General features: G+C 41.5%; 13 protein-coding genes, 1 long non-coding RNA gene and 1 pseudogene across 25 annotated transcripts; 7 read left to right on the top strand and 8 right to left on the bottom strand.

Moving 5' to 3' along the window:
- Positions 1 to 5,046: 5,046 nt before the first annotated feature.
- LOC311036500 (uncharacterized protein) lies at positions 5,047 to 14,151 on the top strand. 2 transcript variants are annotated; one of them, XM_084045217.1, is made up of 9 exons: positions 5,047 to 5,209; positions 7,309 to 7,482; positions 8,561 to 8,699; positions 9,027 to 9,115; positions 9,948 to 10,011; positions 11,561 to 11,649; positions 11,827 to 11,939; positions 12,066 to 12,222; positions 13,304 to 14,151. In XM_084045217.1, the coding sequence occupies exons 1-9, from the start codon at positions 5,164 to 5,166 to the stop codon at positions 13,456 to 13,458; spliced, it is 1,026 nt and encodes a 341-aa protein (XP_083901343.1). In that variant the 5' UTR covers positions 5,047 to 5,163; the 3' UTR covers positions 13,459 to 14,151. The 2 variants fall into 2 exon arrangements, with proteins under 2 accessions (XP_083901343.1, XP_083901342.1); XM_084045216.1 differs by having other exon boundaries at positions 13,301 to 14,151.
- Positions 14,152 to 15,398: 1,247 nt separating this feature from the next.
- mrpl35 (mitochondrial ribosomal protein L35) lies at positions 15,399 to 20,302 on the top strand. Its single transcript, XM_084045503.1, has 4 exons — positions 15,399 to 15,473; positions 16,968 to 17,121; positions 19,525 to 19,669; positions 20,024 to 20,302. The coding sequence occupies exons 1-4, from the start codon at positions 15,443 to 15,445 to the stop codon at positions 20,210 to 20,212; spliced, it is 519 nt and encodes a 172-aa protein (XP_083901629.1). The 5' UTR covers positions 15,399 to 15,442; the 3' UTR covers positions 20,213 to 20,302.
- A 556-nt stretch (positions 20,303 to 20,858) lies between these two features.
- reep1 (receptor accessory protein 1) lies at positions 20,859 to 29,809 on the bottom strand. 3 transcript variants are annotated; one of them, XM_084043967.1, is made up of 8 exons: positions 29,686 to 29,809; positions 28,136 to 28,208; positions 27,829 to 27,905; positions 27,500 to 27,620; positions 26,827 to 26,940; positions 26,133 to 26,289; positions 24,692 to 24,981; positions 20,859 to 23,854 (listed from the first exon to the last, which is right to left on the bottom strand). In XM_084043967.1, the coding sequence occupies exons 1-8, from the start codon at positions 29,715 to 29,717 to the stop codon at positions 23,783 to 23,785; spliced, it is 936 nt and encodes a 311-aa protein (XP_083900093.1). In that variant the 5' UTR covers positions 29,718 to 29,809; the 3' UTR covers positions 20,859 to 23,782. The 3 variants fall into 3 exon arrangements, with proteins under 3 accessions (XP_083900093.1, XP_083900094.1, XP_083900095.1); XM_084043968.1 differs by having other exon boundaries at positions 24,761 to 24,981; XM_084043969.1 differs by lacking the exon at positions 24,692 to 24,981.
- Positions 29,810 to 31,664: 1,855 nt separating this feature from the next.
- chmp3 (charged multivesicular body protein 3) lies at positions 31,665 to 36,785 on the bottom strand. Its single transcript, XM_084044358.1, has 6 exons — positions 36,652 to 36,785; positions 36,102 to 36,162; positions 35,343 to 35,522; positions 35,006 to 35,127; positions 33,414 to 33,528; positions 31,665 to 32,885 (listed from the first exon to the last, which is right to left on the bottom strand). The coding sequence occupies exons 1-6, from the start codon at positions 36,694 to 36,696 to the stop codon at positions 32,746 to 32,748; spliced, it is 663 nt and encodes a 220-aa protein (XP_083900484.1). The 5' UTR covers positions 36,697 to 36,785; the 3' UTR covers positions 31,665 to 32,745.
- Positions 36,786 to 47,491: 10,706 nt separating this feature from the next.
- Positions 47,492 to 63,246, top strand: hspa4l (heat shock protein 4 like). The gene is made up of 19 exons (XM_084045350.1): positions 47,492 to 47,758; positions 49,866 to 49,923; positions 50,112 to 50,252; positions 52,367 to 52,489; positions 52,772 to 52,871; positions 53,169 to 53,302; positions 53,469 to 53,713; positions 53,848 to 53,924; positions 55,396 to 55,547; positions 56,296 to 56,402; positions 57,115 to 57,248; positions 57,517 to 57,713; positions 58,578 to 58,652; positions 59,088 to 59,231; positions 59,671 to 59,796; positions 60,132 to 60,239; positions 60,943 to 61,062; positions 61,765 to 61,926; positions 62,015 to 63,246. The coding sequence occupies exons 1-19, from the start codon at positions 47,652 to 47,654 to the stop codon at positions 62,189 to 62,191; spliced, it is 2,487 nt and encodes an 828-aa protein (XP_083901476.1). The 5' UTR covers positions 47,492 to 47,651; the 3' UTR covers positions 62,192 to 63,246.
- Positions 63,247 to 64,585: 1,339 nt separating this feature from the next.
- plk4 (polo-like kinase 4) lies at positions 64,586 to 76,651 on the top strand. Its single transcript, XM_084044901.1, has 15 exons — positions 64,586 to 64,771; positions 66,449 to 66,544; positions 66,963 to 67,058; positions 67,829 to 67,943; positions 68,401 to 69,370; positions 69,469 to 69,560; positions 69,808 to 70,133; positions 70,578 to 70,682; positions 70,795 to 70,897; positions 71,214 to 71,363; positions 72,144 to 72,372; positions 72,458 to 72,560; positions 73,188 to 73,325; positions 73,428 to 73,534; positions 76,238 to 76,651. Exons 1-15 carry the CDS (start codon positions 64,673 to 64,675, stop codon positions 76,350 to 76,352), a joined length of 2,844 nt encoding a protein of 947 aa, XP_083901027.1. The 5' UTR covers positions 64,586 to 64,672; the 3' UTR covers positions 76,353 to 76,651.
- A 7,856-nt stretch (positions 76,652 to 84,507) lies between these two features.
- Positions 84,508 to 95,547, top strand: LOC311036082 (sodium- and chloride-dependent neutral and basic amino acid transporter B(0+)-like; the record flags this gene model as incomplete). Its single annotated transcript, XM_084044605.1, has 15 exons — positions 84,508 to 84,561; positions 86,946 to 87,090; positions 87,764 to 87,895; positions 89,082 to 89,204; positions 89,439 to 89,526; positions 89,861 to 89,993; positions 90,685 to 90,825; positions 91,114 to 91,249; positions 91,773 to 91,865; positions 92,531 to 92,656; positions 92,803 to 92,921; positions 93,283 to 93,382; positions 93,566 to 93,675; positions 94,265 to 94,432; positions 95,404 to 95,547. 15 exons carry the CDS (start codon positions 84,508 to 84,510, stop codon positions 95,545 to 95,547), a joined length of 1,812 nt encoding a protein of 603 aa, XP_083900731.1.
- Positions 95,548 to 99,320: 3,773 nt separating this feature from the next.
- LOC311036081 (sodium- and chloride-dependent creatine transporter 1-like) lies at positions 99,321 to 101,880 on the bottom strand (annotated as a pseudogene). The gene is made up of 2 exons: positions 101,824 to 101,880; positions 99,321 to 101,085 (listed from the first exon to the last, which is right to left on the bottom strand). The product of its transcript is annotated as a sodium- and chloride-dependent creatine transporter 1-like (transcript).
- Positions 101,881 to 103,540: 1,660 nt separating this feature from the next.
- On the bottom strand, positions 103,541 to 105,439 carry LOC311036080 (sodium- and chloride-dependent creatine transporter 1-like; the record flags this gene model as incomplete). Its single annotated transcript, XM_084044604.1, has 1 exon — positions 103,541 to 105,439. The coding sequence occupies one exon, from the start codon at positions 105,437 to 105,439 to the stop codon at positions 103,541 to 103,543; it is 1,899 nt and encodes a 632-aa protein (XP_083900730.1).
- Positions 105,440 to 107,898: 2,459 nt separating this feature from the next.
- On the top strand, positions 107,899 to 118,060 carry tpp1 (tripeptidyl peptidase I). Its single transcript, XM_084044139.1, has 13 exons — positions 107,899 to 107,981; positions 108,449 to 108,523; positions 108,883 to 109,022; positions 109,714 to 109,864; positions 110,322 to 110,443; positions 111,737 to 111,921; positions 112,424 to 112,622; positions 113,075 to 113,263; positions 114,114 to 114,186; positions 114,652 to 114,772; positions 114,927 to 115,088; positions 115,659 to 115,784; positions 116,416 to 118,060. The coding sequence occupies exons 1-13, from the start codon at positions 107,971 to 107,973 to the stop codon at positions 116,554 to 116,556; spliced, it is 1,695 nt and encodes a 564-aa protein (XP_083900265.1). The 5' UTR covers positions 107,899 to 107,970; the 3' UTR covers positions 116,557 to 118,060.
- Positions 118,061 to 121,372: 3,312 nt separating this feature from the next.
- Positions 121,373 to 125,396, bottom strand: LOC311036662. 2 transcript variants are annotated; one of them, XR_014599874.1, is made up of 4 exons: positions 125,290 to 125,396; positions 124,914 to 124,964; positions 124,090 to 124,156; positions 121,373 to 123,403 (listed from the first exon to the last, which is right to left on the bottom strand). It is a non-coding gene; the product is annotated as an uncharacterized lncRNA (long non-coding RNA). The 2 variants fall into 2 exon arrangements; XR_014599875.1 differs by lacking the exon at positions 121,373 to 123,403 and adding an exon at positions 123,864 to 123,971.
- An 11,824-nt stretch (positions 125,397 to 137,220) lies between these two features.
- Positions 137,221 to 145,060, bottom strand: yy1a (YY1 transcription factor a). The gene is made up of 5 exons (XM_084044296.1): positions 144,403 to 145,060; positions 140,376 to 140,526; positions 138,875 to 138,935; positions 138,396 to 138,554; positions 137,221 to 138,054 (listed from the first exon to the last, which is right to left on the bottom strand). The coding sequence occupies exons 1-5, from the start codon at positions 144,950 to 144,952 to the stop codon at positions 137,872 to 137,874; spliced, it is 1,104 nt and encodes a 367-aa protein (XP_083900422.1). The 5' UTR covers positions 144,953 to 145,060; the 3' UTR covers positions 137,221 to 137,871.
- Positions 145,061 to 147,692: 2,632 nt separating this feature from the next.
- On the top strand, positions 147,693 to 152,834 carry degs2 (delta(4)-desaturase, sphingolipid 2). The gene is made up of 3 exons (XM_084043953.1): positions 147,693 to 147,853; positions 150,147 to 150,889; positions 151,684 to 152,834. Exons 1-3 carry the CDS (start codon positions 147,772 to 147,774, stop codon positions 151,825 to 151,827), a joined length of 969 nt encoding a protein of 322 aa, XP_083900079.1. The 5' UTR covers positions 147,693 to 147,771; the 3' UTR covers positions 151,828 to 152,834.
- Positions 152,835 to 153,379: 545 nt separating this feature from the next.
- evla (Enah/Vasp-like a) lies at positions 153,380 to 206,868 on the bottom strand. 4 transcript variants are annotated; one of them, XM_084043949.1, is made up of 15 exons: positions 199,164 to 199,491; positions 198,871 to 198,925; positions 173,308 to 173,476; positions 172,030 to 172,210; positions 163,076 to 163,133; positions 161,252 to 161,313; positions 159,280 to 160,194; positions 158,448 to 158,704; positions 157,453 to 157,577; positions 157,166 to 157,193; positions 156,990 to 157,017; positions 156,824 to 156,896; positions 156,051 to 156,108; positions 155,538 to 155,595; positions 153,380 to 155,050 (listed from the first exon to the last, which is right to left on the bottom strand). In XM_084043949.1, exons 1-15 carry the CDS (start codon positions 199,300 to 199,302, stop codon positions 155,013 to 155,015), a joined length of 2,244 nt encoding a protein of 747 aa, XP_083900075.1. In that variant the 5' UTR covers positions 199,303 to 199,491; the 3' UTR covers positions 153,380 to 155,012. The 4 variants fall into 4 exon arrangements, with proteins under 4 accessions (XP_083900075.1, XP_083900076.1, XP_083900078.1 ...); XM_084043950.1 differs by having other exon boundaries at positions 156,836 to 156,896; XM_084043952.1 differs by lacking the exons at positions 198,871 to 198,925; positions 199,164 to 199,491 and adding an exon at positions 206,460 to 206,868.
- A 1,056-nt stretch (positions 206,869 to 207,924) lies between these two features.
- Positions 207,925 to 286,307, bottom strand: eml1 (EMAP like 1). Of its 4 annotated transcripts, none has more exons than XM_084043879.1 (23): positions 285,984 to 286,307; positions 242,181 to 242,363; positions 236,865 to 237,003; positions 232,271 to 232,399; positions 231,889 to 231,917; positions 229,330 to 229,356; positions 224,322 to 224,451; positions 223,082 to 223,231; positions 222,053 to 222,122; positions 220,131 to 220,241; positions 219,869 to 219,964; positions 219,563 to 219,697; positions 218,384 to 218,483; positions 216,558 to 216,709; positions 214,915 to 215,040; positions 214,616 to 214,747; positions 214,069 to 214,136; positions 213,305 to 213,393; positions 212,549 to 212,646; positions 212,118 to 212,205; positions 210,935 to 211,030; positions 210,680 to 210,810; positions 207,925 to 210,560 (listed from the first exon to the last, which is right to left on the bottom strand). In XM_084043879.1, exons 1-23 carry the CDS (start codon positions 286,009 to 286,011, stop codon positions 210,435 to 210,437), a joined length of 2,433 nt encoding a protein of 810 aa, XP_083900005.1. In that variant the 5' UTR covers positions 286,012 to 286,307; the 3' UTR covers positions 207,925 to 210,434. The 4 variants fall into 4 exon arrangements, with proteins under 4 accessions (XP_083900005.1, XP_083900002.1, XP_083900003.1 ...); XM_084043876.1 differs by lacking the exon at positions 285,984 to 286,307 and adding an exon at positions 266,588 to 267,286; XM_084043877.1 differs by lacking the exon at positions 285,984 to 286,307 and adding an exon at positions 266,588 to 267,286 and having other exon boundaries at positions 220,131 to 220,238.
- Positions 286,308 to 288,358: the final 2,051 nt, after the last annotated feature.

The raw sequence follows: 288,358 nt of genomic DNA, 5'->3' as shown, positions 1-288,358 counted from the left end.
GAGTATTCTGCTGCAAAGATGGCACCAGTAGAAAATGGCTGACATACAATGAAGAACGCAATGCATTGTTTTGCTTCATTTGTATGGCCTTTGCAAAGTCCACTGACAGCAGTATATTTATTACTGGAATGACATTTGAGGCATGTGCTGTGCAACAGCGCGTAGAGGAGCATGAGCAGAGCATGGCACATAGGAATTGTACAGAAGCGTATTTCTTACAGGCTTCCAAAGCCGATATGAAGTTTATTGGGTGGCAGGCAGCCATATGTCTGCTCACAGATACCAGATACCAGGTCCAAAAGAGACGCCAGGTTCTGGAGCGTATAGTGATGGATGTAGTTATGGTTATAGGCAAGAGGGGGCTTAGCTACAAGCAGACAGAGAATGAGGCAGCATATACACTTGAAGACAGCAGTATAGATCATGGCAACGTTTTAGAGCTCATTCCTCTCCTGAGAAAATATGTTGTTATCCTGAAAGAGCATCTCAGTAATTGCATTGAGCAGAGCAAGAAATTGCACCAGTCTGAGGCTAGAGGCAGAGGTTCTCTCGTCACACTAATTTTCAAAACAACGGTCAATTCTGTCATAGATACATTAAGCAACAATGTTCTCAAATCAGATCAACACAACAGAGGACATCACCTCTCAGGATCAATGCACAGTTATTCTGAGATATGTTGTTGCTAATGAGAGGCGTATTGCAGTGGTCAAATAAGGCCACACACTGCCTGCAGAAAAGAAGAAGACAGAAAAAAAGACTTGTCTGGAGAGATGGCTCATGATGATGAGACACTCTCTGATGCAGAGAGAGCATATGAGGTAAATATATGGTTTCTCTCTGGTACCTCAGTCTGCCCTCCAAGAGTTCAGCAAGTGTTTACTCAGGTTTGACAGCAGGGCGGTGGAACACTTCTATTGGGAGCTGAAAAGTTTAGCTGGACAGTGAAAAGACAGAAAACGTCATCACCGGATGAGTACATGTCCAGGGCAGTGCCAGTGGAGGATGGATCTGGTGAAGCAGAAGATGAGATTGAAAGAGTGAACAAAAGCTGCGCTTTCTGCAAAGATTGTCCACTGTGCTGCTACCAGATACTCAGGTGGTTCAGCTTGCTAACAGATAATAACATGCCATAAGTCATTGTCCTCGCATACAACTTTCTGCTCACGCTGTCCATCACATAGGTTTGCTGTGAATGTACATTTTCAACACTGAAATTCATAAAAAGCACAGGACCACTTGGAGGCTTTCATGTTGATGCTAATGAGAAGGACATCCTCATGACCCTGGACACAGATACTGTGACTGACAGAGTTGCAAAGAAGAGTGCACTGCTGACTAAACAGGTACAGTAGTATTAAGTATAAAAATCATAATCATAATCATAATCATTATTAATATCCAACCATCTCTGATTGAAGATAATGGGTGATGTGATGTGTCTCAATCAATCATTGTCTCATGCTCTCTCTCTCTCTCTCTCTCTCTCTCTCTCTCTCTCTCTCTCTCTCTCTCTCTCTCTCTCTCTCTCAGGCCTTGCTTCATTTGTTTGAGGAGTTGTTCTCCTATTTGTTTGTGATCTTCTCTATGAAGCAGGCAGTCAAGGCAACATTTTTGGAGTATTAAAATGAACGATATCTTTGGGTGATGTTCCCATTTACAGGAACAAGTTGAATATTTACAAAACAGTTGTGGCCTTGTGGCCAGAGCTACAGAAACATTAATACTCTAATTCAAATGGCTCCTACAATTATACTATCCATTATTATCCTATCTATCCAATACTCTTGGATCGAGTGTCACACTTATTATAGACTGAAGAATCTGAAGATAATACAATGTGATCATTTGACTTAATCGTTAGTCTCTCTCTCTCCCTCTCACATGCTACCTATTTGAGGAGATGTTCCCCCCTCCTGTTTATGAAGCCTAAAGCAGGGCCATTGAGGACCAGGCAGTATTTTTTTCATGTAGTGAGTTAGTATTAAACCTAGAACCCTTACAGACTTAAGTGAAGCTGCGTGCGTGCGTGCGTGCGTGCGTGCGTGCGTGCGTGCGTGCGTGCGTGCGTGCGTGCGTGCAGGAGCTGGGCTTGCATTTCTGTTTATGCGCGTCTGTTGCTAAGTAACGACTGTCACTATACATGGCAACAGTCCCAGACAAGTAGCTGGTGTTAACGAATTTGCCAAGACAAAGAAGTTGTCTCTACGTGAGTGAGTGTTATCAACGTATTATCTTGTTTTTCTGCATGCCTCTTCCAGTTACATGTTTTTATTTTGTAGTTTTTCATTAGCCTATCACAACAATAAACATTACCATTTTTTTTGCTGGACAACATGGCATCAGATCATGGATCCCTGGTCAAGGAAGCTACTTTGCTGCTTGACAAAGTCCCCTGAGAGCCAAGGGCCCCTGGCCCAATGACTAATACAGCCCACTATGAATGCGTAACGCCTGGGATTCGAACCCAGGTTTCCTTTGTGGAAAGCCAAAATCTTAACCACTAAGCCAAATGGAACTCTCTATAGCTCGGGGGAGATATTAGACTTTCAGGCCATCAGGCTGTTATGAACCACTCTGTTACACTCACCCCCTTTTGACCTCCTCCCAGGGGGAAACCCAATCCGGGCCACGGCACCATTGTAACGCCCGGGATTCGAACCAGGGTCTCCCAAATGGAAAGCCAACATCTTAACCACTAAGCCAAAGGGAATTCCCTATAGCTCAGGGGAGATATTAGACGTTCACTCCATCAGGCTGAGGTTGTGAACCACTCTCTTACACATGTGTGTGCGTGTGCGCTTGTATGCGTACGTATGCGTACGTATGCATATGAGTGGGGCTTGTGATATGGATATTGGACACTAATTTAGAAATGTTGATCAGTGTTGCCATGTCCTCTTATTATAATTGACTTTGGGCTTGTTTTTCTGTAGTTGCTTGTAAATATTGGCAGTTGTGGGTTGCGTTTTGGGGCTTGTTTCTAAAGTGTAGTTGCTTATTTTGGCTTTTTTCCTAATGTTGCTTAAACCAGTGTTCCATTTTCAAGTCAAGGACCCCCAAATGAATGTATATTTGTCTGTGGAACCCCATCTGAAAATATTTTATGCCAGGAAGTCAGGGACCCACATACAAGATTTGTGTTGTTAAAATGTTTCAAAAATATAACACATTTTTCAAATCTTTCTTCAAGATTCTTTTGAAAATAGCCAATGTATATGTTGAAAGGGCGAAGGTCTCGCTTCTTTTGGATTTGTTTTCATAGACCTGGTTGTTTATTTCTCACGCAAAACCTGGCAACACCGACGTTGATGTGGTCTTTATGCTAGAACGTGGAAGCTGAGGACAACAGGTTCATACTTGACATTGTTTGTGGCTGTATTGAGCACAAGAAGTTGCTGGACATAGTAATCAATGTCTTCTATGCTCAAAGTGGGAAGTGCTTATCCAGGGGTGATCGTCACCTGTTTGTCAGTAAGTGAAAATTTGCTAGAATTGTTCACACAAATTCTATTTTGGAATTACTTATGGTTTTCACCCTGAACAACACTGATATCTGCTTGTTTGTGTTGCTACGTTGTTCTTCAGTTATCTGTTACCTTGCCATGTTCATGCAAGATGCACTTGGATTTCCACATTTTAGTAACATTATCAAATCTCTGGACATCAAGAAGATGCACACAGTGAGAAACAGAATTTCTACTATGTTTGTACTGTTGCATTGCAAAGAAGTCAAAACCTCATCCCATTATGGTAATCAATAGCCTATCATCATCTTTACTAAGCCACTCTGACTTTGTTTTCAGTTCCTGACTTTCTTCTTCAATGTCACTATCCTAACCACGTGGATACGAGGAGAGTGGAGTCAGATCTATGATGCTGCCTATGTGGAGAGAAACTGGATTGCTACTTTGCTGAGGTAGGCCTACAATGACATTTGAAAAAGGTCTGGGTAGTGTGAGTAATATTATGACTCTCAGATCATCTCCACCACAAAATGAGATGATGTGAATTGAAGCACATGCCTATAATTGTTGTCCATTAGATGGCGCCCTGAGATAGATGTTCTCTTAGACCAGCTTGCTGCCAGGATGTCTCGTAGTGGGGCACAGGTCAAAAAAGATCCCACCAAGAAGACAACAGAGACACAAGAGTTCTCTCTTACTAAACCTAAACCTCGCCCTCTCCTTGCACCTGAGGCCATTCCATCACAGGAAAAACACAAACCAGTCAGTTTCTTTTACATTACCTTATGCAGTAAAATCAGAGTGTAGGTCTATAAACATTGACCTAAATGGAACCAATTTGGGTCCATGTTTAAAGCCCCGCTGGTGATTTTACTGTATCTTTCAGCTTATAGTTTCATTATAATAGCATACAGTCAATTTTAAAGAGAATAAATCAGACTATTGTTACATTAATTGTATTGTAGCTAAGCTGTCATGGTTTCAATTGTCATAATACTTTGTGTTTCTTTAGGTGCCACTGCCAAATCAGGCTTCCAAACGAGATAAAAGCTAGTAGAGGATCAAACAAATAAACTGTCAAGGCTGAGGTAGCTGTCACTTTTTTTAATAACACCATCATTACGACTTTCTCTCAACCTATTTGACAGAAGTGATTAATTAAAGTGCTATTATAAAGAGTTACATAATCACATTTCTGCAGTTTTAGCAGAAGAAAACACCAGATCGACAAGCTCCCAATGCCATGCGTTGCGTCCCATTGTGAGCTTGTCAATTGGCTATTGTCAGCGAAAGCTTTCCCCACAATAACAGAAAGCTAGTATCAAGCCCAGGCAGGCCCCTGAGGGACTCCTGTTAATGCGAGGAAATATAGTTGTCCACCAACTTCGACCATAGAGGTATAATATAACGGACTTCGACTGACGACTCCAACCAACACATGAGGGGGCACTGGTGTTGCCAACACTATTGCCCCCTACTGGCGGTGCTGTGTAGTCAAATTAATTCCGCTCAGTCAGTGCTCTAAGTAAAATCACATGATGTGTATTTTTGTCATATGACATTGATGAGAGGACTGGACGAGAAGCAAGCAATGATTCACACTGGACGGCTTCAGTGAATGAAGGGTAACTTGACCACTTGTCAGGGATGAAATTCTTTACACAAGTTTGGTGATAGCACTTATAACAGCTGGAGCATGGAGTGTTGGGGATTTTTGCCTGCGATAGCCGCTTGTCTACTAGGTAAGGTCTCCTTTTAACCACATTAAGCCTCGCGTCCCTACTTTGGGCATGTCTTGTAGCTCCTAGGTGATTATTATAATTATTTTTATATATATATATATATATATATATATATATATATATATATATATATATATATATATATATATATATATAATTTTTTATTTAATGGCACAAAAAAACTGCTATTTTCATCGCGCGGCGCTGTCGTACGACGGTGTAAAATATAAACCTTTTAAACTTAACGCGAATGCAGATCAGTTGACAAAGGCTGTCAAATTTTTGTCTGCGAAATCGTGCTGTTTTCTCCCAGAATATTTGAAGCCCTTGCGTTTGTATATTTGATTGTAGGTTTAGTCATGTGCAGTCATGTACAGTCAGTCTGTTTTGGAGACTGTTACAATCAGTGGTGTAAAGTAACTAAGTACATTTACTCAAGTACTGTACTTAAGTACAATTTTGAGGTACTTTTACTTTACTTGAGTATTTCCAATTTTCAGTACTTTTAGTTCTACTCCACTACATCTCAGAGGCAAAATTATACTTTTACTCCACCACAATTATTTCACAACTTTAGTTACTAGTTACTTATTTATACAAAACATAAGATTATTATTACAAAACATACATTTAACCACTTCAGCTCTGTATACATTTAGGCCATTTGAAAATAGCCGATCTACATTGTAGATCTGCTATTTTCAAAAGATTCTTATACATTTTATACATTTGAAAACTTGTGAAATGGAACATTCTGCATAATTAGCTATACTACTTTCTGCGTTTGGTACTTTAAAAACTTTTGATACCAATACTTTTGTACTTTTACTCAAGTACATTTTTATTACCGGACTTTTACTTGTAACAGAGTATTTCTACGTTGCAGTATTGATACTTTTATTTAAGTAAAAAAATGTAGTACTTTTCCCACCACTGGTTACAAGTGACTTGACTTAAAGATGAACGCTCTTAAGCTGTATGAGTGTGGGGATGGTTTGGGATCTCCATTTGGTTCCATAAAATCTTCTGACAGTTTAACCATTGTCTAATAGTTTCGAGGGGGAAAGCTCACAGCATTTGGAGACCGAACCAGGGAAATCATATGACTTGTTGCATTTCTTGAAGAGGGTGTCTCTTATTCGGCAAAGCAGTTAAGCTCAGGGCTAATGTGATTACTATTACAATATGGTCTTTGTTTTCCTGATGTGTCTGCAAATTATTTCTCCAGCTCACACTTTAATAAATAAAGAAATTGAATAGATTAAATAAGAGATGACTGATTCAATATGTCATACTGTATATGGGTCAGCAATCATGAGATGTAGCGGAATGAGGAAGTTCTGGCCCTTTTATAATTTTGTTGTTTTTTGTGCTTATAGATTCTGGCTAGCAATAAGGAACTGCAGAACAGAGAACATCCACCTCTGCTAGGAAAAGATCACATATAATGTAAATCTGAGCAAAAAGTCAGCTGCCATCTAATCTCTAATCTCTAGCTAGAGTCGAGAGTGGGGTAAAATGAGCCACTTTTTTACTTATGTTGTCCTTAGGCAAGGTGAACAATTAAAGGGAGCCTTCTTCTTCTTCAGATGCCTGAACTCTTTGAGTGTGCGGAGGCTCCCTTTAATTGTTCATCTGGCTTCATTTTGACTCCAGCACCTCACCCAAGTCCACTGGTAGATGAGTGGCTTTTTCGCAATTTTGTCCTTTTTGCAAGGTGAATATCGACATATCGATATATATTGCTCTGGACCATACCTCGGCTATTATTTGACCCATTTGGATGACATCTGTATCAGCCAATTATGCAGCCGATGTGTACCAATTTTAACCACTTTCAACCTGACGTCCTTATTTTGAAAAGTTTTGAAAGTTAAAAAAATTATCAAAATCTTTCAAAAGACTTGAACTGTTGAGGAGGTTCTAAGAACAAGAATGTCCCTGTATGCACTGTTGCCATGGCTGCATCGGCACTTCATGTGACATTAAGTAACCTGGACCCTACATATGACAAGGCTCTCCTTGTGTTTCATGTCTCCTCCCTTCCCCATGCAGTTCCACGTTAGTGTTGAAACATGATGTTATTCTCTTTCTTTCAGGCATAGTAGTAAGCCAGACCACACTCGCTCCTGCTGTGACAGACACCACAGTCAGTGAGTTTGTGACTGAGGTGACCGCAACTCCCATGATCCTCAGCACCACGTCCCCGGGCTGCTCCGCACTCAACACGTCCACCTGTGAGCCCTGTGTCCCCGGATCCTACTATGACAACGGTGAGTCTAGAGTAGACAAGCCCATGTTGTTAATGCTTAACAACATTAAACCTGGCGTCTCTATTTTGGGCATGTCATTATATAGATCAGCTTGTGGATGGCTATTTTCGCCATGTGACACCGTCCCGTCATACAATGAAGTATACAATAAGGCTTAATAGGGCTGGGCGATATGACTTCAAATCAATATCATGATTATTTAAAACATTTGCCTTGATTCAATTTAATGAACAATTATTTAAAAAAATATATATAGTGAAAATGATGCGCTGCGAACTAGATCGGCTATTTTCACTTCTTTTTGTACGTCACCATTGTACAACAAAGTATAATACAGGGCTTAAGTGTATTAGAACTTAAAAAGAAAAACCTTGCTTCTCAATGATTCAGTTATAAGTCAGTTATTGGTTCTATAGGTTTCAATATATTTTTGTTAATAGCCCAGCCTCAGGGCTTAAGTGGTTATAATCAGTATCAGTATAATTCACTTTAGAGCTCTTTGCAGCAGAATTATAACCTGCTATGTCTCACAAAACATACTCCCGCTTGTCCTGCTCAATTGGACCTGCAGCAACAGTAATCAGACTAACTCACATTCATATCACAGTCTCTCATTTTAACCACATGAACCCTGGCATCCTTATTCTGGGGCAAATATTCAGCAAAAATAGCAGATGTACCAGCTCACTATGCATTGCATCCCGATGCGTTGTGAGCTTGTACATCAGCTATTTTCGGTGAAGAGATTTGGTGTAGAGGGGAAAAAGTAAGGGGCCTATAGACCCCTGGGGGTCTCCAGTCAACAACGTAGGGTTTAAATGGTTAACGATTATGTGTTGGCAGACTATTGGATGTTGGCAGCAATTTAATGCAGTTGTTGTTACACATGACATCTATTTTTGACCCAAAGAATGTTTTGACCCCATCATTGGAACGCTAAGTAGCCACAGTTGTTGCCTAATATGTGGTGGTAGCCTACTATCTAGCTGGTCATTTTGTTATCAGCTACTTGTCCAGTCAAACAAACAAGACAAAACCAACCCAAACCACCAAACATGTTCCTCTGGTCCTCCCTCAGACACGTTGCTGTGCTCCTGCTGTCCTGATCCTGGGTTATGCCTATTTCCTGGGGCCTGTCTTGCATGTTCCAGAGGCTTCTTTCAGCCTCTGTCTGGACAGCAACAATGTCTGCCCTGCAACCATGGCTTCTACACAGAGTAAGCTCATATCCATCAACCACCAGTGCCCTGCACTGAAACATCTATTAATTTAAATTCAACCAGTGAGGGTCCAGTTTTACACACTCTGAGTTAAATGAACACTCATCGCATTACTGTCAAATATTTATAAACTCAGTCACAACGCGGACGTGTTGTGAGCTTTTAGATCCTTGACAATAATGTGCAGCTAATCTGCTATTTTAACTATTTGTAGTATGACGAAGTATGGCCTAAGTTGTTAAACATGTGCAGAACATCAAAGATTTCCCTTTTCACCATAATGATCATCTGACCTGCTGTCTATTTTTCCATGATTTCACTTAGTGTCACTGGCAGCCCACTGTGTAAGTCTTGTCCTCCTGGGTCCTTCAGCAATATCACTGGTGCAGACACCTGCACGAGTTGTTCCCCTGGTACGTGTATTCTGCTGTACAGTGGCAAAAACAGTTAGATAATATCATAGATATTTATTCAATATCTGTAGATGTTTCTTTTGTTTATAACCGTACTCATAGGCTATGGCTAGAACACTGCATGACATGTACACACTGTGTGTAAAGGTTATCAATCCTTTGAAAATGTCGCCTTTAAGTTACAAATTACAAATACCTTCCTGTTGCCTTTATAACCTCTGATGGCTAACTGGTGAAATCAATTATTCACTCAATTAGTCATATTTATGCCCAATGAAAGAGTAGAAGTTACTGCATGATTATTGAATAATTACTGTAATTAGTGATTGATTATGATAATTAGGTTTGTCACATTAAGTCACGTTTTATACTTTTCTTGTTCTTCAATAACAAAAGCCACCATGACAAAATATCCACCAGTCCACACCAATGCGTGGGGATAATGGTTTCAAGTAGTTGCAAGTAATTGATATGTCCTGATTTTTTAACTCTTACAACCTGGTGTAAGAGTTAAAAGTTGGGCATGACGTTAGAGATGAATATTTTTTTGTTGTCCCCAAAAATGTAATAGGGCTTTATTGGTAAAGTTCAGTTTGTGTATTTTATATTTACTTGTTTGTTTGTTCATTGTATAATTAGTTGAATGTTAATTTCATATATCTAAGTTTAATATAAATACTTAATTTAAAAAATGTATCTATCAAAAAGTTATTTGTTTGTATTAATTAAGTAATTTAAACATGTTTTCATCAGTTCTCTCTTAGATTGTTTCTGTACTGTGTGTGTTTTCCAGCTCAAAAGTGCTGAATTAAACTGTCTATATTATTTTCAGGTTCCTTCTCCTCCCAACAGAATTCTACATCATGTCGTCCGTGTCCACAGGGAACATTTTGCAAGTAAGTTGCCCTGAAATGCCACCCTGTGTGGTGTGGTGTTCTGTGTTGTATGTACTGGGGATCCAGAAATCAGTGTGGGAACTTTGATAACCATCCTTGTCTTTTCCCAGTTCCTTGTCTAAAGGTAATTTAACATCAGACATCACATGGTTTTATCTCATGGCTCTCTCTCGCTCTCACACACTCTCACACACACACACACACACACACACACACACACACACACACACACACACACGGTTAGGGTTGCACATGTCTTGAGCCAATTGCATGGTCAATGCTTTGATTAATGCATGAGGTGTTTATCATTTGTAGAATCGGCCTCAGGTCTTAAAGGGTGAATTTTGCTGCACAGCGGCAGACAGACACCACCTCCACCTATGGTGGAGCAGAGGTTGAGGGCCTATAAGCAGAATTACGAGAAAGTTATGAAGCTCTAATCCTATATTAAAATTGGCTTAAGGGAGGACTGGCGGTCTAGCCGGCGGGCGGAGCTCTGTCACACTCATGTCACCATGACTCAGCCATAACCATATAAGGAGTTCCCAATGCTGCTACGCCCAAATATGGAGTGTGTTGTCTAACCTCAATGTGTCCTAATGGCATCAGGCACAAACAAATCACTCAGCTCCATATATGGGCAAAAAGGGGGCATGCCCATTTATGGGCATATACTGATGACATCAGGGATCTCCATATATGGCCATAAAAGTGACAAGGACTGACATATAAAGAGATCTCCATATCAGCATGCCCATTTGGGCATATACTGATGACATCATGGATCTCCATATATAGGCATAAAGCGGACATGAACTGACAGATACAGAGATCTAGTAACAATAAATGTCCAACTTGTAATGGGTTGATCGCCAATGCCATAGAAGAGCAATATCTACTGTATTATATCCTATGCTTTACTTTGATCTGTTCCTATGACGTCACTGCTTAAACTTTATTTATTTATTTATTATTATTTTTTGTCTTATTTACAAATGAGAGCAATACTATTATTACTACTATGTCACAAAAGTTCAGTTTACTCTATCACACGAGGGTGTCACTTGCTGTTAGCTTGTAGATCAGTTATTTTTTGTAAGCGACACTGTTATACTACGGAGTAGTCTTGTTGCACACAACACTTCGGTCTGCATTCTATTCAAACTATGCAAATGATTCACACAGGCACACATATCCAATTTATGAACGAGTGGCATTCATCATTTGATACACCTCTGGTACGCACAAATCAAGGTTGTGTGCTTATCATTAATCCAACATTGGTCTTTTCTCAAAGGAGCACTGAATTCATTTTAAAGATTATCCTCGCTAATGCTCATTATAAGATGGAAAACATGTATCCTAATAAATGGCATACCTGCATTAATTCAATTTTCTTTTTTTATTACAATTATTATTACAATTTCTCTATCTCCACTTTGAGACCAAACCAGACCAAAAAACCCAACCAACAGCCTCTGATTTGAGCTAGGCAGTAGACCTGTTTGTTTTCCACTTTTTTAAAACAAAGTGTCTGTCTTGTTAACAGTTCCACGAGTTGTGCCCAGTGCCCGACATGTCCTGTGGGTACAGAGTCTCTACAGGTTGCTGCTAAAGAGTGCACACCTTGTAGGCCAGGTAACTGACATGTTCACCTAAAGATAAACAAACGTATGAAGGTAGGCTTTCAATTTAAGGCATTAAGTGATTTTATAAATATGCAGTATCTTACACTTTAATACTTGAGTGCTGAGGTCCACACTGTAATGGAATAGCAGTGGCACTTATAAGATACTCTAATTTGCTTTTGGACAGGCATGCACAAGGCTCCCCACCAGAATATGTGTCAAATCTGCAACAGTGGCTTCTTCCAGGTCCGCTGGGGCCAGGAAAACTGTGACGTCTGCCCTGAGAATCACTACTGCCCTGTGAGTGCTATTCCCTCTAGAGAACATGTCTCATAACGGATCACAGTGTTGTCTTATCGTTAATAAACCCATGTATCTCAATGTTATTTCCTGTACAAGTTGTTTGATGGATGCTATGCCCATTAGAGTCCAGATGTGAATCCCATCCAGTGCCCCAATGATGCCTTCTGTCCACAAGGCAGCACAGCGCCAGGGTATTGCATGGAGACCTTCTTCCGCAAATCAGGGGAGACTTGTGAATTAGCCCCTGTCACAATTGCTCTTCTGGTCATTGGGGGAGGCGGTAAGTATTTAGGGCTGGATTAATTGTACAATTGTCTTCAATTAAGTACATCTTGTTATAGCTTAGTGGAATAGTAATCTCTTAACAATAGAGGTTTTTAATGATTGGATATTTCAGTACTTGGTGTAAAAGTACACCTTCACTATTCCTTTTATATTTATCATTTACTTATTAATCCTGCGGGGGATTTAGCTGATGGCTGCTCAGATGAGCAGCCGTCGGCTCATGATGAGCATCTGGGGGAGCTGTTAGGGGTTAAGCATCTTGCTCAGGGACACTTCAACATGTATACTGGGTGGGCTGGGGGGCAAACCGGTGACCTGATTACCAGACTCTCTACCCACTAAGCTACGGCCGGCACACTTAACTATAATGTTCCTGTATTTCAGAATGTAAAGCCCTCACACTAATCACATTAATCTAATTAATATAGTAGGCTATCACAAGCTTACATTAAAGGGCTTGGTGTTTGAAGTATGCTTGTTTGGGTTCCCATCTAAAAGATTGCTAGCTTGAAATTGCAAATATCCCCATCCCCATTCATGTACTTTGAATTATTTTCTTTAAAGCGGTTATTACAGCTCCCTTTAAGATGAAGTAATGTTAAGCCTGCTTTTGCTAATGTTTAATGTCACACATTAGATGTGGTAAGTAGTTATCACCCTTTTGGCCATGCAAACAATAACCACTTCAGTTCCCTGCAAGAGTCTCTAAACAGTGGTACTAGTTTATTACACTCTAAATCAGGGTCGCCATTGCTGAATGGGTACAGAGGCCGTCTGGTAAACTAGTCCCTGGTTCGCCCACCGGCCCCAGGAAGGGTAAATTCAGAGGACAAATTTCAAAGGAGTGGTGGGGACCCTATTCTGAGACACTGCAAAATGTGACAAATCTAATCAAATTAGAATCATGGTGTACGACTGTGTTGTCAATGTCTGGTGATGCCTACTGTCAATGTTAAAACAAATTCTTGAGTTGTACAAAACAACAAGGTGATGTGTATTTCGATTAAAGATCAGCTATTTTTGGCAAACAACACCATCATGACATGTATGACTTATTCTGTTCTCTTTTCCAGTAGCCATACTATTTGCCATTCTTCTTGGACTGCGTCGAAAGAGAGACACTGACAGAGAACTTTCTATGGTGCGAGCTCCACTATTACGCAAAGAGCGACCCCAAGGTCGATACTATGGAATACCCTGTGATGCAGAACCTGTTTATGCTGGCTGGTGAAGACAGCCAAAAACTGTTGTACTTTTATTGGACCTACACACGTACATGCTCCTAGTATTTGCTCGAGAATAAGAGATGTTTATACTTACATATGTGCCTCAATTGTGGACAGAACTGTTACGACAAAACTTAGACAAAGCCATGTTTTAGTAAATGTTTCTTAAGTATGTTGATAAACCACTAGTTATTTTATGAGCTACATTTGAAAATATTATTGACAGAAGTTGCATGTTCTTGTGGTTGTTTTTGACTGTTTAAGTTGTTCTGTCTTGAAAAAGAAAAAAGAAAAAAACATTCCATTTGGAAACTGGGTTAATGGATTAAGCAAGATACTGGATTCTTGAAAAAGCAATGTGATCCTGGTGGTATCTTATGAAAAGCACTTTGTACTAATGTATGTCATTGATTTACTTTGCACTGATATCTTGGCAGATTGGTCAGTGCTTTTGTTATGCTTATAGAGTAGTTCCTTTGGTCAAGAAAGTCTTAAATTGTGGTCGGTGCCTCATGCGTAACTTATACTCCGTTGAACGGCGAAGTATAAATCAGGCCTTTTTTTAAATTAATTTGATTATGGTACTTATTGTTTTCTATCTATAGTTTAATTGATACTTGTGTCCAATGTGTTTGATCTGTGTTATTTAAAAATATGGTATTTGTATGTTTTAAAGAAAGAACAAATAAAAAAATGTATCAACCTGGGCCAATCATTTGTTTGACTAATGCTATAATACCATAATAATTATAGAAGCGTTTTAATCCTGTTTCCTTGCCAATTTTATTCATATATTTCCATAAGTGTGGACCTTAGCATACTGTATATGGTGCTTGCATTTGCCTTCAGAGATGGGAAGTGTCGCCCCTTGTGGTCTTATTAATGGTGCGATAAATGAGTACTGACATTTCACTCAAGGCCAGGAGTCCAGGATGTAGTCTGATGGAAAAATGAATTGCACACATAACAAGATAACTAAAAACAAATACAGAAATGTATAACATATCTCTGTGGGGGGAGTATTTTCAATCTTTGCTATTGGGGATGAAACCCAGCTTGTCTTGGGCTTATTATTACATGTAATAAGCTCAGATAAATTAGCTTACCTTGCTACAATGTTGTCCTTTTGAAAGTAAAATCGATACCACTGCTTATGACGGTGGTAGTCTTTCATTTACAATGCAGGGGAATTAAAGGTCAGTCATGAATAAGTATGACTACTATTTACTCAAGTACTGTACTTATTACTTAAGTACAATGTTGAGGTACTTTTACTTGAGTGTGTCCATTTTTCATTACTTTAACTTCAACCCCACTACATATTGTATTGTTTTAGCCATTAATTTTTTGCCAGTGTTTTTTATTGTGTATTTTATACATTTTTTTTCTTTGTCTTGTTCTGTAAAGCACTTTGCGCTGCATTTATGTCATGAAAGGTGCTATATAAAATGTATATAAAGTTTATTATTATTACATCTCAGAGGCAAATATTATATGTACTTTTACTCCACTAGATTTTTTGGAAAACATACTACTTTGTAGATTTGAATTATGATTACAAAAGATACATTAGCCCATTATATTTAGGCTATTTTCATAGCATATAAAATATTTTTTACACATTTATTTTACATTTGAAAACTTGTGAAAAGAGACATTCTTTAAGTTTACTTTTAGTCAAGTAAATTTTGAATTCCGGGGACTTTTACTCATGTTGTAACAGAGTATTTCTACATTGCACTAGTATTGATATTGATACTTTTACTTAAGTAAAGAATGTGCGTACTTTTTCCACCACTGCGTAACAGTACAGGACAGAACAGTGGTCAATCATGGTCATAGAGTTATAATGTATCGATATAGTGGTCCATCTGCCATCATCATCTCCTCCATACTATAATAATGTCCATGCTCCACACTGGCCATCAGTGTCAGTAAGCGAACACGTACTGTTTGTCCTTTGACTCTTCCGTAGCTCATGGAAACAACATGGCGGCCACCTTGACAAGGAAAGTCCCTGGTGTGTATTATTATTTCAAAACGTTTTCATTATTCAGAAGTTTTTTGTTATGTGTTGTTTATGATGCAAGTTATGGCTAAGATAATTAGGATAACCACGAAAACGTGTTATTGTGACATTATGCTGCTCAGTTTAATGTAATAATCGCCAGTCGCCAGCCAATGTGACCTAGCATTGTTGTGCGCAGCTTTTCTAAATAATCAGATTCGACAACACAGTGTGTTATATGTTGGATGTTTCCAACTACATTAATCGGTAAAGCCGTTAATGACTCCTGCTTATTTGACAACGTTATCACACAAGGAAAGAAAACAATACCTACCTGGGTTGTATTTTAGAGAACAATCTTTCCAGTGAAAACATAGCAACAAAAGTAATCATGTAAGTCAACCAAAGAACAAGATTTTTGGGCAGAATCTCCTCGTTGGTCAGTAGGAATACACTCAGGACCACTGAACCAGTGTTGATTTTGACAGTCTTTTGAATAACACACCATTTAGTCTTAGTCCCATTTTAGTCTTCTGAAATTGTTTAGCCTTAGTCTTAGTCTTGGTCGACTAAATATCAAAACCTTAGTATTTTAGTCTTTTAGTCTTAGTCTTTCTCTTAGTCAAAAACAATTACACTGCAGCAAATTCTGATTTAGTCTTAGTCCTTTATAACACACCATTTAGTCTTAGTCCCATTTTAGTCTTCTGAAATTGTTTAGCCTTAGTCTTAGTCGACTAAATATCAAAACCTTAGTCTTTTAGTCTTTTAGTCTTAGTCGACAAAATTAACACTTCTCAGGACTAGCTGGAGCACTAATACTATGTCATTTTGACTATGCACACTCTAGCACCACAAAGGCGTTAGAAGCAAAACTTCAGATCGCTCATAACAAACTGATCAGGTTATTAACCTCACACGTCACACACCACCTAGGACTCACCCATGCTCATTTAATTATACTAGGGTGGGATGGCTCAGGGTAGAGGACAGAGTACAGCAACTTGCAATGGGAGTGGTCTTCAAGATACTCAAGGGACCAGTGCCCGCCCATGTACCTGTCAAACTACTTCAACAACGCGAGAGACACACACAGGAACAACAACAGAGGAAGCTCCACTGATCTCGTTCAACTCAGATTCGGCACAAACATGGGGTTGAATTCATTCTACTGTTATGCCACTAAAATGTGTAATGCCCTACCAACAGCCATACAAAAGTGTGACTCCTTACCTCCTTCAAAACCAAGTCTTCTAAGCTTGCTTGACACCTGAAATGATCCCACCCCCTCCCCAATTGTTTTCTGTACTTTTATTGCTACTAGTATTGATGATTTCTTGTTTGTCTTTAAATGTTTCGATGAGTTGAATACACAGGACCACAATGGAAACAATCCCAAAGGACTTTTTGTGTTATCCTTTAGCATTATTGTATAATTGTACCTCTGTACTATTTTGCAAACTGTTGATAAAGTATTCAATCAATCAAAAATGTTATGTTGGACAGGTTTGCTGAGGAAGTTCATTGTCAGTGCCAGAGCACCAAAGCTCTGCCTGTTCTCTACAGTCATTCGACCACCAACTCTGCAGAGATCTACTCCTGTCTGGGCTTCTATGTCTGCTAAGCTGTGCCAGCCACCCCAACAGAGTCTCTTGCAACGGTAAATACCAAACCCAGTGAATTCATTTAACTGAGTGCTGTTTTTGAACTATCTGACTTACAAATGGATAAACTCTGGGGATCGATTTCACCGTGAATGTTAACCTTCTCAATACCGTAATGAACTGTGTGTTCTTTTCTTTTTAAGATTTATTTTTGGGCTTTTTATGCCTTTTTATTGAATGAACGTGAAGGTAGACACGGGGACACGGAAACGGGGAGAGAGAAATGGGGAGTGACACACAGCAAAGGCTGTGGGGATCGGGACTCGAACCCCTGACGTGCGGTCAGGCTACATTGGTGTCCGGGCCATCTGCCAACGCTTTTCAATGGGAACGGAGTTTCAATGGGAACGGTTTGTTACCATTCGCAGATTTCTGCAAAAAACGCTCCTTTCCCATTGAAAAGCATTGGCACAATCCGCGGCATAGGCAGAATTAAAGTTTTGTGTGACCGCACCCTAAGGCGGGGTCCCACCAAAATATGGTTGCCCGCTGTTAACCTCAGGTTGTGCTCGACAGTTTTTTGCAGCCAGCGCATTCTAGCTTGCAGAGCGTTCTGTCCCAATAACCAGTGACGCACCTGTCACTCACTTTCAGGACCAAGGGGGAAAAGCAGCATAAAGCGCATAAACGCAAGGTGTGTGCGACACACCGAAAGATGCGCAAGACCATCAATCCACGCGATTCTCATTGAAAAAGCATTGGCAGATCCGCCCCATAGGTATAACAAAATTGCGGTGGGACCGCGCCCTAAGGCAGTTTTTGATAGGAATCCGTCTCTTGTATTTGTATGTATTTATACACTTCAGTCAGTCAGTACAGAAGATATAAATGCATATCTTCTGTACTGACTGAATTTCCTTAAGAATCCTGCAGTTCTGGTACTCTCACCAAACCAAGCTAGGTGGGGAATGAGTACGTCCACGCCGTTTCTAGTGTCCAATGGAGTAAGCCGGGGCGGAATTCTTTCGCCGGTACTCTTCAATTCTTACATGGACGACTTATCTAAACAGTTAAAAGAGTGTCTCTATACAGTGCTAGCTTACAGCAACTACTCGGGGTCTGCTCAAATATATAAGTTCAACTCTAAAAAGAGTGTGGTTATGATCTCTAGAACTAAGGACGATCAGAAGCTCACCTTTCCCTCTTTCTCATTGGCAGGTGAAGTATTAGAGGTTGTGAAAAAGTTTAAACACCTGGGCCACATAATCAGGGATGATCTCTGTGGTGGTGATGATGATGTGCAGCGCCAGTGCTGTAAGCTAACATGCTGGCACGAAAATGTCACATGTGTACAGACAATGTTAAAATATGCAATATCACCTATTGCACTCCACTATATACAGCCCACGTGGTGCCGTTATAGCAATGCAAAAATGAAAAACCTTCAGGTGGCATATAATGATGCTTTTCTAATATGGACTAGTGCAAGTGAAATGTTTGTGACCAGTAATGTACCCACCTTTCATGCTGTATTGAGGATTTTTTTGTTGTTTAGATTTATGTGTAGACTGATGGAGTCAAAGAATGTATTAATTATGGCCTTAACAGTGATCACACAGTGATACAAGGTATTCCTCAATCCTCATGCTTCTGGAAAAACTGGAGGCAATGTTTATATGTTTTTAATTGATATTGATTTAACTGGTACTTAAGCTATCTCTGTGTTGTTATTGTCTGTTTTGTATCTCTGTTTTTTATATGGACCTATTGTGTCTGAAATAAAGTTTATATAATAATATTTGCAACCTCATGATACAACTGATTACAGAGGGGAGAGGGTGCTCTCTGCAACTACCGGTAACCGGAAAGGGTCACCCCAAAACGCGCTCACCTCCATTTTTTTAATCGGGCCGCTCGCCCCCAGCGGTGGTCCAGTCGCCTCGCTTAAGCGGAACTCTGGCCCCCAGTGGCAGACCACTCGCCCCACTTGGTGAGAACAGACTACAGCCCCTACCATTAACTCATTCAGTGCCACAAGACGTCAAAGACGTCACGTGGCCTGACGCCCCGTGCGCCACAAGGCGTCAAAGACTTTGCTGATTTGCTGAAGATTTGCTGCTCCATCCACTCCTTGTTTAACCTATAACTTAAAAAGGCTGTATCTCGCTTCCTAAGCACTTTTTTTTTTACAATGAATTTTGTAAAAAAGGCTGTGGCACTCAGAGCCAAACTTCCATAAATAAGCTCGGCACTGAATGAGTTAAGTTAGGAAGTAGTTAGGTGTGTTTTGGGGCGACCGTTCTTGGCAGTGCCTCTCCTGGCTCAAGTCCACTTCAGCTGACTCAGCGCTGTTCGAGTTACGATCCAATGGGACAGAATCGTAAATAAACAGCAATTCAACTGAAAGTTGAAGGCTTAAATGAGGATGATTCATTATTTCTCTTTCTATTTTCTTGCAGTGTCTCACCACTTATTCCAGGCCTGGTTCAGCAGCCAATCAGAAGCCTGACATATTACAGTGTGAAGAAGGCAAAGAAGAAATCTGTGGAATCTGTAAAGGACAGATTCCTGAGGTTGCATTGTGGTCTCTGGGTCAGACGCCAGGTACTGAATCTTTTTTGTTATTGTTGCAGTAAGTACAGCACAGTAAAATCCTCTGTGTTCAGTTAACTCAGAGTCTGGTCCGTTTGAACACTGTCAGACTTAATTGAAAACAGAAGAGTTTACTGTGTAGCTACAGAAGACGCCATCAGTGGCAGTCCTAGGCAACAGAGAGCATACTGTAGCTTGCAATAGTATTGAGGCCTAATCATTTGGATGTATTATTGCCAGGACAACCACTGGATGACACTGTAATGGTACTGATGTTGTTTCTTAACATTTTTGTCTTTGTGAAACATGGCACCCTAGTGGTGATGATGGATGAACTTATATTTGACTGATATTTCTTGTGTATAGGCTGGATACAAAAAGAAATTGTGGAGAAAGCTGCCTGCTCGAAAGAGTCGGCTGAGGGAACACGTGTTTTGTAACAAAACACAGTGCAAGCTTTTGGATAAAATGACGACCAAATTCTGGAAGAGGAGGAACTGGTACCTGGACGATCCATACTTTAAGTACCATGATAGGGTCAACCTCAACGTGTAGTTTTTCAGTTTCTTCAATGTGTAGTATGCTAGTATTGTGTATTTGTCACTTTGAACAACATGTAATAAAATAAATCAAATATTATTTTGTTATATTTCTCATTATTATACAGTGGGCCATGTTCAGGGCAATATTCAACAACTCTCTTACCGTATTTGACTCTTTTGGAATTAATTCACTTTTGGCTCATTGAAATCACATGTTGCTTTGATATGTGTCTCCAATGGTAAATGATATTTTAAAAATCGCACCCTGTGTGAAGGAAGCGGTGCCTTTGGTGAGTGGCCTCCTGGTGGCGCTATAATAGGGCGGGGCGGGGCTTCAGCAATTAATGCTCGTCCCTATTGGTGGTCTAAGTCCACATACCAAATTTGGACTTGGTGGCATGCTGCAAACTGGAGTTATAGCTGTTTAAAGCCAGTGGCCTCCTGGTGGCGCTATAATAGGGCGGGGCGGGGCTTCAGCAGTCAATGCTCGTCCCTATTGGTGGTCTAAGTCCACATACCAAATTTGGACTTGCTGGCATGCTGCGAACTGGAGTTATAGCTGTTTAAAGCCCGTGCTCAAACGGACATCCGGGCTCAAACGGACAAACGGACATACGGACGGACATAGTCAAGTGTAGAGCGGCTGGCACCGCTAAAAAGAACAGATATTTTAACGCACACACCGTGTTAAAGTTAGCCTCTATATTTAATGGCTTAATATCAATTCACCAACAAACACTTTTGACTGAGTGTAAAGATCAATTGAAAGCCATAAACATGTCACACATCACATTGCTCCTCCTTCAGTCTTATCAACAATCAAGTTTGCAGATTTAAGCATTTTGAGATTCTGGCCTGCCAGAACTTGGGAAAGTGTTATTTCTTCATCATAGAGAAAGTGGCTAATCATTTAGAAGACATGTTTCTTATACATGTATTTAACCAACTGAAAGTAACATTTCCTGTGTCTTCCAATAAAGCACTCTATGATGAAAAACTTTTTCCAGCATCTGATGAGGCCATGAAAAGCTTCACACAAATTCACTTAAGAGAAACATTTTCATACAAATAAACATCATGCAGTGATGAGTTTCTTATTAATCTATACACAAGTATACAACTCTACTACATGGCCTCAACATGTTCAATGCATTTTTCTCAGTTTTACTTGTTAGTTTTACTAGGAGTTTTCTTAATAGAAGGGAATCACATTCCAACAAATAACACTGAAACCACTAATGCAACATTTCAGACCATTACCACAGGTCAGCATTTTCCTGCTTCATGTTTTCACCGTATACCCATTAAAGTCATATTTTGTGTGCATATCAAGTATCTACAAGGTCTGCGTGAATGACGTGTAAACAGAACAAGTGTACCTGAGAAGCTTTTGTTTCAAACTTCACTATAAATGATAGTGACATGTTTGCTGTTCCAACTATCTAATTCAACTATCATTTACAGACACAGTGTGATAACGTGAACATTTCTTGCCACGATTCAGGCCCAGTGAATAACTGTATACAGTGCTGAATTAAAACATTTCACAAAGAGACGAGTGCATCCCCTTTTGCAAAAAACAACAACAAATCTTTCCATATATTTACTGCCTGCCCTGGGTGTAAAATTATAAACCTGCCCACGACTTACTTGTATTTAGAAGGAAAAAATGTATGTTTAGAGTTGCTTAGTTAACAACAGAATGATACACAGTGATTTTAATCCTGGAAAAGGAACCATATTAAATACAACATGCTGCTACATCTTAGGTCCAGTGCAATGATTGACGTCAGGAAATGTTTGATATTAATTTCTAACACTTGAGTATCGTTCGTTCAGTTTTTACTGGTTAGTTTAAGATTTGTAGGGCTTGAGTGATTGTAGGACTTGAGTGATGAGAACCTATCTTTCCCTTGTACTTTGCTGTCTACTGCATTCTGTTATTCCTATCCTTAGTTAACATTGTCAGTGGTGGAACAGTATGCACCCAACAATGGAGGCATGGGACCTGGGGGGGATCTCATGTCATTTACACCAGGAAGTAGATTCGATTTCTTAGTTTAATTCTGTTGACAACCAGAGGAAGAGTTTTTCAAAGGGTGAAGATTACACATAGTACTGATTTGGCTGACTTAAGACAAACAGGTTCTTTGTTAAATTATGTATATTCAAGAGGGTGAGAGCACAACTCAAACTTATTCTAGTAGTTTCTTACTCGGTACACACCCTAGAAAGGTTATCTTACAGTCAGGAATTGCCAGCACTCAGAACTTTCCTTGGCAGGAAACACTTAATGTACTACAAAGCCTTCATCAGTGTTATCAACACATCATGCTGACAAAGGCTTTGTAATGAAACGCGAACATTGTGGGTTTGCTGTCGATGACTATTAAATAAAAGCCTACCGGAACGACATTTCCGCGAGTGCTATTCCTTTGTTAAATTATTGCACTGAACCTTTAAAATTATCCAAAGTGTTGTGTTCTTAACATGTTGGTCTTGAGCACAAGTGACACAAATCTTCAGAATAAGATCAAAGTCATTAGACTTGACCTGCTGTGAATCTGAAAAGAGTTGGTTCCATATGGATTGTCAAAACAGTCTGCTCCACTTTATATTGTATCTCCATTATATTCTTTATCTGTGATGAAAATGCATTTACTATACTTGCTACACACCGCAATTATTTCCTTATCAGACAGAAAATGGACAAAATGATCTGAGGTTAAATCATTGCTAATTGTTACAGTCCCTTTCTTAGTACTGAGGGCAGTAAATGTCATTCTAAACATAGTGCAAAAAGTTTTAGAAAAGAACATGGTTAGTCATACATATGGCCGCCAGTGGTGATATTTTGTACTGTATTTGTTAAGGTCTCTTGAGGTGTTTATGCAGAGATAAGGAACAGAATATTGTATATATAGAATATTGTACTGCTGTCTTGACTCTTGCCTTCTTCAGAATATGCTCTTAGGTAATTAATTGACAAACATTTCTGAACACCTTGTAGTAATAACAGAGTGGGTTCCATTAGTTCAGGGCTCTCTCTACAAGCCATGAGAGTAGGGGTTACACAGTCATACCTTGGCTTGTAACACATTTCCTAACAGTGACCATGTCACTGTCATTGCCAGTCACAATATTCAGTAACTACATTCTGCTTGATAAAACACCAGTAGACTAATCAGTAGGGAGACAAACATGCAATTGTCTCCCTAAATATGATATAAAAAAATCAAGAAAATGACAAACACACAAACTGTACATATTGTAAATACAAAACATATTCAGGTAACCCGCAAATTAAATTGAAAAGTCTGCCAGCATGGAACCCACTCACTCTTGTGTCCTGCCTTGATGTCACTCACAGGCCTCATGTTTTTTATCATGTGCCTCAAGTTAAATACTACATATAGAATGTGCCTCAAGTTAAATACTACATATAGAAGGGTCATAAGTCACTTTGGTATTACCTTTTCTAAAACAAGGCTGCTTTATACATTTAGCTTTTGGCCATATAGTATTTCTTCCATCTTCTTTTCCTCAGAGCGAAGGCAGCTAAAGATGTCTTGAGGACGCAGTTTCACATGGCTTCATTGTTTGAGTAAAGGGCACTCCTGGATCTTGTGAGAGGCCTTAAGACTCTAGGAGGAGGCTAGATGAAAATAAAAGAAGATTTTTTTTTGAAAAAGAGAGAGAAAAGAGATGTGATTAAGCTAGCTAATAGTCGCCACTGATTTGAAAAGGAATCGTTCACTAGACAGATGACACTGGTTAATTTATTTGGATGGGGTGCATACTGTAGTTGCACAATAACATGCCGAATAGTAAGACACTTAATTTTGAAATATAGGCCTATGATAACCTTTGTTTAACAAAATATTAAGGAATTTGTATCAGTTGCTCCAGGGACTGTTTTCTGATTCTGATGATTCCTTACTTTCAATATTGTTTAAAGTGAAATACAATGTGAAATACAATGTAAAAAAACCCAACTAGACAAGGAGACTAATAGCAGGGCTAATAAAGACGGGGAGTAATAACAGCATGGATTCATGTGGATCCTGACTTCAGGTGGCCAGTCTGTGATGTCAGTACTGTGATGGACATATTTGACCTTATTACTCACTACCAAATGTGGAAGTCACTGCAAACATAAAATGTAAGTCCAAACCAAAAACAAATCATTCCACTAAAACCAATGCAGGGTTTAGCATAAAGGCAAGATTTAGCCACAAGGCAGAGATCCGGGGTGCAGTGATAGGGTTCACCATATTCCCAACACAGCCAATTTGCTCTTACAGTACATCACATGGGTATGACCCCATGTATGACGCAAGAGTAAAATGTGTGTGAATAATGGTCAATTGGTCTGTCATGATTCAGTTAGATGCACAGCAGTACACATTAGTGAATCAGTGTGTTAATAACCGCTCTCCAGTGGGTCATTAGAACCAAACAGCAGCTGAGCGGCCATATTTACAGGCAGTACCTCAGGAGCCTTCCTCTTAATCAGCATGAGCTGTGGTGAGTTTGATGCTGTCTGCACCCCTTTTCTCACCTCCTCAGCCTGCTCTGTAGTTGGAGGGGTGGGTGGTGGTGTGGAGGATGGAGATGGCGTGGAGGGTGGAAAGGACTGGGGTGTCAGAGAGGGTAAAAGGGATGTGCCTGTGCGGATGTCATTCTGGGGCTTGGAAGGCACAAAAGGCTGAGATAGCAGCTCCTTGTTGTCACAACCGTCCAAGCCCAACATCTCATATTCAGTCATGTCAAAATCCCGTCCTGCACCGTGAAAAGGATGGGGAACGGTGGGGAAGAATAAGTAACAGAGGCTTGCACACAAAAATAAAGTCTTTGGCCAACAAGCAGCAACCAAACATTTTACAGTAATTGCAGGAGTACTGTATCTCATTAAGTCGGTGGGGGTTTGTATCATAAGGGCCTGATCATTGTTCAGAGAGTTGACTCAGAAGGAACGTTAAAAACAGGTTTGTGCTCGTGGCATAAACAACCTAACCCTGTGCCCTTTGTCAGTAGGCTACTGTATGTGCAGTACAGTATGTCCACCAATCTGGATTTCCATTTTATGTACAAAGCGCAGTGAAAACTAAAAGCAGAAGACATTTGACAATGTTGTTAAGTTGGCCTCGCTCTAATAAGCATGTTATTAGTAGTGTTCATTACTGTATGTGTAGCTGCAATCCAAAAATCAAAATATAAGTTATGTTGACAACATACTCACCACTTATAAATGTTCACCAAATCAGCAGTACCCCTCATTAAATAAACAGTTCAATATACCTCCATCAAATATAGTATAAGGTGTCTTGGCAACAATTAATAGTACAATACTGTTTTTCTCTTTTGTGTGCTTCAATAATTTAGGCTTATCAGATTAAAACATTAGGTTAATGTTTGGAACATGCCTGCTATGCAAAGAAATAAGCTTGATATGAAATGACAACTGTGGAAACAATGAGAGCACTTTCAAAGTATGGCTAGCATTGCAGCCCTGCTGCTATAGTCGTTTCCAAACAGGAAAGCACATTTAGGGTGAGGGGCACTTCAGGAAAGTGGAGGTACTGAACAATATCTGTAGGATTGGACAAGCTTAAACAGGAAGGCAGAAAAACATAGGGTAATAGGTGTTCCGCAAAGGAAACAGGCACTATGTCTGCAGTGCAGAGACATTATTTAATGCCCAAGCAAGCAGTTATATTATGCTGGGCATACAACCAAGTTGTTATGTCTTTTTTAATTAACATGCACTATGCCAAATTATTAAAGTAACTTTACTTCCTGATATAATCCAACTAAATGGAACATAAATAAAATCAACACTATTATAAAAAAAAGTATACTTGTATGCTCCATACATGAACACCCAAGTGGCCACTTTTTCACTATTCATTGTGCCAACATGGCGGTCTCACCATTGCTGTAGCTCTCTGATTTGCTGCGCATCATGGTTTTGGTCCTGTGCTGTGGTGACTGAGTGTTGACAGAGCCTGGGTTGGTAGGGTCAGACTGGTAGGAAGACAAGTCCTGCATGCTGAAACTTCTCAGTTTGTCTGACAGGACTCCCTGGCCCTGGAGTGGGATTTTAGAAGGCAAAAATAGATACTTTACATATTTAAATTGACCGAGTGGAACATGTAATTATGCTGACATCACAAAGTGCTTTGCTGACAATCAAGCTGTAGAATGACCTCCCCCCAGTGAGAACTGCAAACTCACTCCCCATTTTCTGCCGCAGTCTGAAAACTCTCTTCAAGTTCAGACTCTACCTCACCCCCCTAGCACTCCTTATTCATTGTATCACTTATTGTCACCTATTTCCAATAGATGCTAGTTATGTAGCTATATATACTTGTTTACACTATGTTATTTTCTCACCATTTACCAGTCATTTGGTGACTATAGGTTTATGCAATTTACTTTGATCTTGCACTTTGCAAATAGCTCTAGATAAGTGTTTGCTAAATGCCAAATTGTAATACCGGTAGCTTAAATTGTAATTTTACAGGAGCAACAAGCCATCTTTAGTATGTGAAACCCAGAAAAACATCACTCCATTCCGACGTACACCCAGGTCAGTACAAATAAAATATTCACAGTCAGCAGTACCTTTGTTGCGGCCAGGACAGCAGCTGTGGCCGCCACATTGAGCCCTTTCTTCCCAAAATGCACCAGGGTGTCATAGCTTTTGTCCTTCGCTTGGCAGAGATATTCATCAATGTCCTGGCACAAGTAAAACAAAACATACATTTTCATGTCGCTTCTCTTCTTTTTTGGGGGGTAACTGCATGCATTCTTTTCACGAGAAAAGTTGACAGACTGACAGGTATATTTGAATAACTAAAGTTTAATCTTAAATCTAGTCAAGTCAAGTTACATGTATTTGTAATCCCTCTTACAGTCTCAAACTAAGGGGCACACATTTAACAAAGAAAACAAAACGATACCCCCTGAGATGTGAGCACATATGCCTGAGTTATCCTGTCTGTTGGGCTCCTAAACCCTGAACTTTCTCTGACGTGTTTCCTGACCCAAAAATAAAGTCAAAGGAAAAAGAGAAACAGGGAATGACATTTCCTATCCTTTCCTCTGCAGTTTGCAACGCATCAAGTAAACTGTGAGAGTAAAATTAGTAGGCCTAAGAGAAAAGAAACTTGGATCAAAATTAGGCTGACACATGCATACAAGCTAATCTATGGCCTAAGTAAAACATATCTAACTCCTTGTCCCTTCAACTAACACTACAGAAGGAAAGGAAAGACAGGATAGACAAAGATTTCACCTTCTCTTTAGAGGAAAGTGTGGGATGAACAAACTTCCTGTATAGCACGCTGGAGCCTTTTGTGTAAGGGGACAGTAACCACACCACAAAGGCTATCTTCAGCTCATAGTAGAAAGGAACCCTGTAATGAACGTACACAATAATGTGCTCAATAATAAAACAAGGTTTCCTGTACATTACGTAATTTGTATTTCCAATGACTGTAATTAAATAAAATACCTGACTAATTCTAATGACATTTCCAAATAGCAGCAACAAAGATATTTTAGATAATAGGTTTTTAAAAAATCACCCTGTAATAATCAAATAATTATGTGAAGCACACTTACCAACATAGAAATATATCTGAAAATGTTTCTACAGTAGTATATATGGCAAATATAATCCAGTACATCATCCATTTTACCTGAAAATGAACAGTGACAGGTAAGAATAACAAGATAACAGTAACAAGCCCGCTAGACTGTGTGTGTGTGTGTGTGTGTGTGTGTGTGTGTGTGTGTGTGTGTGTGTGTGTGTGTGTGTGTGTGTGTGTGTGTGTGTGTGTGTGTGTGTGTGTGTTTGTGTGTGTCATATATATACAGTATTTACTATATCATATACAATAATAGCTACTTAACCATAGCCTATACTTACGTATTCTTTCACATCTTTTGTCTTGACAGCTTTGTATGATGAGTATGCAGGATATAATGTGCCGAACACAAGTCTAGAATACAGGAAAATTAGATGTACAGTTGAAAAAGTAATTGTGCATTTGAAAGGTCAAAGAACACAGAAGGAACCATATACTGTATCTCAGTAAACAGGGCATCCTGGACAAAAATAGTCCTCCATCAGACCTACATGTGCGCAAAGGTCCAACTTTTACCCCATCGAGGTTGTAGGCCTACTTGACTTGACCGTAGGCTAATTAGTAATTTGCTGACAAACTGTTAGTTTTAACAAAGGATACCCACACCGAAATAATGCTATTAAATGTTTGTATTGCTTTTATTTAGGGAACAGCGGTAGACACCTGTGCTGCTGACTGTAGGCTATTCTACAGTTTGCAACAGGACAGGAGGACCCTCCTCAAGTGCAACAGCTATAGCAACAGCTGTGAGTGCAACCTGCTCAAATTACTGACCTACATAAGACTGCACCGTGTTGGCCCAGCCTGCAGATAACTTCCATTATAGAGTTTACATGTGCAAGGTCGCTCAAAATAAGTAAACAGGCCCTAAAAGCGTCTAGAAACATATATGTTTCTACTCGATATTGAATAACCCATAAGGCTTTGTTAGCCTAGAGATCGCCATGATTTGAAAAGCCCAATGCTGCTGCCATTAATTCCAAGACAGGCACTATATGTAACAGGATATTGTCTAATTTAAATTTGATTGACTTTCTATTTCGAGGTTTGGGAAGCTATTAGTCTTTTCTGCACTGTCAGGTCAAGTGTCAATGATGGCTCTGGGTTGTCGGTAAAACTGGTCAATTCAGTGATAATGGCGACATTGTAAATTCTTGATAAAGGATGTGATCAATGTCTGAATAATACTGTATGAGTCACGGTTGCATTGTAACTGGAGTAGCTACACTGACTGACCCATCTCTTTGTTTTCCCAATACATGCATCAACACAAAATAGCTCCACTCAAAGCTGCTCTGTTTCAAAAGGCTAATTCAGTCACTTCGCCATTGAGGGACATTCACATGCAGTTTATGACTGCATATCATGTGCAGACTTTTGTTTCTAATGCTGCTCTGTCTGGCCAAGCTGTTTTATAAATAATATAGATGATAATCTGGCCAAGCCACGTCACCTCTTTGTCTAGAATGGAAAATACATGGAAAACATAGAATATCAAGCCACTAACCGTGCGAATGAATTTAATAGGGCACAGGGCAGGCCCATATAGGCCCAGCTAAATGCTGAAATTACAAAGTACCATTCCATAAAAATGTTGTTGCATTCCGATCCTAAAAGGCTCGCCTCGTCTCAAAAGCCCGAGTCACGGTTTATTATGCTTAGAAATAAACCCTGAATTGCTTTGCCAATCCAGCAGTGGCCCAATGGCATGCACCTGGCCAAATAACGGTTTAAAATCGCGCGATGATCGGTAAACGCTATTTCTATTTGCTTACACCTTATCATTGGGAATATGAAATAATATTTAAAAATGAAATAAAACATAACTTACACCACAAGTCTAGAGATAATCCACGAGACCATTGCGCTGGGAAGGCGACAGATCGCGCTGTCTGCGGGGAGGAGTCTTTAGCCAGTTGACAGGCGCATCAGAGAGCGGTGAACAGAGGGTAAACAGAAGCCTTGCCCCAAAACACGCTCACCCCCATTTTTTTTAGCGGACCGCTCGCTCCCTCCCAGCGGTTCTTGTATTCTTGTATTTGTTTGTAGGCTACTGAGGATAAGATTAGAAAGAAATTTAGGGTTAGGCATAGTTTTACTGAGGTTAAATTTAGGATTATAATCCTACATTTAGATTTATTTTAGGAAGTTTATAGATTATAATCCTAAATTTAACTTCAGTAAAACTTTGCTTTACGGTCAGGTTTTTGCACCGTGTTACTGAGGTTAAGTTTAGGAATAATGTTGGGTTTTAGGCATAGTTTACCGAGGTTACGTTTAGGAATACCAGGTGGCGACCGTTCCGTGGTCGCCGGATTTACCCCGGGGCGACTGTGTTTTGAGCGAGCGTTTTGGTATTAGTCCAGAGCTGGCGCACGCATGCAAGAACGTGATTCGGGGTAAACATAGTGCTGCTCACTGCTGCTCAGAGCTAATAGTCTATAGATGGCATTGTTGTGTGTAAGTGTGTGTGTGTGTGTGTGTGTGTGTGTGTGTGTGTGTGTGTGTGTGTGTGTGTGTGTGTGTGTGTGTGTGTGTGTGTGTGTGTGTGTGTGTGTGTGTGTGTGTGTGTGTGCGCGCGCGCGCGCAGTGGACTGGAAATGGTAATGAATTGTTTTACTTAAGTAAAAGTATCAATACTGCAATGCAGAGATACTCTGTTACAAGTAAAAGTTTGGTATTCAAAATGTACTTGAGTAAAAGTCAAGTATTGGCACTAAAATGCACTTAAAGTACCAAAAGTAAAAGTACTCATTGTTCAAAATGCATAAAAAAAAATTGAAAATAGCCGAAGTATATAGGGATAAAGTGGCTAATGCATGTTTTGTAATAATAATACAAATCTACAAAGTAATACTAACTAAAGTTTTCAAATAATTGTAGTGGAGTAAAAAGTAAGTACTTAGTTACTTTCCACCATTGTGTGTGTGTGTGTGTGTGTGTGTGTGTGTGTGTGTGTGAGTGATATTAGAAAAAACTATACAGCTTTGAACTGCATGTTATTTTATACATATCAAAAATAAATATAAAGCCACATAGCTCAGAGTGACAGCATGGGGTGGGCCAAAATAGACTACCAGTGAGAAAAGGCCTGTAACAAACAATATTCAGTAATACGTCACATATTGCTCTTGCCTCTTGGCAAAGCTGCAGCACCTTTGTCAGTAGACCTAGCTTTTAACCTGAACCCTACATTCAGTAGGCCTAGTCCAGCCAAATAACAATCGGATTAAGTTACAGTCAGGTTACAATACAACAAAAGCTACCAAGGGCGGGTTGCAGCTGGTAGAAGATCAATCCTTTGTCCACTTTTTTTAAAAATTAGGAGGAAGTTGGAACTCCACAAAATAGCTCTAAGACTGAATTCACAGCCTCAATTTGATACTGTTGCAATATTAACTAGGCCTATGCTACAGACGCCCTTTAATTAACCAAATACACACACATTCATGGTTTGTCATCCATCCCTTGTTAGTTTGGTTTCTGAAGTACTGAGTGGGCTGTCCTGACAAATCAGCTGTTCCACCAGTGAGATTTACAATAATGATATTCTGATGTTCGAGTTTGAGGTCTAGGTCAGAGTGGGTCTCATCGGTACAGAATGCGGGTGAGGATAGGTGTAATTCATAAAAGTGAGAATTCAACCCCATCCCTATTCTGGTGGGGGGAACAGTAACCAAAAATAGCCTATCTACAAGCTCACAACGCGTCAGCTCTTTTTGGCAAAGTTGATTTGGTGTAGAGTAGACGGTCACGGAAAAATTAGAATACAGTTGCAACTCAGGTCTGTTTCACACAGTTTAAGGCAATGTTTCTCTACAAGCACTCACACAATGCATCCAACAGCAACATGAGACTGTGAAATTGTATTGGTAACCGATACCTTTGTTCTTAAAAGTTTATTTTCACATCTCTCCCACCCACATATAAAAGTATACACACAATGAATAATTCCACAATACACTGGTTATGTATTAACCATTTCCTTTCCCCAGAATTTCTCTGAAATGTAGGCAAAGAAAATCATTGTGACGATGAGTCAATGTTTAACAGGCTGATCATCATTAAGGGCGGTATGCGTGCATTGTTCTAACAAATGTACTTGTATACACAAAGGACAACATATAATATAGATACATTTTGACTGTACAGGAAGAAAAAAATCAATACCAATGCAGAAAAGTCTGCTCTGCTAGTGTTTCAACAAGTTATTTGTTGGATGGGAATATAAGAACAGATTGTACGTTCGGTGTATGTTCTAGAATATGATTTGCATTATACTGAACATTATGTGAAGTCGGCCTAATCAATAATTATTAAATTATTAGCGGGTTTGGGGTAAAGACTGCTAAATGGTGGTTCACAATTTAGGATCACACTACAATATGTTTGAGCTCTATAGGCACAAGCAGGCTTCTGATACTTACATAACATACAACTGTCTTGTATTAGATCCTTTATCTATGTTATGGTGGGTGTATACACCACGCTTTGGATAATGTCTTGGCTTGAGTACGGTCACCCGGCACCTATGCAAAAATCTAGAATCATTCCGAGATGGCCAAACATTCTAGAAAAAAAAACGTTTTGAATGCAAAACTGTCCTATAGTGCAAACTGCAAACCCTTGATTACGTGGACAAAATAAAAAATAAAGATAACGTAGCAGAGTGGATGCTAGGGAAACCCAACACCAAAGTTGTCTCTGTCCATTACTGGTTGAGTAAAATGGCATTGACAGCTAGGATTATGAGAGAAGGATGGGATTCATCTTAAAAGTTCTCCCGGAAGTAGTTTAGCACTTGGAGACAGCTTTCACAATCTACTGCGATGATGACACAGACCGATCCTCCTCTTATAATCCTATATTGACAGGACAGAGGCAGGCAAGTTTAGCTCCTCAAAGCTGCCAATCTGGACTGCATCTCTTCAATGTCCTCTTCTGATTCATCCTCAGAGGCTGCAGTGGCCCCTGCTGGCTCCATTTCAGGCAGGGCATCTGTGACTTTGCTGGGTGCTTTGCCCAGGGCACCTAACAATGAAAGCAGATATGGATGTTTAGATAGAAATACATTGAGGAATAACACCATTTCAGGCCATTATCTATTATGGAAGGAAACCACAAAATAGACAAATATAATGTAGTGTATCCTAAAGCTCCAAAATGAGATTTTTCTCCATTAACTACTTCAGCCATGTTCTATGCTTTGTCGTGTGAAAAAAGCCAATCTATAAGATCACAACGCATCGTGCCGTGTTGTGAGCTTTTAGATCTGATATATAAAAATTATATATTTATTTATTTTTTGACCATGGTTGGAGACACTCCATATACTGCTTTTGGCATTCTTGACTGTAGTACCAAAGCAAGGAACTCTGCAAAGTGCAATAGCATCATATTCGTTTTGGCTAAGGCAGATGCAAGTAAAAGACAAGAATGCAACTTCTACTAGTATACTGATAGCTGCTATGTCATGTTTACGTAGGCAGTGGAAATCAGTTGAAACATTTCTCAGAATGCTGCAACAAATCCTTGTGATACATTTAATAATCAGTTTACCTGCTGTGATTTCAAAGAGGATCTTGTCAACCTCTGCCTCTGCCTCCTCCTCCATATCTTCACCATCTTCCATGCTCTCAAAGGTGTCCTCCATCATTTCCTCAATGATGCCAGCCTGGGAGATGAATAGGTACAGCACAAATAACTACACAGCCTACTGTGATGTACAATATAAAGCCAGACATTATTTTAACCAATCTGTATGATAGAGTATGTTAATACAGTATGACTGGCACATCTGTAGTGGTAGGAGGTTGTCTCCTGGACATAAAACTTAAAACATAAAACATAAAAATCAGAAGGTCACCGGTTCACCTCCTGGCCCACCCAGTTAATACGTGTCGAAGAGTATCCCTGAGCAAAGACGCTTAACCCCTAACAGCTCCCCCTAGAGCTCGTATCATGACCATTTGAGCAGCCATCAGCTGGGTCAAGTTTAAACTGTAATTTCCTCCACAGGATTAATAAACTGAAGTATTTTAAAATACACACTTTTAGAATATAAATGAAAATAAAAGGAACTATATGGCAATATGCAGTATAAAACAAGTCTAAAAGAGGCAAGCCTCCCTGTAATCTTTAGCAATTTTAAGTTACTATGGAAACGTGTGCAATTATTCCTGTGTGCAACTATGCTGTGCAAATACATATGCAGCCATATGCCCATTTCTACTGTACATACAGTACATACACCTGGGTAACGGAACCCTTTGTCTCCATTACAGTGTGCCCAAATTGCAATGCGGTAATCAGTGGCAAAGCTGCACTATAGTACAGACTGGCTACACGTGGGCAGTCGGTTAGTGTGATGGACTGTAATCCTTTGGTAAAAAAAGAAAAAGGCCAATCTAATAAATAGCAATTTCTGTGATTCTGTGTATTTTTTTCATTGTCAATCGTATTTTGGTTGCTTTTTGGGGAACTTGTAAAACATTGGTGATGTATGTTTTGAGGCACTAGATATTCTTTAAAATAAAAAGTAATACAACATGAATAAAGCCATTTCACTTTCCAAAAAAATAAGTAATATGACTTGCTGTTTCATAATACAGTATATTGGCAGTGTGTTTGCGCTATAGAAGATATCTTGCCAATATTTGGTCTCACATTATGGCAAGGTAAACTACACAACCCAAACCTCTACCAAAGTTTAATTGTGCTTTAATTTAGATTCCAGCACGCAAGGGTGTCTCTTGACAAAGAAAAACAGATCCACTGTACACGACGCGTTGATAGCTTGTAGATCTGTTCTTGGCAAGCGACACCATCATGCTACATAGTATAAATCACTGTTTCCCAAAGAGTGGGTCCGGACCCATTTGTGGGTCGCGGACCCATTTTTCTGGGTTGCCAGTAAATATCCCCTTTGTTTCGTTTCCTCAACATTTTTCAAAAGTATTTCATAAATAACATCAGAAAATCAAATGATTTTGATCAATAAATAAAAAAAACGTTTAAGAAGTTGTGAAAATAGCAGATCTACAAGCTATTTTCAGTAGTGTGGGTCCCGGGCAAACGTCTAATTTCTCTTTTGGGTAAGAAGCCAAAACGTTTGGGAAACAGTGGTATATATTATAGGCTATAGTGCTGACCTTCATCATCTCCTTTGAGAGGTCCCTCATCGTGGCTTGGATCTCTGGGATTTTAACTAGGCTCTGCATGGCTTTCATCACCTCTGTGCTCTTCTGAATTGCCCCAGCTACACGCAGCACAGCTAGAAACACACAAACAGAATTCACTTTTCTAACACCAACAATTCACAACATTAAGCTACGTACTGTCACATTGACAACCCGATGGTAGAACAACCAGGTCTTCAACACAAAAATGACAGAATAATGAAACCCAAGTGGGAATAAAGCAATTCTAGTAGGAATATATAATGACGCCGTCTGTTCCAGTGTACTGTAACTGTCTTTCATTACTTACAAAGCTGGTTCTTCATGCTGAGAAGTATGGAGTTCATGTGGGCTTTAGAAGCATAGAGCTTGCTGATAGCTCGCCTTGACTGGATCAGCTCCTTAGCTAGAATCACACATACATCCCTCTGTCCCTTCTTAGCTGCATCTTTGATGGATCTCTTGACTTTCTCCTCCTCTCTCTGAATGTCTGAAAAAGATTAGATATTACATTGTTGAGTTGTGTCTATAATATATATATTACCTCAAACTACACAATATATGTAATAAAATGCTATTTAAAAAGGTGCTGTAAGTGATACATTTTTGTTTGTTTGTTTAAATAGAGTAAGCTTTATATTCCCATAGCAACCATTGTAATAGAGTATGTTTCAGTGGCAGGGGTCTCTCCAGATCTTTAATAGACAGAAAATGCAGCTTGGGATAATAACAATTTAATGCAATCAGGAGTGAGAACTAATAGATGACACAGGATAGTGAAGTGAATTTGGAAGTGATTAAAAACAATAAATGAACAGGAACTGAAACACAAGCTGCTAAATTATGTTCTCTCTCCTGATGGGGTGAATCTGTAACCCACCAGATCATTTTTTTTCTATACTAAAGTGAATAGATGGAGAGACGGAGAGATACCTGTTACTGAACAAACACTATTGGAATGAGCTTTAACTTTTTTTATCAATACACCTTTGGTTTTAACAAAACAATAAAACTTACAGCACCTTTAACTGATTAAATAATCTGTAAAGGACAAATGTTGAGAGCTCACCTCGAATCTGTCTGTCAATCACCCTCATCTCCTTCCTAATTTTGAGAGACCATTCATTGATCTGAAATGGGACATTTATCGTCTTTTTCATTATCGTCAATAAATATAGTATAGGGTTGGTAGAGTCATAGAGATAGGTGAAATACTAAGCGTAGCCTTAAAATGTGTTAAATAAGGCCATGTAAAGGTTTATAGGCTTCTTGGATAAACCACTGCTCAAAAGTGAGGTTTGTTTACATCTGAGCTAACAGCTGACTCGTGTAAGCAGACATGCTAGCTAGCCAACTGTATACCAAAAGAAAATAAAACAAGGATGACGTTTTAAACATTTTGGTGACAGTGTAGAAGAGATTCACACAGATTAAACAAAGACGAATATTTGCTGGAGAAACAACAAACGTTATGTATATTATTAATATATTGTTGTCATACTAGCAACAGCTTGGAGAAATCAGACTAAGCTAACAGTTAGCGACTCCCATGTTTGTTGTGTATCTAACTACAGCTATCTTAGTTAGCTTAATACTACAAATAATATTTCTTTGCTCACCAGGTCTTTTGGTGGCTTTTCGTGTGTTCTCCCGAATAGTCCCATTGTAACTTCGTTCTATGGAGACGTTTAGCTAACCTAGTAGCCAGCTAGCTAGTGGCTTGATTACCTGGCACTTCCTGTTCTGTTTTTAGGGTCCGGCCCAGTTCGAATATAATCAAACACACCCCTCCCTGTCCCCATAGTTGTAGTTTGACACAGTCACACGGCCCGACAACCACAGACTGGTTTGACAACAGTGGGTAGCCTACATACATGTATGGCTTTGTGAATAACTAGTTTTAGTTTGAACACAGCTTCATAGTTTAGTTTGGAAATATGTTTTACCTGTCCTTGTTGCACCAACCTATTTGAAGTGTGTGTGTGTGTGTGTGTGTGTGTGTGTGTGTGTGTGTGTGTGTGTATGTATGTATGTATGTATGTATGTATGTATGTATGTATATATGTATGTATGTATGTATGTATATATATATATATATATATATATATATATATATATATATATATATATATATATATATATATATATATATATATATATATCGTCCAGTATTACAGCATGGCATTCATCCAAGAATTATGCAATAATGCCATTGCCTTGGACAGTAAACACCTGCCCATGTCTTCGTTCCACCAAACCATAACTCTGGACTGTCACATGGATGATCATCTTAAAAAATGTATCTAGAAATGTATGAAAATGAACAGTCAGCCATTCACGTACCTGCACCATTAAAAAAACGTAAATACAAATCTATATCTACTTCCTTTTGAACAACCTGCCAGTACTGGAAATGTTTAGTCAAGTTGTAATTGTGTGTGCGAGCAAACAAGATATGAATAATACACAAGAGTAAAAGTTGATTTCGGTTCCTCAACCCTGTGCAGTAACAATAATAATAACAAAAAATAATGTATTAAGACGAATGCCCGACGAATGTATTAAGACGAATTAAGTTGAATGCCCTGTAGAGAGACAAAGGTCACACTGCAGCCCTTAAAGGATGACTTCACCCATTTTCAACCTATCTTCATATAATTGGTCCTCACTAATGCTCATTATGATTATTTTCTACTCTGTCTGTGTCTCATAGGAGAGCTGTGGACAGTTCAGAAACCTGCCTACCAGTGACATCATCGTTGGGCAAGTTACTTTTTTGTTGCCAGACCCAGGGGGTCTGGCCCCAGCCATAAAAGTCTGTCCCCCTTTCGTCCATACATGGGCATAGACACAGGCTGACACGTCATGTGAAGTCTGGGTCTGGCAGAACCAGGTCTCCTGGTCTTGTTTTCCAAACAATATATTTGTATTTTTATTTTTATTAACGTGAGAACAATGGCTTCCATTACAGCGTGCTAACTTTCCAGGAATAGAAAGCCTGCAGTTTCTATTAGCTTGGATTCCCCATCGATGATGTCACTGGCAGGCAGGTTTCTGAACAGTCCACAGCCCTCTTCTGAGACACAAAGTGAGTACGGTAGACAAAAATGGAGGCCTACCATATTATAATGAGCACTAGCGAGGACCAATTATATGAAGATAGGTTGAAAATGGGTTAAGTCGTCCTTTAATTATTCCTCCAAGTTGCAGTATGTAGATGACTGTGCTCTTATTGCTCATTCCCCACAGGACCTTCAGATCCTTTCAGTGGTTATCAGAGCCTACAGCAGGATGAGACTGTCTGTCAACACCACCAAGACAATGGAGTTCCAGAACCACATCCATCCTGCCCGTCTTCACTATAGACTACTAAAGCATACCCAGCCGAATAATGGTCCGAGACTTGACAAAGTCAAGTATTTTCTCAAAATCTGAGAACATAAAAATAAACTGCTGTACCCACAAATATCCTGCCGTCATTTACAATTACAAACAGCTCACAAGTAGTTCCTTCATTCAAATATCTGTTCAGTATCCTCTAAGAGGACTGCAGAATTATTTTTAATTTATTTTGTATATATATTTATAATATGAATTAAATGGACAAAAAACAGCTCACCAGACATTAAACCAGCTAACCAATGACAATTTCTTTCTGAACAAGTTGATTAAACAAAAGAATTGCTGACAAGAACTGATCTTCAGTATCCAGCTACTGTCATTGACAAAGACACATTTCTGTAGTGAATCACTGTTCAGTACGAGCACCACTAAAGTATTGCACAACAAGTGTTTTCAAGTCGCAGGAAAGAAATAGCAAGACCATCCAGGGTTAAAATAAAGGAGTGATTTACAATGTAGTTACAGAATTCTGACACTTTGGCAAAATCCCCCAAAATGGACACAAAGTAGGCCTACAGTGCCATTACATGAAATCCAAAACCAATTATCTGCTGGCTTTGGCAGACTCTGACACTGGGTCTTTCAGGACAGGAATCTCCATCTGCACATCAACATTACCACATCAAGTGGCTCACCTACAGCCAACACATCTAATCAACTAGAATGTGTCCCTATAGGATGCCTGCAGTCCACCTCCATGGTGGCACCATGGAGGTGGCTGAACACGTTATTTTATAGGCACTAAGGATCAGATTAATGTTACACACTAGAAAAATGCGCTCTTCGGAGCACAGATCTTCGCCAGGCTTGGTCGCCTATAAGGGCTGTGTCAGTCATGGGGTGCAGCCCTCAGATCGGTGAAACTGTTCATGTTTGTGGTGGCCCCTATGGTAGAAGTGAAAGCATTTCTGAAGGCAATTACACACAGTCATTGGCACAAGACTCACACACCCAAAAAAAAATCACATTTTGGCAAAAAAAACTGTGCTATTTGTAACACCCCATTATCTTACTTTGCCTACTAGAAGTGTATGTGTGCAATAAACAGTCTACGCGGATTGGTCCAGCATTGCTTCAAAGTAGCTGTTCACAGACTCTCTCACACACACAGACGGACCGAGGATAAACACAATCCCCTTCTCTAGACCTGGTAGAGATCATTAAAATAGCAATCGCTGGAGCCACATAATTATATAGATATATAATTCATTCATACAACGTACTTACGTCATCCAAGTCATTTAAAGTTGGCGACTCGCTGCACTCTGTTCATTTTCATTTACAAGTCAATGGGCACATAATAATTTAAAATCATCCGTCAGAGAAATACCTTTTAGCTAACTGGCATGATATTTACATTGACGAAGAAGCAGGAATCATCAATCAATCAATCAATATTTTAATTTAAAAACTCCAGGAATCTGTCTGTCTGTGTCTCAATCGGCTCAGTTGAAACACTTGCCCATGTCCCTTTTAGATCACTGACATCAAAGACTGGCCCCAAGTACTCTAATAGTGTGTAGTGCAACCAAGTACTCTGACAAATCTTGATTCATTGCATTGTCCCAGTTAAATAAATAAAGCATAAAAAGATAATTCTATTCAATAACAGCACCCCATACGTTTTGACGGTAGACACACTATTCTTCATACAAGAGACAAGATGTCCAGTAAGACGGTGGTGGTCACGCTGCGGATTAACGACGAGAGCTTGGCCCAGTCCTCCCACAGCAGCGGGTCGGAGGGCTACCTGAGCTTGTCTTCAGCCGTGGCGAGGACGATGAGCACAGGGTCCCACAGTTACCCGGACGACCAGGAGAGCGCCCCAGACGACCACAAGAAGTCTGCTGCGACTTCGGAGGACTCAGAGCCTGCAGCTGTAGAGTCGAAAGCAAACACCATGGTGGAGCCCCAACCAGACACACACACAGCTGAGGAGAACACAGAGGAGAACACCCCCACCTCTATCCCTGTCCTCGAACCTGCAGCTGACACCTATGAACAGAATGAAAAGAATAATCAGAGTTGTAATGAATCACAACCTTTGCGACATGCAGAATGTAACACTCTGGCAGTGAAAGGCAAGTATGGCGCAGAGTTCCAGTGTTTCTTGGAGGACCGGGTCAAACTTGGCAGGTTCAAGGAATTCTACAAGCTAATTATGCATATTTACCATATCGCCAACATGGGCATCAACTGCATTGACGTCCATGACGACTTGCTGCAAATCAACAACGACGGAAACGTCTGCAATGCAGTGTTGACGCCACACCCACTGCTGAGGCTCTTCATACAGAGACAAGAAGAGATCGACAACCTCAATTTCAGCACGCTAACGTGCAGAATGAAGCTGTTGGTTACACTTTGGAACGACACGAGCTCCAAACGCCTGCACACCAGCGTCGGCATGCGGCAGGACTTCCAGCACACCTCCAGCACAGCCCTGGACATCCTGCCCAAGTCCCACTGCTGCGTGCGTCTCTACGGTATTGGCTCGGACAAGCCTCTGGGATTCTACATCAGTGGTGGCACCAGCGCCTGGGTAATGCCACATGGCCTCGGGACCTTCATCTCCTGGATGGCTCCGGAGGGCCTGGCCGAGAGCACTGGGCCACTGGCAGTGGTGGATGTCAACGGCATCGAGCGGACGGGGAAATCGCTGGACCAGATCATGGACAAACCTATTGTTGAGGTCAAGCCAGTGAACGAGCACAGCAACATGGTCAGGAGCAGCAGGATCTCCGACAGCTTGTGCCAGAAGTCTGTGGCAACTCCCAGCCAGGAATCCTCGGTGGAGGCAGAGAAGACGGCAAAGCCTGCAGCTATGGAGCTGGAAGTCGACACCATGCTGGAGCCCGATCCAGAGAGGGGCACAGCTGAGGAGCCTATAGAGAAGAGACCCACCTCTGTACCTGCCCACAGCACTGCTGCCTTCTACGAACAGAACGAAAATACATCGCAACCTTTGCAACAAGCGGAATGTAATGCTTTGGTGGTGAAAAGCATGTTTGGTGCAGAGTTCCAACGCTTCTCCATGAACTGGGTCAAACCAGACAAGTTCGAGTTCTACAAGATCATCCACCCCATCGCCAACATGGAGATGATGATCAGCTATGCTGATAATCACGGCGACCTGCTGCAAATCAACGATGGCAACTTCTGCAAGGCAATATTGACACCACGCCTCCCACTGAGGATCGTCATACAGAGACAAGAAGAGGTCAACTACGACAATTTCAGCTTGCTGACAGACAGGAAGAAGGCGGAGGTCGTGCTTTGGAATAACATGAGCCACAAGGGCATCTGCAACCTGCAGGACTTACAGCACGTCAACTCCATCACAGACTTGGCCGAGTCTCACTGCCACATGCGTCTTCATTGCCACGCCTCGGACAACCCTCCAGGATACTACATTCATGACTACACCAGCCTGTGGGTGAAGTCACATGGCCTGGTGAGGGTCCCAGAAATCTGCATCTCACGGATGGTTCCAGGGGGCCTGACCGAGTACACAGGGCTGCTGGCGGTCAACAACGAGGTGCTGGAGGTGCATGAAGCTTATAAAGAGGTCATGGCTGATGATGAGAATGAGTTGTTGAAGGTCAATGATGGAATTGACATGAGTAATCATCTGGAGGTGTATACTACTCTATTCAACAAGGTGAGCAGCTCTCCAGCCTCCCTGCTGTTGTCCATCCGACAGACGTTGCTGCTGCTGGGGCCTGAGCGCATCTTCCAGGCCTTGGCGGCCCTGGAGGATATGACTAAGTCTCTGGCTCAAGACTCTCAGATGGAATCCTGTGACAAGATCATACAGCAGTTCTCCAAAGGCAAGAGCGCTGCAGATCATTGTGAGGTCGATAGCCAGCTGGTCAGCAATGCGAATAAAGTCAATCAGACAGACCTGCTGAACGGAGTCAAACACACACTTGCCAGGAGCACCTTAACTGCTCAGATGCCAATGTTTGACCCTCTCCCTCCACCCAACACAGGTAGTGGACCCACCCCAAAGTGTGACTCTCCCCCTCCACCCAACATAGGTAGTGGACCCACCCCAATGTGTGACTCTGTCCTTCCACCCAACATAGGTAGTGGACCCACCCCACCTCTGCCCTTACAAGGAAAGCCCCCACTGCTGCCCTGTGGTCCAGTCATGCCACCCCTTCTACGCCCACCAGGCATGGGGGGCTATGGAGGGAATCCTCCACCTGGTCTGCCTTCTCCTGCTCCTCCCACAAGCATGATAGTGGCTCAGAGCAGCCAGTCACTTGGCCACTCTGCAATGGCGTCAACCGCAAGATGCCCGACCCGGATGATGAAGAGGCTATTCTGGAAAAGCTTTCATGCCCTTTCTGATGGCCAGTGCATGTGGACGTCGGCTCAGAAAGACCCTCCCGCTCTGGAGCCTGACTACAGCAGCATTGAGAAGCTGTTCTGTATCCCAGTGACACAGCACAAAGACAAGGGGAAAACTGCTCCTGTCAAAAAGGAACCTAAAGAGATTACTTTCATTGATACAGAGAAAAACTTTAATCTGAGCATAATATTGAAGCAGTCCAAATGCACGAATGAGGACTTTGTTGCTATGATCCAGAGTGGGGATCGGACCATGTTGACGGAGGAGGTGCTTAAACAGCTCCGAAAACTCCTTCCAGATAAACGCGAGATTGAACATCTGAAGTCATTCCAAGGAGACAAAGACAAGCTAGCTAATGTAGACCGCTTCTACATCTCACTTCTCACTGTCCCATGCTATCAGTTGAGGATTGAGTGTATGCTGCTCTGCGAGGAAACTGCTTCAGTGCTGGACATGCTCAAACCTAAAGCCAAACTCGTTGAGAAAGCCTGTCAGTCCCTCAGGGAGAGCCTCCTCTTGCCCAGTTTCTGCAAGCTTATTCTAGCTGTTGGAAACTTCCTAAACTACGGAAGTCACATGGGTAACGCAGTAGGGTTCAAGATCAGCTCTCTTCTCAAGCTTGTTGAGACCAGAGACAATAAGAGCAGCATCACACTGCTTCATCACATCGTGGAGGAAGCAGAGCTAAACCATCCGGAGCTGTTGGAACTGCCAGATGATATAGAGATATGTGAAAAGGCAGCAGAAGTTAACCTGGAGTATAGCCAATCAGAGGCTAGTGACTTACTGAAACGACTGAAGCACACTGCCCAGAAGGTCTCCAACTCTGTGGAAGATGTGACAAACCAATATGAAAAAGTAATTGAGGAAAGCCTGCAGGCATGCAGAGCTTTAGATGCTAAGTTCTTGGAAATTGGCAAAAAGAGAAGTGAGCTGGCCGTGTACCTATGTGAAGATGAGCTCTCCCTGGATAAGCTCTTTGGAATTATCAAGACTTTCCGTGGACTCTTCATCAAGGCCTTGAATGACAACAAAACCAGAAAAGAACAAGCAGTCAAGGAGGGGAAGAGAAAGAAGCAACTGGCGGAGGAAGAATCAAAGAGACACAAAGGAGAGAATGGGAAAACAATCAAAAAGGTCATCCTGCCACAAAGCGGTGGCAGCATGATTGACCATCTCATGGCAGATATCAGGAAAGGTGTCAGCCTCAAGAAGGTACAGGCGCAACTTGGAACGCCTGGCATACCACTGAGCAGCAGTCCCACACAGATGTCGACGGTTGAGTCCCAGGATGGAGATGAGCCTCAGCCATGCGTCCCCACATATGGCTGTCCAACAGATGTTCAGACAGAGCTCAATGTCGTCAACAACATAAGGCCATCTACTTTCCCAGACTCCGTCTCAGTCTGATAATGGAGAAGTCAAAGCCCGATGAACCCATGAATAATGGGGCCAAGGGTCAGCTCAATGGAGGTCACACATTCGAGGATTGTGGTGGAGGCCAACAAGGTGGCAATGCCTACAGTCATGGAGCTGAACCATTCTTTGAGCAAGCGGGTCCCAGAGAGAGGAATGGAAAATGTCCACCCAGGACTGTCCCGCTATGCTATGGTGATGCAGCACAAGCTCACCCCTTCCCTTGGATAATTATTACAATAAGAAATATGGGTGAAGTATGGGTGAAACCAGCATAAACGTATCCAAACCCTAAAATGACATTAAAACATAAAACATATGGAAGAAAAATGATCCGACACACAGACAGACCCTCTTATTGACGACTAGCATCCTTCAGAGCCATGCCATCAAAGAACCATATATATATATATATACATAAAGAGTATAATATAGAATACAACATTATTCTATATAAAGCTCAAGTTGTGTGTCTGTCTGAGGCAGGGGGAACAGGGGGGGGGGCTATCTCTTCCTAGACTCCTCCTCCCTACGCCCGTTCTCTGGGAAACAACAGCTATAGAGCACCGAAGTCTGACGTAATTTACTCATCCTACCTGGGTTGTGGTTTATTTCCTCCATTCAGAATCCCCATAGACTTGTTTAATATCGCGTCAAATAAGAACTGCGTTCCAAAAATAAACAAATGACCCCGGCGGTTTGACTCTTATGGATATGAAGCATCAACTGACGGTGAGAAAACGCAAATGTTACTGCGGCCGAATTAGTTACATTTTTGCCAGAAATAGACTTTATCAAATATGAGTGACTGACTATCATAAACGATACAGAGACACCTCCCTGACAATATCGCCGACGCCGGGACAGTTTGTTTATTTTTGGACCACAATTCTTATATGAGACGAATATAAGATGACCCAATGTTATTCTCCATAGAGAAATTACTTCCGCAACCCAGGGGATGAACGAGTGACGTCAGGACTTCAGAACTCTATTGTAGGTGCACTTAGCCTGATTATCAGACTGAAGCTGCGTGGACCTTCAGTCTGAAATTGGCTGCAGGGGTCTATGGTCTGGAACCTAGGCTAAGGTGCACTGGCACGGTGGCACCCAGTGATCCACTGGTTTTCCAAAAATCTATAAAAAATAATAATGTCTGTCCGTATTTTTTCATATTTTAAAAGTCTGCTGATGATGACATTACATAGACATGGGATGGACAGTATTCATTTTTTGTGATTTTTTTGTTGTTGTCAAAATAGCCCTACATTTCGCAATGGGCATTTTCTGGTGTTTTCAGTGTTCATAAGTTACTTATTTGTTAAACTGAATTTGTCCTTAATTTGTATAATAGCCTACCTTTTGCTGCTGCATGAATGAAAGCGTGAATTTGAGTTGATTCATTTATCCCATATTACTAATATGCACGGGATAATGCATGGGGAGGTAGTCATTATTGAAATTTAAAGCCCGACAGGGCGATTAACCACCAAGGCGAAGCCGAGGTGGTTAATCGCCCTGAAGGGCTTTAAATTTCAATAATGACTACCTCCCCATGCATTATCCCGCTTATTACACGGCTACTTAATAAATACATAAATACATTTACCCAAAAGTAACAACAAAACGAAGTATTTCCTTGCTTACGGCAATGAAAGTATTCCATAAGTATTGGGCTGGGCGGACAAGTTCGCCTCGGAAAAACAAATGACGAAATGGAAAAAAACTCGCCCCAAAACACACTCGCCCCCCATTCTATTTAATGCCGATTTGCCTGTAATACCGCCGGATTTGCCCCGGGGCGACTATGTTTTGGGGCGAGCGTTTTGGTATTCCCCCGTTGTTGTGCCACGATAAACAAGGAAGTGCAGTGGATCAAATAGAATGACTTTTCGGTCATTGTATCGTCTATTTCTCACTTCAAATGTTTTCAAAAACATTCTTGAGAGCAACGTTTAGTTGTAAATGACATTGGTTGTTTGTTTACATGGCTGTCATGTTGGATAAAGCATAAAATCAAGCAGCGCAGGTTGATATGAGCAGGTGCTCTGAGTCTCTAATTACACAGTTTCCTCGTCGGTCTCACCGGTCATTATCATCGGTCATTATCCAGAAATAATGACCGATGACTGACCAATCAGAATCGAGCATTCAACCAAGCCGTGTAATAAGGGATAATATTAGTAATATGGGACAAAGACTAATATGATATTAGTCTACACAGTTTGAATCACTTTTCAATAATGTCCCACCATTTCGCTTCTTGAGTTCTTGTATGAGTGAGTGACAAATAAACTACTTTTGAATCCATCTATTTCACTCCATAGACCTTGCTTTGGTCCTGCACCTGTCTCTGACGAACACACAGGTCCCCGCTCACAATGTGATTGGCTACTTGGTTGTCATGCAACCAGTGACGCAGAAACTACAGTTACTGTTACCGTTGAGTAGACAACAACTACTGAACTACATAGAGATGAAAAGTGACAGCTTCTCAAAAGATCAAAAGAGAAAAGAAAACCATCGTGTTTAAACGACAGGCTAACTGTATCATCATTGTAACTATGAATGAAGAATGTAATTCCCAAAGAAAATGAAATACATTTGAAGTTTTGTTGCTGTTGCCTCCTTGACAACCATCTAGCCAATCACACGGCGTAACCGTCCCTCCGGATATGGGATCTAGCACAGTGTTGCCAGATTTTGAGAGAGAAACAAGCAACCAGGTCTATGAAAACAAGCCCAAAAGAAGCGAGCCCTTCGCCCTTTAAACATCGGTTATTTGAAAATATCCGATCTACAAGCTCACAACGCGTCGCATCACGACGAGCTTGTAGGTCTGCTAGTTTCAAAACAAATCTTGAAGAAAATTGTATATTTTCAGATGGGGGTCCGCAGACAAATACATATTATTTGGGGGTCCTTGACTTGAAATGTTTGAGAAACACTAAACAACATTAGGAAACAAGCCCTAATAAGCAGCTACACTTTAGAAACAAGCAAGAAAAAAAAACGCAACCCGTAAACTACCAATATTTACAAGGCATTTACCAGAAAAACAAGCCCAAAGTCGCTTGTGATTAGCGGACATGGCAACACTAATCTAGCACCGTCCCCATCATCATGATGCCTTCTGCTAGGGGATTCTAGATTCTTCTCTGACGGACTGGTCGTCCCACCAATCAAACAAAGGCTTTGGTGCCAAGTAGCCAATCACAGACGAGCCAGGGCGGGTTCAATAAGCATCCTTTAACCATTGCGCATGTTTGTTAGGGGCTGCCGGGTCCCGAATCCTCTGGACCTCATCATCATCGCGTAGTATACTGGGATTAGATTGAATGGCTTCAAAGCGCTCGTCTTACATAATAACATAGAGTAATTCAGTTATAGCACGCAGTAAGGTAGCAGTAGTAAAGCACAGTATCATCAGCATATTGTGGCAGTATGTCCGTGGTAGGCATCGATGTGGGTTTCCAGAACTGTTACATCGCTGTGGCTCGGAGCGGTGGCATTGAAACCGTTGCCAACGAATACAGTGACAGATGCACGCCGTAAGTAGAATAATGTAAAGTGATTATTATTACACAATGATATTGTTGTCATTGACATCCTATTATAGCCGTGACTTTGTTACGCAATGTTTGCAACTGGAAAGGAACCGCACACTCATTGTGCCCTGATGTCACGGCATCAGCAAGGATAATAATAGATGCTGTGTGTGCAGGATGGATTAATTATAGATTTATTCAACGCCATTCACACACACACCAGACGCGTGCATTTTTCTTAAACAATAAACGGTCCCTTGAGACAGTGGAGATCCATCTACACAGTCAAATATTCAGTTTTTATATAGTTACAAATGAATAAATGTAACACTGAGAATGTGTACAAGACAAGCAAAAGTAACCAGGGGCATGTATATAATATAATAAAGGCAATTTATGTCAGATGAGACAGATAATAAGACAATAAAATAACATGCGTTCAGAGATGACTTTTCTTGGTTGACTACTATTTGCATGAGACTGACAAGGTTAAATATTATTGTAGGCTACCACCATGACACGCACTATCGCAGTGATGCAGGGCAGGCCCCTAGCACGTGTTGCCAGGTTTTGTGAGAGAAATAAGCAACCAGCCAGGTCTAGGAAAACAAGCATAAAAGAAGCAACTTAGGCCACATGAGCACTCTAAACCTATAATGCTTTCGGCAATTTGGCTATTTGAAAATAGCGATGCGACGCGCTGTGAGCTTGTAGATCTGCTATTTTCAAAAACTCTTGCAATAAAATATGGAATTTTTGGAATATCTTCAAACACTAAATTGCTCCATGGCACAAACATGTATGTTCATACAAATATTTGAGAACCACTGGTTTAAATATATATATTTTTTTTTTGGAAGCAAGCTTAAATAAACAAGTACACTTTAGAAACAAGCCCAAAAAATCGCAACCCGCAACTACCGATTTGTACAAGCAACTTTACAGAAAAAAAGCCCAAAGTCGCTTTTAATAAGCCGACATGGCAACACTGCTCCTAGCACGTGCGCGTGCCGCTGAGAGCGCATGTTTTGTGCTGCGCAGTGCGTGTTGAAGTTGACTTTGTCTGTGACAGACACATTAAAAAAGAAAATACATTATTTATTTTTAAGACGTGGATTATTGGATAATAATGTTGGTCAAAGAAAAACATTTTTTTTGATATGGTGACAGTGAGGGTTGTAATGGATCTATTAAAAGATAGTCCATTCTCTTTTAATGATCTATTATTAATATACATTCTCTAAGCACCTCTCAGCCATAGATCCAGCCTTTAAACCTACAGGGAAAGGCTAATGTTTATGTAGCCTTGGATCAACACTGTCATGATTTCTTTTATGATTATGTGTCACATACACAAATGTCTGAATCAAAGAAATCTATGACAGTCTTGATCCAAGGCTACTGTTTATCCTGTTCCAACAATTTCTGTTTGATTGTTATATCTTATGTTACAATTTTTTTTTAAATATTATAAACAAGTATAAGAAACCAGGTGCATCCCTATTTTGGGCATGTTGTGACTTGCTGTGAGCTTGTAGGTTGGCTATTCTCGCACAACACCATCTTATAATAAAGTGTAAAAATGGCTTAAGTGGTTAAAACACCTGACAAGACAATGGTGAACACACTGCAATTCGTTCTCAGCTGCATGCTTACTGACAATGGAGTTAAGGAAAGGGGATACAGTGGAGGCATGCAGGAACCTGGAGGCAGCAGGAGTTTTCATTCCCAAATTGAATGGAGATGTTTTGGAGGAGGATAGGTGTGGAACTAGAGCTGACGCTGCCAACTGATGAAATGGATCCGTCAACACAAGTTTGCATTCTAGAAGGATTCCCCTTTGCCACTGTCAGCATTGCAACACAATGTTACCAGTGGTGTGCAAAATGACGCGTAAAATTAGTTTGAGAAGTGAGTTTACTTTTGAAGGTGAACTGCTCTGTCACATATACTGACCTAGTTTATAGTTCTTCCTCAGACTCCCTTGTGAAATTAGCTAAATCTTCGTTTTAGCCTGGCACACCATCTGTGTCAATCCATCCCTGAGAGTTCAACTATACCGCAGCTGATATCAGCAGCACTAATACAATATTCATTTTTTCCTCTGAAGGGCTTGTGTGTCTTTGGCCTCCAAAAATCGTATAATTGGAAATGCAGCTAAGGGTCAGGTAAGACAGCTACAACTATCCATATCATTTCTGTAATGAAAGGGAACATTCCACATGGAGATTAATGCTGCTGTTGTGAATGAAAAACTTCTAAATCATTTTTGAATAACAAATGTCCAGTACTTTGTCCAATAACTATTGAGTTTATCAAGAGATGAGACAGTTGTTCTGGTTGTGACATGTTTCAGATTATAACAAACTTCAAAAACACAGTTCATGGCTTCAAAAAGTTCCACGGCAGAGCATTCGATGACCCCTTTGTCCAGGCGGAAAAACCCAAACTCCCATACAGTTTGCATAAGCTGGCCAGTGGCACCACTGGAATTAAGGTAAAAGCACTGTACAGTTTCCCAGTGTTTCTTTCCTGTTTCTCTTCCACTGCTGTCACTGTTGTCACTACAGCGTGGCTCTGGCTCCGTATTGTGATTTTCTTTTCTTTACTTTTTAGAACTTTAATTTTATACAATCATCATCATCATCATAACCTTTATTTCAGCTCGGAGTACAGTTGAGGGGCAGGCCCTCATTTTCAATGTAGCCGAGATACAGAACACAGTAATTCAACAGGAATAGACATTCACATACAGCAATAAATACATGAATCAGAGAACTCAAAAACTAAAATAGTCAAAGAACTAGAACATATATATGATAATCAATTAATTAAATAAAGCAGTTACAATCCTGAACAAAAATGTTGGAAATCATTTCCCTGAAACTACCTAAAAGATGGAAGTGATTTGATTTTCAAGGACCTCTGGAGCTCATTCCAGGCAGATGGAGCCCTGACAGAAAATGCTGTCTTGCCTAACTCCGTCTGCGCAAAAGGAACCTTGAGCGTCAGGAGATCACTCGAGCGGGTCTGATATGTAATAGGGTTCTGAACCAACATAGAACAAATACAGTATAAGGGGGAAGCATTCCTGATATGGCTTTAAAAATAAATAGATACCAGTGCTTATCACGCCTCTCAGTTAAAGAGGATAAGCCTGCATTCCCGTATAGTGTACAGTGATGGGTACCATAGGTGTCACCAGAGACCCAACAACAAGTCAATGGAGGTGGTGGATATGGCTTAAACCTTGCACAAATATGGGGATGATTGATGTCATAGTACTGACATGTGACAAAGATGACTGATGTCATAGACTGACCAGATGACATAGGAGATCCACATGGAAGCCACGTCATTATTAGATCCCCTCTCGTTTTAACTAGTGCACTACCCGTTGTCTAGAGCCGTGTAGAATTCCATATTTGGAGTTCCACACGGTTCTCAGCACCAAGACTCGCGTCATGATGCAGAAACAGCACTGCATGTTCCTGCTGTACTACCAGGGGTGCAATGCTCACAGGACGGCCTTGCACGGCGTGCATGAACCTATTTGACCAGGAGCACGCGCAGGCACACGCATAGATTTAAAACTACTTTAAATTCACACCTCAACAAAGTTTACAAAGGCTCCCGACTCACACCAGGCACATTAACATAGGATTGAGCCTAGATGCATATCAATTGCATGAATTGTTCCAATTCAGCATTGCAACACTGTGTACTACGATGTCATCAATAGGACGTCAGTCATCTTCATTTTGACAACACATCGCAGAGCAGTGACGTGTCGATCAGTGTGTTCAGGTTTCAGTACCCAGCATTGGGCACAATGCTGGGTACAACACTGGGCACAACGTCGGGGATGTCCATTGTCCATATTTTGGCATAATCTGTCTGATTGCCAGAGACAGATACAATTTAGACTTTATTTAGTAGATAGATTCATATTCATAGGCAGTGTTTTTGTTTTGTTTGTATTGTGCTTGTGACTTAAATAAAGGTAGGGCTACAGATAAGGGAGAACTTCATATATTGTCTAATATACTACGACATATCTAGACAATAATATCAGTTTCTTTTTTTTATAATAATATGGAAATGAATTGAACAATCGTGACATCACGAGTGGAGGAAGTTTCTAGTTGTATTTACTGTACTTAGTAGAATATTGGCCTATAAATGTACATTGTAGTACATGTCTAGCATTCAAAACTAGCTCTATTTCTGATGCTTCTGGAACCCATTTCAACTGTTAAATATGAGAGTAAATTTATATTGATTATATAATAATAACTTTATATATACTGTAAGTTTCCCTCAGTTATAGGGAGCTTGGACAGGTTTACCAGGGTGGATCTTCTTCCACTCCTAACTTCACAGCCTTGAGTATGGGAAATGCGGGGGCGGGTGGATTTAGCTGATATTATATAACATATTCATTATTTATGAGTATGCCAAATTATAACATCGGTATTGTTTTTCACATAATTTGAATTTCCAGTGTTTAAAATTATTTGTTTCCCTGTCTTTAAAAACAACCAGTCAGTAAGTATTTCTACTTGGATGACTAATTGCACTTGAGAAACGTAATTTATTCCTCATTTGCAGGTACGGTATTTGGATGAGGACAAAGTGTTCACTATTGAGCAGATAACAGGAATGCTGTTGACCAAGTTAAAAGAGACATCAGAGAGTGGACTGAAGAAACCAGTGGTGGACTGCGTCATATCTGTGAGTGACAGAAACATTTCCATATATAGAGAACCATTAACCATTTAAGCCCTATTATCATTTATTGTACAAGGAATATCGAAAATAGCAGACACGTGGCGCAATAATTTGAGCTTTTAGATCTTTTTGAAGAGATTTTTTGGAAATGTTTTGACAAAAAAAAGGTGAAAGTTTCCACTTATGCCCACAACAGGGATGCCAGGTTGAAAGTTTCATCATTTGATTTGTAACATACAGTACTGTGTTCAGTGACTGGTATAATATGTTTGGTATATTTTACAGGTCCCAAGTTTTTACACAGATGCTGAAAGACGATCTGTGTTTGATGCATCTCAAATCGCTGGCCTGAACTGTTTACGTCTGATTAATGACACTACTGCAGGTCAGTGACTTTATTTAAAAAAATAAATGCTTATAGTGAAATTTCTGAAATGGCTGCATAGCAGCAGTTTAGAAGGACAAGCCTCTGCTTTTTGTTAGCTGCAGTAGAAATCTGCCAGTTCATGCCAAGTTGAAGTATTGTCATCGGTTATTACATACATACTGTTGGTGATTGTTGTACTGCAAGTTGACACACTATAACACACAAAGTAACTTAACTCTGCATTGCTATAAACATTTGAGAATGCTAATTTGTTCCTAGATTCCGTTCAGTGTTTTATTTTTATTTGGATTGCAGTGGCTTTGGCATATGGGATCTACAAACAGGACCTTCCTACTCCAGAGGAGAAACCAAGAAACGTGGTTTTTGTGGACATAGGACATTCATCATACCAGGTCTCTGTAACTGCCTTCAACAAAGGCAAACTTAAGGTTGGTAGTTATTTCATGCACACATTTCCTGAAAATAGCAGATCAACAAGCTCATAAGCTTCAAGAGATTTGATGTGCTGTGAGATCGTCTATTTTCAGTTTGAAACACCATCATACGACTAAGTATAAATCAGGCTTAAATCCCAATTGTAATCTGTACCCTCAGGTCCTTGCCACAGCGTTTGACCCTTACCTGGGTGGCCGTAATTTTGATGAGGCACTAGTGGATTACTTCTGTGAGGACTTTAAGGGCCGGTACAAGCTCAATGTGAAGGAGAACCCTAGGGCCATCCTGCGTCTGCACCAGGAGTGTGAGAAGCTGAAGAAGCTAATGAGTGCAAACTCTTCTGACCTGCCTCTGAACATAGAGTGCTTTATGAATGACATTGATGTTTCTGGCAGAATGAATAGGTAAAAAACATTAAAACATTTTTTTCCCACCTTCATTTTATCTTGTATCTTTACTATGGGTAATCCAACATACAGTACATACAGCATGTTACACACATTTATTTATATTTTTCTGTTCTTTGTTGTCATTTCAGGACCCAGTTTGAAGACATGTGTGCTCAATATCTATTGAGGGTAGAGTTGCCATTGAAAGCGGTCCTTGATCAGTCAAGTATGTCACCAAGTTTGCTATATGTTAATCACAATGGGCACTCAAGTGGTGTAGGAGTAAAGTTCCTGTCCACCGCCGTAAATTAGATGTTGGAATCCTCCGCAGTGCATTCGGCTTGGCTGGCCATTCCAACAAACACAATTGCCTGTGTTTGCGGGAGGGCAGTCACAGTGGGTGGGTGAGGGCGTTCTTTGTCACTGACTGCACTACAGACTCCTACAGGTTGGTCAAGGCGTGTTGAACTGTGAGGACTAGGGTGTTACTCTACACTCGCTATGTCCTCCCGGTGACTGTGGCAGATATGAAAGGAAGCAGCAGCTGATTTCATGAGTATCAGAGTATCATGTGGTTTCATTTTTTTTGATTGATTGAATACTTTAAATGTAAACAGCACGAGGTACAGTCAGACATTTAGGCTAAAGGGATAACACAAACAAGTCCTGGGGACAACAATACATATCATCAACAAATACAAAACACTATATGTACAAAGGAGAAAAAGAAAAAATGTCAGCAGTGAATGTTACCTCCTTTCTATGGGAAAATTGTGTTTACCTCCCCTTGTGGTCTCCTGATAGATGGATTTTCAGGCCTGTTTTGAAAGCAGCCAGTGATCCACATTTTATAGTACCATCTCTATGGCCAACGAGTCCGAAGACCAACCAGTAGGGGTCAGCAGTAACAAGATTACACAAGTGTTTGGGGAAATCATGGAATTGTCATAGCAACTACATTGGGAAAAAAGGGGGGGAAATTGCTAAAAAAGAAGAAGTACTATACTGTTCCTGAAGAAACAGTGTGGGATTGCTAAGAATGTTGATAGTATTAAGTATTGATGATAGTTTTATAAGCGTTAAAGGTATTAAAGTATTAGTAGTGTTAAAAGTTTTAAATTAGTTAAAGTATTAATAGTGTTAAAAGTGTTTAAGTATTTAAAGGTGTTAAAGTAGTAAAGGGTTTAAAGGTTTTAAAGGTGTTAAAGGTGTTAAAGGTTTTAAAGGTTTAAAGGTTTTAAAGGCGTTAAAGATGTTAAAGGTTCTAAAGGTGTTAAATGTTTTAAAGGTTTAAGGTTCTAAAGGTGTTAAAGGTTTTAAAGGTGTTAAAGTATTAGTTGTGTTAAAAGTGTTGAGTAGTGTTAAACATAATTTTTTAAGGGTAAAAACGGTGGTTGCTAGGGTCTAATAGTCGGTTGCTAGGGTCTAATGCGATGTTGCTATTGTCTAATAAGAAGTTGCTTGGCTCCACTGAATGGTAGCCGACATATCTTAAGTAGGCCGAACGTTGTAGAGTTGGAACGGAGTTTCTAGCTAAAAGTATGAAGGACTAGTTGGGGGCCAAAAAACAGGGTCGGAATAATGAATAGTGAGGATAACATTAGTGTGATCGCCTAACGATCCCACAATAATTATTATATATAGCCAACATTAACAATACAACAGTGACTGAGTTTTTTGTTTATGTTTTATGACAGAACTTAGCCGGGATGAGGTCTATGCAGTCGAGGTGGTGGGTGGAGCCACCAGGATCCCAGCCATCAAAGAGAGGATCTCCAAGTTCTTTGGCAAGGACGTCAGCACCACCCTCAATGCTGACGAGGCTGTCGCAAGGGGATGTGCACTTCAGGTATTGTACACTTGGTACTGTATAATATGGAGACTATTTAACCTGAAATCTATCGTGCTGTAAGGAGGACAAAAATCTGACATAACACTTCCCCAATGTTTTCTTTGTGCTGAGAGCCTCTCTCTCTCTCGAGGTGCTGGGAAATATCAGCCAGCCTCATGTGGAAATAAGCAAAGCCTGGCAGATTTTGCAGCACCTTTGAGACAGAGAGCAAGAGAGACATACAACTTTGGGAGGTGTTTTGTCATATTTTTAGCCTGACACTGAATTTCTATTTCACTTCTTTATTCAGTGTGAAAACGCTCCCATTGTTTTCCGAGAGAGAGTACTCAGTGATTAGTGATTATTATTTGGTGTAACACTGAACTCAGAGCAACATAGCAACTCAATAACAACAACGATTCTTTCCGTAATCGCATTCAAAGGATGCCCATTGGCCCGTTTCGAATTAAGAAAACACGCTGGATGACAGCAACATAAGATCCTGAGATCACAACATAGAATATTTTTTTGTCGCGTGTCTAGAGATTCAGGGCATGGAGGCAGGCAATGCAATTGTCATAAGTCCTCATCACAATAGAATGACAAAATTAAGGTTGAAATCAGCGATGTTGCCTTTAAAGTCAGCACTGCTTTTATTTTTTTGTCGATATGTTGATATGATAGGTGTTTATGTGTCTGTGTGTACGTGTGTGTGTGTACGTGTGTACGTGTGTACGTGTGTGTGTGTGTGTGTGTGTGTGTGTAGTGTGCAATCTTGTCTCCTGCATTTAAAGTGCGTGAATTCTCCATCACGGATGTGGTTCCGTTTCCCATCACTCTGCGCTGGAAATCACCCACAGAGGATGGAATCGGGTATGGGCATTTTTCTATCCCTCTGAATCAATTGCATCAAACCATAAATCCACAACAATAGTGACTGAAGCACGACATTGCACAAACTTAAAGATAGGGCGAGACTGGAGTCAAAAGTAACACTATTTACATTTTTCTTCATAATTCACAGACTACTTGAAATATACAAGTCATCTTTTGTTATAAGAAACATATGTGCCCTACTTAATAATACCATTGATAAGCTTTCACTAGTAAGGACAATTCTAAAACATTACTTTTAATGCAATAAGTTGGGCAATTGTAACAGTGGTTGGGGGCAATTGTAGCACTGCAAAAATAAGTCATTATATCTCAAATAAAAACACCTTACTAAGTAATATTTATTTTTTATAATCTAATATTGTTACATAAGATTTTTTATACAAATAATTACAATTATTTAAATTTAAATTTGAATTATTTTCTTTTTCCATTGCGTTTTTTCAAATGTAGGCCTATGTCTATTTTTATTTTATTTTTTACTTTGAAATTTAGTAAAATATGTTAATTCACTAACATAAAAGTATGTTTGAGCATGTGCAGAAGAAGTCTCATCCCTCTAGCTTGATTCTGATTAGAATTATTGATTGTGTTACATTTGCCCCCTGTTACATTTGACCCCGGTCTCCCCCTACCTGTCCGTTGTGTCTCCACAAGCTGTTGATTCTATTTTCTTGCGTCCCTGTCACAGAGAGTGTGAGGTGTTCAGCAAGAACCACGCAGCTCCCTTTTCCAAAGTTATCACCTTCCACAAGAAGGAAACCTTTGACCTTGAGGCCTTCTACAGCAACCCTCAAGAGCTTCCATACCCAGACCAAAGGATAGGTACTGTACTGCTGCTACAGCACTTCTGTATAATTCACTTAGACTTTGTTCAGCTCTGCTTCCACAGGGTTTATATACAGCCTCTCTGTATCTGGAAAACAACATTTGTGTGTGTTTATGCAAGTGTGACTGTGTGTACAGTCTCAGGTGGGACTGTTAGTCTGACCCCCCCCCCCCCTGCCACCCATAAAGTGCTGTTTCACATTTAACATCTGTTTGATTTAACTTTTCAATAAATCACTCGCACTTCCTTCCCTCTTTCTCCTAGGCTGCTTCTCTGTTCAGAATGTTGTCCCCCAGCCAGATGGAGACAGTTCTAAAGTGAAAGTCAAAGTGCGTGTTAATGTGCACGGCATCTTCAGTGTGTCTAGTGCTGCGCTGATTGAGAAGCAAAAAGGTGAAGGAGAGGATGTTCAGATGGACATGGAGCCCATGGTGCAGAATGACGGCAGGCCAGAGGACCAGGTCAGCACACCTCTCAGTGCTTTTCAAAAGAGCTATAGTGGACACACAACCACTCTTTCTTACCCTTACCCTTGCTCTTGAAACACATCCCATGCCCCGGCTTATGTATTTTCTTAATCCATAGGCACCAGACCTTATCGGTTGGAATCGCAATTCCAATTTCAACAAAAAAAAGTGCTCCTTGGAGCACAGGTTAGTTAGTTAGTTTATTTCATTTAGACACTTCAGCTCAGAATTTGAAAACCTACAGCTGAACAACCTGCAATGACAGCTAAGCATGTAGAATGAACAGAGAGCAGAAGCTGCTTAAATGACCCGCCAGAGTTGCACTGTGGGTATGAGGGCGTGAGCAGGGTTGCATTGCTCATGGGATGGCCTTGCACACCGTGCAGGAACCTATTGGACCAGGAGAACGCGCAGGCACACGCATAGATTTAAAACAACTTAAAATTCACACCTCAACAAAGTTTACAAATGACCTTCCGTGTCTACATGAACTAGCGCTACACTGAATTTATTTTGGTCATGGTTTAGGAAAACAAACAGTTGAGCATACAAAATATTTTCAACAAGATCATTTTGGCCGAAAAGGTTTGGGCTGAAGCCGAAGCTTATTATGCCCACCTTATTAATATTCAAATTAAATTAATTGTCACAAAAGACAAGGAAACAAAAGAGTAAAAAAGAAAACAAACAAAAGAAAACCAAGTGTCAACGATGCTACAAGTCTTACATATCAGAACAAACAAAACAGAATCTCAAATAAAGCTGGTTTGAAATATAACTAAGATTATTGAGAAGATAAATCAGTTACAGTATATGTGTACTGGGAAAGTCACTAGGTGTATCATACATGTATTTCAGAACAAAATGCAGGTGGACCCGGAGGGTCAAAGCCAGCTGGACCAGCAGAATGAAGATGCCAGTTCCAGCAGTAAGGTCAGTTGACTGAAATTGAAGGTAAATCAACTGTACCATTCTGGTTAAGTGCATCAGAATCATTGTCACATCATAGGCTAACAGGTGTAAAGAAGTTGGTGAATTATGTTTTTTGTGCAAGCTCCATCATTTGTAGTTTTCAGGAAAAAATGGGGGAACATAGAGAGGGAGAGCACATAAGGAGAAAACATAGGAAAGTTCAAAGACAAATCGAATATGTACATTTATACATACAAATGTAACAGATATGTATATGGTTAGACATAAGTTGCAGGTTAAAAAACATAGCAATAGGTAAAGTACATGAATGAGGTACAGCACTGGAATGGTATAGACGTAGAAGTCGTATGTGCTGCTAGTGACATAGTCCACATGAGATTTTAAAAAAAGCATAGAATTTAATAGGGGGTGAATTGTTTCTGTTTACCAATACAGGAGGGGACCCCAGGGGAGAAGCAGGATGCAACGGCAGGGGGAAGCAAGCCCAAAGTCAAGGTGAAGAGCATCGATCTGCCCATCTTAGCCAACACCATCAGACAACTGGATAGAGGTGTCCTTAATGACTTTATAGAGTATGAGGTGAGTCCCTCTTGTGGTCCAAAGAAATGCAGAGTCATGCTGTTATTGGAATGCTTATCGCTAGGGAACCTGAAATAATATGTCTTTATTCAGATATGTGTACTAAGTCCAACCTCTGTCTGTTTGAATATTTGACATTGTTCACTTTTCAACGCTATACAACGCATTGTAAAATGATACTGCTCATCTCTACAAGTGAGAATGATGGTTAGTGAGTCCAGATGAACGTCAGAAAATGAATCTCATTTGTCATGAATGCCATACCATACGTTCAGTTACTCAGTGCTATAGCACCTACCTCCAAGTGTAAGAATGCTAATGTACCATATGTAAATTTCACAGAAGAAAGTTTTGGATTTGAGTGTTTGAGGACTATATCATCAGGACAAAATATTATTTGGCTAGTTGATTGAAATGTGTGCAATGTTTTTTTTTTCAGGGTCAGATGATTGTTCAGGACAAACTGGAGAAAGAGAGGAATGATGCTAAAAATGCTGTGGAGGAGTACGTATATGACCTACGGGACAAACTCTGTGGCATCTATGAAAAGTACATCACAGAAGAGGTAATAACATTATTTTTTATTTCATACACATTCCTCTGTACAGTACTAACAATAAAAGAATGATTCACATTTGGGATGCTCGGGTGTGGTGCTGGGGTAAAGTTCCTGCGACCAGACTTCACAGTTTCTCCGGGATTATACTAGTTTCAAGCAAGCTCAGTCCGGACAAATATCTGTAAAACCCTCAAATGTCTTTGTTTTCAACATTCACAACCAAATTGTCCCGGTTTTCACACGATTAAAATAAGGCTATTCATTATAATATACAACGAACAAACACAATTGGCCATTTGAGGTGCTGTTACTGTTATCTGTTATCTGGACCTCATTAATAGGACAGTAGCCGACTGACACTGATGCTGGAGGACACAGAGAACTGGTTGTATGAAGAGGGAGAAGATCAACCCAAACAGGTCTACGAAGAAAAACTGGAAGCACTTAAGGTTTGTCTTTGTTTACTATAGAAGAATTTCTATTTTTAGTTTCAGTTGTTTTCAGCTGACTGAAGTAAAGTGATACATATGTGCTTTCAGAAACTACTGGAAAAGCACAAACACTTCTTTACTGTCAACACTGGCTTAGTGCTGAGATTCTGTTTCAAAAGCTTCTTTTATGGTCTCAAATGCAACATTGCACTAGAACATGAGCTTCAGAAGAGAGATTAAGGAACTGATTATGAAATGTAATGGATGAAAACAATTTAGCCTTTTTTTCCCCCCTAAGATTTATTTTTGGGCTTTTATGCCTTTATCGATAGGACAGTTGTAGACTGACAGACTGGGGAGAGAGATGGGGAGTGACATGCAGCAAAGGCCGTCGGGCTCGGTACTCGAACCCGCAACGCGCTAATAGCAATTCTGATTATTAGTTGAGTGGTGAAGCAAAACTATTGTAATGAGGCTGTCTATCTGTGTGAATGTACAGCATGTCTCTCTGTTTGCAATGACTCAATACATTGTATCACACAGGCACATGAATATATTCTTAAGTCTTTAACTCAATATCTGATATATGGTGCAATTTGGTGGTTAAAGGTCAGGTTTGGTGATGAGCCATGCAGCTCAACTGTGCGCACTTTTGTTCCCCTGTTGCTATTCTTCCCTATATTGAATATCCCTCAGTAAAACGTCTGCTATCATTTTGCAGAGGTTTGGTCAGCCTATTCAGGACCGACACAGGGAGCAGGAGGACAGGCCGAGGGCTTTTGAAGAACTTGGCAAGAAACTGCAACTTTTTATGAAGGCTGTGGAATCCTATAAACAGAAGGTGAACACAGAAAATATTGGAGCATATGCATCTACTTCATTCCTCTTTCATCTTTCATCTATAGATTGCTTAACCACTTTATTGTATACTCTTTTATACTATCTACAAGCTCACAACGCATCACGACACGTTGTGAGCTTGTAGATCGGCCTTTTTCACTATTTTAGAACATTTTGGGGGGGGGACGTTTTAATAGGGATGCCAGGTTGAAAGTGGTTCACACTTACACTAGACCTGAGGCTGATTCTAGAAACGCCTTCTAAATCCTCGCCTAAGTTTTCTGAAAAACATTTATGCAACAACTAATGTGACAATGTGACTTGAAAGGACAGATATAACAATGTATAGGTGTAACAGGTCTAAAAAGGTTAAAACTGTGTAGCACAGCTTTACTGTCAACGGCACCAAGGCTGCAATGAGATCGCACAAATTAAACTGTGACTGTTGTACATTGCTGAGTGTACAAACTTCTTTTCGTTTGGTGTTGTTAGCCTTCTGTGGCCTGTAAACACAAAATGTTTCAGGTCACACAATTTACTTTCCTAGCTCGCTAAGCAATGATGTCTGTTTGTATCCTTTGTGTTTTTGAAATGTGATAAATGTAAAACCATAAATGTGAAGTGATAATTCATATATTATTAAGGGTTAGATAATATATCTATTATCTATGTTAGAGAATTGATCTTTCTGAACTCCTCCTAGGATGAGCGATACTTGCATCTGAATGCAGAGGAGATGAGCATTGTCGAGAAGTGTATAAATGACTGCATGAGTTGGATGAACAGCATGATGAATGCTCAGAATAAGCTGACCATCGCTCAGGATCCCATCGTCAAAGTGGCAGAGATCATCTCCAAGATACAAGTATGTGAAGGAATGACAATTTAACATGTAGCTTGTTCTTTCTTTCATTACGAAATTTGTAATCTACTGTACACTTTATGCTTATCAGGAGCTGGACGAGGTATGCAATCCTGTGATCAACAGGCCAAAGCCCAAAGTAGAGGAGGTACCTGAAGAAAACGATAAAAATAGCGGGGATCATAACGGCCCGACGGCCCGGCAAGGAACCGAGGGGAAGGGAGATGCTAAGACGAAGCCTGCTTCAGGAGAGATGGAAGTGGACTGAATTCTGCTTTGTCTGACAACCAAACTCTGCCACCATCACTCCATCGCTGAACATTTAAGCCTTATCTATACTCTGTAGTACGAGTGTGTCGCTTGCCAAAAAGAACGTGACATGTTGCTAGCTTGTAGATCTGTTCTTTTAGGCAAGCAACACCCTTGCACGATGGAGTATAAATTAAGCTTTAGACTGTAGAAACGTGAATACCTGGGACCATTAATCCATGTTTACCAGCCAGTCAGCAGGGTGTTATGCGAATTTGTTTTCATCCTCCTGTTGGACTTTTCCTTTTGAATTCATTTTTATTTTATTTCTAATCCACTTACCGTCGTGTGTGAAAATAGTGTGAATCTCTAGAAGGTTTGACTTATCCAATAAATGGCAGAATGATCATGCAATAGACCAAACACTTGTTCTGAAGTAAAACTGTTTTCTCTTTAACATACATTTAGGTAAAGCTTTTGTGTTTGCATCTCCAAAACCTAAGTGTCCATTCTCAGCTGTGAATTCTATCACTCAGCCTTCTAAAGCGACATAACAACAAAGTCCTGTCTACTCTAAGCAATCGCTATGGCTGATTGATTTTGATTGGCTGATTATTAGTATGTATGCATTATGCATATTATATATATTTGTATTTAATGACTTTGGAATGGTGTCCATGTCTAGAAACTGTAAATAATATTTTATTAATTTAAAGCAGCCAGTGCATATACTGTAGTATGTATATTTAGAGAACACATTCCTAGTGTTAAAATGTCAACGCTTCATGCACCGAATCTCAAATAATTATACAGATTGGCTGCCTACTTCCTTTACCTGTTTTCATGCATCTTTCGTAAATCATGGGATTTAAAGATGGCAAATAATGAATATATTTGTCCGTAAGACAAATTTTAAAGTCTGAAATGTTATGATGTTCAGCTGCTGACAGCAAAAATAAACATGAAATAACATAAGAAATATGATTACTCTTAAAGACTCTCACACACAAATAAAAAGAAAAAACTAATAATATGAAACGGTCCAAAATAAATTCAACATAAAGTGGGGACAGAGTGGGTGGGGCATATTAGGTTTTGTGAGTTTTTTTCCCATAAAAATGTATTTATTCCTTCTGTGATCTTGATCGTTATGTAGATCAGCAAAACTTGAAGTTTCAGGATGGAGATTTTTCTTCTTCTTCTGTATGTACTGTATGGGTTGGTGTCTTAAACATTGGGAAATTAGGTAATACAAGAATTAAAGGTACTGTAAGTGAACAGTCATACTGATCTAAACAGTTCTCTCTCTCTCTCTCTCTCTCTCTCTCTCTCTCTCTCTCTCTCTGTAATTGGAAAGCATAATAATGGAAAGTATGAATATTGTAAAAAGTGGACCATATATTATAAGAAGTAATGGGCATCATATGGTTTCAGAAAGAGATGTTTTTAAAAAAAAGATATTATATCAAGGACAACAGCATTATTTAAGATTTAAGATCAATTAGAATCAGATAAATATTAGCATTAGTTATTTCTTTCTTCTTTTTTAAACACTTTATTTTATATTTTGTATGCGTAACAGACAACATACATACATGTACATTGTACTGTATCCGACATGTTATTTCCCCACCCCCCATCAAGGTCATAACAACAAGACAGTAAAACAGCATTAGTTATTTCAATGAGTTCCTATTTATGTATTTATTTATTGACTATTGTGTTGAATGTTTTGTTCATAAATCTTTGTTTGGTAGATATATTCTAGGCTAGATCTTTAGTTTACACTCCAGATCAGTGGGTGGCGGTAGTGTACCCACATGCTGTTTGTCCAAAAGAAGACTTCTGTACATGGGTGGGCGTGGCACTAGTGTTGCCAGATTTTGTGAAAGAAATAAGCAACCAGGTCTAGGAAAAGAAGCCCAAAAGAAGTGGCCACATGAGCGCGTTAAACCTACGACGCATTGTGACTTGTGAGCTTGTAGATCTGCTATTTTCAAGAAATTGAAATAGAATGTGGAATATTTGGAAGATTTTGGAAACATTCTAACAAGACAAATCTGGCACAGGGCTCTCCCTTGCATTTTCAGAAAGCCCCATCTGAAAATGTTTTGCGCCATGGACAAATACATATTAATTTGGGGGTCCATGCATGAAAATATTTGAGAACCACTGGTTAAAATAATAATTAAAAACTTTTGGAAAGAAGCCCAAATATTAAAGCAGCTACACTTTAGAAACAAGCCCAAAAAAACGCAACCCGCAACCCTACCAATATTTACAAGCAACTTTAAAGAAAAAGAAGCCCAAAGTCGCTTATAATAAGCGGGCATGGCAACGCCGCGTGCCACTTCAGAGTTGTTGTGATATGACGTAAGCTGTGACGTCGGCCAAAATGTAACGGGCGGATATTTTCAAAATGGAAGAAGTGCCAATGTTTTGGAGGGGAATAAAACAATACCATTTATTCATTATTTGAGGGTTTCTACAACGAAGTTCTATGCACACGCTGTTGGATGATAAACATTTATTGACGCGGACGCGTTGGTTCGACCGACAATCGGACAAGATGAGCGTTTCAATCGGCGACAAAATCGAGGTGGGTGTTAACGCTAATGCTAACCAGTTAGCAATAGCATGCGAGTAGCATTTCGCTACTACAACTGCTGCGTATTTCTGCAGGTTTTGGATGCATACAGGGTTAAACACTGTTAACTTTAAAAAAATATATATATATATATATATAAAGATGGCAAAACGTTTTAGAGGCTTTTCATTTGAAGGTATTTATTTTTGTTATTATGTATTCACCATTTGCAGGTATACATGATCTGAAAACTTGGCATGGTTATTATATATATTTAACTCTGACCACAGAAAAACATACACATACATATACATATACGATGCATTTGTTTCTCAGTGTACAAATTGAACCAAATGCACTCGTAAGGGTCTGCAGTGGCAGATTGATTGATTGACTGACATTTTTATTAGGCAAAAGAATGTAAAACAACACAGTTACATTTATAATGATACTAACTTCTGTTTTGACAGTGACACAATGGCTTTTAAACTTGACATTTTAACTTTAGCTACGCGGTCAAATCCATAGTGTTGAATCGACTGTGTGAGGAGGATTGTTTAGCCTGCAAGGCAAGCCCCTCAGGGGGCTCGAGGGCTGCATCCACCCAGACAGAGTGACCCTCCCTCCCTCTCTCTCTCTGCCTCTGGAGACTGGCTGCATCTGTGCATCACTTCTAGTTGCTTAGAAACAGTGTTGCCAGGTTCTGTGAGAGAAATAAGCAACCAAGTGTATGAAAATAAGCCCAAAAGAAGCGACCATGCTCACAACGTGTCGCGCTGTGAGCTTGTAGGTCTGCTATTTAAAATAAAAAAAAGAAGACACAAATAATCTTGGAAAAAATAGGTAATTTTTGAACATTTCTGAAACATTTTTAACAACACAAATCTTCAATGGGGGTCCCTAGGTCCCTAATATTTTCAGATTGGGGGGGGGGGGGGGGGGGGTCTGCGGACAAATTCATATTAATCTGGGGGTCCTTGCCACGAAAATGTTTAAGAACCACTGGTTTAACAACATTAGGAAACAAGCCCAAATAAGCAACTACACTTTAGAAACAAGCCCCAAAAACCGCAACCACCAATATTTAAAGCAACTTCACAGAAGAATAAGCCCACAGTCGCTTATAATGAGCGGACATGGCAACACTGGCTGAATCAGTTCTAGCTGCTTAGAAACAGTCTGTTGTCCTTGTCATCACCAGCGGGAATGGAACCGGGATAATGAGAGGTTTGTGGTTGGCCAGATGACAGCGTCAGGTGGAGATGGCTTGTTTGGCAGTTAACGTTATTGTGGGAGTGTTTTTTTCTTTCTTTCTTTTACCCCTATGTGTAATTGTTGAAGGGTTCATGTCTTCATGAGCCTACCTTTGTTGAAACGGTAACTTTAGAAGTTGTCTGGGCCTGCTACCACCACCAACATGTCGCAGACTGCAGGGACTGTGATTGATGAAGTTATTCACTATTTCCTTCATAATAATAATCTCGGGACTAAAAACACAGTTAGTAATGATGAGGACAACATTCTAGCTCATGCAGATGCTCTGAGGATTGAGGTATAGTTCTTTACAGTCCCCTGCTTATTGGCAATGGATCAAAGGAAGCAATGCTGAAATGTAGAAGTCGTCTGTTTCCCATAATCATAATTATTTGTGGACTTCATAAATCTTAATGTTTTTTTTTATTCTCTTAGGATTTTAAGGTCCTTAACTTGCTTGGGAAGGGATCCTTTGCATGTGTTTACCGGGCAAAATCAGTGAACACTGGTTTGGAAGTTGCAATCAAAACGGTAAGAATACCTTTAATATAATATACAAATATTTTATCATCCATTTTTTTTAAATGTCATGGCTTGTCAGTTATAGGTAGTGACATTATTGTACTAACCTAAAGTGGAGACGTGATGCTTATCTATTAATTAAGATTAATTTCTGAGATTTTAGTAAATCTGTAATTCGTTCAATTGCTATCCATCAAGAGCTGGAGTGCAACTGGTGCTCAGAATGTTGTTGGAATTATTAGACCACAGCTCCATCCCATGGGGGTCTTGTGGGACTGACTCCCCAAAGATTTGCCTACTTGAGAATTTCACACTCTCTTTGTGGGTAACAGATTGACTATCAACCACAGAGCGAAATCACACAGTACAGCATTACCTGTTGTACATAGAGGCAGGTGTATAATTACCTATTTTGTACTTATTGCAGATTGACAAAAAAGCTATGCAGAAATCTGGCATGGTCCAGCGTGTGACTAACGAAGTGGAAATCCAGTGTCGATTGAAACACCCGTCAATACTGGAGGTAACGTTGGTTGGACATCATTAACTCCTGTGTTTAATGTTTATTTTATTCATTCAATTGTGTCTGTTGTTATAGATCTATTGCCCTTTTCACTTTTACCATGATTTGATTCTGATATCAATGGCTTCTTTTCTTCCCTGTAAAGCTAAATTGTGTTATTTATTTGGCTGTGAAATGTACATAACACAAAGCAGATATCTGACACGCTGTCAGCCATGCGTGTAAGAGGAGTCGTACTTGGTTTAACAACTCGCATGGTAATCTTATGCCCAGGTCAACAAGTACTTTTAAACATGAAAAAGTTTCAACTTTCACTAGGTTTAATGTAGGTGCTGTTCTAAAACAGTAATATCCAGAAAAGTATTTTGTATTTATTTTGAATAGACACTTTTACCTCTTTGTATACTTGTACAGCTGTGTGACTGACATTAAAAATGAATCAGTCGTGCAGACTCTTCTCTTTTTCTCTGCCCATTTCAGACAGGTCTACATATTGCTGTCACACACTTTATATTTGTTATATTTGTTATTGATATTTATTGGTATTACAGTACTATTGCCTTGTCTTATGTATGTGTCTTGTAAATATACCGTTGGACTTTTCTTTACTCTTTATCTTTTCATTTTTTATTTAATGAAGGTCAAGGAAGCTTGCACAAAATAATTTCACCCACTTTCACCTGGTGTAAACTTACAGAAGAGCTGAGTCTTGCTTTGATAACATTATCATCAATATGTATTGTAACATGTGGTCTTTTCTCTCCCTGAAGCTTTACAACTACTTTGAAGACAATAATTATGTATATTTGGTGTTGGAGATGTGCCATAATGGAGAGATGAGCAAGTACCTGAAAGACATGAAGAGGCCTTTTACCGAGGATGAAGGTCAGTCAATGTACATTACAAAGGTATTGGGAAGGGGGTGGGGGGTAATGTGCAGGAGTGGCCACCAAAAAACGGGCTTGTCAGGTGATGATCCTAAAGTGTGTCCTTACCATACGAAACACATCAAATAAAGCATTGAATAAGGAAAACAATACTATATCCCAACTATATATACAACTATATACAATATTTAGCAATATATACTTATATATTATAAAAACAATAACCATAACGACAATAACAATTATAACGACAATAATAATAATACAATAACAATTGATACAATAGCTTTATAGTAGATGTACCAATAAGAAATGTATTGTGTGTTCCCTGGTGTAGCCTGCTGTATGTTTTGACTAATACATATTCAAGAGCTTTGTAGGCTAGATATAATGTACGTTTCCTGTTGTACGGTCCTTTGTTGTTTTTTTGAATTGTTGTTCTTTTCGTTCCACAGCAAGGCATTTCATGCTTCAGATAGTGAAAGGTATGCTGTACTTGCATACTCATGGCATTATGCACCGGGATCTGACTCTGACGAACCTTCTGCTGACGAGCAACATGAACCTTAAAATCGCTGACTTTGGTTTGGCCACTCAGCTTAAGCTCCCAACTGAAAAACACTTCACCATGTGCGGAACACCAAACTACATCTCTCCCGAGGTGGCTACCCGCAGCGCCCACGGTCTGGAATCTGACGTCTGGTCCCTGGGCTGCATGTTCTACGCTTTCCTGATGGGTCGCCCTCCTTTTGAGAGGGACACGGTCAAACACACACTTAACAAAGTGGTTCTTGGGGAGTATGATATGCCCAGCCACGTGTCTGTAGAAGCTCAGGATCTCATCTACCAGCTCCTGCAGAAGAACCCTTCCCAGCGGCCCAGTCTGTCTGCACTGCTAGACCACCCCTTCATGACTCATAGCCTGCTGGCCAGGACTAAGGAGCTTGGACTGGAGGATACGGGCTCCATGGACAGTGGCATCGCCACCATCTCCACAGGCTGCACCTCCTCTACCTCGGGCAGCAGCAGCAACCGGCTGCAAAGGAGAACGAAGCACATGATAGGAACCACCCTCCCCAACCGCATGATGCCCCTTCCGGCTGTGCCTCGCCAGCCCAGTAGTGCCTGTTTCGAGGACGGAGATCACTGGCAGCAGCACACAAACAGAGCTCCTCGAGAGGGCAGGGCACTACACATCGGAGAGAGCGGACAGCCCCACTCTCGCTACCTCAGGAGGGCTCACTCCTCGGACCGCTCCAGCTCTAAGGCAGCAGGACAGGGGACGGGCTACACCCAGCTGGGAAGGTATCACTCAGAGGAGAATCTCTTCAGCGCCGAAAGGCAGGCCTTCTCCATGACTTCCACTCCACACCCTTTCTCTGAGCACGATAGGCTCCCATCACCCCCCATCAAACAGCCCGCTAAGTGAGATGCTGTCCTTTTTATTTTTGTAAAATGTCTCAAAAGATTACTTTAGTTTTCAGACCTACTAACTCTTTGTAATTTCTCCCTTGTGTTTTCAGTTCTGGCTGTTCACTATCCACACAGCCTTTACATCCACCCTGCATGCCGTTCCAAGACTCGAATGGTATTTCAAACTGGTTCAGTAAAGAAGGTAAAGTCTGTTTTTTAACCTTTATTCAGTATTAGAATTAAATGAAAGCATCATGCAACACCACTAACACCTTGAATTATAGCCTAATTTTGATCAAATTCAAAGTGCTGCACTGAGCTTTTATTTCGATATACTGTGATTATTCTTTTTCTCCTCTTACACCCCTGCTACATACATTTTCTGTCGTGCAGATTTCCTTTTTGCTAGAGTTCAGAATCAGAACCAACATTTTCCACCCCTTCCTCAGGTTCTGGCTCGAGGCCCACTGACCACAGTGCTCACAGCAGCAGTGGGAGTTTCCACAGCAACAGCGGGAGTCTCCACAGTGGCAGGGAGCCGCTGGGTGTGCACAACTCCTGGACGGACAAGCCGGGAGGCCAGGGGGCCAATCCTCACCACAACCAGCACCACCCGCACCATTTCCCCCAGCCGCATAACCCTGACTCCTACAGGGAGAATAGTGTACCCGTAGCAGAGTTCCAGAAGAAGGAGAAGAAATCTCTTAGAGACGTGATCCCACCGTTGTGTGCCTCCAGACTGAAACCTATCAGACAGAAGACCAAAAATGCTGTGGTAAGATAGAGGGCTGCAACTGTCGATTATGTTCTTGATGATTATTCATCGATGACCTTTTCGAATAATCGAGAACCATGTTTGTTTTTGCAAATTTCTTAAAGATTTTATATACCAATGATCGGCGCAAAAACATTCTAATATATTTTTAAATAATCGACTAAATCCATTAGTCTGATTAACCACTTAAGGCTTAAGCCCTTTTTTATATATTTTATTGTACTACCGTGTTGTGCGCTTGTAGATCAGCTATTTTTGCTATCTTTGCCATTTAAAAAAAAAAGGATATAAAAAAAATTTAAACATCGATTTACTGTTGCACCCCTAGTAAGATGGCTCTCTCTGCTGTAGCCACCTACTGACATGTTTCCTTATGTATGCTCTGCAGAGTTGAGGCAGACCCACTCAGTTCTGTTTGTTTAACGGTTTCGTGTTTGTCTTCAGGTGAGCATCGTTGATACAGGTGAAGTGTGCATGGAGCTGTTAAGGGGCCAAGGCAGTCAAGAGAGGGTGAAAGAAGTCCTTCGAATTTCCTGCGATGGTTCAATGGTGAGCTCCAGCAACAGCCAGGCTTTTGTGGCAGACCCTATTTAGCGTCATGTATTTATGTTAGTATTATGCTGATTTTTAATCGATAAGACCCTTTTTATTTCTCTTGTAGGTGACAATATACCATCCTAATGATGGAAAGGGGTTTCCTGTGCTGGACAGGCCTCCTGCTCCCCCTGAAGATATCTTCATTTGCAGCTACGAGGACCTTCCAGGTACAGATGGTTTCATTCTGTAAACAATAATAATTCTGTACATTCAATGTCCAACTTCTGTTTGTAACCGTGAGAAACAGCTATTAGTTAGCTTACTTTTTTCAGATATATAATGTTTTATTATTGTTGTTTTAAATTAGCTAGTGGTGTTAACGGCTTAAAAGATTGTGTAAGCGTAATATGTATCCTAGCAGCAATAGACTGTTGAAGACACCTATTAATACTGATGCAGGAGATATGTATGTACAGTATATCTGTTGATGGAAGATTACAAAATGAATTTATATTTTTGTCTTATGCTGTTTGTTTCCTCTAGAAAAGTATTGGAAGAAGTACCAGTATGCCTCCAAGTTTCTGCAGCTCGTGAAATCCAAGACTCCCAAAGTGACCCTTTACACCAAGTATGCCAAATGCATGCTGATGGAGAATTCTCCGGATGCAGACCTGGAAGTTTGCTTTTATGACGGTGAGTCACAATCAGAAGAGGGATGCTGTGACTTTTTATTGTAAAAAAGATTTCAAGAGACAAACAAACATACAAGGATACAAAATAAAAAGGAAAACAAAAAAAGCACAAGGCAAGGCAAAAGGGCTGCATTCTACAATTGCTACAGTTATTACTTTAGTAAAAAATGTTATACATCGTCCATGGGCTGTTGGAAGAAAGTCCACTTTTCCCAATGTTTGTGTAACTTGTCCTCTTGTAATCTGAGTATGAATGTTAGTTTTTCCATATTTTAGATTTCCCCTATAATGTCCATCCAATTTTCTTTGGTTAGAGGGTGCTGTTGGTTACCAGCGACGCGTGATCGCTTTCTTGCTTGCTGCTAAAAAAATCTAGTATTTGTCATGTATTAATAATTATTCGGGAATATTCCCCAATAACAGGATGCTTGTGACTTTAAAGTGCTGGCACAATTTCTACGGACCACATAAACCCATATTTGATGTATGTCAGTATTGTCACACAGGGAAATAAATGTACACAAAAGTGTACCTTCATGATTTACTTGTTTATTTTACTTATTATTCCTTTACATCGTTGAAAGATACAATAAAACAATGTATGACTATTTTTGATACTTACGATCTTTTTCTTACTTGTCAAAATATGAATCACATCAGGGAAATGAAATGGATTGCCTGGTCAGAAGTGTGTATGACAATGTTAACAGTGTTACATTATTTTTGCCTGCATATTATTCCACAAACATTAAATGACCATCATGGTTGCTCTCTGTAACAGGAGCAAAGATACACAAGACGTCGGAGCTGGTCCGAGTGGTTGAGAAGAGTGGGAAGTCGTGCACAGTGAAGGGCGAGGCGGGGTTGAGCGGCCTGAGTCCAGGCAGCAGGTTGTACGTGGAGCTGTCAGACGAGGCACACGGCATGTGTCTGTCTCTGGAGGCGGCTATCATCGCAGAAGAGCAGCGGAGTGCCAGAAACACTCCATTCTTTCCCATCACTATTGGCAGGTGAGGAGGAGAATCCAGTAGTTTGTGACTGTGATTATCCAGTGAATCCTTGATCTGTGGCTCATCTTAGTCATATGTCTTGTAGGCGACCTGCCAATGCAGACTCCCCTTGCCGGTCATCGTCGCCATCGCAACCACCACCTGCTGAGGTTGCCTCACCGCCAAAGCCTCCTTCTATCACTCCGTCGGTGAGTGTCCCATAGTCTTGACTCTGCAGAAGGCATGCATGCATATTTAACGATATGCACCACCAATGTGAAGGTGTCACATTACTCCAGGCTTCCTATCATTTTTAGAATTCAGTTCAAGGTCCTGGTGCTCACTTTTAGAGCTCTGCACAGCCAGGCACCTGAATATTTAACTGACTTACTTGAACCATATGTGCCCAGCAGGACCCTGAGGTCAGCGGGCCAGGGTCTATTGGTCATTCCTCGTACCAGGTTAATCACCAAAGGTGACAGAGCCTTTCAGTCTGTAGCACCTAGACTCTGGAATGCCCTTCCTCGTGGCCTGAGAGCTGCAGCGTGGATATTTTTAAGAACCAGCTGTTTCAACATGCTTTTGGGTAATGTCATTGAGCTTCTCCTCCAATGGTGAAATATGTCTGCGGTTTTGTTTTCTCTGAGATGCATTGTGTTTTTGTTTTTGTTTCTGTTTCTAATCATTTGAATGTTTTTTGCTGTTTTTATTTCTGCTGTATGTAAAGCACTTTGTGAGTCCTCTCTGTGAAAAGTGCTGTACAAATAAAATGTACTTACTTACTTACTTACCATGTGTTTCTGTGCGTAATATATATTGTTATCTTGAATCACCAGATGATCTCCTACGATGGGTCTGACATCACCTCGGCCAGCCTTAATAAGAAATGCTCTGCAGTGAAGCAGGACTTGGCGTCCAGTGCGGGCAAAGTGGTCAAATCTGTGTTTGTGCCCAACATTGGCTGGGCCTCGCAGGTAAATGATGCACGGAATACCCTCAACCCGTTATGACCACCTTTTTAATATTTTTGGCATCAAGGTTTTAATGTAAAATGTACCTATGTTTTCATCATACAGTTGACCAGTGGAGAGGTGTGGGTGCAGTTCAATGATGGTTCTCAGCTGGTGGTGCAGTCTGGTGTGTCCTGCATCATCTACACGTCCCCAGAAGGACGTACCACCAGGTAACAAAGACAGCAGTCCTCTGGCTTTGCTTCAAAGTTTCAAAGACTTTGTCACATGCCCATACATTTATGTGCAGTGAAATTATGCAAATCCCACCACTCCAACATATATAGTAAAGATATAATCCGAGAAAGGTAACACAAAATAATTAAGATATAATACAAGTAAGGTATTACTAGTAGTGATAAGTAATACAGTCATAAGTGTAAAATGAAGTGTGCAAAAATAACATCAGTAAACATTGGTGCAGTGATATTGGTACAGTTTGTAGACTAATATATGTATATGTAGACTATAATGTAAACAAATTAGAATTGTACCTTCTCTGGGTTTGTCTGTCTGTCTGTCTGTTAGGGCTGTCAGAACGAATTAAGCTATTCGAAAATAATTTGAATTTGAAAAATGTTTATAACATTGCAATGCTAAAATTGGCATTCGAATGTAGTTTAAAAAACGATATATATATATATTTTTTTAAATTTCATTTTAATATTATTTGCTTAATTTTATTTCCTGAACTACCAATGCGAAAACAAATTCTTTCATCATGTCACGCATGATCAACATCATAACGTTTGAGTGCATGCACTGCACACAGAGAGTTAAAGGACGACTTCACCCATTTTCAACCTATCTTCATATAATAGGTCCGCACTAATGCTCATGATAAAATGGTACAATTGTTCTCCACTCGGTCTGTGTCTCAGAGGCGAACAACCTTTTCCTGAGGAGTTTTTACCAGGGGGGCGGGGGTGCGGGTGGGGAGAGAGCCTGGCGAGCGCAGTCAGAGCACAGAAGTCAAGGCACACACGGCTGTATCTATATCTTGTGGAGTTTCAATGTTACTATGCATCCCAGAAATATATAGCTTATAAAGATTTGGAATTTGTAAGGAAATGTAAATATGGCAAGTCATTTAGATGTAGGCCTACGTAGGTTTATGGTTTCCCATGATGGACTGTAGCCGTTTCACTCATGATACAATTTCTCTTCTTGTTCTTTCATAACAGATACATACTGTACATGTGCCAGATAATTCCCACACCAAGTAGTAGTAGTTGTGAATTAGCAAACTGGACATTTAGACTGAATGTTTCCTTTATCCTCATCTTGCGCTAATGCACGCAACTGTTTCGCCAGGTTTTATTTTTGCGGTTTCTCATAACCCCTGCCCCCTTGGCAAAAACTCCTCAGGAAAACGCTGTTCGCGTCTCAGAGGAGGGCTGTGGACAGTTCAGAGTCCCGTCTACCAGTGACATCATCGATGATGAATCCAAGCTAATAGAAACTGCAGGCTTTCTATTCCTTGAAAGTTAGCATGCTATAATAGAAGCCATTGTTCTCACGTTAATAAAGATCTAAATAAAATAGTTAAATCTTGTGGGGAAAAAAAATCCTGCCTGACAATGATGTCACTGGTAGACGGGTGTCTGGACTGTCCACAGACTGAGTTGAAAAAAATGGTACCATTTTATCATGAGTATTAGTGAGGACCCATTATATGAAGATAGGAAAGTTACATTTAAGAAACTTTCATAATTATGACAACAGCGAAGGTTTTTATGTAATATTGTCCGTCTTAAATGTAGAGGAGTTCAGCTCTGCTTCTCTCTGTCCGTGTGCGACATGCAGTTATTAACGGCTCCGCCCAAGCCGATCTGCAAGACCACAACGCGTCGCTGATGCAAGTGGTGTGGGCTTGTAGGTCAGCTCAGCTGTATTCCCTGCGCGACACTGTTGTACACCGAAGCAAAAACAGGCACTAGGCAGGAACGCACAGACATAAAGCGGTGATGAGTCATGAGAGAGCCCCAATATATATATATGTATTATTATATCCTACTATAATTCTAGTAACCTCACGGCGGTGGTGGTGTCTTGGTTGGGTGGACTCTTGATCAAACTGCGCATGCATCGTTGCCAGGTTTCGCGAGAGAAACAAGCAGTAAACAAGGCCAAACCAAACGAACCCTATAACACCAACATTGCCCCTAAAGCGCTTACAATAGGCGGTCATGGCAACACATCACATTCCAATCATTCCTATCACTACCAGGACTCCACCCCCTGAAAGCCAACAACAGCCAGCAACATCACACACACACACACACGACGAGAACCACCTACGACACATCCTTCTACAATGACGACCTCACACGCAGCTGCAGCGAACAAAGTGCTGATATATAGATATATATCCGCCCGTGGGGAGGGGTGACCGCGGGCCGGGGGGTGGCGCGACGGGGGGAGGTGGGGTGGGTGCCGCCACGACGGGACGCGCGCGGGGGAGAAACCGCGCAACAGGACCTGCATTAACCCCAACTTTGCAACTACTTTCGTCTGCGCCCTTCACCGGGTATGGTCTAGTTATTATAATGAACCTAAATTAAAGCCATAACCCTTAACCAATATAGTTGGTTTCACTATTTTGTTTAGCCTGTTGTTAGAGCATTTGTATGTGTGCACGTGGGTGTTTATTATTGTACAACTATACATTATTTTATATAACTATATATTATATAAAATATTTGAATATTACAAATAATAAAGCATTGAAATTCAAATGGGATTATAGAGGAGAATTGACAGCCCTATTGACTGTCTGTCGGTCTGTCATTGCCACATCTTTGCATATCTCATGCATGGTGGTTGTTTGCTGTTATTTGCCAAACGCTCACATAGATGTACCTGTCTCCCTACAGGTATAAGGACAATGAGAAGTTTCCAGAGCATGTGAAAGAGAAACTGCACTGTCTCTCCACCATCCTGGGGCTATTGACCAGTTCAGCAACGCATCACCCCCAACAACCCCACTAACACTTCCTAGTTGCCTGGCAGGGAACTGAAAGTAGCATTATAGGAATCGTATAATTGTGTTTGTCTGTCATCAAGTGTCCTTGTAAATATTGTGTTTTTTTGTTGTCTTTTTTTACATGTACAGAAGACTAAAATTATGAAAAGATATATTTTATTATGTACCTATTTTGTACAGTTGTTGGTCGTAGAAAAGTTTGTATGTGTTCGTTATTTTTTTTACTGTGAGTTAATCTCAAACTGTCTTCTCTATGAAATGTGAGATGCATAAAAGATGAGGCAATAAACATCTGCAGCCTGCATTGAAAATTGCTGCATTCACTTGATATTCACAACTTATCCGCTTATTCATTTATTTTTGTTTTGTAGAAGGAAATTATTAAAGGATTTAGTGCATCTTTATGGCTTCAATACAGAGTATTCATAAACAAGGCAAATAATACTCTTAACTAGTTACTACTGTGAAAAAAGTAACACTAACAGTGTTTAGTTATGCAGGACTATATTAAATGCCACCAATTGCAGGTTGGTCATGGTCTATGGACTATGGCATAGTTTGGGCATTATAGTATAGCACATCTGTTTTTCTTTTTTTTATACTATTATGTAGTATTGAGGATGACATACCTGTTGTGCGCTATGGTGTATTTTGGGAGACTTAGTATGGCAATTATATAGCATAACAGCACTATATACTATTTTGTGCATGTTTTTAAGGTGTAACCCCTAGGGACTGTGCCATCGAGAAGGTCTTTGTGTCTGTCCATGGCTAATAGTGAAAACCATTGGACTGATTAGTGCCAAATATCTTGTGCAAGCTGCCAGTAGGCCAAGGAAGTAATAATTTCAGATCCAGCGTACCTCCATAGTGGTTCCCAACCTTTTCTGGATCAGATCCCACACTCTCAAAAGTGTTCACAGACCACACATCTGACCACTTAACACAGCAACCTTTCAGCTGCTGTGTTAGGTGGGCCTTGTGCATTTTCAGAGCATCAATCAGTCGTGTTCCGGCTCGGGTCATTGGAACTAACGTAGTGTACTTAGGTTCCTATTCATCGGAATCACAATGAAAACAAATTTTCAATGTTTTAAAGACTTCTTTTACATATATATATATTTTATAGTATTGTTATATTATCAATAAAATCTTAGTGTTTTGCCAATTGTTTGGAGCCCACTGGCAATATCCTCATGGCCAACCAGTGGGCCCCTGCCCACAGGTTGAGAGTCACTGTATTACATGATGTATTTTGAGCAACATAGTATAGTATAGCATATTTTGGATGACAGTATGTCATTTCCATGGCATAGCTCTGGGGCGGAACGTTGGCCCAAAATAGCCAATCTACAAGCTCGCCTCACAACACCTTGCAATACGTTGTGAGCTTTAGATCGGCTATTTTGACAAAGAGATTTGGTGTAGAGAGAAAGGGAAACTATAGACAATAGAGTGGTATAGACGGTAACACCTCTGGTTGTGTCTTACCCCTAATCATATTGGTGAATACAGTTCAACCAGTTTTAATGTAACTGTTATCGTGTGCTGTAGCCTGGTACCTGTAACATATAGTAAGTCAGATAATCAAAAGTTCCATGACATAAAAAGTCAATATTAAGTGTATAGGCCCTAGCTTGTGTGTAGATCTGCTATTTGTGGTATTTTATTTTATTTTAATCGCGAAAGGTAAAGTTTATATACACAAGCAGTCAGATCTTCCAGATATTCCTTGAGGCAGTTTAAAGGCAGCATGTGTGTTTTGTGTTCTTTTGTGAATTGATTCATTATTTTTGATGAACACACTGTTATGGAGTATAGCATTGTGTAACACCCTGTCTGCCCCCATCAGGTGTGAAGTTATGAGGCGACACAGGAGTGGGGGGAAACCTCAAGGACACCTGGCCAAGTGAGGAAGAGGAGCAGGAGAGTGAAGAAGATGAAGAGTGGACTCCTTGGCTGTCTGGTTCTCCAACACTATTACCATAGGAGCAGTGGTCCTCAAACATTGTCCAGGACCCCCACATTGATATGGTCTGTCACAGACCCCCATTTGAAAATATCTTGTGCCAGGGACTCCCATGAGAGAAGATTTGCGTAAAAACATGTCAGAATTACTGTATTCAAAATATTTCAAAAATATAATAGTGTTAATGATGTGAAGCTAGTCCAGGCAGACAACTCAAAGTAGTGTCAATATCCAATTCCCTTTTTAGCTACTGTGTAGTCTAGATCTGTAAATGACAATGCTTTTAATTAGTTCAGACCAACATGTGTGGCTTCTAGACAGTGGACAGCCAGTTGTTAACTGATATTACAGGCTGTAATGTTCTGCGGGTTTGTCCTTGAACCAGTCACAACTCAGTGGATAGCTACAGTTATGGACATTGTGGAAATAAACATTGCACACTATTGTCTCGCCAGAAAAGGAGTATGACTTTCTACCAGTCAGCATTCCAATATGTGTTTCGTTTCATACCCTACCTTCTGTGTGCGTGTGCGTGCGTGCGTGCGTGCGTGCGTGTGTGTGTGCGTGTGTGTGTGCGTGTGTGTGTGTGTGTGTGTGTGTGTGTGTGTGCGCGCGTGTGTTCAACAAATAGCTGAAACCATGTCCCACATCTTAAATTGGTGCCATGTATACAGGGGACTCTACATAAGTAGGCATGACAGAATAGTGGATTTGATATCAAAAGATATCTCTTCTATTTTCAGGTCCTCCATCATGCTGTATAAGCATTCTACTGTGAAGCCGAGCATGTTTAGCCTGCCTGTGTAATGATGATTCTGTGTTCTCTAACATTTCAGCTAACACCCCTGATGTCATTGTTGTTAATGAAAACCATAGGGAGGTGTTCATTCTCGAGGTCGGCTGTACTTTTGATTACAGCTTAGAGGAAGCCTTCCTAACCAAAGTGCTAAAATATCATCAGCTAGAGCAGACCATCTCTCAGCTAGGCTACAGATGTAAACTTTTGGTTTTTATCTTTGGTAGCCTAGGCCACGTGCACAAGTTGGTTGTGAGGGGCCTTCAAATGGCCGGCCTCTCCCAAAGGAGAGCCAAACAATTAGCAAGGTACTGCTCAATATCAGCTATTATAGGAAGCTGCTCAATTTGGAGGAGGCGTTGTTTCCTTTACCCATGATTGTTGTCTGCTGTGTTTGACAAGTATGCCAACATTATTGTTACAATGTTCTGCCTTATATGCACTTAGTAACTGGCTGTTTTCCCATTGTCTGACTGCACTGGCAGTGTTTATGTCCTTTGTACAAGGCATTCTTGTACTTCTGTTTATGTGGACATAAATAAATATTTCATGTGTGTGTGTGTGTGTGTGTGTGTGTGTGTGTGTGTGTGTGTGTGTGTGTGTGTGTGTGTGTGTGTGTGTGTGTGTGTGTGTGTGTGTGTGTGTGTGTGAGAGAGAGAGTTATTTTTAGAGAAATGTGACAAACATGGACGTCCCAAGTTCATAAAGGACAGACGTGTAGCTGTGGGGCAGCCTGACAGAGCCAAAAAGATCCTGCCTCCTAGATTTGAGGTAAATATACAGGTACATGCAGTAGGCTACATACACTATACACACGAGTGGATCTGAAACTTTGTCATTTCAAGGACCCCAAGTTTGGCATGCATTAGGCCATACATGGGCAACTGGCGGTCCAGGGGACACATGCGGCCTTCACTTAATGTGGCCCACAGGTTTATATTGGAATACTGATATACAAACATGACTCACTTTAATTATTGCAATTCTATGTTTTATGTCCAATGTATAAGTGTAGGAACCACTGTTTAAAACTCTTTTGTTCCAGCAAATGAAAAGGCGTGTTTTTTTAATTATACAAATGCCTCATAAAAAACAAACAAGGTTGTGTTTCTGTGTGTAGCAATATCATCTACAGTGGATGTACAGATTCAGTCATCCTGTCGACTTTTATTTTGTGTGGTAGTCGCATGTTAACTCCGTCAAGCAGGGTGTAATTGGATTGATTGAGAACATGCATGCAGGCTCAGAAACCCCCTTTAATCGTTTGTTTGTTTCTTCTGTTGTGGCTGTCAGTAAGTAAATATGTTGTTAAACACCTCAGTAATGAGTCAGTGAATGATTCGGTTGGATAGGCTACTTAATATGGGAGGCATGCGTTAATCCGACAGACCTTTTCTCCGACTATGTGCCATCCGCGTGCGGTTAGGGTTAGGGTGCGTAACCTGCTGGAAGGGTTACTTAAAAGCTAAATGTTAAAAAATACTGTATGCCTTATACCCACCTATTTACCTGCTAGGCCTGTAAGAGAAACATAATGATGTTCGACTAAGATTATTATTATTATTATTATTATTATTATTATTACACTTATTATTATTATTATATTCATCAATGTATGATTATTTGTCTAATTGTTTTAAATGTTAGCTTTTCTTCAGTAACATCCTGCTAACTAGTTACATCACATGGAGTCATGCAATACTTTAGTTTAAACAAAATGCCGTAGGCCTACGCTAACTAATGTCACACAATGCCATAATACTTTGTACTTGTTAGCCTAAATTGTTCACAGCACAGCTGTTTTTGATTTAATTGGTTGGATTAAATTTACGTAATTTGTTATTCCTGAGTCACTAACTCAAAAACAAAAGAGAATGCACTTCACAATAGGGCTTAGTATAATTAATCATTGATTTGATTGATAATGATGTGCTGCATCATGCCTAGCCCTGGTTCAGAACGTTAGTGAGTTATCAACATCATTAGAGTTAGAGAGAACTCACTAACGCTCTGAACCAGGACTAGGCCTACATCATGCCATGAGTGTAATGTGCTATTTTTTATAAATCTGATGTGGTATGTTGCTATATGAATCAGAGCTATTATTATTATAGACTCAGGTTGTAATAAAAAAATATCCATCTAATATTTAATATCCAATAATGTATTGCTAAATCTAAATTACAGTTGATTTGGGATCTGTTTAGGTGCTTTACTCCATTGGTTCGCAAAGTGCCAGGGGAGGTTCTGCGGGGTCCCCAACAGCATCACAATCATTGTAACCAATATCCATTTATGCGGTGGGCCGGTGGCTATTCAAAAATAGCTGGAGTACAAGCTCACAGCTGCGAGCTTGTACATAGTTTTGTACAGTAGTTTTTTTTTTTAAATCAACTTTTTTTAATAAAAAATCTGAAAAACCATCTCTTGGCACAACAATCTTTTGACACAAATCTTCTCTTCTTGGGGTCCCTAGCCGTGTGTGTGTGTGTGTGTGTGTGTGTGTGTGTGTGTGTGTGTGTGTGTGTGTGTGTGTGTGTGTGTGTGTGTGTGTGTGTCATTGTCCGGTTTTTGTGAGAGATTAGTGTGTCATTTACATCCCGTTTAATTGTAGAATACAGCACTGCCAGCGAGCCAACTGGCATACATTTACAATACATATATCACGGTCATTCTTACGTTTCATTCATTGGTATATCAGCTGGCAGCCAGCCTATTGGCTCGGCATTGCTGCGTTTTTTTTTGCAAGTGTTTTGTCTTCTCCGGAAGACTTGCCCCAAAACACGCTCACCCGCATTTCTTTCGCGGACCAGACCAGCGGTTCTTGTATTCTTCTATTTATTTTACTGCGGATAAGGTTAGAATTAACTAAGTTTAGGGTTAGCCGTAGTTTTACTGAGGTTACGTTTAGGAATAAGATTAGTTTTGGCACCGTTTTACTGAGGTTACGTTTAGGAATAAGGACGGTTGGGTGGGTTAACCTTTGTTTTAGGCATAGTTTACTGAGGTTATGTTATAGGAATACCAGGCGAATACCGCCGCGCCGGATTTGCCCCGGGACTACTGTGTTTTGGGGCGAGTGGTTTGGTATTCACACTTCTCGGTAGCCTACACTGAGAACGCCTCCCATGCTTGTTTACATGTTACTGCCGTGGGAGCCGGTGTTGTGGATGCAACTGCGCTCACTCGCTAGTATAGGCTATAGGCTTACTGTTAATGAAACGCAGATAATCAACCAAAGATGCCCAAAAAAAAAACTTATTTTAGTGAGCATTGGAGCAAGGAAATTGAGTTAATTAAAAAAAAAAGCCGCATTGACATGATTGATGTCAGCAACAAAGGGAAAGGTGCCATAATGGCATGCCTTGAGTGACTGACAACTTAAGCAATGACTCAATCTGAGAAGTGCAGGTGCCGGTGGACCTACCCTCTCATCTTTTTTTCCATCCTGTTGGATCCCCAATTGAGAAGAAAATAACAGCAGCAGGGCTATCCAGTCCCCTATATCAGGGGTGCAATGCTCAGTGGACGGGGTTGCACGCCGAGCAACCACTTATTTGCCCAGGGGGACGCACAGGCACACGCATAGATTTAAAACTACTTTAAATTCACACTTCATCAAAGTTTACAAAGGCTCCCGACTCACGCCAGGCACATTAACATAGGAATTAGCCTATATGCATATCAATTGTCCATTGTGTGACCTGTACTGTAGGTGTTAAGCGACGTGCGCGTCACGTCATTAAAATAGAGAGCAACCACTTCTCAAATGAGCATAGCATCACTGCCCTATATGCCAGTGTAGATTAGATTTACATTGGGGCAATTTAACTCGGGAACAATTCATTCAACAAAAACCTAAGAAAAAGACAATCTAAACATGAAAAAAAAAAAAAAGTAATGAAAAGAGATTATGAAATACAATAATTCACGTAAATAAAGGGGCCTCCCAGCCCCAGTTAAGTTATAGCATCCAAAAAAACTTTAAACCTATTTTACACTATATTCTAAAGTAAGTAGCCGATCTGCAAGCTCATAACTTGTATTTTCTAAACATTTTGAAAAATCTGGAATAATCTTGGTAGGCCCCCCATTTTGAGAAGGGGGTCCGCGGTTATAATACATATCAATGTGGGGGTCCTTGAAGTGTCCTCAGGGGTCTTCAACAGGGGTTCCGGGACCCCTAGGGGGTCCTCAGAATTAATACAGGGGGTTCGCCAAATCTTTGATATGATTTATTCTTTTTACATTTACCACTTGAACCCTATAGCATCCCTTTTCTGAGGAGAACTTTAGCCAAAAATAGCAGATCTCACAACGCCTCGCGCTGCGAGTAGATCAGCTATTTTAGGCAAAGAGTTATAGACCAATTTGTTTACTAACATTGAGACTGGACGCACAGGTGATTGTTTCACGCAATCAATTCCCAACCTGTTGTTTCGGGATGCGCTGGTTTCAGTACACCCCAACCCCCTCTTGTGTGTTGGCTAGTGAGGCGCGTCCTAACGACACCTGATAGAATGGGTTTCATTGCGCGCATACTGGTTGCACGCATACTGGTTCTTATCAGTGTGACGTCGTCTGTTAAGGGGTCTATAGGTGTAGAGGGAAAAAAGAGCAGCAAAAGTGTATCTGAAACACGATTTTATACAATATAGAGGGGCCGAGGGGTCCCTGCTTCATCTCTCTCTCAGCTAGGGGGTCCTTGGCCTGAAAACGTTGAAGACCCCTGGCTTAGGCCTATGATGTTCTGCATATATATCTGTTTGTCATTTAATGTCACTATGAATTGAGTACAAAGGACCCCAATGGAAACAAGCCAATGGCATTCTTGTTTTTGTTTTCATTCCTATATTAGCTGACCTTGTATTGAACTGTACTTTCATGTGCTTTTTTTCTGCAAACTTATAATAAAGTATTCAATCAATCAATTCAATCAATGGATCAATGCTGGTCTCCTCACGTCACGAGTTGACTCAAATCAGCTGTTCTGTGCGCAGCGCACATGTGCTTGCGCGCGTGCATGTGACGTCAATAAAATACCGTATCCATTAAGACCTGGAACGCATCTGTGTCACTTTAGATTTCTTTGGCTATTCAAAAATAACAGATCTACAAGCTCATAGCATGGCACCGAGTGCTGCGCTATGAGCCTGTAGATCTGCTATTTTTGAAAAAAGAAAAAAAAAGAAAGAAAAACTGTTAGGATTTAGAAAACGCCTCAGGTCTTAAGGGTTAAAAAAAAAATCACCATTAGCATATACGGCTCTCACACACACACACACACACACACCCACTCTAGGTGGATCAGCTAAGCACTAAGCAGGGAGTTGGCTTCAAACGAGAAAGTTGTCTCCTGGGTCAAGAGTAGGCTATAGACCTACTTAACAACGTGATGGAGAAATCCACGGACAATATTATCAGGACTTCTGCCGATGTTGAGCAGCAGGTAAGACAAACACCTGTTAGAGTCGATGCTGTAGCTCATTTATATTAACAATTGATATTAATAATTGCTCATAATTGGCAGCCGCCATATATGGTGGAGACGCTGTTACTTATATACCCATAGAGTACTGAGTGACATGCTTATTGTATCATGAAGACGTATTCCATGATTGTGTGATGTAATCTTACTGCACCTTTAATATTTGTGTCCTTGTATACTCTCCTTTGTGTGGACATAAATAAATGGTTGTGTGTGTGTGTGTGTGTGTGTGTGTGTGTGTGTGTGTGTGTGTGTGTGTGTGTGTGTGTGTGTGTGTGTGTGTGTGTGTGTGTGTGTGTGTGTGTGTGTGTGTGTGTGTGTGTGTGTGTGTGTGTGTGTGTGTGTGTGTGTGTGTGTGTGTGTGTGAGACCCGCGTTCGCGCGTCTTACTTGTATGTATAGGCTACCTGGCTGCTATATGTTTAGTTTTAAGTTATAATGGGTTTGTATAGGAAGGGGGCATGTCTGATAAAATGAATATCAAATAGCTAAATACTGAATCAAGCAACTTAAAAACTGCCTGGGGGGCTCACAAAAGCCTGAGTAGACGATAAAATGACCCAAATCTTTTTTGAAAGTGAAATATCCCTTTAAAGCTGCATTACACCTCAAGCAGACTTTAATTATCAAACCTTTTAATTCATTGTCTGGTTCTGGTCTTATTTTGTTTTAAAAGTGCTTGCTATTCTTGTGTGACCCTTATAACCCCATGCAGGCTCAAATTATTAGTATTGCCACCACCACCAATCATGATAGTAAGAGCAGCTATCTGCACAAACAATGTTCATTGGAGCAGTGGAACCCCAGTTTTGTTGTGGGTACTTGTTCTGTTGTGGAGCATTTCCTATAACAAAGTATAGATAGCCTATAGTAGTGTCATTGTTGTAACTTGGTATTTAGAATGTAATATTTTGCTGCAGGGTGAACTATGGGTAGTAGTATAATGGATGTCTTAGCCCCCCACCCAAAATCACCACACGCTAAACTGGCTATATTTAGATTTTTTCTCTGCTGTTCTATAGCCGCTTTTTTTTCTTTTAACCAAAGACTATTGATATTGCACTGTAGTTAAATAATGATGATGCATTACAACTGTGACTTTGTTATGGTCCAAAGGTACTGATGTTTTCAAATATGGCCCCCTTTGAAAAAAGTTTGGACACCCCTGGCATATAACACGAAAATGTCTTGTATGTGCTGCCACTATAGGCCAATGAACTCAATCCCTGAATATTTTTCATATCGGCCTCATGGTGGCGTTATAAGTTATAACATTATAACATGTACATTATTTGTGTTTGCGCGACGCCCTCTGTGTGTTCGCGACGGGCCACGGGCCGCATGAGTGTGTGTGTGTGTGTGTGTGTGTGCGTGTGCGTGTGCGTGTGCGTGTGTGTGTGCGCGCTCGCGACGGCTCGCGCGCGTGTGTGTGTTGGCGACGGCCGACAGGGAACGGCTCCGCCTGTTAGATCTTTATAATATAAAGATCTAACACACACAAACAGAACACACACAAACACCCGCGCATATTATGCGCGGGTGTTTGTGTGTGTTCTGTTCCTCCACGACGGGATGTGCGTGTGTGTGTACACACTACACCATTGGTTCTCAAAGTGGGGTCCGGGGCCCCCCAGGGGTCCTTGAGGGAGTTCCAGGGGGTCCCCAGCTAAATGATAGATTAGGCACCAAATGGATCCTTATGGGTCTGTAACTCTGAGAGTGTACAAATGGAACCAAATGGACTCTAACGGGTCCATTTGGTTCCATTTGTACACTCTCAGAGTTAAATTAACATACATTTTACGATATAAACTGGGGTCCAAGGGATAGAAATGCCATTAAATGGGGGTCCGTAGCCCTAATGCATGTCAAACTGGGGGTCCTTGAAATTAAAATGGTTGAGATTCACTGCTAGAGCCGTAATCTTCTCTTATGGGGGTCCCTGGCATATCTTTTCAAATGGGGGTCCGCGGGCTAACAAGTGTCAATTTGGGGGTCCTTGCCATGAAAAAGTTTGAGAACCACTCCACTACACAGTACAAACTCACTTTCAATCCCTGATAAACTGTCTGTTCTCAGCGCATAAGCCAAACTGCACACTTTGGGTGCTCATATCCCCCTACGGGTATGGTCTAGTAAAGATAATTGACACAAGGCATTAACAGCCAGTATCTTTAGCCTTTCCCTCCATTGCCCGGTGCCTTTCCATGCCAACAATGGCATCACATGTACCACACTAACCTGCAGTTTGAAGTGATTTGATTGGCTGTAGTTCTTGTCATCGTTTGACTCAGAAATGCACAAGGAGTCAGAAGTATGTATGTGACTCTTTTCTCGTTCCCTCAGGACTCCCATTTCGACGATAAGAATGGTGATGAACAGCGTGAAACCTGGACCAATAAATGGGAGTACCTTCTCTCCATGATTAGCAATGCTGTTGGGCTCGGCAACGTCATTCGTTTCCCCTATATGTGCTTCAAGAATGGCGGGGGTAAGTAAAATGATCTAAATAAAGGAAGGGAAGTTCGCACCCTGTAACTCCCTTCATCAGGTCTCTACCTGAGACCTGATGAAGACCCACAGTGGTCGAAACGTTGTTTAAAGACTTAATACATGTTTTACTGGGAGCTACAGTGTGCTAACTTCCCTTCCTTTCCTCCAATGTACGTATTGTTGTTCAGCACCTGAAAAGTTCTTGTGGGATGTGCGTGCTTCCCTCTGGACTATTTAAAATGATCTTACACACAGTGGTTCTCAAACATGTTAATTTCAAGGACGCGGCAGTTTGATGTGCATGATTAAGGCCACAGATCCCCATAACTCTGAGAGTGTACAAATGGAACCAAATGGACCCGTTCCATTTGTTCACTCTCAGAGTTGCAGATCTGTAAAGGTCCATTTGGTTCCTGACTATCAACAATTTAGCTGGGGACCGCCTGGAACCCCCTCCCTCAAGGACCCCTGGGTGTCCCTGGACCCCACTTTGAGAACCACTGATCTAACGCAGTGGGCATCAAACATTTTCATGTCAAGGACCCCCAAATTGATATGCATTTGGACACCCCTGTAAAACGGTAAATATTCATGAACTTGTGCTCTTTCTTTTCTGCCCCAAATCCATTACAACCCCCAACGCCGCTCTCAATGTTCATGTGACCATGCAGGTGCCTTTCTCATCCCCTACTTTGTGATGTTGATGGTGATTGGAATCCCCACGTTTTTCTTGGAGAGCTCCATTGGACAATTCACCAGTCAAGGACCTATCAAGGTGTGGAGTGCAGTGCCAATACTCCAAGGTGGGTGTGGAGATAGTAGGTTTACGAAATGCCTTCTAAATCCTAAGAGTTTTCTGGGGAAAATATATATATATATATATATATATACACACACACACACACACACACACACACACACACACACACACACACACACACACACACACACACACACACACACACACACACACACACACACACACACACACACACACACACACACACACACACACACACACACACACACACACACACACACACATATATACATATACTTTTTCTGTCTTGGTGGAATGGTGAAATCAGCAACAGAAAGTCTGCCTCTCATCCACTTTCCAGTCACTGCAAAATCATAACCAAGTAAAAAAAATAATGTATTCCCATGGTAATGACTCAATTAAACAAGATGTGGTAGTTTGGGAAAACACTAGGGGATGTGGAAAATACATGGACTATTAGTGGATGTGAAATACATCGATACATGGGGGCTGTTCAGTATATTCAGTTGATATTAACCTTAAAGGAGGAGTTCACCCACAAAATGACTTATTTTCTATCAATTGCACACCCTATGAAGCCTTGAATCCATGGATTCTTTTTTGTTTTTGTCGCATTTCTAAGCTAATAATTTGATTCCCGTCTCCTACCGTCTAATGTATCCGGTAGGAGACACAAAGTAGATTATTTTTGTCTTAGGAATGCCACAAAAATAAATCCATGAAATCAAGGCTTCATGGGGTGTGTAATTGATAGAAAATATGTAATGTTTTGGGTGAACTCCTCCTTTAAATGCCTTCCTGGTCCACAGTGATATGTATGCATTGCTTTGCATTTTACAGCTGTAGCTTATTTTTTTTTTATTGTTTTTGTTTATCTGACGTGCTTTTAATTTGTCTGTATGTTCTGTGCTGTACCACAAATTACCTCTCAGAAGACATGAAAGTTTTCTAAGAGAGTCTTAAGTCTACTCTCTCACTAAATGTTGGAGGCCACTCCTGTGTTTGCCATCCTTTTTTTTAATCTCAGCCAGGATTTACTTAACCTGATTCAGTCTTAGAGAAGAAACCAAACAATCTGTGACAATCCATCTCATTTAATCAACCTGTCTAATCTGTTTCAATTTGAAGTTCGACACACATCTCAAATATGTGCTCATAAATAACTGTGAATCAAATAAAAGTATCTCTTTTTTTCTTCTCTGCTCCAGGTGTTGGAGTTTCCATGGCAGTGGGGATGGCAATGGTGACCATTTATTACAATGTGATCATCTCCTACAGTCTCTACTACTTGTTTGCTTCCTTCCAGTATCCCCTTCCATGGAGTACCACAGGTTCGATACCACTCTTATCATTTTAAAGGAGTAGTTCACCCAAAAGATGACTTATTTTCTATCAATTACACACCCCATGAAGCCTTGAATTCATGTAGATGTTTTAGTTTTTGTCGCATTCCTTAGCCAATAATTTGATGCAATGAGACGGCCTTTGGTAAATGCTACATTTGTACCCACTTGACTTGATCATAATCTTCAGTATCTTCGCTATCGATCCTTTTTTCTTTCCAGAGGGGTGCAATCTAAGGGGTCTGCCAGTGACTAGCCGGATTCTGGAAAATGGGACCTGTCCAGAGAGCGCTAGCGAGCAATACTGGGAGTAAGCACCGGGCAGAGATCAAAACCGAACCATAAAAAGATAGGCTGTACACAACAATAGCTATTAGGCCTAGTGGAGACATTTAGGCGCTTACAAGGTGTCACATACCATAATGTATTGTAGAAGTATTATAAGTGATAGTAAAATATAAAGTTAGATATAAGCAGCCATATAATTTCTTCCTCAGAGTGAATGGATGAATGTAATGCACATTGTAAATTAATCATTTGGTTACATTTGTACACTCCCAGAGTTAAATGAACACTGTGGATTCTTTGGTCCTTTTGACCATAACAGTCCGTCTCTCTCTCTCTCTCTCTCTCTCTGTCCTCAGTCTCGTGGCGCTGCAACGATCCAGCGGTCTTGATGAAACCGGACCAGTAGTCTGGCCCCTTGCCCTCTGTCTGCTGCTGGGCTGGATTCTGATAGCAGTGGCCCTTTGCAAAGGCATCAAGTCATCTGGCAAAGTACAGTATATCTGCTTTCTCTATACCTGTGGCTTCCTGCGCTACCTTATGTCAAACATTATGTCCTATTGTTAGGTCATATCCAGGTTGAACATCAAAAAGAAGGGGACTGGAGCAGCAAGCTGTTTTGTGGAATTCATCCTTTTGATGTAGCTTATTTTGTCCTTACCCCATTGCAAAAATGAATGTGTATAACATTTTTGGTAACTAGCAACAATTTGAAACAACAATTTCGATGGCCTCACAACTTGACGTCATTCTGGCCCTCTGGCAGTTTTCCTGCAATGAAAAGTAATCAGACCACTTTCTCTCTGAGGTACTTGTGAATTCAGGCAAGGTCCCAAGACATTATAGATCTGTGAGCAAACTCATGATTTTCCAGTTCCACTCAGTGTGAGTTTCAGGTGTAGAATATGAATACAAATGCAGACAATGGTAAAATAACCAGTCGTTGACTGCTGAAGTACTAGAGTTCCTTCACCTGCTTTTTTTTTGTTGCTGAACTCACATTCTTTCTTTCTATCTTTCTTTCTTTCACACCACAGATATTAAGATCACTTATTTCAGTGTTAACAACCTCCACTGATAGCTGAATGTTTCAGTGATAAGCTGGTTACCCTATGCATACTTTATGTAAACCGCAAGAAAGTACCCAAATATTATATATGCTTGTGCTTACCTTCTCCATCAGGTGGTGTACTTCACAGCCATATTCCCTTATGTAGTGCTGCTTATCTTGCTGATCAGAGGTTTGACACTGGAAGGCGCCTGGGATGGGATCGAGTACTACATTGGTTCTCAGTCCAATATGTCTAAACTTGGTGAAGCAGAGGTATAGACAAGACCCCCCCCCCCTTTTTTTACTTGGTCAAAGGTTGTCCCCAGAAAATAGTGTTTAAAACGAATTTGCTCTGTAATTTAGGTTTGATTGATTGATTGATTGATTGATTGATTGAATACTCTATTAGACAGAAATGTAAACAGCACGTGGTACAGTAAGACATTAAAGCTAAAAGGATAACACAAAAAAGTCTCGGGGACTTGTTTCCATTGTGGTATGTATTCAATTCAACCACAGAGCATACATAATTAACACAATAATGTCATCAATTACCATAAGGTCTGGAAAGATGCAGCAACTCAAATCTTTATGTCTCTCGGTGAGGCGTCTGGTGCAATCATCTGTCTGTCCTCCTACAATAAGTTCCCTAACAACGTGATCCGGGACACTGTTGTTGTCACACTCACTAACAGTGGTAAGTACTGTACATTCTTTGTTTTTTTTGTAACGTTTTCACTTCAGATAAGAAATGAATAGGCTTCTTGTCGAGTTTCGAAAACAGAGCAAAATCAACGAGACTGCTATAGTCTGTGTCTGAGGAACTTTTACAAAATAATCTTTACTCTTATGTACCCGCACACTCAGTTTACGCATACACACACACACACACACACACACACACACACACACACACACACACACACACACACACACACACACACACACACACACACACACACACACACACACACACACACTAGCTAGTACATCTAAATTTGGTTGGTTAGTCTGTCTGTGGGTTTTATAAACATTGAACCAATTACTGTAAGTATTACCAAGAGCTTGTGACTACGTATCTAGTACATTGGATCCATTGGAACACAGTTTATTTATATATTTTCTTCCATTTTCTGAAAAGTAACAGTTTTGGATATACAAGGTTTCCACCTGACAGCGACGATCTAATCCCTGATTGTCTTTGTTTCATCTGCTCCTAGGAACCAGTGTGTTTGCTGGCTTTGCCATATTTTCTATTTTGGGATACATGGCTCACGTCTCCGGGAAGGATGTTTCTGCGGTTGCCAACCCAGGTGAGAGTGGGTCATCACAATAAAATGAGGCATGATGTGTTAATTCCACGATAGGAGATATGTGATGTTGTTACCTGGCTTTAGTTTTTGTGAAAAAAGCCTGCATATATCGCTATCAGTTGATATCAGAATCAGAAATTAAGAGTTGGACAATATTGGAAAATCGGATATAGCTATTTTATCAATTACTTTTTTGATTAATCAAATAAACAGGAAGCATACAGTATATACATATAACACCTAAAATAGGTGATCTCAAGCTCACAATGCCACTTGTAGATCTACTATTTTTGGTGTTTTGGAAAATCGATTAAAAAACATCATCGTTATGCCAATTAATTCCTCCCCACACAGATTTATTTGTGTTTTATGTGTGTTGCCACTGCTGTACTCACCTGCCAGTGAGGAGGAGCCCCCACCGGTAGGACGCAGCGCCTCTGTCTAACTCCCACTTAACTCTATGAACTCCCCCTACCCAACACTCCCTGCTGACAGGTGTCGCCCCAATCCTTAAGAGTATGTGCAGTGACAAAGATCACCCTCCGTGCCCGACTTCCCTCCCCCTAACATGGCCAATCGTATATAGACTCAGTTTGATGAACTGTTGCCCACCGAACTCTGTTTGACAATATTCTCCTTTCTACTGTACCTGTATTTGTGTGCAGGATATGGTCTTGCATTCATTGCATATCCAGATGCATTGGCGACGTTGCCCGTATCTCCCCTATGGTCCATTCTTTTTTTCCTCATGCTGGTAACTCTTGGTCTGGGCTCGCAGTTTGGCGCGATTGGTGAGTTTCAAATTTGCCAATGACTGGCAGTGTATATTCAGCCATCAGACGGCATTGATCTTTAACTTAACCACACTAAACCCACGCCTAGCCGTAAAGACAATTGAGCCCTATAAAAATGTAATTGAATTCCTTCCTGTCATTAGAGACGCTCATGACATGCGTGGCAGATGCCTACCCGAAGTTCTTCAAATCGAAGCGACTCCTGATAACTGTGGTAACCTGTACCGTTCTGTTCTTCCTCGGCTTGCCCTGTGTCACAAGGGTACGTCAGCTTCCAAAATTGCAAAGTTCTGTGCAATCTCTTCTATTATTGATAGCAAGTAACAGCGAAGACGCTGTTACTTGTACCCCTGAGGGGTGTTTGGGTAATTGTTCAAGATTTGCTGACTGTAAAATGTTACATAGCACCGTGCAAATATTTGTGTCCTTGTATTGTATCTCTTATGTGGACATTAATTCATTATTTGTGTGTGTGTGTGTGTGTGTGTGTGTGTGTGTGTGTGTGTGTGTGTGTGTGTGTGTGTGTGTGTGTGTGTGTGTGTGTGTGTGTGTGTGTGTGTGTGTGTGTGTGTGTGTGTGTGTGTGTGTGTGTGTGTGTGTGTGTGTGTGTGTGTGTGTGACAGGCAGGAATATACTGGGTGACTCTGATAGACACTTTTGTTACAAGCTGGGTTCTGCTAATTATTGGTTTCTTTGAGTTCATCGCCTTCATCTACATATATGGTACTGTAAATGTGAACAGATGTGGAGATGTGGAGATGTAAATGAGACGTGTCTATGATTTTCATGTTGCCATATTTGTAGCAACAAGCAAAGTAATTTAAAAGTTGAAATTTAGATAGCTGGTTTCTGCCCGACGGCGACAATATAATGTGCGTATTTGTGTGTCTCTAATATGCTGTCCAGGTGTTAACCGTTTGATTGAAGACATAGAAATGATGATTGGGAAGAAGAGCTTCTGTTTCTGGCTTTGGTGGAGAATTTGCTGGTTCGTCATCACTCCCTGCATCATCCTAGTGAGTACAGTACAGTCTCAAACACTGTGCCTTTACATCACTCACATTATATTACACCACAACACTGAAAAATAACTTGCTCTTTGTGCATTATCACTTACATAACTGTCATAGCACTGTAGCACATTGTCTTCTGATGCTCAATGTAAAAATGTTATATCCGATTACCGATTAACTGCACGGTCACATCGACCGATAGCGATATTGCGTTTCCTGTAGGATTTACCTTACGTCCCAAATATTTGTGTGATACAAACTTTATTTTTCATCAAACACTTGAACCCTTACCTAGCATCCCTTTTCTGAGGGGAACATTAGCCGAAAATGGCAGATCTACAAGCTCACAACGCCTCGCACCGCGAGGCGTTGTGAGCTTGTAGATTGTCTATTTTCCGAAAAGAGGTTTGGTGTAGAGGGGAAAAAACAGACCAAGAACAAGTTTTCCAATTATTTAGGGTTTAACTATCTGAAAATACACATAACATGAATCCAACACAACGCTACACAATGACAGTGCTGTCAAACTAGTCTGACGTTGGAAGACCTCTGGTCTAAACAAACACTGCCATGGCCTTTGTTCTGTGCTCAGGTGATCCTGATCTGGTCTCTGGCAACGTTCGTTGCTCCTACCTATGGAGATGTCGAGTTCCCAGCCTGGGGCCTGGCACTGGGGTGGTGCATGGCTCTCTTCTGCATCCTCTGGATTCCTCTCATTGCTGTGTATAAACTGATGCGAGCAGAGGGCAACCTGTGGCAGGTGAGTGTGTGTGTCTGTAGTGATGGAAGAAGTAAAAAAAATGTTTTTACTCAAGTAAAAGTAGGCTATCAATACCACAATGTAGAAATACTAGTAAAAGTTCGGTCTTAAACATTTACTTAAGTAAAAGTACAAAAGTATTGGCATCAAAGTGTACTTAAAGTACTAAAAGTAATTGTGCAGAATGTCCCATTTCAAGTTTTCAAAATGTATAAAAGCTTGTAGATCTGCTATTTCTAAGACGGCAAGTCCCATTCCTTGATCTGGCTTTAAAAATGTATGAATTTCTATCAAATATCTTACCATGAGATTGACCTAACAGTTAAGTTTAGTTTCTCTACGTGTTTGTTGGAGAAAAGTTGACATCTTCACACAGCCTGGCTATGTTAACAGGCACTAGTCTCTGTCATGAGGAAGTGGCTCTTCCTGGTGGCCGGAAGTATTGGAAATTGGAAATACTCCAATTGTACTGGAAATTGTACTTAAGTACAGTACTGGAGTACACAGTGGCTCACAGCCTCAGCCTGATGACCTAAAAGTCTAATATCTCCCCCGATCTATGGGGAAATGGGGAATGTCCTTTAATCTAGCGGTTAAGATATTGGCTTTCCATGCGGGACACCCGGGTTTGCATCCCGTGCATTACACTCAGTTACTTAACATCACTGGTGTGTGATTGTTTCGTTAGATATTCAACAGTTGTATGTACTGCAGTGGTTCTCAAACCTTTTCATGTCAAGGACCTCCAAATTGATATGTAATTGGCCACAGACCCCCCTTCGAAAATATTTGTGCTGTTACAATAAAAAAATAAAAAAAGGTTTTATAAGTGATCTACTGTAAGCTTGCTTGTGAGCTTGTAGATCCACCCACTTTGAGAACCGCTGATGTACTGCATCATGGGGGGGGGGGGGGGGGTCTAATTTGACCAAGAATTGGTTCTGGTCCTGATGTGTGTCCTCTTCACGCAGCGTGTGAAGTGTTTGAGCTCTCCGTCTAAGGACTGGCACCCCTACCTGGATGTCCATCGCGGCGAACGATACTCTGAACACAGTCATCTCGGGATGAACACGCCCAGTGCACCAGAACCTAACGCCGAAGACACACGTCTCTGATGTGTGTGTGTGTGTGTGTGTGTGTGTGTGTGGTGTGTGTGAGTAGAGTACAAACCCCATGTAATTTCATCCATGTTCCATCTCTGTGATATCCCAGACATATTTCACAGCTAATACACCAGATGTGGTTGATGAAGAGTCCAGAGAAGTTTCTGTATTTAGAGATGGCATGCAGCTTTGACCTTAGCCTAGAGGAAGCCTTTATGACCACGGTCATTAAATACCAACCACTCTACACCATTACACTACCACTACATACCATCTCAGAGCTAGGTTATAGATGCAGACTATTTGTTTTCATATTTGCCAGTAGTACTAGTTGTTAGAGGGCTTCAACAACTTGGGATGCCCAAAAAGGAGACAAAAAGGCTGGCAAAGTATTGAGCTGTCTCTGCTATAATTGGCAGCCGCCATATATGGTGGAGAGGCTATACTTATACCCATAGAGTACTGAGTGACATGCCTATTGTATCATCAAGACACATGCCATGATTTTGTGAATGTAACCTTACCGCACCTATAAAATGTGTGTCCCTGTATGTATTTTATTACAGAAACTCACACTTTATGGCTTATTATATGGAATAGCCTTGTCATGGTTTCAGAGCTACTTGTCAGCAGGAAAGCAATTTGTAACTTGGAATAATACCTCTTCTGACTACAGGTTCAATACTTGGCCCCCTACTGTTCCTCATTTATATAAATGAGGAGACTCCAATATTTTTTTATCTGGTAAAGATGAACAGAAATTAATATTGGAAATTAACCAAGAGTTGAGTAATGTAGACACCTGGTTCAAAGCAAACACATTATCCTTGAATATAAAGAAAAGTGCATACATGATGTTTATGCTTCATAATCACCCAGTTAAAAGTAGCCGTCCCAATATTCAGATTGATAATGATATCCTAGAAAAGGTTACTGTTACTGCTAAACAACTTTCAAATATGCATTTTCTTGTTTCAATCAATTCACAAACTACTCCCAGCCTGTTTTCAAAATGTATTTCAGTTTAATAATGAACTTCACAATTATAACACTAGGTCAGCCGGTGATCTGCATTCCACTTTTTTCAGGACAACAACTGCTCAATACTCTTATCAAATTCAGAGGAACTCACTTTTGGAATAGCTTACCGCTTCATATTAGAGACTGTACCAGCCTTAGCTCTTTGAAGAAACAATCATTGCAGCTTTTACTATCAATCATAAGTAACACATCTTAACCACATTTTTGTTTGTATACTTGTGGGTGTGTGTTTATATACAGTATATAGGTATGTGTATGTACTATGTATATATATATATAGTCATATTTCTATTTGTTCTAGATAATATTTGCCTTTAATCTTATTACTGCAACACAGAATATTCTTTACATATTGATAAATCTATATTTATATCTACTGTTATTGTCAATATTATTTGCTATTATCACTATAAATATTTCATAACAATAATTATTGACATTTCTACATTTGTTATTGTTATTAGTATTAGATATAGATATATTCCCCATATCTTCATTGACGTGATTTCAAGCTTTGATGATAGCTTCTTTTAGGATGGCCTTTCCGGCATATCTTGTTTTGATTTTGATTTTTGTTCCTTCCCATATAAAAGTATAGTTTTTTTGTTTATTTTTGTTTTTATTCAAGAAAATATTTCATACAAGTTGTATATGTTTATATCAACACCAAAATGGAATCAGAGCACTTTATTTTATCAGTAAAATGTATGCTAGAACCCCTTTATAATTTTAATAGCTTTAGTTTACACAGCTAAAGGGTTTAAGACACTGCACTTTGGTGCTGCCTATATGATATCTTAGTAAAACGCTAGCCTAGAACTGTTTACATGTTTGCAGAAATGACAGTTATCTACAGAATACATCTACAAGACTTCCTGTAAATCGGGGAGGCTATAGCGCCCCGTGCGGGAGGCCATATTGCACCCGTGGTGAAAGCCTGCTGTTAGCCACAGCACATCCTCCCATCAGCACATCTGTCTGACAATCCAGGATGTGGCAAAGGGGCCCTGCCGATGTCTTCGCTTATCTCACCTGATGAACTTTTGCACTTCACTCACTTACACATATAGGCCTAATTTATTTGTGTAATAGCTACGCCCATACGAGACCGCTTCGGTGGGCTGTCCAACACTAATTCTGTTAATGTATATATGTGACTGCTTGTCTTTCAATAAATGAGAACATGTTAACTTGGACGCTTGTTTGAGACTTAGTGTGTTCCCGATGCATCGCTCTTCTTCTATGCTGCTATAACTGAGACATCACCTTGTATTTTCCTATGAACTTCTCTCATCCACATCATCTGACCAGACTTTGAATGACCTAGAGAATAAAATCATTACACCCAGTACACAGCTTTTTTGGGACACAAGGGGGGCGTGGTCCTTTCTCATGTTTTTACAGATTATGAAAGTACAGTAACTTAGAAATTATGTGTCATACATGAAATTTGAAAATATTTTTATGCAGTTAAACCTCTAACCAAGAATCTGAGTAAAAGGCTCCCAAAAGTAGAAGTTTTTCAAACTACTGGCAGGTAAGGGTTGTGAACAATGCCTTGTAAATGCCACTCTTCACTGTCATGGTGGTTATAGCAATGCTGTTACTTTATTCAGACTTGTACTCTCTGTGTCATGTGTAGCTCATCAGCTAGCTGCATGAAGCTGTGTTCCGTCATCAAATCAAAGTTGTGAACAAAAGTGTCGGGGGCGTCCAGTGAGGTCAGAGGTCAGAAAAGTTCAGACAATAGTGGACACTGGACTGGAGATGGCTCTTCATGTCAGCACTTGTGACACACGCACCCTGTTTAATAGTTCCGGGAGGGTGATACCAAGTGAGCCATTGGTTCTCAAAGTGGGGGTCCTTGGGGGGAGGGATTCATGTGTTTACGTCAAACAACAGCTGGACGGACGTTAAAGTGCAGATAGCAGTTCTCAAACTCCAGGAAACACGCCCTGAGAGGCTGAAGGACGTATTCTCCTCTGCCCGCATAGTGTTATATAGGTGGTGGTGTTTTCATTGTTTTTTATTGCATTGTGAGTCAGTCTGTGTATGAGAGATGAGATGACAGGTTGGACACTATACTTACTGTCAAAGAAATATGTTTCTTTTAAAAGTAATACAAATAAAGACTTCATGATTGAAGGTTGCCACTGATTTGCTGCCTTGGCCGCTTGGGCAATCTTACAGTCGGGAGAAGAAAGAGGCCACTGGGAGTTGCTTTAATGCTTTTAGAAGTGCTTGATAAGCACATGAGAATGCCGTGAAAAGCTCTTACATTCAACATATTCCACTAATGGCTTTCAGCCATGTTATTCTTCCATACAGGGGGCACGAGTCGCCCTAATAAATAGTGTTTCCTTTATTTGCGCCACCTAAGCCATTGGTTCTCAAAGTGGGGGTCCTTGGGGGGAGATTCATGTGTTTACGTCAAACAACGACCGGACGTACGCTAAAGTGCAGATAGCAGTTCTCAAACTGCTATCTCCTACTTCTTTTTTGTTTTTGTGTACAATTGTAATCATATATACTGTACTTACACAGTAAGTGGATTAAAAGGCTCCCCAAGCCCTCCCCCCAATTCGTTTTTAATAAAAAATAAATACTTAAAAATACTGGTTCGGCCTGTTCTCTATGGACTACCTTCCTGTGCACTGCAACGTTAGTGTACACACACACACACACACACACACACACACACACACACACACACACACACACACAATGCTCTTGCATAGTCGGCCCTAAACAACACTCTCGTCGTCCATCCCAGACAATGCTCTCTTGTCCTCTGTCGGCCGGGACAGAGACGGCAGAGACTTCATGTCTGTGTCTGGAGACATGTCCTCCAGATGATGAGGACCCCACACAGGAGCGGTCAGACGGACCCAGCGCTTCCTCAACGTGCCTTCGGCGCGGTAGAGCTTGTAGAGCAGGATAGCAGGTACACAGAACATCGAGGACAGAGAAAGGCACCAGCCGATCATCTCACCCCACCACGGATACACGTATGTTTTGTTGTAGGTCAAGGGCGGGTAGTTAATCAGGTAAAATAAGAAGACGCCCACACAGATGCAGGGGCTGAGGAAAGACCAATAGCATTTCATACACCAGGTCAGCCGCGGTCTGTAGCCGATCATGAGAACGACATCATCCATGAAGCGATCAGCTCCATAGACCCAGGCCACCACTATACATTGCCACGATGCTTGCCAGAGCAGCGTAATTCCACTGACGGCATAGGTGTCATATAGGTGGAAGACATACATACCCCCCTGTGTTATCATGGAGAGTTCGATGATGAAGCACAGTAGAGAATAGAGCGCCACGACGATCTCCCGTCGGTAGCGATGGTCGAATCTCCTTGGAAGAACATCCAGCATCCCCGTTACGAACCCTTCGACGGCCGCAAACTGGCTGCCCACTCCCAGCAGCAGCAGCATGAAGAAGAACAACGCGGGCCACCTCCTCGATACTCACTCCCTGTTCGGCGGCCATGAATCTCAGTATGGAAAAGACGACGAACCCGGCCAAGAAGCTGGTTCCGCTGTTTATCAGGGACAGAACGTAGGCGTCTCTGTAGCAGTCGTTGTTGAACCGGTTGTAGCTGCCCAGAGCGCTCAGGGCTCCCACTCCGATGGAATAGGAGAAGATCTGAGTCGCAGCGTTGATCCACATCCGTGCCTCGCCCAGTTTGGACCAGTCAGGCTTGAGGTAGTACACGATGCCGTTGTAAGCTCCGGGAAGCGTGAGTCCTTTGCCCAGTAAGATTATGAGAATCACATAGGGGAAGGTTGCCGTGAAGTACGCGACCTTGCCGGTGGACTTGACTCCTTTCCATACGCAGAAATACACGATGACCCAAACAGCCAGCAGACACAACGCCAGCTCCCAGCTCAGTGCACCGGGCTGATCCAAACCGCCGGAGATGCTCAGCACCTTGTTCTCCCAGAACTCGGTAACGGGGTCCTTGCAAGTCACGTTAGGAGGGAAGGTGATGTTGTTCCCGAGGGTGCCGTTCATCAGACATTTGCCCTGGCTAAAATCTTCCACGCATCTCGCTGTGTTCCACTCGTTGCCGCAGGTGCTCCAGGGGAGGGTGGACCAACTGAAGGTAGAGGACAAGGATACGATGAAGTAGTAGAACGACCACGCTATGACGACGCTGTAGTAGGTGTTTACAAGAAACACAAGCACCATGGAGGCGTAACCCAGACCGTTAAACAGAGGAGCGATGTTCCACGCGTTGACGCTTCCCGCCTTCATGAACTGACCCATGGCTATCTCCAGGAAGAAGATTGGAATGCCCGCCAGGAACACAAACAGCACGTGGGGGATCAGAAACACTCCTCCTCCGTTCTCGTAGACAAGGTAGGGGAAGCGCCACACGTTGGCCAAGCCCACGGCAAAGCCCATGCAAGTCATGATGAAGTCCAGCTGTCGGGTCCATGTCTGCCTCACGGGGGCGGCGTTGCCCTGCACTGATGATGCCTTCTTTGTCACCAGAACCTCCTCCAAGCCAAGTTTCTCTAGTCCGTTTCTTCATTCCCTATCATTGAATAACTGCTTCACTGTTTTTACTGTAAATACTGTACTTGAATCTCCTCAGTCAGTCAGTGAAACAGAATGATCAGTTTCCCTGCAGAACACAACACATAGCCTTAAATAGCAGTGTCAGGCGACGACATCACTGGGAACTGTGATGTCATTCTATTTCAGACAACCTGTAGGTGGAAACCCCCCCAGTTTCAAGCGAGCCCTCCGACTCGTGCGCGCGTTAGAGTCCTTGGTCCGTGTTTCAAGACGGGTCTGGTGGTTTAGGGTATAGGCGACATCATCGCCGACCCGGCGATTTGTGTGAAATTTGGATTCAATTTGAAGGAGTAATATCAAAAAATGTGTTTTACATAAGTCGGCCTCCTGGTGGCGCTATAAAAGGCAGATGTGAAAAATGCAGAGAAAAGGTTTTTCTTTGGCCTCTAGGGAGTGGCATACAACGTTTTACACTGATCATGCAGTTATAGGTAAAAACATGAATTGGCCTGTTATAGCACCACCATGAGGCTGATTTGAAAAATGTAGAGATTAGCTTTTCACAGACAAACACACCGACAGACGGACGGACAGGGTGTAAAACATAGTCTCGGCCATGACTTTCGGCCTGGCGGAGACAATAATAGAGGAAAGGCCATGGGGTCACCAAAGTCCAGGGGTTCCTCCTCTTAAATAGATGAAGGTGCACCAAACTCTCTTTTCCCAGTGTTTCGCACAGGTGGGTGTGGTTTTGAGGTCAGGTTTAGGCATTAGTTTCTGTGAGGTTAAGGTTGGGTTTTAGGCATAGTATTGAGGTCAGGGTTAAGATTAGAGTTGGGCATAGTTTTTGTACGGGTAGGGTTTAGGCATTTAAACACGCCCACCTGGTCGAAACACCAAAGAAAGAGGGGAGGGTCCCGAAGGTAAGTAAAAGTAAAATATGTAGTAACTAAGTGTGCATATACATGTGATAGTGTTTTAAGTAAAATTGTTGTGTTTATTGGTGTGGGAATATTTTGAAGGTACCTGGGGAATGGTATGAGCTAGCCAGGTAATAGGGACCCACCTATATCAAGGGAGTCAGTCTGTGTATGAGAGATGAGATGACAGGTTGGACACAATAATGTCAAAGAAATATGTAAAAAAAAAAAGTGATAAAAATAAAGACTTCATGATTGAAGGTTGCCACTGATTTGCTGCCTTGGCCGCTCGGGCAATCTTACAGTCGGGAGAAGAAAGAGGCCACTGGGAGTTGCTTTTATAAGTGCTTGATAAGCACATGAGAATGCTGTGAAAAGCTCTTACATTCAACATATTCCACTAACGGCTATCAGCCACGTTATTCTTCCATACATTTTTTCGTTTCCTTGGGCGGGGTGTTCTCAGTTGTAGGGGGCACGAGTCGCCCTAATAAATAGTGTTCCCTTTATTTGCGCCACCTAAGCCATTGGTTCTCAAAGTGGGGGTCCTTGGGGGGAGATTCATGTGTTTTTGCCAAACAACAACCGGACGGACGCTGAAGTGCAGATAGCAGTTCTCAAACTCCTCGCCATAAAACATGCCGTGGCCCCCTGAGGAGAGGAGTAACGCACATATGCAGAAATGCACTCTAGGGGTCTCTACTGTACACTGGACGGGTGCACGTAAATGTGCATATGGTGAATCAGTGAGAGCAAGCTGTTTCTTCTCTCTCTCTCTCTCTCTCTCTCTCTCTCTCTCTCTCTCTCTCTCTCTCATGATTTAAATCATAAAACTGTCTGCTTTGCTGTTACCCCCACTGGCCCACATTTGACTTTGGTGAAGGATTTTCCTACTTTTTTGTTTGTTTTTGTGTACATTGTAATCCTATATACTGTACTTCTTACACAGTAAGTGGATGAAAAGGCTCCCCCAGCCCTCCCCCCAATTTGTTTTTAATAAAAAAGAAATACATAAAAATACTGGTTGGGCCTGTCCTCTATGGACTGCACAGGATGGTTCCTGTGCACTGCAACGTTGATCGGCTGGTGCCGAAAATCATAAAACTGTCAGCTTTGCTGTTACCCCCACATTTGACTTTGGTGAAGGATTTTCCTACTTTTTTGTTTGTTTTTGTGTACATTGGAATCCTATATACTGTACTTACACAGTAAGTGGATGAAAAGGCTCCCCCAGCCCTCCCCCCAATTTGTTTTTAATAAAAAAGAAATACATAAAAATACTGGTTGGTCCTGTCCTCTATGGACTGCACAGGATGGTTCCTGTGCACTGCAACGTTATTGTGTTCAAATTGTTCTATTGTATTTCATTCTAACCATTTCAAAGGGAATGGCACTCCATTTGCACGGTACTCTTAATGCTTCCTTCCAATACTATAGCAGCTATTACAGTACATTATCGGGGACACACACACACACACACGCACACACACAATGCTATTGCGTAGTCGGCCCTAAACAACACTCTCGTCATCAATCCCAGACAATGCTATCTTGTCCTCTGTCCCCCGGGACAGAGACGGCAGAGACTTCATGTCCGTGTCTGGAGACATGTCCTCCAGATGATGAGGACCCCACACAGGAGCGGTCAGACTGACCCAGCGCTTCTTCAACGTACCTTCGGCACGGCAGAGCTTGTAGAGCAGGATAGCAGGTCCACAGAGCATCGAGGACAGAGAAAGGCACCAGCCGATCATCTCACCCCACCACGGATACACGTACGTTTTGTTGTAGGTCAAGGGCTCGTAGTTAATCAGGTAAAATAAGAAGACGCCCACACAGATGCAGGGGCTGAGGAAGGACCAACAGCATTTCATACACCATGTCAGCCGCGGTCTGTAGCCGATCATGCGAGCGATGTCATCCATGAAGCGATCAGCTCCATAGACCCAGGACACCACTATACATTGCCATGATGCTTGCCAGAGCAACGTAATTCCAGTGACGGCATAGTAGTCATATAGCTGGAACACATACATACCCCCTTGTGTTATCATGGAAAGGCCGATTATGAAGCACAGTAAACTGTACAGTGCCACAACGATCTCCCGCCGGTAGCGATGGTCGAATCTCCTTGGAAGCATGTCCAGCATCCCCGTTACAAACCCTTCGACGGCCGCAAACTGGCTGCCCACTCCCAGCAGCAGCAGCATGAAGAAGAACAACGTGCCCCAGATGGGCGCTCCAGGCATCATAGTCACAGCTTTGGGGTATGCTATGAACGCCAGCCCCGGGCCTGACTCGGCCACCTCGTTGATACTCACTCCCTGTTCGGTGGCCATGAATCCCAGTATGGCAAAGACAACGAACCCGGCCAAGAAGCTGGTTCCGCTGTTTATCAGGGACAGAATGTAGGCGTCTCTGTAGCAGTCGTAGTTGAACCGGTTATAGCTGCCCAGAGCGCTCAAGGCTCCCAATCCTATGGAATAGGAGAAGAAGATCTGAGACGCAGCGTCGATCCACATTCGTGCCTCGCCCAGTTTGGACCAGTCGGGGTTGAGGTAGTACACAATGCCGTCGTGAGCTCCGCGAAGCGTGAGTCCTTTGCCTAACAAGATGATGAGAATCACATAGGGGAAGGTTGCAGTGAAATACGCGACCTTGCCAGTGGACTCGACTCCTTTCCATACGCAGAAATACACGATGACCCAAACAGCCAGCAGACACAACGCCAGCTCCCAGCTCAGCGCACCGGGCTGATCCAAACCGCCGGAGATGTTCAGCACCTTGTTCTCCCAGAACTCTGTAACGGGCGATCGTGCGTTACGAGCGAGGTCCTCGCAAGTCACGTTGGGAGGGAAGGGGATGTTCCTCCCCAAGGTGCTGTTCATCAGACATTTGCCCTGGCTAAAATCCTCCACACACCTCGCCGTGTTCCAATCATTGCCGCAGGTGCTCCAGGGGAGGGGGGACCAGCTGAATGTAGAGGACAAGGATACGATAAAGTAGTATAACGACCACGCTATGATGACGATGTAATTGGTGTTGAAAAGAAACACAAGCACCATGGAGGAGTAACCCAGACCGCTAAACAGAGGAGCGATGTTCCATGCGTTGACGCCTCCCGCCTTCATGAACTGACCCATGGCTATCTCCAGAAAGAAGATCGGAATGCCCGCCAGGAACACAAGCAGCACGTAGGGGATCAGAAACACTCCTCCGCCATTCTTGTAGACAAGGTAGGGGAAGCGCCACACGTTGCCCAGGCCCACGGCAAAGCCCATGCAAGTCATGATGAAGTCCAGCTGTCGGGTCCACGTCTGCCTCACGGGGGCGGGGTTGCCCTGCACTGATGTCTTCATCGGTACCAGAACCTCCTCCAAGCCTTGTTTCTCCAGTCCCTGTTTCTCCATTCTCTGTTGTTGAGTAACTGCTTCACTGTCTTTACTGTAGATACTGCACTTCAATCTCCTCAGTCAGTCAGTCAGTCAGTCAGTCAGTCAGTAAAACAGAATAATCAGTTTCCCTGCAGAACACAACACACAGCCTTAAAGAGCAGCGTCAGGTGATGACATCACTGGGAACTGTGATGTCACTCTACTTCAGACAACCTGTAGGTCGGGACCGCCAGGGTGGTCCCCACAGCAAAACCATCTGGACAGAGGACACTAGGGACATGTGGGCACCTGGACGAGTGAGCACTTAGGGGTGGAGATAACTGGGCACCTAGAGAGGTGGGCACTTGGACAACTGGGCACTAGAGGCATGTGGGCACCTGGACGCGTGGGCACCTTAATTAGAATTTGTTTTTTAACTACAATTAAAAAGACAAGAGGCTTTGTGTTTGATTAAATTCAGGTTGCACTAACTAATTCAGTAATAAGTTAGACACACAAGTGTGTGTGTGTGTGTGTGTGTGTGTGTGTGTGTGTGTGTGTGTGTGTGTGTGTGTGTGTGTGTGTGTGTCCAGGATCGGACTATTCAGCCACCAGAGGACTCACAAATAGGAGAAGATGGTCATCATCGGACATGATGGACAACCACAAGCAAGCAAGTGTGTGTGTGCGTGCGTGCGTGCGTGCGTGCGTGCGTGCGTGCGTGCGTGCGTGCGTGCATGCGTGCGTGTACGTGCGTGCACAGTGTATTATACTATTATAGTTGTAATAGGACAGGCTATTATATTCACTGCTAAATTAAAAAATGAAATGCATTATAGTGTGTGATGGATATGTTTTGTGGACCAGCTTGATATGATCTAGAAATATCGATCTAACCAGTCAAATTAATATAGTGATGTCTTTTTGGACCTGTACTTCAGTCTTTTAAACATGCTTTTTGTAACTCTACTATACTTTCTCTACCAAGGCCATGTAGCTGGCTCCATATTTGCTATCTGGTGCTGGCTCCATATGTTTCCAATCAGTAAAAACCTGTCTTGGTCAACACTTTTTGATTAAATGTCAAATGACCTGTATCTGACTATCTGTGTAAGATGACCTGTATGACCGGGATATTGTCACTAAATGACTCTGTCAGCTGTCATCCTGTCACAGATAAAACCATACACATGTCCTATGATATCGAAGGAACAACTTGTTTATGGAACCGAGAATTGTACACAAGGACACCCTAAGATGAACAACAACTTAATATTAAGACAGCCAGACGCCTGTCCATCCTACGACTCCCATCCTACGTCTGAGGGTCTTGGAGCAATTCCTTTCCATTGAATGGGGTGATTCATAGTAGATCGGGTGCAATATAGTGAGTGTGTCATGAACCATTGCAACAATGACAAAGGGGAGAACACACAAGTACACATGTTCTGATTTAAATAAAGCAATCCTTTATTTTATTTCTGATATAATGAGTTTGACATTATATCTCTGATGTCAAACTCATCTCATCAGACTGCAATTCTACATATGATACACAAACTGTAAAATGAGCCATGTTAACCTGATACTTTCTTTTCTACCAGAAAATGACACCTTCCTTGTCTGGGAGTTCAGACATTCAGAGTCGAGTAAAAGTCGAGAGGAGGAGCATTTTTACTTTGAGGATTGAATGTTTTAAAATAAATAATAATGGAATTATTATTTATAATTATTATGGAATAATAAAGTTAAATGGAATCTGAATGCTCAACTTTTCGTAAGCACAATGCACTCTCTAACCGTGTTTTATTTCACAGCAAACTTGTGTGATAGGTGTTGGATGATTTATTTACTTGGACAAGTTATTCAATTTGTATCGAGTTTGTGAGGGTTGGTGTCATGGTTAGAAATTAAATGGAATAACGAATAAACGTATACTAGATCGGCAGAGATATTCAACAGGGTCACCCACACCAGCAGCCCAGACGTCGGCTAAATTACAAAAAGAATGATTCAGAATCTGAATTTCAGATCCAGACAAAGAAATAAGGTTGAGTTGAACTTTATTTCCTATTAATTAATATTAATACGGCTGACGGAGGCAAAAAAAGGTGTGCATTAAACTGTCCTTTTGACAAAAACAACAAAAGCTGTCTCCAGCAAAAACAAAGCAGCCCCTGTCTTGCTTTGTTCTTCCTCACTCCTGCTTTCTCTGCCCCCTTTTAACAACGTTAACCCCCAAACTATTACCGCACACCTCCCTCCAATAAAATCAAGGGAACCCACTGTAATTGAATTAACTTTCAGCATTTCAATATTATTATGTGTCTTTTTTTTCTTTCTTTTTTTTTTAAACACAAGAGTGCACGCTAGACTTAGTCCTAGACCAATCACAGCCACACAAAACAGCCACAAAAAAACTAAACTAAAAAACCTCACACGAACCAGAGAGCTCTTTGCTTGTCACGTGATTCATGTCGGCCATGCTGTCATGTGACCATACCTCTATATCAGGCTTGTTTGCCTGACTTCAACAGCTTGGATAAGCGGGCAGCGCATGGAATATAATGAGAACCCTGTGAGTGTTCTTTAATGACTTAATATAGCAAATATTTAGATAGAACTTGTTCCTCTGTGGTTTTTCCTAAAATGTGTGTTTTACATGTATTTTACATCGCTGGATTTGCTGCAATTATATCCTTGGAATGTATCACTCGTCGTGGTTTGTGTTTTTGTTACGAGTTATGGCTTAAATATACAGAAGTATAGAAGTATTTGTAAAATGAACTGTTTTAACTTTGAGTCGCGCTAACATGAAGGTGACACAGCAGTATGAGCGTGCATTTGTGTGTGTGGTATAGATTTGACCTACTTAAATCACACAAAGGCTTTTTAGCTGTCATAACCTTGAAGATATAAACACTTCCTGCTTTGAAGAAAATAATGTTTACGCGTTAGTTAGGTGATTTACAGATTGTGTGGCTGTGCGTGTGCGAGTTGTTTTTATTGATTGCTTATTTGTTGTTTTATTCATGTGGCTTGCAGGCTGACCTTTACCACCGTCCTGATATGCACCAAGTTGGTTTGGAGTGGATACCTTGAGGCTGATCAAGATGTCCTGTAAGCAAACCCCTTCTAGTATTATTCAGTTTCTCATCTTGCCTCTCCTGGTGAAAACCATGCGATGTTTTTTTAATGTGTGTAATCGCAAAGGCCCAGTTTCTTGAAAAATATTTCCACAAACACAGATTTAGTTTGATTTAGTGGTCTCGAGCAAATTAGAGGGGAACTGTTAACCAAATAATTTTGCTCTCTGTCTGGAAAATGGATCCAGTAATAGCATGTGTGGACTCCTACCTATGCACTGAAACTATCCTAACATTTTGAGTCATTTTGAGGTTTGTTTTAGAGATATGGGGTAGATGGAGTCTGATATTGGAATAAAGATGTTACTTAGAAATGGCTTCCCTTTCCTTTAGGGTACCAGAGGAATGGACTCATGTGGGCCGAGTCAGCCCCTTAGAGGAGCTGGAGTTGACCTTTGCCCTGAAGCAGAAGAATGTTGACCTGCTGGAAAAAACACTCCGATTGGCATCGGACCCAGAATCCCCACTGTATGGTAGGACTCTGCCCTTTCGCCGTTGCTTTTTCTAAAGCACATCTTGGGTGAAAAAAGAGAAACAGCATTGTTGAGCAATAATCCTCAAAATTCTTCAGTCAGTACGTGTGAATATGAACCAACTAAACATTGAACACAACTGGGACTCTTGGCACTACTGATTCTGGCACTATTATTTTGATTTCCAGATCTGGGTTGTGAGGCTTTGACTTATGAAAATGTTCGTTTCCCTCTGTTTTTACAAAGTTCTCCCACAAATAGCAAGCACCTCTTTGTCTCATTGATGAGACTATAACTTTAACCCATTAAAACCGGGATTTATTTTAGAGTTGGCTATTCAAAAAAAACAGATATGCTGCGCTGCAAGCTTGTGCATCTGCTATTTTAGATTTTTTTTTTAAATCTTGAAAGTGTGAGGACTACTGATTTTAGAAGGCATTCGAAGAATCGGCCTCAGGACTTAATGTGTTAAAAGTTTGTACATGTATATGCTGATGAGGCATACTTATTCTCTTGTGTTGACCCACTTCCACACAGCACAACAGCTGTGCTATTCCACTATACCTGAACTCGTTTATCATCCTGCCCCAGTTAATTCAGAGGTGAAAAACACCTGCCCTTGTCCTTTACTTTAACTGTTGGGAGAGCACAATGACTAAATTAAATTCACTTTAAAATGTGTCCTCCACAGGCAAGCACCGGAGCTTAAATGAAGTCGCTTCCCTTGTGCGTCCATCTGACTTGACTCAGAAGATGATACATAATTGGCTACAGAGTCATGGGGTTACAAACTGCCTGACTATTCACACTCAGGACTTCCTACAGTGTACCATGAGTGCAGAGTAAGTGCATAACCTTAAACATACATGTATTTTTGCTTACACAAGAACCACAATAAAAGCAGTGACAGCTGACTGATTTTGTTAAGTACAAAATGTTTTCTGCTTAATTTCCTCAGTGTGCGAAAATGTGCAATCTGTCATGTGAGGTAGTTCCCCTTTCAGTGATTTGACTCGGAAACCGCTATCTTCTGCATTTAATTGATGTTCCTCAACTTGCCACAATACATTGGATCACTCAATAAAAACTCCTGACGCTCCCAGCCTCCCACCTGTAGGACTGTGACCGTATTTAACCTGTGATGGCTAACCTTGAAATAGAATGAGACCACAAATAGACTTGAATTATTAATTCAAGTGTTGATCTGTATCCGTATATATTATTGAATGTGTTAAACTGATCCTCTTGGGTGTACATAAATAGTTGATTTGTTATGTGGTTCTGTTTGTCCCGTTTCAGGGTCGCAGAGACGCTGCTTCCAGGCAGTAAGTTCCACCGCTACGTCAGGGATGGTCAGTCTGTGGTGAGGTCATCGTCTCCATACTCCGTACCTGATGCTGTTCATCAGCATCTTGACTTTGGTAAGCACTTGTCTTGCATTTTCATGAATGAAACATAATTTTAACGAAGAGGTACAGTGTTGTAAAGCAGTGATTGTCAACCTGTGGGGCCTGTGGATATTACAAGTGGGCCCCCAAATAACTGGCAAAAAAAATAGATTTGAATGATAATACAGTGTAACAAAATAATGTAAAAAAGTTCATGACTTTTACTTTTTTCTGTCTTTAAAACCTTGAAGAAATTTTCATTGTGATGACGATAAATCGGAGCTTAAAGTATACCACGTTAGTTCCATTGGTCCTGAAAATGCTGCCGCGTTAAGTGGTCAGATGGGTGGGCCACGAATGATTTTGAGATTTTCAAGTGGGCCCTGCTCCAGAAAAGGTTGAGAACCACTGTTGTTAATAAAATATAATAACTGGCATATATATATATATGTACAGTTGTTAGAGTTGGTCTCCCTACTCTTTCGTTGAGAAATTTCAACCCCAGTGTCAGGTGTGACATTTGAATCAGACAGCTGTCCAGACATTGGGAGAGGTAGCAACTCGGCGGTAGCGAAAGGTTCCCGGTTTGATCCACGGCTCCCCTTTAGTGTTGCAGTGTCCTTGAGCAAGACGCTGAACCCCTAAATGCTCCCTATGAGCAGGTTAGTTAGTGTATTGCCTGGTTTCCTCCGCCGTCGATGTGTTGGGGTGTGTGTGAATGTAATGTATATTGTAAAGCGCTTTGGGTAAAGGTGCTATACAAATCCATTTTACACCAATTGCTTCTCTCATTGGGATTAGCCTGGGACCTTTTTCGGGTGTGTGATCCGGTCGGGAGCGGAAGCAAGCGACCCTATATGCCTCACCCCCAAATAACTCCGGCCGCGATTACTGGCATTGTCATTTTAGGGCCTACCTAATAAAATCCTTGATGCGGCGTAGTTTAGCTTATTTTTATTTTTATTATACAAAATAAATGTGAGTGTACTTTCCGGAGACTATTTAGCGTCTGTCTACCTTTTGTAATCGATTCAGCATTTAAATATGGATTGGGGAAACAAACAAGGGGAACCAAAACAAAGCAGCTCCGGAAGCTATAAAAAAAAAGAAATTAGTTGTGGCCTAGACCGGATCACACGGTTACACACCATTGTGAAACGGATCACACCATTTAATAACGAATACCAGGCTTTCTTCCGAGGTGGAAAGACTGGTGATGCGAGGTTCCATCGGGATAGGGAGACGGCGAACATACAACTTACAGATTGTAGCTTCAAACATGATTTAATAATCAGATTTCTGTACATTTTTCAAAACTTCATACAGTTGGAGGGGTTCATCGCTTCCCACCCAAAGGACAGGACCTCAGCACAGCCTTATCCAATAGGAGGCACAAGCACTCTAAGCCAGGGCTGCACCTTGGTGTGACTCCTGCCATTTTGAGAGCCCGCTACAACTTGACTGCAGCTGATGTGGGATCAGGACACAACAACAGCCAGGCTGTAGCTCAGGTACTGCATGTCTGCATTTCCCCTGCACTTTAACCCATTAAGACCGGGAACGCATCTCTGTCACTTTGGATTTCTTAGCTGCTTTTTCCACCCCGGTAGATTTTGAAAAATGTTAATACTACTTGTTAAACTGAGCAAAACAAAAGGCAAGCAGATATGAGATATGAGATTACACTACATCAGTGCAGTGTAATGAGTCATGGTCATTTGAGTTGGTGTTAATGAGTCATGGGCATTTGAGTCAGTGTTTTTCCTGGTACTACATTTGGCTAGAATTCTCTATCAATGCGTTAAAATGGAATTACACATCCTTGAGAAAGACTGATGATTTTCAAACGGTACTGAAATCTGTGTAATACAGACACTTCCTCAAAAATGAAACAAAATGCTTTAGAAAATGGTTGATCACCGTCAAGTATGCTGTGAGTGGTAGTCATTGGGCTAAACATGCCAGACCACTGGTATAGTTATTTAATGTTAATGAATTGATGTTAATTTCCAGTTCCTGGAGCAGTACTACCACCCTGCAGACCTGGCTGAGTTCATGAGCATGTTTGGCAGGAGCTTCCAGCACCTGTCCAAAGTGGATCGGGTTGTGGGCACCCAGGGAGCAGGCAAGGCTGGTCTGGAGGCTAGCCTGGATGTAGAATACATCATGAGTACAGGGGCAAACATCTCCACATGGGTTTTCACAAACCCTGGTAAGTAGGTTTGTGTTTATTACAGTAGATTATCAACTCAGCATAATGGCAATACAGACTAAATATTCAGTTATAAGTTGTGGTGTGCAGTCTTTTTCCATGGATACATGCCTTTGAAGTGCTAGCACTCATGTGCTGAACTATGCATTATTCAGTAGGGTTGAGCACATTGTTTCCTATACAGTAGCTCACCGTTTATGTTGGAGAAATTCACATCCCATAAGTACAGGTTTTGGTCATGCCTCACTTTCAATACGGTGTCCTTATTTTTGCCATGTTCTTATTAGCAAAAATGTTCCAAAATGGCTCAAATAGCAGACCTACAAGCTCACAATGTGTTGTGAGTTTATAGATTGGCTATTTGTGTAGATCTTCTAAAGTATAAAATGGGGCTTAGTGGTTAAACTTCTGCAGTGTATATTAGTTTTTTGTCTTGTTCCCTTATCCTCTAGGTCGTCATGAGTCCCAGGAGCCTTTCCTCCAGTGGATGATTCTGCTCAGCAACATGTCTGACTTGCCCTGGGTACACACCATCAGCTATGGCGATGATGAAGACAGCCTGTCTGCGGCGTACATGACACGCATTAACACTGAGTTCATGAAGGCTGGAGTCAGGGGCGTCTCCTTGCTCTTCGCTTCAGGTTAGTCTTTGGGAAAACGGTACACAGCCCACATTTTCCATCAAGTACTCGTCCACCGTCCTCCATCTGGAGGATTTTTACCACCTCGCCTGGCTCTACTTTTTTTTTTTTTTTAAAGTTCTACTTTGTTTTTGTGGGGGAAATCGTAATTTCTTAGGAAACGTTAAAATAAGGGTATTTTCTTGCGAGCTATAAACATGTTTGGGAAGCACTGTTGTAAGGAAACCGATTGTCTCCTTGGTAACAAAGACAAGTATCCACGGAGCCACTATGTTCTTCATGTCAGCTTATTATCTGAACTGTAGCATGAACACAACACTACGTTTATCAGTCTATAAAGCAATGATCAAATAAACTGCCTTACATAAAGCTGAAGAATGTTTTAACTCGACAGAATAAATGTGTGTGTATATACATTAAAGCATTGAGAAATTACAGGGGTCTCCCCATCTCTCAAGCCCTTGGCTTTAGTAAACGGGGGGGGGGGGGGGGGGGGGGAATTAGGTCAGGATACCAATTGCATCCAGTCAGGTGAGGGAATTCATACAGGATACAGGTTAAATGAGTGGAAGTGATTAAACAAAAACATGAACAGACACAATTTGGCTAAAACCCTATATAATAAAATTGAATCTGATAAATGGGTTCTCTCTCCAGATTGAATGAAATTGTGTCCCACCAAAAGATATTGTTTCTGTTTACTAAAGAGGTGGAGAGGGATTTAACCTCTGTTACTAAACAAACATTCTATAGCAATGACTACTATAGAGCTATAAGCTAAATTGTATATGGTGAAACCAGTGTTCTGGAAGCTTTTGCCTAATGTTTTATTTACTTTAATCTCATGTAGGTGACAGCGGCGCTGGCTGCAGACATTTGACCAAAGGAGAGAACTCCTTCAGGCCAAGCTTCCCTGCCTCTAGGTAAAGCATCAAGACTGGAAGTTAAAAAGGGGCAAAAACAGCCTACAATTGAAAAGTGTTCATCGTTGCTGTCGGACAGGAACCTCGTATCTCCATATTTCAACTTTTTATGTTGAAACATGGAGATACAGCCATATGGAGATGAGCAGAACTAGCCGATCCACAAGATCTCAATGTGTGAAGCATTGTGAGCTTGTAGATCTAATTTTACTATTAAAAAAGAAAAGGTTTAAAAAAAGGTTTAACCTAGCCCTGTTTAAATTGAAAGTGGTTAAGTCTGCCTATGGGTTAAATAAATATTGAACCAATGAAAAGTATCACAAGAGCTTGTGATTAAATAACTAAACTGGATTCAACTGTGTTGGACATACAAGGTTTCCATCCGACAGCGACGTCATGTAAAAGTGATTGGGTCAGGATGTCATTCTCTAATAATAACCTGATTATCTCTCCATGTCCTCCCAGTCCATATGTGACCACGGTTGGAGGAACTTCTTTCAAGAACCCATTTAAACTGACTTACGAAGTGACAGATTACATTAGTGGAGGAGGTTTCAGCAACATCTTCAAGATGCCAGACTACCAGGTACGGTTCTGTCTGTCTGACGGCGTGCAGGGCCGTCCCATGAGCATTGCACCCCTGCTCCCAGCACACACTCGCAATTTTTGTCATGGCCAAAATATGCACGCCAGGATGAAAGTGGTTAAGTGTGTTTGTATGTGTCCATGTTCTCCCATAGGCCAGTGCAGTGAACAGTTACCTGAAGGCCACAGCAGCCGGCCTACCACCACAGACCTACTTCAACACAAGTGGAAGGGCCTATCCAGATCTGGCTGCTCTGTCTGATAACTACTGGGTGGTCAGTAACAGAGTACCCGTCCCCTGGGTCTCTGGGACCTCAGTAAGTAGCATACTTTTATGTATTTTGGGTGACATATCGTCTGTCATATTTTGGATGTTATATTATTTCATTAAGACCTGAGGTTCCGATTCTACAAAATGTCTTCTAAAATCCCAACAGTTTTTTGAAAAAGAATTGCTATATCAGTGATTCTCAAACTTTTTAATGTCAAGGACCCCAAAATGTATAGTATTTGGCTGCGGACCCCCATCTCAAAATATGTTGTTCCAGGGACCCCCAGAAGCAAAGATTTGAGTAAAAGATTTTCGCTTTAAAACAATATATATTCAAAGATTTGCACATTCAAAATATCAGATATACAAGCTCATAGCGCGGCACAGAGTGCCGTGCTACGAGCTTGTATATCTGATATTTTTTTTAAATCGTGAAATCGTATGCAAGCTCGTAGCGCGGCACTCGGTCCCGCGCTACATAGTGTAAAATAATGCTTTTTAGCTCAAATAAAAAAATTACACGGATGGTCTTAATGGGTTAAAGCATGGCTTTACCATAAGAATTGGAATTGTTGTAATATTTTCAAATCACTCTGTCTACTACCGCTCCTTCCAGGCATCAACCCCTGTGGTTGGAGGAATGTTGTCTCTGATTAACGATCAACGCCTTCTGAAAGGCCTACCTGTGCTGGGCTTCCTCAACCCTCGCCTCTACCAGTTGAAGGGACAAGCCCTCTTTGATGTAATTATTATACTTTCTGCTACTTTCTACTTGCCTACTGTAGCCCAATGGGAATGGCTTTACCACTGTTGGGGTTTAAGAGATGATTCCTAGTGTAACTCAATGAAAAGGGCTTTAACACACAGTTTGGGGTTACAATATGATTCCTATTGGAGGCACACCTACTGAATACTGTATCATATTTTTTTACTATACTGTTACATTTAAAAGAAAACACCCTTGCCGTCGATTCGCATCATTGTGCATACGAAATGTACACCCATTGACGAGAAACAACCTGCCCAAATGACACATTTGATGTCACGGGCATACACAACACATCATTTTGTGTTGGAGGTCATATTTCGACCTTTTTTTTGTGTGTGTGTGTGTGTGTGTGTACACGCATAAGAAGTCTTAAGATCCTTACATACCGGCGAATATACGCAAAATTCTGACTCGTTCTGAATAATTAAAAGACGCTTTTTCGCTCTATGTACGGAGCCATTGACTTTATAAGGTTTTTAAAAAAAACTCATTATTCGCACGAAAAAATCGCCCCGGTGTGTAAGGACCTTTACTTATGCGATTTCATAATTTAGTGTTTTATTTAAATTATACTGAACTGTGAATTATGTTTCCTCATTCACAGGTGACTGAGGGCTGTCACCTGAGCTGTCTGGATGAAAAGGTTCAGGGGAAGGGTTTCTGTGCTGCACCATCATGGGACCCTGTTACAGGCTGGGGAACTCCAAACTACCCTGCTCTGCTGGCTGCCCTGCTTGATAAGTGAAACCTTGCTAAAGGAACGGCAGAGAGGTCTTGAATCCTGAACCAAGCTCCTATCCTGGTCTGTTCACATAGAAGTTAAGGTCTCCTTGGATATCTGTGATTTCATCATAGTTTCAGTCACTAGTCTTCTGTGATGACTGAGTAGATACTTTTTATCAAGTAACTGAGCTGGGCTTCAGAATACTACTGCTTCTATCAATAATATACTGTACTACAGTTGCCTGCTACTACTGTTACTTGCACCCCAACTCTCTTTTTAATTTTGAAGCCAAAAGGTTTAACGTTGCCAAGCTGAATAGCTTGTGAAAGTGCTCTTGAATCCCAAACCTATCTTCATCTGATGTCATAATTTTGTTATAGTTAGTTATGGAAACACTGGAAACACAGAAAAGAAAGATTGTTCTAAAACTTAAGATGATCTTCAGTCTTGGGTTTCTTCTTGATTTTAAATGCAGAGGAAACTCAGGAACTTGGTATAACTTGGTATATCATTGAACTCGTCTCCATGCCTCATTTTGCTCTTAAACTTTGGTTGCTTGTATTTCATTGTCACATGGCGTCCTCCTTTGGCTCAAGGCTCAATTATTTGACACCATTATGGCATTATCACTTTGTCACTTAGCGTGCTCCCTGGAAATGCTTAGGCTGGAATTGCAACAAGGTCTCCGTACATCATAATTGAATCAATAATACGCCCCCCCCCTCCACTGAGAATAGCTTTTTGGTAACATCAACCGCACAGGAAGGGAAAAGAGGTCTGATGCAGTCCTTTTTAAGCAAAGCCTTTAATTTTTCCTACCGTGTTTAAGAATACAAATGATTGTCCAACTATGATGCCGATATATATTTGGGCATTTGAGTGAAACATACAGCTGTAAATCCACACAGATTAGCCTAAATGGCTTTTACAATACAGAGTGGCACCAAACATGCCAGGTTTATGTAATTATGTGAATAATCTGTTTCAAATGCGATTTCATATTTTTCATATTTTAGCATGCAGTTCTTCTCAGGTTGGGTTTGTAGATTGTTAAAGGTGGTCAAAACTACTTTTCTTGTGGCGATTACTCCCAAATTATTTGCTGTACTAAACCAGCCTAAGGAACCAGAAATATCTTAGGTAGCATTATTCCTCTAGTTATCAATTCATGTGACAATGTTTGCATGTGTGTGCTCAGAGATTTCAATTATAAAAATGCTATGCTCTGACTTTGACATTTGAGCATTATGTAATGTGGTGGAACATCTTGATTAAAATATTTTAGGAGGATCAATTTTATTTTAAATTGGTTTGTACTTTTAAGACCACGTTGATCAGGTACTGTTGTGGTAGTTAGCCTACCAAATGTACTTATAAGTAAACTTTATGCAATCGTAAATCAGTCCACCAGCATTGTTGCACTTCTTGTTACTTTTTAATACTGTAAATAATGTACCTTGGCAAGTATATGTACCGTATGTTGTGTTGATTGTCAACATTTAATAAAGATGAAATGTATTTTGAATTGTCAACTTGTACTTTCTCTTCAAATTACTGAGTCAAATGGATGTAATTTTGGAGTTCAATTTCTATTTGGTTTGTTCACATAGTTGTTGACAAATCTCAATTTGACTGGAACAGTTGTGCTTTGTATTATATCATCTCATTATCACTAGAAGTTTTGTGGTTGCTCTTCTTGCCAGAGACAGTATTGAAAGACCTGAGTTGACTGAGAACTTCACTGTGACGTTGGACCTTCAAATTACTAAATACATTCTTTATAAAGTATCTTAAGCATGTCTTGCATGTTTTGATATCTTTAAAACGGTAAATATTAAAGCTAATGTCTGCATAAGCTGTTTTGTTCACTGGATATAGAAGTTATACTGCCTCCCTGAGGCGAAGCGCAGGCTTTGCACTTGTTTCCTGAGAGGTAAAGGTGGGGGGTTATGTCCGTCCAGCTAAGGTTTTACAGAAATACATTCAAAATGATCAGGGTTGAGCTGTAGGGGGTACGGGGGGGGTACGGCGTACCCTTAGTTCTGACACTGTGGGAGCTAGAGCGTCGCAGTTCCCGCCCACTTCCTGGTGCAGGAAGTAAATACTCAATGCATTTTTCCCATTGACTTTTACAAAGATATTTATATAAATTAATTTAAGCCTAGAATCAAGCTATCCAGGATCCTGGTGAATCATGACCATAAAACGTTTGATTCTGTGAAAAAAACTTTTTGAAAACGGCAAAACAAAGGGTATTTATTAAATATAGTATATCATATCATTAAATATAAAATTTAAAAAAATCACAGTGATGGGTCATTCCACCAAATTAATTAAAGCCATTTGGCTCATGCACTTTACAAGTGGGCTTATTGTCAGCAACAGCCAAGAACACAGGAGTCTATCCCTATTACAGAACTAGACCCCAGGGAGACAGACACATGCTGATTTGCCATTTCCAGGATTTGATTTCCAGGATTTGAGTCTTGAGTCCCAAGTCTCAAGACCCAAAAGAGTCTTGAGTCGAACCAATTAGATCCAGGGAGACATCAAATTTCTCTTTTGGCCCTTGAGTCCCAAGACTCAAGGCCCAAAAGAGAAATTTAATGTCTCCGCGGGAGTAATTGGTTCGACTCAAGACTCTATTGGGTCTTGAGTCGAACCAATTACTTAATATTTTGGACACAGCTGGTTTCTGCCCGACAGCACAGATATACAGTACTACTGTCAGGACTTGACTGTGACAAACATATTTCCCTGTGTGATTATGAATATGTAGGGGAAGAAAACTGATTATTTGTATTGATAATTTATCATTTGTATATAAACGCAATGAGATTATTCTAATGATGCTTAATCTCTAAATATATTATTTTGTGACAGTGTGAATACCAGACTGGTACATTTTTGTATTTAACTGAATAAATTGTTCAGTTTGATTACAAATCATATTTATAGCCTTATACAGTTTCCATACTGTTAGCTGATACATAAAGATGTTCCCTTAATTGTGTCTTGTGTCTCTTTGTGATTACAGTTGGTTGATGACCAATTATTGTATTTAGTCATGTTTAATTATTGGGTTATTACTCCATCAATTGTTCTGTTTTTGTTGCTTAATCATTTTAAATAACGGTCACCTTATTTTAACTGAAGCGTTTGTTGTTCCCTTCAGATTGTTGTGTTGACATCCGTCACATCTTAAATAAACAGCTTTTAAAAAGAAGTTTCGTGTATGTGTGTTTGGGGTATGTTTGATTGAGTGTTTAACCCTCTTTTTGGACAGACTGACTAAAAAGACTAAAAACTGCTGTTTGGACGCCATCTAGTGTCCATCAGCAGACACTACATCTGTCTGAGGATATGGGTGTAAAATGTATTTCAGATCTCCCGGTGGAAAAGTGACGCATGTGCTTACTCTCTATTGATTTTATCCCACTGTTAGGGTTGTTTTATATATATTTGTTTAAGACTTACAGTAGGCTGCCATGTCCCACTGGAATACAGTGACTGATATGAATTAATAATATACTGGGACCATACGTAAAATGAAGAATACCTTGTGATGTCAGTGACATTTTATTACAAATGAAAATAAAAATAAGAAACAGTGCAGTAACAATACGTTTTCATATAGCAGCAATTTTGCATGTACAATATAAATATAAATATATTGTCTGTCGGGCGGAAACCTCATTATGGCCAAAACTGTGGGGGTGTTTTTTTGGGGACGAGCGTTCCGCAAAAAAAGATAAGCAAACTCAGAAACAGGCTAATGACTAGCCTCAGTTAACAGGCTGAACCCGCTGAGGCTGCGTAATGCTATCTACAAAGATGGTTAATAAATCAAGATACGCAACTCCAGTTTACCTCCCGTTTCTGCGTGACGTAGGAGACCGTGCGTATCTTGATAAATTAACCATCTTTGTAGATAGCATTACGCAGCCTCAGCGGGTTCAGCCTGTTAACTGAGGCTAGTCATTAGCCTGTTTCTGAGTTTGCTTATCTTTTTTTGCGGAACGCTCGTCCCAAAAACACACCCCTTACCGCTGCGGGTAACGGCGAACAGGCCTTATGTAATCAAATTTATTTACATCAGTGTGTTCATGTAGTTTATCAATGTTTAATGAGCTAATGTCATAAAAATCCACCGTAGACTTGGCATATTTTTATTGATGTAGCCTAGTATAGTGTGACATTTGCTCAATTTGTGATTTTGGGGGTCCTCTGCCAAATACATATTAATTTGGGGACTTGACATGAAAATGTTTAAGAATCATCATATTGGCTGAAAGCTGAATGGGTAAAGGTTGGAATCCCAGCCCTGACAATGTGTCGAGATGTCCTTGAGCAAGACACTCAACCAAGATGAAATCGGTTTAAGTATATTCCATCATTGTTATCATCATCATCATCCTTATCTATGGGGCAGGCACATTATTAATTATGAATTCCACTTAAAAGACCCCTTAATTAGGAAATCGCCTCTCTCTCTCTGTGTCTATGTCAGGAATTGTAAACCTGGTGCCAAAAAAGTACTCAGAAAACATAATCCAGGCTTTATCTGGCAGAGATAAATACATTTTTTTTTTTTTGGCTCTCAAGGAACAATAGAAACTAAAACTACAAAATATTCATGAACACAAGTGTAAGAAAATCAACCATTGTACAAAGGTAGAAAATAATCTGGTTAGGAAAAAGCCCAAAATATAAATTTTGGAAATACAAAACACAACACACTCTTACATGCAATGATCAACAATAAATCAAAAAGCAAATTATAGGAAAATAAACATTAAATCCTAGATTAAATTAATCTAATATTAGTTCAGGTTCCGATGACATGCTTGATTTATTAGCTTTTGCTGTATTCATGTATAACAATTTATGTTAAATCATCTTGTAATTCAGGTTATGATTTTGTCAAAATGTAATTTATACGGAGTGAACATTTCGAATCATAGTAAGTCTAAATGGCGTGGCCCAGTTCAACTGGGACAACAAAGGAGTGATGTTCAGCCAATTATACCTGTAGTGTTAAAAAGAATAGTGTTGTACAATAACTAACACTGAGTAAACTCACATTTAATTAACAAAAAAAAAAACATTTACAACTACGTTACCAATAATTTAAAGAACAAAATCATTCTGAGGCCTGTCAGCATCGCATCATTTCCAGCACAGCATAGCAGCGATTATCTATTCTTTCATCGTTGGTTTGAAAAATCAACTGTTAAATCCAAACTGTTCAACAAAACACTGTTAAAAAGCTAAGGCTTAAATCATACTTTGTTGCCTGACCCTTAAGACAAGCACTGTATGACAGAAATGATGCATTATCAATTTAAAACGGTTGATGCGTGCAGAAGGCTAGTATGAAGAACTGACTTCAGTTCTACCACTGCAACGTGCAGCAGTATACACAGGTGAATATAACATCTGCTACGGATGTAGAATAATAATCCTGAGATAAAAACAAATGAACCCATACAGATGATTCTACTTCACTGCAAGGATCCACAAATAAATGATGACAGAGTAATTCATTATTGTAACAACTGCAATACAGACAAACATAAATATAAAATTGTGTAAGAGTCTACAGTGGGATATTGTTTGTTCAATACGCCCTCCAAATAAAGAAAGCACATCCTGAGGTTAAAAGCAATTTCACGCCTGATTTATATCGTACAATGGCGTCACATGGTTAAAATAGCCAATCTACAAGCTCACAACGCTTCACAGATCTGTGACGCATTGTGAGCTTGTACACCTTTCCCTTGCATGGTGGCTCCATCTCCGGCTTGAAATTCTGATGACCTTTTCATTTGGCCGTACAGTAAACCGTTCTTTGAAAGAGATGCAAGTAAACATCTTTCACATGAGTGACTGGTGCAGCGCTAGGTTTCTAGACACAGAATTACAATTATTCAGACAAGCAATTACTGAAGCGGATTGGATGTTTTCCTTACATGAACAATGTTTAGAAAATGGGCACATTATTATTATGGTCCCCATCTCCAGTGCTCAGCCCCCAATTCTTTTTCATCCTAAACGCTGGACATGGCAACTCTTAGTTCTGGAACTGAAAAACTTTCTCTAGTGGCTTGTTTTAGGAACTCAAGTGTAAAGTGTAGTAAAAAATATAATTTGGTCATTAGAAATCCATTTTCAAAAATATATTTTAGCTACTGACAATATATATTCTCCCACAATATATTTTTCTTCAACTCAACTTCAGCTAAAATGTCACATCACAGGTTTGCAAGTGTAAAAAAAGTAGGTGAAATTCTTTGTTGTGCAAGCTTCCATCTGTAGGATGTTTATATTTGGCTGTTTATTTTGAAACATTCAATATATATCGTCTCTGTCGGGTGGAAACCTCATATGTCCAAAACTGTTACTTTCCAAAAATAGCACAAAAAAAAAGCTCGAAACGCGACGCAAACTTTTGATACTTTTGTGTGACGCTGTAGTATGATCAAGTAGGGCATTGATTTATGAAAAAGCACAAAAAGTTAGAATATAGAGAGGTTTCTGACCAACAGCGTCAGAAACTTGTATATCGTTTGAGATGGTAACATGGGACTAGTAGATGCAGGACTGGGACAGTAGCTCCTGGTAGTGCAGTCCACTAGCTAGAGAGCGAGCCATGCGTCGTGAGGTATGCTTCATGTCTCTAGCTGCTCGGATGGCCCGGTCGAGGGAGGTGCTCAGGGACCGCCGCTGGTTGGTGGTCAGGGAACTCGTATGACCCCTCGCCTCCTTGCGGCCCCTGACACCCGAGGGTGCTCCTCCACTGCTGTTTGAGGGCACATGCAGGGCCTCTGGGTAAGAGTCCATCTTGATCACAGGACTGGGGTAAAACCTGAGTGGAAAAGGGGTTCGATGTCATGACCGGATATTAACCAAATGAACCCTAGCGTCCCTATTCTGGGCCTGTCATAATGGGCTCACTGCCCTTTTCTGTGAAAAAGGTGCAAACATTTGGCGTAAATAGGCTCACATTCTGCGAAAACTGGGTGAACGTTCTGTGAAAATACCTGATATACAAGCTTGCAGATTTTTGGTTTAAGAGCTTCTTTCGTCTTCTACAGACAGTTATTCTTGGAATATTTTATTCTGTATCTGCAAGTTTATTATTCAGACAGAACAGCTGAAAAGGTGAGCTATATTATATTCGAGGAGTAGACTTTCTACATGCCATTATCAGGGGGTGAATGTACTATATATTTGTGTGAAATTAACTGACCCAATCCTACTTAATAATTGAAAATAGCAGATCTACAAGCTCACAACAGGTCGCATTGCGACGCGTTGTGAGCGTGTAGATCTGCTATTTTCAGCGCAGCAGTGCTTCTGCGAGAGAATTTTCGGGAGCCCCGACCATCTTTTCACTGACAGTCTTTTACGGCTGACCGGAGTTTTGTCAAGATCTACCACAGAAAAATAAATAAAGGAATTAGAAAACTCTTAAGGTTTTGTTTGGACATTAACACCGATACTTGCTGTAATTTTTTGGCTTAAATCAATTAACATAGCATTTAAATGTACCTGGTGTTGAGGTGTGTAGAGGGGCTGTCAAAACTGTCTTAGCTATGGGCACTGGGCAGTGATTCACCTGGGGAAGATAATTAGGCCAGATGTATATTATTGTAATTAACGAATATGACAATACTCCCAAAATAAAAAGGACAAAATAACAAACAAATCTAACAGCACAGCTCCCACCAGCATGGAGTTATCTATAGCTTTAAGCCAGTCATCAGTCAGCTGTATCAAAGCAGTAAAAGTAGAGTGACCAGCTCTATAGGCATGTTGAGAATATGTTGCAAGCTTGTTTAAAACAAAATAAGCTTGAATTTGTGAATGCACCAACTTTTCCATGATTTTTCTCAAAACAGGTAAAATACTTATAGGAATAACCTTAGCCTCCTTCCACAGCTTTTGACATAGACCCACATCCTAACATCTATTAATAATATGACAGATAGGAGATGCTATATTCTCAGCACTTTACCATCCAGATTATCTAGACCTTAGGCCTACTATCATAAGGAAAAGAGCAGAGTAACTGCTCCACAAATAATTGCAAGGAGTTGCAGTCATTGTCGTGGAATAGCCAGATAGATAGATAGATAGATACATAGATACAATGTGACAAAAGTCAGCAGTTTGCCACTTCTAGACAACACCTAGAAGAGAGCTGTAAATAAATGTAAATAGGCTACTGATTGATTTAAACAATATATTCAACACATGGCCCAACTCAAGGAAAGGTGAATAATGATGTCTTACTAGTGGTGAGGAATAGCTAGATATATTGTTTTTAAGGCAAGTTACAGTTAAAACTCACGAAACAATCAATGAATAATTACCTGTGGTGTTTGATCTGATAGCACCATTATTATTGTTCTTTGTGGGTTTTGCTGGTACAGGTCGTTCAAAAAAAAAAGAAAAAAAGAATACATTAATCAAACATTTCACAAGGTTATGTAAAGTTTTAACTCCAGATTAAACATTACACATATAAAAGATCATTTTATTGTTAAAGTATTTAAAAAAAAATATTTAAACTCAAGTGATTGTACTTCGTTACGGTCCACCAGTAAAAAACATTGAACACCAGTACTTTGTGTTTGGGCAGAAGCTAGCTGGTAGCTAGTTGGCTAATGCTAACTAGTACATGACCAACTAACTTTATGTCAACACAAATAAACATCTCCTTCAAATAATGTATCCTTTATCACTCACCTATGCAGTGTACTGAGTTCAGAATGAATGTTTTTTGCAATTCTGTTCTTTATAGTCTCTTCTGTTCAGTTGTCCAGGGGTTGCCACGTCTTGTGAGACCGCTAAGCAAAACCAATGTTGCCAAGTCTCGTGAAAGAAACAAGCAAAACGACCTCCAAACCCAATCTTCTTCTTCTTCTTCTTTCGTGTTTTTTGGCAGTTGGCAACCATTTAAGGAGCATTACCGCCACCAGCTGGACTGGATTGTGAACTGGACATGTACAGTAAACCAAAAAAATAAAAACAAAACTCTATATTCTATTGACTAACTGGGTTTCTCTTGTGTATCTAATGATGTTATCGTATACTTTCCCTGCTGCTTTCCCTAAGAGACCTGACAGTGTTAAATCATGATGTTTCCCCTTTTCCAACTCCTGATATAATTGATTCCTCTCACTGTTGTACTTCCCACATTGGAGAAGTACATGTTCTACTGTTTCTTGTTCGTCACACTCTGTACATTTCCCTGTCGGGTGCTTCCCTATTCTATGTAGTGAATCATTCAGCCCTGTATGTCCTATTCTCAACCGTGTGATGATACTCTCCTCCTTCCTCTTCCAGCCCACCGCCCTCTCAGTACCGACCTGCTTTTGGATGTTGTACATGTGTCTTCCAACCTCCCCCTCATCCCAGTATTCCTGCCACACTGACTGTGTATAGGCCCTGATCATTGGTTTAACTTCACTCTTACTTAATGGTACCTTCATGTCTATCTGTCTAAATCTTAGTGTTTGTTTGGCCAGGCTGTCTGCATGCTCATTCCCCTCCACACCAGCATGAGCTGGGACCCACAGGAATTGTGTTGTTATTCCTTTCTTTTCTGCTCTAAACAAAATCATATATATTTCATTTATAAGGTCCATTCGGCATGCAGATCTCCCTGATCTTACGCTCTCTAATGCTGAGAAGCTATCTGACGCTATGACTGTGTTGTTTATTGCTTTTTCTTCTATCCATTGTAAGGCTATGATTATCGCCACCAACTCTGTTGTATATACAGACACATGGTCTGTTAGTCTTCTCCTGATATTTACCTTGCTTACTGGGATGTGCACAGCTGACCCTGCACATCCTGAACTCTAAATTGCCTGAAACGTACTCCTAACAGGTTTTTGGGGGGACGATTTTGGCCTCCACACTTAGTGATTTTTTCGGATTTAACTTTCGTTTCGGTAAAATAATTTTTACCGAAACGAAAATTACCAATCAACTCTAAATTGCCTGAAACGTACTCCTAACAGGTTTTTTGGGGGACGATTTTGGCCTCTACACTTTCGTTTCGGTAGTTTGATTACAAAATGGAAGTTGTGTAAAAAATAATCTGACTATACTAAGTTGTTATTTGTTTGTTTAAGTCAGGCTATACTCTACTCAGAGTCATAAGTATACAAAATGTACTAAAGTACAGTGAACGTCTGTGCGGTTTGTCTTCATCACTGAAAATAACGTACATGTAAACTGATATAAAACTGCTGTCATGTGCAGTTGGGGTGAAGAAACTCAACCATTTCACTCCTAATAATACCTATTTGATTTGACATCCTGACTTACTGTTGTAGCTGAGGCTTGAACCTGTTACCTGCGGCTCACTAGTCAGTGACTCTATCCATTCACCTACAGCTGTTTCCTTGGAATCTGTGGTTCTGAAACCTTTTGTTGTCAACCCCCCAAATTGACATGTATTTGGGCAGTGGACCCCAATGTGAAAAGATGTAGTGTCAGGGCCCCCCATGAAAAAGATTTATATTTATGCTGTAACACATTTTTTTTAAAGTTATTTGTCTTGTTTGTTGTTCAAGTCAAAGCACCAGGAAGGCTATATTTGTCATCCAACTGTTAGCTCAATGGGTTGAGACGCTGTATACATGATCCAGAGGCCATGAGTTCAAATCCCATTGATGTCTTTCCTATGATTCTTTCCTTTGCAGACTGGCTTCCAGAAGATCAACTGAAAACTACCAGGAAGGCTGTACTTGTCAGCCATCTGTTAGCTCAATGGGTTGAGACGCAGTATTCATGATCCAGAGGCCATGAGTTCAAATCCCATTGATGTCTTTCCTATGATTCTTTCCTTTGCAGACTGGCTTCCAGAAGATCAACTGAAAACTACCAGGAAGGCTATATTTGTCATCCAACTGTTAGCTCAATGGGTTGAGACGCAGTATACATGATCCAGAGGAACGCTCGTCCCAAAAATACACCCCTTACCGCTGCGGGTAACGGCGACCCCGGCCCGGGGTCGCCCGGGGTCGGCCCGGGGTTAGCTGATACATAAAGATGTTCCCTTAATTGTGTCTTGTGTCCAAGGGCGTATCGTCATAGAGGCCAATGGGGCCATGGCCCGGTCTGGAAAACTCTGCTCCCCCAGGGGAAAAAAACAAAAAAATCAACATTACAACATTAGCACCCCATCACCCATTCTGTTGTAGCCAACCACAGAAATTCGCCTTTGTTTTCAAATCTTGTTGTGTCTTGTGTCTCTTTGTGATTACAGATGGTTGATGACCCATAATTATTGTATTTTAGTCATGTTTAATTCTTGGTTATTACTCCATCAATCGTTCTGTTTTTGTTGCTTAATCATTTTAAATAATCTTAAATAAACAGCTTTTAAAAAGACGTTTCGTGTATGTGTGTTTGGGGTATGTTTGATTGAGTGTTTAACCCTCTTTTTGGACAGACTGACTAAAAAGACTAAAAACTGCTGTTTGGACGCCATCTAGTGTCCATAAGCAGACACTACATCTGTCTGAGGATATGGGTATAAAATGTATTTCAGATGTCCCGGTGGAAAAGTGACGCATGTGCATACATACTCTATTGATTTTATCCCACTGTTAGGGTTGTTTTATATATTTTGTTTAAGACTTACAGTAGGCTGCCTTGCCCCACTGGAATCGGGCGGAAACCTCATTATGGCCAAAACTGTTACTTTTCAGCATAAACATTCTAAAGCAACGAGGTCTACCTCTTCTTGGATAGTTACTCTATCAGTGGTGTAAAGTAACTAAGTACATTTACTCAAGTACTGTACTTAAGTACACTTCTGAGGATGTTTTACTTTACTGGAGTATTTCCCCATTTTCAATAATTTTACTTCAGAGGGAAATATTGTACTTTTACTCCACAACAATTATTTGACAGCTTTAGTTACTTTGCTGATTTATCACAAAACATACATTAACCACTTCAGCCCTATATATATTTTGGCCATTTGAAAATAGCCGATCTACAAGCTCCCAATGCGATGCATTGTGAGCTTGTAGATCTGCCATTTAAAAAAAGATTTGTATACATTATGAACTTGTGAAATGGGACATTCTGCATAAAGAGTAGTACTTTCTACTTTTGGTACTTTTAAGTACATTTTGAATTTAATGACACGGTACACACTGTTTAACACTCAGCTGAATCACTTTATGTAAGGTCAGCATGTCACATGTAAAATATTGCACAAAGTGGGAAACAGCAGCATGCAGATAAGAAAACAAATATTGCAAATACAAGAAAAATACCTGCTAACAGGTGACAGTACAGGTGCACATAGCATTTTCTCCTTGTACACACACACACACACACAAAATAATGCATTTCAAAATGACAGGAGATAAACAATCAGTGCATTATATACTACTTAAGGCAGGCATGCATGACACCTTTGGCAGCAATAACATGTGCAAGAAGGCATACATAAATCAAAGTATTGCACACATAGCGATTGGCATGGGTTTTGATTTTTTTCTATCTACTGTGTGCAAGACAAGTAGGACAAAACCACACGTCATCTGTATCAGGGGCTTCATTCAGTCCGACACAAACAATGTGGAACCACTTTTTCACACACTCCTTGTTGTCACATTGAATCATCAATCCATGTTCAGACTGTTGGCAGTGACAATATACTTGTGTCTTCTTCCCTTTCCTCTGCTTCTTTTTTTTCGGTCCAGGGTCTTTCGAGGGTGGGATGTTTTCTATTCCTGACACACTAGGGACCATGGCAGGCGGCTCGGTGTAGTAATGTGCAACTAGCTCAGGGAGGACAACCTTCAGAAAAAAATCCTGTGCCTTCCGCAGGCGTGGCATCCAGAAGTCCACATCAGGCATGACACGTTCTACTTCAAAGTCTTGCTGTGTCCATGCCACAAAGTCACAAAATGCAGAGTTGGTCACAAAGATCTGTGTCTGCACCTGTGTGTAGTGTTTGTGTGTCTTTTTCAACTGAAACTTCCCATTAACAACATGGAGGTAGAAGTCACGGTCTACATCACACACCTGCCTGATGGTGCGATGCCTGTGCTTGGCAGAGCACTTCACCTCCAAGCAGCCTTTCGCATCACAGCACAAACAAGTGATGAGTCCATCAGGGGAAGCGCCCACTTGTGGAAATTGGGGATTGATGAAGAACCCACACTGTTTAACTTTAAAGGTCAGTGTGATCTTCTGCTTTCAAGGCTTGATATAAAGCGTTCCGTGCCACCATCTCATTCTTTATCCCAAAATCCATGTCTTTTGTTGGTTTCATCTTACGTGGGTTGCACACCTGCTTCACTGTGGTTGCAGCGGGACTCTCAATGCGGGTAGCAAAAACACTGTGCATAATTGAGGCAGTTATTCTCCCTTGCCGTGCTTTATACCAGGTACCAGATGTATGCTGCTTCCTGGTGCGCATCTCGATACCGACAGCCTCTTCCTCAGTCACATCAGCGCTGTCTTTTAATCCCTCACAGTGTTGGCGGAGGACAGGCAGTTCACATCCGTCAAGTTTGTAGTCACGCAGACCTCCAAGGGCAGGTGGTAGACTGCATGGTCGAATCGGATCTCTGTATGACTGTGTGTATGCAGCCGCACCGAATAAAGCAATGCCCTTATGAGAATGTATCACAGGGAACGCAAATTCCCAGTCTTTAAGTGTGGCATCCGGAGGAAAAGTGGGCATGTTGGTAGGTGTCCGACGTATATCAGACCCTGCAATGGTATCACAGTCCAGTGCTTTCTTCCGGGCAGCAGGAGAGGTGAAGATCATGTCACGTCCCTCCGCTGCATTGACCGTTTTGATGTTTGATGGGACTGGCCAAACCGCAGATACATCTGTGACCGTCTTCCTCTCCCGGACATGTACTGTTGCCGCTATCTTGTACAGCAGAGCCCCCACGTGGGTGCATGTCTCGCCTATGCCAACCACACAATCACAGTGTGCACATGTTACTTGGCCACTTTTTTCTAGAACAACCCATGGCTTCAGGAACGTCTTAGTGGTTCTCATACTGTGCATGACCTATACAGATACAAAAAAAAGTTGCATTAATGACATTGCATTGTTTACTTTGACTGGCACTGTATTGACGTATTTTATACTTAAATATAAACTTTTATTTTTTAAGTATATATATATTATTTTCCTATTTTATTATTATTATGACACACACACACACACACACACACACACACACACACACACACACACACACACAATATATATATATTTATGAAGAGGAGATATATATATACACATTCATTATGATGAGATAGACATATATTCATTATGATGAGATAAGACATATATTCGTTATGATTAGAGTCTCTCTCTGGAACACGGAGAGCTCACACAAGCACACACAAACACACACACACACACACACACACACACACACACACACACACACACACACAAGCTAGTACCCTGGCTCGAACGATAGCTCTCCCACGGCTCTCCGGTGGCTTGTGGACTTCTAAGTCTTGCACCCACCCGTCCGTGAGCTGTTTATGAGCTTCGAGGGATTTAAAAGAGTTATACTCTTCTTTAGTATAGGCGCTAACTCCGCACACTAGATACCCATAAATATCTGTTTCCTCTACCGGAGGCAGCAGAGCAGAGTCGAGGCACCAGTCTTTGGATGGAAGCTCATATGGATCTGTGCCATTAATTAAACACAATTTGTCTTTGTACCGTTTCTGTGAGTCTATATCCAACTTGTCCACATAGCTCCCCTTCTCCTTGCAGCTGGCTTTTAACATGGTTGACACGGAACGTGTTGAATGTACCGCTGTTTGTACTAGCTACAACCAGCATGGCTGCTGTTGGCTACGCAGCGCAAAACACGCCCCCCTCCAACGAACTTTGCCAGCCCAATTCATTATTTATCTTATCTGTTGATATTGTATAATCATACCCTGAGCCCTGACTGTCCTCAAAGCACTCAATTTAGATTGAAATACTCCAGCACTGACCTATAAGAGAATTGGGATTTGAACATAGAATCTCTGCACTGAGAGTTTGACGCTTAGACCACCACACCACCATCCGGCCACATGTTGTGACTGTGACCATAGCTGAATGGTTAGAGAGCCTGCCTGTCAAGCCATAAATCCCAAGTTTGATCCCAGGCCTCAGCAATGTGTCAAAGTGTCCTTGAACAAGACACTTAAAAGAATTGTTCACCCAAAAAATACTTATTTTCTATCAATTACACACTCCATGAAGCCTTGAATTCATGGAGACTGTTTTTGTTTTTGACACATTCCTGAGCACAGACTCAGACATATTGGTTGGATGCATGGCGCATATAATAGGCTATCGCATTGTAGATTAGTAGGCGATAATTCCAATATTCACTATACATTCCTCATGTTTAAGCCTAACTGAATTATATATTTATGAACTTATATATAAATTGTATATATTTTTGGACGACTTGTCCCTAACATTCATCGAGCTCTGGACTTAGTAAAATGTTTTTTTCACCATTGTGTCACTACCGAAACGAAAGTTTGTCACTACCGAAACGAAAGTTAAATCCGAAAAAATCACTAAGTGTGGAGGCCAAAATCGTCCCCCCAAAAACCTCTTAGGAGTACGTTTCAGGCAATTTAGAGTTGATTGGTAGTACTTTGTAGTGACTTTTTTTTTGGTCCCTAACATTCATCAAGCTCTGGACTTAGTAAAAAACATTTTTCACCATTGTGTCACTACCGAAACGAAAGTTTGTCACTACCGAAACGAAAGTTAAATCCGAAAAAATCACTAAGTGTGGAGGCCAAAATCGTCCCCCCAAAAACCTCTTAGGAGTACGTTTCAGGCAATTTAGAGTTGATTGGTAGTACTTTGTAGTGACTTTTTTTTTGGTCCCTAACATTCATCAAGCTCTGGACTTAGTAAAAAACATTTTTCACCATTGTGTCACTACCGAAACGAAAGTTTGTCACTACCGAAACGAAAGTTAAATCCGAAAAAATCACTAAGTGTGGAGGCCAAAATCGTCCCCCCAAAAACCTCTTAGGAGTACGTTTCAGGCAATTTAGAGTTGATTGGTAGTACTTTGTAGTGACTTTTTTTTTGGTCCCTAACATTCATCAAGCTCTGGACTTAGTAAAAAACATTTTTCACCATTGTGTCACTACCGAAACGAAAGTTTGTCACTACCGAAACGAAAGTTAAATCCGAAAAAATCACTAAGTGTGGAGGCCAAAATCGTCCCCCCAAAAACCTCTTAGGAGTACGTTTCAGGCAATTTAGAGTTGATTGGTAGTACTTTGTAGTGACTTTTTTTTTGGTCCCTAACATTCATCAAGCTTTGGACTTAGTAAAAAAAATAATTCACCATTGTGTCACTACCGAAACGAAAGTTTGTCACTACCGAAACGAAAGTTAAATCCGAAAAAATCACTAAGTGTGGAGGCCAAAATTGTCCCCCCAAAAACCTGTTAGGAGTACGTTTCAGGCAATTTAGAGTTGATTGGTAGAACTTTGTAGTGACTTTTTTTTTGGTCCCTAACATTCATCGAGCTAGTAAATCTTTTTTTTTCACCATTGTGTCACTACTGAAACGAAAGTTTGTCACTACCGAAACGAAAGTTAAATCCGAAAAAATCACAGGCCAAAATCGTCCCCCCAAAAACCTGTTAGGAGTACGTTTCAGGCAATTTAGAGTTGATTGGTAGTGACTTTTTTGGTCACTACAAAGTGTAAGACTCATCTTTAATAATAACCATTCATTACTTAAAAGTTAATATCTCTGTATGATGGCATGCACTGACCACACCTCCAAACCGGGGGGTTTGGGAATCCTCCCCCAGGTGAATTTTGGGAGTTTGTCAGTTTGATACCAAATCTAGTAGAAAACCAGAAGAAATGACGATCCAGAAGAGTGTCAGGAGACATGGTCAAAAACCAGGAGACTCATGCGGGATCCAGGAGTGTTGGCAGCCCTGGAAAAGGGATGCTAGGGTTCAAGTGGTTAATGTAAAAAAAAAAAAATCATAGCACACAAAGTTTTGGCGGACCCCCTGTAGTAACTCTGAGGACCCCCTAGGGGTCCCGGACCCCCTGTTGAAGACCCCTGTCTTATACTATTGTGTCAATGTAGGAACTGAATTAATAACAAGCTAAACTCTTTTTTGCATCAACTCCTCCAAGGAACAGGCCATGTGATGTAGTTGGCAGTGCTTCATTGAAGAAAAGGTGACATTAAAAACAAACAATTAGACAAATAATCATACATTGATGATGATAATCAGTGCACATTAGCATTCATACTGACTTAAATTTCAACAGTAAAGTCACATCAGACAATGAGCATGATCTGTCACTTTTACACACAGTAATAAAAGTTATCCTTGCCTGGGCTTACCTCTGTGCTGGAGGCTGACGACAGGGGAACAGGTTCTCCTGAGAGCAATGAGCTGCGATGGAGAGATGAGTGAATGACATGGTCCAAGGAGTCTCAGATTTACTAAAGCAGTTAAACCGTGCAGCTAGCTACAGATAACGACCGCCAACTACAGATAAACACGTGATCACCCTCTGTTATCCCCATTGATATGACCTTATTCCCAATTGATCATCCATTGTTGGCTAATGAATATAGTGAATCAAGCACAGTTAAATAAAACTCCTCATTGCACAATTATCCAGTGGTGTAAAGTAACTAAGTACATGTACTTAAGTACAATTTTGAGGCATTTTAACTTTACTGGAGTATTTCCAATTTTCGATACTTTTACTTCTACTCCATTACATCTCAGAGGCAAATATTGTACTTTTACTCAACAAAATTAATTTGAAAACTTTAGTAACTAGTTACTTTGGAGATATAAATTATTATATTATGTAACATGCTTTAACCACTTTAGCACTATTTTGTACCTAGGCTATTTGAAAATAGCCGATCTACAAGCCTCACAACCGCTCACAACGCGTCGCATCGCAGCGCGTTGTGAGCTTGTAGATCTGCTATTTTCAAACATTAGTACTTTTACTTTTGGTACTTTAAGCATATTTTGATACTTTTACTCAAGTAACCTTTTGAACACAGGCCTTTTGCTTGTAACAGAGAATTTTTATATTGTGGTATTGCTACTTTCACTTAAGTAAAATATCTGAGTACTTCTTCCACCACTGCAGTTATCTTATTTGTACAGGTGTGTAGGTGTGTGTGACTCACCATGAGAGCCAGACTCCACAGCAGTGGTGAGGAGGGGGAGCTCCTGGTTGATCAGCTCTGCAGGCTTACAGGATGCAGGCAACGCGTGCTTGAACACAGAGGAAGAAAATATATTGTACAGATACAAGCAGTTGGACATTGGTGAACATGTCACCACCACCCTCTCAGCAGTGCATACAACCAGCCTACATCGTGGCTCACCTAAATGTTTGACTCTAGTACTTCACCTCCTCACTCAGCCTTTCAGCCATCTTCACCTTAGATGAACAACTAGGATGATGCGTGCTAAAATTGGGAAATTACACGTTAGGAACACAATACAATGAAGTGGGTTGGGTTGAAAATCGAAAAGTAATCTTGGATCAATGTCAGCTTTTGCTTTGCCTTCCTACTTCTAGAATAACATGATTATACGCGCAGCACAAGTGTGATCACAGTGTAGTTATTGTCAGCTGGTTATGGTAGAAATACTGAGTGAAAACCCAGCTCCAAACACACTGACCTTGTTTTTTAGCAGGGTTACATGCTGATACATATCCATTTGATGCATATCCCAACCCTGGCTCTTAATTTGGTGGCAACATTTACCAGATCATTGAATTTATAGTTATGACCAACACTAAAACATCACTGTTTTCACATGTTTCTCTCACTCTCATACTGCCTCTCTTCCTCCTTTGTTAGTCCCACCCCTCTCAGAACCTGGTAGGTTGACTACAGTTGATTGATACCTGTCTCCCCAATGAGCTTGGTATAACTGTAACATGTATATCACAAACCATATTAGGTCTGTTGTTTAGCCAACTGGTTAGCGCTACTGCCTGTGACATGAGAGACCCATGGGTTCAAATCCCCATTTGCATGCTTGTCTTTGATGCTAGGTTAAACACCTCTCTTACTGAAATGAAAACTACATTTCAAACATAAAAATTACATTATTTTGTTAACTATAATCAAACTTGGCACAAATGTGTGTGTGTATATATATATATATATATATATATATATATATATATATATATATATATATATATATATATATACACACACACACACACACACACACACACACATTACCCCGCGGGGTCCCCGTTGCGGTAATGGGGGGCTTATTATACCCCACGGGGTAATGTGTGTGTGTGTGTGTGTGTGTGTGTGTGTGTGTGTGTGTGTGTGTCTGTGTGTGTGTGTGTGTGTGTCTGTGTGTGTATATATATATATATATATACACACACACACACACACACACACACACACACACACACACACACACATTACCCCGCAGGGTCCCCGTTGCGGTAATGGGGGGCTTATTATACATTTTACTTCCTCCTATGATTCCGGGGAGACATCAAATTTCTCTTTTGGGTCTTGAGTCGAACAAATTACTCCCGCGGAGACATCAAATTTTTCTTTTGGGTCTTGAGTCTTGGGACTCAAGACTCAAATCCTGGAAATGGCAAATCAGCATGTGTCTGTCTCCCTGGGGTCTAGTGCTGTAATAGGGATAGACTCCTGTGTTCTTGGCTGTTGCTGACAATAAGCCCACTTGTAAAGTGCATGAGCCAAATGCCTTTAATTAATTTGGTGGAATGACCCATCACATTCATGTAATGTCAATGTACAAAGGTCAGTGTGCTTGGTTAGCCCTGTTGGAAGAGCTCTTGACTTCAGACCACAAGGTCATGGGATCAAATCCCAGCATAGGATCCTTGGCATCTGAGCAATCTGGCTCCTATGGGTCTATCTTTTTTCGCCTTCATCATAAAGGTTGTTGGACAAGTGTCCCTGAACAAGACAATTAAAAGAATAGTTCACCCAAAAAATACTATTCCTGAGCACAGACTCAGACATATTGGTTGGATGCATGGCGCATATAATAGGCTATCGCATTGTAGATTAGTAGGCGATAATTCCAATATTCACTATACACTCCTCATGTTTAAGCCTAACTGAATTATATATTTATGGACTTGTATATAAATTGTATATATTTTTGGACGACTTGTGCATTTGTCGGCAATACTCTGCCACGCTTTCTCCCTGGATCCATTTATTGCGGCTGTGTTTCTTTTCTTGCTTATTATACATTTTACTTCCTCGTATGATTCCGGGGAGACATCAAATTTCTCTTTTGGGTCTTGAGTCAAGACCTCGGCACCTGGGGAGACATCAAATTTCTCTTTTGGGTCTTGAGTCTTGGGACTCAAGACCCAAAACAAAAATTCGCAGCAGGTCTCCAAGTTCACCTTGGAGACCTGCTGCGGTACGGCTTGGCGCGAGATTTACACCTTCTGGCCCGGATTTTCAAGTGTGTGTGTTTACCTTTCTTACTGCAGTCGCTCTGGATATGTGCAACCAAGTATAACTCAGGCTTTATGTAACTGACTAGGACCAACAGACTAGATGATACAAATCATAAGGCCAATCACGACATGTTTGAAATGGATAGTGCAGGAAAAAAGTTTTAATCAACACTATTGAAATCACATTGCTATTATCTACATCATTCTGATATATTTGAACATTACATATTACAAAATGAAAATCTGTAAAGAACACCCCTATTTACCCCGGATTCCAAACAGGGAAAAAGAGGGAGAGGGCGCAACATACAAATCTCCTGAAGAGATAAACAGGGAAAAACATTACGTACATTATTACCACAAAGCCAAAGAAAGTGTACAATATGCACACTTAAGGAAAGTACAAAATTGAAAAACGATGAATTTATTGATTGGGATGAATGAAACTAAACTTCTGTAAAATTGTATTTGAAATTGCCTTGTTAAGGTATAAATAATGTTTCGGGTACAGATCCATGAAATCACATCTTCACAAGAAGAAACTGTAAGCTTTTCCTTCCAGGTAATGTCATTGCAGGGTAGGAAGTAGGAGGGGGCAGGGGCTCTCAAGAGTTCATCTTCACCTCTGTACAAAAGTTAATTTCTCTCTTAAAACCTTTTTTTTTTCTTTTTTTTTACCTAGAAACAATACAAAGGGAAATTTCATATTTCACAACAACAGGACATTGTCATCTGTGAGGGAGTGGACATACAGGTCCTCTGATGCACTGTTCCTAGGTTCGTCAGCAATAGTTTATTCACTGGTTGTTTTTTGCTTTGGCGTGTGTGAGGATGTGAGACTTGAGGTTGGTGGACTGGGCAAACTTCTTGTTGCAGCCGTCAAAGGGGCAGACATAGGGTCGGTCTCCAGTGTGAATACGCACATGTGTGCGCAAGTTAAAGTCCAGAGAGAACCGCTTGCCACAGCCCTCAAATGTACACTGGAGACAAAAAGAGAAGAAAATATCAAAATAAAATTTGTCTCAACTCTGATCAGTCCAACAAACGCAATAGCTTGAGATGAGCGATGAAAATCAGTTTAACGACTTATATATTTATTTGGATGGCTAATAGCGAAATGAACCCTTTATCTACAAGTTGTGAGCTTGTAGATATGCTATTTTATCCCAAAGTAGGGATGCTAGGTTTAAAGTGGTTAACGATCATGGTAGACAATCAAGGACCACAGAATGTGTAAAACACGTTACATTAGAATATAAAAATATACAGTACATGAAACCCTGGAGGAGTCAAACTGCAATGGCAGGGAGAAGGAACCCACCTGGAAAGGTTTCTCTCCAGTGTGTACAAGCTGATGCCTCTTCAGCTTTGAGCTCTCCACAAAGGCTTTGCCGCACTCTGCACAGACATGTACACGTGGTCCGTGGGTATGCAAGTGCTTCCTCATTGCAGAGTTGTCCCTGAACATCTTGGTGCATCCCTTGGATAAAAAGAAGGACATTCAAATGCCAGTGCAAATTGCCTCCTCAGACTCCCCCGACAGACTGACGCAGTTGAGGATTTTCTGTCTATAACATAAAAAGGGTGTCTATGGCTGCTTAATTCTAATGTTATCTTGCCATCAGTGATACGAATCTTAAAAACAAACCTCCTAAGTTATGAGGTTTATTTTTAAGATTGGTATGAGTCATAACCATTTAATTTATGAGTGACCACAAACAATCTTGATTGCCAAATACAAACATCATCTAACAATTCTTATACAATAAATGCTGGTGAGATGGAGAACAATTAACTTACTTTGTGTGGGCACGCTATCGTCCTGGGTGCGTCATCTTCCTTGATCTTTCTTGGTTTCATTCTACAATGAAAATAGAACTTATCACACCATTTGCCTTTTATATCTTACTTTTAGGACAGACTAGACCCTACCCCAGTAGGCAAAGAGGAACCTCAGGCCCACATTTTTTCAAATCGGCCTCATGGAGGCACTATAACGTTTTGGCCTATAACTCTTGAACCATGGGGCATACAATCACATTATCACAAATTGGTACACATTCTTTCTGGAGTCATGCAAATAAAGACGTATCAGTCAGATTTGTCATATTCCATTGGCTCCATTGGTTCTAAAGTTTGGCCAATGGAATATGCCCATTCCACAAAAATGCCAATGAGTTTGATCTGCCCCAAATCATAATCACTCATTGAGGGGCCTCTAAACACACAGCCAAATGCTACAAATGTCATTGTTAAAATGCAGTAACATTTACCAAAACTTTCCTGAGATTCCTTAGATTTTGTGACATGTGTTATCAGTTTGTTTTATTTAGTTTGATGAAACAACTGAGAAATGACAACGCTACTCTCCCACATAAAGAAAGAAATCAAATGCAACACAATGTGACACTGATTATTGGCAGCTGCCACGTGTGCAATGGGTTATGTGTAGACTTAGGTCTACTATATCATACAATTCCATGACCACGGGAGCGTGGTTTCTGATGTCACACTTCGGTAATCTATTTCTCCCCACAGCTTCCTCATGCCCCGACGGCTGCACCCCATGACTGACACAGCCCTTGCTAGGTAGGCAACCTGGCCTGGCAGAGATCTGCACTCAGAGAAGCATACTTTTCTAGTTGTGTGTGTGTTTCATTTAGGTGTTACTGTGAGCCATATGGACAGCTATTGTATGGTTAACATCATGCTGGCACACAGAAGCACCTAAAGGACCTCTAGCTGTGGCTGAGCTACCCGTCAAAATGACTTCTGTGAAAAGTTTCCATTGCAGGTTGCTAACCAGCACAGCACAAGTGGAACTCTACAACATCAATAGGTGTTCTCTAATTTGTTGCCTGTTTTGTGTGTGTTGCAAAACTTAACCCATTAAGACCTGGAACTGTGTCATTTTTAGATTTGAGCTAAGAAAGCATTATTTTACACTTTGGGCTATTCAAAAATAGCAGATATACAAGCTCATAGCGCGGCACTCGGTGCCGCGCTACGAGCTTGTAGATCTGCTATTTTTGAAAAATCGTGAAAATGTGTGCAAATCTTTGAATAAATATATTTTTAAAGCGAACATTTTTAACTCAAATCTTTGTTTCTGGGGGCCCCTGGAACAAAATATTTTGATGGGGGTCCGCGGCCAAATACATATAATTGTGGGGGCCCTTGACATGAAAAAGATTGAGCACCACTGATATAGAAACATACGTTTTTCAGAATACCGTTGGGATTAGGAGACATGTAGAATCGGCTTCAGGTCTTAATGGGTTAATCTCTAGTTATCACTCACCGTGCAAACTCTGCTAGCTGTTTGGGGTCTGACAGGTCAATGCCGGGGATGCCTCCTGGAGGGAGCTTCTTCCCTGTCATGTATTCGGAGTAATCTGGAGGAGAGTTCTCACCAATGATCTGTTCTTCGTGGTCGATGTCCTTCTTGTCATCTAGCAATGGGAGGTAGAAGAGAAGATCTTTTTTAATAAAAAAAAAAAGTTTGCAGGTAAAGTACATCAACAGTAACTTGACCTGGTGTATGATGAGAACTTGACCATTATTCAACTTGTCTTGTACGGTCATTTATTTACCACAGATATTTTTTAGGTCTACTGAATTTGACAGATAACTTAAAGGACAACTTCGTTTTTTTTACAACCAAGGTTTATATTTTAGCTTGTAATTAAAGTAAATTAAAGATGAGTGTTATCTTTTTTTCATTTACTGCTTTCTATAGTTTTAGCAATTTTCGCCATATTTTTTACAGTGGGCGGGGGCATTCTGTCCGGTGGCTCTTTTTTACACAATAAAAAAGGTACGGTGGTCTTTGATGGCCACATGTGAGTTATTGGGGGCTAGAAGAGCTACTGTAAATAATAATAAAGAAATCGGCGGGTTATTGTGTAAAAAAATACATATTTAGCCACCGGACAGAATGCCCCCGCCCACTGTAAAAAATATAGCGAAAATTGCTAACTTTTATTTACTTTAATTACAATCTAAAACATAAACCTTGTTTGTAAAAAAACAAAGTTGTCCTTTAAGAATTTATAAGCATAGCACCTTAAAAATGTTTTGTCTTTCATGAAATTGTATATAGCAGCCCCCTTGTATTGTACATTATCTTCTGAAATAATTGGTAAATAAACAAGAACATTTTCTACATTTTTTCCCCCCAGCATTTCTACTAGGATCGCAATGGAAGTATAGGTCCTGCATTTGTGTTTTATCCTCAAATGATTTTAACCAAGAATGTGAATGAATTAGAAAAACGAATTAACTAACTAGTACTTAACATAATAATGGGAGAGGCGGGATTATTTGCTATCCTTTGGGGTAATTTTGTCTGTGTACATTTGCACATACATGAAATTTGATCTCTGCATTCACCTATCCTAACTATGCATGGAGTTTACCAAAGTACATTTCGCTACCTTTTTTACTTGTTTAAAAAGCTGTATGTGAAAAGTTAAAAGCTTTTAGCTGTAATAAAGGTTGAAATTGAATTCTTATTTATGCCATGCATTCTTAAAGGCATTGTGTCACCTAACAATAGAACAGTGTAATAGTTTTTTCACTGATGAAAAAATTTACAATATTATAAACACTTTCACAACTTCTTCGCACAAAATGTGGCAATGACTTTCAGACATTTATAGTAACCATCTACTATAAGGTTCCCATTCTCCATAGCAATGTGCCCTCCTTCTTGCATGTGCGTGTAAGGTTCTTATTCTCAATCTCAACTGCAGATTTACTGATCATTGGTTCTCAATGGGATTGAGTTCACGAGCCTCATGCACAATACTATGTATGCAAAAGAGAGGTAAAAAAAAATGTGGGTGCTAAAAGGGAAAATCTGAAAATGTAAGTATTATAACTGTCATTTTCCGTTTTATAGAGCTGGAGTGACCCCGATTATTGAACAAACACTGATGGCAAATATTACCATCTGAATATAGAGCCTCAACTTTTCACAAAAACCTTTTTGTTTTAACCATAAAATATCACTTTCACTACCTTTAAGTAAAGGGACTGTGATTCTATTTAATTTTATGAACCCACTGTCCGCCCTGAGACTGGGATGTCAGGGTTCTTTCCGAGTCATACCGATGCCTCCCTTGCTTTCAATCTGCACCAAGGGTTGGATTGGGGGAAGGCCCTGCAACATACTAGAATCACGTACAAGGGGTGTACTTGTACATCACGTTGCCTTATGCTAGGTAAACAGCAGATAGGTCCCTGACTATGGGCCACACAGCTTGGGAACCAAGGCAAATGACTTACTTTCTACTTTCTCACACCTGTTTATATACAGTGATGAACCACTTGATCCCCAGTGACCTTATTATTCTGGGGCAAACATTCTGCAAAAGTAGTGAAGAATACTTGCACTGGTGTGCAATGTCAGAGTTGACAGACATATGTTGAACCCTTGTTCTGGCTCTTTCGTTTCCACAGCAAACTCAATAAACCCTATAATAACTGTGATACTAGTTAGAAGCCCCTCAGTGACACTACGAGGTTGTGTTGTGTATCTACTTGTGTGCCAGATGGAAATCCAATATGCATCTATAGAGGATTATACATTGAAGACTGATCCTCAATCCTCTAAACTCAGGTCTGTGGCTAATAAAAAGGATGCAGGCATGTAATAGACTTAAAGGTAGGGTACGTGATTTTCTTTGGTTAAAATAAGTGTTAAATAGCTCTATATTCTGATAGTACTCACTGCTATCCACCTGTTTCCTAGGCTTTTCACTGTGTTCCACTTCCTGTCTTGATCCAATGAAACCGGTCAGATGACTAATGATATCCAATGAAATCCGACGGGAAGTGGAAAACACACAGCCAAGAAACAGGTGGATAGAGTGTTTGCTCAGTAATAGGAGTCTCCCATGTCTCGCCAGCTCTTTATTAAACAGAAAATGCATTTTCAGCACTCTCTCCTGATTGGCTTAAACTTTGTCACCTACCTGAAAATGTACTATATTTTGTTTACTAAAGAGCTGGAGAGACCCTGTGACGAACAAACGTTCTGTAGCAATGATTACTATCAGAATATAGTACTTTAACCTTTTTAACAAAACGTCACTTACCCTACCTTTAAAGTCAACACAAACTTTGGGCAATTCATCCAAGTATTGGTGAAACCTTTCTTTATCTATATTTTTTTTTTTTAAATGTTTCTTTAAACAATATTCATGTTCTGAAAAACAGACCCGTGAGGATGTGAATCAGTTTAAGTCATAATTGCAATATGAACAAAATATAAAATAATCGCAATTATTTGTTCTCCTTTTTTGGGGGGGAGGGACTTCGGGTCTTGTGATTGTTGTTTGCTTGCAGTAGACAGTTCTGTAGTTCACCGTCTAACCGACCCCTCCTCCTTACTCCAACTGATTGAACTGAACTGCAACTGTCATGTTAAACCAAACCAGTCCGCCCGTTGACTCGCATGTTAAACTAGGCTCCTCCCCCCGTTGACTCTGATGTTAAACCAGTCCGTCCCCCTGCCATTGAGTGCAGTGTTGCCATGTCCGCTTATTATAAGCGAGTTTGGGCATTGAGTTTTGTTTTTCTGCAAAGTTGTTTGTAAATATTGGCGGTTGCGGTTTTTTGGGGTTCTTTATAAACTGTAGTTACTTATTTGGACTTGTTGTCTAATGTTGCTTTCATGTTAAGGACCCCCAAATTCATATGTATTTGTTCGGAGCCCCTTATCTGATAATATTTGTGCCAGAGACCCCATATAAGATGAATACATGTTCAAAAATATTCCACTTTTTTCAAATAGCCAATGTTTAAAGTGCTCTTGGCCTAGGTCGCTTCTTTAAGGCTTGTTTTCACAAACCAGGCTGCTTATTTCTCTCGCAAGATCTGGCAACACTGATTGAGTGTCATGTTAAAAGCAGTCACTCCCCCTTCCACTGATGCCATGTTAAACCACCAGGCCCCTCCCCCTCCCGTTGACTCTCATGTTAAACTACGCCACAGCGGCCTTGCAGCAGCCCCACAGCCAGCAAGCGGTGCACTTCTCTCCCCCACACCGTCCGCCATCTTCCTCGGCCCCAAATAAACGCCATTTTTTCGGGCCGCCATACTTTCTAAACCGGGGAAATATGGCGGCGCCCATCAACACATAAAACATGGCTTCCCATAAAAACAAAAACATTACAGTGGGGTATATAAAGTGGTTCCGACGTGGCAAACGATTCAAATTTTCCTCGGAGAAGACTAGGCCCAGACGCGGCCCAGTGGCGGGGTAGCAGACACACCGAGAGAACAATGCGAGAAGGAATTCCAACCCAGACTCTTGAACTTACCAGATGCCCACATCGTGACCGAAAACTCCCCCTCGAGAGTCTTTATCTGGACCTGCTTCTGCTCCCACTTTCGGCCCATTTCGGTTCCGCTCAAATAAGTCTTTTTGCCCGCTTTCTTTCCACTACTTCCCCCCTTCTTCCCCCGGCCCGTCGACGACGAGCTTCTCCCGGCGACCGTCACCAAAGTCTGGTGTTCGATATAGTCGTCGTCCACGGCTGGCACCGGGACGGGGATGAGGATCTGGTCCGCGTACCCGTCGTCGTCCCCGTGCAGCTCGGAGTCATCCTCCTCGCCCACCACCTCCTCCCGGGTCTGCACCAGGATCACCTCCTGGTGGTGGTGGTGGATCGAGTGGTGGTCCGTGTCCAGCGGCTGTAACGCGATCATGGGCTGGTGGTGCTCATCATCATCATCGTCGTCGTCGTCGTCCTCCCCGCCGACCACCGTCGTCTCGATGGTCTCCACTTCTATCTCGTGGAGTTCCACGATCTCGGCCGGCATCTCCGAGCCATCCGTCTCTATATACAGAGTATCCCCCGACGCCATCATGTCGAAGCTTTGTTCCCCCGCCACTTTCGGTGTTTTTGTGTGCTTCTTCCCCCCCGTTCTTTAACTCAGCCTGTTCCTCCTTCCTCTAGTCTCTACACAAAACACAACTCTCCAGTCCAGTGTTGCCAGGCTTTGAGAGAGAAACAAGCAACCAGGTCTATGAAAACGGTAACAGGATAGGTGGGCACCAAGGAAGAGTGGCACTGGGCACCTCAGTGTTAAATTGGCTATTTATTTCCAAAATGTGGGCCTTCGCCCTTTAAACATATACATTGGCTATTATTTTTTTTTAAATCTTGAATACATTTTAACAACACAAATATTGTATGGGGGTCCCTGGCCCAGGGAGTGGCATAACATATTTTCAGATGGGGATCCGCAGACAAATACATATTCATTTGGGGGTTCTTGACTTGAATATATTTGAGAAACACTGGTTTAAACAACATTAGGAAACAAGCCCAAATAAGCAACTGCACTTTAGAAAGAAGCCCAAGAAAACGCAACCACCAACTACCAATATTTACAAGCAACTTTACAGCAAAATAAGCCCTAAGTCGCTTATAATAAGCGGACATGGCAACACTGCTCCAGTCCACACTGTTGTTCTGCTCTCGTCGCCACTATGCTCCGGTTCAAAGCTCTCGCGTGATTTCACACTATTTGGTTTAATGGGTTTGACCCCCCCCCCCCCCAAACACGTTTTAATATTGACCATAAAACATTATGGGTTATAAAGATATATCATTATGTTGTGTATTTTATATATTGTATTCTATGCAGATATCAATTTACTCACTCACATCCATAGAGCTCAGTGCTCACTCACATCACATCAACTGTTATAAACATCCCACACACTGGAACCTGCCTCTTCATAGCCTATTATGATCTCACACACACACAGTCACACACACGTACACACACACACACACACACACACACGCACGCACGCACACACACACACACACACACACACACACACACACACACACATTTTTGTTTCATAAAAATCCACCACAGACATGTTATGAGCTACTTTCTGTCAATAAATTCTGTGCAGGTGATTATTTTTCTAAAGTGTTCGAGTTTTGGAAGCGCTCGTTGGAAATCACTCAACGGTCTTGCGTATCACCTGTTTCGAAATTGCACATAATGCAGGAGGCAGCTAGCCTGATTATCAGACAGAAGCTGCGTGGAGCTTCAGTCTGACATTGGCTGCAGTTTTTTTTTTTTTTTTTTTTTAATAATTTTTGTCCCACGATTTTGTAACCCACATTTTTTTCACCCAGTGCCAATTGCCTATGTAATCCTGGGCACTACCTACCCTCTGCCAGCCTAGGGAGAGCCCAAGCTGAAGCTCATGCCTCCTTCAATGCATGAGGAGCAAGCAGGCCGCTTCTTATCACCCGACAGGGGGGAGTTTCCCTGGTTGGACATAGCGCGTGGAAGGAACACGTTATTCCAACCAGTTCCCTTCTCCTCCATCAGGCGCCCCGGCTGACCAGGGCTTTGGCTGCAGTGTCCGCGATTCCGCGAGGGAGGGGATTCGAATTTCCCTAAACCAATCACAAGAGATTCACGATTCCGCCTACATCTGACGTCATCGTACAGCTTGTTTTAGCAGATATTCACTGATTGGCTTGTCGTTAGACCACTCCCACCTCCGACTCTGATTTGTCAGGTATCTCTTTGATCGCGAAAAGCCATAGGCTGACATTATAATGCCAGACCAAGAGGAGCTCACTCAGAGAGTGGGCGGGGTCTATGGGCTGGAACCAGGCTAGGAGGCAGCAGGACGTTGCGTTATTGAAAACAAGCGCTTCCAAACTCAAACGCTTAGAAAAATAATCACCTGCACAGAATTTATTGACAGAAAGCAGCTCATAACATGTCTACGGTGGATTTTTATGAAACAAAAACTTTGCAGATAGAAAGAGGATAATTCAAGATTTCCGTACAGCTGCAATGTTGGTGAGTTTAACGTTGTTTAATACAATCAGATAGGACATTTATGTTTGGATGTATGGGCTGTCAAGGGTTGGTATTGCATTCCAGATATAAAAAATAAAATCAAAAAGTTGCTTGCGGCTACTGTTGCCCCTGCGACCCGACTCCGGATAAGCGGTTGAAGATGTGTATAGCCTGTATGTGTGTGTGTGTGTGTGTGTGTGTGTGTGTGTGTGTGTGTGTGTGTGTGTGTGTGTGTGTGTGTGTGTGTGTGTGTGTGTGTGTGTGTGTGTGTGTATATATATATATGTATGTGTATATATATATATATATATATATATATATATATATGTATATATATATATATATATATATATATATATATATATATATGTATATATATTGATGTCTATATAACCAACAAACAGGGTATTCCTTCTCCAACTCAGTGGTATGAATTGTTGCTGGTTATTAATGCAAATGTCTTGCTGCCTGGTCCATGCAACAAGTTACATAAATATGAACAGGTGCCACTGTCACATGTTCCCTATTAACCACTTAAACCCCATATGGGTAACTGGAGTCCCTCAGGGCTCAATGCTAGTGTATTTTCTGTTTTTGGCATTGTGGGCTTCGCATTGTGAGCATATCGATCTGCTATTTGTTTCCCCCACAATACCGACGCTGGGGTTTAAGTGGTTAATGGGAGGGGCTTGTAGGATCGCTCCTTACACCTTTTAGCTACCTGTGTGTGTGGGTGTGACCCGAAACTGAAGGTTGATGACACAAGACACACACACACACACACACTTCACACAAGCCAGTCAGTCGCCTGTTCGTCCACGTCCAAACACACAGCAAGGACAGACATGGGGAAATCGGGTGGAAGACAGGACTTTGAATGGGTCTACAATGACCAGCCTCACACATCCAGAAGAAAAGAAATATTGGGTAAGATGAACCCGCAAATGTAAAGACAACTTAGACAAGTGTCTTCTGCACTTGACCATTTTTTAAAAGGAAGATGTATTTGTTTCCCTGACTCCAGCCTACTTGTAAAGCGTAGCCGGTTAAACCAGTTTACAAACTGTACTACTGAACCAGTCATCTTCTGTCCACAATGAGTTTGAGGTAGGCTCGGCTCATTACAGATCAGCAATTCTCAACCTGTGGGCCGGGGCCCACTGGTCGGCCGTGAGGATATTGCAAGTGGGCCCCTAAATAATTGGCATTTTTTTTATTGATCATATAAATAATATACTTTTTTTATGTAATGATAAATAAATAAAACGTTGTGTTCTTTAAAACCTCAAACAGAGTTTTCATTGTGATAAATAAGAACTTAAAGTACTGAGTATTGATCCAAGCCAGAACACAATCGATTAATTGATGCTCTAAACATGCTCTGAAAATGCACGCAGCCCACCCATCTGACCACTTAACACGGCAGCTGGGCCGTGAACGCTTTTTAGATTTTCAAGTGGGCCCTGATCCAGAGAAGGCTGAGATTATAGATGATACGAGTAGGCCACCGTCAATAGCCTGCCTACTCATGCATTCAAAACTGCCGCAAGTCCAGAAATCAGTGGTGGATGTAAATGAAAGTCGATGAAAGTTCCATCAAAACTTTTTAACCTTCAAATGATATCTCAAAATGATTATGTCTATCTAGGTTGCTCTGATTTGGCACTTCAGTTGCTAAAACGTTATTCCATAATTTGAGTTGTGAGAGGAAAATTGATTGTAGCCTGTAATTGAATGTTAAAGAAGCTGGGGGGAAATCATGACACATTACATTAAATTAATAGTCATCTTGAGTAGGCCTTAACATCTCAAACATGCTCTTTAATATCCTTCAACAGTCCTAATATAAGTGAAAGGACACTAAACATAGACATCCCTGTAGGGCATTCCTCTCCTGTCATGGTAGCCTAACACAGAATATTATAAAACAAGATCATATAACATAATGGAACCTGTTTAGCCTAGTATCAAGGTCTCACTAGGTATGCTACAGTGTCGTCCTGTGACGTTCCTTTTATAAATCTTAGTAAAACGAGGTTACCCATAGATTAATATTTATTCTCCATGAAACACCAAAGTACATAATTTCTCTCTGACTACCCAGGTGGAAATAACCTAAACCTATATCTATATCAATTGCTGCCTATCCTTTTCTCTGACTTATAAAACAATGTCAACATGCTGATAGCAGGTGCATTTGACAATGCCTCTGAGCTTGCTAGGTAACAAGACACATTCTCTACTCACAGCAAACACAGATACAATGCCTGTATGGTAGTGAGAGGGGAAGCATTGTTGGTGACAGACCCCCCAAGGAAGATTGTCAATTGCCAAATAAAAAAACGGGTGCTTTACAGAATACTTTCTAAATACCATAACTTCTCTTCTCGTTTAATAAGGGTACCTCAGCAACTCCAAACCTTTGAATTTGGTGGTAAAGAGAGGAAATGTGAAATTAAGCTGATATGCTAATTAAAAAAGTGATTATTTAATTTGACCACAAGGTGCTAAAAAGGTCTATGTATATAATTACCTAATGACCTGACCTAAAAGTTAACCAAATAAAGAGGGGTTGGCCTGGAGGGTGGAGTCCAACTTGCTCTTAGAAAACCTTTTCACAACGTCTCTGGACACTGAAACCAGTTTTCAGTGTCCTGAATCTCTTTTGTTTTGTTGCTCAGTAAAAGAGGATTTGCACAGAGGCATACAAATGAGGTTAAAGCAAAGAAGCAGACCATATTTGGATCTACTATCACTCTTAGAACTTGTGTGTAAATACAAGTTACAACTGGTCTGTTTGACTTATGGTTCCTCATGACAACTAGAAATGAATTTCCACTTGTTTCAATATTTAAGTGATACTGTAACTGGTTGACATACATGTGACAATTCCTTGGCCTGGAACTATATTGTTGTTACATTGTGTCTCTGTGACTTGTTTGTATATCCGAGTTAAGAGAGATGGTTATTTTTCAATTATAGTATTGCTTGTGAATCAGAATATTACTACCACAAAGGTTAAATGATACTGTAACAATAATTAATTAATTAATTAATTCATGACTGCTCCCTCTCTCTCTCTGTTCATTTATGTTTCCTCTAAAACTTCATCTCTGTTCTTCATTCTCACTCTGACTCTCTTCTACTCCCTCCTGCACCTATCTTCTTGTCTCCAACCATCTCCCTCTCTCATTATGTTTCCCACCACCTTTCTCCTCAGCCAAGTATCCAGAGATCAAGTCCCTGATGGGTCCGGACCCCCACTTGAAGTGGGTGGTATCGGGCATGGTACTAACCCAGCTCCTGGCCTGCTACATGGTACACAACCTCTCCTGGAAATGGATCTTCTTCTGGGCCTATGCCTTTGGGGGCTGCATTAATCACTCTTTGACCCTTGCCATACATGACATCTCTCACAACGTGGCGTTTGGCAACAAGCTGGCTAAGTGGAACCGCTGGTTTGCCATGTGGGCGAACCTGCCTATCGGGGTGCCTTACTCCGCCTCTTTCAAAAAGTACCACATCGACCACCATCGGTACCTGGGGGGGGACAAACTGGATGTGGACATCCCTACGGATGTTGAAGGATGGTTCTTCTGTACCCCGGCCAGAAAGGTTCTATGGCTGTTCCTCCAGCCCCTTTTCTATGCTCTGCGCCCCCTAGTGGTCAATCCTAAACCGGTTTCTCAACTAGAGGTGCAGAATGCCGTGGTTCAGTTCACAGTGGACTTTCTTATCTACTATCTGTGGGGAATGAAGCCTATTGTTTATCTAATCGCAGGTTCTATCCTGTGTATGGGGCTGCATCCCTTCTCTGGACATTTCATTGCAGAACATTACATGTTCATGAAGGGACATGAGACATATTCTTACTACGGACCACTGAACTGGATCACATTCAATGTTGGGTATCATATGGAACATCATGACTTCCCAAGTATCCCTGGCAGCAAGCTACCTCAGGTGAGACCCTATAACTGTTGTGAAACAGTAGTTTATTATAGAAAAACTTTATCTTATCTTTACAGCTACTGAAATATTAGGCATAATCTCGTTAAAACAATGATCTAATTCACATTACTTTTTACAATAAGTCTAGATTTTGTACAATAATTATTACCCAATAATGGTAGGGAGAGATAATTACATTAGGTATTGCTCCCTCTACATCTAGTACCAGGCCTTTTGCAAATAAGACAGGCCTCTGTTCTCCTGGAAGTCAAACAGAAAGACCCTTGGGAGGGATGCAAACATTTATCAAGTGAAAAGACAGACTTTATAACTGATTAACTGCAGCCTCAAAGTGATACGTTTCTAGAGAATCATAAATGACCCAAATTCTGACGCTAGAAAGACGAGGGCCCCAAAATCCCCGCTAGGGGTCTCGGGAGGCCATGCTTATTCTGCTGCTTCCACCACTGATCTTACCATTGTAGAATATATGTTTTCTCCTGCACACTCACTGATTGGATGTAAATGTGGGGCCAACAAACAGTGGAATGCCTCCCATCAGCCTGTTGTAGTTGACTGTGAAATAAGGAGTTAACTTGACCTTGTTTCTCTCAAAGCCTGCTCTGATACGCAGGTATGTGAAGTTGAAAAGGCAGGTTGGATAGCTGAAAATACCTGATGTACAAGCTCACATCGCATTGCGATGTCACTTGATGCAACGTGTTGTGAACTTGTGATCTGCCGTTTATGTCGTAGGATGAACCATAACAATATATAGCATAACCATGTGTCTTTCTTTTCACCAGGTGAAACAAATTGCAGCAGAATACTACGACTCCCTGCCGCAGCACACCTCCTGGACCCGTGTTTTATGGGACTTTGTCTTTGATGACAGCATCGGCCCCTATGCCAGAATCAAACGGGAATACAAAGTCGTCAAACAGGAATAGATTTGAATTTGACTTTATGCCCCTATTCAAATTGGAATGTAAATTGATATGACCACACCCCTCCTCCCCCGAGTACAACCCAACATATTCTCCCTCACCCATTTGTATGTTTGCACTCATCACTGTCCTAAAGCTAATATCAAAGCATGTAGGACATCCAAGACATGACGGATGAATGTGAATGCACTTCAGGGAATATGGTGGAGAATTCAAATGCAACCAAATAATCAATATTTGCAGTATGGCGCTGCCTTGTGAAAGGCCAAAGAGTAACCAATTTCCTTCAGTCCAGTAGGCTCTCAGGTGAACAAAACATGAACAAGCTACTATGCAGGACTGTCATTTTGGTTGTCTCATAAGTTATTTATTAATTAATATCCAGTTATCTGAGACTTAAGAAGGAAGTGGATTTTATTTTATTTTTATTAGATTTTGTTTTACCGAAAGGAAGAACCCCACTTGGCTGTGGGGCAAATGTCACATGCATTTGTGTTTACTAAAACTTGACTGCTTCTATGAATTTTATTATCATTGATATTTTATTACAAAGTCTATAAACTACCAGTGCTTTATAGGCAGCCATTAGGTCTGGTTTTGTAATATACAGTATATATAATCTTTGAGGATGAAAATCAAGGCACACACAGAATCACCTCCTTGTGAATCTACAACTGTATATCTATGAAAGGCTCTCACTATCAGAGCAAAACTACCATTGTACTATTTCTATACAGTATGTGCAGAGCAGGGAGATGGTAATGAGCATTGAAACTACCTTTTAAGAGCCTTTCGTCAGTGATGCCCCGTTCTGCTTCCATTTGGAACTGTTGTGGTGTCAGCTGTAAACATTTTGATGTCAGAGTAACTTAATCATTTGTCATACTTGAGAAGTTTGATTGTTATTTCCGTTTAAATGATTTTAAATGTGTGATTTTTTTCAAAGCAGCTTTGTGAAAAATAAATTATCTTATTGAATAAGAGTGCATAATACATTTGATATGACATACTTTGAAAGCGTCTTGTGATGTACAGTACCTTTCTTGTGATGACAGGTCTTTAGTTTCACCACAATCAGAACAGAAGCATTCAAGGTCAAATTCAGTTTGTGTGTGTGAGAAAATAGGTGTTACTATATTCAGAGTAATCATTGCTATAATAGGGTGTTTGCTCAGTAACGGGGGGTCTCCCTGCCTCTTATCTCTTTAGTTTTTCAGGGTAGGATACCAATTTTATCCATTCAGTAAAGAGAACTCATACAGGATGGACAACTGAAATTGTAAATGAGACAAAATAGCAAAAAAAGAGATTTATCTTTAAGGAGTTCATTGCTGATAGGACAATTTCTATCCTGACCTGAAATTCTATTTTCTGTTTACTAAAGAACTGAGGAGATGGGGAGACACTATAGCAATGCTTACTACTGTATCTGAAAATGGAGCTATTTAACTTTAACTGACTTGAAGAATAAGTTATACCAGCTTTAACGTTTTCTTTTGTAGATGCGAGTGAAAGAACGAAACAGTAGCTTGTGTAGACAACTGGCAGGTCAAAATGTTGTTTGAATGAATTTACTTCCAGCTTTTAAATCAGAACGTTTTCGAGAGCAGACAGAATGGAGAAAATGCAACCAATGTTCCAGCAAATCTTCCCTGCAAAGAAACATTTAGCTATCATCACATACCTTTAATTCTCAGCACATTGTTTTTTTACCTATGCAATATTTGCGTGTTGCCAGAGCAAACCCATTATGTTTTCACATAGCTATCGTTTTTTAAAGTTCAACCTTTTAATATACTGTATAGAAAGGGGGAATATTCATGGAAACAAACCACTATGGCAAACGTACCACCTTTAGCCTGATTTATACTTCATCATACGACGGTGTCTCATCTTATCGATCTTTTAGATCTGCTATTTTTGGTGACCGACACTGCCATACAATGGGTTATAAATTAAGCATTTAACTTTTTCATCTTTTTAGGAAAACCAAATGAAAAACTCATTTATCGAGACAGGGTTTCATGCATACTCGGGAGGTTCACAAAGCATAGGATGACTAAATAGTTGCTACTACACTTTTTTATATATCTAGGTAAAACCAGGTGGCACATTTACAGTGACGGGTCTGTTTTGAGAATTATCCCAGTGTTCGCACACCAAACATGTAGAATGAAATACCTTGACCATACTGGGATTGTAGTTGTTATGATTCCCTTGATTCATTATCAACACTTTCACTGCACTGTTCCAATATTGTATGTCCAATCAGAATAAAAGAGCTAGTTTTAAGTGGATAAGTATGGTTTGAACACTAATAATTTATTTTTCTTTTTTTATCAATATGCTCTGCAACATACTCTCTGGAATAAAAAGTGCTGTACAATCCCAGTATGAAAAAGGTAATAAAAAGGCTTTGAGGGAGGAAAGGTGAGTCTGCAGCACCATGTGTGCCCGTATTGTGCTTGTCATCATACTACTAGGGATAAACTAAATAAAAATAACAATATAAAATATAAAAGGTTGACATTAATGGTGTGCAAGTTTCCGTTCGCCTTCTATAATATCAATAAAATAATCATTGTCATCAATATCACCACCACAGGTTTTCTTCTTCTTTTTTTTTTAAATAATAAAACGGTAAAAACTTAGAAAACGAAAATATTTTCTTTTCAAGACTCGGACTGAACAGAGAACAGAGAGTTGCAACACTGGGCTGACTGAGTTTATAGGTGCACAGAGAGGACCATCACAACACCAAACTCGGCACGAGTGTCCATATTCACCCCAGCCGCCATCCATCCACCTCCATACTTCACATCCTCTTCTCAGTTTTATCAGTCTTACTTTCTCTGTACAGTCTTTCGTTTCTCTCTTCTGGCCTTCTTTCGTCAGTCCTTTTTCCTTATCAAGGTTAACTTATACCTCGACGCTTGTCGAAAAGGTTGCGCGACAGAGCATAAATCAACCTTCACTTTTTTTTTTGCTTATTCCTTCTACTTTGCTGTCCAGCAGACTCAAAATGTTGGCACAACATTTCTGCAACTTGAATCATGGCAACGTTTTCGCACAAGGTCACAGAAACGCTGAGAGAACATTCCCTGGTCCTCGTGTCTGTGCATCTGTGTGTCCGTCCTCCTCCAGCTCCGAATCCCTGCTCTTCCACTCTATCTGTTGCTCCCGTGAGATTAGGACGTACTGATTCTGCCAATTTCTTGTCTGATGGCTACGGACGTCAAAGAAAAGTGCAATTTTTAGACCATGGAAGTTGCTCCTGTGTTATTTTTCACAGTTAGACCTTGAACTCACACTGTTAACATGGTACAGAGAAAGAATGACAGCCATGAATTATTAATGGAGTTGAAAAGCTTTAGCATTTTAGGTATTCAGGTTGTATTACTTTATTCTGCCATTGGTAATAGCATTTCATACAATACGCAAACGAATGTTGTGCACCAAGGGTTCTCAACGTTAGGTCCAGGGACCCCCCAGGGCTCATTGAGGGTGTTCCAGGTGGTCCCCAGCTAAATTATTGATGGTTAGAAATCAAATAGACCCTTATGGTTCTGTAACTCAGATTTAAAATAACACTGCAGATTTCAGTGTAGATTGTGGTTCCAAAGATGAAAATCATATCAAATGGGGCTCCGCTGCCTATGCTATGCATATCCAACTGGGGGTCCTTGAAATGAAAAAGGTTGAGAATCACTTACCATTAATTATCTCATCTTTCACTTTATGCAATTCACGTACAACTTCATCCAAGATTTCCTGAAAAAGCATAAACTTTGTGTTTGTTTCTTTTTCAGTATTGGGTGTACTGTATAATGCGATAAGTTTATAAAAGCATGTACGTCCAAACATTAAAACCAAAAAATAGAGTCTACAACTACATGCTCCCATGGATATTGATTAAATTACCATCAAAGGTGATGTTTCTAGAACCAAGGTCTTCCTCAGTCTGCTGCCCCCTACTGGTTGGTTTTGGGACTGACTGGTCATAAGGACGGTATTGAAACTATGTGCCTCCTCTCATACTCATGAAATCGTCTGCCTCCCTTTTGCCTCTGCCAGTGAGGAGCTTCACTGGGAGGACGTAGGAACACTCTGTTCCTTACCCTAAACCAACCTGTAGGAGTCGGTAGTGCAGTGACAAAGAACCCCCCCCCTGTATATAATGTATAATATCATTCCAATTTGCCAAAAAATAAGGTTGGCTAACAAACCTGTTTCATCCTGTCAAACTCTGTGTCTGCATCACTGGTGCTACCGATGGGTCTCACTCTGCAACACAAAACATCAAAAGATATCATACAATGATGTTGTGCTGGGAAAATAGCGGATCTATTCTACGAGCTTGTAGATCTTCGAGATTTTCGATATTTATGAAAAAGGAACATTTTGATTATTCTTTCTATATTAACCTACCCATAGGAATGCCACATAAGTAGTTTAAATAAACCTGCATAATGGAGTGTTATGGGTCTTCCCCCGCTGGGTCATAGGCGTTCACTGACTGGAATACATTTTACCGTACATTTCGGACTATAAGCCGCGACTTTTTTCCCATTTTTCGACCCTGCGGCTTATATAACGGTGCGGCTTATCTATGGATTCTTATAGCTAACGGCCACTAGGGGACCTCCTAAATCTAGGGATTTTACACCCGCGGCTTATAGTCCAGTGCGGCTTATATATGTACAAATCATTCAATTTAGCTGCTGCGGCTTATATTCAGGTGTGGCTTATAGTGCGAAAATTACGGTAAGTTGGTGAAAAGGAGGGACTTTGGTCTGGATGCCATTTAATCATTCATGTTGTTTGAATACCATATGTTGAAAGTAATAATTACAGCGCTGTAGATGCTGATTCCGTGGGTGCGTCAGGGCCGGAGCACCCACAGAGAAAGCTGAGGACCACATCCCCATCATGTCTCATACAATGGTCTCACACTTTCTTTTCCATTGAGCTTACAGAGTAGACATTTCTCAGCTCTTACCCATTTACTGACCTTGACACCAACGATGACTTTTCTGCAGAGTTAGATCGTTCCCATGGTTTCTTCACAGCATCTGGGGGGACAATTTCAAGCAGGTCTTTAAATCCAACATATACGTTTTATGGAAAGAAGACTCGGGCTACAAAACTCAGCTGAAGAAGTGTACCTGTCGAGTTCCGGCCACTGGAGTCGTCCTGTAAAGGAAAGAATATTGGATGATGACAAAACACTTTATGATTTTTAAACATGGTACACTTCCTGGGGATTATATTGTGTAGCCCTTACAGTTTCACAGACAAGACAACAAAGTGTTTTTAGACAAGAACTAGGGACATACTGTACCTCATCTGGTTTCTCTGAAGCTTTCCGTCTGTGAAGTGAACGTTATAGACATGAAAAAAGAGACGTAAGCAGACCATCCTCTGATTGGTGGTGAACACATAATATGTTAAAACTACCTTCTTGAGAGTGATGTATATGGTTAAGTAGCTTACAGTATATAATCGTGAACAGTGACAAAATAAATGAGCCTGTAAAGGATATCTTAAAGTGTAATGTAAACAAACCAGTCTAAGGTATCAATATTGGTCTACACACCTATCTTATTGGGGGTTCTGTAATGGTTTTACCTGCGCGCTAGCAGAGCGTTCATCTCCTGCATCAGTCCCTGTCCCTCTCCACCTCCTCCACTGCCACCACTGGACCGGTTGGAGTCAGACTTGGAACCACTAGAACCAGGTGGACTGCTCTCATCCTGCGGAATACAGAGAGGGTGGAACCAAAAGATCAGAAATAGACTAACAGTGTCTGGAGTTGTTTGTAAGATGCCAAGATTTTAGCCACATATCGTGTATGACACGTCTTTTGTGAGTTCAACTCTGATATATTACTCTCTGGATTAGGAGTGACTGAAAACAACCCCGGTCCCAGCTAAGAATGTCTGCTCCCTTTGTGTTTCGGTCAAATGTCAATCTGAGGTTAGAATCCAAAGTACGGTATCTCCCTCTCTAATGAAGAAGATACACAAGCGTTAAAAACAGCGCATCGCCTTGAGTCTAATACTAAACTTTCATCTGCATTTGAAATTGTTCCTACCACATCTACCGGCATCAAAACAGGCAGGAACAGAGCGACTCACTGCCTTGCGCTGAAAAGTTGAGAATATTGTAAATTTTATGTGAGTCTAGAAACTGCTAGAAAAACCCAACACACAGTGCAAGAGTGGTTTTGCTGGCGAAACATTACTAGTGGCACATCTCGGTGTGATCATCCTCTGAGGCAGTTTCCCAACCTGGAGTCCAGCCAAAGATCACAGGGGGGTTAGGCCGCATGAGGCTGCGCGAGGCCTTGTCTGTTCGGATGCAACACCCCCCCCAAGAAAAAAACACGTTGCAACGCTATTCATTGTATGAGTATATAGTGCGTGTTTATAAGTATATATTGTGTGTATGAGAAGTATATAGTGCTTGTTTATAGGTATATAGTGTGTGTATGAGAAGTATATAGTGTGTATTTATGTGCAAATGTGGGGATCTCAGATTTTGTCAGATGCAAAGAAGGGGAAAAAGGTTTGAAATCACTGTCCTAAGGGAAGAGATTATGGACACCAGACAGATATACATACCCTCTGTACTCTGCGTAGTTTGGCTCCAGCTATTGCAGCAGCCAATCCTGAGGGCTGTTGTCCAGGTCCAGGCGCCCCTCCCGGAGGCCCTCCACAGGCAGGCAGTGGAGGGGGCATGGGCGGCGGCACTGCCATCGGAGGCGGGGGTCCGGGAGGAGGTGGTGGGGCCGGAGGGCCGGCCATGGGTGCAAGGGCTGGGGCTGGAGGTGGGGCCACAGACAGCAGAGATGATGGGTGACCTGCAGAGACAGGGGGACCTGGAAGCGGACAAAACAAAGAGGACACGTTAAAAGCTAAATAAACAGATTATTTTATTAACCTTTTCGCCCAGGAAAGGCTTAACAGCTTACTTCCTACTCACATGCGCACGCACACACACACACACACACACACACACACACACACACACACACACACACACGCACGCACGCACGCACGCACGCACGCATGCACGCACGCACGCACGCACCTCTGGGAGGTACTTGGCAACAGTTGGATGTTAAGTACCTTGCTCAAGAGCACATCAGTGGGAGAGTGGGACATTTATGAATTGGTTGATAAAAGAACATACCCTATGATTTGGTTAACACTAACTGGTAATGATCAGGTCATGTTCAGCATGGCTTGTCATTAGTTCACAGGGCTGATGTATATGCATGTAACATTTAGGCTCTTGTGGGTTTGTATAATGTAATGAGTGAGATGTCTAATCATGAGGTGGAAGGGTAAAGTTCAATAGCGCCCACCTGTGCACGTGTCTGCGCCAACATACACACAAACACACATCCCTCTGCGGAGAGTCTCCTTCCTCCTCTCTCCTCATCATACTTACTGGTGGCCACGGAGGGGCCCTGCAGGGGGACGGGGGGAGAGGGTGTCTTCCTGAGTGAGCCCCCGTCAGACATGGCAGTGTAAGAGGGGGGTGAGGAGGAAGAGGGGGGCTGCTGGTACACCTGCTGCTGCTGCTGCTGCTGCTGCTGTTGCTGAGGGTGGAAGCTGGATGGATACTGGGGATGGCTGGAGGCGGGGCCTGGGGCCGTTTGACCTGTCAGAGGAGGCAGGGGAACCGCCTCGCAGTACTGCGGGGTCATCGGCAGGTGCTGGGAATGGGGGGAGTAGTAGTCTTCCGATTGGCCATTGGCGTGAGGCGGGGGCTGGTGGTGGGGGTGCTGGTGGGGGGCCGTCGCCATGCTCGGGTCGAGCGGAGGGGGCTTGGCTCTGGAGCTCAGCGGCGGCAGGGGGAGGGCCACGGGGAGGACGGGCTGCGGAGGCAGGCCCTGCTTCACGTGCACGGCCATCATGACAGGGGGAGAGGATGATGGGGGCGCGTGGCCGTACATGTAATGGTGCATGTGAGAGGCAGACCAGGTGCCGTGTTTAGGGGGAAGCATGATGTCCTGGTGGTGCTGGTGAAGGTGGCGGGCGGCCGTGGGCGGAGACAAGGGGATCTGGCGAACCTGGCGGCCCTGGGTGTTCACCCCAGTCTGCACCGGAGAGAAGGCCGAGGCCAGGGAGGTGGAGAGCTGGGAGGAGAGCTGGGCCTTTTCCCTGGCCGAGCCGCCACCCTCTCTCTCCTGGGAGGGAGAGGAGGAGGAGGCCGAGGAAGAAGGAGGGGAGGCGGACGCCACACGGACGTAGGAGGGAGGCAGGGAGTGTGGGAGTGTGCTAGCACGGAACTGTCTGTACTCAGGAGGAGTGTCTGGGTGGACGGGGTTTGTGGACACTTTGTATTGGAGGGTGGAAACGACTGTGACGGCCAGAAAGAGGAGAGAAAGAGTGTGAGAGAGAGAGAGAGAGAGAAACAGAGAGAGAGAGAGAAAGAGAGACAGAGAGAGAGAGAGAGAGAGAGAGAGAGAGAGAGAGAGAGACAGACAGAGAGAGACAGAGAGAGACAGAGACAGAGACAGAGACAGAGAGAGAGAGAGAGAGAGAGAGAGAGAGAAAGTGCAAGGCAGAAACAAGAGAGAGGAAGAGGAGATACAGGCGAAGGGAGGGAAGCAACAAACAGGCAAACAAACAAAGAAAAAACAAAAAGAAAAAGAGAATAAACGTGAGAAGAATGAAAAGCAATCAACCAAGCAACCGAGCACGATGAGAAAAAAATAAAATAATCAGGAGCAATCGAAAAAATAGAAGCAAACAACAGCAAATAAGAAATAATTTAAAAAACAGCGTCAAACTAAAAGAAGCAGCAGAATGCAACATGACTGAGCCAGAACGCATGTGACATTTCACCAGCACCACCAACAGTAGCTGGAAGAACAAGATGGAGTGCAGGGCATGTTGCAGGGGCAGGGAGGATAATACAATAAAAATACTGATAGGGGAAGAGGAGGGTATTTATGGTTGTGTTTATGGTGTTTAAGGGGTCATAATCAGTGTTGGCAGGTGTGCACGGACGAGCAAACAGCATAAACAGCATACCAACAAGGAAGAAGTGGGTGAACCTAAAGGGCGGATCCAACACACACATCTAGGAGCTACAGTACTGCACCCTTGTTCGATTTCGACGTTTCCATAGGAAACAGCGTTCTGGGACTCTGACATAATCGATGACTTCATCTGTTTGCAGAGTGAAAGTATTGAGCACTGTTTACAGCAGAGTAAATATCTGTCGCTTGGCAACTTAAGTGCATTGTCAAATGTTTGTTGTTGACAGTCTTGTGTCGTCGAGTGTGTCCGTTTGTGTATCCAGGCCAAAGGTGTGGAGTTGTCCTCAATAAGAAGGGTGTGAGTGCGTGTGTGTACACACTACAGTATGTATGTAGGTACAGTAGGCGTGGGCATGTTAGTTTAGGCCTCACCTGATCCTGATGTTCGTCGCTCTCTCTCCTTGTGCGCCTGCATCTGATGTTGTTCCATCATCCTACAGACAAGAAAGAATATGACACAGTTAAAATATTTCTATTATTATTCAGTGTTTTAATTGCAGTTCTCTGTTGATGTGTTCTATTGTACTCCAAAAATACATGTGGTCTGTGTTTTTTTGTTTTTTCAAACAATTGTTTGTAAGCTTCTCCCAATTTAGCAATGTCTACTTGGGTGGTCCCTGTCACTGCCAACTTCCACTGTTGGTTTGTGGAGAGTAGACAGCGAGGAAGGAGAGTGCAATGAATGCAGAGGCAGTGGTGGAACATTTTTTACTTGAGTAAAAGTATCAATACCACAATGTAGAAATACTCTGTTTACAAGTAAAAGTCTGGCATTCAGAATTTACTTTAGTAAAAGTACAAAAGTATTGGCATCAATATATACTTAAAGTTGTTCTGTGCAGATTTCCAAAAAAACGACTTTTAGCAGCCTCTGCTGGTCATTACCGTCACTGCAGGCCGTTTCTTTATTACTGCGTCACCCATAATTCCATTTGTTTTCACCGGAAGACGGAAGTGTTTCAAAAAGCGTTCTTTTAATTGTTTTATACGATCTGTGGATCGTTTCTCTTAGCCAGTGGAGCATTAGTTACCGTGAGCTGTGTTTTCTTTTTCCGTTTTTTTTTCGTTCTTCAAATCATACAATCTCTTAAAATCAGCTTGAGTTTCCTTTTGTTATTAGCGCGGTAGTTCCTGGCCAAACAGGAAACCGGCACGGTAGTTCCTGGCCAAACAGGAACCTGGTGCATTTCCGCTTCCATTTTCCGGCCAGGTGACGTCATTTTCGAGGGAAAGTCATGCTAGACAGCGTTCAATAGAAAATATATAAATAAAAGGCTTTCGGGGGTGAAATTCATGGAGTGGGTGTTGTGAAACATTTGCCACTCACAAAAGATATACAATTTAACTTTAGTTTTACTGAAAACGTTACCTAGTATTACTTTAAAGAACCAAAAGTGAAAGTAGTCATTATGCAGAATGTCCCATTTCAAGTTTTCGAAATGTATGTATGTAAATGTATAAAAATCTTTTGAAAATAGCAGATCTACAAGGTCACAACGCGCCGCGATGCGATGCGTTGTGAGCTTGTAGATCGACTATTTTAAAATAGCCAAAATATATATAGAGCTTTAGTTACTTAACACCACTGTGCAGAGGTTTGCTTTATCTTCCCCAGTTCCTGTCAATGCCAAACAGAGTGACCAGTGGGAATCGAATCGCTAGTGCAAGGACAAAATCCCTGCCAGCTTCTCACCCACGATCACTGCCAATAGCGTTTTACAGTTTGTAGTGCTTAAACACGGTCAGAGTTCACTATGGGTGCTATAGTTCCAAAGCTTTTAACCATAGGATTTTCAATTTATGCAGAAACTAAGGTCTGTGGTTAACATAAAATCATGTTTTGTTCTATGACTTTTTTAAGCCGCCTTTTTTAAATGTATATTCATTTCCTGTGTGGCTCGATTGTAAAAAAAGTGTTGATCTGTGAAGATTATCATGTTGACAAGATGTGTTAATATCGTAAGCCTTTGTTTGCTATAGAGCTTATTTTATTTATGTATTTATTATTATCATTACATTGTTTTATGCTTTATTTTACACCAAGACAGGGAAAGACAGGAAAGAGAGAGGGGATGACATGCAGTAAAGTGTACATTTTGAATTCCGGACTTTTACTTTATTTCTACATTGCAGTATTGATACTTTTACTTAAGTAATGTTAGTACTTTTTCCACCTCTGGTCAGAGGTTTCCTTACCTCCTCTGTGCATCGGCGTCCTCTGAGGATGGACCATTTTGTCGCTGGACAACTGGACCTGTAAGAGACATACCGGTAATAATAATATGATCATAGGCGACCGTAGCACCCAGTTGAAAAACATCAGCCAGTGGATTCTCCTAATAACGTCTCAACAGGCAGAATGATAGACTAATCTGCTCACTCTGCTTTGAATTATGTGGCTAGATCAGTGGTTCTCAAACTTTTTCGTGCCAAGGCCCCCCAAATTGATAATGTATGTGGTCATGGACCCCCACCTAAAAATATGTTGTGCTAGGGACCCCCAAGCAAAGATTTGTGTTAAAAATGTTCGCCTTTAAACATTTTTTTATTTTTTATATTTGCACACATTTTCAAGATTTTTCAAAAATAGCAGATCTACAAGCTCGTAGCGTGGCACTCGATAACGCGCTACAAGCTTGTATATCTGCTATTTTTGAATAGCCAAAGTATAACATATGGATAATGGGGTTAAAATTTTTGTGACGCTTTATTAACTAATTTTGCTGGGGACCCCCTGGTATCCCCCAAAAGGACCCCTGGGGGTCCCCGGACCCCACTTTGAGAACCAATGGGCTAGATGATAAGAGTAATAAAAGAATAAGGGTAATGAGTCTGGGCATTTTGTTTACAGATAGCCCTTTTTCTCGTAGAATTTTTTAGTGAAGAGGTGGTCAGACATGAACAACCTCAACAATGTAACATCACAGACCATAACAGCAAAAATAATTTCACACAAACACGATCTCTGCAGTAGCCGCTATGCAAAGTCAAAAAGTAATGTACATGAATACATCAGAGAGAGAGAGAGAGACCAGATATGACCCAACAGAAATAACACTGACTGACAGTCAGTAAATTCTATAAATTGAGGTGAGGTCATGTGTCATCATTCAGCTGAGGTGTGACATCCATCTGCACTCCTCCCTCCTTCTCTGCCTTCTTCCATTCCCTCTCTCAACATCATCCTCCGTTTCACCTCTGTCACTTCCACCTCCACCCAAATGTTGCCATGTATTACCCAATGTTTGTCACAATTTTGCTTAATTCATAATCAGTCATATGATGGAGTCGCGTGCCGAACTTTGTAGATTGTACAGTACAGTATATCTGCTATTTTCTGTGTGTGATACGTCATATGACAGAGTATAAATCAGGCTTTATCCTTTCTCTTTATCATTTCTTGCTCCGTATAAATTATGCATGGACCCTAGTCAACAAACGACAGGGTAAACAGTTGCACACATAGAGTGCAAAGAAAACTAGGATACCAGGTCATCAAACCTATCAGCTGTCTAAACAAAATGCAAAAAACCCTTCCAATGAACATTCCTAACATTTGTGTTAAAGCAAAATCAAATCTAAATAACAAGACTCACGTGAGCAAGAAACCAAAGTAGATCTGCATAGTGTAACTACAGTAGCAACAAAGTGATACAAGGAAAGAGGAGTGCTAGGGGGTTTATCTACCTCTCACATTCCTGTTCACATTCTTTCATTATTGATCCCTCCCACCTCGATGCATTGTGAGCTTGTAGATCTGCTATTTTCGCTGAATGTTTGCCCCAGAATAGAAACGCTAGGGTTGATGTGGTTTATTGATGCAACAGGACCATTTTTACATTAGCAAAGCACAAACAAACCTCCCTTCTTCTCCTCCACTGAATATCCATAGGTATCATTTCCTGATAATGAGCTGCTCTCCTTCTCTTCTTTCCATCCCTTCATCCATCTCTCCCTCCTCCACCTTTCTTCTCTCTCTACCAGACTGTAATAATCACCTCATTAAACTCTTTGCAGCGTGATCCAGCATCAGCTGCATCATGCTGGTTTTGTTTACATTAGAGCCCACATCATTGTGCCCACATTGTTGTGTTGTTGTTGTTGTTGTAACACCATATCCTATTTTGCCCTTACATCAATTAGCAAGACAGAATACATTAGTCCTCACACCAAATAAATAAGATTGATTGAAATAAGAAGTTTGCAGGCCTTTATAATTATGCTGTTCATGTGTTCTACAGTATGCTGACCCATGAATGCAAATAGTTTTGTCTGTATCCTGTATTATTTTGCATAGGACACTAACGTAAACAAATTAAGTCACTGTGATTAGAGAGTAACATGGTGTTGTCGTTTTTTCCCCCAAACCTTTCTTTTCCCCCCCCTTTTTCTCCCAATTTAGTCGTTATGCCAACTGTCAATTTTCCCCACACACTGCTAACCCCTACAGTTAGTTATGTGGGAGAGTGTACGCGTCTCAGGAGTTTCACCGGGAAGGTGTAACGTGTGCGGAGGAACACACGATCTGACCTAGTTCCTCTCCGTGCTGAACAGGCACCTTGAAGGAGATTGCACCAAGACATAGCTCTCCCGACCAGCTTCTCACCCTCCTCAAACGGGGTCAATTGTGTTCATGGGAGCGCCCATCCAAGCCCGAGGCGCCGTGAAGGATTCAAACCCAATAGTCTGCAGTGGAGGGCCGGAACTTTATCTCAGCGCCACCCGAATGCCTGAGATCAACACGTTTTATTTTATTTTTTTAGAATAAACAACTGAATTAGCAAGTGAAACAACTCAATCTGCACTCTGTACGTGCCAGGGTGAGTAGTGGGTGAGATTCTGTCTGAGAATGGTCATCTGACTGGTCATCGTACTTCTGAAATGATATTATACAGATGCTGTACATGAGTGTCGTGTAAGAGGCAGAGTTTAATGAAGGAGCAGACCTCAGCAGGCATCACATGAGATACAGTGACTCTGCCCTGGAGGGCCAAGCAAGCTGTTATTATTCTGTTCATAATCTAATGATGCTAACCACAGGAGTTTCAACCACAGCAGTATAGAAACCAGAGTAATTGAATTAAGGGAGGGCAATTACGTAGCAAATGAACACTTACAACACAGATAGAAGAGATTTATATTACAATATAAATTTGCAAATAGCAAAGGGCCCCAAATTACACAGATACTAGAGTAGTCTCGGCCGGGAGGCGAACCCGGGAACCCTGGATCCGATGGCGCATACGTTGCCAGTCGGCTAAAGAGCCAGGCTCAATAACGAGCTCCACAAGTTCCACATCACCTACAAACTGCTCCTCCTCATCTATAAAAGCACTCCAAGCCCCGCAGTACCTGTTAGGCCTCCTCCAGGATTACACCCCAGTGCGGAACCTGCGGTCTTCAGACTTAGGGCTCCTTGCCATCCCTCACACCAATATGCGGACCCTCTGCGATAGAGCTTTCAGTGTGGCAGCCCCTGCCCTCTGGAACTCTCTCCCCATGGAGATTCGCCAGACGCCAACATTGGACTCTTTCAAGTCACTCGTTCACTCAGGCTTTTGGCAAATAGTTTGTTTATTTTTGGAATTGTAAAGTGTCCTTTAGTTTTTGAAAGGCTCTATATAAATTAGTATTAGTAATATAAAAAGTTATTAATATTATTATTATTAGAGATTATGCATAAAAATATATTATCATTAAAGTGATGTGTTTAGCGATGTGCTTGTTGACCTGAGGTGACTAACAAATTGTTACCTCCGTGCAGAGTGATGGTCACCCCCCACCTCCCCCTCACTCAGCAGGGGGGGCCCCTGCTGAGTACCAAAGTTAGAGTCCCTATTCTGAGCTGACTATAAACAGGGAGCATCAGGGGGAGCAGTTAACACATAGCCAGCATACCAGTCATTAAACTTCAACTTCAACGCCCACCGTGACACCAAGAACACCCGTGGGTGATGTTTCCATTCTGCTGTGTCTGGAGCACAGCGGCAGTGGGGTGGGACAGTGGTTTTAGTCAACATGAGGGAAGAGTTAGCCTACAGTAAATAAGGATGCCGCAGATTCAACACAAACCAGCTTTGACGGCATAACTGTTGAAACGTCTGTATTTGTCTGTAAAGCCTAATTTATGGTCCAATGGCAGAGAATAGCAGACCTACAAGCTCACAAGCTTGTAGTTGTGAGCTTCTACTGTACTGTAGGTCTGTCATTCTCGGCACGCACCGAAGTATGAATCGGACTTAAGTGTCAATTTGGGCGCTGATTATTAGAAATCTGGTCTGGTGTGTCAAGACAGTGCTTCATCTGCTGTAGTCGACTTGTTTGACTGAATCCTTTTGTTCTGCTGCTGCTGCACGCTGAGAAAGAGAGAAGATGCCTGGGAGATGCATTTCCCCTCCATGACATGCCTCTGAACTCCGCTCGTTAGCTCATGGTAATTATCTGCTCCGCTGGCACAGCTACACACTAAATTTAGCAAATATTCTGCACACTGTGGCACAGAGATTCTCTATCTAAAGCCTCATTTATACTTCATCGTACCGCGGTGTCGCTTGCCAAAAACTGAACTGAAGCGTGTTTAAAAAAAAGCTTGTAAATCAGCTTTTTTTCATAAGCCAGGAGAGAGATGGGACAGTGATATAATTACTAATTATCTACATAGACTACTAAGCACTATATTCTAACAGAACTAATCTAGTATAAGTTTTGCTGTTCAGATCATTAGAAAGAGAGACGCTTTAAAAGACACTGCTTGCTGATCCTAGAACTCCTAGAACACACTGCTGTTCTAGGATTAAGCAAAGTGTTTTAAAGCGTCTTGTCTTCTCCTATTCTGAGAAGCTTGATAATATATGTTGGTGCCAGCACAAGTGCCCCCAGATACATTTCTTTGTTTACGGCAACACTAACAGCATGGTTTTGTTGCATCAACACAAATTCGCTTTAATGGATATTTACAATCAACAATGTTGATGTTGTGCTGCTGCAATGCCAGAGTCAAACAAATATGACATGTCAAAACACGAGACACAGTTGAAATGAATTACATAGCCATGATTTCAGTCAACGTGTTCACTGCATTGACCGACTGCCATCTCTCATTAACCATCACAATCTTTTCACCAAAAAGCTTTAAGTCTTTAAACACAACCTGGGGTGATTATAAACACTTCACAGCCCATCTGCACATATTAACGAGACAGTTGTTAAGGAGACAATTATCTTCCTGATCTATGCAGCACTGTGTGTGTGTGTGTGTGTGTGTGTGTGTGTGTGTGTGTGTGTGTGTGTGTGTGTGTGTGTGTGTGTGTGTGTGTGTGTGTGTGTGTGTGTGTGTGTGTGTGCACGTGTGTGTCTGCATGCACGTGTGTGCATGCATGCGTGTGTGTGGGTTCTACTGACTGATGTGGACATAGTTGTTGCTATGGTAAAGGTTAAGGAAAAAGAGACAGCCCAGGGGAGGAGAGGGCTTGATCAGGCCTGCAGCCACGGTATGGAGAACACGGGGGAATAAACAAGGCCAGTGCTGCTGTGTAGTATACTGTATACTGTATGCGTGTGCTTTTGAGTGTGTGTTTGTGTGTGATGCCAAGGAGATTGTTGTCTATGATGCTCTCTCTCTCTTTCCGTTTTCATGCAGGCATGCTTGTATGATCAATACCCAACTGCTATCAACAGCTCCCCTAGATGTGAAGCCAGGAGCTGGACCCCCCCCCCTTGCGCGCACACACACACACACACACACACACACACACACACACACACACACACACACACACACACACACACACACACACACACACACACACACACACACACACACACACACACACACACACACACACACACACACACACACACACACACACACACACACTCTCTCTATTCCTATCTTTTTGTGTTCCATGGGGAAGGCGAGATATCTTCAAACCTCCAGCCAAATACATCTGTTATGAAGTTATTCTAGGCATGATATTCAGTTCAATGTTTTGCATATCTCTGTTGACCGTCCCAATACTTTTTCTCATTAGAAAAGCAGATTCTGACAGATTCAGAGAAGAAAATAAGTAACATAACAGAGATATCCACCACACCTTCATTGGATCTGTGGACAGGTTCAATGTAATGTAATGTATATCATCACCTTCACATCACAGAATGGGGTCATGGGCAACGATTAAGTCCTACATACTTTGTCGGACAAATAGCAAATTTGTTTGAAATATTTTCCTCTTTTTAGTTTTTTATGGTTGATTGGTTAAATGTTCCCAAAATAGGGACGCCCCGGCCAGGGTTAATGTAGTTATCTTTGACAAGCGTGCCATTCCCAAAGACAACATGTTGTTGTGGCTACTGCTTACATTTCTTGACTGTTACAGTACTTACTGAGGGTGATAATGGCTGAAGAAACTCTTCTGAGAACACCAGGTGACATGTCTGGAGTCAGCATGGTGAGGCACCCTCCTGTGCAGTACCGACGTACCGGCCCTACTGTCCCCTGCACTGATGTCACCGCTTCCTCTATACCAGCACTGCTTTATGATACGTAGACTTCTATGCAAATGTTACTCCCTGTGCCGGATGTCAGGCGGCTAACTGGGACAACAGGAAGTGAGGAGCCTGGTTGTCCGGCAGGGGCACTGGTTGACAGGAAAGAATACGGACAGCGGTGACTGTAGAGGTAGGTAGGTTTTGCATGCAGGAGCGACGCTGTATTCCAAGACACCTTGGGTTTGCACGAGGAGGCCCATGGTGCCACATCCAAATGCTCCCCCAAAAAGGTAGAGGCAGCATGTGAGCATGGTGGGGCAAGACAGGAAGGCTCCATGGGGTATTTTAGCCGGGCCACGCACCAATAGGAAAGCAACCAGGACAGAACAGGATGACACCGGAGCTACACGCTCACAAATATTACCTCCTGGACTTGGACATAAAAATGTGTGCTGACACACACACACACACACACACACACACACACACACACACACACACACACACACACACACACACACACACACACACACACACACACACACACACACACACACACACACACACACACACACACACACACACACACACACACACACACAGCTTAAAAGTAGCTTGTAACCAGAGCTGTTTAGTAAAGTAAGGGCAGAGACAGGCCTCAGATGCAGGTCTGAGTCCCAACATAACGTATAATGGGTCACATCTTCAAAGCAGCCTTAAATACTGCACATTCAACAATCACGTGTCCCTCAAATACTGGTTCCATTGTTATCCAGACCACAAGGCACTTCCAGACCACAAGGCACTACTTTTACTTTTATTAAGGTTGACAGTATTGCAACAATAAACACTTTGGAATGAAATTGTATCACAGATTCCCCAATCAAGAGCTTCCAAGTTCCAACTGACATTAGTATTTTTGTCAGGTTTCTCTTAGCTTTGTTATTTTAACAAAGAGTAAAGCCTATCTGCAGTATGCATCAATAACCAGCAGAGGGCAATACAGCTCAGATGAGATCACACACAGCAGCTCTAATAGACCATTAAATCAATAGGGACATTGCGGGATAGCTGAAGCCAGTATTTATTTGTATGTAGACAAATTTGTCTAAGACAAATGTGCAATATCAACCTAATTATTTCTATCCCTAATCTCTCAAAACAGTTGCTATCTCTCTGACTATTTCTAACATTTGTACCACATACATCTAAGCTCTTTTGTGATTGTGAAAATAAAGTGTTATAGCATAAGATTAAACGTGTATCCATGACAATGGAACCTAATATGCTCAAGCAACGTGAATACAATAATCTGATTATGCTGATTTAAAGCAGTGTCGGATTCATTAAAGGAGACTGGACACTTGAAGTGCTGTGATTGATTCATCTCGCCTGATACATTTGAATAAACTGGACTCGTGAAAATTCACTGAATAAAATAATGAATTGGCTACATATAAAACATGTCAGTCCAGAATAGCCCAATACACATCTTCCCTGGAATTGGGCCATTACATTTGACCCTGACATTTGAAAATGTCTTAGAATAACATCTATCGCTTTCATCCAAGAGCTTTAGGCTGAAGTGGGAACTAGTAACTAGGTAACTAAAGTTTTCAAATAATTGTAGTGGAGTAAAAGTATAATATTTGCCTCTGAGATGTAGTGGAGTAGAAGTAAAAGTACTGAAAATTGGAAATACTCCAGTAAAGTAAAAAATGCTTCAAAATTGTACTTAAGTACAGTACTTGAGTAAATGTACTTAGTTACTTTACACCACTGCCAAGAGCTTAACCAACGTACAAAAATACTCGGTAAAAACTGCTTCTGTCTCTTCTTCCAAGAGCTTAACTAACGTACAACCATACCGTGTAAAAAGAGATTCTATCTCTTTCATCCAAGAGATTAACTAACATACAACCACACCACGTACAAAAAAGACCTTCTACTGTATTACTTCCTTCCGGAAGATTAACTAACATACAACCATACCACGTAAAAAGAGCTTCTATCACTTCCAGGAGATTAACTAAAGCACAAACGTACCATGTAAAACGAGCACAGTACCCCAGCAGGATAAATACATGATCAGTGTTAAACACGCAATTTACTTTACTTGGTCGCTAATTTATTTATTTTTTCTGCTGCATTAATGTATGTATATTCTATAACTTCATTCGCAAATACATCTTAATCCATTATTTTTTGTATATTCTAGATTCTGTATATTTCTGTTTTGGGCTGCAACATATAGACATATATCCTACCTAGCTAACCAGGGACGGTGCATTTCAAAACTGTATATACTATGATCACTCAACACACTTATTAGTCTTTTACACTTCATTTACTTACTACTACTAATAGTGCTTTGAACTCGTATTATGGACATTACTTGTAACACAGTCTGTTACAAGTAAGGGGGAAATTCAGGCTGCTGTGCTCCGTTAAACTTATGCTCCGTTGTACACCGGTGTCATGCGTCAAAAAAAGTCAATCAACCATCTCACAACGCTTCAAAAATGTGATGCTATTTCCGACCCGCGACACCGTCATACAGCAAAGTTGTTTGAAGCAGTTTTGTCTCGTTGCAAATCATTGGTTTGAAGTGGGCTTAAAGCCACATGACTGACAGATAAATGAACTGCCAGGAAACATACCTCCACTGTCAGGCGAGCTGAGGACATTGAGGGCGAACAGCATGGCGTTGGAGAAGGTGGTGGCCTCCTCCTTACTGGCAAAGTTCAACCCATAGACCTGGCGAGCGTCACGCCACTGGTGGAAGGTTGGGGTGGCCTGGTTGTACTTCAGACCCTTCACTATGGAGTAGTTGATCACCACCTTTAGAGGGTTGGTGGTGGGGGCAGGACAGGAGACAGGGAGGAAAGAACAGATAAACCCTCTAGGACGCAACTACAACTTCAACTGTACTGTCACATCACGAGATAACAGGCGTGAAAGAGTGTCTGAAATGTTTTTCCCTACACGCTCCAACGATTTGCACAATATTGTCTTAACTCATTCACTGCCTGAATTATTTCTGGCCGCGTTTGCCCACTGCGAAGATTTTTCATTGAAAAAAAAAAGTACTCAGGAGCCGAGATACAGAATTTTTAAGTTTAAAGTTAACAAGGAAGTGGATGGGAGTCTAGATCTTCGAAAAATCATATCTCCTTGGTCTTTGGGTCAAAAAAAAAAAAAAAAGTTGTTTTAGTCGTTCTAGACAGGCATGGCTTATGGGACAGAAGTCGTTTTAGTCGTTCTAGGCAGGGAATGAGTTAAGAATAGAAAAAGAAACAAAGGAAAAAGTTAGATAACAGCACAACAATATCAGATATAGATAAAATGCTTGCAAAAGAAGGGAGAATATCACAGTCTCTTGTGCACCTAAGAGACATCACAGACAGATATAAGTGTATATAAACTTATATTCAGCTATTCAACAAAATGTCTCTCTAAAAGAGCGACACATAATCCTTCAAATAGCCAATCTACAAGCTTACAATGCATCACAGTAGTCATAAGTAGTCATAAATCCATAGTCATATATTTCATGTAATCAATTTCAGTCGTGAAACATGTTCATAACACAAATATATATAAAATTCAGTTTTAAATACAAATATTAAAACTTAATTTTATATATATAGTATATATTTTTTCTGCCTTTATTGATAGTAGATAGTGGAGATGGATAGGAAACAGGGAGAGAGAGACGGGGAGTGACACGCAGCAAAGGCGGTCGGGATCGGGATTGAAACCCGCATTAGAGCCTATATGTGGTATGCGCCTGGACCGCTAGGCCAGCGGGCACCCAAAGAAAAACTGAATTATATTTATGAATTAATATTTCATTCAACATAAGGAATCCACATGCAGTTGCTATTCTCTATCCTCTGTGTAGTACAAAGGTTTCAAGCCATGTCTGAAGGTCTCACCTGCTGATCCTGCAGTTTGACGCCCACCACTCTGAAGGTATTGTTGGCAGTGTTGTGATAGATGTTGATGCGACTGAAGCCCTGCTGGCCAGGCTTGATGGGCACCCACTTCTTACTGGCATCATCGTAGACCATGACCGAGGCTCGCGCCTGGCAGATACTCTGTTCACTGGAGGCAGAGAGATGGAGGAGAGACCATCCAACGATGGAGTTAATATGGATGTCAGGTTGAAAGTTGTTAAATAGAATAGAAAAATGATTCGCCTATGATACAGTTAGCTAGTTAGCAGAAAAGACTCCAGGTGAATAGGTTGGAAATGACTGTTCGGCTGAAGGTGAACATTTGAGAGGTTACATGACAATGTACTGTAGCTATGGATATATCCTAAAGACGTGCAGTTCTTGATTGCTTCCAATACTCGAGACAGATACTGTATGTTGCATATTATGTGGACACATACTGTATATTTCTTGAATACTGGTGAATGTGCTGCCTGCAACAATTAAGCCGTTTACTTTGTTGTACGATGATTAGCAAAAAATAGCCAATCTACAAGCTTACAATGCATGGCATCAGAATGCATTGTCAGACATTTTTCGGGAGACGTACTTTTTATTTGAAATGTTTTATTTATTTGTATTTTTTAAATATGGTTGAAAGTTGTTAAATAAAATATAAAGGCCTATGTATTAGCCTATGATAAAGTCAGCTGGTTAGCATATGGGGTACCGGAGAGCCACACCTTTCCTCAGTTAACACTATAGAAATAATATGTTACTACAGTAGTTATCTGACAGCTTGTAGGCCCGAGGAGAGGGAGGGGCAGCCTATAAACAGGCAGAGTAAAACCTCAACCTCAAAACCCAAGCCACAGAAAATTCCCCTTTGCCTCCTTGCCCTTTACTGTGGCATACTGTACTGGCACCAGAATGGCACTTCCATAAATGTTCAGAAGCATTGGGGTAAAAGGGTGTGTTGGGGATGCTGGGTAATGATACGGTGAGTTAAAAACACAAGTGTTTAATCAACAGGCTTATCGCCAGCAGGAGTCTCACTTATTGAAAAGTAAACAAGAAGACTTGACACACGTGTAAGCGCGCACACACAAACACACACACACACACACACACACACACACACACACACACACACACACACACACACACACACACACACACACACACACACACACACACACACACACACACACACACACACACACACACACACACACACACACACACACACACACAGAGAGAGAGAGCTAAGTCGAATAATGAAGTAACATCTACATAACCATGTTGTTTACAACCACATAACTGGCAAGGAATTCCTTTCCCTAAACAAGGACAAGAACATTTTGGCCATTCAATTGTGGTTCAGCGCTTCTATGATTAACTACACAGCTAATTATCAAATTCAAAAACAGAAGTATAAGCATAGTACATGCGGCTCAACTAGGCTCTATAAATAGTTTGGTAACACTTGCTTTGCATACCATGTCTATAATGCATTATGAACATACTTGTAATGCATTATACTCAGCTTAGTACACTATTAAAACACATTATAAAGCATTGTATAATTACTTATAAGGTCAAGTCTAATAAATACATCGTAATTGTCTTATAACACTGTAAAATTACAGATATAAGCACTCAGAAGTACTCAAAGTGCAATCATAACACATTATACCACCTTTTATAGTGACTTATAAGGTCAAGTATATCATAATAATTCATGATTATTGGTCATTCACTGACTTTTCATTTTGGCCAACATCATAGTGTATTATAATTTTCATAATCGTAATACATCATAATAATTGTATAAGGCGTTATAATCACTGTTATAATGCATTCTAATGTGATTATATATATTACAGTATATTATATATACTGTAAGCGGTACTGTGGCTGCTTTAAGCAAAGTTTAAAAATAGCATTCAATATATGCAAGAAAACCACAAAATGATTCTGCCTACAGGTGTAGGCCCTACACCTTCAAGAATGTAATTAATTATCAGTGCCCACACCCTAGGTGGGGTTGGCGAAAGGGCCTTTCTGTGTGGAGTTTGCATGTTCTCCCCGTGTCTCCTAGGGTAGGTACCCTCACAGAAAACATGCAGTAATCCTGGTCACTATACTGCCTCCCCCTGGCCAGCCGGGGCGCCTGATGGAGGGGAAGGGAACTGGTTGGAATAACGTGTTCCTTCCACGCGCTACGTCCAACCAGGGAAACTCTCCCCTGTCAGGTGATAAGAAGGTCAGTTGGCTCTCATGCATTGAAGGAGGCATGAGCTCGGCCCTGGCCTCCCTAGGTTGGCAGAGGGACGGTAGTGCCCAGGATTACAGTACATGCTTAGGCATTTGCACTGGGTGAAAAAATAGGCGTTACAAAATCGTGGGATAAAAATTTAAGAATGTAATTAATTTACTTTAAGTACCCATTGACCACTTATAGTGACTTATAATCATACTATAATGCATTAAAACAGTGAATATAATACATTATACATTTTGTATAATGTATTACTATGAGAATTATAATAGACTATGATCCTTGCTAAAACAATTGTCTGTGTGTGTCCAGCAATTCTAAAGTAGTATGAAACTTCACCTTATAAGTAATTATATAATTCTTTATGTTATGACTATTGTTATAAAGCATTATGAGTATTTATGAATTCTTATAACTATAATTAGACAGTACTATATGCACATTACAATGCATTATAAGTATGTTTATAGACATGGGGTGCCTGTGACCATGTGTGACTGTGACCATCTTTGCCTTACAGTCAGAATTGGAAATGAAATGAGCATACGGTAGGTACAGTATAGTTTATTCCAGTGGTTCAATTGATATTGTATTGGGCCACAGACCCCCATCTGAAAATACTTCGTGCCAGGGAGCCCCAGAAGAGAAGATTTGTGTAAAAAAAGAGAAAAGGAGAAAAAAAGAATTTCTTGCAATTGTTTAACAAATAGCAGATGTACAAGCGCTGCGAGCTATTGTATCTGCTATTTTTGAATAGCCAACGTATAAAATATGGTTAAAATGATTGTGATGCTGTTTTAACACATTTTCCTGGGGACCCCCTGGAACCCCCTCAAGGAACCCTGGGGGTTCCGGGACCCCACTTTGAGAACCACTGGTCTAGTCCAGTCAGTGCAGAGTTCATCTATCCTAGACAACAGCAGGGATGAGGTTAACTCTATCGTCATGGAACCTGTGAATTAGCTAAACGCTTATCTAATGTTCACCTTCAGCACCTCAGGGATACAATCTGTCATCCAGACGGATACAGTTCACATTGACAGCCCAGAGGTGTGAGGAACACACAGTAGTTCATCAGCTTACTGATAGTGATGAATGAATGAGTGCGTGTGTGTGCGCGCGTGTGTGTGTGTGCGTGTGCACGTGTCTGTATATACACACACACTGTCTGTCAATAAGAAGAAAACAATGCTGCGTGTGTTTGTGTGTGTGTGTAATGTATGTATGTAAACTAAATTGAGACCAATATGTTATGGATGTTATGTGTACAGCTTGAATGTGGCGTTTTTTAAGTGTGTAACAATAAAATATGCCATCTTCACAACCTAAATATAAAAAGTATATAAAATGAATGAATAAAAGGATGATGCAGCAACACTGACAGCAGCAGGAAAACTGAGATGATTTAGCTACAGTACCAACAGTACATGATGTGTAAAGCTGACACGAATCGCTCATCCATTCAATTAGTAGGAGGCTTGTGCCTGAGGACACCAGTAACATTTAAATGACAACATGTGACCTCTCTCTCTCTCCATGTGTCTCTCTGTCTCTCTCCTGTCCTTCAATCTGCTCCCCTCCAGGAGGAAGACAGCGTGGCCCCTCAGACTCCGCAGGACTCTGGTTCTGCATGGCTTGGTCTCAACTTAAGCGGCTTCCCTTCTCTCAAATGATTTCCTGTCATCACCCTGCTCTCTAGTTTCCTCGCCGTCCTCTCAAAAAGCTTTGACTGGATTTTGGCTTTCACGCTTTCTGGTGTCTTCACTCAGAGCTTTCATCTCCATGTTTCCAAACAACTTCCTTTTGTTGAAGAAAGGCTAAACGTTGATTTATATTCTATAGCACTTCCTCGCACCATTCTTTTGCTCAATCAAAATGACTTGCAGTGTCTGTTAGGGACGGGAGTTGTCAGGAACTACCTGATACAATGTTATTTTTTCTTGCATGCGTTTTATGTTTTATGGGAGCAACAACATAAAGAGAACTTTTTATCACTTACTATGTGATGGACAATAACGTTTTTAAAATCTTGAATGTTGAATATGGATTATTAGATGCCAATTTGATATGTATTTAAGACAAGTAATTGCTATGTCTTTGGCATGTCTGTACTGCGATTCTTCTAAATGTTCAGATTCAATAATATGTATAATTTCTGGTGATTTCTGTTTGCATTTTTTATATTGGTCTATGACTATGATTCATACTTCCAATGATATTTATATCATCTCGACTGAATTTATTCACCATGTTTTCACTCACAGTACTTTCCTTTTGATTGACTGAATACTTTATTAACAGTTTGCAAAAACGAGGCACGGTGGCACAGATCTATACAAAAGAACGCTAAAAGGATAACCCAGATGAGCCCTCAGGGCTTGTTTCCGGTTAAGGTCCTGTGTATTCAATTCATCGAGACATAAAGTCAAACAATAATATGCAATAATATGCACTAGAAAATCATATACACGAGTAGTAATAAGAAAGAAAGATATGTACAGTAAACAGTTGTGGGGGGGACATTACTGGCGAATGCTAACTAAACACCAGAAAGGAAGAGTTGATTTTGTTGTTTCAGCATGGTTTTACTTGCGTTGAACATTATTAAAAAAAAGGATGCCTCAACATGCAAGCGACTATGTTGATTCTGGCGTTAATATCAAAACCACCTCACAAAGAAATTAATGATTAAATCAAATTTTACCCTATCGGATTCGCTATTTAACCTACCTGTACAGGTCTATGTACAGAACACACACACACAACGCTATAGGGAGAGTTTCACAACCTAATTGATGGGACTGAATATGTGTTTACTTCCAATAAGATCCCCACCAGTTCCTAGTTTCCTAAATGTCTTTAGTAGTGAAAGATTTTGTTTACTTCAGTAAAACACCAAAGCCACAGTACAAAGGCAGGACAAATAAATGTAGATTGAGAAGACTTGAAAGCTGACTTTGACAGATGCAGCTGAACAACCACCAGCATCCAGCCATCCTTCACTCTTAGTGTGCTAATGTTGTACAGTTATCCAGCAGCTGCTGTGTGTAACAAAAGCAAAAGTCAAAGCAATCAAAACACAACTTGAAAGTCTGAGTCCTCCTTCGCATCCCAACTAGATAGAGCGCCGACCACGTAATCACAGTGTCCCTGGTTCAATTCCGTCCGGACGGAGACCTGTATTGTATTTCATGTTGTCCCTCCTCCAGACCACACTGTAGTGTACACAGACATAATAAACCCCACGCAGACTCAAGGTGAAAACAATACCAAGCACTCTGTCGTGGCTGGTAATAATAAGTCTCAAGAACATTTGGTTTACCCATTTTGTGGCATATCAGGCTGTTACCAGCAGTCAATATCGACGCTAATGTTTTGACAAAAAAAAGTATTACACAATAAAAAAAAGAGGAACATCAAAATCATGTTTCAGCCAACTGAGTATGTATCAACTTATAATAAATTCAAAAACACTGCTATCTGTTGAGTCGAATAATAATTCACTGCAGCTAAAATGTGTCCTTGCACAATGAAACCCTGACAGAGACATAATGCAAACAAGGTGCAGGAACCACATGCAGACACCAACTTCGTCCTAATAACAAAATCAGAGCACAGGGTTGTGATCTGAGAAGATGGCATCCTTGTCAGTGGAAGATGATCAGTGCCATTTCTGATGAGCCAGTGTGGACGACAGCTGTCTGCAAATTAAGCTATCTATAAATTCCCAGAATATCTTTATCTGTCTGTCTGTCTGTCTGTCTGTCTGTCTGTCTGCCTGTCTGTCTGAACCGTTCATCCAACCAAATTCACACTTGGCGGGTGTGTCCTATATTAAAATTGACTAATGGTGGGCAGGCTGGCCCATCATCACAACCCATCATCACTCAGACTTAACCATAAACAAACCCGCCACAGATCCGACTGCTATGCCCACGGATTGGCAAGGACTCAAGGGAGTGCGGCGCCCACCACCGAGTCGTTCAGAATGATAGGCAGTTTGTCTAGAACCGCCAATCCCACCGATATGTCCATATATAGGCATATATGATGGAACCCCCCATCCAACTGATATGCCCATATTTGAGCATACCAATATATGGGCATATACTGATGAGATCTCCATATACGGGCATAAAAGGACTGACAGATACAGAGATCTCCATACCTGTATATAGGCACAAAAGGGACACAGACAGACGGGTAAAACGGGTATCTGACAAGGCCCCCCGACACTATGACTCAGACATATTGGTCGGATTGACAGTGCGACGTAGGTGTGAGGGCTGCGTAGCGGCCCGAACCTCTAGTTGGTGAAAATAGCATATCTACAAGCTCACAACCCACTGCGACGCAACGCACACTGCAAGCAGCACTTCCAGGGCCTAAGCTATGAGCCCGTTCAGAATGGCCACATGTTTCAAATGGCCATGCGTTCCCAATGGTAACGTGCTCTGTATGGGCACGCCCCCCATAAGGCCTGCAAGCATTAGAAAATGTGCAAATAAACTAAACTAAGCTAAAACATGATTATACTTTCAACCTCAAGACAAGCTCCTACAGTATGTAAAACCATAACAGAGAACTACAGACACAACAACATTTTTAAAATCTCTAAACAAGCCATGCTGATGCCCTAATCACATAACAGACACTTCAGAGACCTGGGAGAACCTCTAAGAGACTTTAGAGTCTAAAGTCTCAATGAGAAACGAGAGAGGAGGGAGGAGGGGAGATGGCTCCATCCATCTCGTGGATCACCTTACAACAACAACCCCTATTTCTGGAGTGGTCTGGAGCAGAGGACTAACATGCCATTAGGCTGATGCTAGCAGCTTCTCTTCCCTCTAAGATGTCAGAAATAAAAACAGGCTCACCGTCTATTTGTTTTCTTTTTATATACCAACATTGCTCAATCAACACATCATGTGCTACGTACAGAGGACTTTATTGTATTTCACAATGTGGTGCTGATCTGTGATCTGTGTTGTGTTTAGGCTCACACTGTCCTTTGGAACACAGTTGTGCTTTAGAAACCAGACGAGTATAGTCGAGCTCACATGCAGCTCAGTTTTTGTGGTGAGAAGAACCACATAAGGAGAAGCCTTGCCTCGTCACGTCTTCTGGAACGTAGCTGCTGCTGTGTTGTCATCACAGGCAAACGCAACTGTAGTAAACAGCGTGAATGTAAGCAAAGTGTTGTGGTTCTACAAAAAAGGGTTATTGTACTAAGCAGACAACCTAGCGAAACATTTATGTAAGATATGCATATGCACACGCACACGTGCACACCTGCAGTACAAAATGTGATCCAATAACTGAAGGGGATGAGGTCACATGATAAGATATAAACCGGGCACGAGCAGCATAAGAGCTGTTAAAACATTACAGCTACTTCTCAAGCTAAAAAAAACAAACCAGAGTCTATTTACAGCGTAGTTTCACTGTGCAATTTCACAGGCAGGCTTTCAGACAGTTGGTCAAATTAATCATCAGTTATCTCTTAAACGGGCCCCTACATAATATAGCCTAAATATTAAAATGTACATTGAAAACATTTCTTCAGGGTATATAGTGGGAGAATTGTTTTCTTTCATCCTTTTATATTGGGCTACAGTGATATACATCACCACTGATGTGCTAAAGTGAGCTTTGTTACTGTAAGTTGATAACGCTGCCTTTGGAGTTTGGCCTTGTGTTTGGCTGCATGCAGTCTATGCACATAAGATGGGATAAGATCTTTATTGATCCCACAGGGGAAATTCAGGCGCCAAAGACAGTACAGCAGTTAAGAACAGGTTACAGGACAAGGAGAAACAAAAGTACAGTAGATGCAGCATGATGGAAAGACATCATATTCAAGGCAACAAGAAATGTTTATCATCAAAGAAAAATAAAACAATATATATATAAAAATAAGAGTGCAGCATATAATGTACACACTATACACCCTCGGCAGTGCTAGCATAGTGCAAGATAGGTAACGAGAACACACAGAAGCATACCAAACTGGACTGCTTGTTGTTATCGAGAAATTAGTCCTGTTCGGGATGAGCGACCAACATGATCCTTGTTCTATACAGACAATACAGTATATATATGATATGTGAGCTTGGTCTGCTTTTGTGGGGACAGGGTACACAGAGATAGATACAGAGATAAAGACAAACAGATCAAACAAATCCTGTTCTAGATGGCTTAGCAATGCCTGCCAAAAAACACAATCACAGAAGCTCACATGCTCAGTGGTTGGGGGACGCCGAGAAACACAATGCAAGCCAAGGATGGTGGAATGGTAAGAGAGAGAGAGAAGCAGAGAAACGGCACGCTGGTAGCTGTATGTAGTTGATGTACAGTGGATGATAGCACAGTGTGTAATACTGTACATGTATGTCATTTGAAAAAGGTCAGTAGGACTACATGGTATGTAATAGGAACGCCAAGTTTGATCACTACACCAGACCATAATATTTCAATCAGAAAATACACAGCGTTTTTTGGTGAAAAATACAATACAGATAAATAAAATCTTCATATTGAAGATCCTACACTGTACTTCATCGTATGATGCCAGGTTGAAAGTGGTTAATAGCAGCATTGTCTGTCTTTAGGTACAATTCAGGGAAATCTACATTTTTTTCGCTGCTAGCCCACAACAGTGAAATGACAAATATGGAATAAATTCCAATAAAATAAATGTTGCTAATAAATGATACAGAAATGCATCTCTGCTCTGTACAGGCTATTTAAGCACGGTCACCACACGGCTGTGAGGAATGCTCCCATGAATCATAGCTGACCTGTTATTTGGGCAGTGCTGCGTTTCCCTGAGGTTCCTAGACGCACCCACTCCCAGTCACCAAAGCTCTAAACCCGCAGCATGCCGGACCGTTTCCGCCCTGATATTCTATAGGCATGCGTCTTTAAAAATTCATGAGCAACCGCCCCACATCCAACTCACAGTATGCATCAATAAGAAAATACATGCATTGTTCATGCACACAGTAGACAGGCTTATGAGAGGAGCAAATTTGGTTTGATGACATAAAGAGAGCATAACATAAACCTGATTTCCAATGGTCTATTGCTTTGGGAAAAAGGGCATTATACTGTACTACGCACAGCTGTCGAGTTGCTCCCCTGCCAGTGAACCCTGCATTTTGCCTTCCTAAACTATAGGATATTAACCTCCACTCAGACACACAGTGGGAGTAAAAAAGAGGGTTGGCAGAAGGGAAGGAGGAGAAAGAGTAATGCCTAATTTATGCTCCATCGCACGGTGGCGTCACGCGCCTAAAGTAGCGAGCTCAGAAGGCGCCGCGGATGCGACGCGTTGTTGTTGTGAGCTTGTAGGTCGGCTATTTTTGCCAATGTGACGGCGTTATGCAACGTAGTATGAATTGGGCTTATGGAAGATGGGGATCATAGAAAGAGAGATAGAGAGAGAGAATGAGGTGAAGGAGGCTTTGACCCATGTCAAATGACCCAAGTCTAGCATACTGGAAAGGAAGCCACGTATCCAGCAAGCACAGCCGTGACCACACATGGTTACATTATGCACCATCCCCTGTCATATCTGCATTCATATTCTGCGTTCTCCCTCCCTGCTCAGTCTATTAACCTGTTCGATCCGGGAACAAATCTGTGTCATTTTTGATTTGAGCTGTAACCATTATTTTATACTTTGGCTATTCAAAAATAGCAGATCTACATAGCTCATAGCTTCGAGCTTGTAGATCTGCATTTTTTTTTAAATATTGAACATTTGGGCAGATCTTTGAATACATACTGTACGTTTTTTTAACATTTTTATCTCAAATCTTTGCTTCTGGAGGTCCCTGGAACAAAATATTTTACGAATGTTCGTTTTACAAAATAGCAGATCTACAAGCTCATAGTGCAGCACTCTGTGTCGTGCTATGAGCTTATATATCTGTTATTTTAATAGCGAAATAAATCTTAAGATGACACAGATGCGTTTCCGGATTGAATGGGTTAACAGACATGGTGACAGAATATAAATTAAGTAATTTATACTCCATCGCACCAGGGCATCGCCTGTCAAAAAGAACACATTTACCTTCTTGAGAATCAGTAACACCACTGCACTACCTAGTATACAAAATTAGGCTTTAGCACTCTGACTTGTCCATGAGCAAGACACTGAACATCCAGCTGCTACCGATGAGCAGGTTGAGGCCTTCTGTCTTTGGTGTGTGAAAGTGCTTTGGATAAAAGGCGCGGAACAAATGCACCATTTAGCAATAACCTGGTTTTAAGCTGGGTGAGGGGAGCCTGTGTGTGTGTGATTTTTCCTTGCCAACATACGATGAGGGTTGGATGGTGGGTGGATATGGGGGTTGAGGGGAGGCGAGGGGAGGCCACGAGGCATGATCCTCTCTGGGTGGTACCCAAGGACAGGGCCTCTGTTGCCATGGCAATTAGCCTTTGTTGCCGGAGTAATTGTTTTAATGCTGCTGGTTCAATGGAAGGCACCCGAATGAATCACCAGTCATTCAGCACAGCTCTGCACCTCTTGCTCACGACAGCAGTTTTGATTTGCTTTGCCGTTTCTCTCTCTCTCTCTCCCTCTCTCTACCTGTGATAAAACAACTGATCGCTCAAAAAACAAACCTTTGAGGATATGGATAGCTTTGACTCAAGTGCACTGTCAGCAGGAACTCATTTACGTTGGACAACTGATGAATCACAAAGCTACACTGTGATGAAGCCTGATTCATACTTAGTCGTACGACGGTGTCCCGCGCTGAAAATAGTCGCTCTACAAGCTCAGCGCATTGCGACTGTGAGCTTTATAGATAGTCTATTTTGCGGGGTTGTTGTGAATGTGTCTTGTCCTCTGTGTAAAGGTTTTGTAATGGCGCAAACGGGGCAAACAGGAACCTCACAAATTAAATGCCAATCTCAATTTTGGAGAGTCTTAGACCACCTCACCTACCGATGTTTTGACAGATATTTTGACAAAAAGTGCAGATCTTTGCAGAAACTTTTATATAACCACCAATTTTATTTCATTTAACCACGTATGCCCTATTCACACATTAAAAGAAAAGGCCGCTCTACAATGACATGCCCAAAAGAGAGACACATCAGCTGCATAATTGCCAAACCAATACAATGTACTGTACGTACATGGGGCGGCAGTGGCTCAGGGGTAGAGTGGCCGGGTAGAGTGAACTGGAAAACCGCAAGGTTCCCAGTTCGATCCCGGGCTGGGGCGCTCCCCTAGAGCTAGTGTCGAAGTGTCCTTGAGCAAGACGCTGAACCCCTAATTGCTCCCGATGAGCAGGTTGGTGCCTTGCATGGTTTCCTCCGCCATCGGTGTATGAATGTGTGTGTGAATGGGTTAATGGCACAATCAGTGTAAAGCGCTTTGGATAGAAGCGCTATATAAATGCACCATTTACCATTTACCATTTACATCGGTCTGGGTCTAAATTAAATACTTATTCATTGTCACAACTGTGGAAAGAGTAATACACAGAGTGAATAATTAATGAACGATGGCATCCACTGTGACACAGCGGTACAGCGCAGCGCCAGCGCTCAGCAGAGCAGGTGCCACATCAATTAATTCATATTAAATGTATCAATTAATTTCAAGAAAATTAACCAGCGTCCTAAAATCACTTCCTCCTAAAATCACCTCCTCTTATTCAACAACAATGAGCAGTTGACTACGAAAGCAAACAGACAGGCAATGGAGCTCCCATTAGAGTGGGGGGTGTTAATTACAGCCTTTCATTTATCCCTGGACGGTTAACTAACTGGAGAAACGTAAAACCGAGATGACCTCCACTTCCTGTCTGTGCTCACAGATTGGCACATGCAAGCATGCACTTACTTAATCGTCAAACACATGCATGGATACCAGTGGTGGAAAAATAACTCAAATGTTTTACTTACAGTAAAAGTGTCAATACCGAATGTAGAAGTCCGGAATTCTAAATTTACTTGAGTAAAAGTACAAAAGTATTGGTATCACGTACCCAATGTAGAAAGTACTCATTATGCAGAAGGTCCCATTTCACAAGTTTTCAAATGTGTAAAATGTATAAAAATCCTTTGAAAATAGCAGATCTACAAGTTCACAATGCTCACAACGCAAAGCGACGCGTTGTGATCTAATATATCGACTATTTTCAAATTGACAAAGTATATATACTGTATATAAGTGGTTTTGTAATAATATTCTACAAAGTACAGTAACTATTAACTTAAGTTTTCAAATAATTGTAGTGAAGTAAAAGTACAATATTTGCCTCTGAGATGTAGTGGAGTAGAAGTAAAAGTACTGAACATTGGAAATAATCCACACACACACACACACACACACACACACACACACACACACACACACACACACACACACACACACACACACACACACACACACACACACACACACACACACACACACACACACACACACACACACACACACACAGTGTAAGTGGAGGCTTGTAACTCAATGCCACGGCTTCTTCAGACGACACTTATCTCATCTCCATAGAGGCGATACACTGCTATGACATCACTCTGTCGCTGACAACTGATTGTCAAGGTCGAGGAAAGACTTACAATGATGTCTAGACTCTACAGGTTACTGCAGGTGGAGGACTGGAGGTGTTCGGGGTCAAGGGCTATAAAAATGTACTTCATGGGGCGCCGATGGCCTAGTGTTTAAGGCGCATACCTAGGCTCTACAGCCTGACAGCGAGTCGCAGGTTTGATTCCTGACGACCTTTGCTGCCTTCCTGACTCTCTCCCTGTGTCTGCACTATACTATCAAATGCATCAATATAAAGCGAGAAAAGCCCCAGAAATATATTTTTTTTAAAAAGAACTTCATACAAGTTATGTACAGAAAGATGTATCTTCCATAACTCAATATACTGTAATGTAGAAAATGTGGTTTTGTTTTATTTTTGAATGTTTTAAATGAAATCAATCTCCATCCATGCACGTGTGTTTTAGCAAGATTTCAGAAGAAATAACCTCCTTCCATACTAACACACCTGAAAACGCATATCACATGACTATTCGCACACACTGGGCAGGTCAAGGTGAAATCCACAACAACTCTGATCTCCGTGGAGCCTTAGCTACAGTATGGAGGAATGGATAAAGCAATGTCTCTGGAAACCTTGCTTACTTACTGCTCTTACATGTCTGCTGGCATGTAGGGCAGCAACAAAGAATTGTCCCTCCTGTCTGTTCTGGGTCAGTGTCTTTATAGTACCCCAGGTGTACTCTGAGGAAATGTCTTCCTTAACCCATTCAAACCGTGAAAGCATCTGTCATTTTACATTTTAACCATTATCATATACTTTGGCTATTCAAAAATAGCAGATATACAAGATCATAGCGTAGCACCGAGTGCCGCGCTATGAGCTTGTAGATCTGCATTTTTATTTTAAATCATGAACATTTTAGCAAATCTTTTAATATTTGTAACTCAAATCTTTGCTTCTGGGGGATTCTACAAATGTCTTCTAATAACAGTTTTTTTTTTAAATAATTATGTTGCTATAATCAGTGGTTCTCAAACGTTCAAGGACCCCCAAAATTATATTTATTTGGCCACGGACCCCATCTCAAAATATGTTGTTCCAGGGACCCCCAGAAGCAAAGATTTAAGTTAAAAATGTGCGCTACGAGCTTGTAGATCTGCTATTTTTGAATAGCCAAAGTATAAAACATTGGTTAAAGTGGTTACACAGATGCGTTCCCAGTGTTAATGGGTTAAAAGGATGAAACGCAGAGCTGCAGGAAAGATGAGGTTGACGAACTTTGGGTGAGTGAAGCAAAAACCATTATGGGCCGTCAAATGCTTTGATGAACGGTGTCAGGAAAACGGTGTATGTTCAAACAACATCAAAGGGTGTGGTTTTAATGACATCTTGTGAGACTTCTATGCCAGTATTAGAAACAGCAAAGGGCAGCAGACAGAGCTACACAATGATGCCTAATTCATGCACCGTCGCACGACGGTGTGGCGCCCCGAAAATAGCAGACCTACAAGCTCACAACGTGTAGTGAGCATGTAGGTCTGCTATCTTCCACAAGCGACACCGCCGTGCAACGAGGTATGAATCGAGCTTGAGAGACTGAGACTGAACAAATCTAAAAGTAAACGTTCTGGAGAAACCGCCTTGTTTGTGCAGGCAGTCAGGGACTACTTTCTTGTAGAAATGACTCCTGTAATGAAATTATTATTAAACACTGCTTTAATTGGGAGATGTCTATGATTTCATGTTGCCATATTTAGTAATACTTTTATAAAATCAATAACTCACTCCAGGCGTCATTGTTTTCAAAAGGTCTCGTTTCCATCCGTCCGGACTAGTAAGTAACACAAAAACAAAGCATTTTCAAAAGTCTCAGGTTAATGGGCTTGAAAATATCGGGGTAGTAGTGTGTACACTAGCCGTAAACGTAGTAAGAGTTAAAGGTTTTAAAATGGATGTACTGTAGCCTCAGTTTTGTCTCGGGAGAGCGAGTCTGTGCAGCTATGCTGTGAGCTACAGTCACTTGGATGAGAAGAGGAACACAACATATCATTACACACTCCCACATGTATATTATGGTCCCTATACAGTACATACACCCAAAATAAGAGACACTGTTATTTTTAGCAGGAGACCAGATTAGTGAACAGAGAAGGCAACACACACACACACACACACACACACACACACACACACACACACACACACACACGGCTGTTATTATAGAGCTCAATAGGAGATTGATACACCCAATAGGGTTCACTAGGCATTTTGATGTAGGGCTGTGTGCCAAGGGGTGAGGGCGTGGGTGTGTGTGCGTGTTTGGGTGTGTGTGCGTGTTTGGGTGGGTGCAGGGGTACAGTCGCCAGCAGGAGGAGGTTTGTCTGACTAGCTGGATTACAGACAGAGCCTCGGTGGCAGATTATTATTACCTCACTGCAGCCTTAAATCTAAATTAACCAGGACTTAACTCTCTTACAAGACCTCTAATCTGCTCCACAGGGAAAGTACCACTCACAGACAGAGGGAGGGATTGAGGCCTACACAGACTAAAAACAGTATGAGACAACTTTATTGGCTATTAGCATGTGATCAAAGTAAGCACGCTTTGGGTGGGAGGCGGGGTGCTTGTTGGTCCAGGAAACGGTGTGTGCGGTAAACTCAGAGTTTGAATCCATGCCTCTGCCATGTTTATCGCCGGTGGGGATATGTTGTATCCCTGCTTCTGGTCCGACTGAATTAAACAAATACATTTCCTTCTGGTAAATGTAGACTGTCTGACATGTTTCATATGTTTGATAATATCACAATTTAACAATGTATTTAATAAAGAATGTATGTTAACCACATCAACCCTGGTGTCCCTATTCAGGGCAATTTAAGCATCCTATATTAAAACTGGTTAATAGGTGGTCTGGCGGGCGAACCACCGCCCCGTCACTATGACTCAGACATAACCATATACGGTATACAGTTCCCACTGCAGCCACACCCGAATAAAGCATGTGAAATGCTGACTGTGACAGCATGACATCAGACCCAAACAAACCGTGTCATCAGGACATCAGACAAAAAAAAACAAAAAAAAGTGTGCCGCCATGAGTCGGATCGGCGGTGAGGGCCGAACCTCTAGTATTTAAAAAATGGCAGATCTACAAGCTCGCATCATGTCGCGATGTGGCACGTGAGCTTGTTGGCTATTTATTGTACTATACAACTACGGTAAGTATATAATATATATGGCTTAAGTGGTTAAGAAAATGTTTCCCCCCTACCCTGCTGCCATGAACCTAAAAGGAGCAAGGTCATTAAACTTAATGAGCATGAGCATAGCTTTTCATTTTGGCAGGAAAACCAGATTGTGTAAATGATGCAACTACATGTACGGCAAAGTCAGTGTGAGAAACAACAACATGACATAAATGCACTCAGAGGTCACAAAGCAGTAGTTTGCCGGCAGTTTGCAGGCAGTTTATGCCAAGCCAAGGACAAGTGTGCCTAAAGGTTCCTGCATCATACGTTCCATATAATTAGAATATCTATGAGTATTGGCATTCAGAACACTAAGGATTTACAGGAATTCTTTCCTGTAAATCCTTTTTTAGAAGCATGTGAATACTTGACAAATTAATCTAATGACCAAGAACAATAAGACTGCAAATACACCCATATAGCAATTTATAAATTTGGCATAACAAGATTTTGTCACTGAAGCCTCAAACTCCATGAACCACCACCATTTCGTTCTGGATATAATGATGGCGCTCCACCATGCAGAGTTTATCCAACCCCCAACCTACTTCAACAGAAACGTACAGTGGAATACTGCTGAATGGGCTACAATTAAGCCTCAAATGGGGGGTAGAGAGAGAGAGCAGCACTACAGGCCTTAATGGCATTAATACCATCCACATTAATGTGCTTATGTTCTTAGTTCCTGCTTGTTGTGTGCAAAAAGCTCCATCTTATGCCTTGTAATGGTTTATGGTTTTATGGTGCCATATTTGATGCACGTACGTAAAGAGCATGGTGTTTGTGAATACATGACCCACATACTATGCATCCTGTGTGATTAACATGTAGGCAGTATAGGCTACTGCAATGTATTGCCAACAAGGGACTTTTGTGGTTGTAGTTATATATCAGTTATAATGGCATCTTTGAGGCGTTCATGGATTTTTCATCCTTTTAAGCTTATTTGAATTGATTTAGCTATTTTCGCTGAGGATGTAGAGGCCAGCTGCCTGTAATAAAACACCTACGGACTAGTTATTAGTACATCAGTCAAAGGCATTCAAACTGCAATTATTATTATCATATTAAAACATTATATTGAGAAGCTAATTATGGGTATATTGAATCGGCGGCTCGGGACATACTGTAGAGCGGCCGCCTGGGAGGTTCCTGGTTTGATCCGAAGCAATCAAGTGTCCTTGAGCGTGATACTGAACCCTAACTGCTCCTGACGAGCTGGCACTGTTGTATGAATGTGTACCACATAATCATGTCATGAGTTAACCCATTCAAATCCGGGAACGTATCTCTCTCATTTTAGATTTGAGCTATAAATAATTTGACACTTTGTCTATTTTTGAAAAATCGTGAACATTTTGTGCAAAACTTTGAATACATATATTTTTGGAAACAACATTTTTTAAACTCAAATCTTTGCCTCTGGAGGTCCCTGGAACAAAATATTTTACAAATGTTCGCTTTAAAAAATATTATAAGATTTGCACAAATTGTCACGATTTAAAAAACAATTGCAGATCTACGAGCTCAGTCAGTATATCTGCTATTTTTGAATAGCCAAAGAAATTCCCAGAGTGAATGGGTTAATGGTCTTGTTGCAGTGTGTGTGAATGGGTTAATGTGAAGTACACATTTGAGTGGTTGGAAGAAGAAGCACTATATAGATGAGCTATTCTTGCAGAATGTTTGGCCCAGAATAGGGACGCCAGGGTTCATGTGGTTAATACAATTTAAAAAAAATAATCAAACGTACAAATGCAGGTATATACTCGTCACAACATTGGGGTTGGTGTTTCTGAAGTCAAAACCATCAATTGCATTTCATATAAGCTGATTTTTACCAAAGCTTAATAAGTACAGTACACTACAGTATCTGTCTGTCAACACTATGAGCTGAGAGATTCAATAGACATGGCGTTCCTAATGTCAGCACCTAATGGCCAGGCAGGTCTGGCTGTCTTACAGTGGTGGAAGAAGTACTCATAACACAAGTAAAAGTAGCCATAACACAATAATATAAAAATAATCTCTTGATCAAAAACTGCAGATCTACAACGCGTCGTGAGCTTGTAGTGTTTAATGTACGTTAGTAGTGTGTGTTAAAGTAACTAAAGTTTTCAAATAATTGTAGTGGAGTAAAAAGTGCTATATTTGCCTCTCAGATGTAGTGGAGTAGAAGTATAAATGATCAAAAAAATGGAAATAAATATCCAAGTAAAGTAAAAGTACCTCGACATTGAGTAAATGTACTTAGTTACTTTACACCACTGCTGTCCTAGATAGAGAGTGGGCCGGATCAGCTTTAAGAACCAGCTGTTACTGATGGAATTTGACATATTTTACATACAGATAAAAACCTTTTTTCCCCGTATAAACCACCCCTCCCCCTCTTTTCCATTCTTCCTGTGATGAAAAGACGACAGCCAACGCGGCTCTTTGATCCTACTACAGCTCGCATCTTCTGGAACTGCAGCCAGCGACAAAAACACCCTCCCCTCTTCTCTCTCAGTCTCTTTTCTATCTCCCAAAAATCTTCCATCCCTCCACCTTCTGGCAGGGGACAGAGAGAGAGAGAGAGTGACAGAGAGTGAGTGTGTGTGTGTGAGAGAGAGAGAGGGGGGGGGGGGGGGGGGGAGGGCAGTGGACCGAAAGTCGGTCGTTTTAGCCTTAAGCTATGGTGTCTTGGAGTGAATTAAATATGTACAGAGCCCTTCCAGAGCCCGGCTATTCAGAGACACTGTAAAATCCTCTGTGTGAATTTAACCCTGAGAGCGTACACAAATGTAACCAGATGGACGCGTGAGGGTCCATTTGGTTAAATGCATACGCTCTCAGAGTTGCAAGTGAATAAAAGAACACTGAGAATTGTACTGTGTGTGTACTGTGTACAGGACTGCAGAGAGAGTGTTTTTAGAATAAAGAAGATGCTCACAGCGATGGATACTTTTCACAGCAGACGTTTTGATGTGTATGGGCTAAAGCACCGTTTCCCAAGCAGTGGGTTGGGACCCATGTTTGGGTCGCGGACCAATTTGAATGAGTCGCAAGTAAATGATCCCCCTTTTTGTGTCTTCCATTTAATGTTTTTTTTGTATTATTATTATTAATATTAATAAATTATATTATTATTATTTATTATTTAAAAAAAGTTGAAACTAACTTTGTATTACTTTTAGCTGCATTTATCGATCTATGACACATCAATATCATCATCAATATTATCGTCTTAAAGACAAAGAAAAAAAGTGGATCAGAAAAGAACAATTTCTCTCCAATTCAAATGTTTTATCTAAATAACAATCCAAATAGCCTTAATTCTGGATTTCAACATGAGATTATGATTACAGATTTTAGGTTTTAGCACTGATACAGAAAACAACAACACAAAGAAACATTTGGCTTAACGTCACAGACCAGCATGTTTGTGTCACTAGCTCATGGTAACACTCTCTCAGCACCAAGTGAGTGAACCGTATTAACCAAACTAACAGACACTCGCTTATTTAGCAGAACACATGAGGCCAATAGTTTTTTGCTTCGACTGCAATTAATGTCTATTATTATATATAGCCCTGGTTGGTCACCGCCGACCAGGGTTCAAATCTGACCCGAGGCCATTTTCTGCATGCATGTCTTTCCGTATCTCTATGTCCTGCCATTTCCTGTCTAGCGCCACTGTCAAATAAAGGCTTGAAAATGGCCAAAAAACTCAAACTAGAAACAAACTGGTCATAAACCAGCCTCTTTATCCACAGAGCTATAGCCGGCCCAAACTCTCTAGCTATCAGTCGCATGGAAAGAGCAACAGGGCTTCTGTACTAAATCACCTGAGGCCTGATGCTGCAGTCCTGTACGTTTATGTCCTCAGAATCCACCACTCACCAAGAGGGAATCCCTGCTTTGCCAGGAGAGATATTGGGTTCATGAGCTTCCGGCAGGGCTACTTGTTAACCTGTAGGTGTCCTACCCGAGACCACCTCCAACCGCAGATGTGACAGTTATTCTCATCATACAGAGTGGTTGGAATAATATTCTATTCGTTGAAATAAGTTCTGGAGGCCCGGACCGCTGGACTTGCGGTCCGGGCACCTAGTCTGGTTCGAATCCCGATCCATATCTACTATCTAGATCTAGATCTACTATATACTATCAATAAAGGCAGAAACCCCCCCAAAAATATCTTTAAAAAAAAGAAATTAGTTCTGGATTGCAGCTTTAAAGAGGTCATTGGGGAACAGACAAACACACACAGAAACTTTAGCAGCCGCTCTGACTCCAATTTGATGTACGGGTCCATTTGGTTACAGCATTCTGTACACTCTCAGAGTTAAAGTAACACTGAGGATTTTACCGGGATGGCATGTGTACAAACCTGGCAGCGATGTGGTTGTAGAACAACCCTGAGTCACTGACACTCTGGGGGAGGCAGTAACGCAGCGCCTGGAGCCGATGGACGTCCATACTGGTGGTGATACTAACTGGTAGAGAGGTGACCGTAACGATAAGCACCAGCAACCTATTAGACACAGGAGGGCTTCTGGTTCGATCCCTTACATTTGTTATGTCCCGTATTTATAACAAGCCTTAGACGCTGCAACTCATTCAAAGCAGCATAATCCTCCACATGAAAGCCTGTGATATAAAATGCAATCGCGACGAGTGGCGGCTTTTACAAACGACCTCCACAAACATGGAACGCTTCACTTGTATTCACTTCGCAAAGGAAACGCGATAACAATCAATGCACATCAGTTCTGAAAGTTTTACACCACTGGATCCAGTGTCTAGTATGAGAGAGAGGAGACTGGCCATCCGTCCATTCCAGTAACAAAGAGATGACTGACAATGATGTAGTCATTGACCAGCCTGTTGTCTGGCAGCTAAACAGATGATAGTGTGTGAGTGTGTGTGTGTGTGTGTGTGTGTGTGTGTGTGTGTGTGTGTGTGTGTGTGTGTGTGTGTGTGTGTGTGTGTGTGTGTGTGTGTGTGTGTGTGTGTGTGTGTGTGTGTGTGTGTGTGTGTGTGTGTGTGTGTGTGTGTGTGTGTGTGTGTGTGTGTGTGTGTGGCACTGAACCCCTGTGTTATTGCGATACTGTTAACCCCTGGGGAGATTACCTCATATCCGCCACAAACAGACCCTACCCCCCACCCAGAATCTAGAGCACACACGCACGCACGCACACACCCGCGCGCGCGCACACACACAGGCTGGTCCAATAAGCTCTACTGTTTGATGAGGGGTGTAGAAGGGTGGGGCGGGGGGGATGGGGGTGCTGTTAAGCCCCTCCCCTTTAACTCACCCCAGCAGTCAGTGGTTGGTTGCCATAGCTACTCAGCATTAGGCAGGGTGTGTTCCATCAAGTACCACAGCCACGGTTCCATCCATACTGTGGTGTGTTCATATTGACTGGGGTGCCCTCTGGCCCAGGGGGATGAACACCCATACACAGCATAACGGATATCGTCGCTGTCGGGTGGAAACCTTGTACGTCCAAAAACGTTGCTTTGCAGGAAATGGAGAAAATAACCTGTGTTCCAATGGCTCCAGTGTAGTTATTTAGTCACAAGCTCTTGTTAAAATGTTTCATTAGTTCAATATGTATAAATACACACTTAACCACTTTACTTTTCCAAAATGGCTAAAATAGCCGATCTACAAGCTCACAACGTGTCACGTCGCAACACTTTTGAGCGACACTCGTGTACGACAAAGAAGGGCATTCAATTACGAAAAAAATTGAAGTTAAAAAATGGAGATACAAGGTTTCTTCCCAACGGTAACTAATGATCGAGGATATGGGACAGTCGCTTGCGATAAAACGCCTCTTGTCAGTAAGTGCAATGGATAAAGGGTTAGCGCCCTAATGCTCAATCGCTGTTAAACACAGTGGGTTGCCTTTTTAAGGCTGTAATCCGGGACTCATTTTAATTAACATTATTTTAACCACTCTGCATGGTAGAGAGATATTATGTTATAACAAGCACATCTGCAGTGGTTGGAGGAGATCGCCCTACTCCTCCATTGAGAAGTATAGGACACCTACTGGTTGAGAAGTAGTAGTAGTAGAAGCTCTTATGCCCCAATAGCTCCCCTGGTCAAGCAAGTGGGGATTCCCTCTTGGTAGTAGATGTTTGGTTACCCACGCGGCATACCCAGATTATAGTCCCAGCCAGGTCAAGTGTTACAGATGAAATCTGCGTCTCTCCATTGGGAGAGGACATAAACCTTACTGTATAGCTTTAAAAGTCACTAGCTTGAGTGTCATACTTATTCACAGAGAAACACCCTTACACATTCACAGCATACACACACACACACACACACACACACACACACACACACAAATCCTCAGTGTTAATTTATCCATTCGTAACTCTGAGAGTGTACAGACGGAACCAAATGGACCCTCACAGGTCCATTTGGTTCTGGCTGTACACTCTCAGAGTCAGATTAACACTCAGGATGTTACTGTGTACTTTCACTGACATGTCTTCTTTACACATAATGTTGCTCCCTGACCTCGGCCCTCGGCCTCGTCTCTAGCCTCAGGCACTGACCTCAAACGCAGCGAGCAGCACATACTGTACAGAAAACGCACAGTCACGGCCGCCAAAGAGACCACCCGGGACTTAGTGGAGGTTGCCAGAGGTGAGCGGTTAAACCAAGGTTACTGTCAACAGTGATTGGTTAAATGAGACTTGCAGGCAACAGCGATTTTGTTCTCTGTAGCACTGTCAGGGACAATTAGTGTCAGCTAACCTGTAGCTCTGGCAGGCTGATGGAGAGACTGAGAGCCCCGCTGTACATGTCGATGACAGACTAGGCTAATGCTAACACGCTCTCTCTGTGACAGATAGATAGCATGTTGTCAGATGCAGGTTTTGATGTTTACCTGGTATCCTGGTTTCTTTGAAGCATTAGATTGTTTTTTCTGCTGCACTCTATTAACCCATTAAGACCTGGAACGCATCTGTGTCACTTTAGATTCTTTGGCTATTACAAATAGCAGATATACAAGCTCATAGCGCGGCACCGAGTGCCGCGCTATGAGCTTGTAGATCTGCTATTTTTGAAAAATCTTGATTTTTTTTTCTTTCGATTTTTTTTAAAAAACATTTTTAAGAATCGCCTCAGGTCTTAATGGGTTAAGAGTATTTACCCTGTCATTTGTTGACTAGAGTTCTTATTTCGCAATTGTAAGTCACTCTGGACAGGAGCGTCTGCTAAATGCCTAAATTGCAAATTGTGAATCGTGGTTATTCGTAATGCATTGAGGAAGAATCGCATAAGGTAACAGTAACAGGTAACACAGGTAGAATTCTATGGCAGCTGCTTATTCTATGTGGCAGGTGCTTATTGACATAATGTTTCTCCTATGTGTTATGCATGATATGTCTGTATATTGTACTGGGTTTGAAGGAGACAGGGATTAGTGCTTGATAGAAACACAAAAGGGCGAAACGCATCAAATTAGTGGGTCAACACCAATCCTGAGGGAAGATGGAGGGCTTCTTTACTAAAAGATGGATGAGGATGCAATGCCTTTAAGTCAAATAATGACTGAATTCTCATGAATATAAGGATTCATGAGTTGCATTTCTGATATACTGAAATATAGGCCGAGAAGATGAACGCTCAATGTTCATAATGCCAGTGTTTATTGTGAGGCTCTATTTCTTAGCGACTAAAACAGTCCCCTCCTGACCAAAGTAGGTGACTGGCCCCCTGCGGTGACATAACGTATTCATCACATAACTCCATAGTTGCCAATAGGCCTTCGGGCTGATTGTCATGGACACATATGGAGAGCATGTATTTTCCGCCACCCCTCCCCCACCTCCCCTCCTCCCTCCATCCTCCACGGTGCTCTCGGGTCCTCCTCGTCCTGACGCTAATCCTGATCCTTAAAGGGAAACACCACCTCCTTTTAGAACACTCCACAGCGCACACAGTGTTGTTCAGCAGTGTGCACATCAGTATACAGTAAGTCACTCAAAATAGAGACCAGCTGGATTTTTGTGTCTGACCAGCAGCAAATTAACCCATGCACCGAGTGCCACGCTATGAGCGCTATTTTGAGATGGGGGTCGGTGGCCAAATACAAATAATTTTGGGGGTCCTTGTCTGACATGAAAAAGTTTATATAGCAACAACAGTTTTTCAGAAAACTGATTTAGAAGACATTTGTAGAATCAGCCTCAGGTCTTAATGGGTTGAATGGTCAGACTGTCAGCAGAAAGGCAAGGGGGAACACAACTCACGAGGAGTCGAGACAGGGAGCATCATGAGGGATTTGACAATGGGTAAACAAAACTAGAAGAAACTGAAGAGGAGGAGACAGTGGTACACACAGAACACCATCCGAGGTTACACAGGTCCGACTGCGGCGATGCTCTAGTCACAACACGTTAAGTTGATAAGCCATTGAACAGAATAAGCAAGTCATTTTCTTACAGCCATGCTGTGCAAAAACACACCAGCATGTGCTGTCTGTGATAGACGCGACCATGTCAGTATCAGTTATTATACCTCATAAACAGTGATCAGACAGACAGACAGACAGACAGACAGACAGACAGACAGACAGAGAGAGAGAGAGAGAGAAAGAGAAAGGGAGAGACTGTACAGACATTGTACAGTAGATTATTACAACAGCGTATGCTAGCAGCGTGTGTAAAACCCACTGATGTTATCAACTCTACCCTGCTCTGAGCCACATCAGTGTTTGAGCTCCAACAAATCATTATGTTCTTTTGTAATCTGCCCTCGCCGTCATTATGTAGAGAAACCCTTCTACCCTTCTGTCATCTGGCCTTTGATGATGGTCCTACTCCTACTCTGGCTAGTGCTCTCTCTCTCTCGCTCGCTCGCTCGCTCGCTCGCTCGCTCGCACGCACGCACGCACGCACGCACGCACGCACGCACGCACGCACGCACACACACACACACACACACACACACACACACACACACACACACACACACACACACACACACACACACACACACACACACACACACACACACACACACACACACACACACACACACACACACACACACACACACACACACACACACACACTATTATCTCTGAAAGTGATACTAGAAAGTGAGGAACTCAATTTATCGTCCCTAGAAAGGATTTGACCAATGGAATATTTGTGGGAGGTAATAACCAATCACGCCTCCCTGCTAACAGCTGGCTAGAGAGAGAAAGAGAGAGCAAGAGAAGAGAGAGAGAGAGAAAGTCAACAACTCCTAGAGGATTTTCCCCCTCCTTTTCTTCTTCCTGTCTCTATCACTCAGTCTACCCTGGTGCATTATTCAACAACGCAGTGAAAGCATGAGGGAAGACAAGGATGCAGAGAGACACAGATATACAGGGGGGGGGGGGGGGGGGGGGGGAGAGGAATAGAAGAGGGGAACAGAATAGGAGAGAAGAGAAGACATAGGTGTTGTTTCTTGCAGACAGTGTTTCCTGCCTGCATGCTTACAGTATGTTGTTTAAAGACCCAAAACCAGCTCCAGCTCTGTGGTTACTGCAGGCAGCTGGAAAGAGAGCGAGAATGGCTTTGAATAAATACCAGCGGGACAAGCGGCAACGCATGCTTTCCCTCTCAGTCACAACGGCTACCGCAAAACTCTGAAGCCAAATCCGCTCCTTCTCACATAACGCTGCAGCAGGACAGGAGGGGAGAGAGGGAGAGAGAGAGGCAGGGGAAGATGAGGCAGAGAGAGAGAGACAGTAACAAGAGAAGCCGTGATTGGACAAGCAGGGCTTCCTTACCCAAAGTCATCAAGGGAGTACATGTCTGGCGAATTGCTTCAGCTGGGTAGGTGAAGTTGCAGAAACAAGCAGAGAATCCTTTCGCACAAGACGAAAGGAGGAGGTTGGGGAGATTATGGTGGAGCACAGAGGGAAGCATTAACAAGAGCGACCGAGCGGAGAGCTATGCTCATAATGTCCAGCACTGTGCTCAGTTTGCCGTCCAGTGAAAGTCTTCCCTTCCCTGGACATACTCAGAGCGGCAGGGAAAAAGGCGAAAAGTGACCGAACTATCGGAGCAGACATCCACACAGTTAGAAGTCCATAGTTGTGTGAAGGAGTCAGTAAGACTGAGGGAAGGAAGGAGAGAGAGAGAGAGAGAGATGGGGAGGGCAGAGAGCAAAAGAAGGAGGGAAGTGTTGAGACAGAGACAGAGAGAGGAGACACAGAGAGAGAGAGAGAGAGAGAGAGGAGAACATGTGACCAGACAAGACCAGTCACCTTGCTCCATTCCAAGGATTGGAGATCTTTTCTTTCTGCCTCCAAGGAGTCATTTCCATTGGATGGAAATTACAGTGTGGCATGTTGGGATACACAACACTAGTGCTCACACAGGGAGCTGTCAGTAGTTTACAGTACAGTAGGACAGAACACAGCCAGGCACATAAAACACATTTCTTTCTACAGGTTAGAGAAAATAAATGATCTATTTGCCTAATAGTAGTGTATACAACACTAAGTAAAATCCTGAGTGTTAAGTTAATTCTACAGTTACATTTTGTACAGTGTCAGAGTACGATTGACACTCAGAGGTTTGCAGTGTAGAGATACACACATTTAGCCCCCCTTGAGATGACAGAACAATAACTCAATACTCAACAACTGCTTTCCCGGTTTTAATGGGCTAAACAAAGTAATTATTTTGCTTGGGCTCACAAATGGTCATAAAACAAACTATTGCTCCCAAAATGATCATATAACAAACTATTACTCAATCCCGCATGCTGTATCAACAACCCACAGCCATTTGATAACATACAGAAAGAACCCACAATGGAAGGTCTTTGTTTTGCAGATTATAGCTCTGGCGTTCTCATTCCTGCAGTGTAGTGTAATCTTTTGGTTTTTCTTCCTTGTGGCGTGTCGTACTCCATCTGGCCGGAGGCAAACTTAGACCATTAAGCTGCTTTATCACAGCAGGCAAAGGTGTGGAAAACAAACAAAGAGCATTCTAGTCCCCAAAAGAGGGTTTGCACAAAAACCCACAAGAAAGGCCTCTGGCAAGACCATGCCATGACTTCCTAAAATGCAGTCAGACGGGACGTAATCGTAGCCTCAGTAGGTTTAAACAGGGGTACTCAGTAGAAATGCTGAAACTGAAATATTACAGTATATCAAGTATAAGTACTCAAGTAAAAGTACAAAAGCAGAGTAACAGTTAGTGACAATAATGTCACTGTGCCAGGGCCAATGTGGCATCTGGGCCATATATTTTTACAGTGTGGCACCTAGGGGTCAAACCGTGAGAAGAGACGTGAGTCTGTGTGTCCGTGGCTTATCTCGCAAACCACTGGACTGATCAGCACCAATTTCTTGTGTACACTGCCAGTACAATCTCTCTCTCTGTGTGTGTGTGTGTGTGTGTGTGTGTGTGTGTGTGTGTGTGTGTGTGTGTGTGTGTGTGTGTGTGTGTGTGTGTGTGTATTTTTCACATTTTGTGAATTCATAATTTCAGATCCATATGTGGGCAAGACTGGCATTATCAATTATGACAGAGATTCACAGTAAAGCCGTTATAACACCCCATCTTATTTCCATATGAATACGTCCTGATTGTGCCATAACAGCATAACTGTAATTCTTGCCTCTCCAAAATTAGTATACTTTAAGAGTACTTAAAGAATACTTCATCAAAAATATACTTGAGTTAAGTTTTTGTGTAATTTTCTCGTAAAAAATCTACTCAAAAAGGTGATACATTAAATTGACAAATTGACACATTACAAGAGTAAATGTAATTAGTTACCTTCTATCCCTACTTACCAGTAGGTAAGCAGGTTGGTGTAATAGATGGAAGCTTAAGCTATAATTTGATTGATTCATGACAACAGCTACAGAAGCCAGAAGATATGGCCAACGGATCTAATATAAATGATGTATGTTACACTGAACTAGATACACATAAATAGTGAATTGAAGGGGGGAGAGAGAGAGAGAGAGAGAGAGAGAGCGAGAGAGCGCGCGAGCGCGCGAGAGAGAGAGAGACACTTGGCAATGCTTTTGTCTTTGGGTGTGAAGAGATCAATTGATACACTGATGGATTCTGATGCAGTTCAGTTAATAGACAGGAAGGATGTTGGAACCTGATTTTGAACTGGTCAGCTATATGAGGAATGATGCTGGTGGGTTGTGTGGAAATATGAAGGGAACATTACACAATAAAATCCTGTTAATTTAACTCTGGGATGGAGGTGATGATATGCATGGTAAGTAAGTACACAGTTGAGGTTTATGTGAACTACCAAGGGCAATAGGCCCACATGATTTACCCAAAACATACCAGGAAGGAACTGTAGTACGTTCATATTGAACAAATATGAACAGATTCCCTCTGTCTTAACGGTCCGATTCCTTAACGGTTCCCTTTAACGATTCCTTCCAAATGGACCCTAACCGGTCTGTAACTCTGAGTGTACAAATGGAACCAAATGGACCCGTTCTCTCAGAGTTATGGTGGTCCATGAAATGTAAAAGTCTGAGAACCACCAGTATTGTAATTGTATAGCAGACGTGAAGTCCACATGCCAGCTCTGACAGTGTCATAAAACCGGTTCCTGAAACGGTTCCCAAAGTGATGGAAGGGATTCCGGTTCCGTCAATGTTGGACCCGGTTACACCCGATTCCGGATACCAACCCTAACCACCAGTACCCGCTCCAGAGACTACATCACATGACCAGTCCTACAAGACCTTCAACTTCAAAATTCTCCTCGCCACCTGCAAGGCCCTCAACAACAGAGCTCCACTCCTACCTCTGGGACATTCTTGACCATCACGTCCCATCCCAATTCCTCAGGTCCGGTGATGCCAACCTCCTGCAAACCCTCAGGTCCAAGCATTGAACCTTTGGTGATGGGGCCTTTTCAGTTGCTGCCCCCCCCCCCCCTTGTGGACCCTAACCACATCAAAGGCAATATGGGCAATCTTTAAAGGTAGGGTAAGTGATTTTCTTTGGTTAAAATAAGTGTTAAATAGCTCTATATTCTGATAGTACTCATTGCTATTGAGTGTTTGTTCAGTAAAAGGAGTCTCCTTGTCTCTCCAGCTCTTTATAAAACAGAAAATGCATTTTCGTTTCAGTTTCATTTCCAATTTTATCCAATCAGATCAGGATATAGAAGAAATGAGCAGACAAAATTGGAACTGGAACACTATAAAAATGAAGCTTAAAAATGGGTACTTTCTCCTGATTGGCTGATATTTTGACACCTACCGGAAAATGTACTTTCTGTTTATTAAAGAGCTGGAGAGACGGGGAGACTCCTGTTACTGAACAAAAACTCTATAGCAATGATTACTATCAGAATATAGTGCTTTAACCTTTTAACAAAATACTTTTTGTTTTAACCCAAAAATATCACTTACCCTACCTTTAACCATTCGGTAAAAAAATAAAAATATGTAATTTTTTCTCCTTTGTTTTTGCCTCTGGGGACACTACCTCCTTTTTTGTGTAGAAACATAAACTCAGTTTGGCTCCTCCCCTTCCTTAGTCCACTTCCTCCCGGGAGCTTCTGTGTTTATTCCTACTAACAACACTACATGTTTAGGGCAGTGGTGCCGACATATTCCGCTGTTAGCAGAATCTGTCTTGACTGAGTGACCCCCCCTTTTTACTTTCAGACTTTATTTTATTCTTTTACCTAATGTAGTTTATTTATGTCTTTTTTTGGTGAACTATTGTTATCAAAACTGAAACATTGATATATAGCGTTGTTAGGCCTACCTGCCTGCCGCTGGACTGTGCTGACGCTGGCTCTTGCCGAGCAGATTTCTGATCAGTTACGAGGGCAGCAGAGTCAGCCTGCAGTGAAACGCATAACTCAGCGTTTTATGTGCCACCGGCTGACCTAAAACGCAGTCTGCACCTTCCTATGATGAGTCACCACAATTACCACTTCACAAATCATTCTCACATTAACAGCACGGCAGGGATCTCTGTCTTTTTTACCATCTTTCTTTTTCTGCTCAGTCTTTCTTTAAATTTCCCTATGTCTCTCTCACACACACACACACACACACACACACACACAAATACGGATTGCCACTGGTGTCTGGGGACTGGAAGCTTCAAGGGTTGATACTGGCTTGTCGAAGTGTCCTTGAGCAAGACAGTGAACCCCTATCTGCCCCCGATGAGCAGGTTGGTATCTTGCAAAATGTGTGTGTGTGTGTGTGTGTGTGTGTGTGTGTGTGTGTGTGTGTGTGTGTGTGTGTGTGTGTGTGTGTGTGTGTGTGTGTGTGTGTGTGTGTGTGTGTGAACCTAACGCACATGGTAAAGCACTGGGGATAAAGGCGCTATAGAAATGCAGACCAATGTTACCCATGGTTAAAAATAGCTCAGCTCAACATCAATATGCGTGTGTGTGTGTGTGTGTGTGTGTGTGTGTGTGTGTGTGTGTGTGTGTGTGTGTGTGTGTGTGTGTGTGTGTGTGTGTGTGTGTGCATGCATGCATGTACACACATACACAGAGACACACATTTGCAAAGGAGGCAGCAGGGCTGAACAAATCACGTCTTTGAGTTGGATCATCTTCTGTCTTTCTGCAAGGCAAAGACCAGTCACCTTGTTGTTGCTTTGTGGAGATTTAAGACTTCCCTTTTGGGTCCGAGTCAAAGAGCTGAGCAGCCTCTGGCAAGAACACACACACGCAAACACACGCACACAAGCAGCAGAGCTTTTGCAGACACACACACACACACACACACGATGGGACACAAGCAGCAGAGCTTTTGCAGACGAGAAAAATATTTTATCGCAAATTCGCCATGCAGGAATGTATTTCAATTATTTGACTACTAGAAGTCATATTATATGAGTAGTACAGATGAGAATGATGTTTGGATCAGATTAAAACAGTAAAATCCAAAGCATTCATTCAACTATGAGGGTGTAATATTGGACCCCAAATGGACCATCAACACTAAATGGTACGTCTTACACCCTCAGGATTGAATGAACACTAGGGAATAGGGATTTTACTGTGCACTCAGCAAACACAGTAGCATTCTACACAGCTGTTCAGATTAGGGAGGACAGAGCCTTGAGGCTCCACTGCCTCTTCCCTCCCTCTCTCATACTGTATGTCTTTTCCTCTGAGGGAGGTGGTCACGTGCACAACGACAAAGGGACACACACACACACACACACACACGTTTTTTGCTATTTGTGACATTACATTGACTTACATTCATCCATATCCCCTGACCCTAACCCCAAACCCTGGCAACTCAGTCCCAACTTCCAACCCAATGAAACTTCAGTGAAATCTAACTGGGGACACCAATAATTTTGGCACGCATTTGACATGCCGACCCCAATCATCTGGTTTCATTTCCAACATTCGTCCCCACAAATGTGGCCTTTGTCAGGAACACACGCTCACGTACACGCACGCACACACACACACTTTGGGTTTGCAAACTTTTAGGGACATTCATTTCATATCCCCTTACCCTAACCGTAACCACAACTGATCTAACCCTAACCTTAACCCTAACAACTGTATCCCTAATTCCATGACACTGTGGTAAAGTCTCATTGGAAACACAGATTTTGTCCCCCAATTAGTCATGAGCCTCCAATCAACTGGTATGATGTCCACGATCACGCCTGTGCACACGCACACACACACACACACACACACACACACACACACACGGCTTAAGGAAAGAACTGCCCCTAATAGCACTCTCTCGTCCCTCTCTCTCTCTCTCTCCCCCCGTCTCTGTAGAATACAATACTTTTCTCTGGAGAGAATATGGGCCTCATTGCATTCTGCATACCAGTCTGCTCAGTGCAGGGCTCAAAATACTACCTCAATACATAGGCCCTGCTGGGGTTGATTTAGAACACAGACTTATAGGATTTGGACAGAAGACATCCTCTTTTTCCATTGGCTGTGTGTGTGTGTGTGTGTGTGTGTGTGTGTGTGTGTGTGTGTGTGTGTGTGTGTGTGTGTGTGTGTGTGTGTGTGTGTGTGTGTGTTACAATGGTCTGTGATCATGTGTATCTGTGTGTGGGCATCTCTGTGCAATGTATGCGTCTGTCTGATAACCTGCCTGGCAACCACCGGAATAAACACCTCCTCCCCTGGAAATGCTGAGATGGGTCATTTGTGCCTGAAGCCCCCAATCATTCAATTCCCCTTCCATCCACACCATAGACAACATCCATCTCCATCATACCCGTTCAACGCAAGTAGCAAGTAGCACAGGTGGAGAAAATACGTGATGCTGTCGTTTCCATGACAACATTAGCCCAGCTAAATCCTGCTTTCAGTCAAAATGGGCGTGTCCATCCATGACAATAGATCTAAAATTACATGGAGATGGTCGTATTGATGTTACTGTGTATATTATATAAGCAAGTAAAGAAGCTATATTCCTATCATGTCTATTCAGCATCCAGAAGCACGGTGTGTGTGTCGTGTGTGGGTGGGTCCGCCTGATGATGATGGTCAAAGTATTGTCCTCACGAGAGCACAATAAACCGTTAATACAGTCAAATGCTACGTTTCGTCATGCATGGCGTTGGTATATCGACGCATATTCGCTGTAAAATGAATGATCATATGTGTACGTTGTGGATCATGTAGATCCCAGGCACAGGAACCGGTGCATCGCTCATACTGCGCCCTGACATGACGCGGTATAGGTCGGTCCAAGCAGGGAGCGCATTAATATGTATTTGTCCACACGGACCCCCCCCCCCATCTTAAAAAAATGTTTTGTGGCAGGGACCCCCCCCCCCCCATACCAGATTTGTGTTTAAAAAAAAATATATATATATATATATATATAAAAATCCAAAGATTTGTTTTGATAATAGCAGATCTACAAGCTCACAAGGCGTCGCATTGCGCCGCGTTGTGAGCTTGTAGATCGACTATTATCAAACAGCTGATGAACATAGATCTAAATGCGCTCATGTGGCCTAATTAAGTCGCTTCTTTTGGGCTTGTTTTCGTGGAACCGGTTGCTTGTTTCTCTCGCAAAACCTGGCAATGAATGCTGCTGGCTAAAGCCGTTGCTTACCTCATTTTCCCTGAATCTTCTGTTCAATGGGAGATGATGATGATGATGGCATGAAATGACTAGCCGAGTCCTCTTCGTTTCCGAATAGCCTCTTCCAGACGAGTTGTAGGGTAGACAATAGTCTATATTATGATACGGCAGCCTCGTGTCCAGTACATATATTGTAAAGATTATATATGGGCTTGAGTGTGTTTCTGATGGACGCTATGCGAGAATCCTAGCGTTGTGTCCTATCTCTGCTTTGTGCTCCCTCGTCTCTCTCCACGTGCGTTGCTTATTCCCAATTCCATGTTCGTTCGTTGCGATGCTCTGGTTCGGTAGAAGACGGCGAACTGTGGTCGTTTGTCACCCGCCCGCCTCCCTGTTTCCATATTTTCTTCCCATTCGAAGTGTTTTCTGTTTTGGTTGGTGGTGCCGTGAGGACGAGGAGGAGGAGGTGGAGATTTGCAGGAGAAAATGTTTAACAGGCGTGCGAAACAGACCGCGGGGGTCAGCTCAATGCTGCCCACTAGCGACGAAGACGCATGCGTGCAATGCATGCACCCCCCCCCCATCCCATCTCTTTTCTCCTCCCCCCATCTGCCCCCCCCCCCCCACACACACACACACACGCACTCCCCTGAGTCCCCTCCCTTCTACGCTATGTAAACATAATGTGCTATGATATGTTGTTTAACATGTGTTTTTTTGTATGTGGTTCCCACACAATAAAAAAAAATGTCTGAAAAGGGGCTCGACGGTTACCCCTAAACGTTTTTGTAGTTTTCTACTATTTTGAAAAACATTTTTAAATAGTTCAAATAGCCGATCTACAAGCTCACAACGTGTCGATGTAGCTCGTCTAGTTGAACTATTTTTTTATGTTTTTCAAAATAGTAAAATGGCTTTAGGGATAAGGGGTAAGGCGGTGAGCTCTTTTGCCTTCAGAGGAATGTGAAAACACCTATATGACAAATTTCACACAAATACAAGTCAGTCACTCATGGTTATACATAGGTTTTGTTCTTATATTTTTTAAACATAAGAATTATTTTTTTGTTTTAAAACATATTCATCACAAGCGAAAACCTCTCACACAAATCCTCAGAATTATGGTTAAAAGGATAACTTTGAGGATTTTACTGTGCAGGATGAGTTGAAGTGATAACACACAAGCATCATGAAACATTAAGACTCAGAATATGGTAAAAAGGTATGAAGAGCCACAGAGAAATAGACATATGTTGCCTTTACTGTCAGATAAATGTTATATTTTGAAGTGTTTAGTGGTAAAACTATCTAAGAAGACTAAGATTTCACATTCACTCTGGAAAGGTGACTTACGTACTATACTAGATCAAATATCATCAGATGATTCCCTGTCATGCCAACAGTTACAATAAACCAACCCTCTTAATTATAACACATTAAACATGTGATGAGATATTCAAATCTATTTGATCCCAATCATCAAAATGCTTAGAAGAGCAAGTTAAAAGAAGTTTATTCATGCATTTCAGTATTAAATCATGAGTTGCTGTTTACCTTAAAATTAAATAGATGTTTTTTTTTCTTCTCAATCTAATCGAACACAGGATAGAAAATTGAGAACATTGAGAAAATGTTATTGTGTGAGGAATTAGGACTTGTTGAAAGCTATAATAAATGCTTGCTTGGTGGTGATTTACTTGTTCATAATGTGAATAGGCCTGATGTACTGTATGTTTATCAAGCTGAAGCCTTGTTATATGCTCCAAAAATAACCGATCTACAAGCTCACAATGCGTCGCAAATTGCGACACGCTGTGAACTTAGATCTGCTTATTTTCGGCATGCGACTCCATCGTACGACAAAGTATAAATCAGACAGTGTCACGCGGGACATCCCTCGTTCAACCTTGAGCAGTTTTAAGATCTTTATCTTGTCAGTGGTTGACAGTGCACAGCATGGGAGCACACATCATAAGTAAACAGTTACAGTGCAATGGTCTGAGACTTACACACAACATGGGCAGACTACAGACTCATACAGATTTGAAACGGCTCCATAATAACCATTGAACAGCTCAATGCTTGATTTTGGTTTGCCTTCCACTTCGGCTTTGACATAAATGCAAGGGCATGGTAAGATAAATCAAGCATGTCACAGGTTTCTCCAAACATTTGAAACCGTTTCAAATACATACAATACATCTACATTTTGCCCATGTCTGTTACGAACCTATTGTTATATTTACACAACTATATCTATACAGGGTTTCAGTAAAATAGAAAACTCAAAGTGAAATTGGCATTAGAAGTTGTAGCCCATGATCAATAAATAATAGAAAAACAGTTTCTGGCTGCAAAGATGAGGAAGCACAAATAGTAGCAATATCCCCATATAGTGCCTTTGAGAAAGACTAAATTCCTAATGTTTCATTTAATAACTGATTATTTATCACTGGTAAAACTGTGCAGTACCTCAGGGAACCTGATTGGGGCAGCACTTTTCCTATCATGTGAATGTTGGGCCTCATAAGTTAAAGGGGCTGCATAGAGAGGTTTCCTGTTAGTAAACATGAGAGGAATATGACCGCGCAGCTGCGGGGGGAAGCCTATGGGTGCGTTTGGAAATTACGCACCGGAGCACACTCGCCTATTAGTTTGTATTGGCCAGTGCGCTCACTGCCGCTCAGGGCTGTATTTTCGAACGCGCCTTCACCCGGGCATGCGCAGATTGCGCATTCTGCTCTGTGATGACGTCGCGCGGAAATCCGTCTATACAGTATGGTACCTCTAGTGTCATGATCATAACAAAAATGTGTGAATCATTATTCTAGTCATTATTCTCTTTGCATCTAAGATATTAATCTTCTCCAAAACCAGTGTTGGCTGGATCCTATTTCAAGTGCCTTGTAAAAGCATTCATGTACAACTAATTGTTTTTAACATATAAATCATAATTGTTGAACAATGGTTAAATAGAATACAACATAACTATGGTGTAAAGTTAATAACACTGCTTTCGCAAGGCGGAGTGGTGTTTTCGGAACAGAAATAGTTTTGTTCGAACATTGTTAATAACTGGGTAAAGGTTAAAATACTACTTTAGTAATGCTTTCCTGAGTTGTTAAAGACAAAATAAGAAAACATGAATTTTAACAATTAAAAAGTCTATAGGCGCTGTCCACTGAATTACTCCCAACACAGGCTCTGTTCCAAATGCTCTTGTTTAGCGCCATATAGAATATTGTTTGATTCAAACACTTCACTGCAATTGTATTGGATTTCTTCTGATAAATGCTAAGGAAATCATCCTCTTTGGGACAGAATATATGGCAGGGCTGTGCACATATATGGCAGGGGCGTGCAGTGAAAATCACTGTACAAATACATTTTGGCTTTAGAGCCTTTGGTTCTCTGTCTGTGTGGATTTGATCCATTTCATTTGTTCTCATATTAAACAGTGGTTCATGCTGTTTATTGCCGACATGTACACTATGTGAGTAAGCAATGTTTAGCAGGTTGAGTTAAAGGTGATGTGGAGCAATATTCTAGATTTCTGGATTTGATGCTCCCCTCCCCAACCATGTACACCTCCCACAATTCATTTACTTTAGGTTCAGAGTGAAGATCAGGAAAGAATCCTTTGGACTGACAGGCCCTGGTTCTGTCAAGTCACACTTCTGTTCTGTTCAGATCAGCTCATGCCATCTGACTTCAGGTCAGTTCAGTTCATCATTTGTGATCCATCGTGTGGATGCTAACGTTTGGTTTGGTTCGGTTCAGTTTAGTGCAGTTCTCTCCATCTGAGTGGTATAGAGTTCTTTTCAGTTCAGCTGTCATCTCAAGGCCCAGTTGCAGTAATGCTTAATTTATACTCTGTCGTATGATGCGACACATTGTGAGCTTGTACTGTAGATCTGCTTTTTTCAGTGAGTGACACCATTGTACGACAAAGTATAAATCAGGCTTAAGTAGCCAATGGTATGTGTGTCTGTTTCATTTATTTCCTCAGACTATCCTCCACTGCATCACACTCATATCCTTCCCTCCTGTTGACACCAGGAAACCGTCATCATATAGGAAGTTCACATTGGTCACATGACTGCTGTGGCCACCATACACATGGCTGGGAGCCTGAAAGAAAACAAACAAACAAACAAACAATTTAAAGCAATTTTATGTGGCCACAGAATATATTTTTGATTGGCTGACAGAAGGCCATTACTGGCCTAGTAGTGTACACAGTATCTTACCCTGAACTGTGAGCAGGGGTATGAGAAGAGGTGGACCTTCCCAAAGTCATCTCCAGAGACTAAAAAGTTCTTTCCATTGTCCCTGCAGACAGCGTTAATGTCTGTCCCGTCTGAGCCATCAGGCCACAACCCTGAGAAACACAAGCAATGGATTACTGGATGGACACACACATGGAAATCATGCAGAATTTTACACACACACACACACACACACACACACACACACACACACACACACACACAACTGTCACTTACCAAAGACATGGAAGCCTAGAGTACAGGTATAGGTGGCCCAGGTAATGTCTCTGTAGGTCTCCATACCGACCACCTGTTTACACACTGAAGGGATCCCTGAGAAAAACACACAAACACACGTTTTTTCTTTGTTGGTACACACACACACACACACACACACACACACACACACACACACACACACACACACACACACACACACACACACACACACACACACACACACACACACACACACACACACACACACACACACACACACACACACACACACACACACTAGGTGTTTGATTGGTAACACAGTGGTAAATCATGCTCTCATTTGTTTTATTTGTTTAAGTTCTATTTTGTTGCATTTTTAAGCCTTCATAGTAGAGAGTAGGGAAATGACATGCAGCAAATGGTTCGACCGGCATGGAATGAACCAGGGACTCGCTGATCAGTATGTACAGTATGAGCCTTAAACACTTGGCTATCAGGTTACTCCCTGCTCTATCATTCAGAAAGACACGCCTCCTGATAGGGAAGTCCTTACTAACATAAATGTAACTTATTTCAATAAATAAAACATTATTTTAACCAATTTGTATGTTCATCCTCCTATAATTTGACAAACCTCTGTAGTCGTGTAGTTGTGTCTGTAGTCGTGTCATGGTGAAGCTGCCCGGTTCTCCTCAGTGGCCGGAGCAATTGCTCTGATTTTGCACACAGCCTTTGACCATTACCATCTGAACTTAACTGCGAAGCCCGTTTTTCAATTTCATTGGCCCGTGGGGTCGGGGGGGGGGGGGGGGGGGTGCCGCGACGGGACCCGCGGGGGGGAGGAAGGGGGGGAGGGGGCACGATGGGACCCAAGTTTGCTACTACTTTCGCCTGCGCCCTTCACCGGGTATGGTCTAGTACAATATAACTAGCACATCTGCAGTAGTTGGAGGTGGTCTCCCTACTCTTCCATGGAGACATTTTGACCCTGGTGTTGGGTACGACATCTACTTGACAAGTAGCCCTTCCTGAAGCTCATAAGCCCAATATCTCCCCTAGCGGTAGATGTTTCTCACACAGGAGAACCGGGTTTGAATTGTTACAGTTGCAATTACATTCTCTCCGTCAGGAGAGGACACACAAGTTACGATTGTAGCTTTAAGCCTGTAAAATTTAATTGTGTAAGGGTGAATATACTTACAGTAGAGAATCTCATAGTCTCCAGAGTTTGACACCAGATACTGGGAGTCTTCTGACCAGTCCAGATGGGTGATGAAACTAGAGTGACCCTGCGAGAGAGAAATAGGTGATGCAGGATGGAGACAGGGTTATTAACCATTTAAACGCTATATACTTCGTTGACCGTTGACCCTGTGTACCACAGGGGTCTATACTTGCTCCCCATGTTTTTTCCCTCTACACCAAATCACTTTGCGGAAAACGGACGATCTACAAGCTCACAATGTGTCGTGTTGCGAAGTTTGGTGAGTTTGTAGATCCGTAGAAAGGGGTTGAGAGAGGATCGAGTAGGAGAGACAAGGACCAAATATAGGGGTGAGAAGGGAACTAATTATAAAGTTGATGAGAAGGGGAACTAAAAATAAGGGAGCAGGCGGGCTATTAGGCACTCACCGAACACTTGCCCACCCGGCTGTACTTCCTGCCATTTTCTGCCACAGCGTAGATGTAGATGTAGTTGTCATGGGAACCAATAGCCAAGAAGTTACCATCTAGAAGAAAATGACAAGTGACTGGAATGTTAGAGGTTTCGGAGGGAACCTTTGTTTGCAGCAAAATACTCCCGTAAAGGTACATTTTTACACCCAGAGTTAAATTAATGTTACAACCCAGAACCTTATTTTAATGACTAAAATGTTACTTTAACCAATCTGTATGGTAATGGTTCAGAAATAATTTCCATTAACTCTCTCTGTTGGGACGAGCAGAGAATGGATATAAAACGTATGGATTGTATGTTTAAGTTTTTCTTTTCTGTGAACTTTATTCTCTTCCCTCTCTGTGCAAGAGTAGGACATAAAGTCACCTGAAAAACATCTGGACTTTGTGACACTTTGTGTCATTTCTTGGCCATTTGTGCAAATATTTGAATATATATATTTTTTAAGGGAACATTTGTAACTCAAATCTTTGCTTCTGGGTCAAGGAAAATAAGTTTTTCACAAAACTGTTAGGATTTAGAATACATTTGTAGAATCCCCAGAAGCAAAGATTTGAGTTACAAATGTTTGCTTTAAAAAAAATATATATATATTCAAAGATTTGCACAAATCTTCATGATTTAAAAAAAATAGCCATATCTAAAAATTACATTGACAATTATTTCCCGGTCTAAATGGGATAATTATGTCATAGCAGTGTTCCACTCACCTGGTGCATATCGCATGACAGAGAGCTGTTCATTGCCATCTGTGTGGACTGTAACCAGGTCCTTGGTGTCAGTGTCCAGTACTAGCCACCTGCGGGATCAAAGACATACAGGTGAACAAACACACTTTCTGTTTAGCTTAGTTTAGCAGTAGTTTAGTTTATTTCCAAATCCATAAAACTCACAAATGATGAGTGCGTGACCGGAATTGTTCTATTGGTGTTCAGAGTGGTTTTGAGATATTGAGCTTCAAAGTTTTCACATTCCAGAAGGGTTAATAGATTTTTTTTATACAGTATATTTTGTAAACTTCATACATATATTTAGTGCTCTATAAACAACATACCGTTGTTGTCAGGCATAGACCATATTTCAACTTTTTGTATTTTTGTAAATGAATGCCCTACTTTGTCATACTAGGGTGTTGAACAAAAGTATAAAAAAACAGCCTATCTACAACCTCACGACGTGTCGCAATGCAACGCTGCTATTTTGCTGTTTTTGTTGACAGTGGTTAGGTGTGTCTGTGGGTTTTATAAATACAGAATCAATAAAAAGTATTAACAAAGCTTGTGACTGACTAAATACTAATTACATGAAATCCTCTGGAACACAGATTCTTTTTTTTTCCCACTCCCTGAAAAGTAACAGTTTTGGACATACAATGTATAGCATTACATCATTTCTGTCAAGAACGTCGGTTAGAACCTTATAATTCTATGTTCTGGAGTGATTGAATGAACAGGTGTTGATGGGATCTCCTCACCTGCCAATCTGCGTTCCTATGGCGACCACAGCTCCAGACGGGTGGAAGCCAGCTGATTGGGCAGCATCCTGTCACAAACAGGAAGTAGAAAATGTCAAATGTTGAAAACTTGAGTTACTAGTTACTTTGGCTGAAAGAAATCGTGAAATGGGCCATTCATAATGAGTGCGCTTTAACTTTGGTAGAGTACTTTAAGTATATTTTGATGCCAATACTTTTGTACACTTAATTCAGGCCATTTAACTTCTTCCACCACTGACAATAAAAAGGGGACACTGACATGGACCAAATGCATACACACCTAAACTTATTAATGTGATACACCACATAATATTTGGATATGGCATATTATATGAATTCATTCATCTTTAAAAAAAGTTGTTTTTACCTCAGATGATTCAACTACATTTGGAAAGTCACACTGCACTGTGGATATTCATTTAAAATCTGTTTCTCCATAACTGCTTGACATTGGTTCTGTCATATTATAGGCAATGTCATGCGATTTTCAAAATGGTCCCCAGGGGGCAGTGTTGACTATACTTACTTCCATGTTCTTGGTCCAGATGGGCTGATGAGAACTGGAGTCCCATAGGCTAACTTGCCTGTCATAGCCGCAGGTTAGAAACTGAGGCTTGCAGGGATGGACTGCCAGACCCCACAACTCATCAGTATGACCCTGGAGAGGAGAGGAAAGGAGAGGTATTTTAGTTATTTACCATCATTTACTACAGATATATACCCCTATGACTCATGACCACAGTTTAAAAAAAGAATGCTATGCAAAGTAAACAGACTATTATAGTCCCACACCTTTTATAATACTGGTGAGGCAGGAGTACCTACCTGTGTTATGGGAGTGAACTCGCCATCTAAACTGCCTTGTAAAACAAAGTTCTTAGTGGTCCCAATGAGCACAGTCTCCCCTCTCCCCTCTGTTACGGTGCGAACCGGTCCAAACAACTCCGGTACCTGAAGGAGAACAGAATCACTCATTACACAGGGTCAGTGCAAATCATTGTCAGTACATCTTTATCAACAGTTTGATGAGAGGGAAGAAGCATTATATGCTACGGATAGTGCCAAGAGCATTTAATAGGATTGAAGAAAAACAGTTCGAATAATCTGACATATTGATGACCAATAGCAACATTTCCATACATTTCGGTCAAGGACTGTTTCACGGCAACATTTCTAAACATTACCAACTTAAAAAAACGACGATATTAAAGCCACAAAATACGGCAAATACATTTTCAAAAGAAGTACAGTATCTGTTGCCTATAGTGTTAGTACTTCAATCAACAGTTGAGGCAATCACTTACAGAAGTATAGAATTCTTTTAAGGGAAAATATATCTTTTGTGGGGCTACAAGTTTGTATTACTAATTGGACCTTTACCAATAATTCAGTTTTGTTTGTTGATTCAGTTTGCATAGGTTATAAGAACGCATGTGTTTGTGTCTTCATTTTTCTGTCTTAGTTTTCTTTCCCACATTACCATTATTTCTTCCTAAGAGCCATTGGAGACTGAAGGAAACCACAAGAATTCAGCTTAGCAGTGTATACTGTAGTGAGCACAATATAACCTTTTGTGCAGCAGGCAATAACCTTTGTAGTAAATGAGGCATGTGAGCCATACCGTAAATTAAATTCAATCACTGTATATCAATAAACCCCATTCATAGCACAAACCTGCCTCATCTTCTGTAATAAGGTTGTGATGCAGTGCTTGGAATGCAAAGTCTGCTTCCTGAGGCTGCAGAGTGGTTGATGATTAATGTATAAGGCATATTCATGTATAACCTTGCTACACTAAAGGAAGCTACGGTAGATCGAAAATGAACGATATTAAAACATAGCAGAATATTAAGTGGCTGATAGATAATCAAAATTGGCCCTACAGCTTCATCCAAAACCCCACACTGACTTAAAATGAGATCATATTTAGCACAGGAAAAGTCCTGTTTGGGTGACTCATCTTTCAGTTCCACATTAATATCTCCATACCTTACCCTCTAAAACTCCACACATCTTTTCAAGTCTTAATGTTTATGATATTCAAATTATTTAAAAACTCTTTTCAATCCTTTCAAATCAGCTTTGGAATACCTTGAATGGTTGTGATATTCCTACACATGGAATGCTGAAACCAAATGTATACTCTGACGGTGTAACTTGCCGATGAAAACAAATTTGTTTTAAATCAAATTACACCGTTGTGCGATGGATTAACCAAAGGCAAATGACCGAAAGTTTGGCAAAAAAAAAAGTCAACATTTTGACATTGCATAACGATGCCTCCAAATGCGTCATGTCATCATGACGTGAAACAATGTGTTTGACGTCATACAGTATATTATTGATCTCCTCCTCCGTCAGAAAAAATGGGATTTAGGTTGAAAATCTGCAGTTTCTCTTTAAAGGACCACAAAACGTTTTCTCTATTCTAAATTTTAGGGATCAACTTGAACGTGAGCTCTCCTCACCTCCACCATTTGTATCTGCTGGTAGTTACTGTCCCAGGAGATGAGCTTGCGGTCCTTCCCTCCAGACAGCAGGGTGCCGTTCCTCAGCATGCACAGAGCAAAGATGCTGCCCTCGTGGGCTCCTTGGATCACTTGGCTGATGCGATTTGTTCCTGGGTGAACGAGATCAACAGAGAATAATCAGAAACTGGCCCGGACCACTGGCGTAGCGGTCCGGGCACCTAGGCTATAACAATGTAGCCTGACAGCGTGTCGCGGGTTCGAGTCCCGATCCCGCCGGCCTTTGCTGCGTGTCACTCCCCATCTCTCTCTCTCCCCATTTCCTGTCAGCCTACTGTTCTATCAATAATAAAGGCATAAAAAGCCCAAAAATAAATCTAAAAAAAAACAACACCACAGGACACCCTGCAGTGATTCTTCTCTCAGGTCAGGAGTGTCTTCTCACAAGACCGTCTGAGTTCCATCCTGTGTGTGTGACCCCACCCTGATCCCATCCCTCCTGACAACTCACACACAACGACATGTCTTTAGAGGCCATGTCCACAAATAGAGCTTGTAGAATGCATTGTGAATGTACATTTGCACACACACACGCACGCACGCACGCACGCACGCACGCACGCACGCACACACACACACACAGTACAGTACATAAACACAGATTCCTTTCTTGCCTTTGTCTCTCTCTCTCTCTCTCTCATCAGATGAAACAATGCGTAAAATCAGATTTTTATCAGTTTATACTTTGCATTTCTTGCAGACAATATTGACAGGTCTTTCTCTCTCACAAGCTCTCATTCAAACAACTATGAGGTTTACCAACACACTCAGCTCTGTTATTTTTAACCACACTGGGGTAATGTCATTAAAGGGTGTGTGTTGACAGAACCCGTAGATATCATATAGTATAAATAGGTCAGAAGTGCCCTACTTCTCTTACCAGCCACCTACTTTGCTAGAGGACCTGATGACACTTATTGCTATGGATATAGGGACCTGCATGGCAAGCAGACGTTTTATCTTGGGATTTTTTATTTGGGGATTTATCCCAATTTAGTTTTTTATCCCATTTATTTAATCCCAATTTAGTCATTATTCCAATTCCCAATTTTCCCCACACACGTGTAACCCCAGTCCCTGTAACCCCTACAGTTGGTCAGGTGGGAGGCATGTGTTTCCTCCAAAAATAAATTCTGTTCTATGAATAGAATAGAATGTGAATAGAGTAGTAGTGAAAAGCTTGTAGGTCGGCTATTTTCACTAGTTAAGGTCCCGGGGAGACTTTTGGGTATTGAGCTAAAAAGTTTGGGAATCACTGCCATGGGGGATTAAAACCAGTCTCCACGGTGATGGGCAGGAACCTTAACCCCTGCACAGCCTGGACGGCCTTATGGAAGAGTGCAAATGTCTGTTTTATACATCAATGGTTCTCAAAGTGGAGTCCGGGGAACCCCAGGGGTCCTTAGAGGAGCTCCAGTGGGTCCCCAGCAAAAGTGGTTACCTTGGGATCTACTGTACAAGCTCACAGCTCGTCACTTCGTGGCACACTGCGAGCTTGTACATCTGCTATTTTTGAACATTTTAGAAAAATCTTGAAAGTGCTTGAACATTTTAATATTTTTTTAACACAAATCTTCTCTTCTGGGGGTCCCTAGCACAAAACATTTTCAGATGGGAGTCCGCGGCCGAATACATATCAATTTGGGGGTCCTTGGCACGAAAAAGTTTGAGAACCACTGCTATACACTTCTATTTGGACTGCCTTACTGAAGCCACCGCATTGCTGTGAGTGTAAATGTCTGTTCTATACATTTCTATAGCAGTACCTTTCCCCCAGACCAGGATGTTGCCACTGGAGTCTCCGGTGATGGCGTCTCCGTTTTCAGCAAACGTCACGCATAACACAAACTTTGGCTTCTCCTGTTTCTGCAAGAGGCAAAAACACACACACACACACACACACACACACACACACACACACACACACACACACACACACACACACACACACACACACACACACACACACACACACACACACACACACACACACACACACACACACACACACACACACACACACACACACACACACACGCTTGAATGGCGTGTTTACTCAGGCCATTCAAGCCACAGTAAACACAGGAACATGTGTGGGTGTTGATAGAGTCCAGCTGGTTGACTGTGCATCTTCTATTATAATGGATTCTCATCATTGCTATGGATACACAGGAAGCAGTGTGTGGACCCCTCTGTACTTTGTACTATTTTAGATAGGGGAAAGTATAATGGCTGTATTCATGTTATATTAACCCTTAACGGAAGTTCTCTATCACCACATACAGTACGTTGATAGGTCACCAATATTGGTATAATGCAAGCAGCGGTGCCAGCAGTCAAAATTGGCAGAAAGAAAATTAGCACGTTTTTAAACAGTAGGATTGATATAAACTGCTTTATTTGTCGGTTTTCTCTAAAAGTGTAATTTCAAGACCTGTTTCACCACAAATGACAGTGGATGGAATACTTCTGGCTCTTTGATTAAAGAGCACAGATGCAACAAATAAAGATGATCGACAATACTTTGACTTTTATCATTATCATTTAATTATCGTCCATTTAGTTCAACAACCCAAGTTCTAGCAACTGTCAACATCTCTTTGTCAATATGCCATTGACAGGCGCAGGTCGACATTTACTACGTTTGTCTATACAGAAGGAACATTCAAAAAGGAATACCGCAGGATCCTAGCGTGCAAGGATCATTTGGAATGCAACAAAACTGTATTTATTCATGCTAAAATACAGAAATAAATACATTTCCGATACATTTCCAGTGCTTATGTCATTTTGACGAGAGTGCAGAATCTCATGAATATAAACAAGTGTTTAAAGATAGGAGATTAAATCAAGAAAGATTAATAATTGAAAAAGTCGAAAACCCAATATGACTTTAAGTTCAAGATCTATAATCTGACATTTGATGAAAGTGATGGACTTGGTACCTCAAACAGCCCTTGTTTCTTAACAAGCATGCCTTTCTCCAGACTCCAGAAGTAGAGATGAGACTTGCCACAGGTCACTATGATGTTGCTGTCTGTGGGATGAAAGTCTGTTGCAAACACAGACTCATTGGAGCACTGCCACATAAAACATAAAAGATAAGTAAAACATGTTAACAGCTGCAGCAATATATTTTATTGATATGCTTTATAAAGTACCTTTTTTTCTTTCTCTCTACTCACACACTGACACATGCAGAAAGACAAACACATGCACCTGCACACACACACATACGCACGCACACACACCTTGACCTCAGCTAGTCTGTCTTCTCTCTGCCAGTCCCAGACAGAAAGGACATGGTCATTGGAGTCATCTACGACACAAAGCGTGTTTCCTCCGTTCTGAAACGATACAGACAAAGGCACTTGTAGTGTGTTCATTGACTGGGAAAAAAATCATTTATAAACAGGACAATAGGTTAGAAACATAAGCCGGCAGCAACAATCAGAATACAGATAGTAGAGAGCCATTTGTGATTCAGGAACCAGCCTTCTGGTCTTTTCTTACCGATTTGGAGAAGGCCAGACACACCAAGGCTCGATCAAAGAAACCTGTGCCCAGAACATGAAGGGTGTTGAGGCTGACAGAGTCCCACACACGAACATGAGGAGATAACTGCTGTCACGACACACACACACACACACACACACACACAAACAAATTGTTGAGAGGCATCATCAACGTAATGTAATGGTTAAAGAGTGGGTAAAATAAAAGCATTTTCATAAAAAATAAACACGTTTTATGAATTTTGGAAATCAATGCTTGAAATGCTATGTCTCCGTATACCCCTCCCGGTTTCGGCCTCAACTTTTCCCATACTTCAGTATTCTGTCAAGCCTCTGACATCATACTGTAAGTGGAGGAAGTAAATCAAAAATAGCTGATCTACAAGCTTGGACAATGCACTAGGTCACAATGCATCGCAGTGAGTAGTGAATTTGTAGATCTGGGCCGATCTGTTGTTGTTATGCTGATGTTGAAGTGAGGTGGTTACATTACATTAGCTACAATGACTAAGAGGTGTGCGTGTGCGCATGTAACTGATATTGTCGCCCAGATCAGATAAGGGGTTTTCAAACGGTTTCATGTCACGCAACCCCCAAATTGACTTTCCTTGGACCCCATATACCGATGCTAACCTAGGAAAAGGACAGATAAATATATCCCGTCACACTTTGTTTTTAGTTTTTTTTATGAATTTGTCTAAATCAGGGATGTTCAAAGTTTTTCACTACATGTTGTATAAAATTGTGTTGCAGATTAAACCTTTTCATAGATTTAATATATAGCTTCATAGACATGTTTGACAGCACTATCTTTGTGTAGTGTTGTGTTGGATTCATGTTAATGTGTATTTTCAGACAGTTTCCCCTACAGTAACCAGGACCCCCTAGGTCTAAATATTATTATTGCACTTGACTAATAGATTCATATGAAATATTGCTAGAATAGCAAAACAATTATTGTTTTGCATTGTAATCATTTTACAGACTGGGTGACGGCCACGAAGAGTGTGGTGAAATCTGGAGAGACAGAGGACGGCCGGAGAGACGGCGACCCGGGGTGGAGAGGGTTGGCAGCCCAAACCATTTGAGGAAGAACCAAAAGCTACAGACTGTGGTAAAACCTGCAAGGAGGGTTTAATCCATCCAGGCAGAATGAGATGATTGTGCCCAGCAGCAACGACGACGCAACGCACAGAAGAATGCTCACTTCTGGTCAGACGAAGGAGGAGCCAGGCCGAGGCAACCCAGAGTGCCAAGAGCCTCCTAGTGTCGCCAACACCTGCTGCTAACATCTCACCTAACCTGGCCTGGCCTTGGCCGGACTGATAGCGTAAATTCACTCACATACGTTCCAAGAGTGGATCTGCGTTGTCGGTCTGGCTAGTGCCAGGCTAACCCTAACCCCTAATTAGCACTGTCTCTAATCCCCAAGAGACAGTGGGGGCATGCCACTTGGACACAGGCCGGGGTATGATCAGCCTCGGTCGGGTCGCCTGGAGGAGGGTGTCTGTTGCAAGACCCGAAACACCCAGTGACTCCAGGAAAAATCACTGATGATGTGTTCAAGTTTGTGCATCAGTTGATGTTTTACTAACTTTAAGTGAATTGAATTGTATTGATATTAACTACTCAAGTGGTCCAAATCCACTTTGAAAGCCACTGGTCTAGATATTGTGGTTTGTAAACATCTCGAGCTGTCCATTATCTGGTGTTCTTTCTTTAAAACCAGTTAAACCCTACTGTATATACTTAGTTGACCGTGGTCCCCCAGGGCTCTATAATACTCCTTTTCCCTCTACACCAGATGTCTCTGTGAGTGTGTATATCTGCTATTTTCACTAAATGTTCATGTAGGGTTCATGTAGTTAGGTGCCTTGCCCAAGAAAATAGTGTGAAAGTGTGAACCTTTAGACTTCTTACTTTGCCATCTGAAGAGGTGCCCGCCACCTGCCCGGTTGCTATGGTGATTTTATCAGGGTGGACAGCCAGGCTACAGAACAAAAACACAGGGAGAAAATCAGTGAGGAATGCAGTTGAAAAGCTTTCAACATCAAAGACATCATTTGAATAAATGATGGAGAAGGGGAGCGTGCTGTTATCACAAGATGAAAGACTTATTTTTCAGCAAGATGTTCAAGGCTGTGAATAAAATATTCAGTGTAGCCATCACACAGCACGCTGCCTGCACTGGTGTTAGAGGAAATTAAACATTTTAAGTTAAATTCATCCTCTTAGGGCATGTCATCCCTACAGAGTTCTAACTATTTATTTTGGTCTACATAGCAGTGTGTGTGTGTGTGTGTGTGTGTGTGTGTGTGTGTGTGAGAGAGAGACATCCTTTGAACTGTAATCGAATCAGTTGACTAATAGTTTGAACCTTGTTCAATCTTGGGATGTGGTTCATTTGCCGGTAATCATCACAGCACTGACCCACATTAAAGCTCTTTGGTGGGGGTCTCCTTCTTGCACACATAATTACCTGTCAAATGTGTGTTCCTCCATTCGCACTTTCACCAACAGTACATGCACACATCTTGGTGCAAACACATAACACACACAGATATGCCCACACGCAGACGCACACAGACAGACTATAAATATTTTGTTGCTTATTTCTAAAAACATTATAGGCATTTTATACTGTGATGGTATTTTTGGATATGCAATGTTTGGTTTTGTAGCCTACTTTCTATTCTTTAAAGAATAAAATATGGAAGCTTTATATTACATCATGGTGCAACTTGGCTGTGTTGCCATTTGTAAGTGTATTCATCTTTTAAATGAAACTTTAAACACATGAATGTAAGACACTATAGCATAGTGACGTGTGTGTGTGTGTGTGTGTGTGTGTGTGTGTGTGTGTGTGTGTGTGTGTGTGTGTGTGTGTTCAACAATGCATTAAGTGTGCAGGCTATAAAATACGCACGAGGCCTGGTGTGTGTCTCTCACCATTTGATGTCATCCGTGTGTCCAGTGTAGTGTCTCTGCAGCTGTTCGTCTACATTGTACAGTACAACCACCGAGGCAATGAAATACACTGTCTCACCCGTAGGCAACAAATACAGGTTGGAGCGGCAGTCGCGACCGCGGTATCCATAGCTGGATATTTCATACAGTCAAAGAAATACCCCAGTAACTTAAAACAAAAAGTTAAAAAAACTGAAAAACGTGATATAATCAATCAAAATGAGAAATGGCTAGAGACTGTGACAAAACGTATTCAAAATATTCAGTTACATCTCTACACCTGTACCTAACTGTAACTTTCCCATTTCCTAATTGTTGTTTCATTGCAGATAAATATAGAACAAGAAATCTCTAACTAATGCATAATCCAATCTATAGTAGATTTAGGATAGCCCACATTCATGTACATATCACATGTTATGTATAATGTTCAACCATGAAATATCAGTTGAGACTATAGAGATCGGTGCTTTTCTTATCAAATTAAACGTTTATTTGACCTTTTTTTCCCACTCAGATTTACCCCTCTGGATCTCTGCTAGACTGAACATGCTACATCATCTTTATCTTTCCTTTCAAGATCCCAGAAATATTGTTGCTTGCCTACCCAAAATAATCTGCCAGTGAAATAAGATAAAGAAAGAAAGAAAGAATATAAGACGACAAAAATACATGATATGAAGGAAGCAGAAACTGCACAGGTAGAGTTGGTGATATGGTTGTGTTCAGGTTCTTACTGAAGGCAGACAGCAGAGCTAGGTGCAGTGACAGCGAAATGAACATGTGAGCAGATCTACGCTGACAGGCAACATGGTGGAGATGATACATTCATAGCTTCCCCTCTAACTGTATCAATCTGGGCCAATTTGGATTTCCTTCCTAGACAAAATTGCTTTCAACTTTCCCAACCCAAGAGAGAAATGTATTCAAACTTTTTTTAAACTACGAAATCCAGGCAGAAGATCTAACCTAAGTGGAATGTTAATGTTATACGTGCCCTAGGCCAGCACCACATCCCCAATGCAATTGGACTTGGGGGGGCTACAATAATATCTTCTGGCGGACATTCCTTGCCATGGCTCTTTTTGATTCATGAAGCCATTGTACCTTGTTATGATTATAATCATCACATGAATTTGATATAGGTGATATGAACATACACTCAAAGAGGCATCGAGAGATGACTCATGATAATGAACCATTAAAACCAGTAGAAGGATACACCCAGTCCAGTTTGAGTTTATTGCTGGGCAGGTCAGCTCTGGCCTCCAGGCAGTAGGAGTCCACCACATCTTTGGGCATGAACATGGTGATGGGACGTCCCTTCAAATACATTTTCACATAACCTTCCTCTAGAAAGAGCAACAGACACAGTCAGTGAGGTGACACTCAGGCCAGTCACGATGGCATCAGACAGCATATACAGAGTAGCATTAATGATTAGTGGAATCATGCAAATTTTCATTGAATTTGATTATTAATTCCGTTAAATTGCAGACTTTGACGTGTTAAAGTAACAGTGTGACATATAGGAGAATAATAAGATGTGCAATTGCATGACAATCACAAACCGTGTCAAACAGGGACAATGGTGACACGGGTGTAATGTGGTGTGACACAACATTAGAGAGAGAGATACAGGGAATTAACCACTTAAGCCCTATTTATTATTATTGTTTTAATTGTTAAAAACCTTCCTTGCCCATTCTGGCAAGAAATGGGGACACGCACTAGGGCTAAAAGTGGTTAATGTGCTATTGAGATGAGGTATATTTGAAGGACAAGAATGACAAAGTCTGCAAACACAAACCAAGCAGCTCTTTAATTTACTTTATTAGTTATTTCATACCGTATACAATATATAACAGCAAAATGTGCAAAAGGAACAGCAAACAGTTTGGAAATGTTATTAAGCATCACCCGTTTGAATATCCAGGTTATAACACAGGTTAAATAACCAATTAAGAATGCAGACATAAGCAGAGGAATGGAATTGTTATGGGAAAATAACCAACAAGAAACTAAAGGTAATTAAATGTTAAATGGACAAACATGCGTTTAAAACATGCTGATGTTGAGAAACAAAACTATGCAAGACAACACAATGGGAACAATAATGAAAAAAAGAAAAAATAATACAATTCACATACATTATTCATGTTGATATTATCTATCATAGTAATAACTACATTCAGACACAGTGCTTCAGAAATAAGAGGCTCTCTCGTTACGTCCCTCCCTGTGAGGACAACATGATGCTCAGTCACTTAAATGGTAATCTGTCAAGACGGATTACATGAATGATGACTAAGCATTTCTAAGTTTAATATACCAATTCCCAGTTTTTCCCTTCTTGTGTACCTGTTGCTGCTAACCCCTACAGTTGGTAACATGGGAGGGTGTATATGTTACAGTATGATTGGAAAACCAGTCAGATTGAAAAAGGAGCGCTCGCTTTCTTGGAAAGAAATGGCGTCTCGGAGGTACCGAGACTAGGGGCGGCGATGATTTACGATTCTGTCCCCATCGGAGCATAACTCGGATGGCGCCGAGTTGGCTGAAGGTGACTTCGCAATGCTCGGCACAATTTTCAAATTGCCAAACTAAAGTATATAGGTCTGAAGTGGTTGGTAATCAAAATCTAAATCTACAAAGTAACTTAAGTTTTCAAATAATTACAGTGGAGTCAAAAGTACAATATTTGCCTTTGAGATGTAGTGGAGTAGAATTATTGAAAATCAAAAAAGTAAATAAAAATACCTCAAAAGTGTACTTAAGTACAGTACTTGAGTAAATGTACTTCATTTCCACCACTGAAACTGGAAGACACTATCCCTCCAGTGGTGTGTTCTACCGTTACGCTGTATACGTAGTATACAGTGCAGATCTTTTTGGAAAAAAGTGTATACAGTCTACTAACCATTTCATCCATTGAAAGCGCGTATACCCACGATGTCGTGCAGGGAATTATCGTATATACTCCGAAAAAAAACTAGCACATACCACTGTATCCCTCCCAGTTGTGCTCCCCGCTGAACAGACCAACCTGTAGGAGTTGGCAGTGCAGCGACAGAGACCACCCTCCCCACCTGGCTTCCCACCCTCCAACATGGCCAACTGTGTTTGCTGGAGCGGAACCCAAAGTCACAGTGTTGGGCAGGAACTTTACCCCTGTGCCACCTGGATGCCTACTCAGTCAATTATTGAATTGCTATACTTCTTATACTGTACGTGTCACTCACACACACACACACACACACACACACACACACACACACACACACACACACACACACACACACACACACACACACACACACACACACACACACACACACACCTTGTTAGAATGGACAGAATGGACACATTGTAGATAATGGAAATAAGACATTTACCCATCTTCTGGGGACTCCACTGACAAATTCCAAATATCACCCTGCAGCTGTCAAAATCTCACATACTGTATCTCTGTCACATCTCACTATGTTGATACCTGACCACCACAACTGAACTCCAATCATTTGCAAGACTCTGTTAGCTATTTACGTGCAATATTCGGGATAAGTGTGTGCTGTGATTTGTTTTAACGGGCTGGTAAGAGCCACAGTATCACCACAAATATATATGTGTGTGTGTGTGTGTGTGTGTGTGTGTGTGTGTGTGTGTGTGTGTGTGTGTGTGTGTGTGTGTGTGTGTGTGTGTGTGTGTGTACAGTATACATGACTTGACATGACTCAGTAGCAAGACTCAGTAGCAGATCTGGAAATACTGGCTAGGAGATTTGATGGGGCTGCGATAGCTGGGCATGGGCATATCAAGGGGCGAATATGATGAGAGACTTCCCGACTTCGTCGGTGGGAGGGTCAAACTTGGGGTCTTTCTGAGCCCTGGTGCCCTGGCAGCGCCAGCCTTACTGCCCACGCTGGATTTAGCACAGCCTGCACTGAGGAGGTTGTGGGCTGACCGGGACGTTATGGCCAACGCGGCAGGACTGCAGCCGGCGCCGGTCCGTTTGGCAGAGCGAGTGAGGAAAATCTGTACTGTGACTATTGTAGAGTGGGAGTAGAAAACAAGAGGGGCATTGTGGGCAGGTTTGATACACGGGACCAGGCGGGCGGGCGGGGCGGGGCAGGGCAGGGGCCAGGGTGACCAGGAAGGTGAAGGGAAGAGGAGGTTGGTAGAATAATACCAGTTAGATGGATGTAAGAAGTGATGTTTTTGTTGTACATTATACATTATATTTCACTGCTACCATAACACATGGTGCTACGGAGACTAGTCATCTACAGGCGGCTAAGGGGTACTGACTTTAAGTAAGTGATTTTCTTTTGTTAAAATAACTGTTAAATAGCACTATATACTGATAGTAATCATTGCTGTAGAGTGTTTGTTCAGTAATAGGGGTCTCCCTATCTCTTCAACTCTTTAGTAAACAGAAAATGCATTTTCAGGTCAGGATACCAATTCTATCTAATCAGGATAGAGAACTCATACAGGAGGATATACAGGATAAACAAGTGAAACTGGAATGGATGACACAAAGAAAAGCTGTTAAATGGTACTCTCTCCTGATTGGATGGAATTAGCAAGCCACCTGAAAATGTTTTCTGGAGAGAGCCGGGGAGATGTGAAGACCCCTGTTACTGAACAAACGCTCTATAGCAATGATTGCTATGAGAACATAGAGCTTTAACTTTTTCACAAAAAATAACCAAAAATGTAACCAAAAAATATCACTTACAGTACCCTACCTTTTTAATGGGTCAACTTATTGAGCTGCAAAATGATGCGAAACTATTGCAATGAGTTTGTATGTATGTATGTATGTATGTATGTATGTATGTATGTATGTATGTATGTATGTATGTATGTATGTAATTATATACAGTACGTAATTATATACAGTACGTAATTATATACAGTATGTAATTATATACAGTATGTAATTATATACAGTATGTATATGTATGTATATGTATGTATGTATGTATGTACTCTATGTATGTCACTCTGTCTGCAAATTTGTCCACAAGAGGGTGCTGAAAATGCCAAATCACTCTACCAGACAACCCAAATGAAAGGCAATGAGCAAAGCAGCTAAACTATGCACAGCTGTAGGTTGCCCTGTTTACTGTGATTGTATAACAAAGCAATGTGGCAGATGTACTGTACATAATATGTTACATTTAACATAATGGCCACGATTAGTCTCACTCTACAAACCATCCTCTGTTCTAAATGGCTTTGATGTAAAGGACAGAATAATGACAGGATGACTTTTTCCAAGACTGAGAAATTAGGCGAAGCTCTGAGAGGGAATCACCATGGATTTTACTCCAGTGCTTTTTTTTCAGTCAGTGAGCTATGAATTCACTGCTGGGTCGATGCTCTGGGGCCGTGTGAGAAAATACGTATATCGCTAGCATAAAAGAAAGTGTCTGTCTGTCTGTAAACACATTAGCATCAGGGATAACTCCTTGTTTTGAACTGGAGCAAGTGTCTTTAGAACACAGCATTCAACACTTCTCAGAACACCAAAAAACAAAACAAATATGCGGAGCAGAGCGTTGGAAACATTTGTGCTGTTGCTATGGTGAGACAGAGACTAAATGGCCAAGTGCAATGTGGGGATGTAAAGCAAACACACACATCTAGCAAAGTGGCAGCGTGATCAATGTATACTCTGTCGTGCGCCAGTGTCACTCGCCGAAAACGGCTGATCTACAAGGTCATAGCTTGAAGATCGTCTGTTTTCTGGCCGCAACACCGGCGCGCATCCAAGTATAAATCAGGCTATGGTGACACGCAAGCACGCTGCGATCACTGCAAACAGCCACACAATTTGACAAACCACTCAGTGTGTGTTAGATAGTCTACTGGCGTGTGTATTAGTTCACTCAGGGAGGACAACTATCACAAACACACACACACACACTCGTTGTCAACTCTCCCCCGTCTAGGGACAGCTCTCTGTGTATTGCATCACTTGAAATATCCAAGGCCTGCAATATTCTAGCAACAAGTGCCAGTCAACGGACAGGGAAAAAAAGAGAAGATACGATTTGGAACATCAAATTCAGTATCCCCGTCCTAACCTCAGTCCATGGTTCAAAGTTGAGGTTATGCAGGGCATTATATTGGCCTTGTGAGTGCAGCAATATTCACAGAGCTGTGGCCAGGAGTTTTAAGCTGGGTGGGGGCTGGTGGGGGTGGGGGTGGGGGGGGCCTACCTTTGCAGTGGGTCACACGTCGTGTCCCTTGTGAGGTCAGAGAGAGACAGAAGGACCAGGTGAGGGTTCAGATGGCTTCCTCACTTTCTGGTCTGTCCTAACAAAACGTTTTCTTCACGTTTCCTGGTGTTAATGAATGATTGGCTTTTTCTTTAATAGTCTTTATTTCAGTTATGTTTCTTTTCATGTGTGATGGCCCGGCTTTCTCTGTTCCCATTATGGTAAGACATGTTGAATTTTAACCAATTAAAACCTGGTGTGACTATTTTTGGATGCTAATTTGTTGTGAATTATAATAATAATTATTTAAAAATGAGTTAATAGAGAAAATAGCTGATCTACAAGCTGTTAGATTGTACGGTAGATCGGTTATTTTCGCTAGTTGTTGTACAAAGAATAAATTTGGGTTTAAAGTGGTTAAATACTGTGCCTTTTTTCTGGGGTCACCACCTCTAGGTAATGCAGAACCCTTGAAGCTAATTGTTTCCCAGCTGGTAATGGACAGACTAAGCATTTCTACTTGACCTGAAAGTTTGACCCTATCTATCACCTTGACATAAACTACCTTTATCGCTTTTTACAAAAAGCACACACATTTGCAACATGTCAAATATATTTGCTACATCACTCTTCACATGGCTGCACACCACTGAAACATGACTAACTCAAACATATTTCTGAATCTTTTTATAGCATTATTTCATAATGCCCCCTTCAATCTGTGGACAGATCGCATGTAAGCATAATCCTGACAGGGCCAAGGCCAACTGTTCCAATTATCCATTTCTACTGGTTAAGTGTATTCTGGTGGTTGTTTATGTCCATGGCACAGCACTTACTGTGCAGCTTTGCAGGAGATAATAGGTCTGCAAATCGATTCAAATGTCCATGAAGCGACATGTTAATTATCTCTTCAGCATCAGCATTCAAACACAGATAGCAAGGGTAGGGGTCATGGCCTTAGGGAGACCTAAGGGCCCATTTACTAAACAAAATTATAGGAATGTTCCCATGGAAGGAATCTAGACATCAGAGAGGTCATGTGATAATGTGTGAATCACTAAACTGCATGGACTCCTTTCACATGAACAGCTCCAGCATTAATTACATCGATGTTGAAGGGCTACACAGTTTTAAATACTGATTTTATTAAAAAAATATATATATAATAATAAAATAAGAATAAGAATATTAATAAAATAATAATAAGAATAATTTAGTCCCCACTCCTTGGTATTTTTTGTCACTGCACATTTGCACATAATGTGAAATTTGCCACGCATCCTAAATATTAAAGCAGTAACAGTTAGGGGTGTCTTGCTCACGGACACTTAGATACGGTACATAGACTTGGCGAGCCAGGGTGAGAGGGACCTTCTGATTGACCGGAAGGACTCTCTCTACCCATTCAGCTATGGCTGTCCTTGGTCTGAGGTTATCCGTTTAATTTACCAGGCTTTAGATAGCTTTATATATGTGGCTTAGGCATGCAAGAATCAGTCACTGGACAAAATCAGGGGGTTTGGTAGAGGCAGCGGGTCAGAAAATCTTGGAGAAAAGACAAACTGCATTACAATCTGGCTCTCCAGGACACCACTGTATGACTTCAGACTAAAAAACAAAAAAAAACAAAAGGCAGGTGTATAAATCTAATGGAAACAGGAATTCCATTTACTAACAGATCAATAACATGCTGGAAGATGGAAATTTGAATCAATACTCATCTAATTTCCTATTCAATGACATTGTTTTGTGCATGTTTTTTGTTCTTTTCCTCCATTTAGAAAAGTGGGTTAGTCCTCCACTCCAGTGCACATCAATGAGAATGCCACATAGATCACAGATCATTCTTCGACAAGAAATCTCTTTCTACTCTGTTTTGTCTCTCTTTACAAACTACTACTCAACCCCTATTAAATATATGACTCAAATATAGGGCAAATGATCAGCCAAACATCCACAGGCACAGCTGTACCATATTGTGTATTAAATTGTATTTTTAGTGTTCAAAAGAAAAGAACAGACTAATTCATGAGTTCAACACAAACATTTACACAGGTCTTATGCCATTACAGAACGAAACAAAAACACTGGTTTGAGAATCGATGAATGAATGATTTTGTGAGATTTGGAAGAGCAGGGTGAAGTTGATTGGTTAAGAATGGATGATGGCTAATGGGTTAAAGGATGAGTGTTTTGAAGGAGATGTTCAAGAGACAAAACCGCATCACTTAAAAATCTCTCAGTGGTCGTCTGTGTGTGCAACAATCTGTTCATGGTCTGGTTTAGCACACAATGATTCTAATTGCAATTGACACCAAACGTCGGACACTTGTAAAACGTCAATGCGCCATTATTCATCAATGCGCACAAAATCATTAGCGAGGTAAAATGTCTTAATTTTTTTACTTTCGTAATTCTTCAAAAGAAATTAAACATCTGACTCACACATTCGGCCACTGAGAGTTTGGTTAACTGTAGAAAGAGTAAATGGTACCATAGCACACTGCTACCGTAGTCTTTGGGATCAAATATCTGAGAAGGGGTTGTGGGTCTTACCTGCATTGAACACAGGATCCCTCTGTTTGCTGTAAAGTGAAACAGAAATGGAGAAAGCGACAGACCGGCATTAGTCTGGTGTAATAAAAATAATTTTTGGTTTAAAGTTGCCAATAATTTGTCCACCTTTTTCTCTGAATTTAGTCGTTATACCAATTCCTGAATGCCCCACACATGTCACTACTCGAGCCCTACTGGTGCTTGTATGGACGCCCGGCCAAGCCGGAGGCACTGCAGAGGATTTGAACCCTAGTCTCCCCGATGGTGGACAGGAACTTTACCCCTACGCTACCCGAGGACCAAGGTGTATTGGTTTACATTAAATTACATCTAATTGTCTAAATATTATAAACGAATGGCAAACAGCTTTTGGGTAGCTTACCTGTCACTTCGCTTGCCGCTGGAGTTACTGCCGGTGGACCCGGCGCGGGTTCGGTTGCTCTTGGAGTCACCCGAATCCTTCCGTGTGAGAGTTCCCACGTGTTCATTTGAGTTGGCTCTCCTCACAGTGCTGCGGCACAGAGATAGTGGACAGATGTTTAGAGTGTGTGTGTGTGGAGGGGGGGGGGGGGGGTGGAAGATAGGGAAGGTAAGAGAAATAGGTCATGTAACTACCTGACACTACTTTTCTAAAAATGATTTTCTCATCCAAGCAACATACAGTAGCAGTTAAATTAAAAGATTCATTGAGTTATTTTAGTTACTTATTATTATACATTCAGCTTGACAGTCTCTTTGATAAGGGAACTTAAGCCATATGACAGATTTGTCTGAAGCGGTTATGAATTATAGAATGAAAAATGGCATGGAGAGATAAGAACCCACAGAAAGGAACTTCATTACAGGCAAGGTCAGTCAAGGAAAAGACCAGCCCACAAGTATTATGCCCTTTACTGGACAAATCTCTATAGTGCTGGGAGAATAAGAGAGAGGTACAGAGAAGGCGAGGATACTGTAGATTTTATATTTATATCACAATATCTTCTTCTTTCTTTTCCTAAAAGTCATGTGTGGTGGAGAGTTGGTGGACGTGCTAACAGAACCTTTGCAAGCCTGAACATCAGTAATGCAGACAGGCTGCTCATTTACCATTTACACAAAGAAAAGCCCCCATCAGCAGTCCATTGGCTGGTAGGCCCACTCACACCTAATCCATCCCACCAGAGCCAAGTCCATTCAAACCACTGGGTATGGCTGCTGATGCTGTCCCTTTTACAACTGTGGGCGAGTGACCGAGTGAGTGAGTGAGTGAGTGAGTGAGTGAGTGAGTGAGTGAGTGAGTGAGTGAGTGAGTGAGTGAGTGAGTGAGTGAGTGAGTATAATAAAGAGAGAGAGAGAGAGAGAGAGAGAGAGAGAGAGAGAGAGAGAGAGAGAGAGAGATCTTCTTTGTATTCTGTTTTGTTTTCACCATGAAGAACCATACAAATCATTTGGGAAATACAGTACAGTATTTATGCCAATATTTATTGGATTGTGAGCAATCCACAACAGTCCAGAATAATCCTATTCATAGACTGAAGTACACAAATGCTGTTCCAGTTAATGAAATTAGACAAGAAAAGAATATACAGTATTTGTTGTTATTGATGATGGAGGTGGTACTTGGTCATTCTGTTTCAGGGACTTGAGTAAATAATAGGTGAGTGATGAAAAAACACATCATTAACCACTTAAACCCTATACTTCGTTGACTGGTCCGGAGTCCCCCGGGCTACCTTTTTTTTTCTCCTTCTACACCAAATATCTTCGCTGAAAATAGCAGATCTACAAGCTCACAACGTGTAGGGTTGTGACATGATCTGTTATTTTTGCCAAATGCTCGCCCCAAGAATAGGGAAGCTAGGGTTCGTGTGGTTAAAGCAGTGGTTCTCAAACTGGGGTCCTTGATGCGGTTCCATGGGGTCCCCAGCTAAATCAGTTGATATGGCATCAAAATCACTTTTAACCACTTTAACCCTATTTCATACTTCAGCTAAACAAAAACCGATCTACAAGCTCATTTCTGAGCTCATTTGTGTGAGCTTCTAGATCGGCAAAATTGTTAAAAAACATAGAAAAGAATGAACAATTTTAACACCACAAATCTTCTCTTTTGGGGTCCCTGGCACAAAATGTTGTACCCCATCTTTTCAGATGGGGGTCTGCGGCCAAATACATATCAACTTAGGGGTCCTTGGCAAGAAAATGTTTGAGAACCACTGGGTTAAAGAACATTAACCCATTAAAACCGGGAACGCATCTGTGTAACCACTAAAACCATTATTTTATACTTTGGCTATTCAAAAATAGCAGATATACAAGTGGTGCCGCGCTATGAGCTTGGAGATCTGCCATTTAAAAAATCGTGAATATATCATATCGCAATGGCAAATCTTTGAATATATATATTTTTAAAGCAACATTTTTAAACTAAAATCTTTGCTTCTGGGGGTCCCTGAAACAAAACATTTTGAGATGGGGGTCCGTGGACAAACACATATCTAAAAATGTTTTCTAAATCCTAACAGTATGTTGCTATATCAGTGGTGCTCCAACTTTATTGGAGTTGGAGCACTTGTATATCTGCTATTCGGGGCTTGTATATCTGCTATTCTGAAAATGACACAGATGCGTTCTCGGTCTTAAAAGGATCCCTGGCTAATATGCCAAATATACCGTATTACATTATAATTGCCCTCTATAACTAAAATATTTTATTTTAGAAACAGTTCATCTTTTACTCAAGAGGGGCAATGCCCGTCGCAAGTTGATGATGTCATTTGTCCATGTGTGGTCCAGCCCTATGTAATTTATGGAATGCATGTACAAAATAAACATTTAAAATATTGATCTGATGCTCATATTAACCTTAGGAAGTATTACTGTAAGTTGTTTTTGATTCTCAGACGCATTCCATAAATTACATAGGGCTGGACCACACATGGATAAATGACATCATCAACTTGCGACGGGCATTGCTCCTATTGATTTAAAGATGAACTATTTCTAAAATAAATAAAATATTAAAGGTGTTTTTAATTTTCCATTTTAGTTATAGAGGACAATTATAATGTATTAAGGCATATTTGGCTTATTAGCCAGAGATCCTTTTAATGGATTAAGTATGGGGGTAAGGATGTCAGAGCGTGACCAAGTATATTCAGGAACATTCTCACCTGAGGGGGAAGTAGAGAAATCTGGCAGGGCCAGACAGAGAAGACAGACTGGACAGAGTGACAGCACATCACAATGTAGGTGGGTAGGATATGTAAATGTCATGGAAGAGAGCAGGGACATTAGACATGCAGGAGAGGGAGCGAGGGGATAAAATACACCACTTAAACCCTCTGGACCAGTGTTGCCCACAACAACAATGGGTATACATTTGCCTTTAAGCACCATCAAGTAACATCAAGTAACATCTGCGCCATGATTGCCTCTTGATTTGAGTAGTTCCATCTCATCAACAGCTCTTCTGAAGGCAAATTATGTGTTATTATTGTGTGTGTGTGTGTGTGTGTGTGTGTGTGTGTGTGTGTGTGTGTGTGTGTGTGTGTGTGTGTGTGTGTGTGTGTGTGTGTGTGTGTGTGTGTGTGTGTGTGTGTGTGTGTGTGTGTGTGTGTGTGTGTACATGCGCACGTCAGTGGGTGTGCGTGTGCTGTGCGATTTCTAAGCTCCTCTGATCGAGTAAATATTGGAACATCGAGAGCAACACAAACACAACCACTGCCCTACAAACAGAGACCCTTCATGAACTCCTTTCATGACCAAACACACAACCGGTAATGGCTTAGAAAGTGACAAGCAAGTCAACAAAATGTATTTTATTGAGCAGAGAGCTCAAAGGCCACGGAACCATAGAACATAAACTAAAAGATACATAATATTAAATTCATATAAATATTACTAATAGAGGGAGAAGACATTTTAACAAAGCTTCTGTTGACAGATAGAAGCTTTAGCGAAAATCTAACCAGTCTACTGAAAACCAGACAAGCACAAATGTCAGTACTGGCTCAGATTGCCTACAAGAAGCAAATAGCTGGCACACAGAGAAATGCCTCAACAGAATCACACTGACATTTCCTATTGCACATTAATATTAATATCTGTCCTGGTGTATCTATGTACATCTCATTGTTCTATTGTAGCTATTCATTTAGATTATACAGGAGATGTCACTGGCTGCATTCCATAGAACAGGACATACTGTAGCTGTTTCATTGTTATATTCCCCTTGTTCCATTCTGCATCATCAGAGAAGCTCAGGGATACATTTTGGGATACATTCCTGGTTCCCAGGGATCCCGGTCCCTGATAAATGTACATGTTCCGCATAGGGAATAAACAAGGATGCATTGGAGGGAACTGCAATCTGAAATGGAATGGGTCCCTGCTCTCTCCTCACGGTCATCTGATTATGATAATTCCAGTGCCAGTATGATGACAGTGATGGGAACAAGACCGTTGTTCCCCTGACAGACAAGATTGATAACCTGTGCTCTCCGTGAACACACACACATACATGCACACCCACATGCACACACATTAATTCAATCTATAGTCTTGAAGTGACTCTGAATGTCAGGACAGGAGCATAGATTATGATGACAGCACTGCCTCAGTGCTTATCAGCCATGTTAAATGTCAGTGGCTGTGGCATTGAAAAGGCTATCAAATGGGACAATGTATGACAGGGGCTATATCAGATGTTGCATACAGTACATGACAAATTCCTCAGGGACCTAAATGGATGTGGTCATCTGAACAGAACATGTCTGCTATGATTTTAATACAGCATAGTATTAACACCTAGTAATAAAGACTATTAATTTAGATGTCTGGGACATGAGCTGTAGCGGTTGCTGAAACATTGATATCCCACTCATAACAAGTCATGACTTCTCTAATAAATCTGAAGACTAGATAAGTGGATGTCTTGTGAAAAAAAGAAATAAAAAAACGATTCATTTTGAGTGTGGATCTCCTCTTCTCACCTCTTGTTGGTTGGCGTGGCGACGTCCTTCCGGGAACCGGATCCGGACGGGGATGGGAGGGTACCACTGCCTTTCTTTGGTAGGACTGTCCCGTTGTTCACTGTGGGCCGCAATGGCAGGGTCGCTATCATTGGCCTGGCTAGAAGAGGAATAACCCACAATTCACATTAAACGGTTGGAACATTCATTTGACCACTTACTGACTGTACCTATTGGTGCTCACTTGTGTGTGTGTGTGTGTGTGTGTGTGTGTGTGTGTGTCTGTGTGTGTGTGTGTGTGTGTGTGTGTGTGTGTGTGTGTGTGTGTGTGTGTGTGTGTGTGTGTGTGTGTGTGTGTGTGTGTGTGTGTGTGTGTGTTTTTTTGTGCTTGATTGAGAGTTGCTGAAAGAGTTGCTACAGAGTATAATATGATACTGTAAGAGAAAACTCTCAGTTAGCACAAGACCATGCTGTGGAACAGACTGAATGAGATATTGATAGAAAAAATATTTCATTTTCAGTAAGTGTCTCTGTTCTTTGAATGTATACCATGTTTTCCATCATTGAAAAAAGGGTATTTTGACCACTGAGATTGTCTTTGTGTAAAAGATTCTGAATTTTAATTAATCACGTGTGAGGGACTAATAAAGATAAATGAGTACGTTGAATGGCCTCTGCTCTATAAATGCAGTGACTGCACTAGGTTATCTGTCATACGTTTCATTACACCCCTAAACACATGTACACACACCTACACACACATAGCTCCATCCATCCTAACTAAATTACAATTCCAGTTCTACCACTGCAGAATAACTACTAGACTACAAGATTAGGGAGCAAGGTAGGTGTGTGTGTGTGTGTGTGTGTGTGTGTGTGTGTGTGTGTGTGTGTGTGTGTGTGTGTGTGTGTGTGTGTGTGTGTGTGTGTGTGTGTGTGTGTGTGTGTGTGTGTGTGTGTGTGTGTGTGTGCGTGCGTGCATGCGTGCGTATGTAGGTCGTGCAGAACATTGTTTATTAAATATTTAACACTGCAGATAAACCTCCGTGAGAGTGTGTGTGTGTGTGTGTGTGTGTGTGTGTGTGTGTGTGTGTGTGTGTGTGTGTGTGTGTGTGTGTGTGTGTGTGTGTCTGTGCGCGCGCGAGTGCAGCTGTGCGGTTACATAAAGGTGCGTGTTTGTGTATGGATGTGTGACCAAAACAACAGATGATAAATCAGATGAGGCTCAAACAGTGGGTGGTACACAGCAGAGAGATCAGGATCATAGAGAAAAAGGAATTCAGAAAGTGTGCACGTGTAGCCGGGTTTTAATACATGCTTGTGCCTGTAGGCATAGTTACAATTTAGGCTAGGCAGGAGCCTCTATACTTGTTTTTGTATCCGAGTTGTACTCAGATTCGTACTTGGTACTTCACTAGATGCGCTGTGAGCTTGTAGATCGGCGGAGACGAAGAGACTTGGTAATGCTAATAATAACAACAATTTGGTCCTCACTCCTTTGCGGCATTTGTCACTGTACATTAGATTTGCATATACAGTGAAATGTGTTCTCTGCATCCTAAGTATCAGGAGCAGTGAGCAGCTACGGAGGCAGCGCTCAGGGAGCAGTTAGGGGTTCAGTGTCTTGCTCAGGGACACTTTGACTTTGGTTTCCCAGGTGGCCTCTCTCTACCCATTCAGCTATGGCCGCCCCTTATCTCTGGTGAACCTTCACGCCACAATAGGGATACTGGGGTTTAAGTGGTTATAAGATGCTCTTATCCAGAGAGACTTACTTAAGTGCAACATCAGAGTAAATGGCATGAACCCTAGTCAACACATTACGGTAAATGGTCACGTAAGACGAGTGCAAAGAAAACAATATAGTGCTTTAAAGTACCCATGATACCAGGTAAAGGTCAAATAGCATATGTCTAAACAACATCTAAACGGTCTAAAGAACATTCTTAGCATTTGTGGTCAAACGAAAACAAAGTAACATAACATGTCAACTTGTCAAGTAACAAATATATACCTGCATAGTATATAATATAGAGTATTATTCAACTTAGCATAACTTGCATCTGTCAAAATTGGCAACAAGAAGTAATACAAGGAATGAGGACAGAACATGGTGAGGTAAAGTCTGAATAAGTGAGTTTCCAGAATGCTGTGGAAAATGGGGAGTCACGCTGTATCCATCCATATTTACCCATGTGACTGAGTTATCTAGCAAGCCGCTAAGAATAATGTATTTCTTTCATCCAAATGTCATGGGAAGTGGGCAATCCTGACCTGGGCAATATGCAAGAAGATACATATGGAGACATGAAATTCTTTAAGCCGTGCTTGATTGAATGTTTGTGTCTTTCAATAGCCTTACCGGTGAATATGTGAACATCAAAGACAAAGACACGCCATCACCACATGTGTTATGTATTTCACCCCCACCTCTGGTGCCATGCACAGGGACATGACAGAAATTAATAGAACGTATAAAAAAAAATCATCATTATCCATCATTATCATCATAGGTGCAACAAACGGAGGTTGCAGACATATAGTAAGTGTTTACATGAAACGGGTATGGTAATGGCAGTGTGTAGTTTGTTGATTAGTAACATCCGTTACGGTGTCATACTGTGAAAGCCAGAATTTGTCGTTTGCTTTCACACAAATATGATATATAAATTATACATATTGTCGCTGTCGGGTGGAAACCTTGTACGTCCCAAACTGTTACTTTTCAGAAAATGGAAAAAAGAACCTGTGTACTAATAGATCCAACGTTATTACTTAGACACTTTTCATTGGTGAGTTATTTATAAAAGCCACAGACAGACTTAACCACTTTGAAATGTCAAAAATAGCAGATCTTGTAGATCTACTTTTTTCTGTGACACTGTAGTAGGGCATTAGTTTACAAAAAAGTAATATAACATATTGGAACTTGAAATATGGAGATACAAGGTTTATGCCCGACAGCAACGGTATATAGATTATCATCTGGACATTCATCTAAGCCAAGGTTGTCTAACCGATAGCTGATAGATGCAACCGGTCACAAGGTTGGCTACCAAGAGCTACGACGAATGCCTGGGCAATCAGATCATTTATTTATCACATATCCATAGCCCTAACTAGTCCCAAACATACCTAGAAAATAAACTTTGATAGTTCAGCGCATGGTTGCACTTTAGCTTGCACTGATTGGTCAGTTAATGTCATATTAGCCATAGAGCATAAATAGGCTATTTGGACATTTACGATCTACAAGCTCACAACGCATCGCACCGTGATGCACTGTGGGTTTGTAGATCTGCTATTTTCATCTATTTTCACAACATTTGGAATATTTAAAAACATTTTAAGAACACAAATCTTGTATGGGGGTCCCTGGAGCAAAATTATTTTCAGATGGGGGTCCGCAGCCAAATACAGGGGTCCTTGACCTGAAAAAGTTTGGAACCACTGTGTTATCACACTCTCTGTCCTTTTATCACTCCCCTGACCCAGGACAAATAAAGGCTGGGAATGTGTTAAATAGCTAAATATTATATTCCAAGTACTTGGCTTTTTACTCACAAGTGCCCGGTAATCACAGACTCACAGGCAGTGTGATATTTCAAGAATCATTATACAGTATAATGTTTCCTAGTGACATAATGTCTGACATGAGATTAGCGGGCAGTGATTCATCAGTACAGTATGTACAGTAGAAGGATCTGTGCACACACACACACACACACACAGCAGCAGCACTACAGCAGGCCTGATCAGTGCAAACAAGCTAGACAGGAGGCCTACCTGGCTTGCCAACATTGCTGTCAGCTGAGGGAGACTTTCTCATCAAAGCTGGGTCTACACATGTACACACATACAGTAGATACCACGAAATAACAACATAGCAAGGAGGAGCATGAGGGAAATTTAAAAGAAGAAATTTAAAAGGAGAAAGGGGGATTTGAAAGAAACATCACAGAGACAGAAATAAATGGAAAAAGTGAGAGGGATGGTGTTCCCGGGAGAATGTGCACGTTCATATTTCTGTTTTGTACATGCACGTGTGTGTGTGTGTGTGTGTGTGTGTGTGTGTGTGTGTGTGTGTGTGTGTGTGTGTGTGTGTGTGTGTGTGTGTGTGTGTGTGTGTGTGTGTGTGTGTGTGTGTCTGAGTTTCTGTGCATGCATGTGATACACTATTAAGAGGGCCGCAGCAGTACTGCTCTACCATTGCTCTACCCCTTGAAGGAGCAGTCTTATCATACTTTTTTAGGAAAAGCCTGCTGTCCTGAAACCTGTTGTTTGATTGACAATGTCTACAAGCAACATGACTTGTTATGAGCTCGTAGATCAGCTATTTTAGCTGGGGTTTTTTCTATTTTCAAAAAAGAATTAAGGTTTTTGAAAACGTGTTTTACTAACTGATATGCAATGTGATGAGTTGTGAGCTTGTAGATGTACTATTTTTTGTTATTTTTTAAAATCCTTGACAATTTTTGACAATATTTGACCATTTTGGCCCAAAATAAGGACCCCAGGTTGAAGGTGTTTAAGAAGTCCCGACGGCCGAAACATCATTTAAATGACAGAAAAACGTGGCATAATGCTGTCTGTGTTCACACTAGCGGTTACAAAAGCTACAAATGACCAAGCGTGGCCAGCTACTGTACAGTACAGTAAAAGCTGCCGAGTCGCCGTTGAAGTGTGGCTCAAGCCCCACTGCATAGACAAAAAGGGCAGGGTTAAATAGCACAGGGAACTGGCCAACGACAAGAATGAGTTCTTCTAGGTGTGAGGAGAGAGAAGGGGAGTGGAAATAGTGAAACAAAAACGTATGATTGATTGACGCTTCACTGCATCATTGGAACGCAGAACAAAAGTTGAAGAAATATTTAGATACTATCATACCAATATAACTTTCCATTCGCATTTGCATGTGTAACTATTCAATCTATAAAAAACGTTGTATCAGACTGTTCTACTCCACGGAAGGGGGTCCAGTCATAGACCCCCTACAGCTGCAATTTGTGTATGGAGACAATCAATAACACCAGCTCAACTTGTTTTGTAGCGCCTGTAACGCAGCAACACGTGTCTGGAGTCGCTTTGTATCTTCATGACATGTGGCTGACTTCCATTGAAAATGACTTGTAGCATGTTGCTTTGTTGCCACTAGTGTGAACGCAGCATGAGTGTGCAACACTTGTCTCTTACTTCTAGTGATCAGCACCTCATTGCAGCCCTTGGCTTGGTGTGCGTTACTGTGCCATTATACATGCGATCTTCAGTACACCACCATGCATACAATAATGAATGAATGAAGGAAGGAATTAAGGGATGAATGAATCAATGTGTTACCTTTGGTGGGCCCCCTGCGTGTGCCCATGGCCTGTTGCTCCTCAGAGTGGTTGAGCCTGCGGACCACATCGGCCAAAGCGGACTTTAAAAGCTGGATCTCATCCTCCTGCATCTGCACCCGCTGCTCCAGGGAGGCGATGCGGTCCGTCACTTCCATACTGCTAGCTGCTGATGCACTGTCATCTGACCACGAGACAGAGAGAGAGCGAGAGAGCGAGGGAGAGAGAGAGAGAGCGAGAGAGATGCCATTAGTTATGCACTACAAAGATTCATCGTCAAGTCAGCCATACTATTCTCCTTGGGGAATATTTTGCCGAACAGTGGACAGGAAAAGGGGACTATAGGGGAGAGAGATAGATCGAGACAGAGGGTTTATGGGAGGACTATATCAACCCATTTGAGACCAAGTTCATTATGCAGAAATGTTCATGTTTTGTCTGAGACGAGCCTGCAGCTTGCATACATGTCACCAAGGCCTCTGGCTTTTCTTTAAAAAACGTTTTATTCATGAACTATGCCTCGCTTTTCTATTTGCCAGTGCGCAATCACTCGCTCTCTCTTCTATCTGTATGCTTGTTATTCATTCATTTGTCTGTCTATTCGCTTGTTATTCAGCCTATCTACCGTCCTCCTGCATGCTTGTTATTTGATGCGTCTGTCTGTCCTTTGAGTTAAAAGTAGCTTAACACACCATTTTCACCTCTGCACCTGACACCCTGGTAGAGGCCAAGCAAGGGCCACCAGGGTCCACTTCATTAAAACACACACACACACACACACACACACACACACACACACACACACACACACACACACACACACACACACACACACACACACACACACACACACACACACACACACACACACACACACACACACACACACACACACACAGGGGGGGGGTATCCTCTATTAACACTTTGATGTCAGAGTGGCCTGATGAAATATTAATGTAAATCAGTGCTGTGTTTCCCTGCAGACTGGTAAGAACAGACTGATGCATTATGCATCAGTACCGCGCCAGCATCTGGTGATTAGGCTAAACTAACTAGCATGTTCCTCCTGATGAAGCTACACTGAACCCAAACAGCCTGCTGAGGTTAAGATTCATGACTCTTTTTAAATTTATATTTCTGGAACAAGTGAAGCGGAACAGTGCTCTTATTGTGCCAAATTGTTTTTTATTGAATTCAGGCAATCTGCTGAGGTCAAATGTGTGATTAGCTCTCTGCACTCTTTTGGATAAACAAAATATGCTTGGGGACCTGTGCTGCTGTTGCGCGTGTTCACTGCAGCCTATTATGCCAAATATAGATCGGCATATAAACTGAGAAATTTAAAGCTCTATTATGTCATTTTAGTGTGTGAATAAAACATTATTTTAGTAAGGTAATACAATATAACTTATACAAACGTGGTGGTTTAATTTGGTCTAACTCTTCTGTTTAGACGTTTAGATCCTGTGTCTAGGCTGGACATGCCCTTTGACACAATCCTGTTTCTGGTTTGTGTGCCGATACACTAATTTCACCAAACGATACGATACGATATTTGGCTCACAACTTCGATACGATATCGATACGATAAGCACTTTTTTTTATTATGAAAATATATGGGGGAGGAAAAAAGTAAATGCAAACAAATAATTCTGTTTTTGCATTATTCAGACATGCAAACTTGTAGCTTTTCAGTTACAATAGCCGTTTTCAATCCAAATAGGGCAATAGTGTGACACCTGACCCGAAAAAACCCCAACATGTTGTCACCCTTTTCACCTCGGGGCTGTTTGCATGCCTGATTATAATGATTGTAAAAAAAAAAAAAAAAAAATTCAAAACGATATATTTTTTCCCCAAAACGATACATATCGTCACGAAAACGTATCGCGATATATCGTGGGACGATATATCGGCACACCCCTAGGTTTGACACAAATGTTGACGTGGTCAACATTCTATCCGGGGTAGAACAGAAAAGTCACATAGTGCAGCTTTAACCAATGTTGATCATTTGAAAACTTGAAAATCTTATTAACCAATTAAGTGTTATTCCAAAACATTTGATATTGCATCTTGGAAATGAGAATGTTTGCCAGGAAGCAAACTGTCAGAGATTCGACTACTGATGCTCCCTGCAAGTCAATTAGTCTGCTAATCAATGATCAGGCTCATAAGTCACAGTAAATCCACCTAAAATTAGTTTACACATTTGCTATGTGGAAAACATACACATTCATCTCACACACATCAGGCCAAATAGCCTTTATCAGCTTATTTTATGAAATAGTTACTGATATACCGTATGTTACACATTATCTCACATGAAAATAGATTTAAACAGATTTATACTGATAATTCGAATACGACCAGCTACAGTTCTGTACCATATATTACTGAATATTACAAAAAGGATCTGAAGAGGTTTTTGGGAAAGGAATTTGGGTATCACTTGCCATGGGATAATGATGTAAAAAAGGATTATAATTGGGTTTTTGTTGTTGTTGTTTTTAAAATGTTCATATTTATGGCAATTCCATTAGCGAACAAAATGTCTTCCCGGTTTTGTCATGGGGAAAGCTCTTCTACATGAGACCAAATTGTAAATTAGCCCATTAAGTAGATGGGCTCATAGCAGGAAATGGTAATAATCTGAACAGATTCATAATGAGTGAATAAACCAATTACTGATGTGACAGGACACACTTGTTCAAAAGTGGGCACAACTCTGTGCACGCACGCACGCACACACACACACACACACACACACACACACACACACACACACACACACACACACACACACACACACACACACACACACACACACACACACACACACACACACACACACACACACCTCCAAACTGCTGTGTTTTTCTGACATCACTGTCAGTGTCACATGTGATTTATATTACACTGGGCAGACAAGAAGAGACACAGGTCTTACAGCAATGCAGCTTCACATCACGACATAATGGAGGAATCACCTCTAAATATAGGACTAGACGTGGCTAATAAGTGTTAAATGTATTTTAAAATTAATTCCTGAGTGTTAATTTAACCCAGAGAGAGTACAAATGGCAACCAACCATTTGGTTTGGGCATTTGTACACTCTCTGAGTTACAAATGAATCAATTAACACTGAGGATTTTACTGTGTACACAAGGTTCAATGGGGATTCCTTTCATAATATCAACCTTGACTGTGGATACAGTTTTATGTCTACATAAAAAAGGAAAGTCTCTGTTGAATATATACCCAAAATATATATCAATTTGGGGGTCCTTGGCACAAAGAAGTTTGAGAACAACTAAACTAAAAACACAGCGACAAATAATGTCCTCCGAGACAAAACGGTACATTAACAACACAACCGCCACCATGTCTCCTCACCTAAACGGTATATTAACACAACAACCACCATGTCTCCTCACCTAAACGGTATATTAACACAACCACCACCATCATCTCACCTAAAAATGTTTCTGTGGCTCCTTGTTTTTATCTATGTGTGCGGCGCGCCGGCACGCGGGAAAACACAGAGAACATCCCCGGAGACAAAACCTTTTTCTATCTGTTCAGCATCTGCCGTGGGTCTGGTCCTAACAGTGACACAATGACAGCATGGCACCATCAATCCCTGCAATACAATGACTGGCTGTCACAGGCCTGATTCCGCAGGACTGGGCTAATCAGCCCCAAACATGCCAGCGCCGAACAGCCTCTATCTGACCCGTTTCGACTCTCCAGCACATCAACGGCAAATTGGCAATCTAATGCCCGATTTATACTTAGCTGCGTACCATGTCGTGCACGGAAAATAGCCTATCTGTGAGCTTTTAGATCCGCTATTTCCGGGGTGTGACACTGGTGTGTTATCAGGCTTAACAGGGTAGAAAGTATCACACTTCAACATCAATTTACATCATTATCTTATGTCATCTAGGGACCTTAATAGTGGGGAAGGAAAATGGTTTGAGGCAAGCTTTCAAATGGAATCAGTCTCATCCTTCTGTGATGAATTGTTCAAGTTACGTGCAACAATGTGTTAATCCAGTGGTTCCCAACTTTCTTTTCCCTTGAAGCCCTCCTTCTTACATTTGACAAACGCTGGAAGCAATATTTTTGAAAGGGGTGCACTGAGGTGGCGGGCTTAATGGAAGTTGATATTGGATGGTGGGCATAATAGTTTGAGAGCTAGAAAAGCACGCTCCCCTGAGCACAGAGCTCCACCAGCCTGGGTTGCCTACCCAGGGCCCACAAAATTTGGAAAGTCATAGCCAATTGGAATGGAATTTGCTAAATGTAACTGATACAATTTGATCACATGACACCAGCGATAATACGTACTGATTTGTGTGTGGACACAATTTGTAGGAGTAGTAGTAAAAAGTGTGTTTTGAAGAAAACGTGAAATGGCGGAAAATCTAATCTGGCACAAATGACCGGGGCCTATATGTGGAGTTGCGTCATGATCCAAGGAATCTAAGGGGAAAAAGATTTTGATTGTACAACCTACAGTACGGTTCAGTAGTCATAGGCCAAAACGTGAATTGGTCTGTTATAGCGGCACCATGAGGCCAACTTGAAAGGTGCCTACAGGGATTATGCGTGCAAAGTTTCACACTGATCGGTCAAACCGTGTCTTAGATTAGTTGTTCATGTTCACAGAGAGACGGACAGACGGTCAGACAGACAGACAGACAGACTCAGAGGAGTGAAAGCATAATCCCTCGCCTTCGGCCATTCCGGCCTCTGGTGTTGATTGAACATTGTTGATGATTGAACATTGTGTTGATGAACAACTGGACTAAACTAATATTTATATTATATTTAATATTTACCTGAAGAGTGACCTTTACAAACATGGTTATAGCTGTGCTCTGTACATTAACATGCTATACATTTTCAAAAATAGCAGAAATAGCCAATCTACAAGCTCACAACACAGCATTTTGACCTAATTTTGACTTGATCTACGGTGTGAGAAATGTTCAGCTGGACTATACATTTGAATGGACGAAAAGCATCCGGTCTTGCCACTGTTGCAGTGCAGCACAAGGTGTACACCGTGGAGCTTGCGGCAACATGTCTCAGATTGATGTGAACATTTTTAACACAGTGTTGTTAAACTGGATGAGGTTGTTGAACGGGAAGAGAACATCCCCTTGACATTCCCTCCAGGCGCTGGAACCACACAGCTGTGCTAATAGAAGATACCATCTACATCTGGGGAGGGTGGCCTTATTGCAATGTGCTTTATGCATTTGCTGTTGACACCCACAGATGGTTCAAGTTTCTGGGACTGTTCCAGAGGGGAGAACCACTTTGTCTTTGTCTTAGGGAAGGCCATGTATATACAGTATATGGAGGACATAACTGGACGATAGATTTGAATGAAATCCACAAGTTGGACACCACCACAAGGGTCTAGTCTAGTCTTTAATTAACACCAGAGTCACTCCACCACCCGTTTCAAAATGCCGCTCAGCCACCATCATCGGGACAAAGATGTTTGTATTTTGGTGTACAGGAGTGCTGGAGTACGACAACATCAGAGATTTTGACACAGAGACCAACAGAAAATAACAGTCCATTATAAATAAATAAAAATGCTCACTGGCACAGATTCATAAAAGACAGATTACTTGAGCCATTAGGCTCTTACTGTATGTATGTTACAGTGGAACTGTTAATAAGAATGCTTCTCATTTGGTACCTGCACCATTAAAATTGGCACATTTTAATGAGTGTTTGTGATCTATAATGAGACGCAGTTAGGGTCTGATGTTCCAATATATAACTGTAGCTGTTGTTTAACGATAAAACGATAAAACGATGGCATGTGTGGCATATTTTAAGTATACAATTCTACTTCCCAAAAATAATTCAGTAGAGTTTGATGTAAAATCTGTTATGTGGTATTCAGTGAGAAGTTATAAGCAATAGAATAATAAAAAAATAATAATGTTTTCGCAGCAGAAACTTAGCCTAAATTTTTATTGGGTGAGGGGGGCGGTAGGGGCCTGTATTGAAAAAGGGGGGAGCTGGCCCACAAAAGGTTGAGAACCACTGATGTAGACCAATGATGAAAGGATGAAGGAAAGCAACTCTCCCACTACAGTAAGACTGTAGTAGAAATGTGTTTTCAGTTGACATTTTAAGATGTACTGTAGGCTGTTATAAGTAGGGGGATTCAAACTAGTAAGCCAGATAACTGGTCATTAATTTAGCTACAGCAACTATCTGCAAGCCACACCGTTATTAGACTATGTGTCTTGTTTTTTCTTTCTCTATGCTGTCTCTTTTCCAGTAACCTTGGAATACCAAAGGCTGACTTGTGAACCCTCTTTTCTTCACTTATCTGTCTGATAACCAACATGACAGAACATCTCCTAATGCACAATGACCCTGACATTCTGCTGCCTGTTAACCTTCCTCTGAGAGCCAGTGTTACTCAGTCTGGATGGACCACCTGCTCCCCTAAGTGTCAGACACTTCAGAAACAGTGATGCCAACGTGGAAGGAAGGCACGCACGCTTCCGCTTGTTTCCCCCCATTTTGCTGAGTCATACCTGACCTCACAGTTATCAATAATGCATGCACTCTCTCTCTCTCTCACACACACACACACACACACACACACACACACACACACACACACACACACACACACACACACACACACACACACACACACACACACACACACACACACACACACACACACACACACACACACACACACACACACACACACACACCTTAATCTATAACACATTTTATCAACCTACAGCACAGTGAGCTATACATGCAGCCACTGCACTCAGCAGCATACATAACCAGCTATCTTTCTAGCTGACTCATGCGTGCTGTGCACACAGACGTGCACAAATTCACGCACAAGCACACGCACGTACAGGAAGATGTTCAAAAGATTTTCTCTGTGGACTTTGGGGAAACATGCTATTAAGTCATCTGTCAGTATTACCATGTCCTCTCATACAAATGTGATTCTCTGCTCTGGAAGACAATAATACTACAGCAGGTGATTGATGCCTCATGCCTGTATTATATTTCCAACAGTCCAGAGGGGCCAAACTGACTGGGAAGCAGGTAGGCTACACTGTGCAGCACTGGGGGAAATTTCAAAAGTACAGGCATCGATTTATAGCCAGGCAGGGGATCAGAGCACCAACAGACTTCAGGAATTGGTCTGTTAGAACATTATGAATATCATGCCAGGGTTTCAATGCCAGCAAAGCGTTTGGTTTATACAGCAACGCTGATAAGCGGCAACATTACAATAATCTTGTTGCCGGGTGAAACACAGCTCAGATATCTATTCACCACCTGCCAAGTGGTTTTCACGTCATACTCATGACAGCAAAATCCACAAAACCAGGAAGGTGGAACTGTCACAGAGCTACTTGTTAACTGGGCTGACAATGACAGGTTATAGCTTCATGACAGTCTCTTCTACCAAGTGCAATGAGTCGCACTAGTTACATATACGGTATACTGTTTAAAGTTTGAAATGCTTGCTTCATTTAGTTGTGGTTTAGAGGGGTGGTAGCCTGACACTCGTTTCCATTTGTACACTCTCAGAGTTACAGACCTCTAAGGGTCCATTTGGAACCCCCTCAAGAAACCCTGAGGGTCCCTGGACCCCACTTTGAGAACCACTGGTTTAGAGGGACAGGAAACTGAGGGCAAAGAGATGGGGAAGGACACAGAACACAGCTCTCCAGCCTGGAATCAAACTTCGGACATCGCGATTATGTGGTTAATCTGGGTACCTGCCGGTGCGCCCAGAATCACAAACCGTATGACTTCAGATTGCTGCTGGCGTTTCACTGATGAGCCCATTAGAGACTAGCTTTCAGATAAACCAAACTAAAATGGCAGGAAGCATTTAATACTAAATGTGGGAGTCAGGAGATTGTGAGCCAGAGGGAAGAATAGCGAGGCTGATCTTTTTAGACCTCTTATAAAGGTCATGTGACACAACATCAAGTAAATGTCTCGTGAACAATAAACTTGAACCTGATTGGGTCAAATATTAAAAGGAGGAAGACAAGAGAGATAGAGAGAAAGATAGAAAGAGAGAGTGTTATTTAATCACTTGAACCCAAGCATACCTTGTTGTAGACAGATCGGCCCACGTACAGTTGTAACTCAGGTCCATTTTACTAAGAATAGAGGGTTTAAGTGCATGGTTCACAGTCTCATGATCACCACCATCTGTCACCTGCAGTGAAAGGTGAGTGAGCTGACAGAGACACTATTAACCAATCAGCTGGCCAGATTAGGGGCATGACCACAACTTAGGGACTAAAAATAAACACGAGAGGATCAGAAAGGGAAGACCTGGAGAGAGAGGAACAACAAGCAAACAACAGCATGTGGGCGTTGAAGGAAGGAAATATGGGACTGAGAGAGAGAGAGAGAGAGAGAGAGAGAGAGAGAGAGAGAGAGAGAGAGAGAGAGAGGGGGGTGGAGTGGGGGATGGAGAGCAACAAAACACAGAGGGGAAAAGATGGCAGAGTGCAGAGAGGAGAATAAATAGAAGTGTGTGTGTTTGCTAGGGGGGGGACAAGATGATCAGAGGGCAAAACGACCCCCATGAGGACCCCTTGTGTCCTTGGAAGAACATGTGGATGTCAGCTGTATCCTTCCTCAGGTCAAGCTCCGGTCAAATGAGTAACGCCACACGCACACACGCGCGCGCACACACACACACACACACACACACACACACACACACACACACACACACACACACACACACACACACACACACACACACACACACACACACACACACACACACACACACACACACACACACACACACACACACACACACACACACACACACACACACACACACCCCCCTCTCTGTCAAACGGCAAGCATTCATGGTGTGGTGGAGAGGATTATGGGATATGTGTGCAGCAGATCGTGCTCAGTGCTTGCGATCCCTAAACTCACAATGACTATTGGCTACTGAAAGTTATAGGCTGGCAGAATGAAAGGTTATATCTATCTACTATAGATGTTAAGGGGGGGGGGGCATAAAAACAACTTTTCATTCAACCAACAAAGTCTTGCTCAACTAAAACCAAACTGACCAGTTAATCGTTTGACTATGAGGGGCCAACCCTAATATAAGGCAGTGATTCCCAATCTTTTTCATTTCAAGGACCCCCAGTTTCATATGCATTAGGCCACGGACCCCGATTTGATATGTCTCTCCATCCCAGGACCCCGATCTATACTATAAGGCAGGGGTCTTCAACCTTTTCAGGCCAAGGACCCCCTAGCTGAGAGAGAGATGAAGCAGGGACCCCCTCTATATTGTATAAAATTGTGTTTCAGATTAAACTTTTTTTTGTTTACTTGGCTGCTATTTTTTTCCTCTACACCTACACCTCTTTAGAACTTTAGCCAACGCCTCGCGAGGCGTTGAGAGCTTGTAGATCTGCTATTTTTGGCTAAAGTTCTCCTTAGAAAAGGGATGCTAGGGTTCAAGTGGTTAAGGTAAAAAAAATCATATCACACAAATATTTGGCGGACCCCCTGTAGTAACTCTGAGGACCCCCTAGGGGTCCCGGACCCCCTGTTGAAGACCCCTCCTATAAGGGACCATTTGGACACCCTGAGTTACAGACCCGTCGGCATCCATTTGGTTCCTATCTTTCAATTTTGTAGATCAGCTATTTTTGGAGAGGAGATTTGAAAGGGAGGGTACCAAGTATAGATCCCTGCATCCCGGTCAACAGGGTACAGTAAAGTATATACAGTAGGGTTTAATCTATTAAGACCTCAGGCCGATTCTACAAATGCCTTCTAAATCAGTAGTTTTTCGTGCCAATGACCCCCAAAATGATATGTATTTGGCCATGGATGCCCACATCTAAAAATGTTTTGTGCCAGGTACTCCGAGAAGAGAAGATTTGTGAAATTCTAAATTATTCAAAAAAGTAAACTAAAATCTAAAATAACACGGATGCTTTCCCGGTTTTATTAGGTTAAACTTAACACTTTTCATCTGTGGTTCTCAAAGTGGGGTCTAGGGGTCCTTAAGGCAGTTCCAGGGGGTCCCCAGCTTAAATTAGTTAATATACTGTAGCATCAAAATTGGTTTAACCACTTTAACCTTAATATATACTGTACTGTACATCGGCTACATGAGAATAGCTGATCTACAAGCTTACAATACGTCACATTGTAGATCTGCTGTTTAAAAAAAATGTTTTCAAAATGTTTGAATATTCTTGAAACATAACACAAATCTTGTATGGGGGTCCCTGGCACAAAATATTTTCAGATGGGGGTCCGCGGTCAAATACACATCAATTTGAGGGTCCCGGACATGAAAAGGTTTGAGAACATGTGCATCAAAGCCAGAATCCAGAATCTATTCCAGACATAAACAAGGCTCCGAATAACAATGACACTTTCTGCTGACTCATCAGGGTCACCAGCCCACAGTAGTTGTGATGGCAACAACATTTAGTGCAACACTGGGTGATTTGGAGGTCCTGGATGACTCCCACATAAATTGTGTCTCATAAAATAAAGGCTATTGATCGACCATATCATGACATCTGAGTGTGGCGGATTTAGATTTAACGAGGAAGTTAAACAAACAAATATAATAAGAAGAATGTAAATATAGCAAATCATGAAACAAAGAAACTGAAGAATTTTCCTGTGACATTAAGGGAGAAGTGGTGGGCTGTAGAGGCACCCATAAAAAATAAAAAAAAACCCTCCTATAAGGGACCATTTGGACACCCTGAGTTACAGACCCGTCGGCATCCATTTGGTTCCTATCTTTCAATTTTGTAGATCAGCTATTTTTGGAGAGGAGATTTGAAAGGGAGGGTACCAAGTATAGATCCCTGCATCCCGGTCAACAGGGTACAGTAAAGTATATACAGTAGGGTTTAATCTATTAAGACCTCAGGCCGATTCTACAAATGCCTTCTAAATCAGTAGTTTTTCGTGCCAATGACCCCCAAAATGATATGTATTTGGCCATGGATGCCCACATCTAAAAATGTTTTGTGCCAGGTACTCCGAGAAGAGAAGATTTGTGAAATTCTAAATTATTCAAAAAAGTAAACTAAAATCTAAAATAACACGGATGCTTTCCCGGTTTTATTAGGTTAAACTTAACACTTTTCATCTGTGGTTCTCAAAGTGGGGTCTAGGGGTCCTTAAGGCAGTTCCAGGGGGTCCCCAGCTTAAATTAGTTAATATACTGTAGCATCAAAATTGGTTTAACCACTTTAACCTTAATATATACTGTACTGTACATCGGCTACATGAGAATAGCTGATCTACAAGCTTACAATACGTCACATTGTAGATCTGCTGTTTAAAAAAAATGTTTTCAAAATGTTTGAATATTCTTGAAACATAACACAAATCTTGTATGGGGGTCCCTGGCACAAAATATTTTCAGATGGGGGTCCGCGGTCAAATACACATCAATTTGAGGGTCCCGGACATGAAAAGGTTTGAGAACATGTGCATCAAAGCCAGAATCCAGAATCTATTCCAGACATAAACAAGGCTCCGAATAACAATGACACTTTCTGCTGACTCATCAGGGTCACCAGCCCACAGTAGTTGTGATGGCAACAACATTTAGTGCAACACTGGGTGATTTGGAGGTCCTGGATGACTCCCACATAAATTGTGTCTCATAAAATAAAGGCTATTGATCGACCATATCATGACATCTGAGTGTGGCGGATTTAGATTTAACGAGGAAGTTAAACAAACAAATATAATAAGAAGAATGTAAATATAGCAAATCATGAAACAAAGAAACTGAAGAATTTTCCTGTGACATTAAGGGAGAAGTGGTGGGCTGTAGAGGCACCCAGTCAGGCTGGCACCAATCCCAGCATCCAACACAAAACTCTTTTTCAGCCTCAACCTTTTCTCCACATAAAACAGGGCTTTGTCCCCCAATAACAAATTACCAGGAAAGAACGAGGGGAGGCGGACCATTTGTTCCATCGAGTGTGTGTGCGTGTGCGTGTGTGTGTGTGTGTGTGTGTGTGTGTGTGTGTGTGTGTGTGTGTGTGTGTGTGTGTGTGTGTGTGTGTGTGTGTTCTGTTCCATCCAGAGACAGTACGGTTATGGGAAACCAGATTTGCATGGTGTGTAAACGGCCTGATAGAGAAACACTGTGAATAGAAGACAGGAAGACACACTGTGAAGAGATGATTGTGTCAGCGATGGTCACCAACGCTGTACACAGTTCACATCATATGTCAGCCATCTGGCCTGGGGGGGGGGGGGGGGGGGACGACACATTGGCTATGCAGTGATGGTACTAGAGTATGTGCACAGCAGGACCAGAATAATGGACCTTGAAGGAACCATTAACAACCCTTAAGCAACTCTTACAATTTACAGTTTCACATTTACAGGAATTTATCCAAAGCGACTGCAAGATATATCAGTCGGCAGACATCGATTGGAGCATGTAGCCGTGGCATTAGAGTGCTATACGACAGTGGTTTTCAATCCTTTTCATATCACGGTAAATTATTTATTCGGCATTTGAGCCACAAACCACCATTTGATGAGATTTAGACTCTCAGACGATTTTGTCACAATTCCATGCTGTATTGATGTGGTACCATAGGCGAGATGACAGGCAAACGTTGATCAAAATAACAATTCTTCTACATTCTGTAATTGTGTAGACTTCTTGTAAATTAAGTAATGCAGATGTTTAACAATAATTGAACTCTTGAGAGCCATTATTACACTCTCAAGAAATAAAGATCTATAAGGGTCCATTTGGTTACCAACTCTCCATAATTTAGCTGGGGACTACCTGGAACCCCCTCAAGCACCACTGGTGGTCCCCGGACCACTGGTTGAGAACCACTGCTATATGAGATAGACGAAAACAAAGATATGCTAGGACTCTAACTTGTAAGAGCACAACATACAAGTTATTGTTCTGCATTTCAGTAAATTGTTGATGGTCATCATAGGCTATAGAAACAATTGCTATCATTGCAGGAACATAACTAAGATTTGTGTTTAATGCAGTATATGAAGTTTGCAATTGTGTTAAATCCAGGAGGAACTGCACCTCAGGTTGTTGAAACAAATCCCGCCCATGTAGTCTGGCACGCCCATCAACCCAATTCATATTCTATCAACATTGGTATTTTCAAAAGAATAAAAGTCTGTACCATCATGTAAATGTTTTCTGTGGTTTAAGCAAACACTTGGGAGCAATGCTGTTGTGAGGACTTTTATCCTTTTGAACTGTCACTCTGTGTCCAGCACCAGCGACGAAGTGGATATGCGCAACCCATTGTTTTGAACATTGGTATTTTGCCATAAACACAGTGAACAAGGACAATGTCACAGCCACTGAGGGTAGTGGCTACAAACCAGGGAGTGAGGGATGTAATTTTCACGTTCTTGGATTTTACCCCAGTGACATCACTGAAGGTACTCTGAGTAGTAAGTAAATTAACCATGTCCATTCCCTTTCCTCCCATACCAACACCTGTGCTCTGCTTATTCATCTGATAAATACATATTTAATGGAGTCTCCCCTCTCCATCTGTTAATACCAGGCCCAAGCGCACACATACTGTACATGCACACACACACACACACACACACACACACACACACACACACACACACACACACACACACACACACACACACACACACACACACACACACACACACACACACACACACACACACACAGCAGATGTAACAGACCAATTATACCGGTGGGAGGTCCGCTATGGGCACAAGGAGGTTAATACTGTATCTGTCCACATTACAACTGGCCAGACTGGGACACAGAGATGAAGATGGGCTAAACTGGTGCATTGTGGCTTTGGAATCAACAGAGACAACATGGAAATTATAATAATTATTATTATTATTCAGATAATCAGGCCAGCACTCACCTTGCTTCAGACAGACTGATTTAATTTATCTTTGATTGATTGATTGAAACTGGATCGCTCATAAAAGCACAATGGCTTATTTCAAATGAGATCCCCATGCACTCAAATCATGGTGACATTTAAGAAAACAGACCGATATACATTACTATGCTGTAATAATCTTCAATTAAACAGTTCAAAACATGCACACACATGAATGTGTACAATATATCTGACACATGGACACAGGCACTGATGTCCTATAGTGGGAATAATCTACATACAACTGTGAATATTCCATTTTGAATAATCTAGTTAGTTTTAACCACATGAACGCTAACAGACCTATTCTGAGCATGTAATAATAGGCGAGCATTCGGTGGGAATAGGCAGACATTTGGCAGAAATAGCACAAAAAGCTCACAATGCATCGCAATGTGATGCGTAGTGAGCTTGAGGGGACGAAGTAAGTCTAGAGTCCTGGCGGACAAAGGATGTAGGGTTCAAATGGTCAACTTCACATAATTTCATTGAGGTCTGTCCTTGGCTTCTGTCTGCTTATATTATAGCATAAAGGCATGAAGGCTGAGGCTGAGGCAACACCTTGAATAATCAGGCAATAACAGCAGAACAACAGCTGGAGCCTCCTTGGGTTTCTGCTGACTGGTGTGATTTATAATCATCCCACAGATACAATCCAGGGCTCTGTTCCACATATCATGCATGAAGTTCTATGAACCATGCAGACTGGATGTAGATGGTTCTTTAATGGAGCTCACTGTTCTGTCTCTAGCCGTGAAATCCTGTTCAAGGACTGACACAGCCGAGGTTCTCTGGCCTGCAATGTTCCTTCTGACCTTCCCAGTTCCCACTGTATCTCTGACACGCACGCACGCACGCACGCACGCACGCACGCACGCACGCACGCACGCACGCACGCACGCACGCACGCACGCACGCACGCACGCACGCACGCACGCACAGAGCCTGAAGGCTTCATAGTCATGTCATGACATAAACACACACACACACAAGCTGAATGCCTCCCTTGTCACGTTTTATTGCAGGGAGCTAGTTAGATACACATGCAGTCAAATGCATTGTATATACAGTACATAATGTAATTATATATATACCCGTACAGTGCGTGTGTGTGTGTGTGTGTGTGTGTGTGTGTGTGTGTGTGTGTATATATATATATATACTGTATATAGATAGATAGATACAAGAACAATGGCCACTAAGGAAGAGTGGGCACCTCGATGTAAAAGTGCCTTTTTTTTCCAAAATGTTTCAAAATAAATTATATATATATATATATATATATATATATATATATATATATATATATATATATATATATATATATATATAGCATTCCTCTACATGCATCACTGTTTTATTGGGTCATCATGAGTTAAGAGGCTGTGTGAATGTGTGTCAGTGGAGGAGATGGACTGGAGGCGATGGGAGCAATGGGAGAGACACATACTCTGTTAATGCTCTTCTGCTGACAGTTGGCGTTAAACATAGACCATTTAGACCAAAGATTTGCCACGAGACCAAACTGTTTATACTTACTGTACATGTATGATGGTGTTGCGCACCGAAAATAGCCAATCTAGATGCGCACAACGTGCCGTAGATTCAACGTGTTGTGAGCTAATAGATCTGCTATATTTGCCATGCAATGGAGCCAGTGGTGTAAAGTAACTAAGTACATTTACTCAAGTACTGTACTTAAGTACAACTCTGAGTTTTTTTTTACTTTACTGGAGTATTTCCAAATGTCAGTACTTTTACTCCACTACAATTATTTGAAACCTTTAGTTACTAGTTACTTTGTAGATTTTGATTATTATTACCAAACATGCATTACCCACTTCAGCCCTATATACAGTACATTTCGGCCTTTTGAAAATAGCAAACATCTGCTTTATTTTCTACTCATTTTGAGAGATTCCAAAGTACAGACTGTTAGATGGAAGCATTTGAAAATTGTGGGAGCCAACATGTCTGACACCTTGACTGATAGTCTGTTGTCATCATAGAACAGGTGTAACCGTGGCTGTTTATGATGTATTGACCTGTGCATGCGTGCGTGCGTGCGTGCGTGCGTGCGTGCGAGTGGGGGGGTGTATAAAGATAATGCTTAACCACTTGAACCCTAGTATCCCTATTCTACGGGGAACATTTGCGTGAAATAGCCAATCTACCAGCTCACAATGCGGCACAATGTGTTATGGGCTTGTACAGTAGATAAACTCTTTTTGGCGGAGAGATTTGGTTTAGAGGGGAGAAAGAGCAGACCAAGCACAGAACCGAAACGGTCAACTAAGTATTAGTTTACTTAGTATAGACTATTGAGGGTTTAAATCGCTTTGAACAAAATTCTGCCTATGTAGAGCCCTGCCTAGCTGTTATCTGTTCTGTTGCATGTTATACTTTAGTTATTCAGTGGCTGTGTTCAGCTATGCTATGCAGATTAGCATTCATAACATCATTATGTGTCTGTGGAGGTACCAGCAAAGATGTATTAAGGTCTATTAAAAGCACATGGATTTGTGCCCAGAGCAGCACAGCACACCCAGTGTGCAGAGACTATGGTACAATGTGCACCTTTGACTTATTGCTTTACATAAGTGGCATTGTTTTCAACTGGCAACAAGGTTCAGCCAGCCAGCCAGCCGGTTGGTTCCCATAGATCACATCTACACACAGCATGATTCTTAATGCTGTACTGTCTGCCGAATTAGATAAACACACTACTCAGGAGCAGAGTCACAGTGTGTGCTGAGCTATGGGGTATATTCCTGCAGCCTTACTGCACTTTGTTGCTGTCGGGCAGAAACCGCGTAGCTCCATATTCCAACTTTTTATGTTTTTTCGTAAATGAATCCCCTACTTCATCGTACAAGTGTCACACAAAGGCAGTGAAAATAGCTGATCTACGGCTATTTCACTATTTTAAAACGTTTTTAAAATAATCATAAAAAGGAGACAGCTTCGGACATACAAGATTTACACCCGACAGCAACGACATTATTAAACACATACATTTGATTGCTTTATTTGAATCCATAATTAAACATTTTGAGGACTCAAATATTTCTATGTCTAAACCACTTAAGCCCTATTTTATACTGTTGCACCGTGGGGTCGCGCAGCAAAAATAGATTTGGAGCTTTGACATCAACAATATAAATCATAAGTTCATTGGACAATAGAGGCAAATTCATCACATGTCTTCATACAGACAGAATTCTATTTACAGCAGAAACGGAGCAGCTTGCTAGTAGCTTTCCTCTCTTAGAGAGGACTGCAATCTGAGTCCCCATACCAACAGCCTGTGTACATGTCCTAAGCTGACAAAAATAGAGTTCAGAAGTTGATACTTAATAGCCCAAAACCAGTGATATTTCATTAGCTTAGTCATGTATGCTTGTTCCATGTACAGATCAAATGAGCAGCCAACATCCAGAATATACACAACATTGATACACAACATCATGGCTCTCGTCTACAAAAACAGTATCAGGTGTTTGCTGCCACATCCTTCCAAATGTAATTTGCCACACACACATACACACACACACACGCTCACCCAGTGTTGGTGTCAGTAGTTAATTGCTTTCCGTGTGCCACCATAAGAGAAAGAGAGCAGAGTGAAACTCTTATCAGCAGAAAGTGAGAGATAAGGGGTCAGAAGAAGAGGGCAGCGTGACTAGGTCGTAAACAGCCCAGCCCGGCTGGCCCCAGAATCTCTCTCTGTTTGTAGATATAGAACATAGAAGAGTGCTTTTAGACTCACTTGCGGCAGCCGGACAAGATCAAATGGTAGGACTGGGTGTGCTTGGGAGTGCGTGTGTGTGTGTATGTGTCAATGTGTGTGTGTGTGTGTGTGTGTGTGTGTGTGTGTGTGTGTGTGTGTGTGTGTGTGTGTGTGTGTGTGTGTGTGTGTGTGTGTGTGTGTGTGTGTGTGTGTGTGTGTGTGTGTGTGTGTGTGTGTGTGTGGGTGTGTGTGTGTGTGTGTGTGTGTGCGAGAGAGAGGGAACTAAGAATACGAAGAGAGTATGTGTGAGAGTCAGTGAAGAAGAGAAGTGCTAAGATGAGATGAAACGGCAGTAGATGAAATGGGTGAAGAGTTTGAGACTATAGGAAGAAAAGATGTCAAGAGAGGGAAGAAGAGAGAGAGAGAGAGAGAGAGAGAGAGAGAGAGAGAGAGAGAGAGAGAGAGAGAGAGAGAGGAAAACATGGAGAAAAGGAGAGCTAATGTATGTGTGTGTGTGTCTCTAAGACGTGACCATAGGAAATCGATGTGAGCCGTTACTTGGATCAGCGGTAGTGGATGAGCTCTGCCACACTGGTCGATATTTACTAGAAACATGTTACAGTACAGGTGACTGATGCCGTGAATCCTGAACTCATCGTATTCTCTCTCTCTCTCTGTCTCTCTACATTGACACTGGCTTACAGGGGATGGACGCAGGTCGGCCTCTGAGTGAGTTTTACTGGACGTTGATGGATAGCGTGGATAATTCAGGGAGAACGGGAGATACCAGGACAGAGAGACAGGCGGTACAGACATTTGAGGGACATAAGGTGGTTAGGTTATTTTCAGCAGCACTACGTGCAGCACTACGTGCTTACAAAGACCCTAGCATACACATAATATACCTTATACATACACACACAGTAAACTCCTAAGTGTTCATTTAACTCTGTACAAATGGAACCAAATAGACCAGTAAGGGTCCACTTGGTTCCATTTGTACACTTTCAGAGTCACAAATAAATAAATCTACACTGAAGATTTTACTGTGTAGGTTTAGCCTCGACGGCAGGGAATAAAACTAGCATATTCCAAGCAGAGTTCACGTGAAACTCAATCGATTCAGGAAGAGGGATCTCCTCCCTGGTCAGCTGTAAATGTCACTTCGGCGGCAGGCCTTTGAGGGATGGCCCCCTGTCCATCCACCTGTCCAGCTGTCATTCCAAATCCATCCAGCTACCCCTCCCCTCCTCTTCCTTCACTCCCTCCTTGTTTTGTGTGTTGTGGCGTGAGTGAGGCTTTAATCCTAATCCTGAACACGTGCTGTCGTTAGGGCTTTAGACAGAGACACGCAGGTGTGCGTGTGTGTATGTGTGCATGAGTCCTGACCTGCGGTGTTGTGCTCCCGAGTCCACCCACCCAACACACGTCAAACATCTCTCCCCTTGAGCCTCCCCTTCTCCATGTATTCCTCCCTCTCTCTCTCTCTCTGTCCCTTCATTCTCTCTTTGTCTCTTCATTCTTCTCAGAGTCTTTCTCTGAAATTCCCCCTCATTTCACACCCCCTATGTCTTGGCATCATTTAGTGCCAGCGTGGGAGAGTGTCAGTGCCAGCAAAGGTTTGATCTGTGCCAGGATGCCCATGGTTGTGCGTGTGACTGGAGTGTGTGTGTGTGTGTGTGTGTGTGTGTGTGTGTGTGTGTGTGTGTGTGTGTGTGTGTGTGTGTGTGTGTGTGTGTGTGTGTGTGTGTGTGTGTGTGTGTGTGTGTGTGTGTGTGTGTGTGTGTACAGGAGAGATAAATGGAATGGGGATGTCTGGAGGTTTTTCTGCATTTTTGGACAGTGAGTAGAGAGACGGGGAAGGCAAGAGAGAGAGAGAGAAAGGATAACATGCAGCAAAGGGCCTCAGGTCAGATTCGAACCTGGGCCAGCTGCGGGAAGGACTTCATATGGTCTGCACTGTACCAGGAGAACTATCGGGTTGCCCAAGGATGTCTGAAGTTAATGAGGAGAACTCATTAACCTTATCCAGGTGATTTAAATGAATAAAAGCAAGCCAACAGATCTGTAGGCCTTGCCTGCCAGCTTACCCCACTGGGCTGAACTTGACCGTGGGATTGTTCTCTTATTATCCAACTTTCTCAGCTTATTTCTATACATAGTGAGGCCGTGGCTTGTGTTGGCTGAGTGTTCTTTACACTCTGTGTGTCAAATGCCAAGCTGAGGCTGACAAGCACAGGATGTGATGTCTGTGACAGAAACCGATGTACCACTTTAACAGAGAAGACACAAATGGCTTGATAAAGTGATAGATAAGACATCCAATGCTGACATTTTATTGAACTAAAGTAATGGACAAAAGGACGTCAAGATGTCAAGATGTGGATGTGACGTCTGAGCCTTGGTGACTTCTATGAAAGCATAACAAATGTCATTAAAGGGCACTCACAAACTAAAGTGGACCAAAGAAGTCCTCTCCTCCAGATCCAGAACAATCTACTGTAAATGCAATTTCTCATAGAAAAATAACTGAAAATGTAAATCCCTTGTGTGTGTGTGTGTGTGTGTGAGTGTGTGTGTGTGTGTGCGTGCGTGCTGTATGATTGTGCAGTGGGTCTAATTTTCAGTCAGCTTCAACTAGCTTCTATCTCCTGAGGACAAAACATGCAGCCTACGTGTGTTTCTCCAGTTTAGCTGACCTAGTCTCTGAACATTAGTCTGGTTGGATGCTCCACAACACACGAACCAGCTGGAGAGAGAGAGAGAGAGAGGGGAAGGGAGGTGTTCCGGAACGAATGACATCATTGCTTTCTGCCCAGAGTGGATTTGAGTTCAGCTGGGCGGCAGCAGCAGAACAGTATGATGTCACACTGGTCTACAAGCCCTGCAGACTGAACGCGCGTGCGCACGCACACGCACACACACACACACACACACACACACACACACACAATGTTTATAACACATACACACATATACAGGGCATTCAGATAGTTACCCCACACACACACACACTTTAACTAACTCTCACCCAATTAAGCACTCTGTTGGAACAATTAACGAGGCACTGCTCTTGTAGCGTGAATCCAAGCCTTCATTAGGTTTGTGTGTGTGTGTGTGTGTGTGTGTGTGTGTGTGTGTGTGTGTGTGTGTGTGTGTGTGTGTGTGTGTGTGTGTGTGTGTGTGTGTGCGCGCGCGCGCGCACGCACACAATGTATGAGTAATAGTGCGCATGTAATCTGTGTATGTATGTTTCATACTGAGAGAGCTGAGAGAGAGAGCAGAGAGAGCAAAGCGGTACAGATAGAATGGAAAATCCCTGACAAATCCACAGCAGCATGTCTTAGTTCATAGACTGCCTCAGAGAGAGGAAACATGACAGGGCGAAGGATTCCAGAAAAGATCCCAGTCACAGGAACCTCTCCTTGATCTCAGCCATGACACAGAAAGATCAAAATGTGGGCTGGACATTTATGAAAATATATCCACAAGTTTCCTAGGCTGTGTGGGCATCACTTCCTGTCCATTTGATCCAATGAAATCCAATGAAATCCAATGATATCCAATGAAATCGACAGGAAGTGATGCCCACACAGCCTAGGAAACTTGTGGATAGAAAACGATATTTAGAACCAATAACTGACTTAATCTTGCTCATGTATAGTGTATATCAACGAATCAACCCGAAAACATTTGAATGGATTTGGCTTGGAAAATGGATTAACCACTTAAACCTGTATTATACTTTGTTATACAATGGTGGCAAACAATAATAGCGAGATGCTCACAACTCATTATAACATTTAAAAAAAAAGAAAAACATTCATTAATCATATTTGAGGCAAAGGTTTGAAATAATCGTGATATTGATTTGAAGTCATAATGCCCAGCCCTATCCAATATACAAAGAGAAATCACACATTCTCTGTCTTTGTAGCTTTTCAAACAGCCTTGAATTTAAGCACTTTCTTCCTGGCCAAATCTGACAGCCTTGATACTGGGCTTCAGCCAACTGTCACCTAATCACATGGGCCTCAGAGGCGATGACAGCATAATGTCCAGTTGAAGAACTCTAGCCGTGCGCTGTAGTGTAATATGTAAACCTGCTAAAAAAGGTCAACGACTTCCTTGCAGGAAGCAGAGTTTATTCCGACACAGTTTTGCACGCAGCCTCGGTTACACCTGTTTTTCTGGTCAGTCCCACTAGCATGTCTCAGCTGGCATCTTTGGCGTTGTCAGCACGCTCTTCACTGAACAGGAATAGAACATGTGTTCATATGACAGGTACATGTCCATGAACTTCATTCCTCCACCGGTACAGTATGCCTGTTTTTTTTACTTAACCCATTAAGATCGGGAATGCATCTGTATGTCATTTTAAGATTTCTTTGGCTATTCAAAAATAGCAGATCTACAAGCTCATAGCGCGGCACCGAGTGCCGCGCTATGAGCTTGTAGATCTGCTATTTCTGAAAGATCGAGAACATTTTTGCAAATCTTTGAATGTATCGGCCGAATACATATCATTTTTGAGAACCACTGATATTATAGCAACATACGTGTTTTCAAAAAAACTGTTAGGATTTAGAAGACATTTGTAGAATCTCCCAGAAGCAAAGATGTGAGTTACAAATGTTTGCTTTAAAAAAAAAAAAAATAACGATTTCCCACGATTTTTCCAAAAAATAGCAGATCTACAAGCTCATAGCACAGCACTTGAGCTTGTATATCTGCTATTTTTGAACAGCCAAATACATCTAAAAATGACACACAGATGCGTTCCCGGGGTCTTGGGTTAAGGTTTAGGGTGCTTACTCTGGCCTTGCAGTTTGTAAGTCGCCCGGGATGAGAGCATCTGCTAAACGGCTAATTTGTGATTGATGAACTATATAGACTCTATATAGAGGGAGATGTGTGATTCTAATCCAATATGCTTCAGCTTCACTACAACAAACAATAATATTTCTCCACTTCTGCACTGCCGGTGCCTACAGGGTGCAGTCCAAGTCATTGATTTTCTCATTACCCACCAATGGCAATTACTGTGGCGTTATACACTGATACCTTCAGCTCGCTTACCACTGGTGTACAATTCCTGAACAACAAACAACAAACCTCAGATCAAACTGGGAAATCACGGCAAGAAGAATTACTTGGTCTTGGTGAACAGCTGAAAGTCAAAGACACAACTAAAGAAAATAATTGTGTTCCTCTTCACTTATAATAACTAATAATAAATCTCTGATCTTCATTTAGCTGGTTAGAGGGCTAGGGACTGTTACAACCTGGACTAAAGTACAACCATTACAGCACTAACTAGTCTATCCTGAATTCTGATCACAACTGCAGTAAATAGTAATCCTCTGTGTGTGTGCATGTATGTGAGTACTACACACAGTGATGGTGTCATCCAGCTAGGTTACACAGTGTTCAGATTCATGCTAAACTAAGATGATACAATTTGAAATAACACATTGATCATTTGATTTATGAAATGTTTGGTTTATATGTCAAGAAATTCTGAAATTCGATTTTCTAGTAATAGATCACGCTGCAATGCACAATGGTAAAATATAATGCATCTAAATACTTATTGATGGTAAGTAAGGGTGATTGATTGATTCAGGTAAGGATGTTATTTATCCTAATGGATGATATATCCTGTGCATATATAGCATCGTATAATAAATGAATCATCCTTGATTGATGGAGATTGACAGAACGATGTGTCATGCTGCTTCCTATCCTCTAAGTGACTCAACACCATCAATAACATTAACAGCCTCGAGATACACCCCCCCAGTCCAGACAATACATTACATTACAATTGAACATTAAGCTATTTAGAACAGATTGCTCTCTCTCTCTCTCTCTCTCTCCCAGATAGCAAGCTAATCACAGCCACCAGCCAGAGAGAGATACTGTATGTTCAAACATACCAACACACCAAGTAAAACCAAATAATCAGAACAGCATTTATGACCCAAGGACTATAGTCCTCATCTGTCTTCCTGTTCCATGTTTATAAAGTCACGTGGTGGCTGCTGCCGGCTGCTCCATGTATTGTTGACATTATCCTGGCCTAGATACTAGCAAAAGGGACACTTCCCCTTGAAGACTCCAGTCATATTATCTGTTAATATCCACCAGGATTAAACAATTGTAAAACATTAACACACCCTTCCTTCCAGAATCAGACTGGGTCAACGTTCAAGTCTGGGATTTTGTTCACCGTCTTTGGGCGTGACAAGGAGTTAAGCATTGATTAAATCCCTTCTACGTCGATATTGCTAATCCGTGCTTAAGGTCCACTGTAGCTGCCATGTTTTGAACAAAGGGGGAGATTGTTACAAACATTGGAGGTCATGAACACCGGGACCACCTCGCACTGAGTGAACTTCTACATGACCAAAGACCCCTGCAGCTGAAATATCCCATGTCTGTGTGTGACACACACACACATGCACCCACATCATACACACATGCACATGCACCCACATCATGCACACACACACACACACACACACACACACACACACACACACACACACACACACACACACAGACACACACACACAAAGTCAAGTTCAGCCTGTCAGCTCTGCTGACATGTCAGGTCCAGAGAAAGAACACAGAGCAGAGGGAGGAAGAGGAGGATTAGTTAAGAGTGTTACCGTTGCAGAACTGGAGCAGTGAGGAGGTGTCATACAGGCTGCTGTAGCTGGAAAAGCCGTCCTCCATTCTCGACCTCCACTCCTTCGTGCTTTTCTCTCTCTTCCTCTCTCTCTCTCTCTCTCTCTCTCTCCTCCTCGGTAGACTCCTCTGTCAGTTTATCGTTCACTTGCCGGCCAAGGCTCTCCTTCCATTCAGTCTCCGCGGGTCAGGCTCCCTGTGTGAGTCACCATGGTAACCCATTCACTCCGATTATGTCATGTGAACTCCAACCTCTCTGTCCTCTTCTCTTCTCTCCTTCCTTCTTCTCCTTGTCTTTTTTTCTCTGCTCTCTTAAAGGCTCCTGAGTGCCGAACTTCACCGACAAAATAAAACAGACACACGCCAAAGAATGTACGCCAGAGAGAGAAAGAGAGAGAGGGCAGTGAACCACTGGAGAGAGAGACAGAGAGAGAAGTTAAAACCCTGCCGGTGGTTTGTTTTCTCGTCTGATGCTCGTCTTCAATTCTCCTCTCCTCGCTTTCCACTCCCTCCTTTCTGTTGTTCTATCGTTCCTCTGTCCACAGCAGCTGGGTGTCGTTAGAGCTGAGCGCTCTGACTGATCCCCAGCAGAAAAACAGCTTTAAGAGCGCAGGCAGGCTCTGGCACACACAAGCCTGCGTGTGTGTGTGCGCGCTTGCGTGCGTGTGTGTGTATGTGTGTGTTTGTGCGTGCTGGTCGTGCCTGTGTGTGTGAGTGTTTAGATAAAAGCCTGGGACAGCCCAGCATTTCCCTGGCTCTCCCTGTCAGTCTGAGGACGAGTGAGCGCACAGGGGGGTGGGGCCTGACTCCAGATCCGCCCACTTTTAACTGCCTGCTTGGCTGGAGAGGAGAGAGGAGGAAAGGAGAGAGGAGAGGAGGAGAGGAGATCATCTGGGATTTTGGAAATTCTAATATTGTGATATGGCGTGATTGAGGCAGCAATACAGTAAAGTGATGTAATGTAATTTTTACTGTTCTAGCTGATTACGGATGATTCATTCTCATTGTGACAATATTTTGTGAAAGCACCAGATAGTCATCCACACAATATTGTCACAATATCAACATATTTGATTTTGTCTATATTGCCCAGCCCTACTTAGACTTATAATAAATTAAATCTCTGATCTTCATTTAGCTGGTTAGAGGACTAGGGACTGTTACAACCTGGACGAAAGTACAGTACAACCATTACAGCACTAACTAGTCTATCCTGAATTCTGATCACAACTGCAGTAAATAGTAATCCTCTCTGTGTGTGTGTGTGTGTGTGTGTGTGTGTGTGTGTGTGTGTGTGTGTGTGTGTGTGTGTGTGTGTGTGTGTGTGTGTGTGTGTGTGTGTGTGTGTGTGTGTGGTGTGTGTGTGGTGTGTGTGTGTGTGTGTGTGTGTGTGTGTGTGTGTGTGTGTGTGTGTGTGCGTGTGTGCGTGCAAGTACTACACACAGTGATGGTATCATCCGGCTAGCACAGTGTTCAGGAGAGGAGAAGGGAAGGTGAGAAGAGAGTAGAGGAGAGGATAAGAGAAGGGAGGGGAGGAGAGAAAAGGAGAAAACCAAAGTGATGGGTGAAAAAATGTGAATGCCTAAGCCACCACCATGAGATATTGTAAAGCAGTTGGTGCCTCAGTCTAAGGCACGCGCAGCGGCGCACACGCACAGGTGTGGAGTCACACAGGGACACAGGGACGGAGCGTTGCCCCCATGATAAAGCAAAACATTTACCTCCTCTATCCTAGTCCTAGACAGAGCCAGCAGAGTGCTGCAGCCACTACAACTAAACACGATTATCATTGTGTCTTCTCTGTCTGTCTGTCTGTCTGTCTTATCTGCACCGTTGCAGACAGCTCAGAGACCTAGAGATCATCATAACAGGAACAAGAGGAGGGGGCTGAAGAGAAAGGGAGACGGAGGGGAATTGAAAAGAGGGCGAAAGAAACAGAATAGAAGGGGGAGGGGATAGGAGAAAGAGAGAGAGAGACAGAGGGCTTTGGAGAGGATGTGTGGAAGGGAGAAGAAAGATAGAGAGCCCAGTTCAGAGTGTGTGCGTACGTGCGTGCGTGCGTAAGTGAGTGAGTGTTTCAGAAGTAGTGTCAATGGTGAAATGGAGAGCTTCCTGGAGTACTCTTTATTTTCACTTGCAAAGGGGGTTTTCTGCTGCAGACGTGGGGGGTAAACCTCTTTGAATTATTCATAGTTCAGGCTTGCATGGAAAAATAAAAAGAGCCACAGAGTAGACAGGGTCTATGGTTTATATTCATGTAGGCAACACTCCACCCTCTGTTTGAAATCATGGGAGGAAATGGACCAAATAATAGAAAGAGATGCTCTAGTAGTGCATGCAGTGCATCCGTTTCGTACTTCACTGTGTTGCCCTGGACTGCACCAGTATCCTGTTTAATTACAACTGCAGTCTTTTTGCATGAACCACATCTGTAGGCCTACTGGTGTTCCAGGCTCTGTCTCGTTTACAAGGCTACATCGTATCACTTTGTTTCCTGAATGTTCTTTATCATGTGCAGCAGTGGTTCCCCTTCCCACACTTTTCCATGCCAGGGACAAGCAAATACCCATAGCCCTGGCAGCAACCCCCCTTACTGCTAAATGGCCTTAAAAAATTATTAAATATTAAGAAATTGTGAAAATAGCCGCATGATCTACAAGCTCACAAGTCGTCATTGAACATGTTTGACTTTCTTTTTGGACAAAACACAATAATGACTCATAAAAAGTCATAGGACTGCCCGAAAATAAAGGCTCGCCTCCTACAGAGCCCCGCTGTAAAAATTTGAACGACCCAGGAGCTATATTAAATGAAACAGAACCACGGTATGCACAAGATGTAGAATTCAGTATCAGTTGAAACGGGTCCTGAACAGACTAAACCCACATATCATCGCTGTCGGGCAGAAACTTTGTATGTCAAAAAGCGTTACTTTTCAGGAAATGGAAAAAAGTGTGAATGATCCAAGCACCACCGAAGAAGAGTACACCCAGAAAATTACAACAACAAAACAAATCTAGGCACCTTTCATGTAAAAGGATTCACAAAAGTATTTTTTTTTTGTGTTTTTCAAAAAACAAGCCACATACAAACAGCCATAGCTGTGGAATGGAGGATCGTGGACGGGCAATTTTTCCCCGATTCTACCTGACCCCCGTGTGTGTACCGAGTCGAAAGTTGAAATATGGAGATACAGGGTTTCTGCCCGACAGCAATGATATTATAAGAAGGAGACCTGATGGTTGCATGAAGCACCTTGAGCATTCTTGATAGATTCACGGTTCAAGACCTCTCTGTTGTTGACCTCAGCGCTTTTGGTCTGATATTCCCTGGTGGTCTCTCCTTTCTTCACTCTCTATCTCTCCTCCTGCTGTCACACATGCACACCTTTCCATTCCCCTAGGGGATGTTGCACTCTGCTCCATATATTACACAAGAATACAACAATATCAAACCACCAAGAGATCTATCATGAACTACTTTCCATAGCAGCTCAGAGGAGAAGGAACAAACAAGGTGTCGTTTGGGATGTTGCCACCTCTGTTTTTTGTACTGGTCATTAGACGTCAGAGCTCTAGTAGAGCAACTACACAAGCTTCCACCAATGGTGATTGTCTTGTTCCCATGTGTAAGACTCATTCGGACAGTCTGCCTTCTCAGTAAAGGGGGTAAAACTCTGGAATGTGTTTAACAGAGGACTCAAATTATGGCTGAAATCAAAACAACAGTGCTGCTCACATGAATAGATTCTGACTGGTTTATTGGTAGGATTATGTTGCTTTTGTTGTACAGTTTATGTAATGTATCTGATTTGGACTATAATGATTAATTCCTTGTATTTGATTGGTTTTCAGATTATAATGTTATTCTATTTAGAAAAGCCTCCTGGACAGGTTGAAAAGTTGCACTTGTGCTAGTAATACTCAAACAATGAATCTGGTTTGTCCAATGGATTTGTGATGTCCATGTCAAATAAAATAAACATAACTTAACATATGATGTGCCGCTACCGCTTTACACTTTAAATGAAAAATACAAGGATGTAAGGCTAAGCTATTGCCATGACCTCTCTGTAATTGTTATGCGTTACCTTCCTGTGGATGCCCTGCAGCTATGCCTGTCAGCAATTTGAAACATGCCATAAAAATTGTATTAAAAAAACGCACAAAGGCATTTGGTATTTCATCTGATAAAATGAAATGTGCATATTTCCTAGTTATTCTTTCAGCATTTTTATGCTTTATTTCTTAGATAGGAGAGTGTAGTAGAGTCAGGAAACCAAGGGTAGACAGAGGAGAGACAAGCAAGACAAGACTGGGAGTCAAAATCAGGTCCTTGTGGCTCACACAGAGCACACAGTTTGTGACTAACTGGCAGAGCGACCAGGCACCTAAACATTCTAACCAGTGTTTCATACAGATATGGACGTGAAAGGTACATGGCTCATATATGATGCTTATTCTTCTTCCTCTTCTTCTCCATGAAGCAAGACAAACTATAAACATTCACTGTGTTTTTTTCGTATGAACCAACCAATCGTTGCCCTAATAGCGGAGCAGCTAAGTGCTACGATCTTTCAATTTATGATAAAAGCGTGAAAATTGTCGTGAGCAGTCTCCATGGGTCACTTGACAAGAATATTGTCTGAGCCATTTGTAATTTCAAGATGGCGGCCATTTTTCAAGATGGCCGACACCTTAGTGGGCAGTTAAGTGATATGATGGTTTATTTGGTGATACAAGCATGAAAATTGGTATGAGCAGTCTCTGTGGGTCACTTGACAATAGGCCACCCACAGCTATTTGAAATTTCAAGATGGCGGCCATTTTTCAAGATGGCAAACACTTTAGTGGAGCAATTAAGTTATATAATGGTTTATTTGGTGATACAAGCATGAACATTGGCATGAGCAGTCTCTCTGGGTCACTTGACAATAGGCCACCCACAGCTACTTCAAATTTCAAGATGGCGGCCATTTTTCAAGATGGCCAACACTGTAGGGGAGCAATTAAGTTATATAATGGTTTATTTGGTGATACAAGCATTACATTTGGCATGAGCAGTCTCTAAGGGTTGCTTGACAAGAAAACACTCCCAGCCACTTGAAATTTCTATTTTCAAGATGGTCACCCCCTGGATCCTCAAAAGACATTTTCTCATAGAAATGTACGTTTTTTTTTTCATTAAGGACGATTATTATTATTATTATTATGCTAAAACAGTTGTGTTGATTTGTTGATCATAGATAGATTAGATAAGAGTGAATATCTGCACTACCAGGGCACACTGGTGATATATCACTGCTGTTAAACCTCAGAGTGGGGTTCAATGTCAGCTAATTGAAAGTTAGTATCCCAAATGCTGTCTAATTTACCCCAAAACAGTTAGATAGCCGCACCTGAATTGACAGGTTGTGCCAGCGCGGGAGAGCCTAGCCAAGGTTAATGGGGTTTTAATTAACCGGATGGTGTACAGATCGCATGGGATTTAAATGGCATTGGATGAACGATCGGACTAAGTGTTGGGTTAAGGCACAAACTTAGTTGTATCCCATACATCAAAGTGCTTGGTAAAAGGTGGTAAAAGGATAAACCCTCTGCCTCTGCCTATGCTGCAGACATGGCAGAAGCCATCATAACAGTTGTGAAAACTAACTGGGACAGATGTTTCATTTGTCAGCAGGTCACCAAGGAAAAACTCATTCAGCCAAGTTTATTCAACAGAGAGCACGATCGTACTGGTCATGATACCATTGCAAGAAATGTTCCATTATTTCATAAGATCAATGCTCTGCCTATCTTACTTAGTCCAACCCGACTAGATGAAGGTGATGGCATAGAAAGCACATTGACAAGAAACAGAGCAACATATCATTCAAGCTGTTCAACAACACAGAGCTGGAAAGGGCCCAAAAGAGAGCATCTACATCTGCTGAAGACACTGAAGATACCAAAGATATCCATGTCAAGAGACTAAGAAGATCTAATGTATGACCGGTCCAGTGATGTCACAACTGTGAACGAGGCCAGGCTTGATCTCTTTGCCAGAAAGCAAAGACGATATGACTTGATCCTGCCAACTCAAGCAGCACTCAAAGAGCATGCCAAACGTGCTTCTTATGAGGCTGGATACGTGTGGGGACAGGCATTGAAGCGACCTCCACAAATGCCGAGCCCATCTGACTGGGGATGGGTGGAACAGGACGAGAAGTGGAAAGTCTTCTGGACTCCACTTCCACCTATTGCGGAGAGTTGTTGGGAGTTGACCAATTGTGGGTGCACCAAGGCATGTACTGGAAGGTGTAAGTGCTTCAGATATGGACCCAGTTTCACATGCCTATGTAATTGCCCCTGCTAGAACCTATATTTGCATGTTTATTTTGCCAGAGTTATTCCCCGTTGTCCTCTGTGTTTTCAAGGGTAGGCCTATGGCTCGGCTTCCCCTCGCCACATCGGCGCATCATGTTTTACTTTGTATCTAGTCTATTACTGTGTAATTTTCAGTTGTTACTTTGTAACATTGCTTCCACTACCTTCCACTGCCATATCTAACAGTGAAGCACATTTTCAGTTTAGTTCCTTAGTATAGTTTGTCATGGTTCCGTGGCTATTGCCATTCAGTGTTAGCCATTGCTCATAATTTTGGAGCACTGTCCGTTCAGCACCACAACTGTGCTTATCAGCACCACAACTGTGTTAATTTATTCATTTTATTTTTTGTTTCCCCACCCCTTAGTATCTATTTGACACATGTAATGGCTGTTAGTTTAAAAAAAAAAGATATACATTATCCTCCCTTGTGACTGTTACCTTGTCGTGGTAAGGGAGCTTGTGTAAGCCTACCTCAGTGAACACTGAGAGCTATGCCGGTGCGAGGCAACTCCTGACAGGTTTTACCAAACTGGACAGCTTGTGGGCGAGGAGTCAGACAAAACACAGTCAAACAACCTCTCTTGACAGAGCTTTTTGAGGAACCCAATACATTTCTATGAGAAAAGGTATCATTTAAGGATCCACATGGCGCACGGCAGACATCTTGAAATTTCAAGTGGCTGTGGGCGGTTTCTTGTCAAATGACCTTTTGAGACGGCTCATGGCAATTTTCATGCTTGTATCACCAACTAAATGATTTCTTACGCTTACTGCTCCACTAAGGTGGTGGCCATCTTGAAAAATGGCCGCCATTTTGAAATTTCAAGTAGCTGTGGGTGACTTATTGTCAAATGACCCACAGAGACTGCTCATGCCAATTTTCATACTTGTATCACCAAATGAACCATTATATAACTTAAATGCTCCACTAAAGTGTCGGCCATCTTGAAAAATGGCCACCATCTTGAAATTTCAAGTAGCTGTGGGTGGCTTATTGTCAAGTGACCCACAGAGACTGCTCATGCCAATTTTCATGCTTGTATCACCAAATAAACCATCATATCACTTAACTGCCCACTAAGGTATCGGCCATCTTGAAAAATGGCCGCCATCTTGAAATTACAAATGGCTCAGACAATATTCTTGTCAAGTGACCCATGGAGACTGCTCATGCCAATTTTCACGCTTTTATCATCAACTGAAAGATTCTGCCAGAAAAAAGCATTTAGCCGCTCCACTATAAGGGCTCCGAACTCGCATTGTCTGACGGGCTCAGATTAGAGAATACTGGAACTCTCAGACTGCATGGGTGGGTGGGGTGCAGATTGGGGATTTCTGGATTAGTGACGAGATGGGGTGAGAGAAAAGGGGATGGTGTGTGTGTGTGTGTGTGTGTGTGTGTGTGTACGTCATGAGAGGCAGCTGAAACAGGGGTATACCCGCCCCACCCATGTGCCTAAACCCCACTTTACCTCTCAGCGGGTGCCAGCTGGTGGGAACACAGCCCCCGCCCCTCACCCCCACCTTTTCTCCCTCACACATAAACACCTCCCCATTGTCCTCCTTAACCCACTCTTAGCAAAAAACAGTAGGTACGCGTGCACACACACACACACACACACACACACACACACACACACACACACACACACACACACACACACACACACACACACACACACACACACACACACACACACACACACACACACACACACACACACACACACACACACACACACACGTTTATATATATTATATACTTGTGAGGACAGCAACATTTTAGGATTGATCTTATGGATGCCACGTTATTTTATTTCTTTTGCCATTTTTAACACTAATCCTAAAGCCGATCTACAAGCTTACAGTGTAGATCTGCTATTTTCGATTCATGACACTGGTGCACAACCAAGTATAAATCAGGCATAAATCAGGCATAACTCCAACCCTGACTCCTAAACCTAACCTCCAAATGTCTAATCCTAACCCCAACCTGAATCTTTTCCGAATTGTAAGCATAACACACAACACACACACACACACACACACACTCGCGCTTAGCGACAAGCAATGCGTTAGCTTGAAAGTCTGTTCTTGTAGGCAAGCAACACCGCCGTACTACAGAGAATAAATTATGTTTAAACATACCCTGCAGCTTCTCCTTGGTAATATATACACAGCACCTTCACACACATTCCTCTCTCATTCCACCGAGCCGCTCAAAACAGATCTACATGTTAAACGCTATACTCTAGTAGTACTTTACCACCCCATGACCCACACAGACAATTAGCACTGAGTTAAAACAAAACATCAAAAAGTAATCACTCAATTAATAGCCAGTAGTCAAAATATAAACAATGAATAAGAAGGAAAGACAAAGATCCTAGGATTTCATCCAAGCACAGAGTTTAAACACTGTATATACTGTATGGTACTACAAATACTGTATGTATATATGTACTTAGTACTTATATATTGTCGCCGTCGGATGGAAACCTTGAATGTCCAAAACAGTTCCTCTTCATTATTATAAAATAAAAGAGTAAAATAGTGAAAATAGCAGATCTACAAGCTCACAACGCCGTTCTGAGTTTGTAGATATGCTATTTTCACTACTTTTGTGCAACACTCTTGTATGATGTATATAGGGCATTCATTTACGAAAAACCCCAAAGTTTGAATATGGAGATACAGGGTTTCTGCCCGACAGCGAGGATATACAGTATATACAGTATAGGCCTATACATGGCAAGCCATTTCAATTTAAGCAGGTATGGAATTCATGCTTCAAGACAATTCAACGTAACCTTCTATTTAATGGACATTCTCCTCTCAACAGCCATCCTGCTACACCCACTAAATGATTGGATTATTGGTTCATCATGAGACAATGGAGGGTCACGTTTAAACAGAGCTTTTAAAAGCAGAAAACACACACACACACACACACACACACACCTGCTGACATGTTCTTTTACACCCAGATGATCAGTCAGTCTGTCAGTGGGTCGGATTAAACACAATCAAATCCGTATATAGATGAGAGAACAAGGTCAATCCTCCGCAGTGTGATCCAGGTACCATCTGCTGTCCTGCTTATTTGTGATTTATACCATGAATTAGTCAAACCTGGTCTCTCTGGTGGCCTATATATAAAAACTAAATTGCAACAATACTGGACTCGCAGTTTAAATTTGGGGTGCCTGGGGCAGTCTGTGTTTTCATCATATCAATCAGGCTGGAAAGCTCCATGGATCAAGACCCTCTATAGTGGGGGGTGACACCGTTATATTTGGCTGCTTTATGGGTTTTAGACCAAATGCACTAGTTAAACCTCAGTAAATACTACAGTGACTGACTGGCGCAGTTGACAATTTCAGCAAATCAACAACGAAAACAGCAGGCTTAAAGGGATTTGATATTAGCAAAGATGTTTTAAAACGGAGCTCAGAAAAGCAAGGTATGGCCCGGACGGCTAGGATAGCAGTCCGGGCACCTAGGCTGCTGATGCTGCCTGACAGCGCGTCACAGGTTCGAATCCCGATCCCGACGACCTTTGCTGCGCGTCACTCCCCATCTCTCTCTCTCCCCATTTCCTGTGAGACTACTGTACTATCTAATAAATGCAGAAAAAGACCAACAAATATATTTTAAAAAATGTCTAGAATCAACTCTAGCTTAAGTCAAAGAGTACAATAGGGGTGGTCTGTTTTTCATCCTAATAAGTTGGTTCAGTAAAAGTATAACAGCTGGTCATTGTCACTGTCAGTGAGAAACCTTGTATATCCATATTTCTTGTTTTTAATGAATTTCCCATTTTATGCTTTGTCGTATGACAGTGTCCTGCAAATGTAGCAAAAATAGCTGACATACTAGGTAGAAGGTTGTAGTGAGCTTGTGGATGTGCTACTTTCTATATTTTCACCTATAATGACATGCCCAAAATAGGGACGCCAGGTTGAAAGTGCTTAAGTCTGTCTGTGGGTTTTGTAAATGAAAAGTATTAACCAGAGCTTGTGACAAAATAATAACCACATCGTATCCATTGGGACACAGGTTTCTTTTTTCCATTTCCTGAAAAGAAACCGTTTTGGACATACAAGGTTTTCACTCGACAGCGACGTCATCCAATATACTGTAGAGCTGTGTGGGAGGAAATCTTACGAGCCAGTAAAATGTCTGACATTAACAACTGGTCTGATACAGTTCTAACATTAACTAACATCTATGAAAGGTTCATAAGTTCACCTCTGTGGCCGCCATGCCAAGAACATTACAGAACAACTCTGGCCGGATAAAAAAACAACTAAGAAACAGGGTGGATCCCGGGGTCCACATAGAAACGACGTGGCTCCAATGTGGTCCTCGGACTTCGTGAGACCTGACTGTGACATCGGACACCTATGAGTAAGACATATATATATGATATATGACTATGACTCCAAATGTGGGCGAGGTTTCAGCGTGATCACAGACCCATTGACTTCCATTATAAAATAAAAGTTAAATATCTCAAAAGGTATAAAACATAACATAGTTTGCGTGTAATAATAAAGTGGAGGTACTTCTGTGGCATACTGGCAGCGTGCCTACAAAGTTTGGCGCTGATTGCTCTAGCGCAGGGGTCTTTTCAGGCCAAGGACCCCTTAGCTGAGAGAGAGATGAAGCAGGGACCCCACTGCATATTTTAAAAAGATTGTGTCGCAACTTTTTCATAGAGTTCAGATAGCTTCGTAGTCTTGCGTAGCGTTGTGTTCATGTCAATGTGTCTTTTCAGACAGTTAACCACTTAAACCCTCAATACTTGTACTTGGTCTGCTCTTTTTTTCCCCCTACACCAAACCTCTTTGCCAAAAATAGCCGGTCTACAAGCTTACAACGCCTCGCAGTGTCATAAAAGACTAGCCTCTTGCGGAGCCACGCTGTAAAACTCCTTGATATTATAAGATAAAAAAAAAGAAGTCTTGATAGTGTAATAATCTTGGTTCATTTTGAGTCATAGAGAAAATAAAGTGTTAGCTATAGGCCAAGATCAATTCAGAGGGTGTAAACCGCATGACGTCTCATAACAGATCAATTCAGAGAGTGTAAACCCCATGACGTCTCATAACAGCAGCAGTATTAGAAAGGGAGGGACAGCTCACTCGTTTTAATAACTGTCTGGACAGCAGAACAGACAGGTGGAGTTATTAGAGAAATAGATGGAATGTGAGCTGAATTAATGTGGAAAATGCATTATTTCCTGCCTGCAGGAGAAAATAACCTGTCATTCTTGATACCCAGCTATCAGAATATGTGTTGAGGCTAAATTGAACACATTTCAAGGTGCCAAATTAAGAATGTAGAAAAGTATTAGCTATAAACAATTCACAACAGTCGTCAGATAAAAAACAATGCAGCAGTCACTCTTCAAAACAATAATGTATGTTGTTGTGCAAAGGCAATGAGAGAGAGAGAGAGAGGGGGAGAGAGAGAGAGTGTAAGTTGACAGGCGCCAGTCAAACTGTAACCTCTATATTTAGTCTAGTTTTGGAAATGGAATCCTGAGGCCAAGTTCTACGCTTCTTACTGCCTAGAGTATGTGTGTGTGCGCATGTGTGCCGTGTACGTGCAATGTGTATGTGTGTGTGTGTGTGTGTGTGTGTGTGTGTGTGTGTGTGTGTGTGTGTGTGTGTGTGTGTGTGTGTGTGTGTGTGTGTGTGTGTGTGTGTGTCTCTGTCTGTCTGTCAGCTTGTCTACTCTATCAATAGAAGCTGGTGTCCATGAAGATGAGACATTATTAAAAGGGTATTTGCCATGTTGGAATATGGAAGAGGAATGTGACGGTGACCTACTTTAAAAAGACAAAGCCAAGAAATTAAATGGTAATATTTAGTTAACGGCTCTCAGTAGGAAATGAGAGATAGAAAGACAACCAGACACAGTATGTGGTATATAATCTCAGTCCACTGAGCTAGCTAACACACTACTGCAAATACTAAAATCACACCATGTACAGATGCATCAATAGTTTATTGCACCATCTGCAGAGCTTAAGTCGTCTTTTAATACTGTCTGGGCATGAATTATACAGTGCATAATTAAAAAAACTATCAAACGCAAAAGAAGAGGTTTTATTTTTGTTATGAGTTCAAAATGCAGAGAAACTAAGCCACGTGATGAAATATCACAGCATGAGAGCACTGCAATGCGTTTAGGGGAACCACAGCCAAATCCTTATGATTCATGAAAAGTGGGTCATCACTTGTGTTTCGGTACAGTCTTTGGTCATGGTACCTAATAGCATTATGTATGAGGAAAGCCACTGTCTGAGACTCTGAAATCTATAAAGACCTGTTTGTCGCTGTTGGGCAGAAACCTTGTTTCTCCTCGTTTCATTTTTCATCTTTTTATGTTCTTACATAAATTAATGCCCAATTTTATACTTCATCTTATGACAGTGTCACGCAAAAAAAGCCGATCTACTAGCTCACAACGGTTCACAACAATGACAATCTTTAAAACTATTTTGAAAAATGTCACTTATAATGACACGCCCAAAATAGGGATGCCAGTTTTAAGTCTGTGCATGCTTTATAAATATTTAACCAATGAAAAGTATTAACAAGAGATTGTAACATAATTACTACATTGGAGCCATTGGAACACAGGTTATTTTTTCCAATTTCCTGAAAAGTAACTGTTTGGACATACAAGATTTATACCCGGCAGCAATGATATGGAACGCTAGTCAGCAGTCAGCACATATAAATAGCAAAATAACTGCTAATGCAATCTTAGTTATTAATAATATATCATGTATAAGAAATACATAATCTGTCTTTCAATGATTGATAAGTCAAATACAGTAAATAAGGATTGATCCAAACACTATTAAATGATCCACTCAAACTGAGCTGAGGTCCTCAATACTGCAACTCCAAATACACAGCCAACACTGCAGCTACAGCTATTGTTTGCTAGAACAATACTGTTCATGTGGGATTTGAGGTGAATGAAGGTGTTTAGGTGACGCAGGCAACACACAAACAACCCTGTTCCCTGGTAAGTCTCTATTTGTGCCCCAGTTCACAAAAAAATGTTGTCTCAGTTGAGAATACATAACAGGAGTCAGGACTTCACTCCAAAACTGAAGATTGGACTAAAACTGATAGAGTATGCAATGCACACATGCACTCACGCAGCACATGCAGCTAGATAGTCAGAGAGACAGACAGTGAGAGACAGAGCAGAAAAGACTGAATCGATGCGAATGTCAGCCTAACTCAAACTGAGGACATTAAAGTGTGTATTCAACACCATGTATGCGGCCACCTACTGGCCTGCCCTCAAATACCATGTTTATGTCTTTGTTGCATTTCAGCATATATTCAATATGTATACAGGATGTTTGAACACTGGACCTGATATACAGTATGCAAAACATTGGTGATATAAGACCATGTGGGCTGGTTATCGTGGTGATGCTACACAATACAAAACAATGTGTTCATTCACTCACACTATACATTATAATACTGTAGGAACTCATTAGAGCCACCTCCAGAGACCTGCAGTAATCCACCTCCTTCATCACTGCCATCATCTCCTCCTCCTCCTCTTGCATCAAGACGGATAATGATGTCATAGTTAGGGATTAGGGGTCATAGGTCATGCTAAGTTCTCGTCATTGCACCTACTTAAAACGCAGTGGCAGAATGGATCAGGTCTAATTCTACAAACCCCCCGTCTACAGAAATCTATTGAGATCCTATGGTCGGTTGGCCAACAATGACGAGTTTTGTTCAATTAATGCTAATGAGCCTCTTATTTTGTGTACAGTGCATTGCATCCCATTATAGCCCAAGAAATAATTAGAGCCCATTATACTGTATATCCTAGGATGGGAGGGAGGACTATAAGCATTATAATTAACCACATGATGAATGTCCTTATTCTGGGGTAAAAAATTGGCGAAAATAGCATATCTACAAACTCAGAATGCGTGGCATTGTCAGCTTGAATATTGGCTATTTTTGGCCAAGAGATTTGGTCTAGAGCGATAAAAGGGCCCAGGGGTGTCAACTAAGGTTTAAGAGGTTAAAGTAAAACAGCAAAGAAACTTTATCAGTCCAAATGAAAGGCAAATACAGCAGGGATTCACCATCACAAACACTTTAGATATTCTACTGGCCAGTAGTGAGCCAGAGAATGTGCTTTATAATTCATCAACCTTACTGCTATGCTAAATAGCTGTGTGTGTCTCAAACCTGGTCATATAAAAGCAATGCATCACTAGGATGGAAATGTACTCCATGGTGTAGTAGTACTCCACACACACACACACACACACACACACACACACACACACACACACACACACACACACACACACACACACACACACACACACACACACACACACACACACACACACACACACACACACACACACACACACACACACACACACACACACACACACACACACAGCATGAGCATGGAAGGCTGTATGTTCTCTCAACCGACTACAACATTAATCACATCTGACTTGGCTGCTGAAACATCTCTGCACTCCCTTCCCCCATTTTCTGAACAAGTAGGAACTCCGTATGATCTCTCTAACACTCATATCATTTATTTTAATTTATCATTCTCTAATTCTCATGAAAATCTTTTCACTGTTTTATGTCATTATTTTTGTATCTAATGAAGCAAACACACTTCAATAAAAAAAAATCATCATGAGGATATTCTGCATTAAAGGGCCTTTGTTGCAGAACTCGACAGACCTTGCCAGCTCCAAAGTCACAGGCTCAGTACAGCCAAAAATAAACCCTGGCACCTGAGCATCTAAGATCAATCAATACAGACTGCATTCTAATGCATACTATTAGTTTACGGCATTTAACAGATGCTCTCATCCAGAGCGGATATCAGAGTAAATGGCATGTACCCTAGTCAACAAAAGACAGGGTAAATGGTCACATAATAAATACTAGTGCAAACTAAGTAAAACAATTAAGTGCTACAAAGTAACTAGGATTAGGATACCAGATAATCATCAAACTTAGCATCTGTCTTAACAACATGCTATCTATATAACATAAATAGCATTTGTGGACAAGCAAGCAGAACATAATTTTGTAAAAGTAACCAACACACAGTGCATCTGTATAGTACAATTAGCATCTATCAAAAAACAAGAAGTGAGAATGAGAATACACACCACAGTGTGGAATGTTCAAACTCTTCCCTTAATGTAGTACTATTATCCTCCAGTGTCCCTCTATATGGCCATTATGTACCTGTTTGGTTCACAACTGGTTAACCTTTCACAATGATGGAACTAGGCTATTCTAGCACTGATGGCCGTACCAATGTGTGCATTACGTTAGGATCAGAATATGCCTAAGTTGAAACCATTTGTCTGGAAAATAACACAGGACGATGCAGAAAACCGCCTGCCAAACATCCCATTTTCAGTCAGGTTGGTATTACATTAGCCTTTGAAATGAGAAAAATGTTTGACACCAACTTGTTTCCGTATTGAGGTCACAGATGGAGTGCTGCTGACGTCAGGGTGAGATGAAGCTCTCTTCGCCATCTCTCTGACAACACACATGCTGACACATATACCCCATACACGCACACAATGTCTCACACACACACACACACACACACACACACACACACACACACACACACACACGCACACACACACGTACGTTTGTAACATCTGTATCATCTGTATCTGACCAATAGGAACATAGAAACAGGCCGCTTGCTTTAGTGAAGCTTTTTCATCATAGAGACTTGTCATCTCCCATCGTGGACTCCATACATCTCAGTTATATGACACAGATCAACCAAGTCTGCTCTTCATTTTCAAACCACACCTTACTTCGTCCTCTCTCCCTTCATTAAACCTTTTGCTTGCCATCCACTCCACTCACTTCCACATGCTTCATCGTACAAAGGTGTCACACATCCAAAATAACCAATCTACAAGTGCAATAGTCGATCTACAAGCTCACAACGCGTTGCATCCGCTACGCGTTGTGAGCTTGTAATAATAGAGCATAAATTAATTAGGCTATAATATACTGTATTTCTGTCTCTCCATAGTACAGACCCAGTTTTTTCCTCAATTTCAAACTTTTCCCCCCATCTTCCGTTTCCCTTCTTCTACCTAAATCTACTCTCTTATTTGTCATCAGCATTGCAAACCCTGTTAGATTTTTCCTCACCCTGTTTTTTTCTTCACTCGGTCAACACTGACACCTGCAGGTAGACATGTCAAATGCTTTGGTAAATGCTGCAGTGTTCCTTGAACAAAGAAAGTCAGCTTTAGGAGCTATACTCACATACATAAACAGGTCGTTATTTTAATTATAAAGAGCGAAACAGAGAAATCATAAACACAGCAAAATCTCAGTCATGATGACAAACAATGCCCAATCATATGCTGCAGTGTCCACACCCCATGACAAACTTCTTTCAGGCAGCCAAAGTACCACTCGAAAAATACTCCTGGAGATGAAAATAAATGTGTCATCCAAATAAAAACGCATTGGCAAATAATCTAAAACTGACAAGTTAGCCAAATTGATACACAATAGATCTTTATACAAATACTATGAACAAAGTTAAATTGACTTTGGAGGATTGGTCCCTTTTGAACAAAATGCCTCAAATCATGAACCCGTAAACTTTTACACACACATTCCCACAAGCCGAGGAAGAAATGCCACCCTTTTCACATTGGCCTGTTATAGCGCCACCAGCAGGTCAACTTGCAAAACATTTTTTGAACAAAATGCCTCAAATCATGAATGTTAATTGTCATCAGTTACGCCCCTTCTTGGTGCTAGGTGTATGGGGTGTGTGGGGGGGGGGGTTGAAATGTACAAAAGTATTGGCATCAAAATATACTTTAAGTACCAAAGTCAAAGTAGCACATTTTCCAAAGATTGTCAAGCTTTTTCCAAAATAGCAGATCTACAAGCTCACAACGCATTCCATTGTAGATCGTCTTTTTTCGAATAGTCGAATTATGACAGAGGGGGGTATTTTTCTGTTTGTTAGCAACAATATGGGAAAATGGCCATTATATGAAACGTTCAGGAAAGGTGGGCAATGGGCTCTAGATATTACATTTTTGAGGAAACAAGGTCACAAAAAGTCAAAAAAGCTTTTAGGCCATAACCTCCGCAAAAATAGTTAAATTTACTTCAAAATGTTCTTATTATTTATATCCCTGCACTATAATCATATCCAAGATTGGCAGGGTTAAAGGTTTTGGGTGTGAGGGTCATGAGTCAAAATTACATATTTTGCAAATGGTCTCATGTCATGATGTCTTATTGTCTTTAGGTGAAAATTGTCAAAAATCCCATCATCAAAGTGCTTGGGATAAAACTCACGCTTAACAGTTTCCACCAAGTGTATCGATGTTCAAAAGTGCCAGAGCATTACCCGTGTTTGTTGTGTTTAAAGGGCAGGTAAAGGCAGGTTGTGTTGTGTCTGGCAACACTGGTTTCTATCAAGACTTCAGTCATACATTTAGACTAAACAGACTAGACATGCATTTCACTGCAGTCAGCTCCTTCCTGGAATCTGTGTTTGAGTGGTGTAGAACATCTCTTATCTAGCTTTATCAGATTGGCTGGAGGAAGGCAAAATGACTCAAAGAAGGTCACAATGATTCAGCTTAAAATGTTTGGTACCATTTCTTGGCCAACACAGTGTGGTATGTGACTTTATGCTATAGATAGGACAGAAGGTTCCCAGTTAAATATAAAGACATGCCTGTTTTTTACACATGTGTGGTTTGAGGACAATAACAGTTCAGACAGTTGTCAGGTTCTTTCTATTACAACTGTTCAGGGAATTGTACAGGGACTATCCCAGACAGGGAGGGGTGGGTATATGGGTAGAGAGTGAGTGGAAGAGGGCATTAAAAGAGGGGGACTGAGATAGAGAGAGACAGAGACAGAGAGAGAGATTGGCAGTAGTGCATGAGCGGGATTCTGGAATGAAGGTTTCTATTTATAACTGTTTGTTTCTGGTACACTTCACATAATGCTTGGCCATCACTCCGCTATGTAAACACACACGCACTTGCATGCACATGCACTCACGCACGCAGTGCTTCTTGACAGACATGGACATACAAAACCACTCCCTAGATATTATGCCAATGGAAGTCAAAACAATTAGGCTATTGTTAAACTGAATCAGTACAACATTTCAAAGCTACATACACAATCACATGTAACACTCTAGTCTATGTGCGCGCGCGCACACACACACACACACACACACACACACACACACACACACACACACACACACACACACACACACACACACACACACACACACACACACACACACACACACACACACACACAGCGGCTCACAGGAAGAACAACTGATGAGTCTTCTGTAGCTTGTTTATGTTACCCCCTGGTTTGTCATCCAGATGTTGGTAATCATGTACATCAGTTGTTCTCAAACATTTTAACGGAACACCATAACTCATAAGTGTACAAATGGAACCAAATTGACCCGTGAGGGTCCATGTGGTTCCATTTGTACACTCTCAGAGTTACAGACCTGTAAGGGTCCATTTGATTCCTATCAACTATCAATCAATTAGCTCGGGACCCCCTGGAGTCCCCCCAAGGACCCCTGGGGAATCCCAGACAGTACAGAATGGTGCTGCATCACATTGATGAACTGTGGTACAAACCACTCTTCCATATATGGGCCCATGTTGAGACCAGCTCCTGTTTGCAGCCCAATAGTTGCTGGCTGAGCAGCTGTGCCAATGGAAGGCATAACGCCAACACAGCATGGCACAAGAGAAAGAAACCCTCTGACATGTTGACACAATAACACACACACACACACACACACACACAGTACATTTCTCAGTGCAAAACTCAGAGCTATATTAACACTGAGGATTTGCTGTGCCTGCCCTGCACATAATGAACACATGTACACACACACTTACCCATAGGTAGTCCGTCACAGTCCGACATGGTGACAGGAGTATGAGGATCCAGTGTCTTCTGTCTCTGTCAACCCGGTTTGTCTGGCGTGTTGTGTCCCTCTCAGACGGCAGACCACTCTTGTTGCTGAGTATTCTGTTTCAATATCTCTGCCTGAGTGCCTGGGTCTCCTCCTGTAACTAACTTAGGCTCTTTTTAGCTCTCTTACACTTTCTAAATCTGCTCTCTCTGCCTGTGTTTGTGTGTCTCTCTCTGTATCTCTCCTTCTCCTCTGCTCCCTGTCTCTTACAGCACCATCTGACCAGTGCATTCAACTGTCTGTCCCATTATAGGACAGGGGACTTGCCTATCAAAGATCACACAACGGTGCTATTGGACAGCACATTTGCTAAGTCTTCCCTTAAGGACTACCTTGACCCTTTTGGTTATGAGTTTCCATGTTACAGTGCAGCATGGCGTTCTCATACAGGCTATATTAAACAAAAGAGTTAGTAGTCTGCAATGGTAACTGGAATAGTGGGCTCCTGAGAAGTTGAGAACACTGGGCACCATTTTTAAATACATATTTAGCCAATTTACTTTATATTTACAATTATTTTAAAAATAAGTTGCCAAATAAAATACATATAATATATGTTTGTAATTAAATTTGAATGCCCAAAATGCTACAAATCACTACAAAACCTGATAGGCTAGCCAGTCATTTTGGGGATAAACAAGGTCTGATAATATACCGTGCATGTGAAAAATCATGAATACCGACCATTTGCCAAAGCATGGCCTACATTTTTTTTTTTTTTAGCGGTGCCAACCGCTCTAAGCTTGACTTTGTCCGTATGTCCGTGGAAGCACGGGATGAGCACGGGATTTCAAACAGCTATAACTCCAGTTTGCAGCATGCCACCAAGTCCAAATATGGTATGTGGACTTAGACCACCAATAGGGACGAGCATGAATTGCTGAAGTTATCAAAGAGGGGTCCAGGGACCCCCAAGCACGGGATGAGCACGGGATTTTAAACAGCTATAACTCCAGTTTGCAGCATGCCACCAAGTCCAAATATGGTATGTGGACTTAGACCACCAATAGGGACGAGCATGAATTGCTGAAGTTAGCAAAGAGGGGTCCAGGGACCCCCAGCGTATGTTATGTTTGTCCGTCCGTGGAAGCACGGGATGAGCACGGGATTTCAAACAGCTATAACTCAAGTTTGCAGCATGCCACCAAGTCCAAATATGGCATATGGACTTAGACCACCAATCGGGACGAGCATGAATTGCTGAAGTTATCAAAGAGGAGTCCAGGGACCCCCAGCGTATGTTATGTCCGTCCGTCCGTGGAAGCACGGGATGAGCACGAGATTTCAAACAGCTATAACTCCAGTTTGCAGCATGCCACCAAGTCCACATATGGTATGTGGACTTAGACCACCAATAGGGACGAGCATGAATTGCTGAAGTTATCAAAGAGGGGTCCAGGGACCCCCAAGCACGGGATGAGCACGGGATTTTAAACAGCTATAACTCCAGTTTGCAGCATGCCACCAAGTCCAAATTTGGTATGTGGACTTAGACCACCAATAGGGACGAACTGTAATTACTTAAGCCCCGCCCCCTCTGTCTGCCCATTGGCTGGCCTTTAAACAGCCATCATTCCAGTTTGCAGCATGCTACCAAGTACAAATTTGGTAAGTGGACTCAGACCACCAATAGGGACGAACTGAACTGAGTTAAGCCCCGCCCCAAAGGCACCGCTTCCTTCACACAGGGTGTGATTTTTTTTTACATTTAGGGAAAAACTGCCAATTTAACGGTGAGGTGCCATGTGTACTGTGTAGTGGCCACTAGACCTGACCTGTAGCCTATCGGGTCCGCAACAACCAAAACAAGTGTTCTTCTTTTCTTCTTAAAACAAAAAAAGAAGAAGCTTGCAACACAGTTTCTGTTACAGCTAACGAAGAAGATTTACACCTACTTTCCCGTCTACTGCTATGGTCTCTACGGTTTAGAAATCACGCAAATTCCTGTACCGGTGAGAGTGAGACAAAAACAGAGAAGACCAGACACCAGAGCCAGTAGTAGTACACAATTAGCCGTAGTGGTGGACATACCGTTGTTTCACCTTTAGAGGCCGCAAGAGTCCGATTGAAATGGGAACAGAAATGTTTCCCAAGTCATATGACTGCATATATTCAGTCTGTCTGAATTGCTATAGGCTATATGGCAATTGAGTCCAGCAGCTAATGAATGGGCCTTTTTTGGCTGAAGTGGGAAAAGGGGTCTATTTAATTATTTAATTTTCTTTTTTTAATTGGCCCAAAATATCGGCTATAGACAATATTTAGAAATGAATGTAGGTACAGCCCACAGCTATACCC

This window comes from Gymnoscopelus microlampas (assembly GCF_963454915.1).
Source record: "Gymnoscopelus microlampas genome assembly, chromosome: 20".
Taxonomy (NCBI): Eukaryota; Metazoa; Chordata; class Actinopteri; order Myctophiformes; family Myctophidae; genus Gymnoscopelus; species Gymnoscopelus microlampas.
This window is presented reverse-complemented; position numbering and strand designations above follow the sequence as displayed.

Excerpts from the sequence above, each read along its gene's own strand:
- LOC311036500 (XM_084045216.1), top strand. The coding sequence starts at position 5,164 with ATGGAGTGTTGGGGATTTTTGCCTGCGATAGCCGCTTGTCTACTAG. Across the intron at positions 7,483-8,560 it reads CGGATCCTACTATGACAACG|ACACGTTGCTGTGCTCCTGC; the intron begins GTGAGTCTAGAG and ends GTCCTCCCTCAG. Across the intron at positions 10,012-11,560 it reads CCACAGGGAACATTTTGCAA|TTCCACGAGTTGTGCCCAGT; the intron begins GTAAGTTGCCCT and ends TCTTGTTAACAG.
- mrpl35 (XM_084045503.1), top strand. The coding sequence starts at position 15,443 with ATGGCGGCCACCTTGACAAGGAAAGTCCCTG. Across the intron at positions 17,122-19,524 it reads CAACAGAGTCTCTTGCAACG|TGTCTCACCACTTATTCCAG; the intron begins GTAAATACCAAA and ends ATTTTCTTGCAG. Across the intron at positions 19,670-20,023 it reads GTCTCTGGGTCAGACGCCAG|GCTGGATACAAAAAGAAATT; the intron begins GTACTGAATCTT and ends TCTTGTGTATAG.
- reep1 (XM_084043967.1), bottom strand. The coding sequence starts at position 29,717 with ATGGTCTCGTGGATTATCTCTAGACTTGTGGT. Across the intron at positions 26,941-27,499 it reads CACTTTCCTCTAAAGAGAAG|GACATTGATGAATATCTCTG; the intron begins GTGAAATCTTTG and ends TACTTGTGCCAG. Across the intron at positions 23,855-24,691 it reads TTAAGAGGAAGGCTCCTGAG|CCTCCTCCTAGAGTCTTAAG; the intron begins GTACTGCCTGTA and ends ATTTTCATCTAG.
- chmp3 (XM_084044358.1), bottom strand. The coding sequence starts at position 36,696 with ATGGGACTATTCGGGAGAACACACGAAAAGCCACCAAAAGACCTG. Across the intron at positions 33,529-35,005 it reads TCTCAAAGGAGATGATGAAG|GCTGGCATCATTGAGGAAAT; the intron begins GTCAGCACTATA and ends TTCATCTCCCAG. Across the intron at positions 32,886-33,413 it reads CCTCTTTGAAATCACAGCAG|GTGCCCTGGGCAAAGCACCC; the intron begins GTAAACTGATTA and ends TTTCATTGTTAG.
- hspa4l (XM_084045350.1), top strand. The coding sequence starts at position 47,652 with ATGTCCGTGGTAGGCATCGATGTGGGTTTCCAGAACTGTTACATCGCT. Across the intron at positions 47,759-49,865 it reads TACAGTGACAGATGCACGCC|GGCTTGTGTGTCTTTGGCCT; the intron begins GTAAGTAGAATA and ends TTTCCTCTGAAG. Across the intron at positions 59,797-60,131 it reads AAAAGTACATCACAGAAGAG|GACAGTAGCCGACTGACACT; the intron begins GTAATAACATTA and ends CCTCATTAATAG.
- plk4 (XM_084044901.1), top strand. The coding sequence starts at position 64,673 with ATGCACACGCTGTTGGATGATAAACATTTATTGACGCGGACGCGTTGG. Across the intron at positions 66,545-66,962 it reads TGGAAGTTGCAATCAAAACG|ATTGACAAAAAAGCTATGCA; the intron begins GTAAGAATACCT and ends TACTTATTGCAG. Across the intron at positions 67,944-68,400 it reads GCCTTTTACCGAGGATGAAG|CAAGGCATTTCATGCTTCAG; the intron begins GTCAGTCAATGT and ends TTCGTTCCACAG.
- tpp1 (XM_084044139.1), top strand. Across the intron at positions 108,524-108,882 it reads GAGGCTGATCAAGATGTCCT|GGTACCAGAGGAATGGACTC; the intron begins GTAAGCAAACCC and ends CCTTTCCTTTAG. Across the intron at positions 112,623-113,074 it reads ATGGGTTTTCACAAACCCTG|GTCGTCATGAGTCCCAGGAG; the intron begins GTAAGTAGGTTT and ends CTTATCCTCTAG.
- yy1a (XM_084044296.1), bottom strand. The coding sequence starts at position 144,952 with ATGATGGCGTCGGGGGATACTCTGTATATAGAGACGGATGGCTCGGAG. Across the intron at positions 138,936-140,375 it reads CAGCTAGCAGAGTTTGCACG|AATGAAACCAAGAAAGATCA; the intron begins GTGAGTGATAAC and ends TTTTCATTGTAG. Across the intron at positions 138,055-138,395 it reads CTGGAGAGAAACCTTTCCAG|TGTACATTTGAGGGCTGTGG; the intron begins GTGGGTTCCTTC and ends TTTTGTCTCCAG.
- degs2 (XM_084043953.1), top strand. The coding sequence starts at position 147,772 with ATGGGGAAATCGGGTGGAAGACAGGACTTTGAATGGGTCTACAATGAC. Across the intron at positions 147,854-150,146 it reads CAGAAGAAAAGAAATATTGG|CCAAGTATCCAGAGATCAAG; the intron begins GTAAGATGAACC and ends CTTTCTCCTCAG. Across the intron at positions 150,890-151,683 it reads CTGGCAGCAAGCTACCTCAG|GTGAAACAAATTGCAGCAGA; the intron begins GTGAGACCCTAT and ends TCTTTTCACCAG.
- evla (XM_084043949.1), bottom strand. The coding sequence starts at position 199,302 with ATGCTTCCCTCTGTGCTCCACCATAATCTCCCCAACCTCCTCCTTTCG. Across the intron at positions 158,705-159,279 it reads GGGCCCCTCCGTGGCCACCA|GTCCCCCTGTCTCTGCAGGT; the intron begins GTAAGTATGATG and ends GTCCGCTTCCAG. Across the intron at positions 157,018-157,165 it reads CTTCAGAGAAACCAGATGAG|GACGACTCCAGTGGCCGGAA; the intron begins GTACAGTATGTC and ends TTTCCTTTACAG.
- eml1 (XM_084043876.1), bottom strand. The coding sequence starts at position 266,654 with ATGGAGGACGGCTTTTCCAGCTACAGCAGCCTGTATGACACCTCCTCA. Across the intron at positions 237,004-242,180 it reads ACGCAGGGGGCCCACCAAAG|CCAGGCCAATGATAGCGACC; the intron begins GTAACACATTGA and ends TTCCTCTTCTAG. Across the intron at positions 211,031-212,117 it reads AGACTATGAGATTCTCTACT|GGATCCCTTCAGTGTGTAAA; the intron begins GTAAGTATATTC and ends TGTTTTTCTCAG.